Source organism: Schistocerca cancellata, chromosome 2 (genome assembly GCF_023864275.1).
Source record: "Schistocerca cancellata isolate TAMUIC-IGC-003103 chromosome 2, iqSchCanc2.1, whole genome shotgun sequence".
In the NCBI taxonomy this organism is placed as follows: domain Eukaryota; kingdom Metazoa; phylum Arthropoda; class Insecta; order Orthoptera; family Acrididae; genus Schistocerca; species Schistocerca cancellata.
Window position 1 is genome coordinate 355,989,947 of NC_064627.1, and position 288,358 is coordinate 356,278,304.

The following is a 288,358-nucleotide window of genomic DNA, read 5'->3' on the forward strand; positions in this document are numbered from 1 at the left end:
TAGAGATGCTGGATGTAGTCCTGTGGAACGGCTTGCCATGCCATTTCCACCTGGCGCCTCAGTTGGACCAGCGTTCGTGCTGGACGTGCAGACCGCGTGAGACGACGCTTCATCCAGTCGCAAACATGCTCAATGGGGGACAGATCCGGAGATCTTGCTGGCCAGGATAGTTGACTTACACCTTCTAGAGCACGTTGGGTGGCACGGGATACATGCGGACGTGCATTGTCCTGTTGGAACAGCAAGATCCCTTGCCGGTCTAGGAATGGTAGAACGATGGGTTCGATGACGGTTTGGATGTACCGTGCACTATTCAGTGTCCCCTCGACGATCACCAGTGGTGTACGGCCAGTGTAGGAGATCGCTCCCCACACCATGATGCCGGGTGTTGGCCCTGTGTGCCTCGGTCGTATGCAGTCCTGATTGTGGCGCTCACCTGCACGGCGCCAAACACGCATACGACCATCATTGGCACCAAGGCAGAAGCGACTCTCATCGCTGAAGACGACACGTCTCCATTCGTCCCTCCATTCACGCCTGTCGCGACACCACTGGAGGCGGGCTGCACGATGTTGGGGCGTGAGCGGAAGACGGCCTAACGGTGTGCGGGACCGTAGCCCAGCTTCATGGAGACGGTTGCGAATGGTCCTCGCCGATACCCCAGGAGCAACAGTGTCCCTAATTTGCTGGGAAGTGGCGGTGCGGTCCCCTACGGCACTGCGTAGGATCCTACGGTCTTGGCGTGCATCCGTGCGTCGCTGCGGTCCGGTCTCAGGTCGACGGGCACGTGCACCTTCCGCCGACCTCTGGCGACAACATCGATGTACTGTGGAGGCCTCACGCCCCACGTGTTGAGCAATTCGGCGGTACGTCCACCCGGCCTCCCGCATGCCCACTATACGCCCTCGCTCAAAGTCCGTCAACTGCACATACGGTTCACGTCCACGCTGTCGCCGCATGCTACCAGTGTTAAAGACTGCGATGGAGCTCCGTATGCCACGGCAAACTGGCTGACACTGACGGCGGCGGTGCACAAATGCTGCGCAGCTAGCGCCATTCGACGGCCAACACCGCGGTTCCTGGTGTGTCCGCTGTGCCGTGCGTGTGATCATTGCTTGTACAGCCCTCTCGCAGTGTCCGGAGCAAGTATGGTGGGTCTGACACACCGGTGTCAATGTGTTCTTTTTTCCATTTCCAGGAGTGTATATACATATAAGATAATACTTTTGAGGTACCGTGTTACAACTGAGGCAATTGGTCTTGTTGTCTCAAGTTAACTCCACCTCTGTTCCCTCCTTCCAACGATTGCCTAGCCTGTCCAAGCATCTGTGGTAATTGTATATGGTACATTCAAGGTCAGGATTTACCCTAGTACCCCATCCATGTACTCATATCTTGGACATTTGTGCGAATAAAAACCGGTACCACTTGGATCACATTAAACTCACTTCCTCTCTTCCTCTTCTCACCAGTTCAAACGTATGAGTCATGTCAGCTGTGGTCTGTTCACGATAGAGGATCAAGATTGTTGTAAAGAATAATCACAAATTAATTTCCGAATTATTAACAATAATTTTCAACAATTTCTCTCCTGAGCAACTGCGTGAGTCCTGTCGTATTGTCTCTGCAGTAAACGAAAACTTATGGTTTATTGACAGTAACATTACATTTTTGTTAAAAATTTTTTTTGTTTATTAACAATATTTTTTCAATGCATTTTTATTTGACTTTGTGGTTTATTTACAAATATTTGCAGTACTGTTTTTACTGTGAAGATTGCTTGTATATAAATTTTTTACCGTCTAATATCATCAGGTAGAAATAAAATAAGTAAATAAGAAGAAGAAGGAGAAGAAGACGAAGAAGAAGGAGAGCCTACATACCGCATTTCCTATATAATTACTTTCGGAGTTTTTTCATATATACAGTTTACACTCTTTTATGCAACATTTATGCTTAATAACTGCTTTTTTCGTTATTTATGTACAATTCAATTTTGTTTTTATATACAGTTTTTATTGTATTCTTTCTGGTTGCTTTTTTATTTTTTTTACAACAGTCATTTCGTTATACAATAGTGCTTGGTAAACAGGGACCAGCAGCAGTAGTTGAAGAAAACCACACACACACTACATATATACAAAGTGTGGAGTCGATTTGGACATGTGTATAGTACACATAATATATACAATTTGCTCGCACGCATAGTGTGCAGTCAACCAACTCAGACACGAACTGCCCAGACAGATTTGTGTGTTAAAGTGCCACTTCCGGACAGGGAGGTATGCTGGCTCCGCATCGATTCTGTCCAGCAGCTTAACGACAATGGTCGGTATGCCAGCTGGCCGGGATGTTTTCAGGCGGTTTCCCACATCTCACTAGGAGAATACCAGGCTGGTTCTCAAGCCCCGCCTCAGTTACACGATTCGCAAACATTTAGAAAACTTTACCTCACTTCCACACTACATGCTGACATTTGGGGTACACATATTCCGAACCTGGGAGGGGGGGGGGAGGAGGGAGGGGATAGTGGGGTGGCGACAGGAAAGCTATCCACCCACCCCTTAATATAAAATACGCCAAATCTGCTAATAACTATGCCAACCCTGCTCCGATGTGGAACAAAGGCACAAAAAAAAAAAAAAGAAGAAACAACTCGGGTTCGCATTCACATGGACACGTCTGCGACTAACAGTTCTTCCAACTATTCTACATACACTCGTGCACACATACACTAGTTGCAGATAAACATCCAGTCACTCAAGTGAATAATGTGAGGATGGGATGGTCCCAATTCTGTCCCCGCAGATGAACTGTATGTCATCATGGTGTGGCAGACCTGCTTTCAGCTGAGTTGCAGTATGTGCTTTTGGTCTCAAGATCGAAAGCCGGCTTGGCGCACCATAATGTGCAGAGCGAAACAGAGCACCGCTAATGCAATGTAGTAGACAGTTCTTACAATCTTCACTCCTGAGAGCCTTTGAGGCCGCACTTTGAGTGGCAGTCTGTGACGAATTCGCCTGGTCTTTCACCAGACCGATGTCCTCCTTCTTTTGAGGTGTTGTGCCATAAGGGCTATCGGCGCATAATCAGGTATGTTGACTGCATCGGATGGTACCTAATTACTTCATACGGATTGCAGCCTTCCACTCAGCAGAGGAAGCTTTCTGTATCCATATAAAATGACATGGTATAAGCGAAGTTTGGGTTCGGAAACTCATAGTGGAATTGATACATGTGGAGTTGGAGAGGTCCAGAATACACATACTGACATAGACAGGCTACGTGAACTGCACCGAAATCTCCACAGCAACTAGTTCGACTAGTTCTTGATTGATCATGGCTCGCTTAAAATCTGGCCTGCTAATATAATCTGCTGTGCTATAATGCCCATCCCAGCGGTAAACTAAATTAATTTCGCTGTGGTTTCTTAATTCTTCTAATTGTTTCATTAATTAAAAAAATTTTTCTAAATCACGCATCGAGAGAGCCCACTTTTTTGGTATCTGCGTGGATGTACTTCTTCAACAGACGTGACTGTTTGAAGGAGATGCTGTGGGTCACTAGTAAGTTCCATCCCCAAACTAAGACACTGATAGAGGTTTCTGCCGTGCGGAATGAATTTCTGTTTATTCCCTGTTGTTATCAACTTGGGAATGGAACCAATGCGCGGGTTTAGCCGCGCCGGTCATATCGGCAGGTTGCTGTACGCGTCACGAGAATCAGCAGGACCCGCCAGATCTGCCTCATTAACGTATGCTTCAACAGAATCCACAGCCACATCTTGGCACTTATCCAGCCTAACGATTTCCTCATCGGCCAGCCATCAGAACCCCCTAATCGGCAGAGAATATTGCACACCACGCTCATATATGTTGTTTACATCAAAGTAAAGGATGTAACTGAAATCGTCAGATGGCCCGTGCTTCTCCTCACTCATTCGTGGGTTATTTTCCTTGGCATAACTATGCACCCACGGGCAACTCTCCCACGAATCCAGCGTTTGAAAAAGCGCAACATGCTAACATTGGTCAACAGTTAATGCTGACATATTTCTTTTTTAATATCGCGTCCCACGGAAGCCTTGGTGCAGTGAGAGACAAAACGCAGGGTCCAGTGTGTATGTATCCAAGCATACACTGCAGAATTTGTCAAATATATCTGCATGGCAACATACATCAGTGTTCATGTATAGTCATAATTGTTTCCCTAATTTAGGTATGTTGAACTCCTGCCATACATTGAACGCATTACCGTAGTCCGCATCCGTTATGACAGTGTCTGTAAGTTTACTGGTGAATGTAATCATGTCATGCAATTAGGTTTCATTGAGTCTCTCCTTCGAATCCAGGTGTTTCCAAGGAAAGACCCCTCCCCCTTCTTTGTTAAAAGCTGACACTTTGCATAATTGGGATATGGAGCTCTGGCTATATGCATATCCTCCTAACACATTGTCTCAGCATGTTTCTGAAAAGATGCATGCGTGAACTGTAGTGAATCCAGGAAGCGGATCGTTATTCTATGTGTGATTCAGTTGGACAATGAGATGTACTTTTTAGTAGAGTCGGATATGGCATTGATGTTACCCTTCTGGGAACGAAAATCATGATAGTGCTCAATAAGAAAGTGAGCATCATACCACAGAAGAAGATGGGTATGTTGAAGTGGTAAGCAACCGGTTGGTGAATAGTAATGCGCTTGGCAAGTTAAATAGTATCTCCATAAAAAACCATTTATTTTCTCTTCACAGGACAGTTCTTAACAGCAAAAGATAACAATTAAGGTGGAAGAGTCAAAGACCTTTTAGCAAAAAATTAACTAGAAACAGTTAAGGATACTTTTCAAAATTTTAAAAGCACCGAACAATTGTACAAGTATGGCGAAATTTTTGAGAACGTTTCTCCTGGTGAACAGCGCACTGCTGAAGAGTATTTTAAAAATGAACTCACAGCCTCGACCACAAAAACATTTATTTTGTGGTAACCGGTTTCGGTCAGTTTTGACCATCTTTAGACCTCACACCACGATAGTCAAAAACTGACCAAAACCGTTTATCACAAAATAAGTGTTTTTTTGCGGTAGAGAATGTGTGTTCATTTTTAAAGTATGGCAGTGCCTAAAATAAAATACAGAAACGAGCGAAGACAACATTAGCAGTTTGCGAGCAAGAGCTTCAGGCTAAGCAATAAAAATAATAATATCAATCTCAAACAACTAAATTAGTAGCTTAGGTCCAATCAGGGTGTTACAGAATAGTTCACTAGACTACAAGAAGGCCGACCAAAAAATATGTCTATAATGTTAATCCACATACGCTGTTGTTAGCAGACAGCCTACAGTTCCTTTTCTTAATACAGTTAAATTTGCTCCCCTCAGTCAGTCAAATGTTTATGGTAAGTGAGACCTCACAAAATGTGAAACATACACAGAGCATTGAAGAAGGGTAAATATGAGGTGTAATATGAAGCCGAAAAGATTTTAAATTTTAGAACACATTGCAGTTGGTAAATGCAGTAATATACCAACAGGCGCAATTAAAGATTTTCACAAGTAGATTTAGCAAAAGGATTTGACATCAATGACCGTGAATAATCAAGCACAGTACAAGACGTTCAGATTATTAAAACAGTTATAAAATTAAGTGTGAGCTCTAGTGGATATTATAGCAAAGGATTATCTGCCAGTAAAATTAAAATAGAACCGCCTTGAGGTAACTAAATGAAGTTAAATGCTCAATGTGTGTAACTAACAGTTAATGGCAACCTACAGCCAGCAATACAGACACTCAGTACATCTGCTTAAGCACACTGGGGTAGCAAAGGGAGACAACCAACACGAAGTGTGATAATAGCACACGAGGCAAGGAGACTTAAATGTAGTAGAACAGTAAATAAGGCCGGTCGCTGTGGCCGAGCGGTTCTAGGCGCTATAATCTGGAAGCGCGCGACCGCTACGGTCGCAGGTTCGAATCCTACCTCGGGCATGGAGGTGTGTGATGTTCTTAGGTTAGTTAGGTTTAAGTAGTTCTAAGTTCTAGGGGACTGATGACCGAAGTTAACTCCCATAGTGCTCAGAGCCATTTGAACCATTTGAACCAGTCAATAACTTATAGTAAAATACATACATGAAATTAGCTAGCCAGCTGTTTTAAGAAGACATAACTCTGTCCAGTGGCGTGTAAGGGATTAAACGGACCCCCAAGGTGCTGGTACAGAGGCTAACAAGCCACGCCTTCCATCAGTATGACAAAAGAATGCCAAAATTGCCTCTAGTAACATTAATGATTAGCCTCCATTCGCCACAAGTTGCGAAAAGTGCTCAACCATAAAACCACAATGCTGAGATAAGGCAGATTCCCAAGCCAATCCTGGATCCTCGAAATGGTTGTGTGACGAACAGTCTGAATTCTAATCGGCGTCTTGGTGCCAACAATACGCACACCAAGCCAGGCTGTCGACTTCGTCAGCCCACAGGGATGTCACAACATCTGCAGCAACAGTAGACCCCGAACTACACATGTTTCTGCCGACGAGACAAGACTACAGCAGTGTGTCATGCACATCCTTGTATTGCCGCTCGGCGCCGCCTCCCTGCCCCCTGGAGGGAAGGCGTTCTTCCGTTACCCAGCGACTGATTAGAGACATTCACCACGGACGGCTACTATCGATATAATGGAGCAGCTCTGATGTGGAACGTGCGTGGCTCATACCGCCTCGTGGCAGTTGGTATTTCAAGTGACATGTATTGTGAGCTGCACCACAGAACTGCCAATTAGATGACAGCCAATGGCAACCCATAAATATGGCAGTCAGATGCCTGCTTGTATAAGGCATTATTCTTCCGTGATTTGGTCTTGGGTATGTTTTTATTATAATTACCTTTAACACCCCACTCAAGTTTCTCGAACTTAGAGGACAACAACCTTGCAGGATTATTCCCAATGCTTGAATCAGAGCGACTGAGTTTAGAGTAAAACAAGTTACAACTTGACACACCACTGCATATGGAACATGCTGTTCTGTGAAGGTAGTATGAGAGGCAGAGAGGACTCCTTCACAACGTGCCACAGGGGTTAGGAGGCAAGAAATCTCGTAAATTACATAGGGTCAGCGCTTCTTGTTATGGCCTTTCTTAAATTTTAAGAACTTCTTCGCCTCATTAGGCATTTTCACACATATTGGTTCCTGGCTAGAGAAATCAATCAATCAATCAAACGATCAATTAATCAGTTATGTAGTTTTCATGACCCCCACTCCCACTAGGAGAGAGAGGCGTCGGCTCAGTTAGTTGGATCTCTGATTCAGACGGACTAGGTGTGTCGATTTCAATCACAGGTTTCTTTGTGGATACACCCTGAGAACGTACAGTTATAGGACTGGGCTGCACTTCATCCATTTCCATTGCTGCAACATCGTTGGAAAATTCTACAGGAAATAGAGGAAAGTATTACGTTAGATAGCGATATTCTACACACGCACACACACACACACACACACACACACACACACCCACAGATACATTCACGCAGACAATAGCGAGCGCTCAGAGAGATAGAGAGAGTGAGAGAAGAGAGAGAGAGAGAGAGAGAGAGAGAGAGAGAGAGAGAGAGAGTGAGATAGAGAGAAGAAGAAGAAGAAGACAAGACGAGACGTTCGCAAAATTCACCTGTTTAAGTTCCTGATTAGTCAGTTCCTAGATATCAACCATCCTCTGGAGCGCCAGTCAGTTCCATTGCTTTATCTAATGATCAAGCAGAAGTGGCCACGGCACGTTCAAACCTGCAACAAAAGAAGAAATTCGTCAGATTTCAGCTCTATAGACAACGAACACACTCACAAAAACGGAAAAAATTCATCGTAGATCCATAACTGTAGTATCACTACAGTCAAATTGAGGACGCTTGGTGCACCATCATCAAATCGTTTCCACCATGGCACTTCATCGTTGGTGCTTGAGTGGCACTGCTTATGCTGCTGCTCTACTGTCGCAGACTGAAGTGACTTTTTGCGCTAAAACACCGACAACTGGATACATGTAAAATCTATACCGGATTTGATCAATAGGAAGCATTCACGGGTAACTACTGCCACGTGGGCGTCAGAGAGCTCGTTCCTGCAGAACTCGTGTACTTTTCATTCCACATATTTCACAGTGCATCGTGTGTCATCTGTTGATAGTAAATTTTTCAATCGCCTATTAAGTTTAATATCAGATTATAGACAAATATTAAAAAAAGCTGTTGAGGTACACAAGACACTGTAAACCCCACTTTACAACACCCTAGTCAGTTTCAGGTGCATTCCTTTCCGTTAGCTCTGGATGACAACTTCCCACGTAGTGTTTGCTAGGTAGTCGACGCTTCCCCTAATTTAATTAAACTATAGAATGATCAGTTCCGTCAAACGCATTTATTAAATTAAGGAAGGGACTTTCTGTTCTCAGTTTATCATTTAATCCAACTGCCTCTCATGCAAGAGAATAAATTGTTTTCCGTTGAGGTTCTTGAACTGAAAACATACTGGGAGTCTGACAACAAATTATATATAATGAAAGGTATTATTACTATCTTACACAACGCTGTCAAATAACGTCCTTAAACACTGGCAGCAAGGAAATTGACCTCTAATTACGCTCACTATCTCTTACTCTATTTTTACAAAATGGTACTACTAACGAAAATTTTGATGTGTTTGGAAACTGATTACATCAGAAGCACACATAGCACAAGTGAGGATAGCACTAATGTACGGTGCACTGATATGCGTACACGATACTTCTGTATATCCATGTGTTTCCTCACTTTTGGGTTACTTAATAACTGACTCAAATTTCACTTTTCATGCTCCTTGTAGTTGCATGTAATATAATTGTTTCAGTACACCAGCATTTGAAAGTTCTGCATACTTGTCTGTACCATCACAACTATTTGATTATTCACTATTTACGGAAAGTGATTATTAAATATTTTTCGCGACTCTGGTTATTCACCTACTGTTTCATTCTCCCCAAGAAAAGATGTAATGAGTTGACCGTTATCCCTGATAATTTTTTCACTGCTAACTATATAGTTTTAATTTTATTCTTAGATATCCTTATACTTTCGATGTAAAGCGTTGTAGTGGTCAGTCTCATGTCTTTCTTAATCCTTTTACAGTGCTATCTGTAGTGACATTCCGTAGCTGGTCTGTAACTATCCATATTAAGATACAATCCATAAACAGAGACAGCGAATCTTAACTTGCAAACGATAACTTTCAGTAGTAGCTGTGAATATACACTCCTGGAAATGGAAAAAAGAACACATTGACACCGGTGTGTCAGACCCACCATTCTTGCTCCGGACACTGCGAGAGGACTGTACAAGCAATGATCACACGCACGGCACAGCGGACACACCAGGAACCGCGGTGTTGGCCGTCGAATGGCGCTAGCTGCGCAGCATTTGTGCACCGCCGCCGTCAGTGTCAGCCAGTTTGCCGTGGCATACGGAGCTCCATCGCAGTCTTTAACACTGGTAGCATGCCGCGACAGCGTGGACGTGAACCGTATGTGCAGTTGACGGACTTTGAGCGAGGGCGTATAGTGGGCATGCGGGAGGCCGGGTGGACGTACCGCCGAATTGCTCAACACGTGGGGCGTGAGGTCTCCACAGTACATCGATGTTGTCGCCAGTGGTCGGCGGAAGGTGCACGTGCCCGTCGACCTGGGACCGGACCGCAGCGACGCACGGATGCACGCCAAGACCGTAGGATCCTACGCAGTGCCGTAGGGGACCGCACCGCCACTTCCCAGCAAATTAGGGACACTGTTGCTCCTGGGGTATCGGCGAGGACCATTCGCAACCGTCTCCATGAAGCTGGGCTACGGTCCCGCACACCGTTAGGCCGTCTTCCGCTCACGCCCCAACATCGTGCAGCCCGCCTCCAGTGGTGTCGCGACAGGCGTGAATGGAGGGACGAATGGAGACGTGTCGTCTTCAGCGATGAGAGTCGCTTCTGCCTTGGTGCCAATGATGGTCGTATGCGTGTTTGGCGCCGTGCAGGTGAGCGCCACAATCAGGACTGCATACGACCGAGGCACACAGGGCCAACACCCGGCATCATGGTGTGGGGAGCGATCTCCTACACTGGCCGTACACCACTGGTGATCGTCGAGGGGACACTGAATAGTGCACGGTACATCCAAACCGTCATCGAACCCATCGTTCTACCATTCCTAGACCGGCAAGGGAACTTGCTGTTCCAACAGGACAATGCAAGTCCGCATGTATCCCGTGCCACCCAACGTGCTCTAGAAGGTGTAAGTCAACTATCCTGGCCAGCAAGATCTCCGGATCTGTCCCCCATTGAGCATGTTTGGGACTGGATGAAGCGTCGTCTCACGCGGTCTGCACGTCCAGCACGAACGCTGGTCCAACTGAGGCGCCAGGTGGAAATGGCATGGCAAGCCGTTCCACAGGACTACATCCAGCATCTCTACGATCGTCTCCATGGGAGAATAGCAGCCTGCATTGCTGCGAAAGGTGGATATACACTGTACTAGTGCCGACATTGTGCATGCTCTGTTGCCTGTGTCTATGTGCCTGTGGTTCTGTCAGTGTGATCATGTGATGTATCTGACCCCAGGAATGTGTCAATAAAGTTTCCCCTTCCTGGGACAATGAATTCACGGTGTTCTTATTTCAATTTCCAGGAGTGTAGACCCCATGGATCTTTTATTTTAGTGTGTGCATCATTTAGCGTGTCAGGGACATCCGGAAGCTTGGCCACACGGTCAGAGTGTCGGCGGAACACAAGAGAGTGGCCGCCGCCTGTAAAATGAACGCACAGCGATGGCGTCCTGATAAAACTGAATTTCAGTGACACGGCCCAGTGTCACGGAATTAACGTGTGAAAACGTGGTGTCTCTTTCGTTCCCGGAGAAACCCAATGGAACGTTGTGTTCCCATTCAAACGGGAAGGCACCGCCCGCACTGTACTAGTCAGGAAGTTATGCATAGTGCACACTATTATTTTTTTCTTTAAGAGAGCAAAGTAACCGAACTTGTTTGATAGTTCCAATAACTTTAGGGGTCCAAGGAAGACAATAATGACGTTTAACGGATGCTACCGGTTCACGTGCTTCACAGCAGGAGTAACGCATAGTTACCAGACCGGTCATATGACGGACTAACGAGAATGTGCTCTCGCTGCGAGATGACCATTTTTTTTTTTAAAATATTCAGTATTAGCAGCGAACCGTTAGAAAATGTAACTCAGCCAAAATCTGAAGTTCCTTCCCGTTTTTATTTCTGCATTTTATGACGATGTAATTTGAGTGAAGTAATATACACTGTCCGAAAAAAAGTGAAGCATCCAGGAGGGGAGGAATAAATGAAATGAAACATCACAGGCTGAGAGGTTATATAATGTTAGTTCAGTATTACGTAGTCAAGTCAAGTTAACAACTTGCAGTACGAGGCCACTTGTCAGTACGACTTTGCACCAAATCTGGCCTGAATGCATGCACAGGTCTGGTTTGGAAGGCTGTCATAAAGCCTCTCCTCAGACAAGTTCGCCCACGGTTGTTGTAACTGTTCCTTGATATCCTGGATGCTGGTGCTGGGACGGAGTTCCAACGCATGTCCTATCGGGGACACATCTTACTGGCAGTAGGAGTACCTCATCATCGAACAGACAGTTCACAGTTCACACAGACGTGTGGGGACGAGCGTTGTCCTCTTGAAAAACGGCACCACGTTACTGCCGCTTGAGACGTAATACATGAGGACGTAGGACGTCCGTGACGTACCGGAGTTCCTCCAATCACTACCAGCCGTGACCTGAAGACATACACGAAGGCTTCCACCATCATAACCGCAGGAGTAACATCGCTGTGCTTCTCCCAAAACATCGGGACAATGGAACCTCTCCTCAGGTCGTCCATATACTCGCCGACAATGGTTATCCAGGTCAGTGCAGAACCGTGATCCATCGCTGAACGTAATACGACACCGTTCACCAGCAATCCATTCGTCCAGGTCACGGTACTACTCCAGAAGCAGCCGTTTGACTCGTGCAGTTGGCAGGCCACGCATGGGACTGTAATTCCCTGGCGCAGCTGCTGCTAGTCTCCGACCGATGGTGCTGAATGACACATAGGTCCATTGCTTGTTCTCAGTGTCAGACGCAGATGTGAAGATGTTACCATGTGCTTAGTGCACAATACGGCCATCCTCTCTTGTGGTGGTCGGACGTAGTGCAACCCTGATGACGAGTATTCCTGCCCTCGCTTTCCCATGCACTCCAGTATCAGGTCACTGCCACATCCAAATGCCCCACACGTCTGGACTTGTCACAATTCGACCAGCCAGCCAGATGGAGACACACACAGTAAACTCCGCTTTGAAATTTTCTCGGGTGTAGATAAAGCTGTCTCACATGAGTGTGCGGCATTTCCGTGACCTTAACAGTGATAACATGTGACGCTGTTCACGTCTCTCATATATTCTACTAATCCTGGGAACATCACTAACCACGAACAACAATGATGCACTTGGGCAGCCGATCTACCTGTCACAGAGAATTGCAACTCCAATCCTATACATACCTATCTATGATGTTGACAAGAACGAACTTACAGTAATCCGATCATGTCTTCTGTGTGCTTCACTTTTATTGACAGGCAGTGTATAAACACTTGTCGACCGCAATGAGGGATTCCGGCCAAATGTTTGTTAATTTTTCTTATGTTTCCTGACTATCGATTGATAACGCAACGATAGACTGAAATTCTTGCTGCAAAGGATCGTACAGTTGCTTAGTTAGATATCAATACGAAGTGTCTTTAATAAGTACACTACTGGCCATTAAAATTGCTACACCACGAAGATGACGTGCTACGGACGCGGAATTTAACCGACAGGAAGAAGATGTTGTGATATGCAAATTATTAGCTTTTCAGAGCATTCACACAAGGTTGGCGCCGGTGGCGACACCTACAACGAGCTGACATGAGGAAGGTTTCCAACCGATTTCTCATACAAAAACAGCAGTTGACCGACGTTGCCTGGTAAAACATCGTTGTGATACCTCGTGTAAGGAGGAGAAATGAGTACCATCACGTTTCCGACTTTGATAAATGTCGGATTGTAGCCTAACGCGATTGCGGTTTATCGTATCGCGACATTGCTGCTCGTGTTGGTCGAATGCCAATGACCTTAGCAGAATATGGAATCGGTGGGTTCAGGAGGGTAATACGGAACGCCGTGCTGGATCCCAACGGCCTCGTATCACTAGCAGTCGAGATGACAGGCATCTTATCCGCATGGCTGTAACGGATCGTGCAGCCACGTCTCGATCCCTGAGTCAACAGATGGCGACGTTTGCAAGATAACAACCATCTGCACGAACAGTTCGACGATGTTTGCAGCAGCATGGACTATCAGCACGGAGACCATTGCTGCGGTTATCCTTGACGCTGCATCAGGGACAGGAGCGCCTGCGATGGTGTACTCAACGACGAACCTGGGTGCACGAATGGCAAAACGTCATTTTTTCGGATGCCTCCAGGTTCTGTTTACAGCATAATGATGATCGCATCCGTGTTTGGCGACATCGCGGTGGACGCACATTGGAAGCGTGTATTCGTCATCGCCATACTGGCGTATCGCCCGGCTTGATGGTATGGGGTGCCATTGGTTACACGTCTCGGTCACCTCTTGTTCGCATTGACGGCACTTTGAACAGTGGACGTTACATTTCAGATGTGTTACGACCGGTGGCTCTACCCTTCATTCGATCCCTTCATTTCAGCAGGATAATGCACGACCGCATGTAGCGGGTCCTTTCTGGATACAGAAAATGTTCGACTGCTGCCCCGGCAGTTAATGAAAATGAGATGCTCGAAGAAGCTATGCTGATTATCAGGAAGAGGAATGAGGACATAACAGCTCAAGTAAAAAGATAAGTCGAAGAAATTTCAAATATTTTGAGAAATAATGATACTACCGACCAATTGACGATTGGGAACTAAATAAAACATAATGTACCACTCTCTTTCTCTATGCTTTCTTCATTTGTAAAAGTAAGCGCTCAGTTGTATTGTTGTTAACCGGGGGCTTAGAAACGATGGAGAGGCTCCGTCCCCACCGTAGCCACAGTGGTCCACAACCCCACAAAGTCTACTGCAGTCCACGTCACCCCTCCGTCGCCCCACACCGAACCTAGGACTATTGTGCAGTTTGGCCCCAGGTGGACCCCCAAAGGGAACGTCTCACATCAGACGAGTGTAACCCCTATGTTTGCGTGGTAGAGTAATGATGCTGTACCCGTACGTGGAGAACTTGTTTGCGCAGCAATCACCGACATAGTGTAGCTGAGGTGGATAAGGGGAACCAGCCCGCATTCGCCGTGGGGGATGGAAAACCGCCTAAAAACCATCCAGAGACTGGCCGACTCACAGGGCCTCGACACAAGTCTGCCGGGCGGATTCGTGGCGGGGACCAGGCGCTCCTTCCCGCCCGGAAAGCCGTTCTTTAGACCGCACGGCCAACCGGGCGGGCAAAGCGCTCAGTTACACTGATACATAATATCATTGTGTGACTACGTAATCGTATATAACCAAACAGACGAAAAAACTAAAGAAAATTGTCGTACCTCTTCGTCACAGCTTACGTCATTCTTATATATGCAGTTAAGTGGCAGCCACTCTCATTTTGTTCGGCGGGTTGCCGCTTGCTAGGCGTATGCATAACTTGTGAAGAAGTAGAGAAAGCCGTTATACACTCCTGGAAATTGAAATAAGAACACCGTGAATTCATTGTCCCAGGAAGGGGAAACTTTATTGACACATTCCTGGGGTCAGATACATCACATGATCACACTGACAGAACCACAGGCACATAGACACAGGCAACAGAGCATGCACAATGTCGGCACTAGTACAGTGCAGCAATGCAGGCTGCTATTCTCCCATGGAGACGATCGTAGAGATGCTGGATGTAGTCCTGTGGAACGGCTTGCCATGCCATTTCCACCTGGCGCCTCAGTTGGACCAACGTTCGTGCTGGACGTGCAGACCGTGTGAGACGACGCTTCATCCAGTCCCAAACATGCTCAATGGGGGACAGATCCGGAGATCTTGCTGGCCAGGGTAGTTGACTTACACCTTCTAGAGCACGTTGGGTGGCACGGGATACATGCGGACGTGCATTGTCCTGTTGGAACAGCAAGTTCCCTTGCCGGTCTAGGAATGGTAGAACGATGGGTTCGATGACGGTTTGGATGTACCATGCACTATTCAGTGTCCCCTCGACGATCACCAGTGGTGTACGGCCAGTGTAGGAGATCGCTCCCCACACCATGATGCCGGGTGTTGGCCCTGTGTGCCTCGGTCGTATGCAGTCCTGATTGTGGCGCTCACCTGCACGGCGCCAAACACGCATACGACCATCATTGGCACCAAGGCAGAAGCGACTCTCATCGCTGAAGACGACACATCTCCATTCGTCCCTCCATTCACGCCTGTCGCGACACCACTGGAGGCGGGCTGCACGGTGTTGGGGCGTGAGCGGAAGACGGCCTAACGGTGTGCGGGACCGTAGCCCAGCTTCATGGAGACGGTTGCGAATGGTCCTCGCCGATACCCCAGGAGCAACAGTGTCCCTAATTTGCTGGGAAGTGGCGGTGCGGTCCCCTACGGCACTGCGTAGGATCCTACGGTCTTGGCGTGCATCCGTGCGTCGCTGCGGTCCGGTTCCAGGCACGTGCACCTTCCGCCGACCACTGGCGACAACATCGATGTACTGTGGAGACCTCACGCCCCACGTGTTGAGCAATTCGGCGGTACGTCCACCCGGCCTCCCGCATGCCCACTATACGCCCTCGCTCAAAGTCCGTTAACTGCACATACGGTTCACGTCCACGCTGTCGCGGCATGCTACCAGTGTTAAAGACTGCGATGGAGCTCCGTATGCCACGGCAAACTGGCTGACACTGACGCCGGCGGTGCACAAATGCTGCGCAGCTAGCGCCATTCGACGGCCAACACCGCGGTTCCTGGTGTGTCCGCTGTGCCGTGCGTGTGATCATTGCTTGTACAGCCCTCTCGCAGTGTCCGGAGCAAGTATGGTGGGTCTGACACACCGGTGTCAATGTGTTCTTTTTTCCATTTCCAGGAGTGTAGTTGCCCATGGTCAAATCGTCAGCTCTTAAACAGGTTTATTTCGCCAACTGATACACAGAAATGTCCCGCAGTGGAACAAGATGTCCCGTTGCGAAATTCGATAGAAAGGTTGGATTTCGATCCTTGGCACTGCAGTTGAATGTATTTGATGGTTTTAGCTTATGGAATCACAAATTATCAAACACAAATTTACATTAATAGGAAACAACTCTGAGTTGCTTTCTTACTGTGTACACGACGCACACTCACTGCAGCAGAACACATGACAGCGCACCATGTTATCGCGTTCAATCAAATGGTACTTTCTTTCAAATCAAAAAGAAATTAAAGATCGGTAATACATTTATACTTGTTACCGAGTAATCTGAAGTAACTGATTTAATTTGTGATGCATATATAACAGACGCTGCGAGCACTTCTTCATGCAAAGTTTCACGATTGATTAAGTTTAGATTGTCATATTTTACTTCAAGATATTTTAAATCGACGCTATTCATCTTGGACATACGAATACACAAGGCTACAGTAAATCCACTGATATTGCGATGTAACGGAGACTTGCGCATCAATTTGTGAACAAATCGTACTTAAAGGTTGTAAAACGTTGCCATATCTCTAAAAGGAAGTTTAAAGATTAAGGTGTCATCGGCATGGAATTTCTTGGAGACTTAGTAGCACTAGTTCAGCTGCAAAGAGATAGGAAAGGATATCGGTCATAGTCTTGTCTTGTTCGAACAACCATCACAGTATCCAACTGGAATATTTTACGAAAACAACTGCAAGCCTTAACCAGAGTGACCAACAGTGGATTGGAAAGCAATCCAGCATTTTAAGCACTGTGCGGCATAGCTCTATTGGAAAATGGAGCATGCTAATGAAAACTGGTCCTTTGACTTGTGATAGAGCTTTTTAATGCATGTATGTGTATCTGTTGTTGATCTGATAGCTTAAGATATCTTTGATTATTTAAAGTAGAAAATGTGTTTGGTTTTTGCCTACATTGTTTAAATACACATTCATTTTTTAAAATTTTATGGTCATGAAAAATTTCAGGCTCTTTCATAGCCTCAAACGATCAGCAAACATACGAAATCATAGTGATTTTTCACTCTGCAGTGGAGAGTGCGCTGATCTGAAACTTCCTGGCAGTTTAAAATTCTGTGCTGGATTCGAGCTTTGGTCCTTTGTCTTTCGCGGGGAAGAGTCCTACCGACTGAGCTACCAAACCGTGACACACGCCTCGCTCTCACTGCCTCATTTCCGCCAGTAGGGCACGTGTCTGCAAAGGTGAATGTCCCAGGTTCGAGTCCCGGTCTGGTACAAATTTTAAAACTGCCAGTAAATTTCAAATTACAAAGTAACGTTCTGAAGCTCTATGCCAATATACGTAGACCAACTGGCATAAATCCGTGTAAATGTAATTATTTTATCTACTTCATACACACGGAATACGTTTATGTTGCTGAATAGTAACAATAATTGTTACATATAACATTTTGACAACCATTACCTCACTTGCTACTGAATGAGTTATATTAAAATAAGTAACACATATCATAACCGTTTCTCCACAGCCAAAATTTTGAATGTTGCATATATTAATTAATGAAACAATAGTTTACGAGTTTTATGACGAATACAGACATCTGTATTCTAAATGTCGTTAGTATTGAATGCAGCCATAATAAATTATACCAAACGGTCCACGATGAGTTCCCATAATGCGCAAGTTCCGAAAAAGTCTTAACATGTGTACCCCAAAGAGATAAGACAGCAGCTGCTCATGACTTCAGTGGCTAAAAGACGGTGTATTCTGTTTACCTAGCTTCACAAAACGTGCACTGTGATAATAAAGAGCAATTTTCAAAATCTACTGCAAAGTGACGAACATTTAGACAAGTGTTTCGTAAAATTATGTTTATTCACTGGTTGACTTGTAGCACCTGACAGAATTTTGACACGTCTCTGACGTTGGTGCCGTTATTGAAAACATTTTCCGAGTCTTCTTCTTTCGTCATGTATTAGGCTGTCCCTCAGTCTGTTGCAGCTACACCTGGTCCTTCCATCGTTTTGCAGATCTTCCAATGCATCTTACACCTTGCGGAGTATATCGCCAAAAATGTAATGGTAGTCTTGATTTGTCCACTCGTAAGAGATGGGATATCCATTTTTGTCGGTATTCGTCAACCTTACTGTTTATATCGAAAATATTTAATTCCTTCCTGATATCTGTATTTCTTTTGTAGTCTGGCTTGGTGTACCCTACTATGTACATGAGGTATTTCATTTCATTGGCTTGTAATCTTATTTTATCTTTCTTTTTCATCACTCAAGATTCACTTCCGTATAATAATGTTGGTACTGACATAACTTTATAAAATTTTAGATATGTTTCTGTTCTTAATTTACATTGGAGGGCTCTTTTGATAATGCCATTTAAGTAGTTAAATTTCTCAATTTTGTCTTTTTGATCTAGGTCTACCATGTACGACTGCATGGTTGCTAGAAATATGAATGTATCTACTTGCTCTATAATTTTGTTGTCTATAATTATTTTTGTTCTTATGGGATTTTTCCCACAGAAAGCTACGGCTTTTGTATTTTGTATTGATATTGACATATTATATATCTGGCACGTTTGGTATATTTCATAGGCAGTTCTCTGCAGTCCATCTTCATTATTCAAAATTAACACTTGGTCATTTGCGAATAAGAAACTCATAATGTAATATTTTTGGTTGGAGTTATACGTATAGTTCTTCAGTTTCATTCTCAATTGCCGTATAATGTCGTCACTATATATATTAAAAAGTAGTGGAGAGAGGCTGACACATTTACGAACTCCTAAATTAATAAACTTTGTTGTTTCTTCATTATCCCCAATTATTTGGATTCTTGTATTAGCATAGATCTTTTGAACTACCTGTACAGCGTGTATTGGTATACCTATTCTTATTAAAATTTCCCACAATAGCTGTCTATTTACTGTATCAAAAGCCTTACGTAATCGACGAAAAGGATGTGTGTTTCTTTATTGAATTCCTTATGTTTTTCTATAATTTGCTGCAGCATAAATATGTTGCCTGTACAGCTTCTCCCCTTTCTGAATTAATTTTGTTCTTCTGGCAGCAGGTACTCCATTATCTGTTTTAGTATTTCAGTTATTATTCTAGCATAGATCGTATAGGCTGTATTTAATAGTGATATGCCTCTATAATTTTCGGGTTTTGATCTGTCTCCTTTTTTAAATATTGGTTTAAGTGAGATCTTCAATTCTTTTGGTAGTTCCTTTGTTATCCAGCAAAGATTAAAAAATTTGAGGAATCTTTTTTTATATGCTACTGAAGAATATTTGATTAGTTAGCTGTTAATACCATCACTTCTTACTTCCTTTCGGTTCTGTGTATATCTGAGAGCATGTTCTAATTCTTGGAATTCAATATGATCTGGATTTGTTTCAAGATCTTCATCATTTTCTATGTTCATTCCATTAGTTCACATTTCTTTGTAATAATGCAACCAGTCTTTGTTCTTTATTACATTGATATCTGCCACATCCTTTTCGCCGTTATTCAAGTGTTTTACCATTTTATATGCAAGTGTTTGTCTCCCATGGACATCGTTTTCGATCCTGGCAACAATGTTATCCCAACCGTCTTGATGGAGCTTCCTGCTTAGTTTTTTCACTTCTGCTGTCTGCTTCTTGTATGCTTCTTTATTCTCCTGAGTTTAGTGTTGTGGATATTTTTTATATAGTTTTCTCTTTATTTCAACAGCCTCCTCAATTTCTTTTGTCCAAATCACGGGCCTCTTTTTTTCTTCGTGTGTTTCGTTTTACCTAAACCTCCACTGGCTACAGTTCTTAATATCTTCTGAATCTGTTCCCTCCCATTTTCAGTACTCTCTGATTCTGGAAATGTGGCCATTATTGTGTCTAAGCGTCTTTGATAAAGATTCTTGATTGACTCCTGTTCTAGTAAGTAGACTTTATATACCTCCCTTGGTTGTTCTGGGGATTTTTACGTGTTTTATGCCATCTCTGTTTTCAGGAAACTTTTGCTTGTAGCAAGAAGTGGTCTGCGTTAGTGTCGTACCCTCTATATACACGCACATCCTGAAACAGAACAGCTGTTTTTTGGTTTGCTACGAAGTAGTCAATTATGGTTCTAAATCATCTGGTGGACCATGTGTGTTTGTGTATGGCTTTGTGTTTAAAGAAAGAGTTTAATATTCTGAGGTTTTGAAACATAGTTCCATCGCTATTGACTGTTGTCTCTCCAGCGCAGCCAACTATGTTATCTATTCTTTCCCTTCCTATTCTTGTATTGTGGTCTCCGCCAATTACAATATAGTCATTCTTACTTATCCTATCTAGTGTTTTCTGTAGATCTTCAAGAACGTCTCGCTTTCCTTCGTTCTCCCTTCCTCTGGGCATACACTGCTATACAGCTTAGATATCCTATAGAAATCTTCCATTTTATGCTGCATATCCGCTCGTTTATCCGTACATAGCTTATCTATCTGTTTGTCCATATTTTTATTTTTTATTAAGGCAACCCCAGCTTATGCTCTTTTGCTTTGTTCTACTCCACTGTATATCATAGTATAAGTTCCTACATCTTTAGTTCCTTTCATTTTCTTTTTAGTTTCTGTGATCAATGTTATATCACAACTCCTCTCTTTTAATATTTTATGTAGTCCTCCTTCCTTTGTCGATATCCCTCTGACGTTCCATGTTATTAAGTTTACATCTTCCGCTATACCAAAATCTTTAACCTTTTTCCTTTTCCGGTTCGTCGTATGGTTTTCCGTCTGGCTTTCGCTATGTAGCTTAACAGTAGCTTTTTATTTCGCCTGGCCGCCTTACGGGGACTGCCCAGGTATAGTTGGATAGTGGGGCTGCCACTTCAAGACCTTCCAACGTGCCTGATTTTCTTGTAAGGGTTTACTCCCCTAGGAAAGCGTTCTGAATGGACCGACCAGATTTGTCATAGCGTGCAGAGATGAGTTACATAGTAGTACCCTGCATACAGTGGTTTTGTAATCCACCTACACGCTAACCTCATTAGGAGTGGTGTACAGACATATTAGGTCAGTACAGAGTGCAGAGTTGTTGCGGCAGCAATCCACATTAACGTTTTTGCCAAGAGTCACTCGAGAACAGACAGTAACTGTTACTTAATATCAAAACAGCTTGGACACAACCCTGCTCACCCTGTAAATCGTGTACCTAGATTTACGACTCATAGTATAAAATTCTGATGCTTTCGGACGTTGCGTAATATTTAGACAGGGCACCTGCTCAGTATCGTCAGGTAACGATATAGACTACCGGTGGAAGACCCAGGAGGATCTTGTTTCGCCCGTAGTAAAACCGATCTGCGCAGGAACGATTCGACAAAAAGACGCAGAGTTGCGAAGCAGAAAGACTGTGGCCTTCAGGCCCGCTATGAGAGCGCGCTCTGTTGAGAGTCGTCGAAAATAGGCCTGCAGAATCCCAAGGCGCAAAGCAGTGTACTGTCCACTCCTTTTCCCGCGTCGTCTTCTGTAGCCTGGCGGAGGCTACAGAAGACGACGCAGAGCTGGATCCCATGTTTTTGAGATGACACCCAGTATCCCTGTTATTAAGCCCGCCCAGTTAGCCGTGCGATCTAACGCACTGCTTTCCGGGCGGGAAGGCACGAATCCGTCCGTCGGATTGGTGTCGAGGTCTGTGGATGGTTTTTAAGGCGGTTTTCCATCTGCCTCGGTGAATGCAGGCTGGTTCCCCTTATTCCACCTCAGTTGCACTATGTCGGCGATTGCTACACAAACACTGTCTCCACGTATGTGTACTCCTTAATTACTCTACCACGCAAACATTTGGGGCTACACTCGTCGGTGTGAGACGTTCCCCGGGGGGGTCCACTGGGGGCTGAACCGCAGAATAACCCTGTGTTCGGCGTGGGGCGGTGGTGGGGTGAGTCGACTGCTGTAGCCTGTTGTGGGGTTATGAACCACTGAGGGCTACGGCGGGGACGGAGCCTCTCCGTCGTGTCCAGGTACCCAGTTCCATACAATACAATACAATACAATCTCTGTTATTAAATTATCAGCTGTGTATGACTTTTACAATGCTGTTTTTGCATGCTACAGAGCCCAACGATTATCAACAGCACCTAAAGATAATCAGCAAATGTAATGTTGAAATAAAGAGCAGTCTCGTCGACAACATATGACTCAGTTCTGAATACACTGGACAAAATTTATATGTATAACCTTAATTGCAAGGCGAGTCACTCATGTAGAATAATATATATGTATGTGTATTTGCAGTCTAACCGAGCTCCTCTGTGTAAAAACCTTATAAGGCGCTAATACCCTTACAAGTGAACCGTGAAGAAAAAATCGACTTCATCGTCTCATAAGATTATAAGAACAGATTTCCAAAACGGCGAGTGGAAACAATTTGTCATCAGCTGATTATTATTTCGATCGGAAATTTTTTACATTTAATATGGCACAAAAAAAGAGTCCCACGTTGAGACAAGCATCCGACAAAAAACGGCAATTACATAGAAATTATCAGGCGATGCTTGTTCATATATTTATTTATAGTTTATAAGACATCGGTATATACTTTCCAAACGGCCATTGTATGAAGAACTGTAGTTGGATGTTGTAGACTGTGTATAGGTATCTATAAGCGGGAGAGATCTATATGTTCCGAGATTACAGTGGGCGCCATAAGCTGTGCAACTGGAGTGAAATAGAATGGTCAGACTTCTCAAACGTGGATAATCGTGTTATGAACTATCAGTCCGCTCAGGTTCAAAATGTAACAGTGCGACTGACCATTGTCCTCACTGAGCGAAAGGGAGGCTACATTTATCAACCGAACGGAAAAGAATCAGATCGATCTGAATATTGACCACAAATGTTATGTAAACGGCATTCAACAAACGCCGCATCCACTAGGTGCTGATGGAGTGTATAGCTCTGTGGCGTAACGTTGGAACACTATCATAAGTTTTCCTTTGTCTGCTCCTACAGTTCGTCGACGGCTGCTACAACGTGAAATGCATACGTTGGAACAAGACCGCGTTTGGCTTCGATGGGCCACTCATTACAGCCACGATGTGCCAATTTACCAGTAATTATAATACTGAAACTTCCTGGCAGATTAAAACTGAGTGCCGGAGCGTGGTTCGAACTCGGAACTTTTGCCTTCCACAGGCAACTGACCTACCCAAGCACGACTGCCGAGTCGTCCCCACAGCTTTGCTTCTGCCAGTATCTCGTCTCCTACCTTCCAAACTTCACAGAAGCTCTCCTGCGAAACCTGCAAAACTGGCGGAAGTAAAGCTGTGGGGACGGGTCCTGTGTCGTGATTGGATAGTTCAGTTGGTAGAGCACTTGTCCGGGAAAGTCAAAGGTCCCGAGCTTAAGTTTCGGTTCAGCACACAGTTTTAATCTGCCCTGGAAGTTTCATATCAGTGCGCACTCCGCTGCAGAGTGAAAATCTCATTCTGAAAACATCCCCTAGGCTGAGGCAAAGCCTTGTCCCCGCAATATCCTTTCTTCCAGGAGTGCTAGTTCTGCAAGGTTCACAGAAGAGATTCTGTGAAGTTTGGAAGGTAGGAGACGAGGTACTGGCGGAATTAAAGCTGTGGGACGGCTCCTGAGTCGTGCTTGCGTAGCTCAGTTTCTAGAGCACTTGCCAACGAAAGGCAAAGGTCCTGAGTTCGAGTCTCGGTCCAGCACACAGTTTGAATCTGCCAGGAACTTTCATATCACCACACACTCCACTGCAGAGTGAAAATATCATTCTGGAATTATAATATTACCATTGGATAATGCTCCCGTAATCATCCCGATAAAAATTTTCTTCAGTTATCACACTGTCTGTTGGTATTTACCTCTAGTATCGCAGTCATTTTCCCGTTTTGTGTTTCTGTTTGCGAATGTTGTATGATGCAAAACAGCGTTCAAAAGTCTCTGTAAGAGCTTCAGTTTACCAGATTTCCTCATCGTGGTCATTTTGTGATGTGTGTGTGTGTGTGTGTGTGTGTGTGTGTGTGTGTGAGGAAGTGATACGTTGTCTGATTCTTCGTGGAAAATCGGCTCACAGGCTTTTTACAGCAATAATTCGCAAACAGCCTCACTAACTACACACTAGCATGCACTAACTAAAAATATCGTAAACAGTAACGCCTTTGGAATGCCTTTACAACTGACGACCTCGCCCCTTTAAGAAACACGTGTTGAGTTCTGTTTGCTAATTCAATACACTAGAAAATCCAGTTTACGATGGATGTGAAGAAGGGTGGCTGTCTGCCGTTTCTGGACTTCTTGGTCAGTTGGAAAGTGGATGAGTGGTTATAACATTACGTTTACTGTAACCCCACGTATATGGACCCGTATTTTCAGGGGTCTAGTGGTCACCACCCATCACGAACTGCGGGCGTCCTTCTAACACTGGTGCACCGGGCACAGGTTGTGTCGGATAGAGACAGTCTTGGAAAGGAGCTGGAACATCTACGGTCTGTGTACAAAGAAAATTGATAATCTCTACATCAGAACAGCACAGCTTTAAGGTGGAAGAAACTCAACCTCTCACAAGATCAAAAGAAGGAGGTGTTGAAGTTCAGGGCGTTCCTTCCATATGTAAGCAATATTTTATCGAAAAAGGGTGCAGTAAACATGATCGCCACACTCGCCTTTCTCAGCATTTCTGATCATTGAATCTCGACAGGGCATTCTATGGATTATTCTTCCACGGAAATCTTGGCCTCGACGAGATCCTTCTGAGACTCAACTATTAAGAAATCTGTGGCAAGAGATCTTATTAATAGTGATGGCGGCTTTGAACTGGATAAAGTGTGGGATCCGGTGATGTAACATCTTCAGAAATAAAACATTTTCTCCTTAAAGATTCTATAGCGACAATTACTTGCATTAATTTGACACCTGAATTTTAACTCCGTGAGCTCGCATTCCGACAGAGAGGGAGCGTATAGTATAATCTTTACACATGCGCCGCGCGTCATAGATGAACCAATATTCGAAGAAGGCGCTAAACGCGACAGAGGACACTAATGTAGAGTTACTAAATGAGACTTTCAAAGAATTGTCAAGCGGTTCTCTGAAACTTAAATCCCCAAAATTTTGAAAAGAAAAACGCACTACATTCAGTTCTGTACAACAAATGCAGTCAAACCAACAACTGGTGAAGCACATAAGAACGAATCAATAAGTGGGGTAGTATGCTCCAAATTTTTAGGTGAACGTGTTGAAGAAAACTTGAAGTGGAATAAGCATACTACTGAGCTTCTCAAACAATGACGTTCAGCCACTTTTGCTTCTCGTATTCCTGCTAATCTAGGAAACAAGCGTATCATCCTCCTGACATATCTTGCATATTGCCACTCAACAGTGTCGTATGGAATAATTTTCTGGGGTAACTCATCACTTAGAAAGAAATTATCGATTGTACAAAAGCTAGCAGTAATAGTAATATGTGGTATTCACCCAACGACGTCATGTCGGTACCTCATCAAGGAATTAGGCATGCCAACTGCGCCTTCACAGTACATAGTTTAGCTAATGAAATTCGTCATAAATAATCCATCGCAATTTGACAAGCTCAGTGACAGTTATGTGTACACACTGAAGGGAAAAATGATCTTTATTATCCGTTATTAAAGCTGCCAGTGGTTCAGAGAGGAGTTCAATATGCAGCAATAAAAGTATTTCATCATTTACCCAATAAAATAAAATGTCTGACAGGTAGTGAAGCAAGTTTTAAATATAATTTAAAATAATTCCTCCCTGACAAAATATTCTATTCCATTGACGAATTTCTACTTAAAAACTGATAGCCAGTAAAAAAAAGATAACGTGTTCATTAATGTTAACAGTAATTATCTAATCATGTATATATATCCTGTAAACTGACTCGTTCCACATCATTTCGATAAAAGAGTCGTTCAAATGATCGTGGAACATGTAGCTAACTAACTAACTCAGTATCGCATAGGCACTGTTTAAACACGCGTCAAATGCCGTATAGTACGACGGCACGCATTTGATGAGCCGACGTCACGTCGCCTCCACAGAGTGACAAGGGACGACTGAAATTTTGCTGATCGCCGCCGATTTGGATGAGGGGTATCAGGACCCATTTCTGCCAGAACTGTACGGTGACAAGTGCGCCTGTAGGCTGCGGTAGCTGATGATCTCTTGTCACGGCGTCTTCATTACTTTTAGGCACTCAGTGCAATGAAGTGTTATCATACGAAGTCACCTCCATAGAACGAATTGATTATAATCTCACTTGTTAACGGATCCAGAAACATTATAATCCTTTAATTCCATTAGAAAAGTAAGTTTTGTCTGACGATAATTTATTCTTACTAAACCAAATTTTCAAAGTAGAGAACAGGAAATATCATTTGGAGATTAAGACCGAAGCCAAATCGAGTACTCTCGCTTTCGCAATTGTTTCTATGTTGTCTGGAGCATTCTCCTTGTGAAAGTGTGGTCACATACATGTATGTTTTTATGTAAATGTGGATGTAGATACATTCGCGCCATATACAACGTTTGCCTGCAACATTCAGGTGTGGAATATAATTGTCGAGGCTATGTTCGGAATACATTCGAAATCTTAATGGCTTTTTTACCACGCTTATCGGTCTACCCCTTTATACTTTGACATTTCTCAATTAATGTCCATCTGGTCTACAGTTACGGTGTACATTTAAGCACGTAATGCAGTAGATGTTTGTGGCGTCAGAGAGGCTTCACTGACGGTCAACAGATATGCGCTGACTGCAGTGTTACTACTCGACAAGCCTGAACTTTGTACGCCAGAGCACATCCTGGTCGCAGTACATTTCTCAATAGCTTGTAACACTGTCCGTTGCTTTGTGTGAACTGGTAAAAGAGAACGCGGAGTATAAACGAAACTCCGAGAGGCTTGTTCTGTTTTACTTGTTTGTGGACTCTTCCGTTACTTCTTGGTAGCACAATTCCACGTTTAATGTTGAATAACAAGTTCCTCTGTTTTTGTTCTGGAAATTTTTGTTGATTTAAAACTAGTTTTCGGCTTACTAGGCCATCTTCAGGAAACAATCGACAACCTGTTGGAAGGGACACTAGTTGTTAGGTAACCAAAAATTACAAGCAAACATACATTCCACTTGCGTAGAGTGTTATGCATCGAACTTCTTTCTTAACGTTGAAATTTCAGTTTACAAAATCGAGAATATTAAGCATAATAAATAATTAAACTACACAACATTACAGATTCAATGGTTATAATGCTAAATTTTTTGAAGTCTTGACATTGACTGAAAAACTGTTAAACTGAGCACTCATCATTTATGTTGTGTAACAAACATGTTTTATAACATTGCAAATTAAAGTTTGGACAATGGAAAATATTATACAATGAAGCAGCTTAATTATGAGAAAGATAGAAGAGCTCAACTCTAAACTATTATCCTGACACTGTAACAGTATTTTCTTCAATACAGGATTCGCGTGCCCGCCATGACTCAGTGTCTTCGTTATATCGAACTTGTTTCAAGGATAATTCTCCACCACCGACAGGTATTTCGTTATAGCAATAAAATACGTGACATATATATAGCTGTGCAAGGAAAATACGTTTCTTTTAAAATATTCTGTTTAGTTTCATGCTGATGTTCTATGCAATGTCCTTTGACATCTCATCGGTAACGCACGCGGATGCATACAACATCTAGTGACAGGAGTCAGCCAGGCAAGAATTATCAGAGACAGGGTGCCTTAATTTGATGTGGTTGGTTTGTACCGGGTAGCAGCACGAAAAGAGCTTTAACTGATTAAATTCTTCTTGCTGCTTTCTTCGATTTTACAGTGCTTTCATATTATTGAGATTGTGTTATTTTTTTGCATTAGTTTTCCGCCTGTCCAATCCACTTCTTCCATATGAACGCTGAAATTGGGTCTTCGTCTATAAAGACACTTAAATATCAGCATACAAATTTTTTTATGGAATCTTATTATGTCGCATTAGTGAATCTCTTAACACGCACCTTTTAATAAACGGTGTAACTTTTTGGGGCCCTACTGATAACTTTACTTCTTGGCACCAAAAGTGTAGCTCTTAAAGAACTCTTTCCAGACAGCTATTTGATCTACAGTTTACGAGCATCATTACAACATTAGCACATATCACCAGTCATTTAACTGCTTGATTTTGCCGGCCGAAGTGGTCGTGCGCTTCTAGGCGCTGCAGTCTGGAACCGCGAGACCGCTACGGTCGCAGGTTCGAATCCTGCTTCGGGCATGGATGTGTGTGATGTCCTTAGGTTAGTTAGGTTTAACTAGTTCTAAGTTATAGGGGACTAATGACCTGAGAAGTTGAGTCCCATAGTGCTCAGAGCCATTTGAACCATTTTTTTTTAACTGCTTGATTTTCTTTTTTTGCAGACTTCCTAAGAATAGATCCAGTATCATATTCCCTAACAAAGGAATACAAATATATTCTTGTAGGCAGCCGTTGGAAATACTTTTGTAACAATACATTTTTTGACATTTGTATGCAGCTGTAGGACAATCCAAGTGTCACAGGCGATCAAAAAGCTTTGAGCACAAATGATCAAATGCCTCAGGAATGGTTCAATCCCGCGTCTCGCCATCCTGATTTAGGTTTTCCGTGATATCCCTAAATCGCTCCAGGCAAATGCCGGGATGGTCAAGGGCACAGCCGACTTCCTTCCCCATCCTTCCCTAATCCGATGAGACCGATGACCTCGCTGTTTGGTCTCTTCCCCCAAACAACCCCAACCCAACCCAAGGGATGTCTGTAATTACGGCCGCAACGTTTGTGGAGGGAGCATGTTTTATCCTGAAGGTATTGCCCCGTTTAGTTCCCTTTTATGAAACCGAACTCAACAAAATGGGTGTATTTTTTTGGTGGGTAACTTCATTTCTTGTCACCAGTCGTCTACCTCTTGAAGATTTACATTACAAAACGTTTCGATATTTGTCTTCGATGTACCATACACGGGGATCGTTACAAGAAGACTAATTCCACATAGCACTCTGTATGCTTACTCTAAAGTGTCTAGCAGGCAGATTGTCCTGTATAACTTTATAGGTTTGGGATCATTGTTCTCAGCCTTCTTTGAAATAACTGCGTTTGCCTTTTCTCATATTTTTTATATTCTCCCTCTACAAGACATGCACTGTTCAGCTGACAGAAGTATAGGCTAATTTGCACATGACGAGCTTACAGAACTTCCATGGGAATATGCCTGGACCTGGTCATTTATTTCCGTATTTGTTCTCGGATTTCTTTGGCAAAAGAACACATTACTAAATCACTTAGTACATTTCTCTGACTTTTTTTTACCAAGTTGCCGATGTTCGGCGTTAACCTCCCCAATAGCGTCTGAGAATAACGTCTCGATTGATGATTAACCTGATTGTTGCCAGTTCTTAATTACACTTCTGTCTTCGTCCTATAAATTTGACATCGTAGATGTTAATAATAATTTCGTGTGGCTCAAAGAGCTGGTAAAAGTCTTTCAATTCGACGCCACTTCGGCTATTTGCGTGTCATAATCAGCGTCAGTTATTCTACTGGGGAAAGCGGACCAGTTATTCGACTGGAGAAACCGGACCTACAGTTTAACGTGGAATCCGAACCACATGTAATTTCTGGCGAATCTTCACACCATTGAGAGATAAAAGCTTGCTTAAAGGCAGAGTGAAAAAAGTCTGTTGACCGAATGGGATTCGATACTGCGACCTTTCCGTTTCTATGCACGCGCTTTACCGCTACATCAGAGCCGACAGCGTAGCAGGCGATTTACTTTTTTGTTCACTATTTTTATGACATGAGCCAAGGATTAGGGGACCCAGACTCCGTGCCACAAATCCGCTGTCAACTATCCGATCTCACTTGTCACAAGCTTTCTTGAAACTTGTAGAATCTCTGACATTACTTTATAAGATTTTAGAACCTAATGCTTTTGTCCATGGTAATCTGGACAAAATTGTAAACAACTGCTCTCACACAATGCGTCACAGTTACAGTCTTCCGTTCCAGAAATGTTGTTCGATTGAAAAGCCATTTAAAGATTCTTTCGTCAACTATTTTAATTCTTAAGACACATAAGATCATTAATTGACCTTCTCTGTATTTGGTTCAAAACAACTGACAACATAAATCATGACACTGTTTAAGAACACCTTAGAAACAACTGATTTGACCCCATATTGAAATTAATTATTCAAATTTTGCTGGTAATTACGTCAAACAGCGCAAGTGACAAAGAGATTTTTTTTGGAACTCGGGAGACATTAGCAACGTAGCTTCACAAGGCTAAATCGTAGGGTCACTATTGTTCATCATACACAGGACGATTCAGCTGCCCCTACCGCTATCGTTTTATGCAAACCGCAATGTTGTACCTGGTGTTCAAAAACCAGGTGCGAGATTTTTATATTCTCTACCCGCAAACTATTAGTCCTACAGAAGAAAATGAACAGAAACTTTTCTGTAACAAATTTAATGGAGTTAAATTTTTTAAATTGTGTACGTTTTCGCTGGAGCCCACAGTTTTTGAGTTATTCAAGAAAAACTTACAGTAGTCTGTGCGTAGCGAGCAGAGAATATGAAAACCTCGCGCTCGGTTTTTGAAAGCCAGATACAGCATTGCGGGTTTCATGAAACGACAGTGGTAGGGGCAGCTGAATTACCTGTACATGAATAACCTCAAATTTGATGAATGAAGCAGTTATTACAATTAATCACTTTTGATAGAAAGCATCAGGGACTGCTGTCAGTATTTTTAAAAAAATTAGCATCTTTTCCTCTTCATTAACGCTGAAAAATAATTATGATATATTCTGTTCTGCAAGACAAACAGAATAACATGAAAAACAGACGTAGCACATGAACGGGGAGGTTAATTATAAATTCATGACTGTTTGCACATAACAGGGATGCTGCCTTACGAGAACGCACTGGCCGTCTTGCACACGAGATTTCTCATGATATATTTCAGTATGAGTTCGTTCAAATGGTATAATTACGGGTTTCGACTTCTTGGCAAGTCACCGTCAGATGATACAATGATTTGAATGATCTCATACTAGCATTTTAAAGTACAATTCTACAAAGAATAAGTAATGGCTCTTCTCCCAGGACACTAATTCAGCAGCATGTTCGTTGCAGCGTGTGAACAATCATCGCAAACAGAATACTGGTAAACTTTTGTAACGAATCTTTAACAAAGACAATAAAAAAACAATAACAAACCATGGCTGATTTACTTCACGATTGTAATATTGCATCCCTCGTTCTATCGTAAGAATAATCAAACTATTTGAGGAACTCTATTTCTTAATATTTTAGTTCATGATCCTTTCGATTTATCACTTCAAATTTGGTATTGCCATTCTAAACCACACCAATGTAGTCTACATCGTTAAGAGATCTACACGGCGACCTTGTGAGCATTAAGAGCATTTCCTTCGACATGACGTCCTAGAATTATTTCTTGGCCGTCGACGAACATTTACTACTCAACACTAATCACACTTTTACGACGTAACACGCCACAGAACATATTCGAATTCTGTATTCAGCAGCTTAACTGCCCTTTGATCACCTCGGTCACACACTTCTCAGGCATAAAAATATTAAAAGAGAAAAATCGCAACACTAAGAAAAAACAGTACGACATAAACGTAAGTTTTTAGGAGTCTTTCTACATCTGAAAGATGATGTGTATTCAACTTTCGCGCCAGTCGCATAAGAGTGGCGATAGTAGCGCCACTATAAGAATACAAATAATTTTTGCTAAAATACACGCTGTAACTGTTGTTGAATGCCTTTAAGAAAATGAAGACGCCATTACCAACACCTCAGTGAGATTGAACGAGGCCATGTAATAGGGCTACGAGAAGCTGGATGTCCTTTTTGCTATGCTGCAGAAAGACTTGGCAGGGATGTAGCCACTGTGGACGACTGCTAGCAGCGGAGATCGCGAGAGTACCCATCACAAGAAGCTGCGAGGCAGATGCCCTGTACCTTGACCCCTGACCCCAAACTACCGCCATTTTCGACTTCAATGGTGTCAAGCGAGAGCTCATTGGAGGGCGGGGTGTAGGTCTGCTGGGTTTTCTGATGAAAGCTGCTTCTGCCTCAGTGGCAGTGATGACCGTGTCTTGGTTGGAAGGAGGCCAGTTAAGGGCCTGCGACGAATCTGTCTGCGTGTTAGACATACTAAACCTATACCTGGAGTTATGGTCTAGGGTGCGATTTCGTATGACAGCAGGAGCGCTCTCATGGTATCCCACGCATCCTGACTGCAAATTCGTAATTCAGTCTGGTGATTCGCCATGTTGTGCTGCCATTCATGAACAGTACTCCAGAGGGTGTTTTCCAACAGGATAACGCTCACCCACATACCGCTGTTGTAACCCAACATGCTCTACTGTGTATCAACATGTTACTTGGCGTGCTCGATCAGCAGATCTGTCTCCAATAGAGCACATATGGAGCATCATTCGACAACGACTTCAGCGTCATCCACAAACAGCATTAAACGTACATTTTTGAGGCCGTAATTAAAACTTCATGACTACCTCTCATACTCAGCATGAGGTATGTGAAATTAGTAAAGACACAAAGTTGCCTAAGGTTAGTGTTCTACAGATGACTACAATGAATTACCTTCGACATCGAGACAAAACAGATAAGTGAAAATAGAGTTGTACTGCTTGTCATCAACTATTGTTTACAATGTGCTTAATGTACTTCATATTGGTATTAAATGCAAATAGAGTTGATAAATTCTATGTGGTTGGGTGATGAATGTAGGTTTACTCTCCAACTTAAGGCGATGACGTATTGTACTACTAGAGCCTTTATCTTATGCGTTGTTTGTACCCATTCTTATGAATTTTAATCTGTTCTAAGATCTATGTAGATTAATTTAGACTTCCTGATGTTTACTTCCGTATAAGAAGTCTAGGAATAGCTTTTTAATAGCTCCTGAATCCTCTCTACCTCATCGTTCTTCACTGCAACTACATTCGGTTCATCTGAATGTTAGCGCACTGTAGAGTTAATGGCTGAAGAGCACAAGCGAATAAAATCATTTCAAAGGGGTAATCGTTAACCTCAGTTCTAGATTTTCTTTCAATTACTACTGGCTGAATTGTGCTACACAGTGTTTCAGGAAACTTCACTCTGTCTCAAAGTCTTTTGTGGATGGTAGTAACTCAAGCAGTCAAATGCCTTATTAAAATCGATTGAAACTGATGATTTCATTTTGGCAACATTTGAGTTTCTCGGAATGTGGAGGAACGAATTTTCGTTTCCGTCACTTACTTAGTTATACAGGCACGACCACGACACACCTTCGCTGATAAATTCTGAAAATATCTATGTCACACTTACAAAATTTCACACAACTTTCCCTGCGTACATTATTGAATTAGTATTTATGTAAACTATGCAGTAGAGATCCCGTGAAGTGCTGAAAAGTCACCTTTTGTCATTTTAGGCCCTTTCATTCTCTCGTCGCTAACGGGCTTTGGTGACGTGACAGCAGAATAACATGCCACTCTTCGTCACGAGCGTCTGTATTAACAGTAAGAGCCATAAAATACTAAAAAAAGACAATATGTTTGTGACTCTTGAAGCTTTCCGGCGGATGTGTTGTAAATAGTCTTCACGGGTTTGCCGCCGGATCACGATGTGCAAATTCCACAATATTTCCTCGGAGTAACTGTACCTGGTCGTACCTAGCCACGAGCAAGATTGAACCACCTGAAGATGTCGGACAGTTGCTCCGAGGAAATATTGTGGAATTTGCACATCGTGATTCGGCGGCAAACCCGTGAAGACTATTTACAATATATTTGCTTTACTTTTTAAAGTTGTTAAATTGGTGATTAGTTATCATGGTATTGAAAACCATTTATCTTTTAAAAGACATACTGATAAAACCGACGAAATTCTTCGCTGCACTAAAGACGATGTTTCTGCGGCGGGAAAGGGGGATGGTTGAACATGATTTGGGTGTAAGGTTAGGTATGGGTATAAGTCATGGAGGTAAGAATAGAGGGAGACGCCGTGATGTCACAGCTGTGAAGCTATGTGAAGCCGAGGGTAGCCGTCTCAATCCGACCAAAACATTGCTGCATAGGCTTGTCGCTCGCTTTTGGAAGGATTTTGCGCTATTATGGTGACTTGTGTGGTGTTCGGATGTACGAATCGTTCTGATTGTGATGCGAAATCGAAGGGAATAACATTTCATGTGCAAGTTGTCTCGTTAAGTGTGATTTTACAACTTCATTGTGAATGAACGTGTGCTACATCGGTACTTGTACTATAGCGTGTTTTTCTCCTGTATGATTTTAGATTTCCTAAAAATGAAAGTCGGAAAGCTCTGTGGGAGAATGCCGTGAGGAGGAAGAATTGGCGTGCGTCTAAATGGAGCACTATATGTTCTCAGCATTTCCGAGAAGAGTACATAGACCGAACTTCTCTTTCAACAGTAAGGCTCCGAGAAAATGCTGTACCATCAGTTTTCCCTACACACCCAAAACATTTGCAAAAGGTATGTTAATTCAAAGAATTAAATTCTTAGTTTTCAAGTTCACGTTTCAGTATAATACGTACGTATCGTCGATAATCGAAGTGTTGAGTAACTCACTTTGTCTTCATCATGTACCAAATTAAAAGCTAACACTACATTAACTGGCCTAAAGTATAGGCCTAAATAGGACACTGTGTAGATTTGCCATTCTATGTACCGTATTTCAGTAAATATTGGTGGTAATGAACAGTGTTTCCCAGTAGTGTAACGTAACTGAAATGTCCCAGTATGTATTACAAACAAGATGTATTTATGGGGCTTTGGAGGGAGGGTATAGCTAACTTAGTTTTCAGTTTCTATTATTTAGTTTGTGATACACGTTTATTACTGAATTAACAAAATTGTATCGTTTACATTGAAGGCTAGCTATTCGTAATATTACATTAAAAACTATTTTTAATCAGAAGAAACGCGGAATTTCGCCTTTACGAGATTTTATTTTAAACAAAAACTTTGAAACAACCAATCTGACGACGTTACATGCGTATATGGTGCAATTAGCGACTGTAATACACGCAGCGCTATAGCACACTGGCAATGTTTTGGTCAGAGTGTCATGGCAGCGAGCCACGCCCCCATGGCTTCAAAACGTAGTACGGCTGGGATACATAGAGCCATCTCCCTTATTCTTACCTCCATGGTATAAGTGGAGCAGGAGGGATGGTGTATGGAAATTGATATGGGAGTCCAGACCATTGCCATGAAATGGGAACAGTAAAAGAGGGTAGTGAAGAGAGAGGTCCGATACGAGAGAGAATAAGGAGCAAATTTGATCAACGAGGGAAGTTGAATGTCAGATCTATTTTCATTTTGTGGTAGAGGGAGTGTCTTAAAATTGCTCAAGGAAAAGATATGGACAATGTGTAGGTGTAGGGGTTCTGTGATGTGTTGGTACAGATGCGACAGCGCACTGGAACTGCAATTAGAGACGGACTTGTAGGTTTGCTGCAGTCGAATTTGATGCGCAACCACAAGCGCCGGCACGAAGAGCAGAGAAGGCTGTGAGACGACGTCAGCCAACAGTTCGCTGACTAGGACCGCGTCACGACAGGAGCGCCCTCTAGCCGAAGAGAATACAAGCGCCGCTCCTGCCAGCCTCGGTCAGACAGTAGAAGGCGGACACTAGTAGACCCGGACTACAAGAGGGCACTAGAAGAGCTGTTAGGTGTGATACACATCCTTTACTTGCATGGACATTCTATATAGCGAAAGACATTGATTACTTGCATGTCGCCAATAGTTTGGGACACGACATTGTAAACCAAAGTTTTGTCAATCTACTTTATGGTAATAAAAACCATTAATGTGATTTGCTTGAATTGTTGTACAGCTACCCAAGAAAGCAGCATCCTCTAGACATCCTATAAGAGACGAGTGGGCACACCACATTTATAGCACAAACCAAGGAGTTCAATGCATATGAGGACGTAGGGGAATGTCAAGAGTTGGTAAAGAATTCGTGTCACGGAGGGTAAAAGGATGCTAAAAGCAAGGCGGAGTGTGTGACGCTCAAGGATTTGATAAACATTTGATGAAGTCAATGTCAGTTTGCATTGGCATAACAGATCGTAGGTAGGATCAAGCTTTTGTAGTTGTAGAGGATGGCAGAGGGATGGAAACCCATGTTAGGCTGATTAGTGCATAGACATAAAATGATGGCTTCAATATTTAGTCCCTACGAGAACTTAGTTACGTATTTAAATATTATTGGCTTTCTGCTTGACGTACATTGGATGTGGTTTCCATAGTAGTTTGTGCTCGAAGGTTAGTACGAGGTGTTTCTGTTTCTTTTTCTGAATTTTAAAACCATTTTAAACAGTCACTGTAGGCTGACGTATTCTGTATACAAGATGACTTTAACTGAATCACGTATAATGTTACATTACTGTCCGTTTCTGCCTGTGTTCATTTTAAAATGCAGCTGCGTACTGTGGAATATCACTGACGCAACAGTATTTTAAAGTTAATACGGGCCAAAACTGAACATTAATATAACGTATTACATGGTTTATATCGAATTTGACAGCCTAAGGTGGATATTTAAAATGATTTTGGCATTCAAAAATTATGTCGAGGATTTGAACTCGCTGGACTCGCACACGAAGAAACTACTGGTATTTTCGTTAGTTAATTAATCGATGGTAAATGGTTATGAAAAAGTCATGAAGAGGTACGTTGCAGACGGTTTTTCCTGTAATTATCTTCTTGGTTTCGGATGGGTTGATCACTTGAGGAAGAAGATTGGTTGAATTCAGCAGGGAGGTCCGTTGGGATATATGGATGTGTGAGAGGTGGAGTATTTATTTCCTATAACAAATAATAGATCTCCACGATGAAGAAAGTGTCTCTTATCACACTCTGGTTCGAAAGAAGAACGTCATCTTCGTTATAAAGATTCCGTATTAGATTCTCTGACCATCTACAAACCGCTCTCATTAACTTGCTTTGTTTCTTAATGTAGCTCCTTACTTTCCCAGCCTAATTCTAGTATGTGAAATTTGTTCGAACACCGAGCCACAGACCAGCTTCCTGCAGCTGTATAAGCTGCCTAGGCTGCGGATTTACCTTTTATGAATGTGGAGGGTACCGTCAAACATTTTAAATTTTCGATGTTTGACACGAGCTATGGTTGGTATTCACCTCCAAAATGAAGTGGATTTTAGACATCAGAAATCAGATCAGTGTAGTCGCTTTGAAATAGCCAGTGGTTACTATGACGTCGTCTTAGAACTCGCAGCGACCGAGAGAAGTACGGGTCCCTGCAACAAACTTGTGACGTCACAATAGTCACGTTGTGCGCCATACTTCGCGAGCACTCAGCTCCGCGAAGGGCTCATGGAAAATCAATATATCAGTGAAAAGGTACCCACTAAAAGTCTTAATTTTGTCGTGAGCTATCGAGACCTTATATGCACTTAAACGCGCAGTTAAGACTTCGTAGAGTCGCCTGAAATAGTTACTCGTTCCTCGACGGAAACTGTTGCTAACACACGTTAAGACGTGCGGCGTATCACGTGCTGTGATGTACGCGCTGCGGCCTCTCTTTCTCGTGGGCCTCGCGAACTTGCTGCCTCAGAACGCTCGGACACTCGACTCACCTGTCTCTGCCTCTGCCTATATAACTCGTGACTTCAGTCTACGCTCGGGTAGAAATGGACTATACGGAAAGGAAAGTGAGTACACGAGGTCTCGTGGCATTTCCTGCTACGTATGCAACTGTTGGGTGTGACGATTATTATATACCAATATAATGACTGATCTGCCAGCAGTGAATATTTTGCTGTTCATAAGTTCATTTATATAGATGTAAATGTATACCTGTGTGTGCCCACGTGTATGTACCGGGTGATCAAAAAGTCAGTATAAATTTGAAAACTGAATAAATCACGGAATAATGTAGATAGAGAGGTACAAATTGACACACATGCTTGGAATGACATGGGGTTTTATTAGAACCAAAAGAATACAAAAGTTCAAAAAATGTCCGACAGATGGCGCTTCATCTGATCAGAATAGCAATAATTAGCATAACAATGTAAGACAAAGCAAAGATGATGTTCTTTACAGGAAATGCTCAATATGTCCACCATCATTCCTCAACAATAGCTGTAGTCGAGGAATAATGTTGTGAACAGCACTGTAAAGCATGTCCGGAGTTATGATGAGGCATTGGCGTCGGATGTTGTCTTTCAGCATCCCTAGAGATGTCGGTCGATCACGATACACTTGCGACTTCAGGTAACCCCAAAGCCAATAATCGCACGGACTGAGGTCTGGGGACCTGGGAGGCCAAGCATGACGAAAGTGGCGGCTGAGCACACGATCATCACCAAACGACGCGCGCAAGAGATCTTTCACGGGTCTAGCAATATGGGGTGGAGCGCCATCCTGCATAAACATCGTACGTTCCAGCAGGAGTTTATCAGCCAGGCTGGGGATGATGCGATTCTGTAACATATCGCCGTACCTCTCACCCGTCACGGTAGCAGTTACAAAACCAGAATCACGCATTTCCTCGAAGAAAAAAGGCCCGATAACGGTAGATGTGGTAAATCCAACCTATACCGTGACTTTCTCGTCGTGCAATGGAGTTTCCACGACAGTTCTAGGATTTTCAGTAGCCCAAATTCTGCAGTTGTGGGCGTTGACAGACCCTCGGAGCGTGAAATGAACTTCGTCGGTCCACAACACGTTACTCAACCAGTCGTCATCTTCCGCCATCTTCAGAAACGCCCCCACCGCAAATGCCCTCTTCTTCACATAATCGCCAGGTAACAGTTCATGATGCCGATGGATTTTGTACGGATAGCATCGGAGGGCACGCCTAAGTGCCACCCAAACAGTAGTGTATGGAATGCCGGTGCGACGTGCGACTTCCCCGTGCATAGACGAACCCGATACAGTCTAAGCAGCATTACGCCTTGTGCTCGGTCGGCCACTACGGGGTCTATCGTACAAACAACCCGTGACTTCGAACTTCGAAATCATTCTCGCCGCAGCTGCATTTGTCAACGGACCTTTAGCCGTTCGAATCCCCTTCCTATGGCGATAGGATCGTAACGCGGAACTAGCAAATTCCCCATTCTGATAATACAGCTTCACTAAAAGCGCCTTATCAGGTACCGTCAACATGCTGCGACTGCTGGTGCATCTGATTCTCTCTCTCATTACAGCTCCTATTATACACGATTGTCATGCGCAGTCACTGACGTTTCGCTATCCAGCGCCATCTGTCGGACATTTTGTGAACTTTGTTTCTTTTTTGTTCTAATAAAACCCCATGTCATTCGAAGCATGTGTGTCAATTTTTACCCCTCTAGATACATTATTCCGTGGTTTATTAAGTTTTCAGATGTATACTGAATTTTTGATCACCCGGTATATGTATCTATGTGTATGTACACTCCTGGAAATTGAAATAAGAACACCGTGAATTCATTGTCCCAGGAAGGGGAAACTTTATTGACACATTCCTGGGGTCAGATACATCACTTGATCACACTGACAGAACCACAGGCACATAGACACAGGCAACAGAGCATGCACAATGTCGGCACTAGTACAGTGTATATCCACCTTTCGCAGCAATGCAGGCTGCTATTCTCCCATGGAGACGATCGTAGAGATGCTGGATGTAGTCCTGTGGAACGGCTTGCCATGCCATTTCCACCTGGCGCCTCAGTTGGACCAGCGTTCGTGCTGGACGTGCAGACCGCGTGAGACGACGCTTCATCCAGTCCCAAACATGCTCAATGGGGGGACAGATCCGGAGATCTTGCTGGCCAGGGTAGTTGACTTACACCTTCTAGAGCACGTTGGGTGGCACGGGATACATGCGGACGTGCATTGTCCTGTTGGAACAGCAAGTTCCCTTGCCGGTCTAGGAATGGTAGAACGATGGGTTCGATGACGGTTTGGATGTACCGTGCACTATTCAGTGTCCCCTCGACTATCACCAGTGGTGTACGGCCAGTGTAGGAGATCGCTCCCCACACCATGATGCCGGGTGTTGGCCCTGTGTGCCTCGGTCGTATGCAGTCCTGATTGTGGCGCTCACCTGCACGGCGCCAAACACGCATACGACCATCATTGACACCAAGGCAGAAGCGACTCTCATCGCTGAAGACGACACGTCTCCATTCGTCCCTCCATTCACGCCTGTCGCGACACCACTGGAGGCGGGCTGCACGATGTTGGGGCGTGAGCGGAAGACGGCCTAACGGTGTGCGGGACCGTAGCCCAGCTTCATGGAGACGGTTGCGAATGGTCCTCGCCGATACCCCAGGAGCAACAGTGTCCCTAATTTGCTGGGAAGTGGCGGTGCGGTCCCCTACGGCACTGCGTAGGATCCTACGGTCTTGGCGTGCATCCGTGCGTCGCTGCGGTCCGGTCCCAGGTCGACGGGCACGTGCACCTTCCGCCGACCACTGGCGACAACATCGATGTACTGTGGAGACCTCACGCCCCACGTGTTGAGCAATTCGGCGGTACGTCCACCCGGCCTCCCGCATGCCCACTATACGCCCTCGCTCAAAGTCCGTCAACTGCACATATGGTTCACGTCCACGCTGTCGCGGCATGCTACCAGTGTTAAAGACTGCGATGGAGCTCCGTATGCCACGGGAAACTGGCTGACACTGACGGCGGCGGTGCACAAATGCTGCGCAGCTAGCGCCATTCGACGGCCAACACCGCGGTTCCTGGTGTGTCCGCTGTGCCGTGCGTGTGATCATTGCTTGTACAGCCCTCTCGCAGTGTCCGGAGCAAGTATGGTGGGTCTGACACACCGGTGTCAATGTGTTCTTTTTTCCATTTCCAGGAGTGTATTTCTATACATATCTATATTCATAAAATGTTTATACACTCTAAGACACAAAAGAACGAGCCGGCCGCGGTGGTCGAGCGGTTCTAGGCGCTGCAGTCCGGAACCGCATGACTGCTACGGTCGCAGGTTCGAATCCTGCCTCGGGCATGGACGTGTGTGTTGTCCTTAGGTTAGTTAGGTTTAAGTTCTAGGGGACTGATGACCTCAAATGTTAAGTCCCATAGTGCTCAGAGCCATTTGAACCATTTTTTTAACAAAAGAACGACGCACTACGAAGGAATTTTCTGAACGGGACGAAAACCGTTAGATATATTGTACATAAAAAAGACAAACAAATTATTAAATTTTAAGAAAAACTTTGATGATTTATTCAAGAGAGAGGGCTTCACTGGTATTCAGGCCTCACTTCGAAGCGGAACTCATCACTGGAGATAATTCTACTGCAGTCAATGAGATTCCAGGACGAAGACGCGTATTGAGACACCCCTGACAGTGGTGGGATACTAACCTGAGTGTTGCTCGCCTTACCACCCAACAGCTATGAGTGACGTTCCGGGGCGCCGTTTCATTTCGTAGCAGAACCTCTTTGGTTGTCGTCTGCGGCATCCTTACAGAACGGCGGTACGTCGAAGATACTGTACATGCTGTTCTGTTGCGCCTCATGACAAGTCATCCTGGGCTTACATTTCAACAAGAGTTTCTTCTGCACACAGCGGGAGTTTCTGCTGCTTGTCTCGTGCTTTCCAAACCGTACCTTGGCCAGCAAGGTCGCCGGATCTCTCCCCAATTGAGAACGTCCTGAACGTTATAGACAGCGCCCTCCGCCGGCCGGAGTGGCTCTAGGCGCTACAGTCTGGAGCCGAGCGACCGCTCCGGTCACAGGTTCGAATCCTGCCTCGGGCATGGATGTGTGTGATGTCCTTAGGTTAGTTAGGTTTAATTAGTTCTAAGTTCTAGGCGACTGATGACCTCAGAAGTTAAGTCGCATAGTGCTCAGAGCCATTTGAACAGCGCCCTCCATCTAGCTCGGGGGTGTGACGATCTAATGCGCCAGGTGGGCAGAATTTGGCATGATATGCCTCAGGAGAACATCCAAGAATCCAATAGCTCTGTCAACCAATGCCAATCGGAATAACTGCTTGCAGAAGGGCCAGAGGTGGCCCAACGCATTACTGACTCGCTCAATTTGTGATGCCCTTTCTCTTGAAAGAATCATTCAATTTTTCTGAAATTGCGATCATTAGATCGTCAGTCCATGCACATCACACCTATCGATTTCTGTCCATTCGGATAATGGCTTCGCAGTGTGTCGTTTTTCTTGTCTTAGAGTGTATTGTATTTGTGTACAAGTACATGTGTCTGTACGTATGTATGTATATGTATATATGTAATGAAGGTATATGTATGTATATCTGTGTATGCCAATAAATGCGTGTGTGCGTTGCAACGTAACCTTCTGCTACCAGTGGTATAGTTAAAACATGACTAGTAGGAAGATTACTGTCGCTTGTCATGCCCTACAGCTCCTGTAAGCTACCCTCTGTAGTTAGTCTGTGGTTTAACAAATTCGTGTGCTCCACGAAATTACAATCCCCTGCGTGTTACTGAACGCAACGGCTAACGCAATATTTTTTTAGAACCAACTACAGAAGGCACCTATGCAGGGCTTAATAGGTAGCATAGAGCCTTTATTTACGTTCATGACCCAGCATTCGACTATGGTACTGACTTTCACCCATTTTTTATGATGAAAGGAGGAAATAATTAGTCAAGGGTATAGATTAATTGATATTTATTCAATACCGATGCCATTTCAACAACTAGCCGTGTGTCTGTTGGAATATACATCATCACAACTGGTGTCTCTAGTTAACGTGATTCACTTACGCCATGTAATTATGGAAAAGGAGAGGGGAGCGCAGGCCTGGCTTCAATGGAATTTCATGCAGGGACGCAATTATACCTAAACCCGTGCTTATGACATTTAATTGCTGTAGGTCACTCAGAAAAAGTTCTGCAAAGACACTGCAAGTGAACTCGGTCAGGGCGGAAGAGTATTTGCCTGAATATTTCAATTTTCGTTAAAACGTATACTGAAGAGAGGGTAGCAAGTGGTGCACTTGACTAAGACTGCCTATTCTGGTGTAATCTTGCGTTCAAAAACAACATCACGTTACTGAGCTGGGGGGAAGAACATTTACTATCATATGGTAGGAAAATTTTGCAAGTCTTTATCCAATCAATGGGCATTAAAATCTGATCATTCCCAGATACATTAGTTTAAACCATGTACTTTACGTAATGCACTTCATTGTAAGTGAACCAAATAGTTATTGGTGGCACAAGAAACATGAACTATCAGCATGATGGTGGTCCACACACGTGGCCAAGTTGCGGTTGCCAACAGAGATGCAAAAAATAGCGACACACGAGATTATTCCTTCCCTGCCTTACACTCACGAACTACCGTATAGTTATTCACTCGTCGCCTCGCGGGATTAGCCGAGAGCTCTCAGGCGCTGCAGTCACGGACTGTGCGGCTGGTCCCGGCGGAGGTTCGAGTCCTCCCTCGGGCATGGGTGTGTGTGTCTGTCCTTAGGATAATTTAGATTAAGTAGTGTGTAAGCTTAGGGACTGCAGTTAAGTCCCATAAGATTTCGCACACGTTCGAACATTTTTTTTTAATTCACTCGTCTACTGTACATTTTCAGACCGAAAATGCACTTTACCATTGTGGCGGTTGCTCCAACCGACTACGTGGCAGGAAAGCAAGTACACAAAAAAAAAAAACATATGAAAAATAAAAAAAACCTTAAAATAAACTACTGGCCATTAAAATTGCTACACCACGAAGATGACGTGCTACAGACGCGAAATTTAACCGACAGGAAGAAGATGCTGTGATATGCAAGTAATTAGCTTTTCAGAGCATTCACATAAGTTTGGCGCCTGTGGCGACACCTACAACGTGCTGATATGAGGGAAGTTTCCAACCGATTTCTCATGCACAAACAGCAGTTGACCGGCGTTGCCTGGTGAAACGTTGTTGTGATGCCTCGTGTAAGGAGGAGAAATGCGTGCCATCACGTTTTCGACTTTGATAAAGGTCGGATTGTAGGCTATCGCGATTGCGGTTTATCGTATCGCGACATTGCTGCTCGCGTTGGTCGAGATCCAATGACTGTTAGCAGAATATGGAATCGGTGGGTTCAGGACGGCAATACGGAACGCCGTGCTGGATCCCAACGGCCTCGTATCACTAGAAGTGAAGATGACAGGCATCTTATCCGCATGGCTGTAACGGATCGTGCAGCTACGTCTCGATCCCTGAGTCAACAGATGGGGACGTTTGCAAGAGAACAATCATCTGCACGAACAGTTCGACGACTTTTGCAGCAGCATGGACTATCAGCTCGGAGAGGCTGCGGTTACCCTTGAAGCTGGATCACAGACAGGAGAGCGTGCGATGGTGTTCTCAACGACGAACGTGGGGGTTCAAAAATGGTTCAAATGGCTCTGAGCACTATGGGACTTAACATCTATGGTCATCAGTCCCCTAGAACTTAGAACTACTTAAACCTAACTAACCTAAGGACAGCACACAACACCCAGTCATCACGGAACCTGGGGGCACGAGTTGGAAAACGTCGTGTTTTCGGATGAATAGAGGTTCTGTTTACAGAATCATGATGGCCGCATCCGTGTTTGGCGACATCGCGGTGAACGCACATTGGAGGCCTGTATTCGTCATCCCCATACTGCCGTATCACCCGGCGTGATGGTATGGGGTGCCATTGGTTACACGTCTCTGCCACCTCTTGTTCGCATTGACGGCACTTTGAACAGTGAACGTTACATATCAGATGTGTTAGGACCCGTGACTCTACCCAACATTTCAGCAGGATAATGCACGACCGCATGTTGCAGGGGGCCTTTCTGGATAAAGAAAATGTTCGACTGCTGCCCTGGCCAGCGCATTCTCCAGATCTCTCACCAATTGAAAACTTCTGGTCAATGGTGGTCGAGCAACTGGCTCGTCACAGTACGCCAGTCACTACTCTTGATGAACTGTGGTATCGTGTTGAAGCTGCATGGCCAGCAGTACCTGTACACGCCATCCAAGCTGTGTTTGACTCAATGCCCAGGCGTATCAAGGGCGTTATTACGGCCAGAGGTGGTTGTTCTGGGTACTGATTTCTCAAGATCTATGCACCCAAATTGCGTGAAAAAGTAACCCCATGTCAGTTCTAGTATAATATATTTGTCCAATGAATACCCGTTTATCATCTGCATTTCTTCTTGGTGTAGCAATTTTAATGGCCAGTAGTGTACGTCCTCCCTGGACGGGAATGTACGTAACGTACGTGCCGGTTGTGGCACATGGACGAGGACATGTGGAAGTTTCGGTCCGACCGTGATTCGTGCACGGATAGCCGAAGAGGTTAAGGGGGGTAGGACGTCAAACGGGCGGACTTGGAGTAGGAGAGGCACCACGGGACATTTTAATTTCCACTGTCTATACTTTAACAAATAAATTCTTAAAACTTTGTTAGCATGACCAGGAAGGATTCAGAATTCACACTCATAGCAGTGGAAGTTCGAAAACATAACGAAATGATTTTTGTTACATGTGAAATCTCATAATTTTTTTCACTTACTAATGTAAGTATTTGTTGCTATTGGTACACTTTCTTCATAAGTAAGAGAGATCCTTCGATGAATTTTGCACAGCATACAAACCATACTTAAAGGTGAGTGAAACTCTAGAATTTTCCAAATCTATTAAAAACTGTGGTAAAAATTGAGGTAATTAACTACAAAAATTTTGTTTTTTCTAAACATGAAGTTTAAAATACAATAGCTCATTTGTTTCTTCATAAATTAAATAAATTATAGAGTTTGATACACCTGTAAGTATGGTATGTATGGTGTGGAAAATTCATCGAAGAATCTCTTTAACTTCTGAAGAAATGTGTACCTATATCAACAAATGCAGTCATTAGTAAGTGAAAAATGATGAAATTTCGCACGTAAAAAAAATTATTTTGTTATGTTTTCGAACTTCCTCTGCAATGAGTGTGAATCCTGAGTCCTTCCTGGTGATGCTGACAAAGTTTGGTGAATTTATTTGTGTAAGTATAGACACTAGAAATTGAAATGTCGTGTGATGCCTCTCCTGCTCCAAGTCGGCCCGTTTGACGTCCTACCCCTCCCTTAAGGTGACCGCTGGCCCAAAAACGGAAAATACGTTTTCGAGTGGCAGTCTGGCACAAATTTTCGTTGTGGTCATTCCATTATACAGCCGATGTGGTTCATATTCGCAACTGCGGATATGTTTCCTGTGTGAGTAGGAAGGAACTGCAGTGCCACTGATCTTAAGTGTCGACACATTCACGGAAGTGTAGTGGGAAGGAAGGAAGGAAGGAAGGCGGTATAGCACTGACGTAAAAGCTGCGCCTTGACGCCTAATGTGTGCATCGCTCAGCGTTAGACTCGTACTTGTTCCGTTTGTAGTCTCTTGTGAACTTGCCACTATTATTCTTTTCGCGAGGGGTAGCTGCTACTAGTGTCCAGAGATCAAATCACCGTCGATCTGGAAGAATCCTAAGGAAATGCAATCCAAAAACAAAGGAAGTAGGTTACAGTACACTTGTGCGCCCACTGCTTGAATGCTGCTCACCAGTGCGGGATCCGTACCAGATAGGGTCGATAGAAGAGATAGAGAAGATCCAACGGAGAGCAGCGCGCTTCGTTACAGGATCATTTAGTAATCGCAAAGCGTTACGGAGATGATAGATAAACTCCAGGAGAGACGCTCAGTAGCCCGGTACGGGCTTTTGTTGAAGTTTCGAGAACATACCTTCACCGAGGAGTCAAGCAGTATATTGCTACCTCCTACGTATATCTCGCGAAGAGACCATGAGGATAAAATCAGAGAGATTAGAGCCCACACAGAGGCATACCGACAATTCTTCTTTCCGCGAACAATACGAGACTGGAATAGAAGGGAGAACGGATAGAGGTACTCAAGGTACCCTCCGCCACACACCGTCAGGTGGCTTGCGGAGTACGGATGTAGATGTAGATCGATAGGACCGAGACGTCGGTTGTAGGGTGCGGCCGTGGTGTGTTTACGCAGCCCTGGCTCAGCAAGAGCGGCGAACACCTCTGCGTGACCTGGAGATAAGATAGGGGGAGGGCGCGCGGTCAGCGGCTGGCGGCTGGCGGCCGGCGGCTGGCGGCTGGAGCCCCGGCAGACACAGCCGCGATGCCGTCCGCCAGCGCCAGCGAGGCCCCGCGGCCGCCCAGCCGGCCGGCCAGCGCCAGCCCGCCGGGCTCGCCGCCGTCGGCGCCCACGTCGCCCCCGCGGCCTCGCGCCACCTCCGCCTCCCGGCCCGCCCCCAGCGCCCTCAGGTTCGCCGACGCCGACGCCGACGCCGTCGCCTCCGCCCCCTGCAGCCCCCGCGACAAGGCCGCCCCCGCGGAGCGCGACCACCTCCGCCACAAGCCGGCCGCCGCCAACGGACATGCCGGCGCCATTCGCCGCCACGTGGCCGGCGCGCCGACCACTGTCCAGGTCAGTTCGGCGGGATTCGCGTTCCCAGAGACGCGAAAAAGAGTAAGCTGTGAGGGGACTGATGACCACAGCAGTTAAGTCCCATAGTGCTCAGAGCCATTTTGAACCACTGCTGTGATGGTCCGTGGTGCGGAAGTAAGGAAGAATAGGCTTTACGCCCCGTCCATATCGTGGCTATTAGACGGAGGGAAGAGAAATTCTCCCAATCCGTATGTGACAAACAGCGAACCAGTGCTTAATAGTATTTTAGTTGAAATATTTCCAATATATCGTAGAGAAGCAGTCGTTCTTAAGGCCTCATCCTCTTCCTTGTCCTGTCTTTCGTACGCCTGTAACGCTCTCTGTACTTCTTGAGATAAATATCCGTTGTTCAGGAAGACAGTTTGCAGGAGTTCCACTTCCGTCTGCAGGCTATCGCCATCTGAGGTGGTACGGGCTCGGTGGATCAAGGTCTTTAGAACGACCATCGCTCGTGCAGTATGCTGGCAACTAGTAGATTGTAAATAAAGGTCAGCATTAGCGGCATTTCGAAATTGTGCCAATTGTGCCGTCACACAATTTTCACCATGTGTACGAAATTAACTTTACAGTGACATTCTAAGGGTATCGGTGTAGTCCTGACAACAAACACTGGTGCTCATTCATAAATTACAACAGAACGGCTAACGGCTAATGTAAGATTGGTAATTCTTCAAGCCCAAAGGCCTGCCTACGAAATGTGACACAAAAATGTCGCGTCTCAACTCACGCTCATGCTCTGTATTGAGTCGAGCCGATGATTATCACTATTCGTGGCAGCGACGATGCCCCCAGGCCGTGAATACTGTTTTCCCAAATGACTCGAGACCAGTTTGGGGATAGACTCCAAGTGGGCCACAACCGAGTCACTTCTCTTCCCTCCGTATTGGTTAAAAACAGTCTTGGTTGGAATTTTAGGCGCCGGCCGTGGTGGCCAAGCGGTTAAAGGCGCTACAGTCTGAAACCGCGCGGCCGCTACGGTCGCAGGTTCGAATCCTGCCTCGGGCATGGATATGTGTGATGTCCTTAGGTTAGTTAGGTTTAAGTAGTTCTACGTTCTAGGGGACTGATGACTTTAGAAGTTAAGTCCCATAGTGCTCAGAGCCATTTGAACCATTTTCGAATTTTAGTTTTTTATTTTTCAACGACGCGTTTCGCCTTATTTAGGCATCTTCAGGTTATCTTACCTAGATGGACGCGAGAGGCACCAAGATCTGCATAACGCGTTCCCGTTCCCAGGAGCGAGTAACAGAGTAAGATGGGGGCTGAGGTAGTAAACATAATGCGCCACAGCGTCGTGTGCCAGTACTGGAGCCTAATACAGAGTCACCTCAATAGGTGGCGCTCCAACGCAGCAGTTGAAACGTCCCCTTAGAAGAATTAATGAATTCCTGTGCTGATAAACCTATTACATTATTTGGTTTTCAAACAGCTGAGCAGAGCTGAACGTACTCAGACATTTCGCTCTTTACCTATTCTGATCAACAGTAAACTGACACACAATATTTTTTAGCGCAACGCAATCTGACTTTCAATAATCCCTACAAAAGAATGGCCCTGACAAACAATAACCTATACCTTTCATAAATCACTTAGCTCACAAAAATCTTCTTTACTCAAACTACTGCAATACAGCGAACGACACTACTGCCAGCTAAATAAAAGATTCTAACTACTGAAGTCCCTAACTACTGAGGGGCATAGTTGGCAAATGAAATATTTTGATAAAGAACAAACAATGTATTTACCTTAATAGTGTTCAAAAGTCATAATATATATATATCAGTTCATGACATCCATGCTTACAAATTTACTGTCTCTGATCGACACACGTCCAGATCATCCGCTCTCAAAACTCCGCCATCTCTCTCCCCACATCCACCACTGCTGGCGGCCCACCTCCAGCTGCGCAGCGCTACGCGCTGTTAACAGCCAACTGCCCAACACTACAATAGCGAATGTTACAACAATGCTAACCAGCCACAGACTGCACACAGCACAGCCAGTGATTTTCATACAGAGCGCTACGTGGCGTTACCAATATAAAAACCTAAACAGCCTACTTACACAGTGATGAGAATGAGAAATCGTAAACTGGATAAACATACCCCTACAACTTTATAAATGTGATGCACACAAAACATTGATAAGATGGAATTACTAGGGGCAACACCTGTGCAATAACTTAACCTAAAATTTTGTCGAAGTAAAGTATAAATGAAGGCGGTAAATTTAAATGAGAAAACGAGGTGTATAATACAACATACAGATCCAGTACATAAACAAATTTTTCGTATCATATACCAATAGAACAAGAACATTTAAAAAAGAGGACCTTAATTACAGATAAAGAGGCCGCCCATAAAACACTCAATACTGCATCATTCGGAGCTAGAACGTCTAGCAAGAAAACTTTTTTTATAAAATACAAGTAAAATTATCAGGCTTAAAAAATACACACCAACGTGGAAGACGGATGTTATGCTGGTAAACTTCCCTCCTCCCCCTTTTTTTATAGCTACATTGAAGTGTGTAAAATGCGTCATCATTTAAATCGACAAACTCGTAAGTATCCTATTTGAGTAAAAAAAAAAAACCCTCTAATGGCTAGGCTAAGAAGACGACATAAGACCAGAGAGGAACAGGGCTCATATTTAGGCAGAATTACGAGAGCTCAAATAGGATACTTGTGAGTTTTTCGATTTAAATGATGACGCATTTTACACATTTCAATGTAGCTATAAAAAAGGGGTGAAAGTTTACCAGCACAACATCCGTCTTCCACGTTGGTGTGTATTTTTTAAGACTATAATTTTACTTTTATTTTTTAAAAAAAGTTTTCTTGCTAGAAGTTCTAGCTCCGAATGATGCAGTATTGAGTGTTTTATGGGCGGCCTCTTTATCTGTAATTATGGTCCTGTGTTTTTAATGTTCTCTTTCTAGTGGTATATGCTACGAAAAATTTGTTTATGTACTGCATCTGTGTGTTGTATTATACACCTGGTTTTCTCATTTAAATTTACCGCCTTCATTTATATTTCACTTCGACAAAATTTTAGGATAAGTTATTGCACAGGTGTTGACCCTAGTAATTCCACCTTATCAATGTTTTGTGTGCATCAAATTTATAAAGTTGTAGGGGTATGTATATCCAGTTTACGATTTCTCATTCTCATCACTGCTGCGTTGCACCGCCACCTATTGAGGTGATTCTGTATTAGGCTCCAGTACTGGTACACGGCGCTGTGGCGCATTATGTTTACTACCTCAGCCCCCATCTTACTCTGTTACTCGCTCCTGGGAACGGGAACGCGTCATGCAGATCTTGGTGCCTCTCGCGTGCATCTAGAAAAGATAACTTGAAGATGCCTAAATAAGGCGAAACGCGTCGTTGAAAAATAAAAAAAAAATAAAATTCCAACCAAGACTGTTTTTAACCAATACGGAGGGAAGAGAAGTGACTCGGTTGTGGCCCACTTGGAGTCTATCCCCAAACTGGTCTCGAGTCATTTGGGAAAACAGTATTCACGGCCTGGGGGCATCGTCGCTGCCACGAATAGTGATAGTCATGGGCTCGACTCAATACAGAGCATGAGGGTGAGTAGAAACGCGTCATTTTTGTGTCACATTTCGTAGGCAGGCCTTAGGGCTTGAAGAATTACCAACGTTACATTACCCGTTAGCCGTTCTGTTGTAATTTATGAATGAGCTTCAGTGTTTGTTGTCAGGACTACACCGATATCCAGCAAATAAACAATTTTTTCAGCCTTCAGTTACAAGGTAATTTTACTCGTTTACCTAGGTTTCGATTCCAGTAATGGAATCTTCTTCAGAACAAAAAATTAAATTATTATTATTATTATAAATTATTATTTTTATTTATTATTATTATAGGTTTCGATTCCAGTAATGGAATCTTCTTCAGAACAAAAAATTAAATTATTATTTTGTTCTGAAGAAGATTCCATTACTGGAATCGAAACCTAGGTAAACGAATAAAATTACCTTGCTACTGAAGGCTGAAAAAATTGTTTATTTGCTGTACATTTCACAGTTGCTGACACGCTGCAATATGTTAAAGATTTGTACACCGATATCCTTCGAATGTCACTGTAAAGTTAATTTCGTACACATGGTGAAAACTGTGTGATGGCACTAATGCTGACCTTTATTTACAATCTACTAGTTGCCATCATACAGCACAAACGATGGTCGTTCTAAAGACTTTGATCCACAGAGCCCGTACCACCTCAGCTGCCGATAGCCTGCAGACGGAACTGGAACTCCTGCAAACTGCCTTCCTGAACAACGGATATTTATCTCAATAAGTTCAAATGGTTCAAATGGCTCTGGGCACTAAGGGACTCAACTGCTGTGGTCATCAGCCCCCTAGAACTTATAACTACTTAAACCTAACTAACCAAAGGACATCACACACACCCATGCCCGAGGCAGGATTCGAACCTGCGACCGTAGCAGCAGCGCGGCTCCAGACTGGAGCGCCTAGAACCGCACGGCCACCGCGGCCGGCTATCTCAATAAGTGCAGAGAGCGTTACAGACGTACGAAAGACAGAACAAGGAAGAGGATGAGGCTTTCAGAACGACTGCTTCTCTACGATATATTGGAAATATTTCAACTAAAATAGGCGGAATATTAAGAGACATAAAGTTAAACTAATCTTTCGATCTCCTTCCAAAATATCAGCGCTTTTTGGATGTGTTAAAGACGACTTAGTTGCTCATAGCAAGTGTGTACAGGATTCCGCGTGAACATGGAAAAGCCGGCCATAGTGGCCGAGCGGTTCTAGGCGCTTCAGTCTGGAACCGCGCGACCGCTACGTTCGCAGGCTCGAATCCTGCCTCGTGCATGGCTGTGTGTGATGTCATTAGGTTAGTTAGGTTTAAGTAGTTCTAAGTTCTAGGGGACTGATGACCTCAGATGTTAAGTCCCATAGTGCTCAGTGCCAGTTTAACCATTTTGAACGTGGAAAATCTTACATACTGCAAACAACGCGCACTGTGCAGGGTCGAGTTATAGAACATCAACGGCATACTCTTCTTCTCCTAGCAAATAAGTCCGCTATCGCTGAACACTATATTTCCACTGGTCATTCGATGAAATATAATGAAATAAAATTGTGGCCCATACGTCAATCTTTTGGAGTTAAGTCATCAATGAGTCAGTGGAAATACGACTGTGTGAATCCATTATGAATCGAATTCTGCATAGGACCCGACGGTAGAAAAATTTCGTGCTCTAAGTAATAGGCGTCGTACTGCGATCTCACAATGCGAAGACAATCGCCTTGATATCGAAGAGGCGAGTCTTCACCACGTAGGGCGCGCAGAGCAGCGCACAGACTTGCAGCAGACGCGCATGCGCTCAAGGAACGCTTACGCAATGCCAACTAGGACACCAAGCATGTGCCGGCGGAATCTTAAATAGGGGAGCTTAGTGTACAACTCGTAAGTGTTCAACTGCAGATGGCCAGGAGACTCTGCGCCGAAATATCGTAGCAGCAAGTTACACACATACGGCAGTTCTCCCGTAATTTTATAGAAAACGCTGAAAATTATGTAACTCTGGGAAGCTGCACGGGACACCAAAGCAAATATTTTTCTCTAATATCATATTTTCCTGTGAGAATTTTTAAGCTGGTAGGAGTTTTCTCTGGATACAAATTAATTAAACCAAGAAATTCCGTACTTTGCATGGACGTTGAGAACACTTCTTCTAATGTGTCTTCCTGTGAGGCACCATTGAGGAGGGCATCAAATCTTACTTATAGTAGACGAAAAGTAATAAAACAATTTTAATACTTTGTTGCTAAGAGACAACAACATTAACACAATGCCTCCACTGACATGTAAACAAAGTTTACACTGGAGGGTCACCTTCCGTCTAACACAGTCAAAGACAGAAGCAGTGTACTTAAATTCTGGTCCTGTTCTGATTCAACAGGGGTTTTCTAAACAATGTTGCACATCTCTCCCCACACGAAAAGGTTCAAGTGGGGGGGGGGACAAACCAGGGGATCGAGTAGGCTATGTACAGGACCACAGCTGCCAATCCACTTTCCTAGAAAATATCTCTTAAAGAATCGACGCACACGACGACTGAAATGTCCCGGCGTCCCGTCTTGCTGGAATCACATTCGCTGTTTTGCAGCGAGTGGAAAGTGATCTAGCAATTCTGGTAATGCTCTGTGAGGAAATTTTAATAATGCTTGCCATTTAATAGCCTAGGCAGGGGATATGACCCAATTAAGCAGACACCAACAACACTTTCCAACACCATAATGTAGAACCGCACTTGATGAGCACGAGGAAATGTGGCAGTTGGTTTAAACTCACTACAAACATGGTACTTGTGGATACTGAAGACCCAATTGCTATGTAATAAGCAACAACCATATCAGTGTTCTCACTTTAGGTGTATCGGCCCATTAGCAAACATGGACAGTGCTACGCCAAGACGTACAATTAAACAGCTAATACAACTGAAGAGTGAAGTATGCTCTCTACCGCTACAAAAAGAACAATTACAACAATAAATAATTTTTTACAGCTGAAGTGTGAGTACGCCCCCACTGGGTTAAATAATACTTGCAAGAAATTATGACACTAGAAAAAGATATTTGTTTTTATGTCCGTTGCAACCTCCCAGAGTTAGTCTGTTTAAACAATGTACACCTTGTAGAAGCAAACATAAGGAGGGATAAATGAGAATGTGTAGTGATTAGTACTCACTCAAGGCAGAGCACTGTTAAAAATACGTGCTGAGTGTCAACTGTGTGGTAGTCGGCCCCGGTGGTCGAGCGATATAGCGCGTGCCTGAAAACCGAGAGGCCGCAGATCGAATCCCGGCCAGAGAACGGAAATTTTCAGTCTGTCTTTATTTTAGCCTCCTTCTCTCAATGACGCCAGGAATAGCACGTCTTTCGGATTCTACATTAAACTGTAGATCTCCTTTCCCCGGCTGAGTAAATGGTATATAGTAGGGACACTGGAGTCGCCGAAGTGCTGCCCAATTGAAAGACACACTCGGCTACTCGGCCATTGCGCCAGACTGTATTATAAACCAAGAATGCTACAGATCGGCTGATCAACGGATCTCTTTTACGCACACGGAAACTCTCCGCTATTCAGAAACTCAAACCTGAATCACAGACTTCTTCCACTGTAACACCTCCAACAAGTTGTGGAAATATATACCACGAGTCGTTATTTTTGAGCGCTTAATTTACTCTACCAGTTTCAAACTATCAGTAGCGTCTGTCAAAAAAACTGCAACTGTAAAAAAAAAAATAAAGAAAGAATGAAATGAGAGAGAGAGAGAGAGAGAGAGAGAAAGAAAGTAGCTGTTCCATGTTTCGAGAATACAAAACACTATTCGAAAGACTTCTATGGAATCTAGTTATTGCAGTGGTTCCTGTATTATGCACATATAACACTCCGGACGTTCGGTATATTGGGGCCTAAAGAAGACGTTACTGAGGGGTTGAACTAGTAACTTAAGTATTCAAAAGTAACGGCTGATGGCATATATTTCTACAACAATCCGATCGGTGGCTGTGCCTCATACCACATTTTTATGATGGATTTACAATTACCTCCAATAAGGTATTCCAGCAGCTCTGTATATTTCTGACTACATTGCGCCACATAAGCGTAAGTAATAGCCCTATAAAAGCTTGTAAATGAAGGAAACATGAATAAAGTATACCTTCACAGAAGTAGCCTTCAAGCGTAACACTTCGACGTTCCGTCGACTTTATAACTGTTACGACGAACAAAAATCAGGCAAAGACGGGGCAATAAATTTCATGGAAGGAGCACCTCAATATTACCTGAAATGATTACACGTGACCATGCAGAATCTAAATTAGGGTCAACCAGTATGGGTTGGAACAATAATCTCGAATACAAGCCAGTTATAAATATATGTCAAATATATTCTGGGGCAATTTTGATAAACGCATTGAGCAGACTAGGGACTGAGAAGAACTCTGCGTGCTCCCAAAGAAGATGCAGGAAATATACATACGAAAAAACCAACTGACTGTCATTACCTCGTTTGATGCAGCTCTCCATTTCTGACGCTTATCAGGTCTGCTCTTCATTTCACAGCTGCAGCGTTCCACACAAAAGGCGATCTGCCTCATGTGTTCGTTTATAGGCCTGTCCTTACAATTACTTTTCCTCTAACGCCTCTTCATCTATTGGTTTCGGCAATGACACATGTCGTAATTAATATGTGCCCAACAGTTCTTCGCTTCATTATGTTGTTTATTATACACGTTTTCCTGTTCACTCGCTGTAGGGTGTCCTGTTCACTTTTTTGTCAGTCCAAGTGGTCAACAGGCTCCTGCTACATCACATTTCAGATGGTTCTAATCATTTCATTTCTGGCTTTCCCACTGCTCATGTTTCGCACCGGTACAGAAATGTATTCCGAACACAGCTTGTTATATGTATTTTCCCGTCCCAAGGCTTACATTTTCGATGTTAGTCAAAGTTAAAGTAGTTCCACACTCAGGGAATGAGTATAGGGCGTCAGATGCACGAATCCTGTACCGCCGTTCTATGCAAGACCCTACAGTAGGCGCTTCGCCGTTGCCTTCCTCCGACTTGCTATGAAGTGTCTTGTGGATGACTGTGCTGAGTGCTTACACAGCTTAGAGTAGTGTTTGTGTTGTTATGGATGAAGGGAAAGGAGAGTGCGAAATCCGGTGATGGTACGTAGCCTGCTCCTCTGGAACAGCACCAAAGGAGCTGCTCAATTTAACGTTCCCATTAGATAGACGGATCACTAACAGCAGTGTGACATGCCCTCACTTCATCAGACACTGCGGTCATATTTGTAGTTCAATCCAGAACATCGGCGTGGGAACCTTACATCATCACCTGTCCTCACCGTGCCGCCCAAGTACTGACAGTGAAGGTTTACCATCACCGCCATTCGAACCGGAAAGTTTTTTCGTCTTGAGCAATCCTTGCGACAGTGTCTTTCTTACGTGATCTTTCCTAATCAATTTCACTACCGAGGTAGGAAAATCCGTCCACCTGTTCAAGAGAGTCTTTTCACATTTTAACATTTAGCCTTCCTGCATATCCACCCGCTGCGGACATAATTACCATAGTTGTCCTTCACTTTGTGTGCATATTATAGCTATCAGCTAGCAGACGTTCTATTTCGTCTACCGTCCGTCTCATTATCTGTTGACAACCAACTACCACCAGTCAAAAGTAAGTCACAAAATAACTCACAGACTAAAGTGGATTCAGGTACCACGTGCCATAACTGGCTGAATGGGTGGAGGCACAAAAGCAAAAAATCATTATTTCAGAAGGCAATTTCCAGGTACCGTACAGGTGGACGACATTTGCAAGTAGTATGCAGATGAGAAAGTTTGGCCTGAACGTGGCCAATTATGAGCAAAATAAGTGAAAAAATTGATTACTGTATTGATGCTAACAGCATAACAAGGCTAGAAAGTTACCGGCCGACGTACGATCACGACTGATGAATGTATCTCTGTATTACACACAGTGAAATGATACGCAGCACAGGGACACAAACCTGACTGCCTGACTTCTCCTGTCGGCACACCTCCAGTAAGGCAGACCTGGAGGAAGACCTCTGTAAACCGCAGCCGAAACGTCAGTTTAGTTGAGTGACACCTATTTTGCAACATGACGCGTCATCATGCCCTGAAAACTCTTATGTTAGCGGATACGGGCCGCAGAAGCTTTCGCACTTACAACTGAGTTTGTACTCAAAACTAGTCTACCAATCCCTATTGATTCGTCCTAATTTAGCTTCTCCACGGTTACCTTTAATTGTTTTAGGTAATATCGTGATGCTTCCTCCATAAAAGCTGTGCTCAGTTTACTGCTCTGTCATTGTCCACATTTTTATTCGCTTGCAATGGCTGCAAAGTCAACGGAACATTAATATGTTACTCTTGAAAACAATTTCCATCTACGAGGATAAAGAATGTTTTTCCTCATCCTATATTCATACGTAACCCTTTCATCAATATGCGCCATCTAATCGCAGAAGTAGAGAGCTGCAGGAATACTTTACAGGAGACATTTCGACGGGAGAAATCATGGCTTTAGATTTGGATCTCTGTCTGTCCTAGAGACATTAGTTAACCAATCGTAAACATTGGTCAGCCTGTAACTTTCTGGACTTATGCAGTTAGTACTTAGCAAGAATTTTCTACCAGCGAACTATCTAATAGTCATTAAGATATTAGAACCGAACTGTTAATAAGTAATGAACCCAGTAGCAGTTAAGTTGTAATTTCTTGATGAGCATTAGAGAATCAATAAGGACTTCAATGTAATCTCATTTCATTTAGAAGCAAACACAAGGACGGGTAAATCAGATTGTCATCTGATCAGTACTTACACAAAACAGAGGACTGTTTGACGTGTGTAGCAAATAGGATATTTTGTCAGCCCTAAGAGCTGTGTCCGTTATAGGCATTAGGCAAAAATCAAAACAAGCTTATCTAATGCCGGGATAAAATACCAATAGCTGTTTACAAGCAACACAGTGAAGCTCTGATTACATTTAAGATACAACTTCGTTAATAATTCCTAGATTTTTCTTGTGTGTAAAGCCTGTCGTCATCATAGCTATCAGACACGATGTATTGCGTAATGCCCTATTTGCTTGTAAAATCACTGCTGTCAGCGGTACCCAATCCCGGTGGACATTGCTATCTCTCTTGATTCGAAACACGACACACTAACTGGATAGTTTAAAAAATGTGTAGCTTTACAACTGGAGAATTGTTATTAGAATAAATTACAGAAATTCAGTGAAAATGCAGAGTGAAATCTTGAGAACGACTTGACCCCTGCAGTTATACGCAGCATTTACGAGATACTGTTATATTATAAGCCTAAATGACGCTCTTCATCAGTATAATCCACCGCAAAGCCGTATGTCATGTTTCACGTTGCAGGAAAGAAGCTAGAGCCTCAGCATAGTCAGGACAGAGTGAAAAAGTACATTAATAGATAGAATCTCCAACAGTCACTAGTTCTCTCTTGCGACAAAACAAAGGAATGAGGAACAAAGATGAAGTAGGAACGTTAGAGCACCACTTCTATCAATTCCATATGCTCTGTCAAATCTTGCAGAATGCAGCACACTTAATCTTTGGTTGTGTCTTTCAACATTGACTTATCATAGCAACTATGGTGTCCCTTAACCGTTTCTAGAGTGACGCATTGAATTCAATTAATAACTAGCTTCTCACCTGACTAAATACGTTATGCAATATACAACGAAATAAATCAACATCTATGAATGTAATGTCATTTTTAAGGCAGACGCAAGCTGCGTTCCCGTTGCAAAATGCGAGAATGTTAATGAGAGAGCTAGATTGGTCAGTGAAAATCCGCTGTGATGAATTAGATTTTTTTACGTGATTGCAGAAAGATGCCCAAAATTTGAACTCATGTTGACTGATGTCTCAAGACTTGGATCGTCTCGTCTGAAGTCAATGACACGCCTGTTACCATCTACCTTTCGTCTACTTAATACTCTAACATGACATGTGTGGTATGAGCCGCCTTCAAAAATATATGCTGTTCATGGGCTTCTTAAACTGGTGTCTTTCTTCCCTAGGGTTATTCGCACAACACCATAGGGTTTCAGTAAATCTCCTGGAATTATCATTCTCTTATTTCCATATCCGTATTCCCGTTACGAAATCGTGAACCTTGAATTTAATTTCAGATGGGATGCTGTTTGTATGTATCATTTGGGAGGGCAGAGGGAAAGAAGGAGGAGAGTGTAACCTCCCCTCTCCTTCCCTGTTCCATATATTGTCCACATTAAACAAAGCCCAGTCCATGTAATTAATAAGCAAAGTCTTTCATGAAGATTTGAGAGGGGCGAAGAGTACGGTAAACTTTCAAGTTTACTTAGCTTGTCATGTTGAGATGGTTCCAGTTCTTCTTGTCTAGGGGTCTAATTCTTGAAGTTGAAAATCTAGCATCAAGTGCTCACGGTTGGTTTGAACTAAATATATTAGAAGATTGTTGTTGCAGAATTTTTTACTTAAATATATTTTCCACTGTTTTTCTCACATTTTAGTATATCATACAGTATTTTGATTTTTCACATTAACAAAGCTGAAATTACATTGTTCGCATCTATTATACAAAAGTACGTCCCATCACATCAGAAGCAAGATTACGACTCTCACACTCTGCGGAAATAACAATACTCGAAAGGGTTTACAATTTTTTCTTAACAAATGAATTCCTACTAGTTTTCGTTAAATTATTGATTTCGATTACTTTTTGGTAAATTACTCAAGAAATAAACATAGTAAATAGTACAGGATTGCGTAATTAATAATAGAAATTTTAAGTGTGCAAATAATTCGTAATTTCAAATGTTTCTAAAAAAACAATTTTAACTGTACATTGTGAACTAGTACTTACCGATTGTAAGATCGAAACTAAAATATTTTATAAAGTAATTCATTTTCATTAATCTTAGCTTGAAATATAATATACTGTGTATAAAATTATACGAAAGTTCTCAGAAAAGCAACTGAGATAAAACTGACCTGCCCAAAATTTGAAAAATAATACTGGTATCGACAACTGCAGTTGAGGAAAAGAAATTCTAGAGGAGGATGTCCCATTACAAGAGGAAGATTAGAAACCAGCGCTGCAGGCGCCTGAATTTGTATGGAAGACCTTCTAAAAGCACACTTACGCTTGCCAGTGTAGCTGAGTAACTTCATTAATCTGGTACACGTTTACGAACGGATCTGGGTCACTTCTGTATCTCTCAAGCTTGCCTCTTACTCCTTACGCTTTATGAGTGGATGAGCTAACATGGTGCTAGTAAGTTCCGTATTACATCACGAGCGCAGGAAGATAAAAAGTTGCTGCTGAAATGAATCGCGCCAACTTGTTTTGTAAATAGACGATATGATCCTGAAAAATCTGCTGCTGGAAATTAAAAGAGCATTACAAGCAGAACTCTCCTAAACTAATCTCCTGTAACGGCACGTGCCTCAGAAATGTGTTACCTCTTATCCCACGTCTAAGGTCGTTACATGTACTCTCAGGATAATACTGCTCAGATTAATTTCAACACGTGCCTGCAGATAATGTATGTAATGCAATATTTGTACATTCCTCTTTTGAGTTTACTTCACCTAGAACATTTTCGGGCACTTTCACAACTACAAAACATGCGTGTAACTCCGATCCGTCGACTATTGCGCGTGTGCGTTAACTTCAACGCTGATATCTGAAAAGTACATCACGCACAAGACTATCTAGTTCCCTGGGCCCGCATAAGTGAGCGCTGTACGTACAGAGTGAAGCAAATATATTAACGCAACAACTGTACTCTAAGCCAAAATTTTCACAACTTTTCCTTTCTGAACCACTCTTGCTTTTAACGATATTCAACTGCATTGAAACTCTTGCGTCTTTTCCTTTGAAAGATCACTTTTACTTTGCCGAGTCTAACGTTTATGCCTAATTTTATAAAAAAAAATGTGTAAATTAGTGCTGGTTTTGCTTGATTGCGATGGCTGTAAGGTTTCGTTGTGGCCTCTATGGAAGTGCCGGCTTTTAAACGTGTTCTAAAGTTCCAAATAAAAAATGTTGTGTCTATTCAGACGTGTATCTATCGAGATAACGTAATATCTGTTACAGTTAGGAGTACAGACAAATTGCATCGCAGTACTACACTCTTCATCACAAATCCCATACCACAATGTCTAGAACAATAGCTACCTGGAAGCCTGCTACTGTAACAATTGTGGGTATTGTCAGAATTTTCTACTCAAAAAATATTCGTAGCAAAGATAATTCCCTAGGGAAGTTTGTTTATCTAAAAGCCATAAACATTCGATATTTTCGGAGGTCAAGAACAAAACTGCATCCTTTATGGGTGTAAAAAATTATAGACGGTAATCAGTAAGGCCATAAAACGCTTGTGGGCTTACATTGTTAACCAAAAACTTACTTTAGTGCATTGTTGATTTCTAACGGCTGAACGTTTACAGAGAAGTGTATAACAACACACACTGAAATTAATTTATGATAGAGAACATTCTGTGTTATATGTATAATATGGAATATGTCTAAAACGTATAGTTCGAAACTATTCAGCATCATGTAATTCAGAGCTTAACACCAGTAAGCGTGTAAATTGTTTTCTTAGAAGCATTGATAATAACAGTTGTGAGCAATCTGAAGGGAGTTCGTTTACAGTGACAAATAAATTAAAAAATAAAGAGGAAAATAAAATCCCAGAGCTACCGAAGGTTCACAACATTGGGTTTAACATTCTGTCATGCAAATACTTTTCTGCTAGACGAGCAATGATACATTGCAAAAAATTCATACGTACTTAAATTGACTGAGCACGTGTGGTAACTGCATCTTTGAAGGGCTTCTTGCGTAGCATTTTACGACACAGTTTAGTTTCATACTCATTCAAAAAATTTTTGGGGGATTTGTTAGGCAAAATGCTGATTGTCGGTTATGAAATTAATGATCGACTATGTGAGTATTCTGAATGATACTTAATGCTCAGACGTTTCACCTCAGGAGATCAATGCGAAAACAAGCAACAGGAAGACGAAAATGAAAAAGGGCGCACGGCAAGCGACACAAAGCAATTTTCAAAGTAAATGGCCAAATGTAGTATTTTATCTGCCGCTCTGTGGTTTGTGTGTCTGTGTGTATGTGTTTTAGAATACGTAGCCCCTAACAGCAGCCGAAGCAGCATCACTGCCGAACAGTCTTCGCGCGTGAAAGCTTGATAAACCTGCAGGATGGCAAAGTACTGTGACGTGAGCTGACAATTTCCACTCGGGCAAAATTGAAATTAGCTATCTGCGAAACTAAGTTCTATAAATAAATTAACTGTTAAATAACATTTATTTTGTTATGTACGTAAACTGATAATGTTTACTGTGATAATACTCGCCGGCCGGTGTGGCCGTGCGGTTCTAGGCGCTTCAGTCTGGAACCGCGTGACCGCTACGGTCGCAGGTTCGAATCCTGCATCGGGCATGGATGTGTGTGATGTCCTTAGGTTAGTTAGGTTTAAGTAGTTCTAAGTTCTAGGGGACTAATGATCACAGATGTTAGGTCCCATAGTGCTCAGAGACATTTGAACCATTTGATAATACTCTGTGTTTTGTTTCGCATTTTAGCAATTTTATGAACACTTATGATTATTCCTTTTCACGTGGATTTTTTGAGACACTCTTCAGAAATGTTGTGAATAAATAATACGAATGTCACTGAAATACAATATGTATCTATTTATTTTTACTTTAAGTTATCCTTGAATATGCCTTATGTTTGCTTAGTTGAGTGGAAACGTTATACCTTTGCAAAAGTAGTGCCTACTGTATATTTCTAGTCATGGAGTTCAGTACTCAACTCCAGAACTGTCGAGACTGCACCTGTTGGTCTGTTTGCTGGCTGGCGGTGGTTGAGCCAGTCTTCTGCCCGATGCAGGCTTGCTGTCTTGACTGTTACTCTCCTTGCAAGTTCAGTTATCGTGTGGCTCTCTAGAAAAAGTGGCTCGGTAGTAAAGTGACACACTATAAATCCAAAAGTCTCGGATTCAATCCCTGGTCAACTCTAGGATTTTTTATCTGTTACTAATCACTTCTTTCAGCTCTAACAATGTTTGTTGGTGTGAAAAAAGCCGAGTGGCATCGTGGTTGGAAATCCACTTGAAACTGTTGGTCCCCCATATATGGCTGTGGAAGACAGTTCAGACGTCGGACGAAGTTAACGGCACACCACCTCCAACAGGACCATGTCTAGGTGCATTTCATTACCAGTTTGTATGTCTACTGCCGAGCAACTCGTAAGATGGGTGTCTACTGGCGAAACCTTACTGATGATCATTTCTTACAGCGAGAATCAGTCTTGAGCTTCTCCACACAAGAAATCGAAATACTTGACAGCAAAGTGTTTTCCGTTGATCGAGAATCATAAAACTTGGCGAGAAGCAAGGTTTCGCTGTACAAATAAACGAAAACATCCGAAAAATTGTGAATCTGTAATTATAACACATGGAAAAAATTGTTATTTACCAAACTTTCTCTGTCCACCTGTCTGTTTTTTCTCAGCAGCTGGTTGGTGTATCAAATTGGTAGCTGTTACCTCTCTTTACCCGACGTGCTGTAAAACTCGTCGTGGGCGCTTACTTACGTTTTACTGGCCAGCTCAAGTTCTGAAACCTGCTAAGTGAATGATTTGTTAGCAATCATTTATTATTGTTTTTAAGGTAGCATTCCTCAGATGGTAAAAAGGAAACTCTTATAGAATCACTCTGTTGTCCCCAACTCTATCAGTCTATCTGTCCGACTATTCAGACCTATTTTCCTCAGCAACGAGTACACGTATCATATTGAAATTTATGCCACGTACTAAGGTCTACAATCCCTTAGCGAAATAAAAAATGAAGCATCTAAGTCAATGTAGCCAAAAGATACAGCCATTAGTGCCACATACACTACTGACCATTAAAATCGCTACACCACGAAGATGACGTGCTACAGACGCGAAATTTAACCGACAGGAAGAAGAAGTTGTGATATGCAAATGATTAGCTTTTCAGAGCATTCACACAAGGTTGGCGCCGGTGGTGACACCTACTACGTGCTGACAAGAGGAAAGTTTCCAACCTATTTCTCATACACAAACAGCAGTTGGCCGGCGTTCCCTGGTGAAACGTTGTGATGCCTCGTGTAGGAGGAGAAATGCGTACCATCACGTTTCCGACTTTGCTAAAGGTCGGATAGTAGCCCATAGCGATTGCGGTTTATCGTATCGCGACATTGCTGCTCGCGTTGGTCGAGATCCAATGACTGTTAGCAGAATATGGAATCGGTGGGTTCAGGAAGGTAATGTGGAACGCCGTGCTGGATCCCAACGACCTCGTATCACTAGCAGTCGAGATGACAGGCATCTTATCCGCATGACTGTAACGGATCGTGAAGCCACCTCTCGATCCGTGAATCAACAGATGGGGACGTTTGCAAGACAACAACCATCTGCACGAACAGTTCGACGACGTTTGCAGTAGCATGGACTATCAGCTCGGAGAGGCTGCGGTTACCCTTGACACTGCATCACAGACAGGAGCGCCTGCGATGGTATACTCAACGACGAGAATGGCAAAACGTCATTTTTTCGGATGAATTCAGGTTCTGTTTACAGCATCATGATGGTCGCATCAGTGTTTGGCGACATCGCGGTGAACGCACATTGGAAGGGTGTATTCGTCATCGCCATACTGGCGTATCACCCAGCGTGATGGTATTGGGTGCCATTGGTTACACGTCTCGGTCGCCTCTTGTTCGAATTGACGGCACTTTCAACAGTGGACGTTACATTTCAGTTGTGTTACAACCCGTGGCTCTACCCTTCATTCGATCCCTGCGAAACCCCACATTTCAGCAGGATAATGCACGACCGCATGTTGCAGTGGGACTTTCTGGAAACAGAAAATGTTCGACTGCTGCCCTGGCCAGCACATTCTCCAGATCTCTCACCAATTGAAAACGTCTGGTCAATGGTGGCCGAGCAACTGGCTCGTCACAATAAGCCAGTCACTACTTTTGATGAACTGTGGTATCTGGTTGAAGCTTCATGGGCAGCTGTACCTGTAAACGCCATCCAAGCTCTGTTTGATTCAGTGCCCAGGCGTATCAAGGCCGTTATTATGGCCAGAGGTGGTTGTTCTGGGTACTGATTTCTCAGGAGCTATGCACCCAATTTGAGTGAAAATGTAATCACATGTCCGTTCTAGTATAATATATTAGTCCAATGAACACCCGTTTATCATCTGCATTTCTTATTGGAGTAGCAATTTTAATGGCCAATAGCGTATTTTGATACAATCTCACTCAAACGTATATGGTACTTCCCGTTGGCCTAGAGTCATGAAATTTACCAAGAAGCAAGGTTTCACACTACAACCAAAGGAAAAAATCCGAAAATTGTTAATCTGTAATTATATCACAAGAATGTTTGTTTGTTTTTTGTTATCAGGCTGTCCGTCTGTCCATCCGCCTGTTAAGACCTCTTTCTCTCAGGAACGGACAGAGATATGAAGTTTAAATTTATGCCACATACTAAAATATTCGTTCCCTTGACAGTATAGTAAACGTTAGCTCCAAAATCAATGAAATGAAAAGATACAGCGATTTATGTCACATATTTTGACATTCGTGAACTCGCTCATCAAAACTTATGGGATACTTCCTGTTGGTCTAGAATCATGAAACTTGGCAAGAAGCAAAGTTTCAAATTAATTTCACTTTCCTTCCAACCACAGCTGCATATTACGGACAGTTATTGATTACATTGTAATTGTGCAGTATCCATCACTATACTGTCTCATTAATTTATTGCATTAATGTGCATGCAGTGGCTTGCTGCCAAGGAAAGATATATGATAAATGCTCCGAGACTGAAGCGAACTTATTTGTGCAGCTGGCAGTGGTTAATGTCGTTGTTTTGTTGGAGTTTATCATCCTGTCGACATCGAGGTCATCAGAGAGAGGGAGTATTTGGTACTTTATCGGCGAAGGAACGGCCGTGAACTTCTTAAAGGAACGCACACTCAAATCCCGTGAATGATTTTGATGTATAACGGAACAGCTGAACGGGAACCGTTGCAAATGGATCAGGAACGCAGACGTTCTGGCCACGAGTGCAGTATTTTGAGAATTCTGGTACAGAAGAAACGGAAATGATGGGTTTATTAACCAATTATTCGTCACAAAATATTAGTGGGGGACTGATTTTTGACATCGAACTGTGTACATAGGTACGATTCACGACCAAGCGTCACAGCTTCATTCCGGATTTCTGCGTTTCGTTTCCATGCAGCTGAACAGTATCTCCGACGTTTTTGGTTCAAATGGTTAAAATGGCTCTGAGCACTATGCGACTTAACTTCTGAGGTCATCAGTCGCCTAGAACTTAGAACTAATTAAACCTAAATAACCTAAGGACATCACACACAGCCATGCCCGAGGCAGGATTCGAACCTGCGACCGTAGCGGTCACGCGGTTCCAGACTGAAGCGCCTTTAACCGCACGGCCACACCGGCCGGCGCGACGTTTTTGATTTGCTGCCCAGTGAAAGAACACTTCTGTAGTAAACTCGCTGTTCACTGCCACTGAGTTACTCTAATAGAAACTCACAACAGCGTAAGTAACATTTTATGGCGCGAAAACAATACCGTCAAATGGGGTGAACAGAAACAGTTTTAATGAAGGAAAAAATTAATAATTAAAAAAATGAAAATGAAAATTGTATGAGATTATGGAGCTTTGACCTAAACTTAATTTATTATGTCCTGTGACCTAGATAATGATTTTATAACATAAAAAAATAAAAACTTGGTGTTTCTATTCAACACCACGCAGAGACGGGTGAATAAAGCAGCAGTGTTAATCTTTTTATTGTTTCTATTTATTGGTACTTTGGATGAATAGTAATACATAAAAATCTGTTTTCTTTTTAGACGAACAAGAAACAAAGCTTATCTGTGTCAAAAAAGTTTTATTCTTGACAGTATTAAGAATATTGCACTACGTTATATCTGTAATTACGTTATTGTAACGTTACACTAATGAACTTGGTTTATTTGTTAATGCATTAAGCCACAGATATCACGTTAAAAATGATATCTTTGAATCTAGAAGTCGTATCAGCAAAAGTAACAAAGAGTTTTCGAACATCTCCTTGACTAAAAAGTGACTTCTCACCTTTTAAAATAAATGTGTGTAATCGGCCTTGCTTTTTCCGAAAACAACATAACTTTTACTTCTAAATACCAAATTTTACATCAGTACACTCTAAAAGACTGCTAACTTTTTCTACGACTGAAACAGTACGAAGAACATTTAGTGAAGCGATGATAAGAGAAATTTTAACACACTAGCATGTGACACGTTGGCATCATTCTGGAGGCTTTTAACAGCGTGGTGACTCACAATTTCTTTCTTTATCTTTCTCTGATGAAATCATACCTCTGACCCTCTAACTCAAGGGCTTCTGCACATGACTGCCACTGCAAATACTGCGTGAACGTACTGTACATCACAGCTTATCGCAGCAGCGAGTGACTTGTGGCAGATAAAGTTTTTGTTTCTCTCTATTACCGATGTAGTGAGGTCCATTCATTTTAATATATCTTCGCAAGCTATGCAGCAGCAGAAATTAGGATGCAGGGCTAGTTGTACGAGAAAAAGCTGTTGATCAGCAGAACTTCAATTAAACACTAGTCTACTGAATTTTACGGCAAAGAAAGGGAAATCTCAAGTTCGTACGTTTCTCGGAAACCATTTTTTTCTTGAAAAGATACGAGTTTAGGACATTGTTATTAATATAATTCATTCCCCGAAGTTACGCGGGAGGAAAAACTGTATAAGTCCCACGTTCGGTACTTTTACCATTTTGGTGATGCAATAGTATGTATGTTGGAGAAAGTAATATCTTTCCTGATTCGTTTTTTGGCTTAGTCTCTCGGAATTGTGAGCTCTCAAAGTATCTTATCAAAGATAGGTCTTTGGGATAGTCCGTTTTAGTGGCCTTGAGGACATCAAGTGTTTCACCACCAACGATACTGGGCACCAATGTACGTACCTCACGAAAATTAATGCTCTCCTTAATGGCTGCATAGGTTTAAGTACTACTTACATTAAATTATGATGTTAATATTAGACTTTGTGGCTGTGGACTGTTTTAAATAGTTACTGTTGATTGTCATCATCTCTGCACAGTCTACGTTGACTGACAATATTTTGAGACCAATAATCTGGCTAAGGCGGGACTAAAGTTCGCACTATTCCAGAATCACTGTCCTTTGGATCTCACTCCCCGTGTAATTTATCTTTCAGACACTGAAGACTCACGATGTGTTTCATTAGTACTTTATTCTGTCTACTAGCGGTGTAAATAAAAGCTGATCCATGTCCGTGAGTTCTTGTGTTGGTGCTTGATGGACACATTTCTTGTTGCTACTATTGTGTCTATTCTATGATTACAGTGCTGCGATTATTCGGTCTCCGTATAGACACTGCTGGTCTAGCCGTAACTGTCTGTTCTTTAAACAAAACTTTACTGCTCAACGTTATGGCATCTTCACGGATTTCGGGCGGTTTGGTTTCTTCATGCCACAGTGCAGGTCACTCATACTCACAGTAGGAAAAATGTGCATCAAAGCCTTTCCTTTCAAAGGTTCCTCACGCTACTGCCACACCTTAACATGGTTGTCAGAAACAGTCTGAATAGCTTGTAAGGGTGTTGCAAAGTAGGGTCTGCTGAGAAATAACTGTAACGAAAAAAAGTCATACGCTGCGCCTTTTCCGAGCTAATCAGCATTGAATGAGGCCGTCCCGCCCGTAGATTCAAGCGGCCCACCAGAGACAATGTCGCCAAACATGTTCTTTGTCTGGTTTCCTAAAACAGAACATGACAGCAACAAACATTTTGACACGGGATGGTAGTGAGAATTGAGCCCGTGCCAAAGGCTGAGCAGTGTCGTGCTCTATCACCTAAGGTATGAGAACAGCTGAGACTAATTGTATCTGGCGAGCTGCTCGAATCTGGGCGCATAACGAGCTAACTGGCTGACTTCAATGCTAATTGACTCGGAAACGACACAACGTATCAAATTGTTTTCTTAACAGTTATTTTTTCGTACAACCTACCCTGCAACACTGTTACAAGCTTTTCAGATTGTTCCTGACCACTCTGTAAGAAAACACCAAAATAAGAATAGACACTTCTGGGTTGTACGGGCGTGGTCCATGGAACTCTTCTATCCCTGACGTTTCGTCAAAGTCGGCAAGACTCAGAACAACCAGGAGCACCTCCGAAGATGTCCAACGTAGCTTTGGACGAAACGTCAGGGATAGAAGAGTTCCATGGACCACGGCCATACAACCCGGAAGAATTCTCGGCAGCTGGAACATCCGGTTGTGAAAGCTTTCATTGTAAGAACAGACACTGCCAAAGGGCTGACACCAGAAAAAGACAAGCAAGGCAGTAAAGAAAGGGTGTAGTAAGTCGCCAACGCTGTGCAATTGGAATTCATATCAGCCTTGGAAGTCAGTAGTTTTTAATACTGCTGACCGTGGAGGAGGCAGCAAACAAAAACCCGACAGTTATATTATTACTGAATGGCTGTAACGGTCACCTGTTAATCAGCTCCTAGTTGGTACTTGTCTGTCTGACGGGTTACAGGGACCACAAAAAGTAGATTTTCGGATTCCATGTAATTACTGACCGAATTTAAAAATTTCCAATGCTGTCATAATCTGTTCATTAGGAGGTAAAATCTTACGTTAAAGATTTGACACAATAACTCAGATATTGAAGTTAGAAACTGGGTAAATCTCTTGAGCAGCGCAGCTAATGACGTGCAAATTACGCATACTATATTCATCCAGTATTTGAGGATGAGAGCAATTAGTGGCTTCCAGGATGCTTGGCCCATAATTATCAAATCTTATTCGAATTTTTTTCTCTATGACACTTCACTCTATGACAAAACAATGACAATATAAAATGCTTATCGTTTACTGCATTTTCGCTGTTCATACAGTAAAATTTCTGCCTCACGCATGACTTTTCAGTTTATTACTTCCTCACTACTAAAACTATTCGGAATACATTTGCGGATATTATCCAGACACACCAGTGATTGTATCTGCAAAATAACGCCACTGTAAAACAAATAGTTCAGGAGAGATGTCAAAATCACTGAAATACGTGAAAAATTAGCTATTCTTAAAACGGAAAGCCAATTAGCCGGACCATACTCATCCAGTATTGGATAATGAGAGCACTTAGCGATTTTCAACAAACTTTAAACATAATTTCAAATATTTTCTAAACATTTTCTGACCACGTAAATCAATGAAATGTTTGAGCTGTTTTATAAACAGGGATTCGATTCTTTAAAGAATCCTGGCTGAGAGAAGTTTACTAGTAAGAAACATAGGCTTTAATTTGAGGAAGAAATTTCTGAGAATTTACGTTTGAAGCACAGCAGTGAATGGTAGTGAAACGTGGGCTGTGGGAAAACCTGAACAAAAGAGAATGGAAACATTTGAGAGGTGGTGCTACAGAAGAAAGTTGAAAATAAGGTGGACTGATAAGGTAAGGAATAGGACTGTTGATGAATCGATATCAAAACATCATCATCTGCAGTTGATACAACGAAAGGAATATCGACACACCCGTAGGTCGATGGCAAAAATATTAAACTACCGCCATATAAAAACAACTGCTGCACATTGTAAATATACTGCCTCTTTCAGAGTTATATATTCAAGTACTGATTTATTATTAGATAGTCTGTAAATCAACAAGCTAGCAACCTGCTTATCCCCCTTAGAGCAAGAATTGAAAGGAAAACGATGTACGTCACGTTTACGGTTGGCAATAACCACTTTGCTAAAAATTGTAGCTCCATGAGAGTGTCACATATCGGATTTGTCTGGAACATGTCGATTTCCCTATTTCTTCATATCTACAAACGCCTGCGACCTAGCTGTTGTAGTGTCAGACTTGCGTGGTGAGGTTAAACGATGCAGTTTCTGTTAGTAGCAACGAGCGCCGATTACGTAAACATTTCCTCTCACTCGTCTCTGCCTACCGCAAAGACCAAAGGTGTCATTTGGATTTTTGTTCAAAATTTTCAACAACTATTTTTGAAGAATACCGATGTGAACAAATGGCAAACTAGTTGCGATAAAACGGGTTGTTAAAGCAACTGGTGTGCTATTTCTTCACATCGGAAATCTTGTTATTCAATTCACACCACCATCCCCCAGTGCCACCTATACCTGTTCCACACAGTCAAAAAAAAAAAAAAAATGGCTCTGAGCACTATGGGGCTCAACTTCTGAGGTAATTAGTCTCCTAGAACTTAGAACTACTTAAACCTAACTAACCTAAGGACATCACGCACAGCCATGCCCGAGACAGGATTCTAACCTGCGACCGTAGCGGTCTCGCGGTTCCAAACTGCAGCGCCTAGAACCGCACGGCCACTTGGGCCGGCCCACACAGTCGAAGAGAAAGAGTGGACGTGAAGAAACCTCGGAACGTAGTATGACTCCTTCACACAGTGAAAATAAAATTACATTCTTCTACAATTTCAAAAGAACAATTTCAAATATTTACCGAAAATTGCGAAAAAAATAACATAAAAATATCAGTACTCGATATATCGAAATTTCGGGGAAGAGATTATCGCTGTTATCTATATATCTAACGATATTTTCTGTAGAAAATATCCATATATCGACATATTAATATTTTATCGACAGCCTTAGTAAGGAATGAGGAGGTTATTGGCAAAATCGAAGAGAAGAGGAATATACGGAAAACACGAACAAGAAGAAGGGCCAGGAAGATAGGATAATTTAGACATCAGGGAATAACTTCCATGGTACTAGAGGGAGCTTTAGAGCTTAGAAAATGTAGAGAAAGACAGAGAGTGGAATACAGCCAGCAAATTATTGTTGACGTAGGTTGCAACTGCTACTGTGAGATGAAAAGATTGGTTCAGGAGAGGAATTCGTGGCAGGCCGCATCAAACCAGTCAGAAGATTTATGACTCAAGAAAGAATCCGGGGTAGGTTATTAGACGTATTGTAAATGATGGTGCTTGATACGAGAAAATTTTATTTAGGTATACGCCACGAAAGACTTCGAGGGCACAAGACGAAATTTTTTCCAGATAGGCATACGAAGGACCACAAGCAAACTCTCAGCCAATAATGCTATATGAATACCTTTTTTTTCTTGTTGTAGCTGTTTTCGGTGCTACGTGGTGGCTAAGAGGATAGGTGTCAAAGTCTGAATCTAAAGGTTCGGGGTTCATTCCTCAGGCGGTCCTTCCTTCCCTCTGGTAATGATTTGTCAATGTGAAAAACGCCACGTTGCGCAGTGGTTTGGAGCCCCCCTCCTCTACAACTGACCCAATAAGTAAAATGAAAAGTCAGAAGAGGACGGGGACGGATCACCCGCAAAAGAACGATATGTAGTACAACAGTGCGGTGTACCAACTAATTTTCAGACTGAGAACAGCTTTACCTCTTCTGGGTGTTTAACAGACTCTAGGCCACGATGTTGAGAAGTTCCCGCGCGGCGCAACTAATTAGTGAGGAAAATATTGTGTTAATGTCAGCTGTGTGAGATTAGTTCCGGGAGCGGGATTGTCCAAGTAGCGATACGGGCATATTTTTGCGGTCGTAATGAGACGGCCAGCGTGTTTGCGGTATCAGCAGCGGGCAGCATGCAGCGGCCGGCTGTGGAGGAGACGAGCGCGCGTCCGCCCCTGACCCCGGCCGTTAGCCGGCGGGCTGTTGCGCAAGGCGGGCATTCTTCCAGGGGTGCTCTCAGGCCGGCTTTTGTTCGCCGCACCTCATGCACAGGATTAAGCCCGCGTGCCCCTCTCTAGCTTTATATAACGAATCACGCCCCTTGCTGTGACTTTGGAAACGCGACAGCAAGAACGTGTAAGAATTAGCAGTCCGCAAGACATTCCGTACCCAACAATATACTCGTATATTTTTCGAACTGTGGAACCCACTTAGGTGGATAGACAGTTTAACTAATAAAAGAGTAGTGAATCTAACTGGGGAGAATAGAAATTTATGTCGTAAGTTGGCTAAGTGGATAGCTTGTTAGGAAATGTCCCCAAGCATCAAGAAATCGTCAGTGTCGTATTGGAGGGGAGTGTAGGTGGTATAAATTGTAGATGGTTGAGAGCTGCATCAAAGCAGTCTTCGGATCTAAGACCACAGTAGCAAATCAAACTGTGTGACGCATAAGATGATTTTTAATACTTGAGACTCTGAAGACCAGCGTACAGTAGACAAATAATGCAACCGAGAAGCCTGTGTGCAAGGGGGCTCGATTTTCATAGGTTTACGTTTTGTTATTCTAGTAAGTTCCAATTTTGCGCCGGCCGGTGTGGCCAAGCGGTTCTAGGCGCTACAGTCTGGAACCGCGCGGCCGCTACGGTCGCAGGTTCGAATCCTGCCTCGGGCATGGATGTGTGTGGTGTCCTTAGGTTAGTTAGGTTTAAGTAGTTCTAAGTTCTAGGGGACTGATGACCTCAGCAGTTAAGTCCCATAGTGCTCAGAGCCATTTGAACCATCCAATTTTGCTACAGCTTTTACAGGACTTTCTGAAAACGTCTAACAGCTGTTTCAATATTAGTGTACCAATGGTGTATAATTCCGGCAGATTGCTTCGTATGACTACCCTGCTAACGACCTACCAAGGGAAACAGGCGCTATTAAACGGTCGGCTCTTATTCTATTGAGCGTACATTTTTTTCGCAATCGTATTCGACGGGAAATATATTTATTTTCCATAGCTAAATAACATTATGACTACAGCTACCTTTTACGATATCTTACGTCTTCTGGGTGGCAGACGAGCTTCGTATCTTTTTTAATGACGCCTTACCGTCTTTGTTTAGGTCGTCCAGGAAATACATTTATTGCTATAGCTTAATGACCTTATGACGAAAGCTACCTTTCACGATCTCTTATATCTTCTGGGTGGTCGGCGAACTTCATCATTTTTAATGACACCTTGCCATCTCTGTTCATGTCGTACGGGAAATATATTTATTTTCTATAGCTTAACAGCCTTATGACTACATCTACCTTTTACGATATCTTACGTCTTCTGGGTGGCTGACGACCTTCGTATATTTTTTAATGACGCCTTGCCATCTCTGTTTAGGTCGTCTGGTAAATATATTTATTTCTGTAACTTAATGACCTTATGACGAAAGCTACCTTTCACGGCATCTTACGTCTTCTGGGTTGCCGACGAGGTTCGTATCTTTTTTAATGACACCTTGCCATCTCTGTTGAGGTCGTCCGCGTTGTCACCTGCCATTGGTTACCTGGACGCATGCCCTTCTTAGACATTGACGGATATACTACTCTCGGGGTGTTTCTGTATTAAATTTATATGCAACGGTAAAACGCAAATTCTCTGTCGTGAAGTATCGTTGGGGACAGGATCAAGCAGAGGAACACCTAAAGGAACATTTGTATTTCCAAAGTATAGACATATGTTTCAGCAGCCACTGGCATTCTCGAAATCTAGGAAAGCAATATGTAACCGTGTGGTCTTCTCAGCTTTTATTTTGACTTAATGGGCAACGAAGAGGCAGCAGTTGTACCATTATCCTTAACAAAAACACTCCGGTTGCAGCTGGCTTGAAGATACACGATGGTGATTTTCCTAGGTTCTTCCCGATATCTCTCTCGTATGTGCCAGGAAACGAAATGAATGGTAGTACACACAATAGGATGGGTTACTCTTGTTCTTGGAAACTGTGACGTTTATGCACGTCAACGCAACAGTATACTTACGTGGTATTTATTGTGGTATTGAACAACTAAATAAGCAACAAATCTTCTTTGTGACGAAGATTCTTCAACTTGCAACAGTCTGAGGGATATCATCTAGCCCAAAAAATTGTTCTTCACGCTGTTAGCAGTCCGAGTTACATTAACAGTCCTGGTAAGTTATGTGGCTCAGTTAAATGGCTGGTCTTCAAGGATTAGCAATTGAAGGAATTCACCGTTGCAGATCTTATTAAAACAAACAAACTGATAAAGAAGTAGTCAAAATACTTATACATACAACTTGGAAAATTCTGAAATATAAAGATCGCAGAAAGAATACAACGCTGACATAAACAATCGAAAAAGATTTGCAACGTATTGAATAATAGAATTATTACTACCTTAAAATCTATCAAACATCCTGGCGTCGCTATCACAGGATTATATCTATATCTTCCATCGTTGAAAATATACTGGGATGTGATTCAGATTTTTCAACGTATGTGTCTCGTCTACTTCACGAACAAACACGTAATATGTTTTGTACTACTGCTATGAAACACTTTTTTTCTCGTTGTCAAACTGTGACTGAATCTTTCTAATATGAAAACGGTACAAAAACCGTTGTTTCTAAGAATCCATAAAGGTTTCAGTAGCTTCATACGATTCTGTCCCAGTTGTCTCTCAGCGACACCATGATCCGAAACGAAGGAGTTCAATAGAGTGTAATGGAAGATTTTAACAAAAAACCTTTGGAGCTTTTGTGATCTTATTATTTCGAATTTTTAATTTCTGGCTTTTTCTCAAGCTCGGAGACACCGTACTGATCCAGTTTCAAAATCATATCATTCCTCTGTAGCTAGAAATAGACTAGTTCTTATGGTGAAATTACAATGAAGTCCAGACCTATAGCTGCTTACAGGTGTTGATAAAAATCAACGGGGGCAGTTGAAAATGTGTGCCCCGACCGGGACTCGACCCTAGGATCTCCTGCTTACATTGCAGACGCTCTGTCCGTCTGAGCCACCGAGGACGCATAGGACAGAGCGACTGCAGGGACTTATCTCTGGCACGCTCCCCGTGAGACCCACATTTCCAACTTACTGTCCACACACTACATTTGTAGGGCCCCTGCCCACTATACTCATTACTTGCGGCAGTCAATCTACCGATTCCCGTAAGAGTTCGAGCAATGTGAGTGCATCCGCGCTGAAGACCATTGGCCGGTAAGCCTTATATATATGAAGATGGTATCTGTTCTTTCGGACTACCATTGATGATCTTGCAGCTCTCGAAGACATGTCCGAAAGAACGGATATCATCTTCACACATATAAGGCTTACCAGCCAATGGTCTTCAGTGCGGATGCACTCACATTGCTCAAACTCTTACGGGAATCGGTAGATTGACTGACTCGAGTAATGAGTATAGTTGGCAGGGGCACTACCAATGTAGTGTGTGGACAGTAAGTTGGAAATGTGGGTCTCACGGGGAGTGTGGCAGAGATAAGTCCTTTCAGTCGCACTATCCTCTGTGTCCTCGGTGGATCAGTCGGATAAAGCATCTGCCGTATAAGCAGGAGATCCCGGGTTCGAGTCCCAGTCGGGCCACACATTTTCAATTGACCCCGCTGATATTTGTCAACTCCTGTAATCAGCTAAAGATCTGGATTTCATTGTAATTTCATTCTTCGAGTGTTGCAAGATCACCAATGGTATCTGTTCTTTCGCACTTGTCCTGCCGTTAGCAGGGCAGTCATTCGAAGCTACCTGCCGGAATTATACTCCATTGGTACACTAATATTCAAACAGCTGTTAGACATTTTCAGAATGTCCTGTAAAAGTTGTAGCAGAATTGGAAGAAGCAGTTTAAACTTTATGATTCATCGGGCGATCGCTATAACACGTCGCGGTGAAAGTGTCAGTCATATTACATTTCGATGTTTTGTGTTCTGTACCACAAGTATTTACGGCATTGGTTATTGAATTTCCTGAAAAGGCCTTTTTATATTACTATCTTACTCGAGACATAGATTTTTGAAGCTTTTGGTGAACTACATTTTGTTTAAACAGTTTCTTCGAGCTATTCCCTGAGCCCTGATGTAAGTATAATCCACAGTAATCGCATTCTGAACCAGATCTAATTTTTCCGTGGCTTCCCTAAATCACATAAGGCACATACTAGGAGAGTTCCTTTGAAAAGGACACGCCCGATTCCGTGCCCCATTTTTCCTCATCCAGGTTTTGCGATGTGTTCTTAATGAACTTGTCAGCGACGAATTGTCGTCGGTGTTCCGCTATTCTTTCACTCAGATGTGATTCCTTCCTCTGTTTAGTGTTACATTCAAAAAGTATGTTAACTGACCCATCCCCTCTTCCCTCCTACCATTTACGTCGATATTCGTCTCTTTTCAGATTCGGAAAATGAAGGCAGTATGCATTATTTCGAAATATATTTTAAGTATTATGACATGAAAAAATACAATCTCCTTATCCTAAAGAGACTTCTCATGTTGAGTGATTTTGTGGTAACTGCGACATTTCTGGACACAGTAAACGTAGCAGGCTCACTAACGGTGCCAACTTTCACATTTCAGCAGCATCTCCATCAGCAGTACATTTTCCTAGGGGACTCGTGAAGCTGATGTCAGCGACGAAGATTTCTGAACAGTTCTATCGCTTTGAACTCTATGACACGGAAGCCACTCCATATCAGTCAACAATATACGGCCTTGTGGGAACATAAGTAGGACTTGTAATGCCTCATGAAGGTCGGAGAGGAGAAAACAGTTATCTACAGGTTAGCTCCATAAGGTAACCTACAGTAAATCACAGTGCAGTTTGTGCGGAAGCCCTGAACTTTGAATTGATATAAACATGGCAGTCTCATTACCGCTCGGCTGTCAAAGGGTCGGGTACACGCCCGATAAACTCTGGGACATCCATATGTAACGAGCGCGGACGCCAAATTTGACTACAGGAGTCACGCCGAGCACAGATGATCCATCTTGACAACAAGGCGAAGGTTCAAGGCATCCGTCCCAATTAGCACGCAGTCGAGAAGGTAAAATCTTCTAAGTTGTTAGGCCGCGTCATGTTTATTTTCAGTTTCTTCTTACATAATCGACGTATCAACCTATCTGCTGAGATCTTCTTCAGGATCTTCGGTGTTCCTGTTAGCTAATTGAGATTCAAGATTCATGGAAAGAGTTCTTAGAAAGTGTAGTTCACCCATGAAAGAGGTAGTTTCAAAAGCTCTCGTTCGACTGAAACTTCAGTATCGCTGTCCGCCTGCTTAGCTGAGTGGTAACTTGCTTACCTCCCATACAGCGGGCCCGGGGTCGATTCTCGGCCGGGTCTGAGCTTTTCTTTGCATGTGGACTGGGTGTTGTGATGCCCAATGTGGCGTCGACTGAAGTAAGACTTGCACTCGTCGGCCGAACTTCCCCGAATGGGGCCTCGCGGCCAATAATGCCACATGATAATTTCACCTTTTTCAGTATCGCTTGTCAGTCGATACACTGAAGCACCAAATAAATTGGTATAGGTATGTGTATTCAAATACAGAAATTTGTAAACAGGCAGAATACGGCGCTGCGGTTGGCAATACCTACGTAAGACAACAAGTGTCTGACGCAGTTGTTAGATCGGTTACTACTGCTACGATGGCAGGTTATAAAGATTTAATTGACTTTGAACGTGGTATTATAGACGACGGATCTCCGAGGTACCGATGAAGTGAGGATTTTCCCGTATGACCGTCTCACGAGTGTACCTTGAATATCAGAAATCCGGTAAATCATCAAATCTCCGACACCACTGCGGCCAGAAAAGATACTGCAAGAGGGAGACCAACGACGAACGAAGAGAATCGTTCAGCGTGACAGAACTGCAGCCCTTCTGCAAATTGCTGCAGATTTCAATGCTGGACCATCAGCAAGTGTCAGCGTGCAAACCATTTAAGGAAACATCATCGATATGGGCTTTCCGAGTCGAAAGTTCACTCGTGTACCTTTGATGACTGTACGACACAAAGCCTTACGCCTCGCATGGGCCCATCAACATCATCATTGGACTGTTGATGACTGGAAATATGTTACCTCATCGGACGAGCCTCGTTTCAAATTGAACTGAGCGGATGGACGTAGATGGGTATGGAGACAACCTCATGAATCCATGATCCTGCATGTCAGCAGAGAACAGTTGAAGCTGGTGGAGGCTCTGTGCAGATGGAGTGATATTGCACCCTGATACGTTTAGATACGACTCTGACAGATGACACGTAAGTAAGCGTCCTATCTGATGACCAGCATCCATTCATGTCCATTGTGCATTCCTACGGACTTGGGCAATTCCAGCAGGATGATGTGACACCCCACATGTCCAGAATTGCTACAGAGTGGCTGCGGCAACGCTCTTCTGAATTTAAACACTTCAACTGGCCCCCAAACTCCCCAGATATGAATATTATTGAGCATAACAGGGATGCCTTGTAACGCGCTGTTCAGGAGAGATCTCCACTCTCTCGTACTCTTACGGATTTATGGATAGCCCTGCAGTGTTCATGGTGTCAATGACCTCCACCACATTTCTCTGCCTCGTGATGACTGGGTGTTGTGTGATGTCCTTAGGTTAGTTAGGTTTAAGTAGTTCTAAGTTCTAGGGGACTGATGACCATAGATGTTAAGTCTCTTAGTGCTCAGAGCCATTTGAACCATTTTGAACCTCCACCACAGACATTAGTCGAGTCTATGCCACTTCGCTTTGCGGCTCTTCTGCTTGCTCGAAGGGGCCCTTCACGATAGTAGGCAGGTATTCCAGTTTCTTTGGCTCTTCAGTGTAGATACATAGAGAAGCTCCGAAGAAGAGCACCGCGTTTCGTCATGATTCCGTTCAGTAATCAAGAAAGCATCACGGAGATACTCACGCAATTCCAGTGGCAGACGCTACAAGAGAGGCGTGGTGCATCACGCTGTAGTTTATGTTACAGTTCCGAGGGCGTACGTTCGTAAAAGAGTGAGTTAGTACATTGGCTTCTCCTACGTATGTTTCAGTAAATGACAATAAAGGCAAAATTAGATGTTATGCCGGCACGGAGACTTACCAACTCATGTTATTCCTGCATCATTCGCGACTGGAACATACAAGGGGAAATTGCTAGTGGCACACAACGTGCCCTTCGTTGCACACTACGGGGTTGCTAAAGGATTGCAGATGATGACGTATATCGTTCTTGTCGACGGGCTACTATTTAGATAAATGGTGCAGATATTCTCAGGTGTGAGATGTTTGCATGGGTTGAAATGCGGCTTTTGGTACCGATCAACGGTAAAACTACTGGTCGATCGTGTGGAGCCAATAGCTCCCACAGACGACCCACCTTCAGAAGAGAATTCACCATCCCGTCGCTGCCATATTACGTCAGAAAGGCTTGAGGAACGTTCATAAGAAATGAAGGTTCTTGCCCAGATTACAATATTGAGCACATATGGGACGCCACGCGTCAGAAGTCTGCGCTTCGCAGCCAGGTCCGAGTAACCTCCGTCATTAGTGAGACGACGGTTGAGTGTCCACTGCTCAGAATAGCTACGCAAGGCTTTCGATGCCTCATGGCGTCCATGCAATGACGCGTCGCAGAGTTCGTCAAGGTCGGAGGGGACGTGACGGTTTGAGGCTGGTGTGTCTAATTCAGGGAAGAAGGGACAGGACGGTTTAACGTTCCGTCGATAATGAGGTCTTTGTAAACAACGGAGAACCTCGGATTTGGAAGGATTGTAGAAGGAAATTGGTCTTGTCTTCTAACATAAATCGGGACGGCTCGAAAGTGGTTTAGCCGCTGTTCTCTTGAATGGGATTCCATTATCGTAACATTGCACTACCTCGCTTGGCGATTTTAATTTAGTTCCTCATCGGTATAAGCACACTTATGAGGTTAAGTTCAGCGGACAAAATAACAGTCATTAAAAAAAAAGAAAAACTAGATTATGCTACTTGCTCTGGAGTGCTTTGGAGCCGGCCGGTGAGGCCGAGCGGTTCTAGGCGCTTCAGTCTGGAACCGCGCGACCGGTGCGGTCGCAGGTTCGAATCCTGCCTCGGGCATGGACGTGTGTGCTGTCCTTAGGTTGGTTAGGTTTAAGTGGTTCTATGTTCTAGGGGACTGATGACCTCAGATGTTAAGTCCCACTTGAACCACTTGAAGTGCTTTGGAGTGTGCCAGAAGATCGTGTTATCCTACACCTCTGATGTAATTCGTCGCAGTGAGATGTGTGTGTGCTTTCGGTTGTATGGCACCAGCATAGTAAGACGGGTAGAGAATGAGATATGAGACATTTATAAAATGGAATTATCGTTTATGGGCGTGTCCATGTCCATACCTTGAATGTAGTTACCCGATCTGTTGCTGCATCAACTTGGACCGTTCAACGTTTCCACAAGGAATGACATACCACTCGCAACCTTGAAACACGGCATGTAAAGAGTGGTCGTAGAAACATTCTAACAGACAGCGACACATCTTGTCAATGACACTCTCAGAAGCACAAGACGAATTTCTATCAGTGAATGCGGATCCGTCTCGACCAGTCTCTGAGCGATCATGCAGTGGATATTTGATTTGCGTACCTAGGAAAAAAAAACAAAAAAAAAAGCCTTGCAGCGGCACATAAAGCTGCACATCTTCACTGAACCAAAGGACGGATAAACTGGACTGTGGCTGACAGCAGGAGGCATGTAGTGTGATCCAAAGGTTTGTCAAAGAAGCACGTGATAGTTGCCTCTTGTGCATCCATGGCAAGTTTAAGGTCATCTGTTACCGATATTAAGGCAGATGTTGTGCTGCGAAGTTATAAACCTGATTGGCATTCGTCTAATACAGGGCTTAACAACTGGCCGGTTTTGAGCGCGAGTACTCGCGTCTGCTCAGGCACGTGCTCGCGAGCAGGTGCAAGGTCGCGGAGTAGGGTGGAAGGGGAGGGAGGGTAAATGTGCGCGCACGTATGAATAGGACCGCAGCGTGCCTATTGAATTCGCGCCGACTGTGTAACGTTAAAAGTACTACGATCAGCTCTAACAGTCACTTCGCTGGTTAAGAATCATGTCAAGTCGCCGTTGTGTAACCCCAACCATGCTTTCGCAATTCAACCCCCATTGGAATTGTATCTTTTTACAGAAAAAGATGGTGTTGCAAAATGTTTAGTATGTCACAAAACGCTGAATTCTTTTAGGAAATTTAATTTGCAGCGACATTATATGTCGTACCACGCGAAAGACTACGGAAGTGGAAAATGTGATGGACCAGATCGTGCACAGGAAGTTATTAAACTTAAAAGGAAGCTATCCGAAGAAGATCTGGATGACGAAGAAAAATCAACTGAGGCAGCTCTCAGAGTGAGCTACAAAATTGCTTTGTTTTTAGCAAAATCCCTGCGCCCCTTCACTGATGGCGTTTTAATAAAAAATGTTTGGTAGTTGCAACGGAACATTTGTGTCCATCTCAAGTTGAACAGTTTCGGATTGTGCCATTATCTGACATGACCATTATGCGTCGCATACAGGACATGGCAGACGACGTCCAGAGCCAGCTTGCAAATATCTATAAAGATTTTATGGCGTATTCACTAGCTCTGGACGAAAGTGTTGATATCACTGGAACAGCGCAGCTTTCCATATTTATTAGAGGTGTTAATAGAGATCTTCAGGTGAGGAAGGAGCTCCTCGATGTAGTAGCCATGAAGAACACTACAACCGGAGGTGATATTTTAAGTAGTGTTGAAGAAAGTGTTGAAAATATAGGATTGTCGTGGAATTCTTTAGTTTCAGTGTCTACAGACGGTGCACCAGCGATGACAGGGAAAAAATTAGGTTTCGTTGCGCTGTTGAAGGAGAAAATGCAAAAACTGACCGTGCCGAATGAAATAAGGGGCGTTCACTGTGTGAGCCACCAGGAAAACTTATGTGCAAAGAGTATCACTCTAGAAAATGTGATGAGTGTTGTTGTTCGTACAACCAATTATATAAGGAAGCATGAGCTACAACACAGACAATTTAAAAGCTTTCTTGAGGATGTAGAAAGCCAGTATGGTAGCCTGCCTTATTACAGCGAGGTCCGCTAGCTTAGTCGTGGCGAATTATTAAATCGAATTTATGCCTATTAGATCAGATAAATATGTTCATGGAAATAAATAACATGTGTGTTCCTGAATTGAAAGAGCCTTCATGGAAATGTGATCTCGGGTTCTTAGCAGATTTAACTAGGCATCTGAATGCTTTGAACATTTCACTACTAGGTAAAGATCTGCTAATTACTCATTTCATAAATCGAATACGAGCTTTTAAAATGAAATTGACACTTTGGGTGAGTCAGCTGGAAACAGGAAATCTAGCTCATTTTTCTAAATTATCATCCATGCAAGATATTCACAAAGACTGTGAACGTTATTCAGATAGTTTAGTTGCCCTTAAGGAAGAATTTGATCAACTCTTTCAAGATCTGACAGCACTAGACAGTGATTCTGATCTGTTCTCCTCTCCATTTTTTTTTTTTTTTTTGGTCATGAGTATACTGACTGGTTTGATGCGGCCCGCCACGAATTCCTTTCCTGTGCTAACTTCTTCATCTCAGAGTAGCACTTGCAACCTACGTCCTCAGTTATTTGCTTGACGTATTGCAATCTCTGTCTTCCTCTACAGTTTTTGCCCTCTACAGCTCCCTCTAGTACCATGGAAGTCATACCCTCATGTCTTAGCAGATGTCCTATCATCCTGTCCCTTCTCCTTATCAGTGTTTTCCACATATTCCTTTCCTCTCCGATTCTGCGTAGAACCTCCTCATTCCTTACCTTATCAGTCCACCTAATTTTCAACTTTCGTCTATAGCACCACACCTCAAATGCTTCGATTCTCTTCTGTTCCGGTTTTCCCACAGTCCATGTTTCACTACCATACAATGCTGTACTCCAGACGTCCATCCTCAGAAATTTCTTCCTCAAATGAAGGCCGGTATTTGATATTAGTAGACTTCTCTTGGCCAGAAATGCCTTTTTTGCCATAGCGAGTCTGCTTTTGATGTCCTCCTTGCTCCGTTCGTCATTGGTTATTTTACTGCCTAGGTAGCAGAATTCCTTAACTTCATTGACTTCGTGATCATCAATACTGATGTTAAGTTTCTCGCTGTTCTCATTTCTACTACTTCTCATTACGTTCGTCTTTCTCCGACTTACTCTCAAACCATACTGTGTACTCATTACACTGTTCATTCCGTTCAGCAGATCATTTAATTTTTCTTCACTTTCACTCAGGATAGCAATGTCATCAGCGAATCGTATCATTGATATCCTTTCACCTTGTATTTTAGTTCCACTCCTGCAACTTTCTTTTATTTCCATCATTGCTTCCTCGATGTACAGATTGAAGAGTAGGGGCGAAAGGCTACAGCATTGTCTTACACCCTTCGTAATACGAGCACTTCGTTCTTGATCGTCCACTCTTATTACTCCCTCTTGGTTGTTGTACATATTGTATATGACCTGTCTCTCCTTATAGCTTACCCCTACTTTTTTCAGAATCTCGAACAGCTTGTACCATTTTATATTGTCGAACGCTTTTTCCAGGTCGACAAATCCTATGAAAGTGTCTTGATTTTTCTTTAGCCATGCTTCCATTATTAGCCGTAACGCCAGAATTGCCTCTCTCGTCCCTTTACTTTTCCTAAAGCCAAACTGATCGTCACCTAGCGCATTCTCAACTTTCTTTTCCATTCTTCTGTATATTATTCTTGTAAGCAGCTTCGATGCATGAGCCGTTAAGCTGATTGTGCGATAATTCTCGCACTTGTCAGCTCTTGCTGTCTTCGGAATTGTGTGGATGATGCTTTTCCGAAAGTCAGATGGTATATCGCCAGACTCATATATTCCACACACCAACGTGAATAGTCGTTTTGTTGCCACTTCCCCCAATGATTTTAGAAATTCTGATGGAATGTTATCTATCCCTTCTGCCTTATTTGACCGTAATTCCTCCAAAGCTCTTTTAAATTCCGATTCTAATACTGGATCCCCTATCTCTCCTAAATCGACTCCTGTTTCTTCTTCTATCACATCAGACAAATCTTCACCCTCATAGAGGCTTTCAATGTATTCTTTCCACCTATCTGCTCTCTCCTCTGCATTTAACAGTGGAATTCCCGTTGCACTCTTAATGTTACCACCGTTGCTTTTAATGTCACCAAAGGTTGTTTTGACTTTCCTGCATGCTGAGTCTGTCCTTCCGACAATCATATCTTTTTCGATGTCTTCACATTTTTCCTGCAGCCATTTCGTCTTAGCTTCCCTGCACTTCCTATGTATTTCATTCCTCAGCGACTTGTATTTCTGTATTCCTGATTTTCCCGGAACATGTTTGTACTTCCTCCTTTCATCAATCAACTGAAGTATTTCTTCTGTTACCCATGGTTTCTTCACAGATACCTTCTTTGTACCTATGTTTTCCTTCCCAACTTCTGTGATGGTCCTTTTTAGAGACGTCCATTCCTCTTCAACTGTACTGCCTACTGCGCTATTCCTTATTCCTGTATCTATAGCGTTAGAGAACTTCAAACGTATCTCGTCATTCCTTAGTACTTCCGTATCCCACTTCTTTGCGTATTGATTCTTCCTGACTAATGTCTTGAACTTCAGCCTACTCTTCATCACTACTATATTGTGATCTGAGTCTATATCTGCTCCTGGGTACGCCTTACAATCCAGTATCTGATTTCGGAATCTCTGTCTGACCATATTCTCCATATTCTCCATATTCAGCGAATATTGAAGAGATTCGTCCTGAGCTCCAACTAGAAATTATTGACCTGCAGTGTGACAGAGAATACAGAGACAAATTTCAGAACAAGAAAAACATTTTGGAATTTTACAGACACTTCCCTCAGGATAGATTTCCTCATTTGCACAAACTGGCGTCTACAATAATATCAATGTATGTTTGTGAATAACTGTTCTCTGCAATGAAATGTAACAAGACGCGCCTGAGAAACGCATTGTCTGATCGAAATTTAAACTGCACGCTGCGCCTACGATGCACAAGAACAATTACTCCGAACATAGACGCAATTGTAAAGGGCAAAAAGAACAAGATAACAGAGAATCCCACACTTCAGTGACACCTTTTATTGTGTAACAGTTCACAAATTAATACGAATGTAGAGGCATACACTAAGCTAATAAAATTATGTGGCACGTGTACATTCTCCCTTAATTGTTTCATTTGTCACAGTAATAATTCGTGAGTGATATCCCTGCAGGTGGCCGCGGATTTACATTGACTGGCGGCAGCTGTTGTGTGCCCCACGCTCCGTGCTCGCGCCTTGCTGCTCACAGCTTGCTCCGCGAGCACGTACGTTGTGAAGCCCTGGTCTAGTAGGTCGTTTGTAGTTAGGTACTTTGTTAGCTGGTCGTGGACTATATATTCTAAGGACTTGAACAGCGCAGGAAGAATGGAAATAGGTCGGTGATCAAAGAATGCTGTGGCAACGTCCTGTTTTGATAGTGACTTGACTAGTCCCTGTTTCCAGGCTTTAGGGGAAACACTTGTGCTCAAGGAGTGGACGAAGATATCTCTTACAGGGGGCAGTAGTGGCCCAGCAATAAGCTTCGTCATTTGGACAGTGATGCAGTCATGTCCAGTAGATGCTGATCTGATACGCTTCATGTTTTTTTTGTTGGTTTTTTTTTTTGACGGTATTGCAAGTAACATTCTTTAGATAGAATTTTTCGCGGGTGCAGTCGTTTATCCCGATGAAGTAATCAACGAGTCTCTGATTCATTTGTGTTTCATTTGTGGCTGCCTGCAGGTAATGTGAAGTACTGGTTGAGTTCTTTCGCTAGGACAATGCAATAAGCTGCAGCTTTTACTAAGCCTATACCAAGACCACGCAGGTTTTTCCATAGGACAGCTGGTCTATTTCTGTTCTCGGTTAATATACGGGCATGCCTGAGTGCTGCCTCTCTTACAGCTTGTGTGATTCTCTTGGGCTTCTGCATGTTAAGCTATATGATTTTTCGTGCCCGATGTGCAGAGTCTGTGAGCTTCATGAGATGTTTCAGTTCTTCAAGGTGCAGGCTCTATTCGAATTTAAGTGTTGCAATCGATAAAATCTTGTCAGTAATGTATTTTATGGTCTGTGTGTTACACTGTTATTCTACTACACACCAACAATCAGTAAGTGAAATGAAATTAAGAAGAAATATAATCAAAACCCAGTTAAAAGTAAAAACATTTTGGAGTAGAAGCTATTGGCAACCAACGCAAATTTCCTTTTTCAAGACAGGGAAAACTGTTTAAACATTAAAAAAGCTCAGTTCAGTTATAAATGTGAAAAGCTGTACGGTAGACGAGCTTCTTCCGTTTCAGGGTACAAGACTGTTCACGACCTGTTTTACTGACCATAAAACTATGTAACTGAAGAGTTAACAGTATCCTTCAAATAGCTTTAATACATTATATGGCAATTAAGTATTTAGAACTCGTTTTGGTTACACACGATGCATAAATCACAACCTCGTATCTCACAACAACAAAGGCAGCAAAGGCGGTTTCCCGTGCGCATTCCTTCACGTGATTTAAAATCAGTCACTAGACTTTGACACTGACCAGAAAACATGATGTGTGCAAGGCAGACTGCTCACCAGGTACAACTCTCTCCCCTGCACAAGCCCCACAAATTGGCCTACTTTCGTGCAGCCTTGTTTGAGGAGGTGATGGTTAAGACAGCATAAATGTGTTAAGAGACAGTATATAGGCGGTCTTTAAGTAAAATACGCACAGTTGTTACAACCAACTTTTAGGCTATGATGTGTGTGACTTGGTATGTAAGTTGAAAATGTGCATGCACTCCAGAGCCAGTTACTAACAGTCGCTTGTTCATTGGCACTCGATTCGCAGCCAGTTTGATTCGTTATGATATGATAAAGTTCCTGATCACCATATTTTGCATCAGCGGCCTGGATTTCGCAGTGTGTCATCGATCCAACAATCCTCTGTTTTAGCATAATAATGTTGTCATCCATAAAGATTATTACACAGTTGTTAGAAGAAAATCTGCTATATTCGGCAGACTAAACTACTAAAAATACCAGATTAAGCCCCAATGTTTACTTGTGGGATGAACTGGAGTGTTAGTTGCACGACAGATTGATGTGCTATAGAAACAGCGACAACTACTTTAGGAAGAATAAGACAAATTGTTACCTCAGTGAATTAAATATATCTGAAGATTAATTTCTTGAAATGTTGACGATAGGAAGTTGTACAACACATGAACTACGTCGTGTTTGTGAAATGATAAGCTTTCGGGTACATAGACTATACCTGAATAGTCTAGCTCTGAGATGTCTATGATATAGTGTTTACACACGGTTCTTATGCTAATGTCTCTAACTCAGTGACTCTATGTGTGTATGTGTGCTTGTGTGTGAGAGAGAGAGGGCTGCCTTTTTATAGAAGTGAAATGTTTTGTTAGATCAATGTAACTGTGTTCCTACAGCTTACCTATGCACTCTAATGGTACAGTCACTGTCCAGAAAAGCAGGAAAATCGCTGCCTGGCAGTAAAAGTGAAGCACTCTAAGACTTTGACAGATGTCAATCTAACTTCATCTGTGCAAGTTTGTAAACGATTAGAGTTGCAGTTCCGTGTCAGAGGTAGAATGGTCACAGTAGGGCACTGGTATTTTCGTGTTTAGTGTTGACCACGCCTGGTAGGAGAGGCGTCAGGTAATGGCTGTTGGTGTGCGGCTGATCCCGGCGGAGGTTCGAGTCCTCCCTCGGGCATGGGTGTGTGTGTTTGTCCTTAGGATAATTTAGGTTAAGTAGTGTGTAAGCTTAAGGACTGATGACCTTAGCAGTTAAGTCCCATAAGATTTCACACACATTTGAACATTTTTTTTTAAATGGATGTCAGTGATTGAGGGGATTCTGACGGCACAGTGGTACGTCATGGACATCCTGCATCCTCGTGTGTTATCGCTCGTGAGGCGGTATCGTGGTGCCATTTTGTAACCGGATGACGCGCAGCCACACATGGCAATTGTCTCTGCGTGATGCTGAGATATTCCCTTAACAAAATACGCAGATCCGTCCCCAATTGAACAGCTCGGACTTCAACGCCGTTCCAGGCCCAGTATTCAGGATATCAAGAGCCAGTTAGAATAGTTGCCGGCCATCTTGCCTCTGGAGAGGGTACAATGGCTTTATGACACTGTACCCAACCGAATCATGCATGCAGTCGGGGCAGAAGGTGTGGCACGTCACAATAATAACTGGCTTTATACTGCTAAATTCTTTGCATATTTGATCAGATTTTGTAATCACTGACACAACGTCACGTACCCTCTCAGCTTCGAAGTTTCATTTCGCCTCTTTTGTCAGGTTGTGGATATTGCGTGACCTCAGTGAGCTTCAGGATGCAGTTGTGAACAGTAGCAAGCTTGGCAGCAGTGGCACCGGCAGGGCTGCAGCGTGGCACACAGCTGACAGCTGACTGTCTGCCGGCACAGGTGCGGCAAGTCGTGGCGGCGCCGGCGAGCGCGCGGCTGGGGGCGCGCCGCAGCCCGCTGGCGGTGCGCGCGCTGTGGTGGGTGCTGCACTTCCTGGGGCACGCGCTGCGCACGGCGGCCTACCTGGTGTGGAGCCAGCTGCTGCTGCTGTGGCCCGCCGTCTGGCTGTCCGCCTGGCTGTACGTGCTGCTGTGGCCGTGGCGGCTGCTGCTCGCCTGGGGCTGGAACCGCGTGCGCGCAAACAGGCCCACCGTGCTCGTCAGCGGCGGCGGCTCCGTGCAGGCTCTGCACCTCGCCAGGAACCTCTACAGGTACAAGACAACAGCCCTAGCACCCGGATATAATACTTACTTATTCACTGTTTTCTTTTAGTCCTTTATCTACAGGTTGTTTGCAGATTCCCATTACAAATTTCTAGGACTTGTGGACGGGAGTGAGAACGTAATATTTTGAATAGGAATCCATGTCTGGAAATGTCATCCAATAATGCCACAGAGCGTCAGAGTTAAAGAAGTAGGCGTACAAACGTTCTAGGACCATGGAGAAGGATAAATGCATCAATTTGAGGTAAGGGTCCCTGTACCCGAAACAAACGAGTAGAAAGTTATAAGGTGTAGGCGCCTGTAAATGTATGTATATATATAACGTGATTCCTTGATGATGTTACAAACGTTATAGGATTATGGAGAAGGATAAATGCATAAATTTGAGGTAAGGGTCCCTGTACCCTAAACAAACGAGTCGAAAGTTGTAAGGTGTAGGCGTCTGTAAATGTGTGTATATACAGGGTGATTCCTTGATGATGTTACAAACATTCTAGGATTATGGAGAAGGATAAATGCATCAATATCAATTTGAGGTAAGGGTCCCTGTACCCGATACGAACGAGTCGAAAGTTATAAGGTGTAGGCGCCTGTAAATGTATGTATATATATAACGTGATTCCTTGATGACGTTACAAACGTTCTAGGATTATGGAGAAGGATAAATGCATAAATTTGAGGTAAGGGTCCCTGTACCCGAAACGAACGAGTCGAAAGTTATAAGGTGTAGACGCCTGTTCAAAAAATGGTTCAAATGGCTCTGAGCACTATGCGACTAAACTTCTGAGATCTTCAGTCGCCTAGAACTTAGAACTAATTAAACCTAACTAACTTAAGGACATCACACACATCCATGCCCGAGGCAGGATTCGAACCTGCGACCGTAGCGGTCGCTCGGCTCCAGACTGTAGGGCCTAGAACCGCACGGCCATTTCGGCCGGCGTAGACGCCTGTAAATGTATGTATATACAGGGTGATTCCTTGATGATGTTACAAACGTTCTAGGATTATGGAGAAGGATAAATGCATCAATATGAGGTAAGGGTCCCTGTACCCGATACGAACGAGTCGAAAGTTATAAGGTGTAGGCGCCTGTAAACGTATGTATATATATAACGTGATTCCTTGATGATGTTACAAACGTTCTAGGATTATGGAGAAGGATAAATGCATCAATTTGAGGTAAGGGTCCCTGTACCCGAAACGAACGAGTCGAAAGTTATAAGCGAAAGCCATTCTGATACCTCTGACAGTTGAATAATGAATTTTTGCTATTGTTGTTAACATCGTAGGGTAGGCAAGTTTCAAAGGTGATAGTGTGGACAGAAAGAAGAAAAAAAGTCCAGTAAATATGGGCTCTAAAATGCATACCTTAAGAACTATGAGCACTTGTTCAATAGAGGAGATGTTTCAGCTGGTCGCTGTGGCCGAATGGTTCTAGGCGCTTCAGTTCGTAACCACGCGGCTGCTATGATTGCAGGTTAGAATCCTGCCGTGGGCATGGATGTGTGTGATGTCCTTAGGTTAGTTAGGTTTAAGTAGTTCTAAGTCTAGGGGACAGATGACCTCAGATGTTTTAAGTCCCATATTGCTTAGAGCCATTTGAACCATTTGATATGCAGATGTTTCACAGTAGCGAAGATGAACAAGTGTTAATAGCCTCTCAGGTAGACATTTTAGAGCCCATGTTTACTGGACATTTTTTCCTTGTTTTGGTCCATAACACCACCTTTGAAAGTTGCCTACCCTACAATCTTAGCCACAGCAGTACCAGTACATGTATTCCTGTGTCAGAGGGAGCAGAACAGTTTTCGCTTATAACTTCCGGCCATTTCTGGTAGAGCGACCCTTATCTGCAATTGATACATTTATCCTTCTCCAGTATTCTGTAAAATCTGCAACATCATCCAGAATCAACGTGTATATGCATGTGTTTACAGGCGTCGGCGCCCATTACTTTGACGCTTTGTAGCGTCCTTCGATAAGGATTTCGGACAAGGGTTCCTATTCGAACTATTATGCCTCTGTCCCCGCTATAAGTCCTAGAAGTTTGTAACGGGAATTTCGTAAGACCCTCTCATCAGCTGTTCCACGTCAATTGCCTTGAATACAGCAGGTAATATTTTAACATAAATTCAAATGTGTTAGTGCAGCTAAGCATTATGGTGCTTAAGGGGGTCTACATAAAAACCATTAAAATAATTTTTGAAAGAAAGGAAACAATTCTACACACCAGTCTTTGGCCATCTGGTACACAGATATGTGTTCATTTGGAATAAAGAAGTCATTTGCTATCGTCCTGCTGTACTGTGCTGCTTTGCTGGATCGAAAATTTTGAAATTTATGATTCTGGGCTACCTTACTATACAACACTACACTGCATAGGCCTACACTGTACTACACTGTACTCCACTATACTACACTACCCTATCGTACTTAATATTAGAACTAAGCTATATTCCTCACTTGTCTGGATAGTTAGCCCCTCGGGCACTGAGGCACAACTCAGGAGTCACAGGGGCTGCGCTCTTTCCGTTTAGTAAGCTGTTAACATTGTTTGAAGTAAAAATAAAACTCAGAAGAGAGAAGGGATGACTGTACTTATGAGATGAATTACGAAAATCGAAGCCTGTGTTATAGACTTATCATTAACATCATGATGTGTGACCGTAAAAAGATGGTTAATCGCTTTTATGAGTCAGAATTAACTTTGCAATAAAACGACTCTTATAAATCGGCATGTGACTTCGATCTCGTGTAATTAAAAGAAGATAGGTTCGTTTTCTGGAACGTGCTGTTAGCACTTAAGGGTGAGACAGTGGTGGCCGATCCACTGCATCATCGTTTTACGACGCCCAACAACGAATATTTATTAAATGAGGCCAGGACGTAAATTAAATAATACAAATGAATAAAGTAAATATTCAAATTACCAATTCAGCTTTATCTAAATTAATATCGTAAGACAAAACCTTTTATTACAACCGGACAGTATTGAGAAACTAGCATTTTTAATAAAACAAAATCATGTTGTGAATAAATCACAGGTCATCTCTAGGATCTACACTCCTGGAAATTGAAATAAGAACACCGTGAATTCATTGTCCCAGGAAGGGGAAACTTTATTGACACATTCCTGGGGTCAGATACATCACATGATCACACTGACAGAACCACAGGCACATAGACACAGGCAACAGAGCATGCACAATGTCGGCACTAGTACAGTGTATATCCACCTTTCGCAGCAATGCAGGCTGCTATTCTCCCATGGAGACGATCGTAGAGATGCTGGATGTAGTCCTGTGGAACGGCTTGCCATGCCATTTCCACCTGGCGCCTCAGTTGGACCAGCGTTCGTGCTGGACGTGCAGACCGCGTGAGACGACGCTTCATCCAGTCCCAAACATGCTCAATGGGGGACAGATCCGGAGATCTTGCTGGCCAGGGTAGTTGACTTACACCTTCTAGAGCACGTTGGGTGGCACGGGATACATGCGGACGTGCATTGTCCTGTTGGAACAGCAAGTTCCCTTGCTGGTCTAGGAATGGTAGAACGATGGGTTCGATGACGGTTTGGATGTACCGTGCACTATTCAGTGTCCCCTCGACGATCACCAGTGGTGTACGGCCAGTGTAGGAGATCGCTCCCCACACCATGATGCCGGGTGTTGGCCCTGTGTGCCTCGGTCGTATGCGGTCCTGATTGTGGCGCTCACCTGCACGGCGCCAAACACGCATACGACCATCATTGGCACCAAGGCAGAAGCGACTCTCATCGCTGAAGACGACACGTCTCCATTCGTCCCTCCATTCACGCCTGTCGCGACACCACTGGAGGCGGGCTGCACGATGTTGGGGCGTGAGCGGTACCGTAGCCCAGCTTCATGGAGACGGTTGCGAATGGTCCTCGCCGATACCCCAGGAGCAACAGTGTCCCTAATTTGCTGGGAAGTGGCGGTGCGGTCCCCTACGGCACTGCGTAGGATCCTACGGTCTTGGCGTGCATCCGTGCGTCGCTGCGGTCTGGTCCCAGGTCGACGGGCACGTGCACCTTCCGCCGACCACTGGCGACAACATCGATGTACTGTGGAGACCTCACGCCCCACGTGTTGAGCAATTCGGCGGTACGTCCACCCGGCCTCCCGCATGCCCACTATACGCCCTCGCTCAAAGTCCGTCAACTGCACATACGGTTCACGTCCAAGCTGTCGCGGCATGCTACCAGTGTTAAAGACTGCGATGGAGCTCCGTATGCCACGGCAAACTGGCTGACACTGACGGCGGCGGTGCACAAATGCTGCGCAGCTAGCGCCATTCGACGGCCAACACCGCGGTTCCTGGTGTGTCCGCTGTGCCGTGCGTGTGATCATTGCTTGTACAGCCCTCTCGCAGTGTCCGGAGCAAGTATGGTGAGTCTGACACACCGGTGTCAATGTGTTCTTTTTTCCATTTCCAGGAGTGTAATTATGGAATTAGACACCAAAGATGTAGTAGAAATTGGCGATGGCTGTCAGGCTCTCCCGAAATCTTGCCTGGTCCTTCCCAAGACTCACCTCCTCACTGCTTCCAAAATGTTATTGCAGGTGGACGTTCTGTCGTGGTGCGTCTCGTAGCCTCATCTTGCTTGTCTCTCAGGCATGTAGCTTGCAGTTTACAAGCTGATATTTAGCGATCAGCGAGTTCAGCTTATCCTGCCCTTCTGCATTCCTTATCATGCTATAGATCATTGAAATACCAAAGACGTTTCTGTACTGGTCTGTAACATCCTGTCTGATGGCACACTCTCAAACACCCAAATCATGTGCTCCATGGTGTGTTGCTCCACAATCACAAGCGTCTGTCATGCGTTGTACTTTTAGTAAATAGCTGGGATATGGACCATGTCCCGACAAGAAGTGTATAGCTTCCTTGGCCGGAATGAAGTGTGGCATTCTGCATCTTCCTTTTATGTTAGGAACGGATTGGTAAGTTCTCCTTCATGTTTCTGCCTTTTCCCATATTTCTTGCCATTCACTATCAATTCATGACTATTTCTTTATTACAGGTTGCCCTTGTCTCCAGTGTCTCCTTAACCTTCTTATATCCTCCATTTTTGAGCCAAAATTATGCACTTCTTTTTCATACTGCTAGGTCCAGAAGTAGCAAGCCTAGTATCACCAGTAATGCGGCAGTCAGTATTGTTCTATACGAACTTATCAGTTACAGGAGTACACATCTCTGTTCTCGCCGTAGAGCCTGTGCTGTGCTTACTTTTCTGGCTCTATGCATCCAAACGCTCGACCCGTATCCCACAGTAGCGTTTAGGATTGCGTTGTGATACACTATGTGATCAAAAGTATCCGGACACCCCCGTAAACATACGTTTTTCATATTAGGTGAATTGTGCTGCCACCTGCTGCCACGTACTCCATATCAGAGACCTCAGTAGTCATTAGACATCATGAGACAGCAGAATGGGGTGCTCCGCGGAACTCACGTACTTCGAACGTGGTCAGGTGATTGGGTGTCACCTGTATCATACGTCTGTACGCGAGTTTTCCAAACATCCCTAGGTCCTCTGTTTCCGATGTGATAGTGGAGTGGAAACGTGAAGGGACACGTACAGAACAAAAGCGTACAGGCCGACCTCTTCTATTGATCGACAGAGACCGCCGACAGTTGAAGAGGGTCGTAATGTGTAATAGGCAGACATCTATCCAGACCATCACACAGGAATTCCAAACTGCACCCGGATCCACTGCAAGTACTATGACAATTAGGCGGGAGGTGAGAAAACTTGGATTTCATGATCGAGCGGCTGCTCATAAGCCACACATCACGCCGGTAAATGCCAAACGAGGCCTCGCTTGGTGTAAGGAGCGTAAACATTGGACGATTGAACAGTGGGAGAACGTTGTGTGGAGTGACGAATCACGGTACACAACGCGGAGATCCGATGGCAGGCTGTGGGTACGGCGAATACCCGGTGAACGTCATCTGCCAGCGTGTGTAGTGCCAACAGTAAAATTTGGAGGCGGTGGTGTTATGGTGTGGTCGTGTTTTACATGGAGGGGGCTTGTACCCCTTGTTGATTTGCGTGACACTATCACATCACAGGGCTAAATTGATGTTTTATGCACCTTCTTGTTTCCCACTATTGAAGAGCAATTCGGGGATGGCGATTGCATCTTTCAACACCATCGAGCCTGTGGCGGAGTGGTTACACGACAATAACATCCCTGTAATGGACTGGCATGCACAGAGTCCTGGCCTGAATCCTTTGATACCTCCTCTCAGTGCAACACTCCGTGAAGAATGGGCTACTATTCCGCTTCTAGCACCTGATTGAACGTATGCTTGCGAGAGTGGAAGCTGTCACCAAGGCTAACCGTGGGCCAACACCGTATTGAATTCCAGCATTACCGATAGAGGAAGCCCCGAACTTGTAAGTCATTTTCAGCCAGGTGTCCGGATACTTTTGATCACATAGTGTACGTTCTTCTTGCGTTTAGGGGTAGCTGAAAACTTCTTTGGTCAACTGTTACTATTCTGTGTAGGATTTTAATGTCTCTCTGGCAGTTGATTTCTACATGTGCATGAAAGTTTTGCTTTTCGTCGATTTTAATTCCAAGATAACTATATACTTACGATCTTTTCATAGGTTGGTGATTTGTTCAGATTGTGAGGTTTCTAGTTCTTGACAGTGTTCCTTTTAGTAACATACAGACTATTTTGTGTTTTTAGCCTGTTTTAAACGCACCAGTTACTTAGTCTTTCAAGAACTACCCTACTATCTTCCTCTAACTTATTCTTTATGTTGACAGATGCTATAACTAGCAGATTGTCTACGTTTGCGATGCATTAGTTATACTCTAAAGATGGTTCAGTATTGTCTTTATGCCATCATCCCAAAACTCAGAACCACAGATCCCTGTGGGCAGCCTTTAGTGATGTTTTTCACCATTTTCTTTCTTGGAAATTCTAACTACACGTGCCTGTCTCTGAAATAATCTCGTAATTTGTTAGAGATACGTATTTCAGTGTTTTGAATAGGGCAGACCACCATATATTATCAAAAGTCCCAGCTATATCAATCATTCAACCTCTAACGTACTTGTCTTCTGAGGTGTTCACAATATCCTAGGTGGATTTTCAGGTCTTGGAAACCACCCAGATATAATATTCGAACGAATCCAAACTCGGAGGATGCACTGAAGAGAGTACCAGTATTGACTGATTATGACTGTATAGCAAGCTGTTCCAGGTCGCCTGCTGGCTGTTGGGCAGCAGGACGCCCAGGGACACAGATTGAAGGGGTGTGCTAACAACTGATTGAGCAGTCAGGCAGCCAGGAAGTAGCCTACGCGGTCATACGACTCCATCTGGGCGCCAGCGAGCGGGGTGGGCTAAGTGGCAAGAGCATGAGCAGAAGGAGCGCAATAGAGGCGTCTGGCGGGTAGCCTATATTAGCTGCGCCTTCATAGGCATGAGCTAACGAACTTCCAGGAGTGCTTGCGACTGTGTGGCAGCTTTGGAACAGCCCATTTCAGTGAAATTGTGGGCATTTGGGTCCAACTGCTTCCCAACTTGTTTGACCGTAAATGGGACTATTATGCTAAGCTCAGTCAATAAACATGTGTAGGATCAAGTAAAAACACATTAGAGAGAAAGTTGAAAAGTGCAATTCAAGCGGGTACATAGAATGGATGAGAATCGTTAGGCTCCAAGAAATGGGTCTCTTGTACCCGACACGTCAGCTCGACACTGACTGGAGAATTGGTGGTGAGAAGTTTATAAACAGTTCTGAGCTACTACTCGAGCATGCAACATGAGCACAGCACTGGATATCAATATACCCGTAATAAAACATCATTGACCGTAGTGTCAGGTCAACCTTCGATTAGGTTTGACACTGTATACTACACGCTGCAGCCATTCTATTGGACCAGCTTCCATTGCTCAGAGGCCACAAATTTCTCAGAGTGTAATCTACATCTCTACTCTGCAAGCTGCATTATGGTGTGTTGCGGAGAGTACTTTGTTTACCACTGTCACTCACTCCTTTTCCTATTCTGGTCGTGAGTAGTCTGCAGATAGCATGACTGTTGGCAAGCTTGCATGTGAGCTCGAATCCTACTTTGACCTTCATCGTATTTCCGCGAGATGTACGTAGGGGGAAGGAAGATATTGGTTCACGTTTATAGAAACATACCCTCTCAGAATTTTACATATGCACAACGCCTGTCTTGTAGTCACTGCCACTTGAATTTGTAGAGAATCACCATGACATTTCTGCACTTCCTAAATGAACCCGTAACAAAAGCAGCTGCTCTTTTTTGTACCTTCTCTGTTTCATCATTCCTACCTGCTTTGAGTCCCACACTGACGATTAATATAAAATATCGGTTGAACGAGAGCTTTTTCAGCTACCTCGAGAATCTCCATGACATTTCTGCACTTCCTAAATGAACCCGTAACAAAAGCAGCTGCTCTTTTTTGTACCTTCTCTGTTTCATCATTCCTACCTGCTTTGAGTCCCACACTGACGATTAATATAAAATATCGGTGGAACGAGAGCTTTTTCAGCTACCTCCTTCGTGGATGGACTATACTCTTCCAACAAATTTCAGCTGACATATGTCTTACCTGCGGTCAATATTGTGTGGTCGTTCCACTTTAAATCTCTTCATAATCGTAGCCCTAGATAGGTTATGGATGTGACTACTTCCTGTGATTCTTATTTAATCGTATAAAATACAATAATGGGTATTTTCCTCCATTTATGCGAAATGCGTTACATTTCTTTAGGTTGAGGGTCAACTCATAATCTCTATACCAAGAGCTGATCCTCTGTAGGTCTTCCCGCATTCCGCAACAGTTTTCTAACACTGGGACTTCTCTGTATATAACAACATTGTCCGCGAATAGCCTAATCGGAAATACGATGTTATTCACTAGGTCAGTTGTGTATGTTGCGAAACGTAATGGTGCTATAAACTGCCTTGGGGTACCCCTCATGTTATTTTTGTTGTGGACTGGCAAGACAGCCAATCCACAGTGACAAAGGCACGCGTTAAAGCTCACGCAGACTGGCGTGAGGTCTGGAACAGTTAAGGGAAATTATAGCAGCAAATAAAGTACGTAGTTGAAGTAATACTTAACTTTATTCCATAATTGGTGTAAATCTCTCTTGACTGTACATGCTTCAATATCTCAATATTAACTGGTAATGGCGCCTTGCTAGGTCGTAGCAAGTGACGTAGCTGAAGGCTATGCTAACTATCGTCTCGGCAAATGAGAGCGTAGTTGTCAGTGTAGCATCGCTAGCAAAGTCGGCTGTACAACTGGGGCGAGTGCTAGGACGTCTCTCTAGACCTGCCGTGTGGCGGCGCTCGGTCTGCTATCACTGACTGTGGCGACACGCGGGTCCGTCGTATACTAGCGGACCGCGGCCGATTTAAAAGCTACCACCTAGCAAGTGTGGTGTATGGCGGTGACACCACATTCCTCCCCCGCAAATCGGCGAACGGATGTGTTATAAGGCTTCCGCCCGCCGTGGGGAGGATCCCATGTTGACATATGCGATGAGGTGGGGAGCCTAACAACAGGCGAGGCTGTGCCACCCGCACCCGGCCATTCGGTCCGAGGGGAGCTAGGAAACACCTGAAAACCTAGTCCAGGGTGCACGCCAACATGCGTTGTATGCGCCCGTAGATAGTCAGGAGGGGCCGAAGGGTCGACCTCCATCGAGTCGGAGCACCCGACTGGCGAAGACGACACGTGGTCCGGAGGGGGCAAGAGTTCCATGTCGTTCATCCCATCCTCGTCGCCAAACTGTTGTGGGCTGGCAAGACAGCCAATCCACAGTGACGGGTAGCCAAAAGGCACGCGTTAAAGCTCACGCAGACTGGCGTGAGGTCTGGAACAGTTAAGGGAAATTATAGCAGCAAATAAAGTACGTAGTTGAAGTAATACTTAACTTTATTCCATAATTGGTGTAAATCTCTCTTGACTGTACATGCTTCAATATCTCAATATTAACTGGTAATGGCGCCTTGCTAGGTCGTAGCAAATGACGTAGCTGAAGGCTATGCTAACTATCGTCTCGGCAAATGAGAGTGTAGTTGTCAGTGTAGCATCGCTAGCAAAGTCGGCTGTACAACTGGGGCGAGTGCTAGGACGTCTCTCTAGACCTGCCGTGTGGCGGCGCTCGGTCTGCTATCACTGACAGTGGCGACACGCGGGTCCGTCATATACTAGCGGACCGCGGCCGTTTTAAAAGCTACCACCTAGCAAATGTGGTGTCTGGCGGTGACACCACAATTTTTATGCCTGAAGATTTCTCTCCGTTCTCAGAAAAATAGGGTTAAGCTATAATATACAATTTGTATAAGATCCAAGAGGAATAATAAGAGTGGACGACCAAAAACGAAGTACTCGGATTAAAAAGGGTGTAAGACAGGGATGTAGCCTTTCACCCCTACAGTTCGATCTGTATATCGAAGAAGCAGTGATGGAAATAAAAGAAAGGTTCAGGAGTGGGATTAAAATTCAAGGTCAAAGAATATGAAGGATACGATTCGCTGATGACGTTGCTATCCTGAGTGAAAGTGAAGAAGAATTACATGATATTCTGAAGGGAATGAGCAGTCTAATGAGTGCAGTATAAGGACTGAGAGTAAATAGAAGAAAGGCGAAAGTTATAAGAAACAGCAAAAATGAGAACAGCGAGAAACTTAAAATCAGGACTGATGACCACGAAGTAGATGAATTTAAGAATTCTGCTACCTAGGCAGCAAAATAACCAATGACAGACGGAACAAGGAAGACATCAAAAGACTAGAACTCGCAAAAAGGGCACTCCTGGCCAAGGGAAGTCTACTAGTATCAAACATAGGCCATAATTTCAAAAAGAAATTTTTTACAATGTACGTCTGGAGCACAGCATTGTATGGTAGTGAAACATGGACTGTGGGAAAAGCGAAAAGAATAGAAGCATTCGAGATGTGGTGCAACAGACGAGTGTTGAAAATTAGGTTGACTGATAAAGTAAGGAAACAGGAGATTTTTCGCAGAATCAGGGAGGAAAGGAATATGTGGAAAACATTGACAAGAAGAAGGGACTGGATGGATGATAGAACATTTGTTAAGACATCAGTGAATGACTTCCATGGTACTAGAGGGAACTGAAGAGGACATAAACAGTAGAGGAAGACAGAGATTAGAATACATCCAGCAAATAATTAACAACGTAGGTTGCAAGTGCTACTTTGAGATGAAGAGGTTGGCACAGGAGAGTAATTCGTGGCGGGCTGCATAAAAGAAAGAAAGAAAGAAAGAAAGAAAAAGAATGACACGAGGTGAAATGTTTAGCAGATTTCCTTTCATCGAGTGACTAAGCTGGTATAATATTCTATACGTTCGTGTTTTTATCATTGTACGGCAGTGCAGAACCGCGGCGAACGACTACCAGGACTCTAGGAACGCCGGATCACGCTGAGCGCCGGAATTTACTGCCGTCTTAGTCCCGTGGATGAGCAGAGCCAGCTGGATTTCATACGATTTAGTTTCTGAACCCATGTTTATTCCTACAGAGGTTGCGAGCACTAGCATTAGACGCGTTCCTGATGGCTGGGTGTTGTGTGCTGTCCTTAGGTTAGTTAGGTTTAAGTAGTTCTAAGTTCTAGGGGACTGATGACCATAGCTGTTAAGTCCTATAGTGCTCAGAGCCATAGACGCGTTCCAGAATTCTGCAACATACTGCCGTCAGCGAAACAGGCCTATAGTTTTGACGTCTGTTTGTTGACCCTTCTTGAAAACGAGAATGACCCGCATATTTTTCCAATCACTACGAACGCTTCGCTTCTCCAGCGAACTACGGTGTGTTGAGCTACGCACTGAACATTGCAAACTACTCTGAAATGATGGCAGACGTTACTCCGCCTTTTTGCAACACGTTATTGTTACTTCACGTTCCAATCCATGTCTAATGCGGGAAGAACTGCTGCTTAAATGCTTCTGCGCCTGCTGTAATTTGTCTGATCTAGTACGCAGGGGGCTGAAGTAGACCTCTAGATTTTTCACTTGCTGATGGTGCTTGCAACTTACAAGTAGGCTTCCGCATTGTGGCAGAGCGGTTTTCTTCTGCTTCCCTACTGACATAGAAAGTGTTCTCCTTAGTGAGTTTTTCAGAAGCACGGCCTGCCCTGAAACGACGTATAATGTACATTAGCGAAGAAAATCTGTAAAAATAAATTTCTGCACTACACGTGTCAAAAAGGGTGCACAAAGTGTTTGAACTGTATTATACTGGCGAAGAGCATTAATTTTTTCAGGTCTGACTGTAACTACCAAATGCAGCAAAGTCCTACATAGAAATACCTGTTCTGTATTGTCACTTCTCTACACATATTTGCTAGCAAGTCCGTCCTAGCATACAGTATCAGAAACGTAAGTGCAAAAATAAGTATAGTTTTTGCTAAACCTTTCACACTTGGAGCACACTCTCTCTTCCTAGTAGCCAGTTAAGGTTTTAGTCAGAGCTGATATTGAAGCAACAGCACTTTTCATCTGATAATAAGGTAATAAAATTTTTTCGGGCTTCCAGCCGCGTCGGGTGGTTAAAATCCCACGAGCTTTCGACCGAGCTCTCCTCAGCCATTGTCAAGTGGTGAGTCTGTCTTACCACTTGACAATGACTAAGGAGAGCTCGGTTGAAAGCTCGTGGGATTTTAACCACCTGACGCGGCTGGAAGCCCGAGAAAATTTTATTAACTCATGTCGCCGCGAAACTATGCATTCATACATGATAATAAGCTGTTTGTAAAAACACATGGCGCTTAATACTTCTGAATGCTCGCTCAAGTACTGTCCATGATATTACTTATGAACTCAGAAGTTCGCGGTTTTGACTGCACAGCACACCGCGCGGAATTTATAGCCTATGATACAAATTCTCATTTCTCATTAAAAATTCAGAAATTTTCGCAGACGTCATCCACTAATAACATGATCTTTTACTGATAAATGAAATCCAACAAAAGACCACTGTAGCTCAACTTTAACAAAAGTATGTAGAGCTCTGAGCTACGTGACCTCTCGTCGCAAGAACGGACCGAGGACTCTTCACAACTCACCCGCGAAATTTCTCTACCTGTACCAAAGCGCGCGACAGATATCCTGTCTCATGGCCTAAATAACACCATACACAATAAGCTTCATATTTCGATTCACATAATACGGTGATCTCCACATTAAGACTGCTCCCCCCCCTAAAAAAAATTACTTTGGATATAATTACAAAATTACACATTTCTAACGAGCTGATAAAAACCAGTTAACTTCACCTTTACTCTCCTGATGGACAGAAGTAATTTCTACATTTATAAAACACCAAGGACTGCTTTATAATTATCATTGTCCCACATGTATGTGATTCACATCAAGGCTACACCATTTGTTTCACGCGCTCACTCAACTAGTTATTCACAATGTCAGTGATTTATAATTCATGCATATGTCGCATTCTTTCCCTCATTCACACAACGAAACAAATAGGAGTAAAGTCTCCCAGTAAGTAAAATTATGGTAGGAGTCTAAAACTGAATACATTATGTAACTGTTTAGTCTTTTCATCAAATTATAGTACACTTCGTTATTTAAGGATAAAGTACAGCCTCCATGTAAACAAGCATGAGTGCACCAAGGGTGTATTGTCTGATATGCATTATACACGTTGTAACCTTTCTCATCTGCAGCTGATACATGGGGACAAGGAATGAATTCATTACAGCACCCAGTATCATTGGCTAAAGACCCGTAGTACATACTTTTCCATTTCCCGGGTTCGAACTTTACTCGACCACACTCAGTTTTTTTTCATAAGAATATGTGTCGCACGACTGTTTAAAAATAGCTGCCTAGGTTTTATGAAGGAGACGAAATAGTGCGTTAGGAAAAGTCCACTGCAGATGTGAGTAGCCCATTCATTTGACCATGTGTAACTCTATCTCAGCGTTTTTCTTATTTGAATAACAGGTTATCGTGTAGCTAAATCGGATTAAGTTTACTTCAAAGATAATCTTCATCAAAACGCAATGTAAAGGGGTGAGAAAATGGAAAACAGTATTGCTGGCTGCTCTGGTAAATAAACATCCCTCTACAAATATCTACTGTTACATTTCTACGTCCTGATGTAGAAGCCAAAGGTAGAAAGCAGTTGAATACACTAAGATAAGTTACCAGATATATTTATACAGTGTAACTCTTTCTTGCAAGTAAACATAATAGATGACTTTTTTCACGCCTTTGTGTGCAACACTTGCATGTCATATACGCTGCTTACCATTCTTATGAGCTTTTATCTGAAAACTGAGCAATTGTTTACTAACTTAATGAATGTACTAGTTCGGTTATGTGACAGGTCATTCAGAATCTAATCTAAACATTCAGTAAAGTACAACTGTTCGATCTTAGTCTATATGACTCGTAATGCAATGGCATCTTGCAATGAATTGCACTGACTTGTAAATTAGACATTTGAGAATGATTATGGAGACCAACTGAATTCCATCATCATGAACGATTTATCATCCACTGCTGCATAAAGACCTTCCCACTGATGTGTGTAATGTTATGCGTAGATTAAAAAATCTCTTCCACGTTTCCGGGTAAATACTAAGCGTGGCAATTCTTTGCGTTCCTGAGATTCAAATATCAAGATTCTGGGTCGAACCCCAGAGCTCTGGAAATGAATACGTGCACCTCGTAGCACAGATCGTAACCGTTTCAGTCACTTTTCATCTACACTTGTATAAAAGTGCTTTCAAAACTTCTGTACATATCACGTTTTCAGCTTTCCGAATCTCGTTTTATTCTAGTTGCTTGTTGATTTTATCCTTCCACATTTTATTAAGTTGTTATTCAGATCATATCTTGTCATGAGGAATAAGGAAAAGAGGTTCCATACTCTATCACGAAGTTCGTCCGTTTGGGTCTTCGGCTGGGTCAATTTCAGTTTCTAGCAGTCTCTACGACATCTTCAGCTACTACATCTACTCTTACCCATTTAACTGTTTTCCAACGTCTGCTGTCTATTAACAACATGCTTCATTGCATTACCTGTTAGGTAAGTCTCAAAATTTGTATGGGTTGTGCATTTATAGTACGTGTCACATCGTTAAAAATAGCACTAGACTTTGATTTCAGACTTCACTTCAGACGTTTTAGGATTACCTTGCTGTACTTCATTCAGTTTCCAAAATAGATTCAAATCTGTTTCCCACTATCAGGGTACATCTTGAGCTTCACCGAAACTGTTGTCCCATAGCGATTATTTGACTTGAAACGTGCGGTGATGTGGCGAGTTTTATCAACTTTGAACAGAATGTTCTGCCTTACCCCCTTTTGTAATAAAGAAGGAGAAATCGTCTACTCGCCATCTAATTTAAATACTGTCCTCAACGGACGCCGTTAATCGAAACTGAGGACGAACATTATCACGGATCTCTCTGGAATTTGCAAGGGGTTGCATTATTTCCACCGATGAAACAGCTACGTTTTATTTAGACTGCAGTGGTTTCTAGAAAATATTAAATTCATATAATATAAATTCTGGACTCCTCACCTGCTCAGTTCTAGTGGTCTAATAAGGGTAATTTTCGGATAAAATTACATTTGTCTGTTTTTGTGTTTACGTTTTCTGATAGTCCTACTAATTACAGGTACTAAACTGGCAGTTTTATGGCCATTACTGCTGAATATTTTTGTTGTCTGTGATAATTTTGTCGATTTTGATCCTCGACATAAGCCATTAGCTTTGAGAAACAGACCATATATCTGAATTTTATCCATAATGGATTCAGTTGAACTCTGTGACCGTTTCTTTATAGGATGCAGAATAATAACCATTACCAGCCACAATGAACGGTGATTTTATTTAATGCACGACTGGTTCCGGGCTTGGGTTGATGTTGGAAACCATTCTTTAAATTAAAAAAAAAAAAAAACAAATAATTTTATGACTACATAGACCCAACTGAAACAGCTGGAAGTTCTGAAGCAACAAGTATTGTAAAGTATTACAATACTTGATACAGCTCTATGTAAGTACTATAATACTTCACAACACATGTCGGTTAGCACCTTCCAATTGTTTCAGTTGGGTCTATCTAGTCATCTTCACATTATTTGTTTATTTACTTAAATAGTGATTTCCAGCAGTGAGCACTGAAACATGTGATAAAATGTACCGTAAACCACATGAAGATGGACACAAACCCGAAACCAGTCGTGCATTAAATAATATCACCTTCTTTTGTGACTTGTAGCGTATATTATTCTACACCGAAGAATACATACGGTTAAATTTGTATGCCGTTGTCAAAAACTGGTCATAACAATTACAGGATTTTTTACGCTTTCAAAAACAATTGTATTTAGCCCGCTAGTTTTTTCACTTCTTTCCTTCATTTCATCAGAATTGTGGGACGCCTGCCAATGTTGAGTCTGACACGAACTGGACTTCGATCTATTTCGCCTTTGACAGAAGACCCTGCGAAGCGATCTTTGGTCTTTGGTCCACTTCGTGATGCCTGCAATGTACAGACACGACATAATCAATGCCACAAAACGAGGCAGTCGTAAATAAATCATCTCTAAATTTTATCTGTTGAATGAGTGAAATCTCACTTTTTCGCTCATTTAACGGATACTTTAAGCAGAAAATATTGTCACTATCGCATTTTGTCTGTCTACTGGGTTGCATTCCTGTGCATATCTGCAGTCTTTTTACTGTTGCTAGATGTTACAAAATGAGCACTCTGTTTAATCTGATTCGTGTGTATTAAGTAATTATGAATGTTGTAGGTGAAGGTGATGTGCTGGACTATAGAGATTGCATCTTGTCCCGTTTTCCGAATGCAGGTCTGAAGTAAGCTAAACCAGTTTCTATGAGAACGGAGAGAAAGTATGCTGATCATAATGTGTTCTAGGACACATAGTAAAAATTTAAGAAATATATTTATGTAATGATGAGTGATATAGTAAGAAAATTGTTCCAACGTCATCTGTAATTGTCGTAGCTTGATCTAACAGTAGAGCAAAATAGTGGGAGTGTAGTTACGTATTATCAGTAACTATGTTCCACGGGTAGAAAGAGCAGCGTATTGGTACAGGGCAGGCGTTGCCACTGAAGGGAAATGTCACCACTGAAGTGAAATATCCAACTGACAGCTATATTATTAGTGAAATTTTGGCTGCTACGGTGGCAAAATCTATCGTCTAACGTTTCATTATTCTGACAATGGACTACATGCAAACTGGAGAAACTTAGGGAGGGTACTATATTCCTCAGAATATGAGTCCACAAAGACAAAGGATAGTCTTGGAATAACAACATTTGTTTCGCTTTACTCAAAACAAGTGTTGCCAGATACTGGAAAATCGCTTACACTTGCTGAGTAGTGTTTTGTATAACGTTCGTGTAAAACATTTGATAACGTGTGTACATTTCTTGGATATTCCACCAGACGACATCTGTGGTGGACACTGAGTTGACGTAAGAGCAATACATTTAACAACATTCTCAGCTCACATGTTTAGACTCTCATGGAACAAAGATTACCTTCAAATGGTTCAAATGGTCTGAGCACTATGGGACTTAACATCTGAGGTCATCAGTCCCCTAGAACTTAGAACTACTTAAATCTAACTACCCTAAGGACATCACACACATCCATGCCCGAGGCAGGATTGGAACCTGCGACCGTAGCGGTCGCGCGGTTCCAGACTGTAGCGCCTAGAACCTCTCGGCAAAGATTACCTTCGTCAAGAAACAGGCAAATAAACTAGTATCCAGACTTCAGATATAGATAATTGTCAAAAGAAGCACTCAGTGATATATGGACGAATAATAGTTACGTGTCTTGTCGAAGTTTAATAACTATAAATGGTGGTTTAATTCAGGAAGATCGCCAGAAGAACCGACGCTGGGTTCACATGAGGAACCACGACTATTGAAACTTTGCTGATTTCAGAAACACAACACCGGAAAAATCAGACTCGCAATTAGAGTAATTTTCCTTAGAAATGCAGAATAACGACTATTCAACTTTCAATACAACGGAGGAAGAATTCAATTAGCTATAAAGTTAGAGGACTGGACAAACTCAGCAGTAGAGGACGTGTAAATGATTGTAATAACATGCCGATGACACGTGCATGGGCTGAAGCGGGTTCTGAATAGATTTATTACCCCTGTAGGAAATTGTTGTAGACACGTGGTAAATCTTGGTCAACACTGATTGATATATAAGCTGTATCACTGTCTGTTAATGATAAATGTTGCATGAGGGATCGCCACACTTTATTAAGATTAATATAATATAATCAGACTGCATAATTTGAACGGGGCTGAGCAGCCAGCATTCGTGAACATGGTTACCACGATATGAAATTGCGCAGAGCATGAAATAATGAAAAAGCGTTTCATAAAACTATGGAATGAAACGGAAGGTCACAGTAAAGTCATATTTATAGCTAAAATGCATGGACTTGACTCCAAGCACTGAGTAGATAATAAAAGTAGTTATTAAGTGGACAATGGTTTAAATGGATTATTGAACATACATGATAATACCTTCGACAGAGGGATAGAACTGAACGGAAATGCCAACATGATAAAACGTTGCACAGGGGGATGGAATTGAACGGAAATGCTGATAATGTCATGCAGTTTGCTATGTCCACATACAGCTCCTATGATTTCTGATAAAGGACAAAACCTGAAAAGTACATAAAAGTCAGTACCCTTGCCTAACTGCATCTTGTGTTCGACTATCTGTGTGCGTGGAGTTATTCAGAAAAGCAAAAACCTAGTTTGAAACAAATAATTTCGCGTCCTCTTTGCCATGTTGTGCCCAAACGCTGCTGATGCTTACCATTATTCTAGAAGTTAGATGCGCATACGTCTGCAGTGGTAGCTGAAAATTACAATTTCAGCCCTATCTTCTCTGAGTCTCAAGACAACCACCAGCCAAAGCATCACCTGCTGGAAATGCAGACGAAGACCAAGTGGAACTCTAAGACGAAATTAGTGTTCATATCCGCATTTTCGGTAGTCAGTCGTTGGGGACCTTCTCAGTGCTGTCCAATTAAAAATTCATAAAAATACTATCCATCTCACTCCTTTACGAATCTACTATGATGAACCAATAATACACATTCCACTCTTAGATTTGAGGACAGAAAGCAGAAATTATCTCCCACTATGAGCATGGTTTCACTTTATGGCCAATGATAGCGGCTGCATATAGCCACTTATAGGTTTTCAGGTTGTCATCCCCGCTACAATATTAATTCTGCTCAGGCAATCCTACGCTTCCTTACAAAACTAACACAGTAATTACTGCTGGTATCCTTTGAATTTAGCAGATTCCTTTCGCTATGAGTGTCATGTGTTTTCCCATCCCCATGCACATCCCTATCTTTCTAGAAAATTTTCTTTTCTCTGCATCTCACAATACTAATTTACAACATGCCGAGTTCGGCCCACAGTCTCCTGCTGTGGCCGACAGCGAGGTGCCATGGCCTTGCCGAAGAGCGGCTGTCGCCCAGTACATACCTGCCAGTTAATTAGCTCTTTGGCGAAATATTAGTTTTACGAGCTATTTGCTAGTCTACACCTGCGTCCCTTGCGTTCTCATAGACAACCACTGGGCTCAGCTCACAAAAAATTACATTTTTTTTACGAACGCTTAGAAGTGAAATGAAGTACTTATTAAATCATGATCATTGTTGTTTGTTTCAGTTAATTGCTTACTTTCATGCTCCAATTTTAATTTGAATGATTTGGTAGTTATCTTGAATAGTGTGCTGTTAATCAGGTTACTGAGCAGTTTTGGAAAATTGTAATTGTATATTTCTCATATAAAAATTGCTAACAATGCTTAAGACTGAAGTGCTACTTCCCATGCCTGCTCACAGGTGAACACGGCGACTGTGGAACATGTCTGCCATATCGTCGGTAGGTGATTCGCTTGTGATGTCTATATAAATTGTGATAAACCTCCCCATACGAAACACTGACCTTGTTGTTATAGGGTGGCTTATGCCCCTGAACGATGTAGAGAGCTGTACAGTAGATGTAACCACATCGGTGGGTTATGTATGGAGAACGCAGAATAACATGTGGTTCCCGTAATGTGACTGAAGGTTTTCCTGTAGTTACAGGGCGAGTGTCTGGATAGTTCACTGATCTGGTTTTGTAACATTAATTAACATGGCTGTGCTATATTGCTACTGCCTAAAAGGAAGCGGAACTACAGGTATTATATTTCCCAAGGATATGCAGTTTAATGGCGGTGATATCCCCTTCGATAAAATAGTCGAGGCATAAAATAGTCTGACATTTGGATTTGCAGGAAATGTCTGCTAAGAAAGATGTTGTCATCTGAAAAAACAATTCTTACATTTTGCGGGTCGTCAGCAGAAGTGTTAAGACCTTTTTATCGTAAAAAATTGGTTATAGAAACTGGAAACGAAACATAGATAGGCTGAAGTTATAATGGTAATTAGTGGTGGTGCCAAGAAGAACAGGATTACTGATTGCATGAGTACAATTTTACCAACGAAAATCCAGCCAATACATCCAATGGCAATGCAGCGGTAACACAAATCATGAATAAGAAGGAAGAAATGCAGGCGAGCTAAAATGAATAGCATAGTGAATCAATTATGGTAGCCAAGACAAACACAGAGCCAAGATGGGAAGTCTTATTTGAAGATATTTGTCTTGAGTGTAGCCTCGCACTTGGACTATAAGCGGTACAGACAAGAAAAGAATAGAAGCCTGGAGAATGCTGAAGGTAAGATGGGTAGAGCGGATAACTGATGAAGAGGTGCGGAATACAATTGGGGAGAAAAGGACGCTATGTCACAACTGGACTAAACCATGTGATTGGTTGACTGGACGCACCCTGAGGTATCAACGGATGATGAAGCTGGTTATCTAGGGAAGCGGGGTACAAACTGTAGAGTGATACCAAGGGGTAACTATACCAGCGCACTATGCACCTAGGAATTATAATTACGAACAACTAAAAGTGGAAAGAACGCGTAGCAAATGTTATGGAGAAGGTGAACCAAAGATTTCATTTTATTGGTGGAACAAAAGATGCAGTAGAGCTACAAAGGAGACTGCCTACGCTGCGCTTGTCCGTCCTCTTGTGGGGTACTGCTGCGCGATGTAGCATCCTTACAAAAGAGGATTAACGGAGTACACCGAGAAAGTTAAAAGAAGAACAGCATGTTTTGTTTTATAGAGAAACAGGGGAGAGTTTGTCACGGACATGATACGGGATTTGGGGTGGAAATCATTAAAACAAAAGCGCTTCTCCAAGCGGCGGTATTTTCACACGAAATTTCAATTAGCAACTTTCTCCTCCGAATGTGAAAATATTTTGTTGATGCTGACCTGCATAGGGAGAAACCATCATCAGTATAAAATAAGGGTAATCAGAGCTTGCATAGAGAGACCTAGGTGTTCTTTGTTCAATGTTCTATTCGAGAGTGAAATAATAGAGAGTTAGTGTGAAAGTAGTTCGATGAACCCTCTGCCAGGAACTTACGTATGATTTGCAGAGTAGCCATGTAGATGTAGATGCAGACTACATTAAAAACAAGAGGCTGTAGGTTGTAATAGTTATGCAGAGACAAATATGTTTGCAAAGGGCAGAGTATCACAGAGTGCTGCTCCAAACAAATCTTCGCGCTGAAGACCACAATAACAGCAAGCTATCTGAAGTAACATTCCTCGGGGCACCATCAGAGATTTTGTCATTGAGTTCCATGATATTTAGGCCTGCTTCTCACAGTGCTAGGTGGTCTCTTTTTGTTCAAACCCTGGAGCCTTACTTTGTAACTAGGTATTTATATTCCATAGATCAAATATTTCATTTATAATTGATGTCATACTCACGAAGATATATCGGACATGATTTTAGAAATTTTACTCGTAGCAAAATAATGGATAATAGTTAATATAAAAAATGTGTCCGAAACTCATACGTTATTGAGTTATTCAGAAGTTTTCATTCAACAGTGTTACAGGTGAAACGAAACAAATTAAGTTTTTAAGCCATGTAGACAACAAACTATTGTGGACAGACGGAAATATTCGTGGAACAAATTCAGGCTAGATACTAGCACTCTAGGATAACTTTGCAATGGGTTGAATATGGCCTGAAGTTTTATACGTTGTCCGAGCACGTCTTACAGGTGTTGTCTACAACAACATTTTTCAAACGATTCTTCCAGAATTATTACATGATGCGCCTCTTGCAAACAAAAGGAAGCACGCACGGTGGCTGTTGGACCAGATGATCGTGGGCTGAACATTCCTTCAACCTGAGTTATTGACAGTGGCACGTAAAGTGCCCTCCGCCACACACCGTTGGGTGGCTTGCGGAGTATAAATGTAGATGTAGATGTAGATTGTATTTATCATTATTTCTGATATCACATAAAGCAATCGTTTGTGAAGCAGACATACTAAACTTAGGAACACTCCATCAACATGTCATAGGAGCTTGGGAAACCATACAGCGCCGCCTGTTAGTGTTTGAGAGAAGTTGACAGTCTTGTGATCTGACGAGTACATGCGAGTATCGCAGCAAGCAGACGACATTTTGATCATTTGGTACGAATTTTTGTAAAATGTTCGTTAATTAATGTGTGGGTAAATAATTATATTTAAATGTTTTTATTCATTTCTTGTCAGATATCCACATGCAAATTATATACAGAGTGGTTAGAAATAATATAAAAAGCTTGTAAGGGAGTTGGTGGGTACGGCTACGTTGTGCTGAAAAATAACTATTAAGAAAAATATCGATACGTTGCGCCGTTTCCGAGATAATTAGCACTGAAGTTAGCCAATCAGGCCGTTATGCTTGCAACTTCAAGCGGCCCGCCAGATACAATTAGTGTCAGTTATTCTCATAGCATAGATGATAGCGTACGAGATTGCTCATCCTTTGGCTCCGGTTCGATGTTTACTACCGTCCCATGTCTAATTTTTGTATCGATCACTCGTTTGGTTTTAGGAAACCAACCAAAGAGCACGTTTGGCTGCACCTCCACTGGCGGGGCCCTTGAATCAGCGCGCAGAATGGCCCGATTAGCTAACTTCAATGCTAATTAAATCGGAAACAATGCAAAGTATAGAATTTTGGTTCTGAATAATTACTTACCAGCCCAACCTTCCCTGCAACAATGTGACAAGCGTTTCAGATTCTTTCTGACTGTCTTGCATATCGAATAGTAGAGGTCTTAATTCGTCGAAAGTGCACAGAAAAGCTGAGACTTTGCTAGCTTTCTTACGGATCCCTTTTTCGACTTGTAAGAGTACCACACACACACACACACAAACATATTAGTTTATTTAGGCTTGACATGATCGAGAAAGTGAAACAGCGATCTTGATTTTTAGCATGACTTTTATTTGTCAAGATCGCGTAAAATATCGTTACAGAGTGTATCAAGTCACATTTTGTACATACTGACTCAGTACTTTAAAGTACTGACTCAGTACTTTAATGTACTGCATATGACGTGTTGCATTCGGTAACGATTTCTTTATAATTTGAAAATGATAGCTATACAATCGAAACCGGTAATATTTTATAAACTCGCAATCTAGACAAATAAAAGTTACATTACTAGGTTATGAAAACCTGAAGTTCTAAAATGATTTGACACTGTAGCCTACAGCATAATTTTCTTGTTGTTTGATAGAAGAAAGACAGTTTCTATTTTTCTTCCAGCTGATTCTTACCTAGTCCATTTCCTGTTTTCTTTCTTTTGAAAGGATGTGTTGAGCAGAAATATGTTGTTCCTCTCAGAAAATTCTTAAAACTTATAACTTTGGTCATTTCTAGTATTATACCAAAAGTTTTACAACCAAGAATGGTTCTCTAGTTCTGATGCTACTTTTGCACTAAAATCCCCCATTACCATTTTGTAGTGGGATTTTTTGGCATGTTTCAGTCCGTGAGTTAATGTTCCATTAGCGATGTCTGTGAAATTTTTGTAATAATTACGAAAAGTAACAACCAAGAAAGTCCTCTAGCCGTCGGTATTAAATCCCTGGTTTCACTGTCCGGCAGTAAAGATCGCACACATGTGTGTTACGATCAGAAATTCCCATATCTTGCACAACGTGGTCGCGAGTGACAGTAGAACAAAGTCCTGCAAACAAACCGATGCTGGTCGGACTTTGGCGCCTCACATCCGGCTGCACTTCAGGGCAAGGCTAGTGCTCTCGTCCCTCCCCCCTCCCCCTCCCCCCACCACAGTCTGGCCCCTCTCCCAAAAATTTGCACATCGGAAATCAATCACTGCCTCAGTCCAAACATCAGAGCAAGAGAACGAACACAGTTCAAAGTTCGTAAATAAAGGTCTACTCTCGTGTTGCTCTGTCGATCTGACAAAACATCTGAAATGCCTCATACAATGCTGAGTTCAAGTAATGAAAAAGAAAATTGATCGACATCCCAAATTAAACATGTGATGTGGTCCATGTGAAGAAGACAGACACTGTGTACTTAAGATCAATGCCGATGTGAAACATTTGTATTAGTAGGGAAACGATGTGTGTCACATAATGAGTTTAAAAATTATCACTCAACTACAAAATTTCTTTAGGACTGTTTTTTCTGTTTTTCCTAAATCGTTATTTTTGATATGGGATATATAAGTATCAATCTTACTTTCTTAAAAGAAGTACTTGTTCTTAGCAACTATTTTTTCTTGGCTTTGTTCGTTGTATATTTTTCCTAATATTATCATACCTCTATGTACAATTTCGAAGGTTCCTTTGCTCTCTTGATTAATCTTTCTCACTGTTCGAGTAGCTTTCGGTTGTAATTTTTTGAGAACAGTATAGTTTCCACTATAAAACATGGTAATTAAAGGCTAAACAGCTTCGAGTTTTGTGAATGCAGTAGTAGTAGACTTGCATTCGTCTTTTGCTTGAGTGATGCGAAAGTCGGCCACATACAGTTAAGCTCATTCGGAGTTTAAGTAGAATGAGGTTGTGTTCACGACAAGATCCTCTTCTAGAGAAAGTCTGCAAAGTCGCTCCAAAATTTAGTCTGTCCGACTTTACGCTATGTGTTTCCATGAAATTAAGTGCTGTTGTCGAAAAAGATTCTAAAGATATGTAGTTCCACTGCATATAACTGAAACATCCATGAAGAACAGACAGATGTAAATTAGGAAGATGTCTGGGTATGTTCTAGAATTCAGTGGCTTACGTTAAGCATGTTATACATGAGTCGACAGCGAAAAAGTGTGCCAGAGAACTGCTGGGCAAATTAATCAAACTAAGATGTAGTGAAAGTACATTACTAACGGCTGAGAGAGACTGGAATAGTCAGAACATGCTTGCTTCTACCTAAAACACTTCTGAAAGTTGTCCTGAAATAAGGAAAAGGTGTTGAAGTTCTCAGATATGATCAATGAAAGTACTTGACTGACTTACGCCGCATACCTTACCATCCAGTTCAAGGTGTTGTGCATTACACGACTCCCTTTTTGATTTGAGCTTAATGTTTTTGCGTTTGATCTCATTGCATTTCTTTCCTTTATCATGTTATAATTTTCTTTCTTCTATTATCTTATGCGTGAGAAAGTAATGAAAGCAATACAGGCTGCAAGAAGAATTAAAATACATATAAACAAGAATACTCAACTAATGAAGGATTTTTTTTTATGTCAGCGACTATTTGAATATGAAAGCAATTAATTTCTGACAAAGTAAGAGACAATGTACGTTTTTTTCTTGGCTTCTAAGGTACTTGAAGATTCCATGCCGATCTCACAAGTTGCCTCCAAGTGCTACTATCTTGTGTTATTTCTTGGCAATTATTTACGCCAATTCTCTTGCATACTGTTTTAATTTCATTTAGCCACGTATTCCTGCTCTTTTTCAAAATGACGCCTACTTGAATACTCTTGAATCCACTCGATCCTTTTTCATCTTCATCAAATAGCCTGCTTCAAATGGCCTGCTCCTTGAATTCTGCTGGAATTTATTACGCTCATTATTTTTGCTTCTTGCGTTCCATGTTGATTTCCGCGTTGTGTCTTCTCTTCCAGTTTTGCGATTCATTATCATAGTATAGAGCAACGATTTTCCTATGCACCTTTTTTTCAAATACTTGTAACTGGTGTTTTCGTTAAACTCCACGTTTGTGCTCCATATGTTAGGATTGCTTTGATGATTGTGTTATACAGCTTTATTTTACTTTTTCTTCTCAGTTGTTTAGACCCTAGAAATTTTTGTATGGAATAGCAGGCTCTGTTAGCATTTCTCAGTAAAATTTTCACTTCTACTTGGCCTTGAATTCGTTCGTCTGTAATCGTGCCCAGAAATTTGAACTGTTCAATGCGTTCGAATTTATGTTTGCCGATTATTAGATTCAATTCTTCTCTATATCTCTGAATTATCGTGTAGTTTACTTTTCGGCCAACTTTTGATTCTTCTTCTTCAAGGTCCAAAAATAACTGTGTAATTTTTATTTAAATTTTTTCGGTCATCTCTATATCATCAGAATGTGCTAACCTTAGCGTTGTTTCTGTTGAGGATCCCAGAAGGTGCTAGTTTGAGTTTCCGAACAACTCTCTGCCATGCTTCATTGAAGAGAAGAGGGGACTGAGTATCTCCCTGCCTTAGTCCAGTTTTATTTTTAAAATGGTCAGATGCTATTCCATTTAGCAACAACTTGTTTATATTATCATTCATACACATTTTACAAAGATTTATAAGTTTAAATGGAAATCCGAGTTCAGCTATTACACTACAAAGGCTTTGCCTGTGCAAGCTGCTTTCATAAAATCGATGCGCAAGTAATGTATTTTTGTTTATATTCCCATACTTTTTATTTATTGCTCTGATTAACAATAAATTGTCAGTAGTGGATCTGTTTCTACGAAAACGTTTTGATAATCCCCTATATTTTCTGTGTAGGGTTTCGAGCTGTTTACCACTAAACAAGATAAAATCTTATAGACTGCGATAGATAATTATATTTCGCTATAGTTTATGTAGTCTTCCATGTCTCGTTTTCTGTGTATTGGGATTATTAATGATTATTCCCATTTTGTTGGTAAGGCCTCAGTGTCCATATTACCTGTATCAGGTGGAACTAATATTTGTGCAGTGGTTTTGCATATTTTGGTACCTCAGCTGGAATTACGTAACTTGCAGTTGCCTTGTGACTTTTTTTAGATATTTGATACTTCCCACCACCTTCTATTATGTGGGTTCTCGAATTTGGTCACATTACCATCCTTATCTTAGTTTTGCAACTAAAACCTTTATTTTGTTGACTGGGCCATTCATTTTCCTAATGTTATTCAAAATGTTCAAATGTGTGTGAAATATTATGGGACTTAGCTGCTAAGGTCATCAGTCCCTAAGCTTGCACACTACTTAACCTAAATTATCCTAAGGACAAATACACACACCTATGCCCAAGGGAGGAGTCGAACCTCCTATTGTTATTATTTGATGGTGTTCGTGAGTAGTCATTCTATTATCTTAGGTATTGTGTCTTTCCCCTACCATTTATTTCAGTAGCCTGCTTTAGTGCCTACCAATAAGGAAGTTCTATTTCAGGATTCTTCCCTGTAACCATTTCCTGTGTAATTTCATAACATTGTCTTCAGCTTTCTCACTTTCTTCTTAATGCGTTCTTTCACCCACTGCAGGCTATTACACGTAGCTGTGAGGAGGACTTCTTTCATTCTACTCCACTGGTTAATTCATGATTTTCTCCCAAGATACTTAAAACCTCAAATCGGTTCGTATTTCATATTTAGCGTTTTTCCTGTCCCTATTTCATTTTACAGACCAGGTTTTGCGAGTTTTTTTTGTCTTGGATGCTGTCGTGAACTAGGTTATCCTTTACTTACCACTAGATTGTGGTCTGACTCAATTTCCGCTCCACAGAAGGATCGTGTATCTTTCTACAGTTGTTGTCTACAAGAACATGAACAACTCTATTTAATTCCCTTGAATTCCAGATTTCATTACGTAAACGTCCCTGAGAGAATGTAGTGTTGTTAATGATCACCTTCGTTGATGAGCAAATTTTATCACCTGAATGTCATTGTCACTTTTCTCGTATAAATTTTAATTTCCGATAGTTGGTTTGAGTACTTCCTCTTTTCCTATTTTTGCTTTAAAATCCCCTATTACTATAATGGCACAGCGTTTTGGTACTTTGTTCCATAGCACCTGACAATTTGACATAGAAGGTATTCTTTGTTGCGTCATACATAAACAGAGTGCAGAGAAATTAACTCATAATAAGGCGTGGGCAGGGTTGGGGACGTCTTTTGTTGTTCTTGATGTTTTGATTTTCTGCTGATGATAGTTTGTGCGATGCGTACCATCTCTTAATAGACTATGGAGTTTAGTGGGAGGGGTCGGGGGAATAATACTGGAGCAATATATATCCGCCGTCATCACCTTATGGTGACTTTCGGATTATAGATATCGATGTGCACAGAAAACTGAGCAAGTTTCCATCAACTTAGTGAATATTCTAATTTGTGCCTGTTTATAGAACCATCATAATGTTTTCAACATTGGCGATGATGTTACGTGTTGGTTAACAAAAGCTCGGGATCTGTATCGCAACTGACGCTGCTAAGCAACATCGTGAGGTTTTCCAGCCATGTGAATAGATGCACTGTCATCATGGAAGATGTAATATTCTGGCGGGAATAATAAAGCAAACAAAGATTAAACTTTAAAGTCTCTTCGACGACGAAGACTTCAGAGACGAAGCATGAGATTGGAAGAGATAATTATGTCATATGAAAATGGCTTTGGTGTTTTCAGTGAGACCAATCTGCAATCGACCTATGTGATTTATGGGAACCGTGGGAAATCTAAACCTGCATGTCTGAATGTGAACTCGTGCTCAATACCTCCCAAATGTTACTCAAGCACTGAGAATAATGGTTGCACAATTTTGACAGCACATCACCTAAAACGTTTTCATATCCCGTATTTTCAATGTGAACTGCAAACAATCACCAGTGTAGAGCCACCATTACATTTCATTGCTCGAAGATGGTAGTTTGGTGTCTACTAAACTTCTCCACACATAAACATGTGCTGCATCGGAAAACATTATAAAAGTAGACTAGTTGCGTAAGACTATATGGCTACATATCCATTATCGAGGTTTGGTACTCCTTGCGTCATAGAGGCCTCTTCGCTGGGTTTATTTGGATCAACCACCAAAGTCGAATTTATACAGTCCCTATTACACTGTTTTCATTAACACCGTCTTATCGAGACTCATATTATGTTTAGCAGCTACTTTCTTTACGGTCGTCGTTTTGTTACAGGTAACAAACCTCTTTAATGGTTTTCTGTATCAGACCGTTTGGCTTTTCTTCCACTGTTGTCTTTCAATATTTACACTAGATTCGGTAAATTAGGTATTCCTATCAGATTTGCAGTCGTTAGCAGCGATGCTACAACTAGCGAGTATGCAAGTCTGACTAGGTCTGACATGACGTAGGTCAAGGTAAGTTAATATTTTAACAGACACAGACATACTGATGGTGTAGAACACTTGCAATAGCTTGACAGGGTAAGGATAAATAAGAAGGCAACAGCAGTACTATTATTGTGCAGTATTTGTGATCACACAGCCGTGTGTATCAGGCCTGGAAAGAATTGTAAGTTCACCCCCCTCCCCCCCCCCAAACTGCCTATCTTCCAATTTTGAATTATTAAAAGTCACAAGGTTAAGGCTGTCCGGGTAAAATCTTAACTGAACAGTTAGCACCAACTTTCGGTATTAATGACCACATGCCCCAGAACATATACATACCTAATATTGTTAAATTTTCTTTGTTGATGTTGTTGTTGTTGTTGTTGTGGTATTCAGTCCTGAGACTGGTTTGATGCATCTCTTCATGCTACTCTATCCTGTGCAAGCTTCTTCATCTCCCAGTACTTACTGGAACCTACATCCTTCTGAATCTGCTTAGTGTATACATCTCTTGGTCTCCCTCTACAATTTTTACCCTCCACGCTGCCCTCCAATACTAAACTGGTGATCCCTTGATGCCTCAGAACATGCCCTACCAACCGGTTCCTTCTTCTTGTCAAGTTGTGCCAGAAACTCCTCTTCTCCCCAATTCTATTCAACACCTCCTCATTAGTTATGTGATCTACCCATCTAATCTTAAGCATTCTTCTGTAGCACCACATTTCGAAAGCTTCTATTCTCTCCTTGTGTAAACTATTTATCGTCCACGTTTCACTTCCATACATGGCTACACTCCATACAAATACTTTCAGAAACGACTTCCTGACACTTAAATCTATACTCGATGTTAACAAATTTGTCTTCTTCAGAAACGCTTTCCTTGCCATTGCCAGTCTACATTTTATATCCTCTCTATTTCGACCATCATCAGTTATTTTGCTCCACAAATAGCAAAACTCCTTTACTACTTTAAGTGTCTCATTACCTAATCTAATTCCCTCAGTATCACCCGACTTAATTCGACTACATTCCATTATCCTCGTTTTGCTTTTGTTGACGTTCATCTTATATCCTCCTTTCCAGACACTGTCCATTCCGTTCAACTGCTCTTCCAAGTCCTTTGTTGTCTCTGACAGAATTACAATGTCATCAGCGAACCTCAAAGTTTTATTTCTTCTCCATGGATTTTAATACCTACTACGAATTGTTCTTTCGTTTCCTTTACTCTTTTCTCAATATAAAGATTGAATAACATCGGGGAGAGGATACTACCCTGTCTCACTCCCTTCCCAACCACTGCTTCCCTTTCATGTCCCTCGACTCATAACTGCCGTCTGGTTTCTGTACAAATTGTAAATAACCTTTCACTCCCTGTATTTTACCCCTGCTACCTCCAGAATTTGAAAGAGAGTATTCCAGACAACATTGTCAAAAGCTTTCTCTAAGTCTACAAACGCTAGAAACGTAGGTTTACCTTTCCTTAATCTTTCTTCTAAGATAAGTCGTAAGGTCAGTATTGCCTCACGTGTTCCAACATTTCTACGGAATCGAATCTGATCTTCCCCGAGGTCGGCTTCTACCAGTTTTTCCATTCGTCTGTAAAGAATTCGCGTTAGTATTTTTCAGCTGTGACTTATTAAACTGTTGGTTCGGTAATTTTCACATCTATCAACACTTGCTTTCTTTGGAACTGGAATTATTATATTCTTCTTGAAGTCTGAGGGTATATCGCCTATCTCATACATCTTGCGCACCAGATGGTAGAGTTTTGTCAGGACCGGCTCTCCCAAGGCTGTCAGTAGTTCCAATGGAATGTTGTCTACTCCCGAGGCCTTGTTTCGACTCAGGTCTTTCAGTGCTCTGTCAAACTCTTCACTCAGTATCGTATCTCCCATTTCATTCTTCATCTACACCCTCTTCCATTTCCATAATATTGTCCTCAAGTACATCGCCCTTGTATAGACCCTCTATATACTCCTTCCACCTTTCTGCTTTCCCTTCTTTGCTTAGAACTGGGTTTCCATCTGAGCTCTAGATATTCGTACAAGTGATTCTCTTTTCTCCAAAGGTCTCTTTAATTTTCGTGTAGACAGTATCTATCTTACTCCTAGTGAGATAAGCCTCTACTTCCTTACATTTGTTCTCTAGCCATCCCTACTTAGCCATTTTGCACATCCTGTCGATCTCATTTTTGAGACGTTTGTATTCCTTTTTGCCTGTTTCATTTACTGCATTTTTATATTTTCTCCTTTCATCAATTAAATTCAATATTTCTTCTGTTACCCAAGGATTTCTACTAGCCCTCGTCTTTTTACCTACTTGATCTTCTGCTGCCTTCACTATGTCATTCCTCAAAGCTACCCATTCTTCTTCTTCTGTATTTCTTTTCCCCAATCCTGTCAATTGTTCCTTTATGCTCTTCCTGGAACTCTGTACAACCTTTGGTTCTTTCAGTTTATCCAGGACCCACCTCCTTAAATTCCCATCTTTTTGCAGTTTATTCATTTTTAATCTACAGTTCATAACCTATAGATTGTGCTCAGAGTCCACATCTGCCCCTGGAAATGTCTTACAATTTAAAACCTGGTTCCTAAAACTCTGTCTTACCATTATATAATCTATCTGAAACCAGTTAGTATCTCCAGGATTCTTCCATGTATACAACCTTCTTTTAATGATTCTTGAACCAAGTGTTAGCTATGATTAAGTTATGCTATGTACAAAATTCTACCAGACGGCTTCCTCTTTCATTTCTTACCCCTAACCCATATTCACCTACTGTGTTTCCTTCTCTCCCTTTTCCTACTCTCGAATTCCAGTCACCCATGACTATTAAATTTTCGTCTCCCTTCACTACCTGAATAATGTCCGCCCCAGTAGCTGAGTGGTCAGCGTGACGGATCGCCGTCCTCCGGGCCCGGGTTCGATTCCCGGCTGGGTCGGAGATTTTCTCCGCTCAGGGACTGGGTGTTGTGTTGTGTTCATCATCATTTCATCCCCATCCGGCGTGCAGGTCGCCCAATGTGGCGCCGAATGTAATAAGACCTGCGCTAAGGCGGCCGGACCTGCCCCGCGAGGGGCCTCCCGGCCATTGACGCCAAACGCTCATTTCCATTACCTGAATAATTTCTTTTATCTCATCATACATTTCATCAATTTCTTCATCATCTGCAGAGCTAGTTGGCATATAAACTTGTACTACTGTAGTAGGCATGGGCTTCGTGTCTATCTTGGCCACAATAATACGTTCAATATGCTATTTGTAGTAGCTTACCTGCACTCCTATTTTTTATTCGTTATTAAGCCTACTCCTTCTTTACCCCTATTTGATTTTGTATTTATAACCCTGTATTCACCTGACCAGAAGTCTTGTTCCTCCTGCCACCGAACTTCACTAATTTCCACGTCGTCTTGAATAGTCCCCGCCCGGAGATCCGAATGGGGGACTATTTTACCTCCGGAATATTTTACCCAAGAGGACGCCATCATCATTTAACCATACAGTAAAGCTGCATGGCCTCGGGAAAAATTACGGCTGTAGTTTCCCCTTGCTTTCAGCCGTGGCAGTACCAGCACAGCAAGGCCGTTTTGGTTAGTGTTACAAGGCCAGATCAGTCAATCATCCAGACTGTTGCCCCTACAACTACTGAAAAGGCTTCTGCCCCTCTTCAGAAACCACACGTTTGTCTGGCCTCTCAACAGATACCCCTCCGTTGCAGTTGCGCCTACGGTACTGCCATCTGTATCGCTGACGCACGCAAGCCTCCCCATCAACGACAAGGTCCATGGTTCATGGGGGGGTAAATCTTCTTAATACTTAAAATTACACGATTCAGATAAAGAGTTTCATTATACTTCTGATGTCTACTTGAATAAAAGTTAAAAAACACTCCTGATTGTCGTTAATGCAATCACTGATCAGTTACGTGACTGAGATATAACATAAATTAATTTGATCCTGACTACGAAACACAGTTCATGTAAACCCACCCGATCACACTAAAACTTTAAAATAGCGTACCTTCACTTTAATTAATCACAGTTCACCTAAAAATTATATCCACTCAGGGCTCTGACTCTAATGTTTATCTTAAGACGTTTCTGAGATGAATGCTCTAATCATCTTGCTGGCCCGCGTTTCCAGTTTGCACCCTCATAAATTTGCAATTGTCCACGCTCACAGGCAGGCTGAATGCGACTTAGGATTCTCCTGAGGCATAAAATGTTGAAACAACTTAAAGATGAAGTTGTGGTGGGGAGCTCTCTGTCACCTATTATTGCCAATCTGTTTATGAAAGATTGCGAGAGATGTGGCCTGGAATTGGCTGCATTCCAACCTACAATTTTTTAAAAGATACATATACCATAGGTGTGTACGTGATTTTCATTATTTTTATGTACCTATCACGATATTTGAAGTTTGACTGCCGATCTGTCAGTTAAAAGACGAAATACGAAATAATCTTCTTAAATTGCTTGTGCAGTGGTGTCAAAAATATATTTTTCGTTACAAGATGTACAGCTTTGTGGATGGTAATCGTCAAACAAACATTTGATCGTTACACAAACATTTAAAAGATAAATTCTTGTTGCTTTGTGGGCAAAGTAAAGCAGATGAAGAAAGAAACGAAAGCAGGAATTATAAACAAAACGAAATTCAAGCAACATGAGGAACAGAAACGATGAATGTAATAACATAGATGAAAATATCCGACTATAAAATGGAAGAATTCAAATGAAAGTTAATACATGCAAATAAGTGAAATCACGTGTACAAAGATTCCAAATGGAAAAAATCTAAGACAAAACAAGACCAAATGAAATAGTTTATTAATAATTTATTAAAATGATGTGACAAAGGATTAAAAGCTTAAAACGTTACATTTCAACCGGGCGAGGTGGCGCAGTGGCTAGCACACTGGACTCGTATTCGGGAGGACGACGGTTCAATCCCACGTCCGGCCATTCTGATTTAGGTTTTCCGTGATTTGCCTAAATCACTCCAGGCAAATGCCGGGATGGTTCCTTTCAAAGAGCACGGCGGACTTCCTTCCCCGTTCTTCCCTAATCCGCTGAGACCGATGACCTCGCTGTCTGGTCTCCTCCCCCAAACAACCGTGTTACATTTAAACCAATTAATTGAATTTAAAACATGGTCAAACTAATTTCGATTAAGATTTTAAAATAAAAATTTTTATAGAACCTGATGAGAGCTGAACCTGCAACATTCAGTTCGTGTAGTACGTAGATTAACCACTACATCAGAACGATGCTCTATGAATCACCACCATTTTAACGATCTAGAATGTCATACGAAATTCCGAATTCATCACACATTGGTCAGACCATCTGGACGTCGAGGGCCAGCGTACAAAGCACAGGCGTCACATTCGCTTGCAGTCACAACAGCCGGGCAAATCTGCTGCTGTAAGATATTTCCCATGGTACCGGCCATCATATGGAACATAACAGAACAGAGAATCTGGCACGCACTTTCAGCTACTGGTGTAGTTTTATATATAAAAAAAAGGGTAGAGATTAGATATGCATGTGACGTGATAAACAGGGACGAAGGGTTTTGCTTAAATTCTGCATGAAATATTACTCTTTCCCTCGACAGACAACACTAGGACAAAGTTAACACTACTTGTTCGTCCATTGGTAATTACTGTTCATTACCTAGTACTTCTCTATGTTATCTTTTGCTGTGTGGTGGAGCTAGTTGCTTACAGCGTGTCTGTAGTATTTCTGCATATGCCGTATCATCTTTCTTGGTCAGCGTTGCCCCGCCTACCGAAAGCTTAAATTTACAGGAACTGCGCCCTAACGTTCCACTTGTGTCTTGAAAAGACGGGCTGTTCACCCGTCGAATTATCGGCGGTTGTCAAAGAGGTCATCTGGCTGCATATTCCTGCAAGTCGTCTGAATGTGACTTCTGCAACTGCTCAGCGATTACCGAAAAACACTGAATTTTTGAGGTGCTCTGGACTATATCCACTCCCGGAACAGCACGTAAACCACCCTATAAACGTAACAAGAAACATATGTTATATTCCAAGTGGTGCAAAGGGTCTTTGTCAGACAGATTTGAAGGTGGAATAAACTGTATAAGTTCTTAACAATTACGTCGTAATGCAGAATCTTTATTTATATCTGAAACCTCATTACATTGTCTTAAGGAATAAGGATGTTAGATACAGTTGTGGGAGCACGCTCGTTAGTTTCACAGTAAATGAAGATAGAAGGTATGACACGTATAACTGCAAATCTTTGCCGGCCGCGGTGGCCGTGCGGTTCTAGGCGCTTCAGTCCGGAACCGCGTGACTGCTACGGTCGCAGGTTCGAATCCTGCCTCGGGCATGGATGTGTGTGATGTGCTTAGGTTAGTTAGGTTTACGTAGGTGTAAGTTCTAGGGGACTGATGACCTAAGATGTTAAGTCCCATAGTGCTCAGAGCCATTTGAACCATTTTTTTGCAAATCTTTCTTTATGTGATATCTGTATCAGTGTGTTAGTTGGCCGGCCGGTGTGGCCGAGTGGTTCTAGGCGCTTCAGTCTGGAACCACGCGAACGCTACGGTCGCAGGTTCGAATCCTGCCTCGGGCATGGATGTGTGTGACGTCCTTAGGTTAGTTAGGTTTAAGTAGTTCTAGGGGACTGATGACCTCAGATGTTAAGTCCCATCGTGCTCATGCCATTTGAACCATTTTTTGTGTTAGTTGTTTTTTCTCTTATGACCTGACGTTTCCTGAACGGTCATAACTGCACCATTAATTCAGTGTACTAACCGTTTTGCGTCCACGTGTCCACACTTCTACACTTGACCTATTGCCCGAGGGAAGATAAACATTAATGGCTTGTTTGTGCCACGCATACCTGGAGGTACTAACCTGTCTGAAAACACACAACTTCTAATAGCTGTAATTACTAATTTGCGAATGACATAAATACTGATGTAATGTTGTTAAGTACACTGTCCTCAGTCACTAAAAGAAAAAGTGTACACGACTTGGTTCTAGGTATATGTGTTACAAATTAATATCCTTCACACATTCTGGTTTTCTTCGAACTCAGTCTATCTGTAATGCAGGGTACGACGCCAGTCCAGGTTGTGAAGATATTTTTTTCTACAAAGGGAAGTGGAGTGAGGGTGGGGGGGGGGGGCTGGCACGTGCCCTACCCTGTCCCTCATGCCCCTCGCTGAGTGCCCCTTAAGTACATGGAAGTTTACTCAGACCGACCACACTCTACGTTTGTGCACACTATACACTAGACAGTATCAGTGACTTACGATGATAGTGTAATGTTTGAATCACCCAAGGGGAGGGTAGGATAGTGTGGAAATAAAAAATGAGAGTGTACAAAATATTAATTATAGCAGTTTTCTCTCTCATTATATTGTCAGAACCGAGCTTATCTCAGCCTATGTTGCGCATTTTAATGATCACGTGAATTAAAATTTAGACATTTATAAAAATGATTCAGAGCTGTATTACTTTACAATCCTCCAAAGCAGAAGTCATAATTCACAGGGTCATGATTAAAATCGTAAAACATACTGAGTCCAAATAAAACCGCAGCAAGTGAACCGAGAAGTAAACAGACGGATAGCTTACCGTTTGGGAGGCCAAGTTGCATCATAGCATTCCTGGAGATAGTTGACAGATGCTCTTGAGAATATTCCTACTTTTTTTCGGCCAGAACAGCGAACCGGATATATCCAGTGGCAGAGCGATTACGCCGCAGATAGATGGCTTGGTGTGTGACCGGCGGCCTGGATCCAATTTGGCCGCTAGTCCGGAACTAAGCAGGCGCCACTGCAGCAGCCTTGTGCCATTGCCCACCAACTCCGACCAAGCCAGTGCGTAATAGCGCTCGTGCTAGTCGTCATTACGTTTCAAAAAAACACAAAAGCATTTATGTCATGACTGTACTTTTCTCAATCCGAAAGATAGTATTGTAGGAATATACTAATATGGGTGTCTCGAGAGGAACCTTTCTCCTCTACGTTATTTGTGGCTTTCGTCATAGGACGAAGGTAACAGGCAAAAACTGGAAGGAAGCGCTTAAATGGTCCAAATGGCTCTGAGCACTATGGGACTTAACATCTGAGGTCATCAGTCCCATAGACTTAGAACAACTTAGCCGGCCGCGGTGGTCTAGTGGTTCTAGGCGCGCAGTCCGGAACCGCGGGACTGCTACGGTCGCAGGTTCGAATCCTGCCTCGGGCATGGATGTGTGTGATGTCCTTAGGTTAATTAGGTTTAAATAGTTCTAAGTTCTAGGGGACTCATGACCATAGAAGTTAAGTCCCATAGTGCTCAGAGCCATTTAGAACAACTTAAACCTAACTAATCTTAGGACATCACACACATCCATGCCCGACGCAGGAATCGAACCTGCTACCGTAGAAGCAGCGCAGTTCCGGACTGAAGCACCTAGAACCGCTCGGCCACCACGGCCGGCGAAGGAAGCGCTCTCTTCCCTTTTAATTGTGTGTATTCAAGCTAAAGAGGAACCTAGACGCCAAATTCGATTAACGACACACGGTGTGTCTATAAAAAATGCAACATGGATTTACGTTCACGGTAGCATTTTTCAACTTAAGGTAAAAAGGTAAGTTGACAATGCAGTCCAAATCCTTCTCTGTTAGTGCTGTATACTTATTCCCGTTCCACACAGTATCAAATAGCTGATCTCGTAAGTCACTGTGGATAAAGCAACTATTTTTACGACATTTTTCCTTCAGAAATGTCGATGTTGTTGCTTTCCAATGCATGTCTTTTTCCTGACGATATATCCTAGGCACAAGGTTTCTCCATGATGATGGGAAGGCTATCCGAGGTTACGAGTAAGTTTGGAAGCAGTAAAACTGGATAAATTTTTCACCCCGAAAACAAATCAACTGGAAGTTAAAATCCAAAACAATTTCTGCCAGCATCATCGCGAGGCTAAGAACATTAACGTTTATCGTTGTAATATCTGTGCAGTCACCTAAAACTTGGCGCAAAGAAATTAATACAAACGCAGGAAAAATAGTGATCCTGTCTAAAGTGGAAGCGGAGCTACAGCAGTTCTAGTACGCCGGCCACAGATCCCCGAATTTCGATTCTTGCCTGACAAAACATGGTGGTCTAAAAGTGTTGCTAGAAAGCTACAAAAAATATTTTCCGTTATCGCACACTCAATCTGTTGCATAAGTCATTTCCGATTTCTAGAGAAAGAAATGAACTGTTTCAAAACTTGCGCGAAAAACGATGACAGTTCTGCAGAATTACTTTAAATTTCGAGAATGATCATAATACTGACAGGCTGGTCAGAAATTTAACTCCGATTTATTTTGACTTATGTTTCTCTCATTCATTCCATAGTCTTGAGTGCAAAAAGAAGTCACGAGATGTAGTTGAAACTGCTAAAAAAAAAACTTTTTTCCAAATCTTTAAGTACACGTTATTCGTAGAATCAAGAGTCCCAAACAATCTAGACACCTCTTGACATCGTTTGCTCAGACGTTCTGTTGCTGGTAATAAAAATTACGAATGAGCTACGCAAGTACTCCATAAACAGAAACTGATATTAACATGTGTTAAAGACCTATCTCTCAATCTTAAGCGAAGTAAATTTTCCCATAGGGTCACTTTGTATCCTAAGTTATGCAGTGTCTACGAAAATTTATGTTGCCTCTCTAATGACATAGAGAGACGTACTACCAATTTTACTTCTTTTCTAAAAAGGACATTATAGAGTGAGTTTTGAGGAAGGTGATCTGTACTTATGCCTACTACATGTGGCCTTATTAGCTGACAAATTGGACTCAGGCCGAATGGTCAAACACTAAGCCATCAATCTGCCGCTTAATCATTCTGCCACTGGATTTGTCCACTTGGTCGTTCTCATCGAATAAGACAAACATGTACTAAGTGACAACTGGAATAGTGTCGTAAATGCTTATCATTTTCTTGCAGGACATACACAATAAATTCGTGTGAGCAATTTCAATTTAATAAGCCGGTGATAATTTACTGTTACCGTTTGCAGTAACAAAACCACAAGAGAGGCTTTAAAATTCTGAGCTAATGCGAAGGGAGGAGCTATTCTTGCAGCGTGGGGGTCATCTAAGAAATATTGCAGTGTAGTGTTGATCCCCTACTTCCATGCTTCAGATACTGTTACAGTCAGTGACATAAGGTTCATAATCCAAAATGAGAAGGAATAATACTTACGGGTGTACAGGCCGACCGAAATGTTTTATCTAAGAACAACACGGCATACGATGCATGTGACAGGTATCAGTGGTAAGCTGAAGTTCTGTTCTCAGAGACCAGTGTTATAGAAATCACTGGTGCAAAGACAGTGTAGCGCTTCATCTCTGACTGTAATTTGTATCTGTGGCAAATCTTCTCAAGGACTTTGATATACTTGGTGTAAAAAAACTGTGGATACAAAATTTTGGGTTGTTTCAAAATTGGTTCAAATGGCTCTGAGCACTATGGGACTCAACTGCTGTGGTCATAAGTCCCCTAGAACTTAGAACTACTTAAACCTAACGAACCTAAGGACATCACACACATCCATGCCCGAGGCAGGATTCGAACCTGCGACCGTAGCAGCTGGGTGGTTCTGGATTGAAGCGCCTAGAACCGCTCGGCCACAAAGGCCTTGACGCCTTGAGTTGGCCCTGTATGTCTTGTGCGATTGCAGTCACTGTTCAAAAAATGGTTCAAATGGCTCTGAGCACTATGGGACTTAACAGCTGTTGTCATCAGTCCCCTAGAACTTAGAACTACTTAAACCTAACTAAACTAAGGACATCACACACATCCATGCCCGAGGCAGGATTCGAACCTGCGACCGTAGTACCCTAGAACCGCTCGGCCAGCGTGGCCGGCGCAGTCACTGTTCAACCAAATATCGCATCAGGGTGGGAGTGGAGCAGGGGTAGCTGGGAGTGAATTTCCAGTTGCAGAATTTGCCTTACAACCATGGAAAACCTCCAGAACACCTTAGTCAGAATCGGAGCTCGGAACATTTCTTAACTGAATCCTGAGGCAATATATCACTTGCAAAGATGGGAAGCTTGTTCACGTTTATACTAAGTATAGACGATGAGTTGAGCAACGTTTGAAGTGTATGTAAAAGCGGATTTACCCTGATTAATTCTTGTCATTTGATTTGTATTCAGAACATGAATTGTTTGGCTGTGAGAGCGATATTTGCGTATTAACAAATATCTAATGATAAATGATACTTCCTACGAAACACAGTTGGTTTGTATTCCAGCATCTTTGATGGAACTGCCAGTCAGTACAGATTTCGCCATATTGAATCCTTTACATAATTAATAAATTCAATCCCTTAATATTCTTCTCCGCACACACGCCGGATTAAGTATGAATCTATAAAAAAAATGTTGAAATAATAGTTACGCAATATCTGATAAGCTCAACACACGTCAGAAAGCAGAAGAGAAAAGTCAGTAGTTCAACGAAATAGCCGGCCGTGGTGGCCGAGCGGTTCTAGGCGCTTCAGTCCGGAACCTCGCGACTGCTACGGTCGCAGGTTCGAATCCTGCCGCGGGCATGGATGTGTGTGATGTCCTTAGGTTAGTTAGGTTTCAGTGGTTCTAAGTTCTAGGAGACTGATGATCTCCGATGTTAAGTCCCATTGTGCTCAGAGCTATTTGAACCATTTTTCAACGAAATAATCACACCTGCCGAATACAGTACAAATATTACAGAAAAGTGTCAAAACATACTTTCAGCAGCCACTACAGATATAATTCTAAGAAGGAATGAACAATTTCACCAGACAACTCGAACAGACAGCCTCAGTACCGTGTTTCGGTGTATACTGAAGTGAAGGTGCGACTTCAATATAAATTTCCTTGACTATGAAGCTTCTCTTGACGCTAAGAAAACTGACAATCAATACCTTTCCGAATCCTCTAGTATATAATGTTCGTCTTCTAACGCGCACACATTTTAATTCCAAGAATATCGACTTTTATCACACGCTAGCTGTACCAATTTCAGCTTGTGCAGTAAGGGGAAAACAAATGAAACGTTATCAGTCCCCTAACACTTACAATATAATTAGATATGGAATGTACTGTGAGGTGGTTCCAGTATTGATTGTAACATTTTTTTATATTCTACATTTTACCAATTGCACGAAAAAAAAACATTAAATAATCCGACGCAAAATAAGTGAATAACAGCTTGGCCATAGGAACGCAGTAACAGTGAACATACTCCCAAGCTTCTATAGTACAAAAGTGACAATGACATCTGTTCAGTAGGTAAATGAGTAACACTTAATACAAACAATCGCAGGCTTTTTCTATTAAACTAGAACTATTGACTCAATTTAGTTTGTATCTTTACGTAAAATTTGGGCGACTGCGCAAAGAAAATTCAAATTACGTCAAAATTCTGCAGCAGTCTGATGATCGTTTCTGGCGTGTAGTCACAAATAAATCTTGCGAGGTATGCCAGAGTGGGAAGAACATTACATAATATGTAACATTACAGCTGTTCTGTCGTCAGTAACTATGTATGGGTTTGTCCTGGTCATAACGGTATGGTACACATGTCGTTACGTATCTAACAGTACCAACACTGTGTAAGAACCACGTCATAACAACGCACAGAACACGCCTTGACAGCGACTAGCTTCGTCACTGACGCAGTAGTAGATCTGCGCCATATTGCAGTCTAGTCCACTGTGGTCAAGATATCGTGGCTGGTGACTGCACTGCTATTTTCACCGCGTAAAGCTTACGACTATGTTATAGTTGCTCAAATTGTAAGACTTACGCTCTAGGCCTTGACCGCGTGCCTACACAGTTGCTTGTGGCTGCATTTCTGCTGCGCAGTATTGATAGCACAATTCTTTTGACGAGAGGATTATTGCGCCATCATCTAGCCATTAGTTGCTTCACCACAGCCACTGATGCACGACAAGTTTTCTCAGTTTCCCCACTAAGAAGACGCCAGACGAACCCAATACTGTTTTCAGGAGGGAAAATTCCTAAGGCTCGTTATAAGGACTGGAAATAAAATAAGTGTTCGTACCAATAAAGATTTGCTTACAGTACTTCTGAACACAATTACTCAGGCAACTGAGGCACTTTCAGAGGTGCGCAAGTGTGTAACAACCTTGTCAGTGAGATTGCCGCTTGTGTGTTAGGTCATTACGTGACAAGAGATGAAACGCCTTCTTTCAGCCACCCGAGAACAAAGAGCAACTTAAACAGTGGATGCTGACACACTCCGAAACAAAAAAAATTCAAGCACGCACTCACTTCATTAATACTGGTGGCTATAATTATCTGAATGCACAGCGCTGTTCTGCATATCGGCTTCATAGACCCTAAATCAATTCATTGTGAAGCTATACTCTCCGCTATCCAAAGATCATTACGCAAGTTTCAAAACAACAGACGCGTATGTTATCTTGAGACGTTCACCGGTTATATGAAAAAGCCAGTCTACGTGCTGCTTCAGCACAATTACTTTTTGAAAGATTCAGCTATAAGCTTGGCACCATGTGGCGTTCGACTTTTTCTTTTTCCAGAAATAAAAAGAAAGGTCTCGAAAGCAGTGTTTCATAATTTCGTCCCAAATGGGGAATTTCAAACACTTCTAAGGGTATTGGCTTTAAATACTGACAACTCCCTGCTGCAGTTAGTGGAATGCTGATGCGGTGATACGATAAATTCTTGGATCGCTATGGTGATGATGTTGAAAAGTAATACGTACATCTCCCGTAATCCTGTAAACCAGCTCTTTTGGATATTGGAACTTGTTTTAATTTGGGACTCTAACAGGGTCTCAGAATATAACATATGCCCTGCCTGTGAGTATTGTGATTATACGTTACCTGGATATCGCAAGGTGCTGCAAAAACAAGAATAAAAATGTGTATGCTCATTTTTAAGAAAGAAATGACCTGATTTTTCAGTCAAGAGGTAAATCGTTTTAACGAAGGTACAGAGGAACTGTGGCTGAAAATTCAAGAGCGTGTCTGATGAAGCCCTTGAAAAATGTCTTCTTATTACTTATTACAAAAAGGTGTAAACATATTCCTTGAGTCACAAACAATATAAGAAATGGAAAATGTTAAGAAGATTAGGGCTTCACGTTTCGTCGACTGCGAGGTCATTAGAGGCGGAACACAAACTATTGATGAGGACGGATACGGGTAGCAAATTGTTGGCATTCTTTTCAAAGCAATCATTTCTGTTACCCTTAAGCGATTTAGGTAGTACATGAAAAACATAATCCGTATGGCCTGAAGGGTGTTGTTTCAAGCAATATACCAAGTTAAGTACCAGAACTTACTAAGCAAAAGGTACAAACTAAAGATAAAATTGGAAGATGTTTAGGAAACTTGCTGGCCTGTCAAAAGGGCAATGAGTTAAGCTTTCATTACCTTCAGCAGCAATACCCTATTACAGGATTCCTTCGAAATTTTGGCCATGTGTTAAGGTCTAGAGAAACGTACTAATATAAAGGAATCGAAATAAATAACGCGAAAACGAAATACGAAATGTTGATGTCTGTATTAATGTTCTAGAAATGTTGATGTCTGTATTAAGATTCCTTTAAATTAAAGTCAAGGAACATTGCCTCCATTCAATGGCCCTTCAACTGCAAAGAGAGTATCGCACTGGTTAGCACTGATTATACAGAAACACCACTTAAATCGCTATCCTAAGTGCTACGAACATAAGTAACCCGTTCAACACACTGTTCAGCAGCTTTTGGAAAGCTTTTACCCAGTAGTATACACATGCGTAATGAAGATAATATTTTCATATGTTGTGTCTCACCAGGCTTGAGAGTTGTTTGAAGATTCTTGATATGAAGAGTGCGGTACGTTATCCTCGATGAAGAGTCATCTAGAAGCAGAAATAATGTTCCATGCACCACATGAAAGTGAACGAGACCCATTGCTTTTTATTTTATACATGATGGATATAGATGATAGTGGTAGCTGCAAAGCAAACTTTTTTGGCATTAGATAATTTATCTAAGAGGAAGTTCTGTTTAATAAATAAATATTCACGTCGAATTAGATCATAACAATGTATCAGCATGACGCAAAAATAGGCAACCAGCTCCTGACGTACAAAAATTACAGCAAAAAAGTCATACGAACAGTTGGAAGTAACGATATAGATTCAGCACACATGCATGAGCTAGAATGGCCACATGAGTTCAATTGCTGACAGCAACATACTTTGATACAGGTGTCATTGTGTTTTTAATGGTTTAAGGGTTATAACAAAACTATTGCTCGAAATACTCAAATATTTCAAGTCCTCTGGTGTCTTTTTCAGAATCGAAGTGTCATCGGCAAATCCTTCATTTCCCAGATTTTTAATCCCTTTTACGAATTTCTCTTTCATTTCCGTTCCTGCTTGCTCTATGTAGAGAACGAATAACATAGGGATAGACTGCAACCCTGTCTCATTGATTTCTTGGCGCAACAGGTCGAGCGTTCTGAGATATTACAAAGCTCTATCATGAGTGGAATGTTGCTGAAACCATTCTGATACAAATCAGGGGCGGCGTGGTGGAGTAGGTACTGGCCGTTTGTGTACGAGCAAGTTGATGCACGTGACCCATCGTGGTTTCTTTATCGTTCGACATTGACACACGGTGTTTAACTATCAGGGGCCTCATTTCATGCTAAATAAAGCATAACTCAGCCAGATCGTGGACAAGTAAATAATATTTTGTGGTGTTGTTGTTGTTGTGGTCTTCAGTCCTGAGACTGGTTTGATGCAGCTCTCCATGCTACTCTATCCTGTGCAAGCTTCTTCATCTCCCAGTATCTACTGCAACCTACATCCGTCTGAATCTGCTTAGTGTATTCATCTCTTGGTCTCCCTCTACGATTTTTACCCTCCACACTGCCCTCCAATGCTAAATTTGTGATCCTTTGATGCCTCAAACCATGTCCTACCAACCGATCCCTTCTTCTAGTCAAGTTGTGCCACAAACTTCTCTTCTCCCCAATCCTATTCAATACCTCCTCATTAGTTACATGATCTACCCACCTTATCTTCAGCATTCTTCTGTAGCACCACATTTCGAAAGCTTCTATTCTCTTCTTGTCCAAACTAGTTATCGTCCATGTTTCACTTCCATACATGGCTACACTCCATACAAATACTTTCAGAAACGACTTCCTGACACTTAAATCTATTCTCGATGTTAACAAATTCCTCTTCTTGAGAAACGCTTTCCTTGCCATTGCCAGTCTACATTTTATATCCTCTCTACTTCGACCATCATCGGTTATTTTACTCTCTAAATAGCAAAACTCCTTTACTACTTTAAGTGTCTCATTTCCTAATCTAATTCCCTCAGCATCACCCGACTTAATTTGACTACATTCCATTATCCTCGTTTTGCTTTTGTTGATGTTCATCTTATATCCTCCTTTCAAGACACTGTCCATTCTGTTCAACTGCTCTTCCAAGTCCTTTGCTGTCTCTGACAGAATTACAATGTCATCAGCGAACCTCAAAGTTTTTACTTCTTCTCCATGAATTTTAATACCTACTCCGAATTTTTCTTTTGTTTCCTTTACTGCTTGCTCAATATACAGATTGAATAACATCGGGGAGAGGCTACAACCCTGTCTTACTCCTTTCCCAACCACTGCTTCCCTTTCATGCCCCTCGACTCTTATAACTGCCATCTGGTTTCTGTACAAACTGTAAATAGCCTTTCGCTCCCTGTATTTTACCCCTGCCACCTTCAGAATTTGAAAGAGAGTATTCCAGTTAACATTGTCAAAAGCTTTCTCTAAGTCTACAAATGCTAGAAACGTAGGTTTCCCTTTTCTTAATCTTTCTTCTAAGATAAGTCGTAAGGTCAGTATTGCCTCACGTGTTCCAACATGTCTACGGAATCCAAACTGATCTTCCCCGAGGCCGGCTTCTACCAGTTTTTCCATTCGTCTGTAAAGAATTCGCGTTAGTATTTTTCAGCTGTGACTTATTAAACTGTTGGTTCGGTAATTTTCACATCTGTCAACACTTGCTTTCTTTGGAATTGGAATTATTATATTCTTCTTGAAGTCTGAGGGTATTTCGCCTGTCTCATACATCTTGCGCACCAGATGGTAGAGTTTTGTCATGACTGGCTCTCCCGAGGCCATCAGTAGTTCAAATGGAATGTTGTCTACTCCCGGGGCCTTGTTTCGACTCAGGTCTTTCAGTGCTCTGTCAAACTCTTCACGCAGTATCTTATCTCCCATTTCGTCTTCATCTACATCCTCTTCCATTTCCATAATATTGTCCTCAAGTACATCGCCCTTGTATAAACCCTCTATATACTCCTTCCACCTTTCTGCCTTCCCTTCTTTGCTTAGAACTGGGTTGCCATCTGAGGTCTTGATATTCATACAAGTGGTTCTCTTATCTCCAAAGGTCTCTTTAATTTTCCTGTAGGCAGTATCTATCTTACCCCTAGTGAGACAAGCCTCTACATTCTTACATTTGTCCTCTAGCCATCCCTACTTAGCCATTTTGCACTTCCTGTCGATATAATTTTTGAGACGTTTGTATTCCTTTTTGCCTGCTTCATTTACTGCATTTTTATATTTTCTCCTTTCATCAATTAAATTCAATATTTCTTCTGTTACACAAGGATTTCTACTAGCCCTCGTCTTTTTACCTACTTGATCCTCTGCTGCCTTCACTACTTCATCCCTCAGAGCTACCCATATTCTTCTACTGTATTTCTTTCCCCCATTTCTGTCAATTGTTCCCTTATGCTCTTCCTGAAACTCTGTACAACCTCTGGTTCTTTCAGTTTATCCAGGTCCCATCTCCTTAAATTCCCACCTTTTTGCAGTTTCTTCAGTTTCAATCTGCAGTTAATAACCAATAGATTGTGGTCAGAATCCACATCTGCCCCAGGAAATGTCTTACAATTTAAAACCTGGTTCCTAAATCTCTGTCTTACCATTATATAATCTATCTGATATCTTTTAGTATCTCCAGGATTCTTCCAGGTATACAACCTTCTTTTATGATTCTTGAACCAAGTGTTGACTATGATTAAGTTATGTTCTGTGCAAAATTCGACAAGGCGGCTTCCTCTTTCATTCTTTCCCCCCAATCCATATTCACCTACTATGTTTCCTTCTATCCCTTTTCCTACTGACGAATTCCAGTCACCCATGACTATTAAATTTTCGTCTCCCTTCACTACCTGAATAATTTCTTTTATCTCGTCGTACATTTCATCTATTTCTTCATCATCTGCAGAGGTAGTTGGCATATAAACTTGTACTACTGTAGTAGGCATGGGCTTTGTGTCTATCTTGGCCACAATAATGCGTTCACTATGCTGTTTGTAGTAGCTAACCCGCACTCCTATTTTTTTATTCATTATTAAACCTACTCCTGCATTACCCCTATTTGATTTTGTATTTATAACCCTGTAATCACCTGACCAAAAGTCTTGTTCCTCCTGCCACCGAACTTCACTAATTTCCACTATATCTAACTTTAACCTATCCATTTCCCTTTTTAAATTTTCTAACCTACCTGCCCGATTAAGGGATCTGACATTCCACGCTCCGATCCGTAGAACGCCAGTTTTCTTTCTCCTGATAACGACGTCCTCCTGAGTAGTCCCCGCCCGGAGATCCGAATGGGGGACTATTTTACCTCCGGAATATTTTACCCAAGAGGACGCCATCATCATTTAATCATACATCATATTTTGTGAAACATCAGGAAAGTGCGAAAACTGAGGCGGTAGGAAGTACACGATAATAAAGGCATGAATCGTTCCAATAAACATAGATCCGCAAAACAGCCGTACTTCAGTACGAAATATTGTCCTGTTTAGTAAAAATGTATTTGAAATATAAACTTGTCGATAGAGTTCGCATCCAACTGGGCTCAAATTTCACACATGGCCAATCACTGAGAAATATTGTACAGGCGTGTTGGGCCACCGTTTCATTTCGCTGCTGACGTGAAATGCCATTTAATGTTTCGATATATTCATGGATTGGTCCAGCAAGGCCTGCACTTTGGCCATGAAGATTACTATACGTGCACGATTTTGAGTTTCCTGTCTGTGGTCAGGTCACGAGTGAAGTACATAGCGCTCTCGTACTGTTGAAGACCTTGAGCGGCGAAATTTTTTGAAGGACATCCTTACACCCTTTGACTGTAAAAATTATCTGTTCATAAAATTCACTGTTGAAATTTCGGTTTTTAGGCCATTTTCAAGTGGAATACTGCAATAATTTTGCTAAGATAGACCATTCGCGAAATTTGATCCCCGTTCATTATGGACACAATTGAAAAGTTTATATTTCAAAAATGTTTGTATTCAGTAGGACAGCATTGTACCGAATTCAGTAGCGTCTCTTCGTCAAACATTCGCAATTATGTCATTTATGGACCGATGTTCAAAGGAATGTTTTTGCTGCTCCCGGCTGGTCATAATTAAAATCACAGTGATCTGAGTGCTGCAGTGTGGACTGTATACGTCGCAGGATGATGAAACATCGTAGGTATGTTCATTAATTGGTGCCCTCGCGAAATATGCTGAACAAATAATAGTCCGCTTTCTGCCACCAGGTGAAAATATGGAGCTGTAAGCAGAGTGTGAAATGTTTTCTGTTTTGACGTCAGTATGCTGTTTGTCACTTCACAGTGCATGTTGATTTCTTTTGTGAAGTGACTGTTGGTGTAAACGGTTAAGAAGGTTGAAGTTTTCCAAGATCGTGTCTGTCAGGGAGGTATCTGGACTCTTCGTGATCTCAAAGATAGCATTCGACGATATATCACTCCGATTACACTGGATATGCTGTGTTATAAATGCAGCATGTTATGTAGTCAGGAGACCATACTCGACACATGTTGTAATTTGTAACCATATCCTAATAAACGTGCCAGATCGACTATTATCATGTGTTTGATCCTTACTCCTCTTTTCCTGCATCCACACCACACTCTGACACCTTACAGCACCATATTTTGACCTGGCGCCAGAAAGTGGCACTATTGTGGCTCCGTAAAGTTTCCCGACATAATAATTGATTGTATTCATGTCGGGTCTCCAGCTGGAACATATCGTCATCTGGACACAATATTTCGCTGGTCCAACTGGCCGCCATCTTTAGGTGATCAGGCCGTCGCACTATCTCGCCGGAACTGAAATCAAATACTTTTTTTTTTCTTTATTGTGATTTCATTCCCCTGCCCCATATGGACAGGGGAGGGCTGTCAGCGGCACAATCCGCTGCTCTTCAGCCGAGTGACACGACAACTAAAACAAGAATAAAATGATACATACATAAGGAGATAAAAAAGGGGAACATAAAACAGAGTAAGGGGAGAAAATGGAGGTAAAAATACATTGACATGTAGACGTTCATGGGGGACAGTTAAAAAAGTCACCAGGAAGTTAAAAAAGTCACCAGAAAGTTAAAAAAAACACAGTTGGCGATTCTTGAAACACAGAGAAGACACTGAATGCGCATGCGCAGATTAAAAGTTGGCCACAGTATTAAAAACACTCTGAAAGAACACACTTAAAACCCACTTGGAGCGCACACGACATAGAGTAAAACTACCAGGTGGGACCTGCCGAGGGAAAGATCAGAGGATGGAATAGGAGGGGAGAGAATGGGGCAGCTGGGGAAGCGGCGGGACGAAGAGAGGAGGGGCAACCGTGGGTTAACGAAGAGGCAGGAGACATGTGGGGTGGGAGAGGAAAAGGGCAGACAGGGCAGGAGGGAGCGCAGAGACACTGAAAGGAGGCACAAGAGATGGAGGGGGAGTAGGAGGGGAAAGCTGCTCAGAAGAAGGGAGGGGAGGAGAGGGAGCCCTGAGGAGGAGGCAGGAAGAGGGGGTTAGAATTGGTAGGAAGGGTAGATGTCAGGGCGAAGCTCATCATCCGGGAGGTGGAGATGGTGGAAGTTGTGTTGGGAAAGGAGATGGAGAATGTGGAGATGGAGAGAGGGAGGGACACAACGGTAAAGACACGGCAACTGGTTGGGGGTGGAGAGGAAGGGAGACACCAGGGGGTGAGGGGGATCAAGGCGGCAGACAACATATAGTGTGCGGATGTGTTCAAGGAAAAGGAGAAGGTGGGGGAAGGGGATGAGGTCGTAGAGGATGTGCGTGGGGGAGAAATCAAATACGCCGCTGCGGCTCCTTTATACACCGACCGTGGGTCCACCGCGCGTGCGCGGAACGTAACTGCTCTCTAGCGACAGGCACAACAGCGCACCGGTGGTGAAAGCTCGCGGAAACGATATGTCGATATCAAACACTATTGACAGTTTTCGATAACCGAAGCAGGGACCGTTGTTTCTTAATGTCAAACATAACAGCGTTCCAACTCTTACTTAAAGGATACCCCTTATCTCTGTTTATAATATTATCAGATAGCCTGCTTTCAATGGCTTCTTTCACTACACAGTCCCAATTTCGCTACACAGGGGCAACCACTTGTGTCTCATCGTGAAACACTTCGTGTCCTTCATTAAGGAAATGTTCCGCCACTACAGATTTTTCTGGCTGAAATAAACACGTGTGGCGATGATGCTCCACGCATTGTCCTGGGCTGTACGAATCGTTTGTCCAATATAGGCTTTCCCGCACTGGCGGGGTGCGACAGCCTAATCACCTGAAGATGGTGGCCAAGTGGACCGCCGAAATATTGTGTCCAGATGACGATATGTTCCGGCTGGAGACTCGATATGAATACGAACGGCACTACTCCGCTAGCGCATCGATTAATGAACATACCTACTGTGTTTCAGCGTCCTGCAATGTATTCGTCCCGTGCTGCAGCGCTCGGAACACTGTCAGTTTAATCACGAGATCTATTCGGAAAGTTAGGTCTGACTGGTCTCAAAATGGAAACCACTGTCAAAATCAAATATGCTTTATTTGCAATAGTTAGCTACACCTCACAGCTACTTCTCTACATAGTCACCGCTCCGCCTTACACATTTGTCCTAACATTGTACGAACTTTTTTATACCCTCGTAATAGGAGGGAGTCGCCTGTGCTTTCCACGGGCCGGCCAGAGTGGCCGTGCGGTTCTAGGCGCTACAGTCTGGAGCCGAGTGACCGCTACGGTTGCAGGTTCGAATCCTGCCTCGGGTATGGATGTGTGATGTCCTTAGGTTAGTTGGGTTTAATTAGTTCCAAGTTCTAGGCGACTGATGACCTCAGAAGTTAAGTCGGATAGTGCTCAGAGCCATTTGAACATTTTTTTTCTTTCTTTTCACGAATTCTCTACGCTGGTCTGTAGCTCTTGTGTGTGCCAAAACGTTGCTTCATAATCAGCGGTTCATTTGAGCAGAGATGGATCTCAGAGAGTTACGGACTGTGCTCTGCATGGTCAGACACTTCCCATCGTAAACACGGCTGAGAACTGCCATGAAGAAAGAAAAGAATGTCAGTTACATTATACTCGGTGCAATGATATTAGGTAAAATCTGTCATCAGACGCTCATACGTGGCAAAAGATAGGTCTAGGTATCTTTACGTGCCCACTGTGCGCCCAGAACTGAAAAGAGCGACGTGACGCGATCGATGGGGATACTAGACACACTGCCCAACACAACAGTGCAAAGCTTTATTGGATTTCGTTGTGGTTTCCATTACGCGCCCGATCGGACCTTACTTTGCGAATAGCCCTCGTAAAACCTCCCGGTACTACCGTGAGAGTTTGCACTATCTGCAGTCGTGCTGTTTTTATGCTGCTTGTCTGAGCGACAGCCTTACGCGCCTTTGTTGGACGTGTGTGTCTGTGTGCGTGCGCAGCTGCGGGGCGCGCGTGATCTGCGTGGAGGTGGAGGGCGTGTTCCGGCTGTCGCGCTTCTCTGCGGCGGTGCGCCGCTTCTACACGCTGCCGGCTCCCGCCGCCTCCGAGGACGGCGTGCAGCGCTACGTGCGCGCCCTCTGCGACATCGTGCAGAAGGAGCGCTGCTCGCTCTACGTGCCCGTCTGCTCCTCCACCACCGCCTACTACGACGCCTTCGCCAAGCCGCACCTCGAAATGCTTGTAAGTACGCACAACACCTGCCTACTCTACACACATAGGCCTCAAGCCAACATACGATGCGTGGCAGAGGGTACCTTTGTAAGTAGGCTGTTTAGGTTTTTATGTTGGTAACGCCACGTAGCGCTCTGTATGAAAATCACTGACTGTGCTGTGTGCAGTCTGTGGCTGGATGGACTCACTGTTGCAATATTCGCATGTGTAGTGCTGGGCAGTTGGATGTGAACAGCGCGTAGTGTTGGGCAGTTGGAGGTGAGCCGCCAGCAGTGATGGAAGTGGGGACAGAGATGCCAGAGTTTTGAGAGCGGACGATATGGACGTGTGTCCGTCAGAAAGACGAGATTTGTAAGACTAGATGTCACTTTTGAACCCTATTAAGGTAAATACATTGTTTCTTCTCTATCAAAATCTTTCATTTGCTAACTATTCCTATCAGTAGTTAGTGCCTTCAGCAGTTAGAATCTTTTACGTAGCTGGCAGTATTGGCGCTCACTGTATTGCAGTAGTTCGAATAACGAAGATTTATGTGAGGTAAGTGATTCATGAAAGGTATAGGTTATTGTTAGTCAGGGCCATTCTTTTGTAGGGATTATTGAAAGTCAGATTGCGTTGCGCTAAAAATATTGTGTCAGTTTAGTGATGATCAGAATAAAAAAAGAGAGAAATGTCTGAGTACGTTCAGTTTTGCTCAGCTGTTTGAAAACCAAATAATGTAAGAGGTTTCCCAGCACTGTCATTTTTAAATTTTTCTAAGGGGCGTTACACTTTCTACCGATACTAGTCATTGTCCATTGTGTTTTACTGGCAAATGGAGCGAAAGAAAATCGACTATCTACAATGAAGAGGCAAAGAACTGATACACCTGCCTAATATCGTTTAAGGCTGCCGCGAGCACGCAAAAGTGCCGCAAGACGACGTGGCATGGACTCGACTAATGTCTGCAGTAGTGCTGGAGGGAACTTGCCACCATGAATCTTGCAGGGCTGTCTATAAATCTGTAAGAGTACGAGGTGGCGGAAATTTCTTCTGAACAGCACGTTGCAACGCATCCCAGATATGCTCAATAATGTTCATGTCTGGGGACTTTGGTGGACAGCGGAAGTGTTTAAAGTCAGAAGAGTGTTCCTGGAGCCACTCTGTAGCAATTCTGGACGTTTGGGGTGTCGCATTGTCGGAATGCACAATGGATATGAAGGGATGCAGGTGATTAGACAGGATGGTCACGTACGTGTCACCTGTCAGTCGCATCTACATGGATTAGGGGTCCCATATCACTCCAACATATCACGCCCTGCAGCATTACAGAGCCTCCACCAGCTTAAACAGTCCCCTGCCATGTCCATGGATCCATGAGGTCTCCATACCCGTACACATCCATCCACTCGATACAATTTGAAACGAGACTCGTCCGACGAGACAACATGTTTCCAGTCATCAACAGTCCAATGTCGGTGTTGATAGGCCCAGGCGAGGCGTAAAGCTTTGTGTCGTGCAGTCACCAACGGTACACTAGTGGGCCTTTGCCTCCGAAAGTCCATATCGATGATGTTTCGTTGAATGGTTCGCACGCTGACACTTGTTGATGGGTCAGCATTGAAATCTGCAGCATTTTGCAGCAGGGTTGCACTTCTGTCACGTTGAACAATTTTCTTCAGTCGTCGTTGGTCCTGTTCTTGCAGGATCTTTTTCCGGCAGCAGCGATATCTAAGATTTGATGTTTTACCGGATTCCTGATATTCACGGTATACTCGTGAAATGGTCGTACGGGAAAATCCCCACGTCATCGCTACCTCGGAGATGCCATGTCCCATCGCTCGTGCGCCTACAATAACACCACGTTCAAACTCACTTAAATCTCGATAACCTGCCATTATAGCAGCAGTAACCGATCTAGCAACTACCGCAGACACTTGTTGTCTTTCGGCGCCTCAGTGTAAAAACCGCCTTACGAACCCTAATTTCTCTTATCTTGTCTCCGCGATCCTCACGCTAAATGTACATTGATGACAGTAGAATCGTACTGCATCTACCCGCAAATACTGGTTCTCTAAATTTACTCAGTGGTGTTTCACGAAAAGAACTTCGTCTTCCATCGAGGCATTCCCATTTGCTGTCACGAAGCATCTTCGTAGTACACGCGTTTTGATCGAACCTACTGGTAACAAATCTTACGGCGCGCCTCTGAATTACTTCGATGTCTTCGTTTAATCCTACCTGGTGGGGATCTCAAACACTCGAGCTGTAATCAAGACTGGGTCGCACAGTTCATCTGTATGCGCTCTCCTTTATGCATAAGCTACACATTCTTAGAATTTTCTGAATAAACTCAAGTCTACCATTCGCCTTTCTTACAACCGCCTTTAGACTGTGCAACGCTACACCTAGATATTTAATCAACTTGACTGTGCCCGATAGGTCACCAATAATAGGCTACTGTACTTGAAAGTTACAACATTGTTTCTGCCTCCCATCCCATTAGCTTGCACTTTTCTACATTTAGAGCAAGGTACCATTCACCATCCGAAATAGTAATTCCATTTATAAGTCATCACGTATCATCCTTCAGTCACTCAACGACGATACTTTTCCGTACTCTATGTTGTCATCACTAAAATACCGAGCGAGGTAGCGTAGTGGTTAACACACTGGACTCGCATGCGGGAGGACGACGGTTCAAACGCGTGTCCGGCCTTCCTGATTTATGTTTTCCGTGATTTATCTAAATCGCTTCAGGCAAATGCTGGGATGGTTCCTTTGAAAGGGTACGGCCGGCTTCCTTCACCATACCTTCCCTAATCCGATGGGACCGATGATCTCGCTGTTTGGTCCCTTCCCTCCAAATCAACCAACCAACCAGCCGTCACTAAAGTGTTGCAGACTGCTGTTCATCCTATCCATCAGCTTGTCTCTGGTGATCACTCGCCGTGCAGGAACACGTACTGGGTTCTGTCAAGAGCAGGCGTTCAATAAGTGATACACAATATTATCCTACACTCATTTGGCCACAAAACCCTGTTTTTCAACATCGTCTCCGTTCTACGCTACGACCTTTCACCACATCACTGGTAGGGCCTGTATGCCCGCATGGTACGACTGTACTGGTCGACGTCGGAGCGAACATCATGCTGCAGCATCCATATAATGTCTCATGTGGAATGCATCCTTCATCGCTCTTTATGGTCATACTCTACTCGACGAGGAACCCAGCGGGCACACAACGCCGGCCGGTGTGGCCGAGCGGTTCTAGGCGCTTCAGTCTGGAACCGCGCGACCGCTATGGTCGCAGGTTCGAATCCTGCCTCGGGCATGAATGTGTGTGATGTCCTTAGGTTAGTTAGATTTAAGTAGTTCTAAGTCTAGGGGACTGATGACCTCGGATGTTAAGTCCCATAGTGCTCAGAGCCATTTGAACCATTTTTTTGGGCACTCAACTTTGAGCACCCCAGCCGGTGGACGAGTATGTCAGCACTACCAGATGTGCGACGAAGTGTTTTATTGTGATCCGTCGGACACCTCCAATGAGTGTGTCCGCAAGTTCCAAAATTGCAGGAGTCACGGCTGTGTGCGACCGGTCGGCCCGCGGGGGATCGGACAGGTTGGGGCGACCTTGCTGCGATGGTGAGGGACGCCTCGCCCAGCTGCTCACCATATTCACCGCCAGGTCTCCGTAGGCATTCTGCAAGCGCCTACGAATATCTGCGTTGATCTCGTTTCTCGCCAAAGGAAACTAAATGACAGTTCTGAGCTTGGAGTTCGCAGCTCGGCGTCTAGTGGCTAGCGTTGCTGCCTCTGGATCACGGAGTCCTGGGTTCTATTCCCGGCCAGGTTGGGGATTTTTCTCTGCCCGGGGACTGGGTGTTTGTGTTGTCTGTTGGTTGTGTTTCAACTCTACGTCGCCCTACCAGTACCTGCGCCTAACGGCAAGTCACGGCACTAACAGCGCAAATGCTGCAGCACACGATCTGAACACCATTCCTATAAAGATCCGTACGCATGCGGCAAATAGTTTTCCGTTTACATGGTCTCAAGCAGCGACAGATTAATTATAAACCACCCAGTACATGGGCGGTACTTCTCATACAAACATTCGAAGCAAACGAGTGAGTGTCATTTTGTAGTACTACTCCTCACTGTGTGATAACGTTTTTTAGCCATCTTACCCACATTCGTTTTTTTTGGATATCTGTAAGGTCGCTGACAACCTCGTCGTTGAGCTTCCGTAAAGATCAAACACACACACACACACACACACACACACACACACACACACACGCAGTCGAAGTAAATATACACGTGGCGCGAAGAACATCTAAAGAATGCAATCCTCGCGCAATAACATCGTTCCTTCCGAATATTTAACGGACAAACAGACTTTGTTTACATTTAAAAAAGTTTCTTGTTTTCGGAAATTAATTTTAATGCATACCACGCATGAGATCACACGGCCTGAAAAATCTCTGCTGAAAGTTGCTCATGAATTATGTTGTGGACCGTAGTTGCATATGCATGGTTATGTAATTCGTGCTGCGCTTCCAGAAGCATATAGAAATTTTGCAACCTCCAAATAGAGGGCTATACCGCGCTTCTGTGTAAACAAGCATCTCGTGGTCTCTCTTAACGAATTCACAGCACTATTACTCGGAACTGTTTTCATACAGTGAGCCTTAAAACTTCAGTTCTTTGACAAATTTATTTGCCTATCTTGTTATTATTTGTTACCAATTACCATATTACCTCTCATATACCTAAAAACAACAAAATGGAAAGAAATACGAACAAAAAAAGTGCAGACTGCAACTGGGAATGGAACACAGTTTTTTTCTTCAGCAACAAAGTATCTTAAACATTAAATAAATTTGATTCGCAAATGCTTGCATGTCTGAAGGAACATTGTATAATGTGAACTGTCAACATAAAAATTGTACAGTAACATAAGAAACAAATGCCTTCGTCGTTACACCAGCGGCGCTGTTATTGAATATCGTCTACCACTTCGGTACATACAGTAAGCGGCAGTCGTAAGTGTTTCTTTCTACGATTTTTAGGAAAACACGCCTTTACTGACCCGGTATGGGATGATGATAAATACTCAATTATCTGTCGATTCCGTCAATAGTGAGTCGATCATGCGTCATGAACTTCAGAGGAGGTTATCTCAGCAACGGGAGCGTGTTGAGCCAAAATACTTTAGAGCCTTTCATTTTAGGTTGTACCTGTCAAATATGAGCCGAACTGGTTGGCCTTGGTTCTCCTTGTTAGCCTATAAAACTTCATGTTTTCTTGAACAGGGATTTCTCTGCGTCAAGCACACAGACGCCGAACCTGTGATGGTCGATATCCGATGTAGAACTACGCATTCTTAAGTTTCACGTCCTCAGCAATTAGCACTGGTGCCAACCTTACCTCTCGTAGGAGATGAGTATTCTTGTGAAGTTCCTGTGCACATCCTATGGACTTCTTGTAATTTATCGTTGCCTAAGGATAGAGAACACACTTCTATTAAACTTCATTAGTGGTTCCTTCAGATGTCGTTTTTCTGGAAGTTTCTTTGATAGCCGAGTCAAGTGCAGGTATCTCCTAGCATAGGACACTTATCCACCTCAATTTTCAACCTTCAGTTTAGAGAAGTCAGATGTTCTCCGCTTGCAACGCGAAGTGTGACGCACAGATCATCCGGATACAAAACTTCTCTGACAATTTTCATTCTTTCTTATCTCGTAGCGTATATGCTTTGATCAATTTAAGGAATTCCATCTCAACCACCTCCACTTATTAACGCCATTCTGATAATCACCAGAACAAATTAACCTCAAGGGCGACAATCACATCATCCTTCATCAAAATTTAGCCCCGCTTACCGTACAAATTACATGCTCGGTATGCGAACTAATGAGCCCGTCGCGCCATCTGTGAACGGGGAACTGAATTGTATTGGCTGCATGCAATTTTGAACGACACTTTTTCTGAACATGGAGTCCAGTGTCTTAACGTTTGCGCCAGTTCACTCATTTCTTCATTCATATGTTTGTTCAGCCAACCTGATTTCCTACCTCCAGCCCCCACCTCCCCCCTTCCCTGGAGATTATTAGAATGTTAAATGTCTGACAGAACGTCAAGAAAGTTTCATAGACAACCTGTGGTGGCTCGCCGCCTAAGCCCACTGAAACTAAACTGCTACTTGGTATTTAATTATGTCGGCGCAAACGAGGCCTAAATCGCCCACCTTCCTCCCTATGGCGCAATAAAAATGAATTGTGGTTTTAGGAGTGCTATGTATTTATTTCTTTCTATCACACAGTATTCCAAATGAGTTCCATTTATCTGTTTTCAAGTGCACATAATTCCGCTTGAGGTCGAAAAAATGAAATATGTACCACCACGAAAGACTCTCCCAAAATACATTTCTGAGAACACTGCTCAACGTACGCTGTTCTCAAAGTGCTGTTTTCTTCTTATTTCTGGAAGGAGCTGTTGCGTTGTAGCTTGGAGTAGCACGTACAGGCGATGAAAGACTTCCCGGGGGTCCGAAGAAAAGTCCTCCCCGGTTAGTCTAACAAATAGGTTCCAGGTTCCGTCCGTGGCTCACACTGTCCCTCAGCCAGATGCAGTTGCTTGTCCCGTTTCAGAGAAAACCTCTCGCCTTCAAGATCCCGGCAGTCACAGCCTGTGGGATTATTGGTAAGCCGGCCGGAGTGGCCGAGCGGTTCTAGGCGCTTCAGTCCGGAACCGCGCGACCTCTACGGTCGCAGGTTCGAATCCTGCCTCGGGCATTGATGTTTGTGATGTCCTTAGGTTAGTTAGGTTTAAGTAGTTCTAAGTTCTAGGGGACTGATGACCTCAGAAGTTAAGTTCCATAGTGCTCAGAGCCATTTGATTATTAGTACCTGGGAGCTCCAATGTTAGGCGCGTTATGGGGCGCCTTAGGGATTTGGCTACCAAGAAGGAGGGGAAAGCCAGTGTGCACTCCGTGTGAATACCGGTTGGAATCATTCCAGACGTGTAACGGGTGCTTCCAGATGCCATGAAGAGCACAGGGAACAGCCAAATGCACGTGATGGCTCACGTCGGTACCAGTGAGGTTTGTCGCTTTGGATCAGAAGAGATTCTCTCTGGTTTCGACCAGCTATCAGAAATTGTAAAGGCTGCCCATCTTGGTTGCGAGACGAAAGCAGAGCTCACCATTTGCTGCATAGTCGATTGGACCGATTGCGGATCTCTGGTACAGAGCCGAGTGGAGGGTCGGATTCAGAGGCTCAAAAGGTTCTGCGACTGTGTAAGCTACAGATTCCTCGACTTGCGCTATAGGGTGGTGGGGGGTAGGATCCGCTAAATGGATCAGGAATCGATTACACGCAGGAGGCGGCTACACGGGTAGCAGGGCTCTGTGGTGTGGACAGGGCGATTTTTTAGTTTAGAGCCTCGAGGAAACATAGAAAGGGCTTCAGTCTCAAAGCGTGCAGGTTGAACACAGGAAGAACGTAGATCTAGGGACCATCGGTACAACAACTGTAAACTGTCGTAGCTGTATCGGAGCTCCATGCGCTAACAGAAAGCACTAATGCTCAAATCGTTTGGACCCTGAAAGCTAGCAAAAGGCGGAGTGAAGTTCAGCCGAAATTTCTGTGAAGGAAATAACGGTTTTGAGGAATAATAGGCTGAACACTATTGGCAATGCTATGTCTATTGTAGTCAGAAATAGTTTATCTTGTCGCGAAATTGAAGTAGTGTAGGTAGGTAGAAATTGAACTACTGTAGGTAGAGGTCATTCTTGGCAACTGGAATAAAATAATAATTTGATCCTTTTGCCGACTTCCCGATCAGATGATACAATTGCTGAAACATTCAAAGAAAACTTAAATTTCAAATACGTGTCCGACTCATACAATTATAGCTGGTGTTGACTTCAATTTACCCTCGTTATTTTGGCGAAAATACGTGTTTAAATCCGGAGGTAGGCATAAACCATTGTGAAAACACACTAGACCTCTTAGCAGCCGGCCGGTGTGGCCGAGCGGTTCTAGGCGCTTCAGTCTGGAAACGCGCGACCGCTACGGTCGCAGGTTCGAATCCTGCCTCGGGCATGGATGTGTGTGCTGTCCTTAGGTTAGTTGGTTTAAGTAGTTCTAAGTTCTAGGGGACTGATGACCTCAGATGTTAAGTCCCATAGTGCTCAGAGCCATTTGAAGCTCTTAGCAACAAATAATCCTGAGACAATAAGGAGCATCAAAACGGATATAGGGATTAGTGAACACGGGGCTGTCGTAGTGTGACTGAATATAGTGCTCTCGAATCCTCCAAAAATAAACGAAAATAAATCTAATCAAAAAAGCAGGTAAAAATTCGCTAGACGCCTTCCTAAGAGACCACTTCGTCCAAATTAAGACCAGATGTGACTGAATTCAGACAAATCGTATCGACAGAAATTGAACGATTTATACCGAATAAATTAACAAACTATGGAGCTGATACCCCATGATACACAAAAAATGTCAGAATACTGCTGCAGAAACAACGAAAAAAGCAAGCCAAATTTAAACGAACGAAAAATCCCCAAGATTGACTATCTTTTGCAGAAGCTCGAAATTTAGGGCAGACTGCAATGCGAGATGCTTGTAATAGTTTCCACAACGAAACTTTGTCTCGAAACCTGGCAGAAAATTCAAAGAGATTCTAATCGTATGTAAAGTAGCTAACGAAAAGACAATCCGTGGCTCTTGGTCTTGCGGTGGCGTTCTCGCTTCCCGCGCACGGTGTCCGAAGTTCGATTCCCGGCGGGGTCAGGGATTTTCTCTGCCTCGAGATGACTGGGTGTTGTGTGTCTTTCATCCTCATTTCATCCTCATTCACTCGCAAGTCGCCGTAGTGCCGTTAAAGAACTTGTGGAGCGGCGGCCTAATCGCCCCGCGATGGGTCTCCCGGCCACCAATGCCATACGATCATTATTATTTAACGGAAAGACACAATCGTTGCCGACAGCAGTGGACATACTGTCAACGACAGTGCTGCGAAAGCAGAGATTCTGATCACTGCCTTCCGAAATATCTTCACCAAAGAAGATGAAGTAAATATTCCAGAATTCAAATCAAGAACAGCTACCAACATAGTAACTTAGAAGTAGATATCCTCGGAGTAGTGAAGCAACTTAAATCAATAAAAGTAATTCTTTCGGTCCAGACTGTATACCAATAAGGTTTCTTTCAGAGTATGCTGATGCAATAGCTCCATACTTAACCGCTCGCTCGACGAAAGATCCGTACCCACAGAGTGGAAAGTTGCACAGGTCACATAAGTATTCAAGAAAGACAATAGGTGTAATCCACTAAATCCATATCATTAACGTCGATGTGCAGCAGGTTTTTTAAACATATATTGTGTTCGACCTTTATGAATTACGTCGAAGAGAACCATCTACTGACACACAGTCAACACAGATTTAGAAAAAATCGCTCTTGTGAAACACAACTATCTCTATACTTACACGAAGTTGAGTCCTATCGACAAGGGGTTTCAGACTGACTCCGTATTTCTAAATTTCTAAAAGGCCTTTGACGCCGTACCTCACAAGCGGATTGTAATAAAATTGCCTGTTTATGGCATATCGTCTCAGTTATGCGGCCGCATTCGTGATTTCCCGTCAGAGAGGTCGCAGTTCGTAGTAATTTAACGGAATCACCGAATGAAACACAAGTAATTTCTGGCGTTCCCCAAGGTAACGTTATAGGCCCTCTGCTATTCCCTATTTATATAAGGTGATCAGCTGCCTTATGTCGTTTGCAGATGACACTGTTGTTTATCGTTTAGTGAAGTCATCAGAAGATAAAAAAACTGCAAAAACATTTATAAAAGATATCTATATGGTGCGAAAATTGGCGATTGATCCTAAATATTGAGCAGTGTGACGTCATCCATATGAGTGCTAAAAGTGATCCCTTAAACCTCGGTTACAAAATAAATCAGTTAAATCTAAAGGCCCTAAATACGAAGAAGCAGAGCTCCTACGGAAAGATGGTGGTGTTCGTTTTTTCCGCTCGCTGTTTGAGGGTGGAATAATAAAGAATTAGTGTGAAGGTAGCTCGATTAACCCTCTGCCAGGCACTTGAGTGTTATTTGCTGAGTATCCATGTAGATGTAGATGAAATTCCTAGGAATTACAATCACGAACAACTTAAATTGGAAAGAACACAAAGAAGATGCAGTGGGGAAGGCGAACGAAAGATTGCGTTTTATTGGCAGAATAGAAGATGTCAGAGATCTATTAAAGAGATTACCTACACTACGATCGCCCGCTCTCTTTTGGAGTACTGCTGTACGGGATGGGAGCCTTACCAGATAAAATTAACGAAGTACATCGAGAAATTTTAAAGAAGGGCAGCACGTTTGTATTATCGAGAAATAGAGGCAGAGTGTCACGTTTATACGGGATTTGCGGTGGACACCATTAAACAAAGATTTTCTCCAGAATGAGATTTTCACTCTGCAGCGGAGTGTGCGCTGATATGAAAATTCCTGGCAGATTGAAACTGTGTGCCGGACCGAGACTCGAACTCGGGACCTGAGCTACCCAAGCACGACTCACGAACCCTTGTCACAGCTTCAGTTCTGCCAGTATCTCGTCTCCTACCTTCCATACTTTACAGAAGGTCTTCTGCTAACCTTGCAGAACTAGCACTCCTGGAAGAAAGGACACTGCGGAGACATGGCTTAGCAACAGCCTTGGGGATGTTTCCAGAATGAAGTTTGGAAGGTAGGAGACGAAATATTGGCAGAATTGAAGCTGTGACGACGGGTCGTGAGTCGTGCTTGGGTATCTCAGATGGTAGAGCAGTTGTCCGCGAAAGGCAAAGGTCCCGAGTTCGAGTTTCGGTCTGGCACACAGTTTTAATCTGCCAGGAAGTTTCAAAGATTTTCTCATTGTGACGGGATCTTCTCACGCAATTTCACTCACAACTTTCTCCTCCGAATACGAAAATATTTTGTTGATGCCGACCTACATAGGAAGTAGCAATCATCATAATAAAATACGAGGAAGCAGAGCTCGTACGGAAAGATAGTGGTGTTCGTTTTTTCCGCTTGCTGTTTGAGTGTGGAATAATAGAGAATTAGTGTGATGGTAGCTCGATTAACCCTCTGCCAGGCACTTGAGTGTTATTTGCTAAGTATCCATATAGATGTAGATGAAATGACATTCTGTGACAATCTATAGCAGGTGGCTCGAATCACGCTCCACAGTTTCTAAATATCACACGGCTGTGGTACATAATCTAACTCCCATCCAGAAATGTGCCACAGATTGTCTAGTCTGGAAAGCTCGGGTAACGATGTAGGATGCTTAACAGTGTTCATCACTTGCAGACCAGCTCTCGATTTGTCAAAATTGTGAAATAGCTGTCGTCTTATTAGAACCTAAGTCCCCGTAACAAGCCAAAGAACTGTAGGACAATATGGAAAGTTCCGGCGATACATAACTAATATCTGATAAGTGTACGTTTTTATCGAGTTTAAGGAATTATTAGCCTTAACTCTAGTTCCTTGCTGAAACTAAGAGTTTATGGCAAGTAATAGGACATGCCCACCTGCGTGGTCAATTCACCAAGCATAACTTTCGCAATCGCATTTGCTTCCGTTTCTCCCTGGGCGATAATCATTTTACCAAAGTACACCAAGATGATCCGCGTGCAGGTTTACATTACGAGTGGAACGCCCCCTGCGCCCGGAACGCTTGCTGTGGCTGGCAGAATGTAAACAGCATTGCTCAACTGCATTTTTGCCGATCTATTGGTGGGAATAGGTCGTCCGGTCTTGTTGATGACAAGACTTATCTCTCTCACATTCCTCCTCAGAAGTCTGGAAATAAATCAAGGACGTGCCTCACTTCGGTTCAAGTGGATGGTTATGGAGTCATCTGCTACAACTAGTGATTGGGTTGACAACAACAGTAGTTCAAATACGGCTTTTGAAGCTCTGTTTCATCTGAAGGTACGAATTCTAATAATACGTACAATATAATAGAAGAGGCGACTCTATTCCAGCAACAATATCTCCGAAAAGAGTCTACAAGTACGAGCTGACGACTGCAGTAGGAGAAATGCGTGTCCAAGAATGTTCACATGTCTCTAGGGGCGGTCCCAAATTCTCCGCAGCTGCACAAAATAGTAATAGTAAGTGATAGAGGTAATACTAATGTATCGTTCCAAAACAATTTTTCTGATGGAGAAAGGTAATATTAAATTGGTCGAACTCTAACACCAGCATTCGAATTTCCAAGAAAAATCATTATTGATCACAACAACTAATTCGGTTCCTAATGTGGAGGTTGGAAGCTGCCTCCCAGTCTAAAACTTTTTCCCAAATACTTCGGCAAAGTTTCAGTTTCACCATAAAGATGTGGAGGTGAACGTCTGTTCACTGGGTGCTGTTGGATGCCTAAACTTTAACACCAGGAAGTCGCTTATGGTGTAGATGTACAGGGTGTCGCACATAAAGTTGCCACCTCATTTATTTCCGATATGAAACAAAATATGAAAACTCAGCTTTTTTTCTACGGAAATAGAAACTGTAGGTACAATTAGTGATGGCAGACTTGGTTTAGTTGCTCTAAACTTCATATCTTGTGGAGTACTTGGACTTTAAATAATGAAAACGGCGCCTCAGTTTCATCTCTAACGCTGAAATGCCGGAATGCGGGTTGCCTACACTGTGCTGATGACTGCTGTAGGCAACTCCTGCTCTGCGTATTAGAGCGGGAGCTGTGGCGCCGTTGCCATCCTTTAAAGTCTACGTATTTCAGAAGGTATGAGGTTTAGAACAGTGAAAACAAGTCTGCCGTCACTCACTGTACATCTAGTTTTCGTTTCCGGAGAAAAAACATGCGTATGACACTTGAAAAAAAAAGTAACTTTGTGTTTAAACTGATGTTTGTTTACTGCGGATTCCTGACCATTGTGTGACTCATGACATAAGTGCATCTCTGGCCAATTGTATTTTTCCAATTTTGATTCTTTTCGGAAATATGTAAGGTGACAGACTTAGGTGGGACAGCCTGGTATCTGATGTTCCATTTTTATTTTTCCGGATAGCTGCATTTCTATATTTGTCAAAATAAATGCCAGAATCATGACAGCCCGCGGCAATAGAGACATCTTTGTTGGCATCTGCCTTACATGCAATAGCAAAAGGTCTAAATTTAATGAAATATCAAACTGAGATTCACTCTAAGAACTGTAATTCTTCGACGAATTCACATGTAAACGGTTTTTCGATCGAGTCTTGAGTATCGTCCCATAATTTGGGGCCTTATAGAGTATTTTAAGCAGACTAAGAAGATTCAGCTGGAACTGTTTACTTTATCGGTGGATAGTTTAAAATGGTTCAAATGGCTCTGAGCACTATGGGACTTAACTGCGGAGGTCATCAGTCGCCTGGAACTCAGAACTACTTAAACCTAACTAACCTAAGGACATCACACACATCCATGCACGAGGCAGGATTCGAACCTGCGACCGTAGCGGTCGCGCGGTTCCAAACTGTAGCGCCTAGAACCGCTCGGGCACCCCGGCCGGCGGTGGATAGTTTAGTTACAGCGAAAGTGTTGATGACGCCCAATCATCTCCAGTGACTGGTGCCACAAAAAGGTGTTGTGCATTAAGGACTACAACCATAGTATTTATTTAAATAAAAATAAATTTTTAATATGACAAGTTTTTATATCGGATAAAAAGTATAAAATAATTTCTCCTAGCCCCATACTAATTCCTAACTCCATACATAGAGTTCCGAAAATTTGTGACTGAATTTTTAACAGCTATAAAAAATATTTCTAAAATGCGTAACGGAAGACGTGGAGCGCATGAGATGGACAGGAGGTGAACACTTCAAGCATCAGTTAAGTGGCTCATATCGACGCTAATGACGTGTGTCTCTTTGAATCGGAAGAGATTCTCTCTGGTTTCCTGCTGCTATCTGAGTTGGTGAAGACTGCCAGTCTTGCTAGCGAGATGAAGGCAGAGCTCACCATCTGCAGCATCGTCGACAGGACCGATTGCGGACCTTTGATACAGAGCCGAGTGGAGGGTCTGAATCGGAGGCTTAGACAGTTCTGCGACTGTGTAGGCTGCAGATTCCTCGACTTGCGCCGTAGGGTGGTGGGGTTTCGGGTTCCGCTAAATAGGCCAGGTGTCCACTAGATACAGGAGGCGGCTACAGGGGTAGCATAGGCTGTGTGGCGTGGACTGGGCGGTTTATTAGGTTAGACAGTCTCGGGAAAGATCAAAAAGGGCTCCAGTCTCAAAGAGTACAGGGCAAAGAAACGACGAGAATCGACCAAGCAACACTCGCTATTGTAGTTGTAAATTGTCGTAGCTGTGTTGGAAAAGTACCAGAGCTTGATGCCTTCCTAAGAGAGAGTCTCCATTCCTTCCAAGCTAATTATGTAAGTGTAGACCAGGTATGGCTCAAATTCTAAGGTACAGTATCGACAGAAATAGAGAGATTCATACCACATAAGTTAATAAGAGACGGGAGTGATCCACCATGGTACACAAAACACGTCAGAACACGGTTGCAGAAGCAACGAAAAAAGCATGTCAAATTCAGAAGAATGCAAAATCCCCTAGACTGGCTAAGTTTCACCGGAGCTCGAAATTTAGTGCGGACGTCAATGCGAGATGCTTTTAATAGTTTCCACAATGAAACATTCTCTCAAAATATGGTAGAAAACCCAAAGAGATTCTGGTCATATGTAAAGTACACCAGTGGCAAGAAAACAGTCAACACCGTCACTGCGCGATAGCGATGGAGTTGTTGCCGATGGTGGCGTAGCGGGGTTACTAAATACAGTTTTCCGTAAATCCTTCACGAAAGAAGACGAAGTAAATATTCCAGAATTCGAAACTAGAACAGCTGTTAGTATGAGTGACATAAAAGTAAATATCTTAGGTGTTGAGAAACAAATCACTTAAGAAAGGCAAGTCTTCCGGTCCAGATGGTGTACCAATCAGGTTCCTTTCAGAGTATGTAGACACAATAGCGCCTTTCTTAGCAATCATATACAACCACTCACTTGACGAAAGATCTGTTCCTAAGGACTGGAAAGCAGCACATGTCACACCAATATTCAAGAAAGGAAATAGGAGTAACTGATTGAATTACAGACCCATATCACTGACCTCAGTTTGCAGTAGGATTTTGGAGCATATACTGTACTCGAACATTATGAATCACCTTGAAGAAAATGACTTATTGATACATAACTAACACGGATTCAGAAAATATCGTTCATGTACAACACAGCTAGCCCTTTACTCCCATGAAGTAATTAGTGCTGTCGACAAGGGATCTCAGATCGATTCCATACTCCTAGATTTTCAGAAGGCTTTTGATACCGTTCCTCACAAGCGACTATTAATCAAATTGCGTACGTATGGAGTATCGTCTCAGCTGTGGGACTGGATTCGTGATTTCCTCTCAGAGAGGTCACAGTTCGTAGTGATAGACGATAAATCATCGAGTAGAACAGAAGTGATATCTGGCGTTCCGCAAGGTAGTGTCATAGGCCCTCTGCTGTTTCTGATTTACATAAATGATATAGGTGATAATCTGAGCAGCACCCTTTGATTGTTTGCAGATGACGCTGTAATTTACCGTCTAGTATAATCATCAGACGATCAATTCAAATTACAAAATGATCTAGAGAGAATTTCTGTAGGGTGCGAAAAGTGGCAATTGGCACTAAACAAAGAAAAGTGCGAGGTCATCCATATGGGTACTAAAAGAAATCCGAATAAATTTTGGGTATACGATAAGTCGCACATATCTAAGGGCTCTCAGTTCGAATAAATACCTAGGTATTACAATTATCAGCAACTTAAATTGGAAAGATCTCGTAGATAATATTGTGGGGAAGGCGAAACAAAGACTGTGCTTTGTTGGCAGAACACTTAGAAGATGCGACAAACCCACTAAATAGACAGCCAACATTACACTTGTCCGTCCTCTGCTGGAATATTGCTGCGCGGTATGGGATCCTTACAACGTAGGATTGGCGAAGGACATCGAAAAATTGCAAAGAAGGGCAGCTCGTTTCGTGTTATCGCGCAATAGGAGTGAGAGTGTCACTGATATGATACGTGAGTTGGGGTAGCAGTCACTGAAACAAAGGCGGTTTTCTTTGTGTCGAGATCTATTTGCGAAATTTCAATCACCAACTTTCTCTTCCGAATGCGAAAATATTTTGTTGACACCCACCTACGTAGGGAGAAATGATCATCATAATAAAATAAGAGAAATCAGAGCTCGAACGGAAAGATTTAGGTGTTCCTTTTCCCCACGTGCCATTCAACAGTGGAATGGTAGAGAAGTAGTATGAAAATGGTTCGATGAACCCTCTATCAGGCACTTAAGTGTGAACCGTAGAGTAACCATGTAGATGTAGATTACAACTGCGATGTGTGGGCCGGCCGGAGTGGCCGTGCGGTTCTAGGCGCTACTGTCTGGAGCCGAGCGACCGCTACGTTCGCAGCTTCGAATCCTGCCTCTGGCATGGATGTGGTTAGTTAGGTTTAATTAGTTCTGAGTTCTAGGAGACTGATGACCTCAGAAGTTAAGTCGCATAGTGCTCAGAGCTATTTGAACCATTTTTTGCGATGTGTGGCAAATTTCAGGTTTATTCCAATTTCTCTGCACCTACTCCACCTACGCTCAATGGAGCACGTTATCATGATTTCATACGGGATACTCTACCTGTGCTGCTAGAACATGTGCCTTTACAAGTACGACACAACATGTGGTTCATGCTCGATGGTGCTCCTGCACATTCCAGTCGAAGTGTTCGTACGCTTCTCAACAACAGATTCGGTGACCGATGGATTGGTAGAGGCGGACCAATTCCATGGCCTCCACGCTCTCGTGACCTCAACATTCTTGTTTTTCATTTATGGGGGCATTTGAAAGCTCTTGTCTACGCAAGCCCGGTACCAAATGTAGAGACTCTTCGTGCTCGTATTGTGGACGGCTGTGATACAATACGCCATTCTCCAGGGCTGCATCAGTGCATCAGGGATTCCATGCGACGGAGGGTGGATGCGTGTATCCTCGCTAACGGAGGACATTTTGAACATTTCCTGTAAAAAAGTGTTTGAAATCACGCTGGTACGTTCTGTTGCCGTGTGTTTCCATTCCATGATTAATGTGAATTGAAGAGAAGTAATAAAATGAGCTCTAACATGGAAAGTAAGCGTTTCCGGACACATGTCCACATAACATATTTTCTTTCTTTTTGTGTGAGGAATGTTTCCTGAAAGTTTGGCCGTACCTTTTTGTAACACCCTGTATATACCAAGTAATGTTGTGTGCAAAGTGTTGACTGCTAGTGTTGGTTGACCATTCCTCCCCCGCCGGTGCTTGGGTCTCTCAGTGGCCAACCCCTGTCCTGCTCTGCCCGCGGGCTCCCACCTGCCGGCGAACGATCACTCGAAGTGGAACTTTAAATGCGAACATTTTTAGGTTAGGATTTACCGTGACTGTTACTGACATTAAATGAAACAACAAGTTCACTGTTACCAGTCACCGTTTTATTTATTTCCACGACGCGTTTCGAAGGTTTAAACTTCCATCATCGGGTGGATTTACATTAGTAAGTATTACATTTGTGTATGTGTTGTGTTACGATTTTTGGAGGAACTTGTGGCACTGCCTAGTGGAGAAACAAGACACTATTTTAAAATATGGTTTAGGATTACTTTTGACAAAAAATGAAACTGATATGTAATGGTAAACAGTAAGTAAGTAAACGAGAGTACCTTCAGTGGTCACAGGTTCCTTTTGCTGTCGTAACACATCACACGTATACTGCCACATTTGTAAACAAATATGGCGTCTGGAATCAGCTGGGTGCAAGGTTCGTATAGCAGAAGAGAAGACATGATCGCAAAGTGCAAAGAATATACACTGTAACAACATTATTGCAGAATAATTGTTTTAAGCATTTGGCGGTGTTTGTTTTGAGGTGTCAAATATATGTGTGTGTACTTCAGGTGGTATGTAAATCCAATTCTGACAAGTTAAAACAGCTAAACATTCGTACTCGTTTATACAATCATGTGAAATGTTAAAAGGGCTTAAACTTCGTACTTGTTGATAACAATTAGGTGAAATGTTACAGACTTTAATTACAATGATCATATTGGCTACAGCAGTAAAATCATACATACATTACACTCTTTGATTGGGATTAATAAACAGATGTGAGGTGAGGGGCTGGAGGCAGAAGGAGAGGTAGAGAGAGGGAAAAAAGTGTGTGTGTGTGTGTGTGTGTGTGTGTGTGTGTGAGTGAAAGAGAGAGAGGGAGAGGGAAGAGTGATTATATGAGAGCAAACATTTACATGGCAAGGGGTCTTAAGATTGCATGTTGCATAATTAGCTGCCTAAAGGTTGGGGTAATACATTGGTCAGTGCTATAAAATATGCAGATAGATATGCATTTGTGCCAGTATACGAACCTTGCACCCAGCTGATTCCAGACGCCATATTTGTTTACAAATGTGGCAGTATACGTGTGATGTGTTACGACAGCAAAAGGAACCTGTGACCACTGAAGGTACTCTCGTTTACTTACTTACTGTTTACCATTAGATATCAGTTTAATTTTTTGTCAAAAGTAATCCTAAACCGCATTGTGAAATAGTGTCTTGTTTCTCCACTAGACAGTGCCACAAGTTCCTCCAAAAATCGTAACAGAACACACACACAAATGTAATACTTACTAATGTAAATCCACCTGATGATGGAGGTTTAAACCTTCGAAACGCGTCGTGGAAATAAATAAAACGGTGACTGGTAACAGTGAACTTGTTATTTCATTTAACGAAGTGGAACTGCTTGGAGCGACAATGCTGAAGTGTGCCGCGTGTTGCCTGGCAGGGGTGCACCGTTTTCTGCCCCGGCGTGCGCGAGGTGTGGCTGCTGGACGACGTGCAGGAGGTGGTGCGGCGCGCCGAGGAGGCGGGGCTGCACGTGCCGCTGTACTACCCCGTGGTGCGCCGCGACGACGTGCTGCGGCTGTACGAGTCGGGCGTGCTGGCGGCGGGCACGCACTTCATGGCGAGCGCGGGCGCGCTGGGCTGCCGCGACCGCGTCAAGCTGCGCCTGCCCGCGGCGCGCGCCCAGTTCCGCATGCCGTACGAGATGTCGCCGCAGCGGCCGTGGGTCGTGGTGCAGGACCTGCCCGGCGAGCACTTCCTCACCTGCACCACGGTGCGCGACGCCGTCGTGCTCGCCAACGTCACGTGCCGCGTGCTCGACTCGGGCGAGCTGGTGCCCGTCGACCACCGCGCCGTCGACCAGTGGCTCACCGCCTTCTTCAGCAGGCTGCGCGTCCTCAGGCAGTTCTCCGGACACGTCTCCTTCAGGTGAGTCATCTTCCAAAATGAATTCTAAAACTTCCTGCTAGCTTAAAACTGTGTGCCGCTATCGACAGGGGATCTCAGGTTGATTCCGTATTTCTGGATTCCGGAAAGCTTTTGACAGCGTTCCTCACAAGCGACTTCTAATCGAGCTGCGGGCCTATGGGGTATCCTCTCAGTTGTGCGACTGGATTCGTGATTTCCTGTCAGGAAGGTCGCAGTTCGTAGTACTAGACGGCAAACGAGTAAAACTGAAGTGATATCCGGTGTTCCCCAAGGAAGCGTCCTGGGACCTCTGCTGTTCCTGATCTATATACGAGGGCTATCCACAAAGTACATTACGTTTTGGAATTAAAAATAAATAAAATATTGGAATTTTTTTTATTATATACAGATGAAAGCCATACTTAAATACTACTTTTCTACATAGTTGCCACTTAAATTAAGGCACTTATCGTAGCGATGGACGAGCTTGGAAATTCATACGTAGTAAAATTCGGCCGCCTGCGCCTTCAACCACGTGGTCAATCAGTAACCCGGGAGAAATACGATTTTTGTGGATTTCCTGGAAAGAGGCGCTACAATAAACTCTTAAAGGTATTGCCAAACTCTGCACAACCTCAGAAAAGCAATACAAAACAAGCGCAGGGGAAAGTTGGGCTCAAAGATCTTGCTGATTCACGACAACGCCCGGGCCCACACGGCAAATGCCACTCGGAAGTTCTCGAATCTTTTAAGTGGGAGTTGTTTCCTCATCCGCCGTACAGTCCCGACCTGGCACCGAGGACTTCCACTTATTCCCAACAATGAAGAAGTGGTTGGCTATGCAGCGTTTTGATGACGACGCACAGCTTCAAGAAGAGGTAACCACGTGGTTGAAGGCGCAGGCGGCCGAATTTTGCGACGAAGGAATTTCCTAGCTCGTCCATCGCTACGATAAGTGCCTTAATTTAAATGGCAACTATGTAGAAAAGTAGTATTGAAGTGTGGCTTTCATCTGTATATAATAAAAAATTTGTCCAATACTTTATTTATTTTTAATTCCAAAACGTAATGTACTTGTGAATAGCCCTCGTAAATGACCTGGGTGACAATCTGAGCAGTTCTCTTAGGTTGTTCGCAGATGATGTGTAATTTACCGTCTAGTAAGGTCATCCGAAGAACAGTATCAGTTGCAAAGCGATTTAGAAAAGATTGCTGTATGGTGTGGAAGGTGGCAGTTGACGCTAAATAACGAAAAGTGTGAGGTGATCCACATGAGTTCCAAAAGAAATCCGTTGGAATTCGATTACTCGATAAATAGTACAATACTCAAGGCTGTCAATTAAACCAAGTACCTGGGTGTTAAAATTACGAACAACTTCACTTGGAAAGACCACATAGATAATATTGTGGGGAAGGCGAGCCAAAGGTTGCGTTTCATTGGTAGGACACTTAGAAGATGCAACAAGTCCACTAAAGAGACAGCTTACACTACACTCGTTCGTCCTCTGTTAGAATATTGCTGTGCCATGTGGGATCCTTACCAGGTGGGATTGACGGAGGACATCGAAAGGGTGCAAAAAAGGGCAGCTCGTTTTGTATTATCACGTAATAGGGGAGAGAGTGTGGCAGATATGATACGCGAGTTGGGATGGAAGTCATTAAAGCAAATACGTTTTTCGTCGCGGCGAGATCTATTTACGAAATTTCAGTCGCCAACTTTCTCTTCCGAATGCTAAAATATTTTGTTGAGCCCAACCTACATAGGTAGGAATGATCATAAAACTAAAATAAGAGAAATCAGAGCTCGAACAGAAAGGTTTAGGTGTTCGTTTTTCCCGCGCGCTCTTCGAGAGTGGAATGGTAGAGAGATAGTATGATTGTGGTTCGATGAACCCTCTGCCAAGCACTTAAATGTGAAATGCAGAGTAGTCATGTAGATGTAGATGTAGATGTAGGACTTCGTCTCTCTCGGGCAGAGGCTCTACTGACTGAACTATCCAGGCATTGACGGTAGTAAAGTTGTGAAGGGTGGGTCCAGAATCGTGTCTGGATAGCTCAATCAGTAAAGTATTTTCCCGTGAAAGGCAGAGGTTCATACTTCCAGTAACAGACTAATACACCATTTTACACCTGTCTAATGTCATTCAGTGCAGACGCACGAGAGCAGTTCCGATCTGAATTATTGAGATTGCGAATCGTGACTAGATTGTTTTCCAGTTTAGAAGTATTTGTTGTGTGACGGGATTCACGGCTTAAGAAACTGATTTTATGAACTGAGACAGGAACAGATAGACTCATTTAACCGCGCACTACGGGTTAATTTAAGTCTAATAACGGAATTAGTGAACATTGGACTTGACTTTAAATTAGTTGGACCTTATGGAGAAGTGAACATTCTATGAAAGAATACACGCAATTAGTCTTGAGTAGGACCCAAGTACACGACATCATGAAGATAAAACAATTTCGCAATCTTAATCATTCAGATCAGAACTGTTCTCGTACGTCTGCACTGGATGAATTCTAGCAAACCAGATGGCAGTTATAAGAGTCGAGGGGCATGAAAGGGAACCAGTGGTTGGGAAGGGAGTGAGACACGGTTTTAGCCTCTCCCCGATGTTATTCAATCTGTATACTGAGCAAGCAGCAAAGGAAACGAAAGAAAAATTTGGAGTAGGTATTAAAGCCCATGGAGAAGAAATAAAAACTTTGAGGTTCGCCGATGACATTGTAATTCTGTCAGAGACAGCAGAGGACTTGGAAGAGCAGTTGAACAGATAGGAGGATATAAGATGAACATCAACAAAAGCACAACGAGAATAATGGAATGTAGTCAAATTAAGTCGGGTGATGCTGAGGGAATTAGATTAGGAAATGAGACACTTAAAGTAGTAAAGGAGTTTTGCTATTTGGTGAGCAAAATAACTGATGATGGTCGAAATAGAGAGGATATAAAATGTAGACTGGCAATGGCAAGGAAAGCGTTTCTGAAGAAAAGACATTTGTTAACATCGAGTATAGATTTAAGTGTCAGGAAGTCGTTTCTGAAAGTATTTGTATGGAGTGTAGCCATGTGTGGAAGCGAAACGTGGACGATAAATAGTTTACACAAGGAGAGAATAGAAGCTTTCGAAATGTGGTGCTACAGAAGAATACTTAAGATTAGATGGGTAGATCACATAACTAATGATGAAGGATTGAATATAATTGGGGAGAAGAGGAGTTTGTGGTACAACTTGACAAAAAGAAGGGACCGGTTGGTAGGACATGTTCTGAGGCATCAAGGGATCACAAATTTAGCGTTGGAGGGCAGCATGGAGGGTAAAAATCGTAGAGGGAGACCAAGAGATGAATACGACTAATCTCTGAAGTAGTGCTAGAGGGGAATTGGCACCGTCAATCCTCCTGGGCTGTCGATAAATCCGTACGAGTACGAGGCGGTGGAGATCTCTTCTGAACAGCACATTGCAAGGTATCCCCGATAATCTCAATAATGTTCATGTCTGAGGAGCTTGGTGGCCAGCGGAAGCGTTTAAACTCAGAAGAGTGTTCCTGGAGCCACTCTGTAGCAATTTTGGATGTGTGGGGTGTTGCATTGTCCTGCTGGAATTGCCCAAGCCCGTCTGAATGCAGAATGGACATGAATGGATGCAGGTGATCAGACAGAACGCTTACGTACGTGTCACTTGTCAGAGTCGTATCTAGATGTATCAGCGGTCCCATATTACTCCAACTGCACAAGCCCCACACCATTACAGAATCTCCCCCAGCTTGAACATTCCCCTGCTGACATGCAGGGTCCATGCATTCATGGTGCTGTCTCCAAACCCGTACGAGTCCATCCGCTCGATACAATTTGAAACAAGACTCGTCTGACTAGGCAACATGCTTCTAGTCATCGACAGTCCATTGTCGGTGTTGACTGACCCAGGCAAGGCGTAAAGCTTTGTGTTGTGCAGTCATGAAGGGTACACGAGTGGGTCTTTGTCTCCGAAAGCTCATATCGATGATTCCAGAAAGAGATTTTCACTCTGCAGCGGAGTGTGCGCTGATATGAAACTTCCTGGCAGATTAAAACTGTGTGCCGGACCAAGACTCGAACTCGGGACCTTTGCCTTTCGCGGGCAAGTGCTCTACCAAAGGACGACTAACGCCCCGTCCTCTGCCAGTACCTTGTCTCCTACCTTCCAAACTTTACAGAAGCTCTCCTGCGAACCTAGCAGAACTAGCACTCCTGAAAGGAAGGATATTGCGGAGACATGGCTTAGTCGCAGCCAGGGGATGTTTCCAGAATGATATTTTCACTCTGCAGCGGAGTGTGCGCTGATATGAAACTTCCTGGCAGATTAAAACTGTGTGCTGGACTCGAGTCTTGGTCCGGCACACAGTTTTAATCTGCCAGGAAGTTTCAAATCTATGATGTTTCGTTGAATGGTTCGCACGCTGACACTTGTTGATGGCGCAGCATTGAAATCTGCAGCGAGTTGCAGAAGGATTGCACTTCTGTCACGTTGAACGATTCTTTTCAGTCGTCGTTGGTCCCGTTCTTGCGGGATCTTTCTCCGCCTGCAGCGATGTCGGAGATTTGATGTTTCACCGGATTCCTGATATTCACGGCACACTTGTGAAATGGTCGTACGGGAAAATCACCACTTCAGCGCTGCCTCAGCGATGCTGTGTCCCACCGTTCGTGCGCCTACTATAACACCACGTTCAAACTCACTTAAATCTTGATAACCTGCCATTGTAGCAGCAGTAATCGACAACTGCGCCAGACACCTGCTGTCTTATAAAGGCGTTCCGGACCGTAGCGCTGTCTTCTGCATGTTTACATATCTCTGTATTTGAATGCGCATGGAGAAACCAATTTCTTTGGCGCTTCGTTGTATAAAGTTCTACAGTACATCTTGTTTGTTTCTAAAGTATTCACGTGTTAGCAAAAACGCCCAACACTACTCATCTGCTCCAACCTGTTGCTTTTTAACTAAGTCAACAGACAAAGTTCAGTGATGCTCTTATAAAAGCAGTCTGATCGCTTTGGAGCGCTATATACAGATGGTAAAGAACTGGTACCTGGTGGTCATGTGATCTTCCACCGGTAACTGCAATCATGGCAGTGAATAGTTGTGTATCTTCCAGTAGGCTATACGGAAACAGTGCAGTAACGTGTGTCCACGTAGAGACCTGGCAGAATGGCAGAAAGAAGAGTTTCCACGACCACACCACGGTTGAAGTTACCCGATTCGTTAGTGTCTCAGAGCGGACTGCCAGCGTGTCTATAAGGAATGGTGTGCCACTCGAGACCATGTAACCTGGTATAAGAACAGTGGGCATAGAAAGATCTTAATCGTCACGGACCACCGACCATAAACCCCTTTGTTCGCGGAGGCACATATAGCTGCATGCGTTCAGTGAGCCAAACAACATAGAAACTGAACAGTGGCTGAACAATGGGTGTGTAATGTGGACCGACAACTGGTGATTTTGCTCTTTTGAAAGGATGCAAGGCGACCAGTGTAACAGCCCAATGAGGCGATTGTGGAGGGTATAATTCACGTCCGAGGTGTTTCTGTGACTTTTTCTTGCGTTGCTTATGACTTGAATCCTCTCATTCTTGTCAACGTGTATAACAACCAGGATGTTCACAGCAACATTCTGAATGATCAAATTACTGAGTATGGCAGTTTCCAGCTGGACCGCTTGTCTGTATATACGAATATGAGTGCTTGACAATGTGTCTGTAGCCCCAAAGAGTAAAAGAAAAAAGTAAATAAATTAAATAAAAATAAGGTGTAGCCGTGGAAATATTTTAAAACTACAAAATTTTGATCAGGTAATGAACCTGCGCTTAGCTCATACTCGATTAGCAGACTGCCATAAAATGAAAGAGTATGTTTCCTCTAACACATCTGTAGTTACCCTTTTTGATGGTAACTGTAACTATAACTGAATTTTTGTATAGCTTACGGGTGTCTCTTGGAGTCTACTTCGCAACTCCACACTCTACTTTTGAAATGTTCAAGGTAAAACTACCCACACGGAAGAGATTGGACCTCTGGAAAGGAGTACCTTCAGCTACCAATCTGGATCCCAAGTGGAGGTTGTGACATCACAGCTGGCGTTGAGTTTGACGTGCCACTAGCTGGTAGTATTTCACAAGTGTGTGGAACCCTAAGTAGGACTCTCACATATCTGCGTAGATTTGTGAATGATTTGGGCCCATGTTGCACCGGCCTAAACATCACTTGTGAAATTCCCGTTCATGTGACTGGTCTGAGAGCACGTAGACATTACTTTTTCGTATTATCCATAGGTATTTTTGGATAAGTATGTTTACTCTCCAAATGGAAGATTGAAATTTTCTACCCGTCAGTACAGATGAATTATCGAATTACATCGATCCTCGTAGCTAACACCCAAGTATATGTCGAAAACCTCCGATTAGGTACCATGCACTGCAGATATTCACATTGCAACCGGTGAAAATAATCCTTGAATTCTGGATCCTTAACAGCTCAAGCTGACGAAATGCACTGATGAGCCAAAAATAACCACTTTTGAAAAGTAAAACAGTAGTTATTCTCCATGGCATGGGCTCGACAAGTTCTTGGTAGGTTTCTGGAGGTATAAGGCACCAGATGTCTGCTCGCTGCTCACGGAATTCCCAGTAGCATACGAGATGTGTTCCATTGGGTTCAGAACAGGTGAAATCGATGGGGAAGACTTAAACGTAAATTCACTATCATGTTCTTCAAATCGTAGCATAATTCTGCACTTCTGAAATGGACAGTTATCCTGCTGGAAGATGGCTTCACGACCGAGGAAGATATCAAACATAAAGGGATGCAAGAGTCCGATATAAGTCCACTTGCACCACACCTGTAATGATGCCTTCAGTAACTTCCACAGGTCCCAAGGAAGCTGAAGTTAATACTGCCCAGTTGCAGTGCATGTTTCGAGCAGTCGTTCTTCCGGATCACGGCATAACAGAACACGACCATCGATCTTGTGTAACGAGGAATGCGATTTATCCGATCGAGCTATACATTTCGAATAGTCCATTGTCCAGTCTTGATGATCCTGTACCCACTGCACTCGTAATTGCCGATGTTGTTGGTCAACGTGGAAGTACGCAGAGTTCGTCTTCTGCAGTGCCCCATGTCCAACGACGTGTGCTGAACAATGTATTCCGAAACACTTGTGCCTGGATCAGCATTGTACTCTGTTGTCAGATCTACCACAGATTGCCGACTACTCTGCGTTACAGAGTGTGCAAGCCTCAGACTGCCACGTTCTCTGATGAGGCGTGGACGTCAAAACACCTTTCCCTACTTGTGGTCATCGTCCTTCAAGCACCATCCATAGACGTTAACGACAGTAGCACGCGAATAGCTAACCAGTTCCGTTGTTTCCGAGATGCTCGTTCCGAGGTAATAATTTGCTCTTTGTCGAAGTCGCTTATGTCAGTGGATTTCTGCCTTTGATGTCCGTATGGTCGCTAGAGAGATTCTGTGCTTACCGTGTTACGTGATCGCAAGGCCTCAAGTCGGCATTCAGTCTCGCGGTTGGCATATTTTGGCTCCTTCGTGCAGATATAAGTAATTTAGAGTTGTGCTTTCACTACTATATGCTTAATGCCCAAACGGAAGTGTTACCGAAATACTCTCAGAACATTATTAAGCGTTATCTGTGAAAGACACCATTCTATTATCATCCATTACCAAATCACGCCGTTGCCCGTAGCCGCAGCAAATACTTGAGCATTCACTCACAATGTGTATAATCCATGTAAATACTCTACTCGAGGGCATCAGCACTCGCATCGGGATTATGAAGAAGCAAATCCAGACATTTCCTACGTAATCTATAATTGAAGCTCCACAGCTTTATTAAAATTGCTAAATATTAGAGAAACTAATTAAACACAGTGACAGTTTGCTCTGACGACTCCTTTTCAAAACACTCTTCTCTGTTCGCCTCCTGGACACGAAAATTTCGCTAAATAAACTTCTGGGGCTTGATGACATCTTTCAGAAGAGTGGATATTGAAGACGGAATTAAACCAATAACTAGGGATTAAGTTTCTTTAAATAAAATATCAAAGGCCCTACTTTATTCTAGATTTCGTATATGGCCTCGCCTTCTCAGTTGGCATCATACTATACAAAGCTTGCTCTATTCAATGAAATCTTCCAATAGCTTTCTCAGTCTGATATCAGCTCCCATTCATTTACTCTCGCGAGGAACACCAGTATTATTCCATTCTACAGGGAATTTTCCTCTAATCTAATCAGTACGCGCACTTCATCGACATCTACACCACTACTCAGCAATTCGCACTTCAGTGTTTGGTACATTCAGGCAATTTGTCCACCGTTTCACTGTAGAATAGTAAGTGAGCGAAATGAACAGCTAAATCTTTTCGTGGAACATCCGATGTCTAACATTTTATTTCGCTGGTCATTTCTCGCTGTTTACACGGGAGCCAACAAAACAGTTGGTGATTGACATTTTGTGAAAAGATCTCGCCGCAACGAAAATCGCCTTTGTTTTAATGATTGTTACTCCAACTTGCGTATCATATCCGTCACACTCTCACCCCTGTTAAGCGATTTAGAAAACGAGTTGCCCTTCTCTTCCCTTACCTATCTGGTAAGGACCTTGTACCGTGCAGTAATATAGACCAATATTTTCAGTGGATTTGTTGCATCTTCTAAGTGTTTTGCCGATACAACGCAGTCTTCGAGTCACCTTCCCCTCATAATTTTCTTTGTGATTGTTCCAATTTAAGTTATTCGTAATAGTATTCAATAGGTATTTAGTTGAATCCACAAGTTTTAAATTTGTGTGATTTATCGTGTAACCGAAATTTAACGATATTTATTTATTCTTTTAATTGTTTAAGGTTACTTCTCACTTTTCGCACAACACAGCTCTTACGTCTAAACCTTTTTGCAATTTGTTCTGATCTTCTGACGACTTTACGAGACGGTAAATAACTTCGTCATTGCAAACAATCTTCCCAGATTGTCTTCTAAACTGTTTATGTGGATTAGAAACAGCAGAGGGCTGTATCAACTCCTCGAGGAACGCCATATACTTCTGTTCCTATCGATGACTTCCTGTCATTTATTACGAACTGTGGCCCTTCTAACAGAAAATCACGAATCCAGTCGCACAACAGCGACGATATTCCATACATACACACAATTTGATTAGAAGTGTCTTGTGAGGAACTACGTCAGAAGCTTTCTAGGAAAGTATAACCAACTCTATATCCCTTGTAGAAAGCATCAATTAATTAATATCAATATATTCGACATTTGTTTTTGTTGAATTTGTATGTTCTTTGAGTTTAAGCCGGATTCTGTCAACGCTTACATAAAGTGAAAGGAATGGAGACTGTCTCGTAAGAATTCAACAAGAGAATTTTATCTTTTTGTAAATACATATGTTTGAGGCCTATTTCTGGTGGATTTGGATGTTACTGTATTAAGTCAATGACCTAATTTCTTTCTCCGTCAGATGCTCTCTATTTGTTCGGATTGTTTGTCGTTAAGAAGTCCACTATGTTATCGCAACCAATTACAGTTCATTGAGACACCTGAAATTCTAGCATTGCATTTTACTCTCTCTCACATCAACATCGCTTTGTTACAATACTCACCCTGCGCCAACCAGGCCGGCATCAAAATTCTTCATGTATCCTAAGCTATTTTACTGCCCTTATGCCACCGATTCATTCAATGACGAAAATTTCCACACGACTGTCCTTTGTCGACATTCAGCAGGAATAGGTGTTGCATATCTCCCGCCATCTGTGGTACCAGGTTTTCCAAGACCAGCACAGTTTAGAAAGATGGTAAACCGTGACCTCATCGAAGGAACCTCCCAGAATTCGTCTGACCAAGACGCAAAATACTTTCCTCTATTTTTACGTCATAATCCGAGAAGCTGCAATAATATAGAACATCAACCAAACTGGAATGCCTAGAAGATTAAGGCAATGATGTCATTCGAATGGTCTCAGGAAAAAACGTCATTATCATGAATATACGTCAAGTTTTTGTATTACTGGAACAACAGTTAATTAGTGCAGCGCAGATATGATTCATATGCAGCAGGCAGACTGATAGAGGATTGCCCCAAAGGTCGCAGGATCGTAAAGGTCGTGGCGTGCAACACATTCTTTTTCACACGCGCCTTATAACTACTAGCTCAGCAAAAAACCGAAATGTTCGGTTTTCTCTTTGTTCTTGTATCAGTATATCTGCACACTTCAAACGGATGTGGGCTCAAGTGTCAAGGTCATAGCACTGTAACCTTGTTTAACATAGTAAAAATTAAAAGAAAATGACGGCAAACCATTTTTACCTACATTCTTAATTTAAAAGAGTAAAAAAAGTGTCATCACCATTAGACGTGCATCGTTTGATGCTGCACTATTTTCAACGAAGAACTCTGTTATACGAGGTACGGAAAGGTGTGATAATAGGATTCTTTTTTATGAATTATCAGTTTCTTCCTGGTTTGATGCGGCCGCCCATGAGTTTCCCTTTTGTACCAACCTCGTCATATCAAAAGAGTACTTGCACTCTTCGTCGTCAATAATATGATTTATATTTTGTATTCCAGTCTCTGTATTCACCTGCAGATTTTACCCTCTACAGCTCGCTCTAGTACCACGGAAGTTACTAAGGCCGAACTTTGATACTAATAGACTACTCTTGGCCGAGAATTCGACTTTTGTCTGTGCTGTGCTTATTACGTCGTCCTTGCTTCGTCCGTCATGTGTTATTTTGTTTTCAACGTAGCACAGCTCCTTCACTTCGTTTACTACATGGTCACCAATTTTGATGTTAAGTTTATCGCTATTTTTAATTCTGCTACTCCTCATTATTTTCTTCCTCCTTCGGCTTACACTCAGTGCATATTCCGTACTCGTTGTACTGTTAATTCTGGTCAGCAGGTACTGTAATTCTTCTTCGTTGTCACTAAGGATAACAACCGTCATCATCCAATTCTATCACTGATATCCTTCCACCCTGAATTTGAATACTACTGTTAAGCCTTTCTTTTTTATTTCCGTCTTTGCATCTATGACGGCCCTAGACAACTTAGTACATCCCAGTTCTTTCTCTATTGATTTTCTTAAACTTCAGTCTTCCCTTCATCTAATAAATTGCGATCTGAGTCTATACCTGTTCCCTGGGTACGCCCACAATCCGATATCAGATTTCGGAATTTCTGTCTGGCCACGATGTAATTAAGTTGGAATGATTTCGTCTCGCCGGCATTTACCAGACACGCTTATCTTTGTGATTTTTGAACGGTGTATTCGCTGTTACTAGCTGAAATTTATTGCAGAACTAATTCTCCTCTTTCGTTCCTGCTATTAAGCCCCTAGTTTCCCGTACCTCGTTCTTCTGTTCCTTACCTTACTATCGCGTAACAGTTATTAGAGTGTGGTCTCCCTTTACTCGTTCAGTATCCTCATATACTTACCCTACCTCTTCATCTTCTGCTTATGACGTCAGCATGTATACCTCAGCTATTGTTGGCGTAGTTTTGGGTTGGGTTGGGTTGGGTTGTTTTGGGGAAGGAGACCAGACAGCGAGGTCATCGGTCTCATTGGATTAGGGAAGGACGGGGATGGAAGTCGGCAGTGCTCTTTCAAAGGAACCAATACGGCATTTGCCTGGAGCGATTTAGGGAAATCACGGAAAACCTAAATCAGGGTGGCCGGACGCGGGATTGAACCGTCGTCCTCCCGAATGCGAGTCCAGTGTCTAACCACGTCGCCACTTCGCTCGGTGGGCGTAGTTTTGCTGTCGATTCTGATGAGAACAGCCCTATCACTGACCCGTTCACAGAAATTCACTCTCTGCCGTACCTTCCTATTCATAACGCTACTGCTGTTGATTTTACCCTACATTCGTCTAACCAGAAATCATTATCTTATTTCCATTTCACTTCACTGATCACTTACCCCCGCAATATCTAAATGGAGTCTTTGCATTTACCATTTAGATTTTCTAGCTTCACCGTCTCGTTTAAATTTCTGACATTCCATGCTCCGATTCTGTTACCCTTTCATTGGTTATTTAATCTTTTTCTCACGGTTGCCTCCCACGTGGCAGACCCCTCGCGGATATCTGAGTAGGGGAGTAATCCAGAATTTTTTTACCGATGGAGAGATCATCGTGATACTTTTTCACTTACGGGCCATGTGCCCTATGGTTGTGTCTTTAATGCAGTGATTTCCATTGGATTCTACAACATTATGCCGACGGTCATTGTTGATTCGTCCATCTTTTGGAGGCAATTTCTCACCCCAAGGGCAAGAGGGTACCATGAAACTCTTTTTGCTCTTCGATTTCTTTGAGCAGGCCTTTGGCAGAACGAGGTTGACTTCTTATACAGTAAGTCTTCGGCTGCCATTGTTGATGACTTTTATTCAAAAATTATCCAGTGACTGGGTTCGAATCCGGGACCAAGGCTGTTTTGACTGCAAGTCAAAGACGCTACGACTAAACGACTATTATACACGGTTTGTGTTAAGTGTGCTAGTTACTATTCCACTGTTGTGAAAATAAACTGTGTTAAATTGGATTGCACGTCGAGAATCGCTCTGGTACATTCGCTTTTCGGCACATCGACACTAAGTAATGAAGCATGTTATCAAATAAGCCAGAAGACTTTACACAAAAATGGAGGACGGACATTATTTAATTGTGAAATGGCTCACATGATGCGTCACTTGAAAGTGCCCGCTTTTCATTTTCATTTTTATTTACCTTATTTTCGGTATTGGGCTTCATTTTACAGATCGAAAAGCAATTTGTAATTTAAATCGCCACAGATGTATAGATATCACATGTAGAAATATTTGGGGACGGAATCGAAATTCACTCAGATCACTCGATATTGGAATGGACACTGAAACTGATGGGACCTCTGTTCTGTTCTACATCCACCACGCGGAGGAATGGGCCCTAGCCTTCAGCAGTTAGTCAAAGTTTGCTGAAACAACTAAGCATACCACGTAAATGGAAAAAAATGAAAGTCATTCCAATCCATAAGGAAAATATCGATCTGTCACTCAAGAGTTGTAGAATTTCTTGAAGAATGAATAACTCTTCTGTAGGAACCAAAATGATTTAGACATGCAATGCTCATATGGAACCTAGCTTGCTCTGCTCTTCTATGATATCAAGAAAGTAGTGAAAGTGGAGGGTTGATGCCACAAAACAGCAAAAGGAAAATTATAATTTACGATTCGACGTCTTGTCGAGAATGAGGTCACCAGGAACGGTTCACAAACTTTGATAGAGGAAGGATGGGGAAGGAATCCAGCCATGTTTTCTTCAAAGTAACATTCCAACATTAGCCTTATTCTGTTTTAGGAAATTATATAGAAAATCTAAGTTAGTATTTCCAGAGAGAGATTTTAATATCTCTCAGCCTCAGTGCGAGTCCATTGTGCTTATTTTATTTTATTTCTAAACGTGACTGCAGTGTTCGAGAAGACACTGCTATAAATGAAATTCTGTAATGAGAAAGATGAAATAACAGTTATTATACATATAAAGCAGGAGTATGTATAAAACGGAATATGTTATAACATCAACGTTGAAGTACACGCAGTGTTGATAGGTTATGAAAATGTTACGATACAGTTTTAATTGAGCTCACGAATAACCACGTGTAAACAACTTAGTAATATCACTTATTCTCAACTAAATGGAAGGGTCAATCACTTACCCCTCGATTTAGATTTTTCGAATTATTTTTTGAGGAAACCCTATCTGTACACGGATTTGACTGTAGGTTTATTTAGCATAAAGAATTTCGTTTGTAATTCACCTTCCACTAATGCGCTGTCGTCTATTCTATTTTGGGTGCGAAATTCTTCTAACGAAGTGTTTGGAACTGTAATATCCCAAAGTGCGTATTCAGTTGTATTGAAACTGCTTTATAAACCGCTCGCGAGCACATTGCGCCAAGAGCATATGTTTCTGCGAGCGGCTAGTGAGCCGCTGATCTGAACCACTTGCGCCGGCTGGTGTGACCGAGGGGTTCTAGGCGCTTCAGTCTGGAACCGCGCGACTGCTACGGTCGCAGGTCCGAATCCTGCCTCGGGCATGGATGTGTGTGATGTCCTTAGGTTAGTTAGGTTTAAGTAGTTCTAAGTTCTAGGGGACTGATGACCTCAGATGTTAAGTCCCACAGTGATCAGAGCCATTTGAGCCACTTGCTTTTTTTTTTCTGCGAGTTCAAAGTGCCCTAAGTGTCTATACGCCCGCGAGCAATGTGGCTCACCGAATGCTCAGGCGTAGAACTGTGCGTCAGTCTTTTACTCGAGTAGTTCATGAATTCTTCGCATGTTGCTTGCAAGTGTATCGCACGTTTAGAGATCATTGCCTTCCGCCTCTCAAGCAGGTACTTACTCGTAGCGACACCCACTACACAGTTTCCCTGCTTCTATTATTCTAAGTTTAATGAAAATACCTGCATATGGAATACCCAGACAGATACGCGATTTCATCGAAGACATCCTAGCAAGCAGAACTCGAGGTCTCATTCTCCATCGGGAGTCATTTTGAGAAGCTAATGTAGCGTCTGGCACATCCCGAGTAGTGTGGCATCAGTAAGATCCCCACCCTCGGTTGTTTAAAGAATCGATCTCCCATGCATGAAATGTCATATCTCGCGAAGTATGTGCCGTAAAACAATATAATTTTTCCAGTATGATCAGTGGTATACGTGGATACGGTCTGAAAAATATGTTAGTCAGTAGTAAAGAGGTAGTAAAGAGGTCATACTGCAAGAACAGCGAATGAAGTCAGGGGTAAACATTTTTCTTTCATCATTTTTTGCCGAATGCCAGCGGACAAAGGATCGTAAAGGTTCAGAATGATGTATAAATGGCCGGCTGAGGTGGCCGAGCGGTTCTAGGCGCTACAGTCTGGAACTGTGCGACCGCTACGGTCGCAGGTTCGAATCCTGCCTCGGGCATGGATGTGTGTGATGTCCTTAGGTTAGTTAGATTTAGGTAGTTCTAAGTTCTAGGGGACTGATGACCTTAGAAGTTAAGTCCCATAGTGCTCAGAGCCATTTGAACCATTTGATGTATAAAGTATGTTGGAAGTCACTAAGTGCTGTCATTCTCAAATACTGTATGAATATAGTCTGGGTAATGGGCTGCCATGTGTTACGCTGCCTCAGTACATACACACAGTTTCTAATTGTAAAGCTTTCGTTACTGTGCCAAACGTTTGGCATAAGATTATATAAATTGTGACAGCATTTGAAATTTTTAAATTCTGTCAATAACTGTATGAAATTCTGAGAATAAAATATTTGTTGCCGCTGGAGGCCGTTAAATAGGCAACTTTCAACTGGAAATATGAAACTATGATCCATGAACCGAGTTAGCCGCTTAGAAATATACAAGGCGATCAGAAACAACCTTAAAAGCTTGTAAGGGTGTTGCACCGTACGTGGTGCAGAGAAATTATTGTTAAGAAAAGATTCGTTACGTCGTGCCGTTTCCGAGTTAGTTGGCACTGAAGTTAGCCAAAAAGACTGTTGCGCGCGAAAATTCAAGCGGTCCGCCAGAGACGGTGTCACCAAACGTGTTCTTCGTTTGGTTTCTTAAAACGGAAGAAGCGAGCGATACAAAAATCGGACATGTGACGACAGTAGAGATTGAACCCAAGCCAAAGGTTGAGCAGTCTCGAGCACCATAACCTGCGCTATGACATTAACTGTATCAGGGAGGCCGCTTGAATTTACACAGGCAACCGTCTGATTGACTAATTTCAATCGAAATTAACTCGGAAGCGGTGCAACGTATAACGTTAACAGTTATTTCTCAGTACAACCTACTCTGCAACTCCCTTACAAGCTTTCCAGACTGTTTCCGATCACTGTGCAGTTTACCGTAATAAGACATTGTTTTATATTTTTATATGGCTACACATATCACTAAATTAAAGGCCCTCGCCTAGCTTTTCTGTCTGTTATTGAAACCTAATCTCAGGAACTATTGTAGATGTTTTGATATGGTCTTCACTAATAGATAGGCTGATTCACGATGAAGGTTTATGTGTATAATTTTTATTTCGTGCAAACTGGATGAACTACGATGATGTTTGACGTTTAAATCGTGCCTGCCGAGATCTTATCTGGTGTGCGTTGCTGAAATCGTTTAAGTTACACTACAATTTGGAATCACTATTCAGTTAGCAAACGTTATTATCTGAATTTCATTGCTTGTAAACAAAATTGCCACTACCTCAAGCAAGTCACCCGGTTATAGATTCTTAGTGCTACCCTTGCGAAGCTGTGACGGCTCGCTGGTAATCTGTAATTACTTGTATCGACATCAAATGCGGAAGTGCGAAACGAAAATTCTATTGTTTATTTTAACAATTAATTAAATCATAAATTGTATAGTACTATTTTTTGGAATTAAATAATAAGTCTCAAATGTTGCGTTTCAGTCTTTTAATTCGAAAATTGTCTTAAAATGCTATTGCAGCGGTTTAGTTATCACAAAACTCTCTCTAACAGGGCCCACACCACACGTGCAGCCTACAGGTCTATAGGTCCTATAAATTGCCATGGTCTTATAAAACTGTGTGAGTCAGCACCCAAAACCAGTCAATGAACGTGCTGTCTCTCGTACCTTACATGTCCTGCAATGTCTACGACGCGTCATATTGAGAAATTTGAGCTGACTCAGGTGCTGGGTACCGACAGTCTTTCTTTCCACGTAACACCCATAAAAAAGAACAGCATGGGGAAGAGGGAGTTGGGGTGGGGGTGGGAGGTGGGGCTGGGAGAACGTACTGTGTATCTTCTGCCACACTCCAGCTTACAAAGCTAAGACGTCGATGTAGATATCTGTACGTTGGGACGGAAACGCGGCACGAATGATCGTGAGCGCATCAAAGAGACCCCCTTAAGCTTCTAGCAGGTAGTTTGAGTGGATGCCTGATTACACTGAAAGTGTCACCACAACCGTCTGCAACTTAACAAAAAGAGACAAGAGTTACTAAATGTCCATACCAATAGTGACTGCACCCGGCCTAGGGATGGCGGTTATCGCTGAAACAAACGCTTTTCGGTTACATAGTTTTTTTTTTCACGCCAGTTTAGCACGACTTATAAAAGCACTCAAAATAATAGGTTTTTGAAATAAACGATTTTCGGTTTTTAATTCATATTATTTCCTGTAATAAACGTAGAAATCGAAAAAATTGAAAAATTTTCACTGCCTCAGTTTCAAGATACATAGAATGACAATATTAAATAGGCAAGTAAAAAAAAACTTAGTCTTTCCACCGTTCACTGCTTTCCTCGGAAAGTAATAAGTGGCTGAATACTACAAAAAATCACCAATATTCTCCTACTGATTATAATTTTCTGAAACTCTGCTGAAAAATCATCTTGCAATCGGGAATCGTACCGCTATTGGGGCATTACTAATAGACAGTGAAAAAGGATGAAAGCTGAGGATTAAAGAACTCTATTTTTCGTGTTAATTTGTCCATTTTCATAGCCGAGACAGGCAAATTATGTACACCCAGGGTTGTTACCATAACTTCCTTCCTCTTTTATTATTTCGTAGAAATACTTTTATCTTTTAAAGCATTTTTCTTCATTGCTACGTCACTTCGTAAAAATTATCTCGAGACTGTGGTTGGTGCCATTCTGTAACGCAACGGTTGTCTGGAGACGACTCCGAGAAACAAAACACTGCGAGTATATGCTTACCTCAAGCCACGACACACAGCAACAGGGTCATAATTGTCTCAGGAGTACCGTACCAATTCTTATGCCATGTGTTTGTCGCTTCTTTCCGTCGGCGTTGTCATTAAAATAGCCCCGCCGGAGGTTCGAGTCCTCCCTCGGGCATGGATGTGTGTGTCGTCCTTAGCTTTAAGTTAGTTTCAGTAGTGTGTAAGTCTAGGGGCCGATGACCTCAGCAGTTTGGTTCCTTAGGAATCCACACACATTTGAACATTAAAATAGCGCTGTTCGCTTTTCCCATTTTCTGTAATAGCACAACATAGCGAACCAATGCAAATGTTATAAATAAAAATTACTCCTTTTTAAACCAGGTTCATTTAAAAACGAACAATTTTAGCGCTGCTGCTATGGCTAATTGATATTTCGGTTTTTTACTCGGCTATTATTAAAAATGAAAAACACCTGTTATAATCGAGACCAAATACGGAAAAATGCCGGTTATTCGGAACTAAAACACCGGTAACTGTTTTAAGTGGTTGGTTTTTCTCGTTCCTAGCCCGGCCGCACCGTGAGCAGTGTGTGTGTGTGTGCGTGTGTGTGGCACGAACACGCCCCTGCAGGGAGCCGCTGTGTGCGCCGTGCTTCGCGGCACGTTCGCGATGCGCGCTGCGCGCTGTGGGCTGTAGGCCAAGGCCGACCGTCCAGTAGTCCACCAGACGATCTGTTTCTCCTCCGGCGACCCCAGGACGAAAACCTTCGGACGGCGGAAACGTCCCGGCTGCTTCCGTCGCGTGCAGACACGTGGGCAGGGTCAAATTGTTTACAGCTATCACTCTTTTGAACTACACAGACAACTCACACGAGCGTCAGAGATAAGTCCACGCGGCGCGTTCAATAGCCTGTTCAGTACTGCGCCAGGGCAGACACTTCGGCAGGAGCACGTGGACGCGTGGAGCAGTTACCGCAAGCGACACACCAGTAATCTTACAGCCTACCCAATTCACTCAACCTCGCAAAATACACAATTTAGAAATACAGAACTGGCATCAGCGTGTTCTAAAAGAGGTTCACAACGTTTAAATTTCAGTTTTATCTCTGATGACACATTTTAAAACGATGCACAAGTTTACGAAAATGAATTTCCTGGTACGTTACCTAATTTTCACCAGGCAAGAAACTTTTTTGTAACTGAATTTAGGTGATCACGTTATTTGAGCTACATCTTGAGAATTAATCGTATTTTCATCTGCCCCAAATCGGAACACTGTCAGATGTTTCTAACACGAGGTACATTATCTACTGTTCAAGAGTCAAGAGCTAAGCGGCCAACCATTTGGTTTCATTACGAGAAACAGATCACTGGGTTTGTAATTAAGCTGTTTTTTAACCTACCTATTTATTTCTCATCGCTCGGCAGAGAAATGCTTCCATATACGAGGCAGACGACCATTCAGAGTTACCAAATAATGAATTGCGGAAGGTCTTGTTCGCAAATTGATTTATTTATGCATTTCAGCACATCATGATCACACATAGCTGTTCTAAGAACAAATAAATACAATGTAAATGATGCTTCAGGAAAAAAATGAGATTCACTGGACAATAGCTTCCGTCAATACTTAGAATGAAGTACGAAACGAAACCACACCAGAGGTACTGAAAACATAGCGGTCTATTTGCCACCTGGCACCACATATTGTATATGAGAGCTGTATTTTCAGTAGGTTTGTTTATAAATAAATAAATCTTCTGCTACCAGTCACGATTTTTCTTTATTTTACTTTTCGCACGACGCGTTTCGAGAAATAATTCCCATTTTCAAGTTCGTTTTTTGTGTTTATTAAGCCATTTCTTTTGATGTTGTCAGTGTATGTGAGTCTGCTTCATTTCGTTGACTTTTACAGCAATACATAAGAAACACGCGATGTTTTAGTTGGGCATCAATTCTTTTTGTGAAGTTATCGCGAGATTTAGAAGAATTTGTACTTACAGATTTCTAATGGTCCATTTGTGCAGTCTCTCACACACACTAAATATCACACACAACTTGTTGTACACTTTACACATCAAAAATATCTTATATAAACAAAACAGTTACAAAGATCTTCTTACAGGTAGTCCACAGAGATAACATTATAGGTCTTCCACAGATTATGATATGCTTTTGTACAGAGGTTATTTATCTTTACGATTTGGCTCATAAATTACTTATACTGTATTGATTTCACAATTGTGCTTATTTCTATGTTTTACTATTTTTATTTAAGGACAAACGATCCATAAACAACATACACTTGGCTGCAAGTTGACTGTGTCTTAGCGTTTTCATCAAATTAGCAATTCATTTCTAATGGTGCCCAACAATACGCTTAAATCTCCCGAAACTCACTTCACGTCTTTCCATTTCAAAGCTTCACGCCATCGTGATTAAAATTTAATAACTCAGTACACAAATTACATGTAATTCAAAAGAATAATTATTCTGTAAGAGAATTCATTGAGCTGATTAGCGTCTATCTCGTTGTATTATTTCTGACTGTTCGAGGCGCATTGCACTTTCATCTGTCCGTTGCGTTTGCTCAATGACTGTATTAAATCAGATCATTCACTTGCGCGCCTAATTCCCTACATTTCAACACAAGAAGATACTTTCCATAAATAATAACAAAATTTGTAAAATAACCGTACATGATACAGTACAAACTGAACTCCATTCCCAAAGAAAGGGTAAAGACAATTGAAACGTTACAGCATATGTGCTCTTCTTTTCACTGTCTTTGCATGAAGCTTATATTCGAATTAATGAATTTCCCCTTTGCTATCCAAATTCTAAACTTCATATTTGTGGGGATCATTTATTACCGCGGTAGTCGTCCTTTTGTCATTTCATTTTTTCGATTACGCTCAACTTCTGAACAGTTCTGTGCAGGTATGATGTATTTTACATTGTCCAACTACGCATGGCAATAAAATTATTTTTTATCGGCCATCACGTTGATCGAAATGAGTGTAACCTAGCGCTAACAAGATTTATGGGCTGAATGGGGAACGATGAAAGTGTGAAACGTCTACATGTAAGAAAACAGGAAAAAGAAAACGTCGCAGATTCACATTACAAATAATTTTATTCAAAGGAATGCGAATCACATCGCTTTTAACGTCTGACAGAAAAAGTGTCGCAAAAGTGTAATACGTGTAGATTCAAAAAATGTGTAACACCCCACCCGTCACTTATCTGCTTTCGGCGTGTGTTCACCCCAGCTAATTGACTAACAGATCAACAGAGAGTGCAAAACTGTCGCAATATCGGATAACACAAAGAAAGTAATAAGGCTCTGTCACTCCTGATTGAACTGTGGTGGCAGTGTTGACATTAATTGATTCAGAATTGATCACTTTTAATTAAAAAGGGGTGCACATTGATGTTATATGCGGCTATTGAACACCAGATGCAAATGTTGAACATGAAATTAATTAAGAAAGTGACTTGGGATTTCAACTACTTGATTGAAAACAGATGCAGTCGATTATCACAAATTTATTTTAACTCACGACCTTCAATCATCACATTACATGACTCTCCTACCAGGCAGTGGTAATAAATTGCGTTTGCGTGGAGTAAAGCTCGATAACTCAAAAGTAATTCCTATCGACTGAACCAGGCGTAATGTGAAGTGCGAGAAGAATTCTACAGTACACAGCCTATGAAACCCTCATGGAAACTTTGCCGACGTGACCCAACAAATTAATCAGTAGCCGGAGCGGGCGCAATATCACCGAATACAGCGTGGCGGAGTGGCGTCATTGTGTGGACGTCGGCCGACCTCGTGGTGCTGCAAGGCTGCCCTCGTCTATTCACTCCTAGCTATCTTGCTCAGTACATAGCTGAACCAAAACTTTCTGTCTCCAAGCTCAATCGTTCCATTTGCTAAGTCCTAAACTGCAGAGATGTTCACTCTTTCTCAGGCAAGCTGAGTAAAGAACGCCACGTCCACACTCTAGGCAAGCTGGGAACGGAAGACCTCTACTGAGATTTCTGCCAGTCCGCTCTTCGCCTAGGTTTCCCCTCCAGCAAAATCACTTACGCCAATTGCAGCGCAAGTCACGTTAATTTTGCGTTGCTTGCCAGTGCCGACCAATGCCTGCTCTGGGAAGTGAACAAATTCCCACAAAATTTCCCTTCCTCTCAACTTCTATTTAGCTCCCCCCTGGCCACCCATCAAGGTTAGGGTCTGCACAAACACTAAGTTTTCCGGAATTCTGACTCCCAGGAGAGTACTTCAAATTCCTTGGTCCTATGTTCCCATCGGAGGCCGGCGTATTTCATGCTGTTGCTCTTCACCTGATTTACTTCAGGCTCTGCAGACGTGAATTCAGTGTGAAGTTGCTATAGTCACGAACACGTATATTTTGACCTCTGTCGACTGCTCCACCGTAGCTTTGCGCGGCTTTGCCGCAAGTTTCACAGAAACGGACGACGGACATTTATCAACATGTGTACAAGTTCTCCGTCTGTTTCCCGGTACACCAGCATGGAGTCGGGGTCAACCACCCACTCACTGTTACTCATCTTAAGGCGGGTTATCGCTTTCTCAGAGCTTGAGCCACCCTAAGCTGCCTTCACCGTTCCCCAGCCGGCCAAGGTCAACTCTAAATGTTTTCCTAGGGTAAACTAGCGTCCAGTAAATCGACTCGATTCCACAAAGTTTTCATGTCGTTTGAATTACTTTAAAACCATGACCTGACATTAATTATTCCAATACGTCCATACTATATCCTCTACAAGATGCATTGTGCCTTTTCAGTCATTTTTTGTTCAGCCCTACTGTTCGCTCAACGTGAGTTAGGTGATCTTTAATGACTTCATGTAAGGGGCATAGTTCTTGCCATCTTACAAATGTATATGTATAAATGACAATTTAGGTGGAGATATAAGTGTCATTCTTTACTTCCAAGGAATTATTCAATGTGCACAACATAATTTCATTTATTTCTGAGCAGTAACCAAGAAAATATATTGACATCACTGACATAACAACAAAGAAAATTCCCTGTATTTCACCTCAAGAAAATCGACCTTTTTTCTCAGAACTTAATTTGGTGGTCACTGAAAGGCGGGGAATATTTCGAATAGATCATGTAGTTTTAACCACAAATTAAGCGATATTTTATTTCATTATTCAGCGCAATACACAGTTAAATTCTAATGATTTCAGCTTACATCAGGTGCTTTCTGAGCAATAGCCGTCCTTTTGTTTGCTCAGTATTCACCTTTATGTTTGTAGGCTAGCCTTTCGTTGAATCATAAAACACTGAATACAAAATATTCCCATCTAAAATAATTAAAATGAAATAAAATGTACTACTGCTTGTTGCTTGTGGGAAAGCAAACAGGAAACATATCAGATACCGCGGTCAGACACACTCGGCACGTAAGATCTTTCTCATGTCACGAACAAAGGAACATACAGGGAGACAATTATCGAACTATATAAAAAAACGTAAATTATATACCAACAGCAGCTTGCACACACTTTATCCAGCATGTAAATGTCACTACAGACATTCGGATTTGGGTTATGACTTGTTCGATATGCCTGCCATCATCAGCGATGATGTGGCTCAGACGAATAGCCGAATAGTGAAATTTTGCATGACTCGCTGAAGTATGGAACATCGATGCTGTCGATAACCTCTAGGTACCCCAGAGCCCAAAGTGCTCCTCCAGGACATCAAATACTTTCCTGCTTCCATGGGGTCGAGCTTCGTCTTACATGAACCACATCTTGTCGAAATCAGCGTCACTTTGGAAAATGGGGATGAAGTTATCCTCCAAAACCTTTACGTACAATTCGGTAGTCACCGCGCCTTCTGTGATTGAACATTGCAAAAAAAAAAAAAGAACCTAACTAATCTAAGGACATCACACACATCCATGCCCGAGGCAGGATTCTCGGTCACAACGGCCGGCTCTGAACATTGCACACCACAAATTGACCTGTTGAGGTCGAAGAGTCTTCTCGATCGGGAAATGCGTATTCTCAGTCCCCCAAGTGCACCAATTTTGTTTATTGACGAACCCATCCAAATGAAAGTGGGCTTCGTCGCTAAACCAAACGATATACGCGCATACCAATTCCCATCAAGCCACACGACCAACCGTACAGTTTCGATGTTCTAGCGCAAATCGTTCAGAAATTTGACGATTTTGTTTGATATAATTCAATAATTGTCACCGTGTACGTACTACTAAACCTTGTGGCGGTATTTTGAAGTACAAGAAGGCTCCTCTGGTACTTGCAACCAATGTCAAGTTGTTAGCCATGGAACATTCAGTGATTTACAGATAAAAAAATCAAATTTTGGCACGTTCCCGTTTCCAATTTCCATTCTTAAACTATCCGCAATTCACATGAATCACCTAATTTCAGCAAAGTTTCGAAGATAAGTTGACTAAGCATGGTCTGATGGTACAACACCAATTTCGTTAGCAACAGAAAATATCAGATAACTACTGGAAGTAATATACACTGGTCGAGAAAATAGCAGCACCAAATATAATTCATGTAGAGTAACGAAATTTCGGCAATACATTTGCCTAGGTATCATATTTAAGTGATAAACTTTGCAAGATCACAAGTTAATATAAGCGCGAGATACGCCATTGCAGATGTGAAATGCTGGTACATTAATAACTGAATGCAAGCATGCAGACGTGCATGCATTCTGCCATATGTTAGTTTGTGGATTGTAGCTCTATACCTGTTGCATTTGGTCGGTAAATACAAGGACGGTTAATGCTGTTTGTGGATGACGCTGGAGTTGACGTCCGATGATGTCCCATATGTTTTCGGTTGTTGACAGATCTGTGATCGAGCAGGCCAAGGCAACATGTCGACACTCTGCAGAGCATATTGGATTACAACAGCGGTATGTGGGCGAGCGTTCTCCTGTTGGAAAGTATCCTCTGGAGTTCTGTTCATGAAAGTCAGTACAACAGGTCGAATAATCACTGACGTTCAGATATTCAGTCAGGGTGCGTGGGATAACCACGACAGTCCTCCTGCTGTCATACGAAATCACACCGCAGACAAACTCCAGGTGTAGCCCAGTGTGTCTAGCACGCAGACAGGTTAGTTGTAGGCCCTCAACTGGCCTCCTTCTAGCCAACAAACGGCCATCACTGGTACCGAGACGGAACCAGCATTCATCAGAAAACACAACAGACCTCCACTCTCCCTCCGATGAGATCTCGCCTGTCACCATAAAAAGACGGTTCTGCTGCTAGGTAGTTGGCATGGCCAACTCTGTAGGCCAGCAGTTGCAGGAAGTGTTGAGGGGTGAGTACCAGGTCACCAGCATTGTGGAGCCTAGTACAGGATTGCCTCAGATGACTGTCAGAGGGGAGTTATGTAGGAATTTTACGAAAGAGGCTCAGGTAGTGATTGTATGTCGAGCTGGGAATAGTCTTGATAGGGAATGGGAGAACGATGTAGGTGGTGATCTGAAAAAGATAGCTGCTGAAACTGATGGCATAAATATGCACTACGTGCAACTTTTTCAGCGACATGACTGGCCTCATCTTAATGTTGCTGTTCGGCATGTTAACATGAGGATTGAGAAAGCACTGTTGGTGGAGGGCATGGCTTTCTTTCCAGTGGTGCCAGTTGAGTCTATCAATAGATCGGGTTTTACTAGGCATAGCACGCTCCTCAATAGGTATGGGAAGGGAAGGCTGGCAAAGTTTATAGATGACAGTGTAGTGGGCGGTGACGGGATCACCCATGGGAAAAATTCCTGTAGTAGTTGGTGTTAGAACTGCATTTTTTTTAGATTGAAGTCAGCTGATAGATGTCTCTGCTTGAAGGCAGTCTCTTTAACAAAGGAATCATCTTCAGAGGAGCTTAGATATCCAAGTAGTGAAGGAATTAGCATATTTCATCGAAATATAAGAGGTATTAGAGATAAAGTTAGTGATCTGATTATAGATGACCACCACTTCAATAAGTTGACAATTCAGAGGCTTTCTTTACAATGATACAGATTAGATGGTTGTTTTTAGGGAGTTTTTTGTGCAGTTGTGGAGTGGCCATGTACTTAGCAAACAGTATTCAATTTGTGCCTGCAGACGTATCAAAGCACTGTACTGAACAGGTATTTGTATGTTATGCAGGGGCAGTTGAATTTATGAAACTAAAATTTTAATTGTTGTTATTTATGGGAACTCTAACTCCGACTTCAGAGCATTTCTGCTCAGGCTAGGACGGGTTCTTGGCTCACTTGAAAGGAAGTACCAGAAATTAGTTGTATGTAGTGACTTCAGTATTAATTTCTTACATGATTGTGAAAGAAAAATGATGTTGGAAAAACTCATAAATTCGTATGATCTGATCCACACTGTATTTTTTCCAACCAGGTTGCAAGGGAACAGTAGCACAGCCACAGACAATATTTTTATTGATTCTTCATTACTAGATGGGCATTCTGTTAGTAAAAGGGTGAATGGCCTTTCAGACCAGGATGCACAAATTTTAGTACTAAAAGGTTTTTTCGCTCAAGAAAATGTTATACATAATTACAAACTATATAGAAAAGCTAATCCAACGGCAACAGAGATTTTTTTTAACCCTCGTTAAGGAACTAGAGTGGCAGGATGTTCAGAGTGCCGATAACATAGATGACAAATATAATGCTTTCCTTAACACATTTCTTATGCTCTTTGAAAGCTGCTTTCCACAAAAACGTTCTAAACAGGGTACTAGCAGTAAAAGGCAGCCTGGTTTGTCAACTAGTGGGATAAGCATACAATGTAGAACAAAGTGGAAATTATATCAAAGCCTTAGAAGTAGCCACAATAGAGCTACAGTAGCCCATTGCAAATAGTACTTTAAGGTGCTTAAAATGTTTTTAGAACGGCAAAGAGTATGTGGCAAGCAAATAGAATAGCTAATTCACAGGATACAATTAAAACCAAATGGTCAGTCGTGAAGGAAGTGCCTGGTCAGTAGCACAAGGTCGACGATATAAAGACAGTATGTGGTAAACCGACGATGGCCTTTGGTCCGTCCGGAGCCCGGTCTTCTTGCGACTGTACATTCTCATGACCATCGCTGCCAGTAATCATGTGCAATGGATACCTTCCCTCCAAGTCTTTCTGCATTATCGCAGAAGGGACACCTAGCTTCTCGTACCTCTCTTCCCCGACATTATATACACTGTTGGCCATTAAAATTGCTACACCACGAAGATGACGTGCTACAGACGTGAAATTTAACCAACAGGAAGAAGATCCTGTGATATGCAAATGATTAGCTTTTCAGAGTATTAACACAAGGTTGGCGCCGGTGGCGACCCCTACAACATGCTGATATGAGGAAAGTTTCCGACTGATTTCTCATACACGAGCAGCAGTTGACCGGCGTTGCCTGGTGAAACGTTGTTGTGATGCCTCATGTAAGGAGGAGAAATGCGTACCATCACGTTTCCGACTTTGATAATAGCCTATCGCGATTGCGGTTTATCGTATCGCGACATTGCTGCTTGCGTTGGTCGAGATCCAATGACTGTTAGCAAAATATGGAATCGGTGGGTTCAGGAGGGTAATAAGGAATGCCGTGCTGAATCCCAACAGCCTCGTATCACTAGCAGTCAAGATGACAGGCATCTTATCCGCATGGCTGTAGCCGATCGTGCAGCCACGTCACGATCCCTGAGTCAACAGATGGGGACGTTTGCAAGACCATCTGCACGAACAGTTCGACGACGTTTGCAGCAGCGTGGACTATCAGCTCCGAGACCATGGCTGCGGTTAGCCTTGACGCTGCATCACAGACAGGAGCGCCTGCGATGGTGTACTCAACGACGAACCTGGGTGCACGAATGGCAAAACGTCATTTTTTCGGATGAATCCAGGCTCTGTTTACAGCATCATGATGGTCGCATCCGTGTTTGGCGACATCGCGGTGAACGCACATTGGAAGCGTATATTTGTCATTGCCATACTGGCGTATCACTCGGCGTGATGGTATGGGGTGCCATTGGTTACACGTCTCGGTCACCTCTTCTTCGCATTGACGGCACTTTGAACAGTGGACGTTACATTTCAGATGTGTTACGATCCGTGGCTCTACTCTTCATTCGATCCCTGCGAAACCCTACATTTCAGCAGGACTGCATATTGCAGTCCTGTACGGGTTTTTCTGGATACAGGAAACGTTCGACTGCTGCCCTGGCCAGCACATTCTCCAGATCTCTCACCAACTGAAAACGTCTGGTCAATGGTGGCCGAGCAACTGGCTCTTCACAATGCGCCAGTCACTACTCTTTATGAACTATGGTATCGTGTTGAATCTGCATGGGCAGCTGTACCTGTACACGCCATCCAAGCTCTGTTTGACTCAATGCCCAGTCGAATCAAGGCCGTTATTACGGCCAGAGGTGGTTGTTCTGGGTTCTAATTTCTCAGGATCTATGCACCCAAATTGCGTGGAAATGTAATCACATGTCAGTTCTAGTATAATATATTTGTCCAATGAATACCCGTTTATCATCTGCATTTCTTCTTGGTGTAGCAATTTTAATGGCCAGTAGTGTAACTCAGTGAGGTGCTGATAATGGCTTTTTTTGTTGCCGTAAAGGCAACTCAGATCAACTCATCACGTTCAGTCTCAAAGGCAGCGATCGCTGGCGGCCGTTAAAACGTGTGTTTAAGGCAAACCTTATTTGCATCCTCATAGTGGCGCTGTTAGCGCCACTCTTATTCGAATGGCGCGAAATGTGTCTACATCATCTTTCCGATATAGAAACACACCACCAACTTTTTTCTATGTCACACAACTCCTTTCTAGTATTGCGACCTTCTACTGCAAGTGTTTTTAAATTTAACAGGTGTGCTGGAATTTCGTGGCAAGCTTTTCGTACCTCATGCGGCCAGCAAGCGTGCGGCTCTGGATAGCTCGGCGTGTTTTGCGGGCGGGTATCAAATACAGCACGGCCAAGTTGGCGACCGGTGCTCAACGAGCTCCCATTTCCGCTAACAGCTCCTCTCGTTCGTGGCAAGACGCAGGGCGCCTGCGCGGTAACAGCCGCCTGTCGCATTAACCGTAATTACCCCGGCCGAGGCGCGCTCCGTGCAGTTTATCGCGACTGGCATGCAACCTTCCAGTGTCGACACGTCTGCTCGTGGCTGCTCAGGACCCTGCGTGTGCCCTCTCCTCACTTCCACAATAACCTGCGCCAACAGTACACAAGCGCGCTCCCACGCTCAGATGCGCCAGGACACTCAATAGAATGACTCGTCTATTGTAACTCAGAACCCGGGTAACAACTTCCGTACTGACTTTCTACTAAGAAGATTATAGTTTAATTCCTTTATTGTCGAGATAAAGAGTTCGGAAGAAGCGGAAACAACGGCTCACTGAACTGTTCGAGGATCTTGTTGTAGGTAGCAGCACGTTACAGTGTCCTGCAAGTAGCGTCAGTATTAGCCTTTTGCTGCGAGTAATTATTTTTATTTAATTACAGATCACAGCCAGTAAAATGTTTAAAATATTTTTATTATTTAGTTCTTTACGTGACACAATTTACCCATGAGAAAGAATATTTACCCATTATTCGTCTGGTTGACACAGTTTACATATGCCGTTCGAAATAAGACATTCATTCTTGATATATTCCCCTGGTCATGACTGTACCACCTACCGCCACCTTAGAGAATTCTCGTTCTCCTTCCTGACTGTCCTTGCCAATTTATACAACGTCATCCTCTCCACCGGCTTCTACCCCGACGGGTGGAAGATTTCCCGCATCCTCTTATTCCTCAAACCCAACAAATCCCCTTCCGTCGCCTCTTCTTATCGTCCCATTTGCCTCACCTCTGTCTTCAGTAAGGGCTTCGAATCCATCCTCTCCCGTCGTATCCATTAGCACCTTAAACAACACCACCTCCTTCCCCTTACCCAGTGTGGCTTCTGATCCTCCTTCTCCACCGAAGACCAACTCCTTAACCTCGTCCACCTTCTCTCCCTCAAGCTTTACTCCCATCGCTCCGCCATTTTTGTTTCCCTCGACCTCCAAAATGCCTATGACCACATATGGCATCCAGGTCTCCTCTTCAAACCTACACCCTCCCTATCAATTTTGTCCATGAGGACGCTTCCTTCCTCTCCCACCGTCCTTCCTATGCCTCCCTCCATGATACCAACTCCTGTATCTTTTATCCCATTGCTGGCGCCCCCAGGGCTCCGTCCTCTCCCCTCTCCTCTATCTCCTGTACTCTGCCGATATGCCCAAGCCACTCCTTCCTGTCACCTCCTCCAATATGTTGATGACACCGCCTTCCTGGATCTCCGCCCTACCTTGCAACGGTCCCAACGTACCCTCCAAACCCACCTTGACCAGTTTACCACTTGGTGTAACCAGTGGTTCCTTCGTATCAACCCCTCCAAAACCTAGGCAATCATCATAGGCCACACCACCCGCTCCTTCCGCTTTCACAATTTCTACCTCACCATTTATGGTCATCCCATCCAGCTCACCCCCACCCTGAGATACCATGGCCTCACTCTTGACCGTCACCTCACCTGGACCCCTCAACTTCTGACCATCCAGCAGAAAGCCCATTTCCCCTCTGTCTGGCTGGACATGGGGATTGCGTCCTTCCACCATACTCCTATAAATTCTCTTTTCCATCCTGTCATCTCTCATTCCAGTGTCACTGGATCTCCGCCCCCCCCCCCCCCTCCCCACGTCATCTTTTATAAGGCCCTCCAAATCCTAGAACACCACATGCTCCACTTTGCCTTCCTTATCCACCTTCCTTCCCCCACATGACTCCTGTATGACCTCATCACCTTCCCCCACCTCCTCCTTTTCCTCCAACATCTTTGCATCCTTTACACTGTCTGCAGGCTTGATCCCCCCCCACCCCCTGGTTTCCTCTTTCCTCTCCACCCCCCACCCATTGCCACACCTCTATCACTGTATCCCTCCCTCTATGCAACTCCACACCCTCCAGCTCCTTCATCAGGGCAATTTCCAGCACCTCCCCCTTCCGGATGTTGAACTTCACTGTGACATCTACCCTTCCTTCCAACTGTAACCAGGCCTTTTTCCATCCCCTCCCCAGGACCCCCCTTTTCCTCTCCCTTCCTTCTCCATGAGCGGATTTTCCTCCTTCCCCCCCTGCACCCTTTCCTCGACTGTTTCCCTCCCATGTCCTTTCCTCCCCAGCCCTTTTCGGCGCGCCCCCCACCCGCCTCCCCCCTCTCCTCCCCTCCCTCCCTTCTTCCCTTCTCCCTCGTCTCCATGCCCCTGGCAGACCCGCTCAGTTTGCTCATCGTCATCAGTATCGTACATCAGTGTTGTGTTTGGTGCTGTTCTTCCATGCATCAAGAGCTGTGCTTTAATTGTGTGCAGGACTTGTATGTAGTGTTACTGCAGTGATTTTTATGTGCTACGCCATACGTCGATACTTTTAGGATCCGGTCATACGTCGCCCAGTGTGTGGTTTTTTTGTGTGCGCTACCTTTTACGGTTATTATCTCCTTTTACAGTCGCCACCTTTTTGTATGTTCTCTTTTGTACTGTTCTCCCTTTTTATAGCTATGTACACCATATTTTCTCCTTTCTGTTATTTTAAATGTCTTCCTGTTGTATAATTACTTTTGGCTGAAGAGCAGCGCAAATGCTGCTGCCAGCCTGCCCCAGATGGGGCATTGAAATGCAATAAAGGAGAAAAAACCTGATATATTCATAGTCAAGACATAAAGGTAACATTAACCATAGGTGCATACCCACTTCCCATGCTGATGATGTTATAAGGTTCGTGACGATCGTACACCAAATATCCTCACATTCCAAAGACCACACACCCCCTGGTACCCCCTCCATTTTTATCTAAACACGTAGGTCGCCCACTCCTACAAATAACCCCTCATCTACTTAAATAATTTCCAAACCGTGGTACCGATATTAAATTCCTGTTCGACACATTTTTACTCTATTGCAACAGAAAGTCTAGTCCTTTATTTTAAATGATATGTCTTTCCAATCCTATAACAACACCCGAAACTGTATATCCAGCACAAGATAAATAACCCCTTTCGCCTGTCCAGGGACGCAGTCAGCCACAACCATTATTCAATACTCCCACCAAACATTTTATCCTTACTCTCTTCTTCAATATCTTCGTATCACCTGTGCCACCATACACACTGAGGTGATAAAAGTCATGGCATAGCGACATGCACATATTATACAGATAGCGGTAATATCACGTAAACAAAATATAAAAGAACAGTACATTGGCGGAGATGTCATTTGTGCTCAGGTGATTTATCTGCACAATGTCCGACTTGATTATGAGCCCACGACGGGGATTAACAGACTCTGAACCGGAATGGTAGTTGGAGCTAGACGCAAAACTCGTTAGGGAATTCAATATTCCGAGATCGACAGTGTCAAGAGTGTGCCGGGAATACCAAATTCAGGCATTACCTCTCACCACGGACAACGCAGTGGCCGACGGCCTTCACTTAACGACCGCGAACAGTGGGGTTTGCTTAGAGTTGTAGTGAAAACAGACAAGCAACACTGCGTGAAATAATTGCAGAAATCAATGTGAAACGTGTGACCATTGTATCCGTCAGGACCGTGCGGCAAAATGAGGCGTTAATAGGTTATGACAGCAGACTACAAGCACGAGTGTCTTTGCGCGACATGGCCTGCACAGCCTCTCCTGGCTCGTGACCCTGTCGGTTGGACGTTAGACATTGAAAAACCGCGGCCTGATGAGATGAGTGCCGATTCCAATTCGCAACAGCTAATGGTAAGATTCGAGTGTGGTGCAAACCTCACGAAGTCAAGGACCTAAATCGTCAGCTCAGCACTGTGCAAGCTGGTGGTGGCTCCATAATGTGTTAGCTATGATTGCGTGGAAGGAATTGGGTTTTTAGGTCCACCAGAACCAATCGTTGACTTGAAATGGTTATGTTCGGATACATGGAGACCGTTTGTGGCCATTCATAGACTTCATGTTCCCAAACAACTATGCCATGTCACCGAGCCACAATTGTTCGCGATTGGTTTGAAGAACATTTTTGACAGTTCGAACGAATGTTTTGGCCACCCAGGTCGCCCGACATGAATCCCATCGAGCATTTGTGGAACATAATCGAGAGGCCAGCTCGTGCGCAACATCCTGCACTCGTATAACTTCGACTGTTATGGGCGGCCACAGGGCTCGTTATTACTACAGGGGACTTCAGACGCCTTGTTGAGTCCATGGCATGTCCAGCCGCTGCGCTAGCTGGGTCAAAGGAGGCCCAACATGATATTAGGAGGTACCCTAAGACGTCTGTCACCACGGCGTGCACTGGTTGACAAAAAAAGTGAATCATCTGGAAGGGAAGGAGAAAATGGAATGAAACTTCACATGGAGAAGATATGAGGTGTTACCTCAGAACGGTGTCAGTTTTACAAAGAACTTGGCAGCGTGATTTCGTATATCAGTATGATATTGAACTCCCTCTGGTCTGGATGCACGTACTGACTGGGTTAGGAAGGGTGTCAAAGACATTGTATCCTGTCCCGTGGCAAGCTGATCCACAACTGTTGTAACTGGTCCTTGATATACTGGATACTGGCACTGGGACGGAGTTGTCGCCTGAGCTGATCCCACACATGTCCTATAGGGGGCAGATCTGGGGATCTTGATGATTAAAGGAGTACCTGAGCAAGCAGGCAGTTCAGAGACATGTGCCATGTGTAAAAGTGCGTTGCCCGTTGAAAAAGGCGCTAAGGTACTGTCGCATGAGAGGTAACACATGAGGACGCAGAATGTCTGTGAAATATCTTTATGCCATCATAGTCCACTCGATCATTATCAGCCGTGACCTAAAGTCATATCCAACGACACTCCACACCCTGACTCCAGAAGTAACAATGTTCGCAGTTCGTGGTCTAGTGATTAGCGTTGCTGCCTCTGGATCATGGGATCCCAGGTTCGATTCCCGGCCGGGTTGGGGATTTTCTCTGGCCAGGGACTGGGTGTTTGTTTTGTCCTCATCATTTCATCATCATCATCATCATCATCAACTGTGACAGTGACTAGATTGGATTGTGAAAAAAAATGGACTGTGTAAAAATTGGGACTTAGTATGGGCGCTGATGACCGTGCAGTTGAGCGCCTCACAAACCAAACATCATCATCATCGTCATCAGAAGTAATCCCATTGTGCCTCTGCAAAACTGATCGCTGCTCCGCATGAAACGCTACTGTATATTTCGTGGTAACGGTAGCCTGCACTTGGGACGTTAAATCCCTAGTCGGACTGTTGCTAATCTCAGGCCAATGGTGCGAGATGGTACAGGAAGTCGCAGGGAATACATCACTTGTTCTCAGACGGCAGGCACAGATGTGAAGGGACTTACGATGTGCTTGGTCCTCGAAATGGCGACAGTCCCTTGTTGTGCTCAGACGTGCTCTACCAGAACCTCGACAACGAAGATACATACCTTCATTTTCTGAACATTCCAACATCTGAGTGCCCCACAAATCTGTATTTTGAGCAATTCGAGCAATCTGACGGATGGAGACCCAAAATGAGGCCCCTTTCAAACTCTGTCAGGTGATGATAAGGCTGTCCCATGTGAGTATGCTGCATTCACATGTCCACAATGATCACTCAACATCCTACCTTGTTCACGCCCCTTACATACCATACCAGGCCTATTAACAACGCTAATACACTCTGGTGGCTGTTCTACCTGTCACACAGAATTGCAACTCTAATCATCTACATGCCCACCGGTGGTATGTGCATATACGAAGTTACTTTGACATCCGACTATGTCTTCTGGAAGCTTCTCTTTTTTTAGTCAGACAGTGTAGTTTATCAGCACTGGAGGAGAAAAGGTTTTATATTGCCTTCCGCAAGTTAGGGAGAATTTATAAAAACAAGAAGAACTCGGAAAACATGAGATGAATGGCACGAAATTGGAGAATATTGTTGAGGGAGTAGAGGTACAAGAAACACCAGTGGTGTCACAATTCGCTTGTAGTTTTTATATATTTCAGTACATGATGACAGTCGAGGGCTGTGACTGAGAAGGCCGCTACGACAGTCAAAATATTCTAATAGTGTACAGAATCATCTAACAGACTAAATGCTACGGTGGGCGCTTCACGGTGCCCAAGCAGTTCAAACACAGGATTATCACGTAGTTAAATATTCTTAATATTCACGTTGCTCACAAACTGTGCCAACAAACGGTAAGTACCATTTCGGGCTCCAGTAGGTTCTAGAATAGGTGGCCAGGCCTGTAGACGCTCACGACGTCACGATGGTCCTACGCAGAGAATATACGACGTAACGTCACTTAGCTTTTCCGATTCGCCTGAAGCTCTCGATGTGCTGGAATGAGTATCATTTAACTTTGTACTGAGACTAAGAGGGGCAAGCTTGTTTGTGAGTGCGCCTCCCTCGTGGACGGCATTAATAAGGCGCGTGACAGCGAGCCGCGGCCCAGAGTTGAAGGCTGCGACGCCTCTAACGGGCGCCAGTGGCCCCGGCTGGCCTCGCCTTCATTAGCGCCGGACTGGACACGGCTCTCTGGCCTGAGGTCGCCCTTCTGCTCCCAGCCGAGACACGCGTTCTTTGTAACTCTGCTGTCGTCCGTTATCTCACAAGTCGAAGGCAGAGTCTAGCGTCCGCCTAGCAACAGACTTCCGTCTTACTACGAAACAGTGAATGCAGTAGCTGGATAAAATACGACGGAGAACTTGCTACAGCGCATCATTTCTGGAACCGAACGAGGTATCGCCGCTGTTTTGCTGCTGGATTCAAATTCAGGAGACGCGGGGAATAAATCCCGTGCTAGCGCTCCAGAATTGGATCTTCCGTGGATTCCTTAAATAGAGTAGGGCCGTTAGCAGGATGCTTTCTTTGAAAAGTATGACTCTACGTCGACATGTCACGTCGCTAATTATCTGTTTCAACCGAAAGCAGTTTCGTGTCAACTAAGTGATTAAAATTGCAGATACGTCTTATCAAGATATCGGTATGGAAAAATAAAGGTAATCTTAAAACTAAAACCGTTTATTACAAATCTGCAAATCCACATAAATTACCACAAGTGATTATAGTAAAATAAACTGCAGGTCTGCTTTATACACATGATTAATTGTCTTTAGTACGTTTAGTACAGATAGCTATATTAAGTAGCAACATATTGCTTCACCGATGTGCTCGGAACTGGATTTAATGTTTTGCGATCTATTTAAAATTTACGATCAATGTCATGAAATCATCATTAGTATATAAAATAATATTTTTTCATCTATATCTACGATATAATGATACCTACGTCGTCAGATCGATGTCAGATGAAATTCTCTTTGTAATATTAATTAATTTCCTCGTCTACTACATAACAGAGAGACCCCATTTTTCAAATCGCCATCTCCCTTTGCTATTTCTTAAACAGAACTCTTCAATCATCATCGATGCTAAACACTGCTGAGATATAACACATTAACCGTCTGGTCCCGCAGTACGTATTATTTTCGATGTAAGGTATTTCCCTCAAAGATGTATTAAAATCTTTTCTTACATACTTTTAAATAAAGCAATATAAAATATTATCTGAACTCACCTTCTTCTGCTACAATTGAAAAAAAGTCATTTCTCAAATTACATTGGGATTAATAAAAAATCAGTTTCATATCGATCTCAATTCTGTATATACTTCTATCGTAAAATGTTTTCTTCACGTCAATAGTATATATTTCATCGTTTTCCTTTCTTTCGTTGCTGGTAACTTAGCTGCAGGGCAGAGTAAACTGAAATATGTGAACCCAAACTTTTAGATTCTGCTATAGCACAGTTAAAAAAATTTTTTTCCTTTATTCATGCCTCCTATGCTGAATTTTCATAGCGTATTCCGTTTTACTTAACTATTGGAATTTTCTGACAAAAACTGCTACTATTTATTATGTTTCCTGCCACAGTTGCATACATGTTCTTTAAGGGTGACTCGTTTCGAGTAAGTCCATTGATTTTCGGATCACTGTGTATGCCAGAAAGTACACCATTAGTGAAAACTACAAGTATAAAACTTTAAAAGATATAAAAGTACTTAAACATCCTGTGTGTACAGATCAAAGGTCGTAAGGAACGTGAATGAGTACTTTTATAAATTTTAACGCTTTGTATATGCAGTTCTGAATAGGAATGGTCTTTTGGCACAGATAGTGATTCGAAAATGAACGGACTCATTCAAAATTAGTGACCATTAAGGAATATGTACACAACTGTCACAGGAAGCTGAATAAATAATAAAATATAGTAGCTGGTACTTTATGCCAATGCAATATTGGAACTACGCAGAAAAACTTCTAGTTTGACACTGCCACTTTATATCCATAAAAGACAAAGAGAAAAAGATTTAAATAACTTCAGGAATTGTCACCCTACTCAACAAAATATTTCAAAATAAACTTGTTACATAGTTTGTGGAAACTCAAGCTATGTTTTCAAGTAGAGAATAATGCTGTTTCCGTTGGCTACAGTTCAAAAACCTACAGCAACACAACACCTGTAGCTAAAATTGCTCTGTTTGGATCTCTATAGACCACTCGGTGTTACACCGCGAAATATCCGAAATATTTGCTATGCTAACCATTTCACCGCAGTCATATTTCTGAGCCTAACTTTCACTTCAATTAAAATACCACAATACAACAGCGGCCATAGTCACTAGATACAAACTGCTCATATATGTATTCTGATACAATCGGTACAACTACCATTAAAAATGTTTTTTCTCAATTGAGACCTATTCACTTAGTCAGAGACATGCTTTCCTTAGTAAGTGTTTAATGATAATTTGTTGACCAAAACATGTCACCCAGGATCTGATTCTGATTTACTTTTATGAGCAATAATTTTTTTTCTAATCACACTGGAATAATATAAGCTGAAACGGTGATAACATAGACTTGAACTGCATAGATACCGATAGCAACCTCTAAATAATCTAACGCCAAGAGCGTTATTTTCTCTTATTAACGATGGGTTTTTGGAAAAATAAATACACAAATAAATAAAATAAAAAAACATGCAGTTCTGCTGTTCTAGCTGTGGCCAGTTAGTTAGTTGGTTCGTTACTTAGTTTCGTGACCCATAGGTCTTTTGAACGATTCTTTTATCGAAATGATGAGGAACGAGAAAGTTTACAGGATATGTTTATATGATTATTGTTAATACTCAAGAACATTTATTTTTCAGTCTTACTCATGCAACTAAACTTAAGAAAAAGTATTTTTTTACAGGCTAATAGAAATTCTTCAATGGAATAGTTGACCAGGAAGAATGGTTTTAGGTTCGATTTAAAACTTGCTTTGCTACCTTTCTGATATTTTAGCATCAAAATATTTTGTCGTGGCATATTGAACACCTTTCTGAGCCACTGGCAGCTGAATAAAGTTTTTTTTTAATTTTTAGACAATCCAGTTTCTGAAAACCACTTAATAGTTATTCGGAAAATGTTATTAACAATCTCTTGTGTTGCTTTCTCTCTGATCAGATTTATTATAACACTAGCATCGTATGCAAAACTACCAGTTCTGCTTGTTGAATGTTGAATAGAAGATCATTCACTTACATAAGGAATAGGAGTGGACCCAGAACGGAACACTGTGAGACGCCTTTTGTGATTTCTCTTTCCCAGTCTCCAAAATTTTCAACCCGTCTAAAATTATTTGAATTATTATTGAGCCAACTTTTAGAATTCTATTTCTTAAGTATAATTCCAACAAGTCGTGTGTAAAGGAATCAGTTCCATTAAACTTGAGTTTTTTTTTGAGAGTATCGCATGATATTCACAATCAAACGCCTGGCACTATCACAAAGAATACCAGCTGGTGATATTTATTCTTTAACGCTTGTAATATTTGTTGGGTGAAAGTATAAATGGTTACTCAGTCGAGTAACACTTCTGGAACCCGAACTATGATGTGCAAAGTCATTATTTCTACTTAAATGTGAAATTCTTAGTACATTACTTTTTCGAATATTTTGGAAAAATATGTCAGTAAGGAAATTGAGCAATAATTATTTAAATCTTTCTTGTCTCATTACATATATCACGAAGTATGTTACTTATTAAGTTTGAACAACTTTTTCACAATTTTGTTTGAAATTCCATCAACATCATATGATCTTTTGTTTCTTAGAATATTTATAATACTATTGAGTTCAGTGAAAGGTGTTGGTGCAACTTCTAGTTGCTTAAAGATTTGCAGAATGATATTGTTAGTAATATACTCTCTTGTTTCTTGAACTGAAACAGTTAATCCTATTTTTCTCGCTACACTTAGAAAGTGATCGCTAAAAGAACTCAAAAGTTATGAATTATTAGGCACAACATTGTCATTTAATTTAAATGCAATGGTAGGTTGTATACTGGCTGTCCTGTCTCCGGCTCGACAATATCCCATATAGTTTTAATCTTGTTATCTGCAGCATTAATTTGTGCCAGGACATACATTCTTCTTGACTTTTTAATGACTTTCCTTACAACATTACAATATTTCTTATAGTACGCAAATAATGTTGGATCTTGATTTATTCAGGTGTTTACGTAAACTTCCACATTACTCCTACAAGATATTTAAATTCCCTTGGTTATCCATAGCTGTCTTGCTTTTTAATGAATTTTATGGATAACTTTTTAGAAAGGCACCTTTCAAATATCGACAGAAATTTACTATGAAATTAATTGAATTTGATATTAACATCTCTTTCCAGCTTCAGTGTAGAAGATGATCGGTTTTTTTTTTTCTTTTCTCTCAGTCCAGCTGTTTATCTCTTTAGCCAAATCGCCTCCAATTTGTTGTTATTTGTAAAACCATGATTTCCTTTGCTTCAGCAAACTACTACTGCATTGTGACAATATTCACATATATTAACGTGTAAATAAGCCTGTAGTGTGTCGTAATTAAAAGAAATTTAAAAATATGTGGCACTCTATCTTCACATAATCCTGTGCGACACATAATCTAACATTTTTCCTACGTGATGTCGCTGTATTCATTTTTGATCGTCATAAAATGACATGCTGGACCTTCCCAGAGAGCCATGCACATTAACACTGCTCTTTTGGAATTCGGGGAATCTCGCCAGCCCGCCTATCAAGGAGGAACGGTGTGTCAGCCAGCCTGGACGTGATTTTTAGGCGGTTTCTCACATTCGTCTTGTCGAGTACCGGTTTGGTACCCATGTCCTCCCTCAGTTAGACGATTTGCAAATCTTTAGGTAAAATGTTAGTACACTTTCACATGGATTAATACCGAGCGAGGCGGCGCAGTGGTTAATACACTGGACTCGCATTCGGGAGGACGACGGTTTAAACCCGCGTCCAGCCATCCTGATTTAGGTTTTCCGAGATTTGCCTAAACTGCTTTAGGCAAATGCCCGGATGGTTCCTTTGAAAGGACACGGCTGATTTCGTACCGAATCCTTCTCTAATCCGAGCTTGTGCTCCATCTCTGATGACCTCGTTGTCGACGGGATGTTAAACACTAATCTTCTCCTCCTCCACATGACCGAGTGAGGTGGCGCGGTGGTTAGCAGGTTGGACTTGCATTCGGGAGGACGACGGTATAAACCGCGTCCGGCCATCCTCATTTAGGTTTTCCGTGATTTTCCTAAATCGCTTCAGCAAATGCCGGTGGAATGGTTCCTCTGAAAGGGCCGACTTCCTTCCAAGTCCTTTCCTAATCTGATGGGACCGATGTCCTTGCCTTTTGGTCCCCTCCCCCCAAATCAACCAACCAGTCAATCTACCACATGGGTTAACACTACACGCAGACAGATGGGATACACAGATTTAGTCCCGCAAGGAAAAGATGGTGACAGGAAGGCCACCGTCTACCACCAAAACTGCAAAATTCAGTAATTAAAATGCCGATACCGAGAAGATTCGGGACAGCGGGCAGGAAAAAGAAGACAAAACAAAACGTTGATTTTCTCGCCACTCATGCTGCCTTCTTTGTTTTTCGTACTCTTTTTTCCCGCAGTTGTAGATATACAAATTGTGTCGGTTAAATACTGTCTTTTGCAACAGTAATGAAAATCTTCTTAAGACCAAAGGCGTTCCGATTTATTCTAAAGCATTTTCAGTGGTCACTGTAACAATATGGTTTTTTTCTCTTACAATTTTGTTTGCTGGGATCATGAACTGTTCACATACTTTACTTACTGCTATAAACAATGCTAATTCTTATCGTTCCTCACCGTGTTTTGTTGTTTAGTTAATTTTTCCTGTAGTTCTACATGTATGTTTTAGATTTTAGCACTCAGCAATTTTGTTGCAATAAATATATTAACGTTTCTGTGCTGTGAAAAGCAGTCATCACGTGTGTTTTGATTCGCCATTGCGCTATGCGTTCCCCTGGTTTTTTTGTTTTTTGTTTTGGTTTTGTTTTGGTGGTTGTGTCTGCTATTCCCCTGTGTGTGTGCGTGTGTGTGTGCGTGAGAGAGAGAGAGAGAGAGAGAGAGAGAGAGAGAGAGAGACCGTTTATAAAGGGAGCCAATATGTCCTGACTGCTGTGTGTGTAAATTATTGCTTCACTATGGTACAGTGGAGGATGGATGATCAGGGGCCGGGATATTACTTAGTTTGTGATATTATTTTGTGGTGTCTATAGGACTGTTCTTTCTCTACAATATCTTTTATTACTTAAATAAAAATTGTACTCTCTCTCTCTCTAGCCTGAAAACCCAAACACTCACTCACTCACACACACACACACACACACACACACACTCACTCAGAACAATACCAGATACTCCCACCATCACCAAAACAAACAAAACACGAGCTCATCCCACAATAGCAAAAGAAAACACACGAAATGGCGAGATGTCAGTGCTCCTTCACAACACAGAAACGTTAATATATTTAGTGCATTAAAAGTGCTGTATGATGAAACCTAACATACATACGCAAGAACAGGAAGAATGCTGTTAATAACAAAAAATTGTGATTAATTATAAGAATACTGCTTATAGTAGTAAGTAAAGCAGGCGAATGGTCCCAGCTAGCACAGATAGAGGGGGAAAAAACATGTTGTGACAGTGACCCTTGAACATGCTTTAGAATAAAACGAAACAGTTTGGTTTTGATAAGTTTTTCATTACTGTTCCAATAGACGGAATTTAGCCCACACATCTCCTTCCCAGTCATTGTGATATCCCAAACCATATGTTGTTTTCGATGGAATATTAAATCTAGTGTAGAGTATTGTAAGTATGTAAGTTGAGGTTTTGTCGTCTTGAAAGATGGTCAGAACCAAGACTAAAATGTGTTTACGTGCTAATGAAACAAGGGGAAGTGTTAAGGATACGGAAGATTCAATAACTGTTTGTCACAGTGCATTACCCAGTAGACCATACGTTCAGACGTATAAGAAAAGGTAACGAATAAGGTATGTGAAACGGTTTTGCGTGACTATGGACATGTGGCACATGCAAAGTTCTCAGCATCTTCCAAGACTACAAAGCCTCAGCAGATACCTCTTATAATATCCTACATTACTTTGATTAGCATAAGGATGAAATGACATATCTTCCATGTCTTCCGCTACCTCTAAGCTAAACTAAACTAAACTTCGTCCGAACAGACCGTGAAGGCCCAAGGGTACCGACCGGACACCGTGTCATCCTCACACACACGTGTCACTGGATACAGATATAGAGGGACAAGTGGTCAGGACGCCGCTCTCCTGGGCATTAAGTCTTCGTGGCCGGAGCCGCTACTCTCCAATGAAACAGCTCCTCAACTGTGTTCACAAGGGCTGAGTGCATCTCGCATCTCGCTTGCCAACAGCGCTCGGCAGACCTGACAGTCACTCATCCCAGTCTTAGCCCAGCCCGACAGCGCGTAACTTCGGTGATCTGACGGGAAAAGGTGTTACTGCGGCAAGGACGGTGGCATCTACTATCTCTAAAGGGATCGAAAAATATGTTTAGTGAGAAATGGTACAAAAGGGCTCGCTTAACATTCAGATTTTAACGATCACACTAAGGTTTCACGCCCTTTTTGATGCCTATGATGTCCATGACAAAAAAATCTGTATTCGCATTATTTTTTTTTCCAATCCTAATGACTTTCGCTGATGGTAAAACTTGATACCCACCTAGCTCCCTTACGTTGTGCGTTCATATAGAAACCGTTGGAGACACGGTAAGTAATGGATTGCAACTCGCGTACCTAACATGCATGTGCGTTAAACACTTCTGTGTGTGATTGCGTGCACTACTTTGTAGTAGGGTAAAGATGGATGGAGGAGTGAAAAACCCTTCCAAGGAGGACTCGTGACATTAGTGAGTAGTGGTGCAACTTTCAGCCACTGACAAACGCCATTGACCGTGCATTGGAGAATGGTCGCGGGGCGCGGACCAATTGAAGCCAACCGTGGTAAAAGTTTTGTGACAGTCGCGCTCTGGTCACATCCACGGAGTCATGCGATCTCACGAAGTGGTCAGCATGAACTGAAGACGATGAAAGTGAGATCTGGCACATGAGCACGACTTTTTTGTCGTCATTGTGCACGACAATATCTGACGTTTTACCGAATTCCTATGTTGCAAGCGGGAGCGCCACATGCAAACTGAACGCAAGAAAAGACACTGTGCTTTAAATTTTCTGCATAAGCATATAATAACGAAAACAAATTTTACCACCTACAGTGATAAAAGCTTAAAAGTGTGAAAGACGGCGGTATTACTGACCAATTCATATCAATTAATAATTATATATAAATGCAACAGATGATTGTTTTGTCCTAATGCCTCTTGAAGAAAATGCGCAGTGTGTGATTACATACTTATTTCATGTATCGACGAGCTACCCTTTCAGCTCCTCTCCATTTGCACAGAAAATCTCTGTTTAATTAACGCCTATTATCTTGTCTGCTGAAATCGACTAGCGAGAGAAGCGAAGATTTTCTTGAGTAGTCCATACTGTAGTATCAGTTCTGTTAGCTTTCCAGAAGAGTCTGGTACTTTTTTCCTGGAGTCACTCCCGTAAAAAGGAGCTCTCTCCATCGCATAAGGCCTCCACTGGCCATCTTAACACGAGGAGTCACGATCGTGAAGATGAGGTGGTAAGACAAGTTGTTCCTCCGGAACATAGATTAAGATGTTCGATTGGTGGGGTCAGTGTTACATGAGTAGGAGAATTTCATTGCAATCAGTTTCTAGAACGTTCGGGAGTGTTACTACTTAATTTCAGTGAATCGATTTCGTCAATTTACATATGGACTAGCTCTTGACTTTGTTCGCGATGCAGGTGGCCATGTATATTTAGCAGTGGTCTCTCATTTGAGTAATTAGGTGTGGTGTTTTCTTGATCATCGTGTATCTCGTTAATTCTAATAAAACTGTATCACGATCGGTTTCATTTTTAGTGTCTTTCAGGGATCTTTAATTAGTTCTTGTAAACCACGTATGAAGTATAGTAATCAAGGAGCAGTTAAGCAATTACTCGAGTTCAGATGTTACTGTTACGCGGTATAAGTTGTGTAATACGGGAATGTATTTTATACCTGAAGTACGATTGCGTGTGCAACTTCAGTGGCAAGTGTCGATGGGAAACCTTTGTTTTGGAACTGGTAGCCACCACAGATCGTGTAAGTAGTTCCTATTTCAAATCTGTATTGAGACGTGTATGAGTCAGGCAGAACATTAATGCAAGATTATCTTCCGTTCTCGTTCTCCCACACATCTGGCCATACTACTCACCTTCTCATAAACTTGATAGGCTGTTTTCTTGTTCGGAATTACTTTTCCTGCAGTAATCATCATAACTAAGGGATTACGGTCTTACTACGTGTTCAGTGTTATATCGCTGATACAAAATGGGTTGTCGTGCCCAGTAATAATTTTTTCCTCGTCTAAAGATTATTGAAAATGAAAGGCAATAATATAATTATAAGATGGTTTTATGTTTAGATAATCCAAACCACTTCCAGGTTCGACCCAAAGGAGCATTTGCGTTGTGCATAATTCAAGTCAGGGGTCTCTGCTAACCTCAAAACCTGATCGACCGGCAGTAATATAAAGAAAAGTAACTATTTTCCATGTTTCAAAATTAGCTGACCACTTACACGGGGTTTTACCACTTTGAACTACAAAAGAAAGGAAGGAAGGTGAGGGTTTAACGATCGCAAGCTCGGATCGAGGAATGATAGAGAAGGAAATCAGCATATCAGCATTTGAAACTTCCTTGCAGATTAAAACTGTGTGCCGGACTGAGACTCTAACTCGGAACCTTTGCCTTTCGCGGGCAAGTGGTTCGCAGGAGAGCTTCTGTATAGTTTGGAAAGTAGGAGACGAGGTACTGGCAGAAGTAAAGCTGTGAGGACGGGGCCTGAGTCGTGCTTGGGTGGCTCAGTTGGTAGAGCACTTGCCTACGAAAGGCAAAGGTCCCGAGTTCGAGTCTCGGTCCGGCACACAGTTTTAATCTGCCAGGAAGTTTCATATCAGCGCACACTCCGCAGCAGAGTGAAAATCTCATTCTGGAGATATCACCTGGAGCCACTTAGGGAAATCACGGAAAATCTAAATCTGGATGACCAGACAGGGATTTGAACCGCCTTCCTCCCGAACACAGCTCCAGTGTCCTGCAGTTTTCTCTCGGCGTTACACTACAAGGGAAGTGTGCCAGTTTGTAATTCAGCCATACTGGCTCGCTCAAGCCGAATACAAGTGACAGCAGTTTGCCGCAGAACTACAGTTTTAACTCTACTGCCTAGAGAAAGGTCCGACAGTTCTGCGCTTCAGCTTCTTCTTGGTTTGAGTCCTACTCTGGACCAATAAACCATCTCATCTTTTCTGTTTATATTTTATTTTTTCTCAGCATTTTTTGTCGTTATTTTTCTCTTTTGCCTCTTGGTTCCTCAGAGAGGATTCTTCTGTATTCACTATTTTTTCGTTTCTTAAACATCCTGAAGTTGCATGCGTTATCGGAAATATTTATTTCTTCCTAACTTTCTTGCGTTTATGTTGTCGAAACACTCAAAAATTGTTTTTTAATCTGTCCTCCCATTTTTTTCAAATTTCCAGAGGACGTGTAACACTTGCACTCGGCATCCTCAATTATTTGTTGGCTATATATAAATGTTTCTTCCCCTGCAGTTTTTACCCTCTAAAGTTCCCTAAAGAACCGTGGACATCATTCCCTGGTGTCTAAAAACACACGCTATCAACTTAGCTCTTCTTCTAACAGTGTTTTCAATATGCTGCTTTCGCGGAGGACCTCCTCATTCCTCATCAATTCTCTTAATTTTCGACGCCTTTCTACAGCACCAACAGTCCATATTTCACGCCCAGAAATTTCTTCCTCAAATTAAGACCAATGTTTGGAACAAGTAGACTTCTATTGAGCAATACTTACACCTTTTACCTATCCTATCCTGCTTTTTTGTTCTCATTTCTTCATGCGTCATTCGTTAATTTGCTTTCAGGGTAGCGAAGTTCCTTCACTTTGCCTTCTTCGCGATCTCCGGTTTTGATGTTAACTATTAATTTCATTTCTGCTACTCTTATTGCTTTCGTCTTTCTTTTGTTTATTCTCAGTCCATATCCTGTGCTGATTAATGTTCATTCCATTTAACAGGTCCTGCAACTTATCCTCATTTTCACTGAAGATAGCAATGTTATCAACAAATCTTAAAATATACATAATTTCGCTTTCAATTTTAATCTCACACCGGAAACTTTATTTTATTCCCGTCATTACTTCCTCGATGTGCAGATTGTACATAAGAGGTGGAAGACTGCAGCCTTGCCTTAAACTTTTATTTTAATCCGAGCTCTTCGTTCTTGGTTTTCAACACTTACTGTTTCCTCTCGGTTCTTGTACATGTTGTGTAATACCCGTCTTCCGCTATAGGCTAAATCTGAGAATTTCGAAGCGCTTGCGTCAGTTTACATTGTGGAATGCTTTTACTAGGTCACGAAATCCTGTAAACATCATATGATATGCAACAGCAAAGTACACTTAGATATAATTACATGAGGGTGAGATTTTTGAATTATTAATTTTTTTTACTGCTGTAGATGTGCTTGGAGTATTTATGTACCTGTCTTAATTCTTCGAGATATTTGTATTTTGGATTTCACTGATCTTCCCAAAATCAGAGATTTGGCTGTATCGAACATTTTGGTTATTCGTTCAGATCGGGCGTGGGAATTTGGTTGTCTTATCCAATTTAGTTCACTGAATTGTGGCTGAAAGTCACTCCTTAGAAAAAACAATTAGTTCGTATGACATGTACTTGATGTTGTGGTACTTCACCCAGAAAAAGTGTTAAGTTTCAATTTTTCAGTAAATCAGATAGTTGTTCGAATTTATCATGCCGTGTGATGTGGTATGTATTGGGAAGGCACGAGTACTGCGTTTTTATATTACCTTCACAGTATCTCCACTGGTGTTCTGAAGGTTTTTGGATGCTTGGGTGTGTACAGAAAGATATTGAGAACCCCTGGTGATGATTAAAGTCAATTAGGCTATCTGTTAAATTTTGGAAACGCAATAACTTAAAAAAGCTGCCGCTATGTGCGCTCTCTCTTGTTCTAACGCGAATTAGTATACGTCAGTGTCATCTCATAGTTTGTGTGCATTCAGCAGTTTCTCAGTTCCACAGTAGCTGGCAGAACAGCCGTAAGAGCAATCTTAGCATAATGGTCTAAAATGTTTGGTAGATTAACGAGACGAGAATCTGTCATGTCGCATGTGAATTAGTTTCTCTATCTTTCCTACGGTTTACTTTCACTATTCCTTAATTCATACAAGAGTTAATCCAATGGAAACTTAGAAGAGTTGCATGAGACAGAAGCTATGGAAGATCATAATCACATATAGTATAATTATGGCATGCCGGCTCAAATATTTCATCAATTAATTACAGTTAAGCTTAACTCTTGACAAAAGTATTACAATGCACCATAAATTTCTGTAGAATAGCGAAAGACTAACAGAGAAACTTCAATAAGTAAATAAACTCGGATTGCGATACCCGAAAACAAATGCTGCAGAGAAATGGTTCTGGCCATAATAACTTCGATTTCAGATAAATTTTGTATAAATAGTGATAAGTTGTAGTTGGAATATTTATTTCTGGGAATCCTTTTTTGGACAGATAGAACTGCTTGTGATGTTAATAGTCGCCTACAGAGAACCAGATAGATTTTGTCACCGTTAGGTGGCTTGGAGAGAGTAAACAAATGACAAACTTAAAAAGGTAAAGTTTGAGTTAATCAAAACGGATAAACATACAATCCTCTAAACGCCATCTTTTTATAGCTCCAGCCTCTTTTGTGTTTATTCTCAAACGTACTATAAGGATCAAATTGTAAGTCGCAAACAGTGACTATTTAATAAACATGTCCATACAATGCATTAGAAATCTTACTACTTCATCAGTGGATAAATAGATCCAGCGTCTGCTGACTTGACGACTCTCTGAACGACATGTTGCAGCTTTAGGTGTCTAATTTCTAAACATTTGTTCCTAAACCCATTTCTGTGGACATTACGATGCATACATTTATCTATTCAGATGTGTGATGCATTGAACGTCAGCAGTGATGTCACCATACATGCAGATTACAAGTATTTAACGTGAGTACCTAAACTGTTATCATGTTTTCAATGGGCGTTTTTCTTTTATTTTATGATTTTAGTGTTTGCCATCAAAAAACGACGATACTGTGTCATGAAAGTGTATTTTTCTTACAAAGAATATAAATATTGAGAAGACGCTTCTCAATAGCGAGTGGCATCAAAGGCCAAGTTTCAGTTTCAGAATAGCATCTAGCACAACGTTTTCCAATCTTTGTATCTGCTCAGTACCGACAATGTTTCTAGCTGTAGATAATTTATCTGCAAGAGTTTTATTGCGATACTTTTTATGCGTGTGTAGTGGTAGTGAACTGACCTAACCTTAATATCGCAGCAGTAATCGGGTCACGTAAGCGTTATCTTTTGCTGAATAATTTTCGTTAATCAACCTACTTAGGTAAAATAAGCTGCACTTGTTAATCATGTAAGTGACATCTTCCATAAACAATTTTCGTTACTAAAAATAGATACGTGTAAAGCAGCAGCGTTTTAAATTCTGCAGCGATATATTTAACTAAATTGTTGTTGTTGTTGTCTTCAGTCCTGAGACTGGTTTGATGCAGCTCTCCATGCTACTCAATCCTGTGCAAGCTTCTTCATCTCCCAGTACTTACTGCAACCTACATCCTTCTGAATCTGCTTAGTGTATTCATCTTTTGGTCTCCCTCTACGATTTTTACCCTCCACGCTGCCCTCTAGTACTAAATTGGTGATCCCTTGAAGCCTCAGAACATGTCCTACCAACCGATCCCTTCTTCTAGTCAAGTTGTGCCACAAACTCCTCTTCTCCCCAATTATATTCAATACCTCCTCATTAGTTATGTGATCTACCCATCTAATCTTCAGCATTCTTCTGTAGCACCACATTTCGAAGCTTCTATTCTCTTCTTGTCTAAACTATTTATAGTCCATTTTTCATTTCCATACATGTCTACACTCCATATAAATACTTTCAGAAACGACTTCCTGACACTTAAATCTATACTCGATGTTAACAAATTTCTCTTCTTCAGAAACGCTTTCCTTGCCATTGCCAGTCTACATTTTATATCCTGTCTACTTCGTCCATCATCAGTTATTTTGCTCCCCAAATAGCAAAACTCATTTACTACTTTAAGTGTCTCTTTTCCTAATCTAATTCCCTCAGCATCACCCGATTTAATTCGACTACATTCCATTATCCTCGTTTTGCTTTTGTTGATGTTCATCTTATACCCTCATTTCAAGACACTGCCGATTCCGTTCAACTGCTCTTCCACGTCCTTTGCTGTCTCTGACAGAATTACAATGTCATCGGCGAACCTCAAAGTTTTTATTTCTTCTCCATGGATTTTAATACCTACTCCGAACTTTTCTTTTGTTTCCTTTACAGGATGGCTGAACGGATATTTGTACCCCGCTCATCTGTGTTACGTGTTCAGGGTTCTAACCACTACATTGTTTCATTTATTCATTAACAAAGGAAGTTACATTTAATAGCAATGTCTTGCTTTGTATGTATGTCTTGGAGTGGCTCTGGCTCTGAGCACTATGGGACTTAACTTCTAAGGTCATCAGTCCCCTAGAACTTAGAACTACTTAAACCTAACTAACCTAAGGACATCACACACATCCATGCCCGATGCAGGATTCGAACCTGCGACCGTAGCGGTCGCGCGGTACCAGACTGTAGCGCCTTTAACCGCTTGGCCACCACGGCCGGCATCTTGGAGTGGATAAACAATCTGTTTTGCATGTGCATAGTAATCGAAAGTACTACGAGAAAATTTTAGAATATCTCTGTTGCAGTGACTGGACAAGTATTTGAATCGAATTTTTCCGTATGCTGGATTCATTTCCTTAGCGAGCGTACCACAAGAAACCAGCTGCGATATTCACGGTGACTCAGAGGCAGCAGCACTGGTCATGTGCTCCTCATTCGCCCTGATACGCAGTCCGCCTGGAATTCCGCCAAAGTCTTGCAGAAAACTGGCTCTCGTGCCCACAACTAATGACATTAACCTGTAGACACATAACGTTGGTGGATATTTACTCTCATTACGTCTATGTAAGCACACCTCATAAGAATGGATAAATTGTCTGACTTAGAACAGATTTTTTAAAATAAAATATAAGGTGGTGGCAAGTGGAGTGTTATTTATAACCTTGCTTTAAATATGCCCAAGAAATCTTTGCGAGGTGCACCACTTGGTATTTTCTCTGTGTAATAGTGTTTCATTAATGCCAATGGCAGCCTGGTCCTTTAACTCTTTTTACCCACAGTTAGGAAGAAAAATTCTAACAATCTGCAATGACGTTGTAATTATAAATATCTACAGGTTTTGGAAACAGTGTAACCTCCTTTACATACTTTTGATAACAACAAACGGCTCCTTGTCGATCGTAGACACCTCGATGAGTTTAGTGTTGCAATGGGTACCTTTGTCCGAAGTGACTAAACAGCATTAGTCACCCTCGTATCCGGGAGGACGACGGTTCAATCCCGTCTCCAGCCATCCTGATTTAGGTTTTCCGTGATTTCCCTAAATCGTTTCAGGCAAATTCCGGGATGGTTCCTTTGAAAGGGCACGGCCGATTTCCTTCCCCATCCTTCCCTAACCCGAGCTTGCGCTCCGTCTCTAATGACCTCGTTGTCGACGGGACATTAAACAACACTAACCTAACCCTCACCCTCGTAATAAGAAAGACAGGAACGATGATTTGTCGGCTAGTTACTGAGTCGTCTGACTGCATGCCTTTCGATCGATTTTTAAATCTAGCTTAAAATCATTTCTTTTCGACAACACTTTATGCTCCATGGACGAGTTTCTGTTTCAGAGATGGTAAAAAAATGTACCTCTAAATGTAGTTGCATGTTTAGAATTAAAAATTTCAGTAATATTAATATTATCTTGTAAACTGACTTGTTCCACATCATATCGATAAAATAATCAGGAAAATGATCTTCGGAACATAACATAACTAAAATTAAAACTAAATCTAGACGAGATTAAGTGCTCTGTTTAGAACCCTGGTATACACTGAGATGGCAAAAGTTGTGGGATACCTCCAAATACCTTGTCGGACCTCCTTTTTCCGGAGTAGTGCAGCAGCTGCACGTGGCGTGGACTCTTCAAGTCGTTGTAAGTCTCGTGCAGAAATATTGAACCATGCTGGCTCTACAGGGCAACGGCCTTGCCGTAGTGGACACCCTGGTTCCCGTGAGATCACCAAAGTTAAGCGCTGTTGGGAGTGGCCGGCACTTGGATGGGTGACCATCCAGCCGCCATGCGCTGTTGCCATTTTTCGGGGTGCACTCAGCCTCGTTGTGCCAATTGAGGAGATACTCGACCGAATAGTAGCGGCTTCGGTCAAGAATACCATCATAACGACCGGGAGAGCGGTGTGCTGACCCCACGCCCTTGCTATCCACATCCTCCTCTGAGAATAACACGGCGGTCGGATGGTCCCGGTGGGCCACTCGTGGTCTAAGGACGGAGTGAGTGCTGGCTCTACAGCTGTCCACAATTGCGAAAGTGCTGCTGGTGCAGGGTCCTGTGCACTAAAGGACCGGTCGATTATATCCCACAAATGGGGCCAAGTAATTCGCTCGAACTGTTCGCAATATTCTTCAAACCAATCGCGAACATCTGTGGCACAGCGACAATTCCATCGTTGTTTGGGAACATGAAGTCCACGAATGGCTGAAAATGTTCTCCAAGTAGCTGAACATAACCATTTCCAGTCAATGATTGGTTCAGTTGGACCAGAGGGGCCAGTCCAGTCCATGTATACACAGTCCGCACCGTTATTGAGCCACAGCCAGCTTTCACAGTGCCTAGTTGACAGCTTGAGTCCGAGGCTTCGTGATGTTTGCGCCACACTCGTACCCTACCATCAGCTCTTAGCAACAGAAATCGGGTCTCATCTGACCAGGCCACTCGTCTAAGATGTGTTCACGAGCCCAGGGCAGGCGCTGTAGGCGACGTCGTGCTGTTAGCGAAGGCACTCGTGTCAGCCGTCTGCTGCCATAGCCCATTAACGCCGAATTTTGCCACAGTGTTCTAAGGAAAACGTTCGTCGTACGTCCCACATTGATTTCTTCGGTTATTTCAGGCAGTGTTGCTTGTCTGTTAGCACTGACAACTCTAAGCAAACACCGCCGCTCTCGTTCGTTAAGTGAATGCCATCCATGGCCAGAGGTAATGCTTAAAATTTGGCATTCTCGGCACACTCTTGACACTGTGGATCTGGGGATGTTGAATTCTCTAACGATTTCCGAAATGGAGTGTCCCATGCGTCTAGCTACTATTACCATTCCACGTACAAAGCCTGTTAATTCTCGTCGTGAGGCCATAATCACGTCGGAAAGCTTCTCACATGCATCACCTGAGTACAAATGAAGCTCCGCCAATGCGTTGCCCTTTTATACCTTGTGTACACGATACTATCGTCATCTTCATTTTTACACATCCCTGTTTCATGACATTATCTCCTTCGTGTAAGGTACATGACAAGTGTAGCTTTATTTATAACCTTGCTTTAATTGTGACCAAGAAATGTTTGCGAGGTGCACCACTTGGTATTTGATTCTAGGTTTCGGCCACTATTGCAAATGGCTTTCCTCAGGGTGTTTAGCGGAAACACCTTGAGGAAGGCTATTCGCAATGGTGGTCGAAATGTCGGTAGTTTTTCACATTGACAATGCTGACACACACTCAGAAGAATGTTATTGACCCCTTAACATATTTGTGATAACTACAAATGGCTCCTGGTCGATCGTCGACGCCTGGATGAATTTAGTATTATAATAAGTACCTTCGTCCGAAGTGACTAAACAGCATTAGTCACCCTCATAATAAGAAGATAGGAACGATGATTTGTCTGCATCCACAAGAGCGACAAACTAATTACAGACTCGTCTCAATATCCTTTGATACAAGATTATGTGCTGTGTTTCGAATGCCAGTTTATAATGGACTAGTTTAAAGTGCTGTACAATTTTCAGGATTATGTAACACGTATTGAACTAAATAATATCACTATGCTTTCTTTATATGTATAATTTGGTGGAATATATAAATGTACCTTTACCAGAGCCAATATCGTATCTACTACCTGCATTTGGCCTAAAATATAGAAGTTCCTGTAAATACCCACCATCTGGTGAGACTGCTGTGGCTCTAAAGCTGGTAATTTCAAATACAATAGAGCAACACTTTCCATGCAAATCATCCGCCATCTTTTCTCAGTCATCGAAAGTCAGACAGGCATACATAGCGGAACACAAATACAGCATTGCTCCTAGATGTGTTCTGTCCTGTACCATCATTTTTGCATGCACCTTCTACCTGGCTTCCTCCGTTACGTGCGTTAAATATACTAACTTTTAATATATTTGTTTCCTATGACCACCTTCCGCAGCATCTATTATTAATCCACTGTTTTTTCCCTCGCTGTTAGAGGAGGTTGAAGTTGAAAGAAATCTGGTTGTACCTTCCCTTTTCGCAAAATTTTGCTTTTTATGAACCTGCTTTGTCTTGCTCTGCATTGATGTTTTTTTCACCTCACCTCACTCTTGTAAACTTCAAAAGAGAAATATTCAGCACTGTGTTTATGTATCTTGTTTCGTTTTTTCTGTGTGAGATGTACAGTGAACTTTGTTTATGCAACTTTTTTATCAGGGAAGATGTGGCAGGTGTTCAACAGACATGTGAGTAGAGAAGGGGAAGTGAGGGAGAGGGGTAACTGATTACAGGGAAAGTAGTTGCGAGGAGATGGTAGTGGGAGAGGGAAGTGGGGAGCAGGGGTGACAGTGAGTGACAAAGGTAGAGCTGTGGTCAAGGGCCTGTATCTGGTATTCAGGCTACATTGATGTCCGTCAGTCGTTCTGTAGTCGTTGTACTTCAGCCAACGTTCTGTATGATCCGTTTATGTAGTACTCCCAGGTCCCGCTTGCTAATGATTTGACTCGTCGCAAAGTCAGAAACATGGTGGACAGCTGTATTTAATATGTGTGGTTTGCCATATTTGTCTGATCATTTATGATTTATTTATTCTGTACTCTTTATGAATATGGGGTTTCCTTGTACATCGAGAAGGTGTTTTTGTTGTTTTATTTCGTTTTTCGAGTAACCATTTTGGAGGGTACGATAACTCAAATTGGGTTTTGGTAATTTGTATTTAATTTTCGTTGCTCCCATACTTCCTTTTTCCTTCGAGAGTGTTGTCCCTTTTCTTCCTGGGCACACTTCCTTCCATTTCCAAATTTTTTCCTCCTTGATATCCTGCCTATTGTGTTGTTTCTGTAACAACTATTCTGTTATCTGTTATGTCCATTGTAATTCCAATGTTTTTCATATCTTTGTCAATTTCAGTGAACCACGTGGGTTTGGATTTGTAGCTGTTTTGTAAGTTGGAGATCTGCTTGGTTTAGTCTGTTATTATCTATTCGGTATATGCGTCCATAAAATATTCTTCTCTTCCTCATTACATAAGTTAATTTTTCCCATTTTCAAATAGAGCTCTCTGTTTCATGTTAATTACTGTTACTATTACTTTTAGGTCCCTTTATTATCCTTAGAACTCTTCCTGTTTTTCAAGAGCCCCAATCTTGTTAGTTGCATCAAGTGTTTCAAGCCTTAGCACTGTTTGATAGCATCTTAGTTTTCTGTTCCAGGACCAAGATTGTTTGTTACATACGTTTTTTCTATATGGAACGCCATTTCCATTTTATGTGCTTTGTTTTCTACTGTTATATTTATTTTTTTATTTCGCGTTATCCATTCTCCTGGGTATTTGAAAGAGTTTGTTTTAGATATTACGTTGTTACGAATTTTAAGATTTTAGGAGTCATCGTTGAAATTTATCTTGAAATGTTTTTTTCAATGATGTTCTATTCCTGTTTTGTCTGCTTTTATCTATAGTTCTATGATTTGTAGTCGAACCCTATGCTTTCCATGTCAGTGTCCCTGGTGGTGAGTTTATGTTGAAGTGTTCGACAAAAATTCATTGACTTGTCCTGAACTGGCATGATCTTACGTGTTCTTTGACAAGATAAAATTCCGATCTTAATCCTATAGGAAATGCCTGGGAGTGTTTAGCATTTAGTGAGACATACTCTAGTGGATCTAGTGATCAAAAGTTTAAGCTGGATATGATACAACCTGAAGAGACTTGTAGTCTTTGTTCCTCGACGAGCAGTGGTAATTGTCACAAATGCCGTATTAAGATGACTCCTGGAAGTGTCTAATTCTTTTTCTGGTGACCCTATAATCGGTAGTAGGGAAAATGAATGGAACCATTAGATATGAGGAAAGTTCTGGGAATGTGCAGACGTCTCGAACAGAAATTGCGTACAGGGTGCTAATATGACCAGTTCTAAAATACTGCTATAGCGTTTGGAGTCTTTATGCAGCAGGCATTAGAGCAGACAATGAAGGAATTCAGAGACGTGCTTCCAGCACCATTGAAGGATTCGTAGGGACTGTTTGCCAAATTCACAGAACGTATATTTCAGAAAGACGGAGCAACAATTCTGCTGCCACCGTTGTATATCTCGCAAAAAGGTTATAAAATACCCGTTATGGCATGTACAATGCGCAACAAAACTAAAAGACCACTTTTTCGAAACCTGGCAATTCTCTCCCATTTTAAGACTTAAATTTTGGCTCAAAGTGGCCTACAACCATCGTCTGTAAAGGCGCTAAAGCGTGGAACCCTGTAACCTCACCCTTGGGCATGGCGATGCTTCAAAGAGCAAGGTGTCGACACATACGAAAAAAAGACCGTAGCTCAGAAGTTGATGTGAGCTGGAAGGAGGTTAATGGTGTCACATTGGCACCAAATTTCACGACAATTGTGCCCAACCCTACCGTTGACGTGTCACATGATGGGAAGGTCATCACCGCTCCTCTTACCCACATTTCACCCCTTCTTTTGACGTCTCTGTAACGGAAGTCAGAACCGCCCACACTCAACGTTGAAATCACGTGGTTTTCGTATGTTTTAGGTAGCGCATTCGACCTCCTTGGATGGCATTTGCCTACCTTCACGCGCTAGAGCAGCAGCCAGGCTGCAATGGTGTCGAAGTTTCTGGCAGGTGCATTTCTAAGTGCTCAAGAAAGGTGTGTGGGTGATACCGAGGATGTTACCGAAATGGGCGGTCTTAGAGACACACTTTGCCGTTTTATTCAAATACAAGTTAATGCGTTACAATACATGTTAATGTGTCAACCCCCATGAACCATGGACCTTGCCGTCGGTGAGATAGTTCGCGTGTCCTTGCTATACAGAGAGCCGTCTCTTAGGTGTAACTACAACGGAGGGGTATCTGTTGAGAGCCCAGACAAAGGTGTGGTTCCTGAATAGGGGCAGCAGGCTTTTCAATAGTTGTAAGGGCAACGATCTGAGTAATTTCTCCTGTGGCTTTGTAACACCAACCAAAACGGTCTTGCGTTGCTGGTACTGTGAACAGCCGAAATCAAGGGAAACTACAGCTGTAATTTCTCCGGAGAGCATGCAACTCTACTGTATTGCTAAATGATGATAGCGTCCTCGTGGCTAAAATATTCCGGAAGTAAAACTGCTCCCCCCCCCCCCCCAAATTCGGATATCCTGGCGGGGAGGATGTCGTCTTTAGGAGAAACAAAACTGTCATTCTACGGATTGGAGCATGGAATATCAGATCCCTTAATAAGGAAGGTAGGTTAGAAAATTTTTAAAAAGGGAAATGGTTGGGTTGAAGTTAGATATAGTCGGGGTTAGTGAAGTTCGGTGACAGGAGGAACAGGACTTCAGGTCAGGTGAATACAGGACTATAAATACAAAGTCAAATGAGCGTATTGGAGGAGTGAGTTTAACAATGAATAAGATAATAGGAATGTGGGTAAGCTATTATGAATGGCACAGTAAACGCATTATAGTAGCCATGATAGATACAAAGCCCACGTCTACCACAGGAGTACAAGTTCATATGCCAACTAGCCCTGCAGATGATGGAGAGATCGAAGAAATGTATAAAGAGATAAAAGAAGTTACCCGGATAGTTAAAGGAGACGAAAATTTAACTGTGATGAGGGACTGGAATTCTATAGTAGGAAAAGGAAGACAAGGAAAAATAATAGGTGAATATGGACTGGGGGAAAGGAATGAGAGAGGAAGCCGCCTGGTAGAATTTTGTACAGAACATAATTTAAACATTGCTAACACTTCATTTAAGAGACCTGGAGACACCAGAAGGCTTCTGATTGCTTATAGAATGGCTAGAAAGAGATTTAGGAACCAGATTTTAAACTGCAAGACATTTCCAGTGGCATATGTGGACTCTGACCACAATTTATTGGTTATCAACTGTAGATTAAGACTGAATAAATTGTAAAGGGTACGAACATATGGAGATGAGACCCGGATAAGCTGAAAGAACCAGAGGCAGTTGAGTTTTAGAGGGAGTATTAGGCAATAGATGACTAGGGCAGGGAAACAGTACAATAGAAGACGAATATGTAGATGTAGCTTTAAGAGATGAAATTGTGAAGGCAGCAGAGGATCAAATATGTAAAAAGATAAGGCCTAGTAGAAATCCTTGGATAGCAAAAGATATATTGCATTTAATTGACGAAGAGAGAAAATTTAAAAATGCAGTAAATGAAGGAAGCGAAAGGGACCACAAACGTTTAAAAAATGAGATTGACAGGATGTGCAAAATGGCTAAGCAGGAATGGTTAGAAGACAAATGTAAGGATATAGAAGCATATTTACTTAAGGGAAAGATAGATACGGCTTACAGGAAAATTAAAGAGGGTTTTTGGGAAAAGAGAAACATCTTATGACTATCTAGAGTTCAGACGGAAACAGTCTTCAGCAAAGAAGGGAAAGCTGAAAGGTGGAAGGAGTATATAGAGGGTCTATACAAGGGAGATGAACTTGAAGGAACTATTATAGATAGGTAAGTAAGATATGATACAGCGAGAAGAAATTGACAGGCCTCTGAAAGATCTAAGTCGAAACGAGGCTCTGGGAGTAGATGACATTCAGTCAGAATTGCTGATAGCCATGGGAGGGTCAGCAATGACAAAATTCGTCCATCTCGTGTGCAAGATGGATGAGACAGGCAAAACACCCTCCGGCTCCAAGAAGAGTGCAACAATTCCAATTCCAAAGAAAGCAATTGCTGACAGGTCTGAAAATTACCGAACTGTCAGTTTAGTGAGTCATAGTTACAGAATACCAACACGAATTCCTTACAGAAGAATGGAAAAACTGCGAGAAGCCGACCTCGGGGAAGATCAGTTTGGATTCCGGAGAAATGTAGGGACACACCAGGCAGTACTGACCCTACAACTTATCTAGGACGATAGGTTAATGGAAGACAAACCTACGTTTATAGCATTTGAGGACTTATAGAAAGCTTTTGAAAATGTTGACTGGAATATTCTCTTTCTCAAGATAGCAGTGATAAATTACAAGGTGAGAAGGGCTATTTACAGCTTGTACAGAAAGAAGAGGGCAGTTATAAGAGTGGAGGGGCTTGAAAGGAAAGCAGTGGTTGAGAAGGGAATGCGACGATGTTGTAGCCTATCCCCGATGTTATTCAATCTGCACAGTGAAGAAGCAGTAAAAGAAAGGAATTTAAGTTCAGGGAGAAGAATTAAAACTGAAGTTCGCCAATGACACCGGAATTCTGTCAAAGACGGTAAAGGACTTGGAAGAGCAGTTGAAGGGACAATCTCTTGAATGGAGGATGTAAGATGAAAATCAACAAAAGCAAAATGAAGACAACGTAATGTTGTTGTTGTGGTCTTCAGTCCTGAGACTGGTTTGATGCAGCTCTCCATGCTACTACTCTATCCTGTGCAAGCTGCTTCATCTCCCAGTACGTACTGCAGCCTACATCCTTCTGAATCTGCTTAGTGTATTCATCTCTAGGTCTCCCTCTACGATTTTTACTCTCCACGCTGCCCTCCAATACTAAATTGGTGATCCCTTGTTGCCTCAGAACATGTCCTAGTCAAGTTGTGCCACAAACTCCTCTTCTCCCCAATTCTATTCAATACCTCCTCATTAGTTATGCGATCTACCCATCTAATCTTCAGCAGTCTTCTGTAGCACCACATTTCGAAAGCTTCTATTCTCTTCTTGTCCAAACTATTTACCGTCCATGTTTCACTTCTATACATGGCTACACTCCATACAAATACTTTCAGAAACGACTTCCTGACACTTAAATCTCTACTCGATGTCAACAAATTTCTCTTCTTCAGAAACGCTTTTCTTGCCATTGCCAGTCTACATTTTATATCCAATGTAGTCAAATTAAATCAGCTGATGCTAAGGAAATTAGATCAGAAAATTAGTAGACGAGTTTTGCTGTTGGGGCAGAAAAATAACTGATGATGGCGGAAGTATAGAGGATTTAAAATGTAGATTCGCAATGGCAAGAAAAGCATTTCTAAGAAGAGACGTTTGTTGAAACCTAATATAGCTTTAAGTGTTGGAAAGTCTTTTCCGAAGTCTGGAGTGTATCCCTGTGTGGAAGTGAAACATGGACGATAAAGAGTTTAGATAAGAAGAGAACAGAAGCATTCAATAAGTAATGAACGTTGAAGATTACACGGGTCGACCATGAAACTAGTGAGGAGATACTAAATTCAATTGGGGAGACAAGAAATTTGTGGCACAACTTCACCAAAAGAAGGGATCGGTTGATAGGACACATTCTGAGACACCAAGGGATCACCAATTTAGTGCTGGAGGGAAGTTTGGGGGCTAAAAATCGTAGAGGGAGAGCAAGAGATGATACATTAAACAGATTGTGAACGATGTAGGTTGCAGTAGTTATTTGGAAATGAAGAGGCTCGCACAGGATAGAGTAGCATGCAGATCTCCATCAAACCAGTTTTCGGACTGAAGACCACAACAACAAGAACATGTTAATGTCGAACTCCGCGTGATCACGCGACAGGATGGCGAAAAACAGGATGGCTGGGAATGCATAAATATCTTTTACTGCTTTGGATTACGTTCAAACTTCATTTGCATTGTACCGAACGGTCCATAGCGGTTCGAACCTCCATACAAGAGTAAAAATTGCGGTCGCTCTGCACCCCAAAGGGCTGTCATCACATTTAATAGGGCTGCAGCTCCACAAAGTCCGAGCAAGCGTCAAGAACATTTCCTGCGGCTCATCGCACTGCGAACTATCGTTTTGGACACCGAAATGTTTTGGAATCAACGACCCAAGGGAAGCGAAGTTTTCATTAACGTCCTTATGCCAGCCGCTGAGGCCTTTTCATATCGATTCTGATTGACAGTGTGGCTGAAATCTTTTCCTTGGACACTCATAAGAAAACTGCTGATTTGAAGGGTAGGTGTCGCGGTTTTGACTTCCATTGCAGGGACGGCAGAAGGGGTAAAATGTGAGCAGGAGAGGATGTGAGGACCTTCCTTTCGTGTGACACCTCAACGATGGCGTTTGGCAGAATTGTGGTGAAATTTGGTGCCAATGTGAGATATCATTAACCCATCTTATTTTTTGGGTGGGGGGGGGGGGGGGGGGGAGATCATCAGTCTTCTGACTGTTTAATGCGAGCCGCCACGAATACCTCTTCTGTGTCAACCTCTTCATCTCAGCGTAGCACTTGCAGCCTACGACCTCAATTACACTACTGGCCATTAAAATTGGTACACCACGAAGATGACGTGCTATTAAAATTGCTACACCACGAAGATGACGTGCTACAGAACCGAAATTTAATCGACAGGAAGAAGATGCTGTGATATGCAAATGATTAGCTTTTCAGAGCATTCACACAAGGTTGGCGCTGGTGGCAACACCTACAACATGCTGACATGAGGAAAGTTTCCAACCAATTTCTCATACGCAAACAGCAGTTGACCGGCGTTGCCTGGTGAAACGTTGTTGTGATGCCTCGTGTAAGGAGGAAAAATGCGTACCATCGCGTTTCCGACTTTGATATAGGTCGGATTGTAGCCTATCGCGATTGCAGTTTATCGTATCGCGACATTGCTGTTCGCGTTGGTCGAGATCCAATGACTGTTAGCAGAATATGGAACCGGTGGGTTCGGGAGGGTAATACGGAACACCGTGCTGGATCCCAACGGCCTCGTATCACTAGCAGTCGAGATGACAGGCATCTTATCCACATGGCTGTAACGGATCGTGCAGCCACGTCTCGATCCCTGAGTCAACCGATGGGGACGTTTACAAGACAACAACCTGCACGAACAGTTCGACGACGTTTGCATCAGTATGGACTATCAGCTCGTAGACCATGGCTGCGGTTACCCTTGACGCTGCATCACACGCAGGAGCACCTGCGATGGTGTACTCAACGACGAACCTGGGTGCACGAATGGCAAAACGTCATTTTTTCGCATGAATCCAGGTTCTGTTTACAGCATCATGATGGTCGCAGCCGTGTTTGGTGACATCGCGGTGAACGCACATTGGAAGCGTGTATTCGTCATTGCCATACCGGCGTATCACCTGGCGTGATGGTATGGGGTGCCATTGGTTACACGTCTCGGTCACCTCTCGTTCACATTGATGGCACTTTGAACAGTGGACGTTGCATTTCAGATGTGTTACGACCCGTGGCTCTACCCTGCATTCGATCCCTGCGAAACCCTACATTTCAGCAAGATAATGCACGATCGCATGTTGCAGGTCCTGTACGGGCCTTTCTGGATACAGAAAATGTTCGACTGCTGACCTGACCAGCACATTCTCCAGATCTCTCACCAATTGAAAACGTCGGTCAGTGGTGGCCGAGCAACTGTCTCGTCACAATACGCCAGTCACTACTCTTGATGAACTGTGGTATCGTGTTAAAGCTGCATGGGCAGCTGAACCTGTACACACCATCCAAGCTCTGTTTGACTCAATGGCCAGGCGCATCAAGGCCGTTATTACAGCCAAAGGTGGTTGTTCTGCGTACTGATTTCTCAGGACTTACGCACCCAAACTGCGTGAAAATGTAATCAGATGTCAGTTGTAGTATAATATATTTGTCCAATGAATAGTAGTTTATCATCTGCATTTCTTCTTGGTGTAGCAATTTTAATGGCCAGTAGTGTATTTTATGGATGTGTTCCAGTCTCTTCCTCTACAGTTTTTGCCCTCTACAGCTCCCTCTAGTACCATGGAAGTCATTCCCTGATGTTTTAACAGATGTCCGATCATCCTGTCCCTTCTTCTTGTCAGTGTTTTCCGCATATTCCTTTCCTCTCCGTTTCTGCGTAGAACCTAAACCATGTTACAACTCACATGAACTCCTGAGCTGTGGTGGAGATAATTACAGAGTCTGACAAAAGTGATCCTTTAATCCTGTTGCACAGAGTAGATTCTTTTTTTAATACGTGAATGGGCTAGCACATAACGTCTCAATACACGAAGTACCCTCGCGGATCTGTGGCTTGAATAGAAGTGGCTGTGGCTCTTATCTAGCTGAGTTGTTTCTGTCCCTTACATGCATGATGTCGACAGGCCACCTTCAATTTCATCTGTTCTTTGTGGACTGGAGGATGCGACACGGTCTGTTTCCTCAGCATTTCTGAGTCTGTGAGAAGCGTTGTGCGCCCAGACGATAAGGTGTTGGTGGCACGTGGCAGGTTCGTGGTGTCGGAGGCGTCGGGCGCGCTCGTGGTGCTGGGCAGCCGCGTGGGCGTGTCGCTGCCGTACATCTGCCACGACAGCGCGCACGCGCGCCTCCTGTGGCGGCCGTGCCGGCGCCACCAGCAGCTGCAGCAGCAGCAGGGCGCCAGCGCGAGCGCGGCGGCCGTGGCGGCGGGCCGCTACTGGCTGCCCGACGCGCTGCTGCAGACGCTGCGCGCGCAGCCCAGCCTGCGCGCCGTGCGCCGCCTGCTCGGCACCGTGCTGGACAAGCGCGAGGCGCTGTTCGCCGCCTGGGACCCGCTGCCCTACTGCGCCTACTACCACCTGCAGCTGCCCACGCGCCGCGTCGTCAACCTGCTGCGCAACGCGCCGCCGCTGCAGGGCTGCCCGCTGCCGCCCACGCACTGACCAGTACGTACCTGTGTCACCTCCACGTCCCACAACACGGCAAGTGTCATAATCCGATTTCCCACTAACTTTGGTCAGTGCAAGAGGGCTCAAAATAAACGAAGACGTTTTTTGGCTTATCCATAGAAACTCGACCGTTCCTGAGAAAATGATGGTCAAAGATTTGCAGATACTTTATGTGCCCTTAAATGCGTATACAGGGTGTCACAAAAAGGTAAGGCCATACTTTTAGGAAACATTCCTCACACACAAATAAAGAAAAGATGTTATGTGGACATGTGTCCGGAAAAGCTTAATTTCCATGTTGGAGCTCATTTTAGTTTCGTCAGTATGTACTGTACTTCCTCGATTCACCTCCAGTTATCATGATTTCATATGGGATACTCTGCCTGTGCTGCTAGAACATGTGCCTTTACAAGTACGACACAACATGTGGTTCATGCAGGGTGGAGCTCCTGCACATTCCAGTCGAAGTGTTCGTACGCTTCTCAACAACAGATTCGGTGACCGATGGATTTGTAGAGGCGGACCAATTCCATGGCCTCCACGCTCTCCTGACCTCAACCTTCTTGACTTTCATTTATGGGGGCATTTGAAAGCTCTTGTCTACGCAACCCCGGTACCAAATGTAGAGACTCTTCGTGCTCGTATTGTGGACGGCTGTGATACAATACGCCATTCTCCAGGGCTGCATCAGCGCATCAGGGATTCCAATCGACGGAGGGTGGATGCATGTATCCTCGCTAACGGAGGATATTTTGAACATTTCCTGTAACAAAGTGTTTGAAGTCACGCTGGTACGTTCTGTTGCTGTGTGTTTCCATTCCATGATTAATGTGATTTGAAGAGAAGTAATAAAATGAGCTCTAACATGGAAATTAAGCGTTTCCGGACACATGTCCACATAACATACTTTCTTTCTTTGTGTGTGAGGAATGTTTCCTGAAAGTTTCGCCGCACCTTTTTGTAACGCCCTGTAAAGGGCGAACATCAATTACATCGACAAACTGCAGGTAAGGATTTCTTACTGTATGTGGAGGAAAGAATGTCGTATAAAAATGTGTCCACAAACGCACCGTTGGCAAGGTAGATGGTGAATGAAAGTTCCTCTGACAACGAGTCACGCGTTGCAGGCGTATGATTGACGCAGCATACTGTAAGCAGCAGAATGATCCGGGAAGGAGCCGCGAGGATTTGGATTGGATTGGATTGTTTGGGAGGAAGAGACCAAACAGCGAGGTCATCTGTCTCATCGGATTAGGGGAGGACGGGGAAGGAAGTCGGCCGTGCCCTTTCAAAGGAACCATCCTGGCATTTGCCTGGAGCGATTTAGGGAATCACCGAAAACCTAAATCAGGATGGCCGGACGCGGTACTGAACCGTCGTCCTCCCGAATGCGAGTCCAGTGTGCTAACCACTACGCCACCTCGCTCGGTAGCTGCGAGAATGTTTGTTTACGGGCAAGTAGATGAAAATGATCGAGAGGCAGTACGGTTATATCAAAAAAAGTCCCTCACAGACACCGACCACATCACACAACATTTCAAGCCCTTTTTGGGCGTTTGTGTGATCGTGGGTCCTTTCAGACAGACGCATGAGCAGGGAGGCGGCGGGCTATGCGTACACCAGATTTGGAGGATTGGGTTCTACAGGAAATGCTGCCTCTCGACGGTTTCCGTCTGCTTGGCGTTACACAGACACCATCTCGGCTTCTTCCCGACATGAATACCAGACCATTCTGCTGCTTACAGTGCACTGTGTCAACCACACGGCCTGCAGTACACAAGGAACACACGGCACGTGGTCAGAGGTTCTTTGATTCATCAGTTTCAACTGCCGTGACAACGATTCATTTCTGGACACATGTTCATAGGACCTTTTTCCCTCCATTTGCAATCTGGAATCTGTCCTCGCAGTTTGTCGATTTTCTTAATGTTCACCGTGCATAGGTCAACCGAAGAGGCTAGCGTTGCGGCTTCACACTTTTGCGCCCCGCTTATTATTTTTCTTTTAACTTTTCATTCATGCATCCACCTCCATAGAAGATTACTACACAAATGTTTTCGGATGTATTCTGAAATAACATTGTACTTATTCTTGTGTTGGTTGTATAATGAATAAATAAATAAATTTAAACAAAATAAAGAAGAATAAATGAATTATAACATTATTCGAAATTCTCTAATTCATTTATTCAGTTATTCAAAATTCCCCCCCCCCCCCCGCCCCCATGAACCAAGGACCTTGCCGTTGGTGGGGAGGCTTGCGTGCCTCAGCGATACGGATGGCCGTACCGTAGGAGTAACCACAACGGAGGGGTATCTGTTGAGAGGCCAGACAAACATGTGGTTCCTGAAGAGGGGCAGCAGCCTTTTCAGTAGTTGCAGGGGCAACAGTCTGCATGATTGACTGATCTGGCCCTTTAACACTAACCAAAACGGCCTTGCTGTGCTGCTACTCCGAATGACTGAAAGCAAGGGGAAATTACAGCCGTAATTTTTCCCGAGAACATGCGGCTTTACCGTATGGTTAAGTGATGATGGCGTCTTGTTGGGTAAAATATTCCGGAGATAAAATAGTCCCCCATTCGGATCAACTGGAGGGGACTACTCAGGACGATGTCGGTATCAGGACAAAGAAAACTGGCGTTCTACGGATCGGAGCGTGGAATGTCAGATCCCTTAATCGGGCAGGTAGCTTAGAAAATTTAAAAAGGGATATGGATAGGTTAAAGTTAGATATAGTGGGAATTAGCGAAGTTCGGTGGCAGGAGGAGCAAGACTTTTGGTCAGGTGAATACAGGGTTATAAATACAAAATCAAATAGGGGTAATGCAGGAGTAGGTTTAATAATGAATAAAAAAGTAGGAGTGCGGGTAAGCTACTACAAACAGCATAGTGAACACATTGTTGTGGCCAAGCTAGATACAAAGCCCACGACTACTATAGTAGTACAAGTTTATATGCCAACCAGCTCTGCAGATGATGAAGAAACTGATGAAATGTATGATGAGATAAAAGAAATTATTCAGGTAATGAAGGGAGACGAAAATTTAATAGTCATGGGTGACTGGAATTCGATAGTAGGAAAAGGGAGAGAAGGAAACACAGTAGGTGAATATGGATTGGGGGTAAGAAATGAAAGAGGAAGCCGTCTGGTAGAATTTTGTACAGTGCATAATTTAATCATAGCTAACACTTGGTTCAAGAATCATAAAATAAGGTTGTATATCTGGAAAAATGCTGGAGATACTAGAAGGTATCAGATAGATTATATAATGGTAAGACAGAGATTTAGGAACCAGGTTTTAAATTGTAAGACATTTCCAGGGGCAGATGTGGACTCTCACCACAATCTATTGGCTATGAACTGTAGATTAAAACTGAAGAAACTGCGAAAAGGTGAGAATTTAAGGAGATGGGACCTGGATAAACTGACTAAACTAGAGGTTGTACAGAGTTTCAGGGAGAGCATTAGGGAACAATTGACAGCAATGGGGGAATGAAATACAGTAGAAGAAGAATGGGTAGCTTTGAGGGATGAAGTAGTGAAGGCAGCAGAGGATCAAGTACGTAAAAAGACGAGGGATAGTAGAAATCCTTGGGTAACAGAAGAAATATTGAATTTAATTGATGAAAGGAGAAAATATAAAAATGCAGTAAATGAAGCAGGCAAAACGGAATACAAACTTCTCAAAAATGAGATCGACAGGAAGTGCAAAATGGCTAAGCAGGGATGGACGTAGAGGCTTATCTCACTAGTGGTAAGATAGATACTGCCTACAGGAAAATTAAAGAGACCTTTGGAGAAAAGAGAACCACTTGTATGAATATCAAGAGCTCAGATGGAAACCCAGTTCTAAGCAAAGAAGGGAAAGCAGAAAGCTGGAAGGAGTATATAGAGGGTCTATACAAGGGCGATGTACTTTAGGACAATATTATGGAAATGGAAGAGAATGTAGATGAAGATGAAATGGGAGATACGATACTGCGTGAAGCGTTTGACAGAGCACTGAAAGACCTGAGTCGAAACAAGGCCCCGGGTGTACACAACATTCCATTGTATATACTGTCTTGGGAGAGCCAGTCCTGACAAAACTCTACCATCTGGTGAGCAAGATGTATGAGACAGGTGAAATACCCTCAGACTTCAAGAAGAATATAATAATTCCAATCCCAAAGAAAGCAGATGCTGACAGATGTGAAAATTTCAGAACTATCAGTTTAATAACTGACAGCTGGAAAATACTAACACGAATTCTTTACAGACGAATGGAAAAACTGGTAGAATCCGACCTCGGGGAAGATCAGCTTGGATTCCGTAGAAATACTGACCTTACAACTTATCTTAGAAGAAAGATTAAGGAAAGGCAAACCTACGTTTCTAGCATTTGTAGACTTAGAGAAATCTTTTGACAATGTTGACTGGAATACTCTCTTTCAAATTCTAAAGGTGGCAGGGGTAAAATACAGGGAGTGAAAGGCTATTTACAATTTGTATAGAAACCAGATGGCAGTTATAAGAGTCGAGGGGCATGAAAGGGAAGCAGTGGTTGGGAAGGGAGTGAGACAGGATTGTAGCCTACCCCCGATGTTATTCAATCTGTATATTGAGCAAGCAGTAAAGGAAAGAAAAGAAAAATTCGGAGTAGGTATTAAAATCCATGAAGAAGAAATAAAAACTTTGAGGTTCGCCGATGACATTGAAATTCTGTCAGAGACAGCAAAGTACTTGGAAGAGCTGTTGAATGGAATGGACAGTGTCTTGAAAGGAGGATATAAGAAGAAGCAAAATGAGGATAATGGAATGTAGTCGAATTAAGTCGGGTGATGCTGACGGAATTAGATTGGGAAGTGAGACACAAAGTAGTAAAGGAGTTTTGCTATTTGGGGAGCAAAATAACTGATGATGGTCGAAGTAGAGAAGATACAAAATGTAGACTGGCAATGGCAAGGAAAGTGTTTCTGAAGAAGAGAAATTTGTTAACATTGCGTATAGATTTAAGTGTCAGGAAGTCGTTTCGGAAAGTATTTGTATGGAGTGTAGCCATGTATGGAAGTGAAACATGGACGATAAGTAGTTTGAACAAGAAGAGAACAGAAGCTTTCGAAATTTGGTACTTCAGAAGAATGCTGGAGTTTAGATGGGTAGATCACATAACTAATGAGGAGGTATTGAATAGAATTAGGGAGAAGAGGAGTTTGTGGCACAACTTGACAAGAAGGAGGGACCGGTTGGTAGGACATGTTCTGAGGCATTAAGAGATTACAAATTTAGCATTGGAGGGCAGCGTGGAGGGTAAAAAGCGTAGAGGGAGACCAAGATAAGAATACACTAAGTAGATTCAGAAGGAAAGTAAGTACTGGGAGATGAAGAAGCTTGCACAGGATAGGGTAGCATGGAGACATGCATCAAACCAGTCTCAGGACTGAAGACCACAACAGCAACATTCGAAGTTCTATCCAGTGAAATTCTTGTAGTGTATCTAGATTCATAATCATTTGCAAGCGCCAGTTCTCGGTAAAGTGTTGCATTTGCGTGTTTTGCCACGAAATCATTGCCAACGCGTGAAATATTTAACGAAATTTCTTTCCCGAGTGATATTCATACGAAAAAATATCACTGTGGCAAATCTGCCCTCCCAAGATGCTCGTCGGGTTGGGAACTTCTATTTTTCGAGATGTGAGGTCGTCCTCCAAGAAACTCTTCTGTTCCAGACGTTTCGTCCAGGACTGCGCTGGACATTCTCAGAGGCGCTCCGCCGCTGAGTCTTGCCGACTGACCGGTCGGACGTTGGCGAGCGACATAAATAATGTAGGAAAAGGGGCGTAGTCAAAGTAACAACTGATGAGCAGAGATAATCCTTGTTAGAGATTAAACGTAACTATCGATTGTCGTCTTGTATGGCGAGTCTGCAGAGGAGCGCGACTGAGAATGTCCAGCGCAGTCCTCGACAGAACGTCATATCCCGAAAGGTTCACCAACAACTATGTCATCCAGCCGTCAAAGCCTACATTCTATGATCGGAATTTCTATGTTTCGAATGTTTCTATGATTGGTATAATCCAAGGGAATGCACTAAACCTTTCTGAAGAATAAACATGAGAGTAAAATATAAGAATTAATATAAGAATCGAAATAAGAGCGAAACACAGGAATATGAAAATTTAAAAAGATTTTAAACCTTGAAACTACCATACACGCGTATATTTATGTAATAAATGTATGACATTTATTGAGAAGCCCAGTTCTAATTTTAAATTTAATTTAATGAGCTTGTATCCCCTAACTGATAAGAAACATTTGTGTAGTAACCTACTATGGAAATGGGGTAGAGAAAGGAAAAAATGATAAAATATATAAACACAACAATCGGGTTTCGAACACGGGGCTCAAAAGTAATAGGCCGCAACTCCAGTCACTGTCACCTTCATTTCAGCTAACAATACTGCTGGATAAAAATCATTTAAATTATGTTTAAAATGTTTTCCATCGTTTTCTCAGAGTATCTAATTATGAGTCGAGACACATGTTCACTCGATCCCTTTTCCACTGAGCGAAGTTTCTGGGAAGTGGCGTTATGGCACTTGCTGTATTCTCCTTGTGAGTCCACTTACAGCTTACTCAGCGTAGTGAAATCCTGCATTTCCCTCCTAGCATGCATGATTTTAACAAATTTGGGAACATGTTACAACTGTAAAGGTTTTTACAAGCATTTTGTATTCAATATGTCCTGCAGCATTCACGAAGATGGTGAACATTAATTTATATAATGCGTTCGCAATGACGCTGTGCACTGGACTGCTGACTGCACATGTAGATTACGTTGGAAATTCGAATGAAAGTTGACAGAACTGTTTTTTCATATTCTGTCCAGACACATCAATGTAACCGCCAGTGAAAAGCCTGAATAATAATCGTTTGCAATGTGGATCGCTGGCAGGCACGCAAGAAGATAGTCAGTGAGGTTGTGGAAGCTACCAATGGGGTCGTGAAGCCATGGAGATTCCAGTGCCATGTTCAGCTATGCCAGGTTCCTCGGCTGAGGAGCCGTGGCGCGAACAGCTCAGTAGCTGTGGTCCCACAGATTCTCGATTGGGTTTAAATCCAGCGAGGTTTGGTGGACAGGGTTCTGCGGGAAAATCATCCTGGTACTCCTAGAACCACGCACATACACTGCTGTTTGCGTGACACGTTGTATTGTCCTGCTCACAGGTGCCTTCGTGCTAAGAAAAAACAAACTGTATGTAGGGGTCGATATGGTCCCTAATGACTTGTGATGATCCATTGTGCTTCCCAGAATGACGAGATCATCCAGGCAATGCCACGAAAACATTCTCCAAACCATAACACACACTCCTCCAGCCTGGACTCTTCCGACGATTGTTGCAGGGTGTTTGCAACGACCACCTGTCCGATGGAGCATAAAATTTGATTTATCTCAGAAGATCACTTGTCGCCACTCGGTGCATGTCCAGTAGCAGCATTTGCGCACAAATTCCAAACTTCGTCGCCGAAGAACGGCAATCGGGATATCTGTACGGACCAAGTGCCGTTGCAGAGGGCCATACGCAGCAACCTTTGCTAAACAGTCATTGAAGACACACTGTTGGTAGCCCTTGGTGCATCTGGTTGGCGAGTTGCTCAGCAGATGCACGTCTATTCACTTGTACACATTTCCACTATATATATAATGTTCGTCCATTCTGAAAACATATATATACAGGGTGTTTCAAAAATGACCGGCATATTTGAAACGGCAATAAAAACTAAACGAGCAGCGATAGAAATACATCGTTTGTTGCAATATGCTTGGGACAACAGTACATTTTCAGACGGACAAACTTTCGAAATTACAGTAGTTACAATTTTCAACAACAGATGGCGCTGCAAGTGATGTGAAAGATATAGAAGACAACGCAGTCTGTGGGTGCGCCATTCTGTACGTCGTCTTTCTGCTGTAAGCGTGTGCTGTTCACAACGTGCAAGTGTGCTGTAGACAACATGGTTTATTCCTTAGAACAGAGGATTTTTCTGGTGTTGGAATTCCACCGCCTAGAACACAGTGTTGTTGCAACAAGACGAAGTTTTCAACGGAGGTTTAATGTAACCAAAGGACCGAAAAGCGATACAATAAAGGATCTGTTTGAAAAATTTCAACGGACTGGGAACGTGACGGATGAACGTGCTGGAAAGGTAGGGCGACTGCGTACGGCAACCACAGAGGGCAACGCGCAGCTAGTGCAGCAGGTGATCCAACAGCGGCCTCGGGTTTCCGTTCGCCGTGTTGCAGCTGCGGTCCAAGTGACACCAACGTCCACGTATCGTCTCATGCGCCAGAGTTTACACCTCTATCCATACAAAATTCAAACGCGGCAACCCCTCAGCGCCGCTACCGTTGCTGCACAAGAGACATTCGCTAACGATATAGTGCACAGGATTGATGACGGCTATATGCATGTGGGCAGCATTTGGTTTACTGACGAAGCTTATTTTTACCTGGACGGCTTCGTCAATAAACAGAACTGGCGCATATGGGGAACCGAAAAGCCCCATGTTGCAGTCCCATCGTCCCTGCATCCTCAAAAAGTACTGGTCTGGGCCGCCATTTCTTCCAAAGGAATCATTGGCCCATTTTTCAGATCCTAAACGATTACTGCATCACGCTATCTGGACATTCTTCGTGTATTTGTGGCGGTACAAACTGCCTTAGACGACACTGCGATCACCTCGTGGTTTATGCAAGATGGTGCCCGGCCACATCGCACGGCCGACGTCTTTAATTTCCTGAATGAATATTTCGATGATCGTGTGATTGCTTTGGGCTATCCGAAACATATAGGAGGCGGCGTGGATTGGCCTCCCTATTCGCCAGACATGAACCCCTGTGACTTCTTTCTGTGGGGACACTTGAAAGACCAGGTGTACCGCCAGAATCCACAAACAATTGAACAGCTGAAGATCTCATCTGCATGTGAAGCCATTCCGCCAGACACGTTGTCAAAGGTTTCGGGTAATTTCATTCAGAGACTACGCCATATTATTGCTACGCATGGTGGATATGTGGAAAATACCGTACTATAGAGTTTCCCAGACCGCAGCGCCATCTGTTGTTGAAAATTGTAACTACTGTAATTTCGAAAGTTTGTCTGCCTGAAAATGTACTGTTGTCCCAAGCATATTGCAACAAGCGATGTATTTCTATCGCTGCTCGTTTAGTTTTTAACGCCGTTTCAAATATACCGGTCATTTTTGAAACACCCTGTATATATATATATATCGACGTTGGACGAACATTATCGAAGAGGGGGCAAACGTCACGGAAACAAAAGAAATCTAAAGAAAATTTTCCTGCTAGATGGCGTCGCAACCGTCCTTTAATAGGTTCGTTTATAAATGACATATAAATCATCTTATGACGTCTATGGTGTGAATTACACATTAAACCAACTGTGCTGTGCAATCTGCATGACCGCCCAAGTTTGGTGCCAACTACTGCTCAGCTTGCTGCTGCAGATGCAATTCGATGCGACAGATCATATGCCGAAGATCTTCTCTCTCAGTAGTGCCACGTGACTGTCTGGAGCCCCATCTTCTTGCGACCGTACGTTCTCATGATCACCGCTGCCAGCAATCATGGGCAGTGGCTCTGTTCCTGCCAAGCCTTTCTGCAGCCTCGCAGAAGGAATATCCAACTTCTAGTCGCCCTATGACACGGCCTCGTTCAAATTGAGTGAGGTGCTGATAATGACGTTTTTCTTGCCTTAAAGGTATTCTTGACTGACCTCAACTCATCACCTCTAGTTTCAAAAGGTTAATGCTCACGACCGTTATAGAGAGTATTAAAAGTAAACCTGATTTGCATCCTCATAGTGGCGCTACTGTCGCCACTCCTGTGCGACTGGCGCGAAACTTGAATAGACATTGTTTTTCAGATGTAGAAACACGTCTACCAAGCATCGTTTATGTCGCACAACTCCTTCTTGGTGATGAGATATTTTTCTATAAGTGCATTTAATATAAAACTAAACTGTACAACATATAGTAAGATTTAGATTGGGAGATTATTTCATCTCTGGACGACGATGCTTGTAAAATTTTCGATAAAATGGATTTTTTCTGATAAGTTTGGTCATTTAGAATATTACAAGTATTTTTTTCGGTAAGGTCTTTTGGAATATTCCTCGTACCTTTTTTCATGTAGGGAAAGGTTACTCTTTCTATTTTTCTATTTGTCTTTATCAGCTGTGTGTGAAACTGACAGGCGATGTGGTATGTACGTCACTTCATGATTTTTTCCTCTAAGATGTGTTCTGAACATTAAGAGATTATTTTCACTATTATTAATATGTTTTATTATTATGTTCATGGAATCTCATATTAAAATTTCTCATTCTTCCACCGGTACCTTTCTTTTTCATTTTAGTTAAAACTACAGATCGAGAAAAAACTACAGCACACAAACTTTGGTTTTATAAACAAAATCAAGCTGCGATTGCATAACTGGAAACGTTTTGTTGCAGATCACAACGGCCAGGGAAGCCTACGCTCGCTCATCTATACTAGTAAAACGCTATTCCTGGAACCGGGACGCGTTACCCGTTGCTATGTAGGGGCAACAAAAATTCGATTTTCTATATTTCCCGTAATTATTGACCGAATTTAAAATTTTAAAACGCCGTCATATTCTCCCCAGTTAGAGGTAAAATGTTATCACAATATGACAAGATGTATTACAGTTAGAAGTTGGGTGTTTATCTTGAAACACCTTAACTGACGAGACGCAGATTCTCGGAATTCATTCATTCAGTGTTCGAAATGAGAGTACTTAGCGACTTGAAACAAACTTTACACATAATTTCAAATCTTTAAGGAACCTTTTCTCGCTGACAACACACAAAATGATGTAAGACAAAGAAGTTTATCACTTACTACATTTTAGCTGTTCGTGCAATAAAACTTCTCTATCAGACATGACGTTTTAATTTTCTTTACTACTGACGCTAACTGAACACATTTTGCAGGCAGTACCCACATATAACCAAAGATGTACCTAAAATATTATATTATTATACGACACAGTTCTGGAGATAAGATGTTATGCACGGGAGTTCGAATATTAAGGAATGGAGGTGGCATGGTAATTGCTTGTTTCTAAATTGTTGTGAAGATACAGACTGTAACATGTGTTCCTCTTTTGTTCGCAGGATCTCTCAACGTTCAGCATCACTGAGGATCTGTTCAAGTCAGAAGGGCAAATGAGCGGAAGAGAACAGTCGTCAGAACTGTAGCCCATTTTCTTTTCGTAGTGCACTCTCATCAACATATTTGTAAATATTCATAATGTTAGTGTAAATATTTATTTTATTTAGTGTTTAGTTATTTTGTAACTCAAAAAATTGACTGAGGGAATTTTTTGTTCATGTTGAGCTTATTGCTCAAATGAAATGAGTGACTGTATACATTATTCACATTTAAAAAATAAAAAGATCTTCATGTTAGTCAAATATATCCAGTGTCCAAATCGTCTGAAAGAAATCCTGAGCGTATCAGGAATATAGTTTGTAAGTTAACCCGAAACGCCTTACATACTATTTCAGCACGATTTCATCCTTTAGATGTTTCCTTTTATAACTCTTCGTGGTGATGAATTCTGTCTCTGATTCACTAATTACCACACCACTATCAGTCAAAATTATGCCGAAAAGTTGTTACACGTTTGTCACCTACAATTTATAATAGTTCGTGGTGGTTATTGCAAGCACTAAGTTTGACTTCACCCTCTAGTCGTATATAAATTTAATATTTCACCCACAAATCACATACGAGGATTAAACAACACATTTATAAAAAAAAAATTAAAAAAAGCTGATACCTTCTCAAGAAACGTTGTACATCACTCAAGGACGATATTTGACTTAAAGTGGTTTGCTGTGAACAACGGTGATTATTGCAATATACACTTCAAATTACATAACGCACAACGATGGCGAAGTTCCGCTGTCGATAATTCAGTTCCGCAGTACTGTTAACATTAAATTTCAAACAAACTTCTCAGTTATATTACGTAGTTTCGTAATACATGTCCGCGTCAGACATGGCAATCATCGATTGCATCCGTTCACAGGATTCTCTGTGCAGGAACTGACTAAAAATCGCGCTAGAGAAGGATGCACTCTAAATTTTAAAGATGTAAACTTTTACTTTTTAATTGCACTGAATTTGAATACGTTTAATATGTAGGAAAGAAAAGAAAAGAAAACATGGCTTAACTTAATAAATTAACAGAAATGCTCCTTTACATTGGTATTTATTAAAAAAAAGGTAACTACTGTTTTTATTAGTCGCCTACGACTGAGATAAGTACGCACAATATTTTGATATAGGTGCTTGGGAGTAGCGATCCATACTGGACTTGTCAACTTCACAGCTTTCCACATGTACATTTCACTCACTCACGTTAACAGAGGAAAAGAAAAGAAATTAAAAGTAAGGGCAAAAGAAAAAAAAGACAAGATTAATGATTATGAAAAATAAGGAAAAAGTGAAGGAGGCCTTCTTACTTAAATAAAGACAATGAATTTTCATGGTCTCCAGGTACTCTTATGAATAAAATATGTGTGGTTAGTAAAACAATCTTATGAACTGTAGTGTTTTGGTCGACCTGTGAGTAATAAAAGTTGTACTTTCTCATATGGGTCAGGTGTGTAGATGTAATCTCATTACTAAACACAAACAATTCTGTAAATTGAAGAAAAATTAATCAATCGAAACCATAACCGATGCTAATATCGTAAGCTGCCCAGCATTATTTCCCGCCGTTTTCAAACAGCTATGTGATTCGAAGCCTAGACATTAAAATGTAGATATGAATTTAGTATAACAAAGTAAAAAAGTAAGAAAACCGCCCTCAAAAACGCAGCAGTCTGGTACACCAGACACAGCGCCTATCTATGTGTGGTACGAGCAGTCACCCCTTCCATCAGCCTGAAGACTAGTTTCGGTGATTCTTCAAGAGGATATAACGTTTGACAAATAAACCAACCAAAGAACAATTCGTAAATTTTCATTTGCGCATATTCATGTTCCCCGCAACACTTGAACACTTCGATACCAAATACAAACAAATATGTTTATTCTCTTTACACTTCTGTTACGGAGGAGTGTATAGTTTTTCGAAAGATACGTACGAACTTTAAACTAAATACGTCGAACAGATGAAGCAGCAAGGTTCTTTTCATGCGAAATACAATGTGTTTCATAATATCACCGACAAACTTTGAGGAATGATAACTCGTACACAGAAAATCAGTCTTTCTATTTATTTTTTTACTAAACGATATTATCCTTATACGTCGTTTGAGTCACGTGAATTCTGAGAAGCAATAACGCCAATTTTACAGAAATTATGTTTCATTAAAAGCATGGTCGAAAAAAGCTACAACTGGTATTCAAACAGTTTGACATGCACCCCATTACAAGCTCGATACCTTCACAGCTATAGCTGTCCAACTCTGTTGCTGACGTCATCAATGGTTCCAGATATCAACTGACCTCCAGTGACAGCTCGAGTATCGTACACCAACCTCTTGGCATGCATCTTAAGGAAAAATATCAATATGTGTTTAATTAGTCCAAGGTTCTGGCCAATCAAGAGGCCCTACTCGACCTTTCGAGGGTATAAGAACTACTCAGTAGGGGAGAGTTAGTGCTTTGGAACACCTTTAAAACTTAATATATTTCCTTATTCCATTTTTAAATGATATTTTTTCGTGCTGCAGTCTTTATCCGAAATTACAAAAGAGGCTCGAAAAACGTAAAGTTTCTCAAATTGTGAAATTATGTTCCAAGGCACAACACTGTCATGTACCTAAAAAGAAACATGCTATTGAAAGTAAGAAGTGTTACACTCACACACACTCACTCACTGGTCATACCGGACTCGATAGTCCATTACCACAGCAACGTAATTAAGAAGTGTTACAGTTGTGAAAATTTTGTCAGTACTGTATTCAACACATTACTCTACTATCCACCAATAACCAGAAAGTCAAATGCAATTGAGTACAATTATTATCAAAAACCAGTTAGGCATTAAACGTGTATTTGAAATAGAAGCTATTCGTTTCCACTTTCATGACAGGTAAAATTGTCAAGATATTAAAAGAAACTCAGTTTATTTGCATATATCACACTCTCCGTGGTTGAAGACCTTGTTCCATTTCAAGGTTACAAGATGGTGCACAATTGACAAAATGCCTCTTAACCAATTACATGCTATAAAAACAGATTCAAAAACAAACAGAATAAAATTCTGCAATTGAAGAATTAGCAATATCTTCCAAATAGCTTTAATTTATTTTACAGCTGTTAAACGTGTAGAACTCAAAATATTATCAACTGCTGTACAAAGCAGAATATCATGTCGCATACCAACAAAAAGTACAAAATGCATGAAACTCCTTATTGTAGTTTGTAGTGCACATTTCTTCAAGTGCTTCTAAAACAAGTCACGAAACGGACATACATATATATTGTCACAAATTTTACCAATCATGAAGGAGAAACAACAGGAGCTGTTCACACATTCATTAAAGCTCACTTCGCATGATAAAACACCAAGAGGTAAAAGAAAATTACTATCGATAAGTGTGAGTTCCAGCCTACAAAATGATGTGATGTGCATCATAGAACCATTGGAACACAACAAAAAATTGGATACTTTGAATTGTTTTATGTGTGTAATTATAACATGAATGCAGGAATTAGTTGGAGATTACATGGTTCCAGTGAGTACATAATTCTGCTTCAGACAAAGTGAATTTCCCAAAATGGTACGTGGTTGCCAATTTGGACATCCCACACAAGAACGATTTCGTGGAGACCTTTGCCACAAGCAACCCATCAATGCATCTACATTATACGAGAAACTGAAGCACTTAAAACGAAGAGGCTTCATTAACGTATTTCATAGATCTGTTCATTCCTAGTGGGCTATTGCTGGGAACACACATGATCCAGCTTAAAACCCCAGTGGAGGATAACCCTCCAGTCTACAAAAAGTTATATAGAATACCCAAGCACCTGCAACCGATGATGGAAGAATTCATCAATTGGCTGATGGCAATGTTGAGGAAAGTGACCATGTATGTGGAACATCCATCTCATTGTTGGAAGGAAATCATTGGATAGGATGAAGAAATACAGGGGTCTGTTGCAACAACCGATAAGTAAACACAAGGATAATCATGGATGCATATCATATACAAAATTCAAAGGATTTTTGGACAACATTGACCAATTTAAGCACTGCGTTGGATTTGAAGAGTGAATATCATCAACTTGAAGTGATTTCAGCAGGCCACTCAAAGATCGTGTTCATCGTTCCACGAGGACATTACTATTATTGACGGATGCGTTGAGGTTACGAATGTGCCACTCACATTCCAGAGGTAACTTGATAAAGTGAAGGGATTAAAACCATGTCAATGTATGGTTTATTTAGATAATATTACCGTGTTTTCTAAAGATCTAGAGGCAGACACACAATGACTTGTGGAAGTGCTTAGGAGTCTATGTTTCGCATATTTAACGTTAAATATTGAAAAGTGTCACTTCGTCTCTAAGGAGGTAAACTATCTAGGTCATGTGATTAGCCACTATGGTGTAAAGAGTGACCCAAGGTTGATATGTACGGTCTGTGATTTCTTACAACCACAAACAATGAAACAGCTTCAGCTATGAAGTTGAAAGAGCCTAGTGCTAATATTCTCAGAGCAGGGAAAAAATTCATCCTGTCCTGTGATGCAGCTAACAGACAATGTATTCTGACTCTGGATGTGAATGGTCAGGAACACCTTGTGGTATACGTGTCAAGACAGTTAAATAAAGTCAAACTGAATTACTCAACCACGGAGAAAGAGATACTGATTTACGAATGGTATTACTATTTCCATTGTTATGTGACTAATAGGAAGTTCGAATTGAAAGCAAACGATGCGCTGTTAAAGTGGTTATTAGGGCTGAAAGATCCATTCAAGTAGACGAAACGGTTGTGCATGTTTTACATGTTCCAGTCTTTGTCTACCGTTTGTACCCTCTGCCTTTTCTTTGCCAAGCTGTACCTGAATCGCTTAACACATGCACCACAAGGCAGCTGATTCTTCCATGAAAGTTTTGAAGGCTACGAAGAGCTGTTGTTATTTGTCTATTGTTCCTAATACTCTTGAAGTTAACAATCAGTCATCTGTTAAAATTACAATGTCATTCTGTAGAATCATATTTCAAATGCTTTTTGTTGCTTATCGTCTGGTTTTGACAGTTTAGTCCACACTTACATATTCAGAAACCCTTACCTCAATTCTACACTACTGGCCATTACAATTGCTACACCAAGAAGAAATGCAGATGATAAAAATGTATTCAATGGACAAATATATCATACTAGAACTGACATGTGATTACATTTTCACGCAGTTTTTGTGCATAGATCCTGAGAAAGCAGTACCCAGGACAACCACCTCTGGCTGTAATAACGGCCTTGATCCGCCTGGGCATTGAGTCAAACAGAGCATGGATGGCCTGTACAGGTACAGCTGCCCATGCAGCTTCAACACGGTACCACTGTTCATCAAGAGTAGTGACTGGCGTATTGTGACGAGCCACTGGCTCGGCCACCATTGACCAGACGTTATCAATTGGTGAGAAATCTGGAGAATGTGCTGGCTAGGGAAGCAGTCGAACATTTTCTGTATCCAGAAAGGCCCGTACAGGACCTGCAACCTGCAGTCGTGCATTATCCTGCTGAAATGTAGGGTTTCGCAGGGATAGAATGCAGGGTAGAGCCACGGGTCGTAACACATCTGAAATGCAATGTCCACTGTTCAAAGAGCCGTCAATGCGAACGAGAAGTGACCGAGACGTGTAACCAATGGCACCCCATACCATCACGCCGGGTGATACGTCGGTATGGCAATGACGAATACACGCTTCCAATGTGCGTTCACCGCGATGTCACCAAACACGGATGCGACCATCATGATTTTGTAAACAGAACCTGGATTCATCCGAAAAAATGACGTTTTGCCATTCGTGCACCCAGGTTCGTCGTTGAGTACACCATCGCAGGCGCTCCTGCCTGTGATGCAGCGTCAAGGGTAACCGCAGCCATGGTCTCCCAGCTGATAGTCCATGCTGATGCAAACGTCGTTGAACTGTTCCTGCAGATGGTTGTTGTCTTGCAAACGTCCCCATCTGTTGACTCACGGATCGAGACGTGGCTGCACGATCCGTTACAGCCATGCATATAAGATGCCTGTCATCTCGACTGCTAGTGATACGAGGCCGTTGGGATCCAGCACGGCGTTCCGTATTACCCTCCTGAACCCACCGATTCCATATTCTGCTAACAGCCATTGGATCTCTACCAACGCGAGCAGCAATGTCGCGATACGATAAACCGCAATCGCGATGGGCTACAATCCGACCTTTATCAAAGTCGGAAACGTGATGGTACGCATTTCTCCTCCTTACATGAGGCATCACAACAACGTTTCACCAGGCAACGCCCGTCAACTGCTGTTTGTGTATGAGAAATCGGTTGGAAACTTTCCTCATGTCAGCACGTTTAGGTGCCGCCACCGACGCCTAACTGTAATATGTTAATCATTTGCACATCACAGCATCTTCTTCCTGTCGGTTAAATTTCGGTTCTGTAGCACGTCATCTTCGTGGTGTAGCAATATTAGTGGCCAGTAGTGTAGTTCGACATCTGACTCTACTAAATCTGCCTTGATGCACAAAATTTTATTATTTATATCTTCGTGAAGATGGATTTATTATTTACTTATGACCAAGTAACCGTAGAATCAGACTGTACTTACCGCCAAAAACATATTTTTACAGAAAAATAAGATACCAAAATTCGCCAGGAGATCCTCCAAAAGAGTAAAGATCTGAATTATAGCTAACTGTTGAACAGATTAGCGTTCTTAAATATCTTGGTCATATAATAACAGTCATGAAAACCATCTTAAGTTGCACAGGAAGAACATTTATTTATTGATGACCGGTTTTGAACTGTTTGTCCATTACAAATCAGCCATAAGTGTTACACTAGTCATACAAGTGGAAAATTGACCATAACATAAATGTGTGATGGCAGATATGTGGCTGCCACGTATGCTCATCGCTAAGTGAGTTTTTACTCTGATAGTAATGAGCACATGTGAAGGCAATGATTTCATGGCCAATTTTCCACTAGTATGACTGGTAGACATAAGATTTATATTTATGGCTGATGTATAAATAGTTCGAAACTGGTCATCAATAAATAAATGTTCTTCCGGTGCAACATAACACAGTTTTCATGACTGTTTTTCTAACCGTAGAAAAAGTTTTTGGTCTATTCCAACCCTACTCATTGGAGGGACAATTAGACATTTTCGGTTACTGGCCGAACAAAGCGCGCTGAGTGGAGACACCGAGGGTCGAAGAGAAGTGAGTGGGTTTTCCTGAGTGGAGACCCATGGGGCAGAAGCTCTGGGCGTCACTCTCAGGACAGCCGCGACTTCCATGAGCTGATCTGGGCTCTGGCTTTGTGCTAAGTCGCCAGCGGTTGACTGGACTTAGACGAATTTCTCGAGCTCCTGCCTGACAAGATGACTGCATCCTGCAGCCGAAACCACAACAGCCTGCCCTACACAAACCAGCACTAGCGCTCGCAGCGGCCCAGCACTCCGATTCGTTGTAGACGCTGTATGCGCGCACTGCAGCGCGAGCCTTGGACGACAGGAATTTCAGCTGTTTGAGGTGAGAAGATTTAATTCCGCTAATCTGTTACTGTAAATTCCGCTTTACACAACTGTTTGCATACTTCTTTCTTTCCTGTTATGTTACATTCAGGGGAAAGCTTTAATTAAGCACCACTCATGTATAGCCTTTGAAATGACGAATAATTTCTTTGAGACCATGCTGATACGATTATTTTCTTCTTGCTATTTTCATAGTGATGTTGGGTACTCAGTTCACTTTTCCGCTTTTTTTGAATATTTTGAAGTAGCTACGGTTGAATTAAATGGCTACCTCTGACAGTAACTGAACATTAATTCAGCCGGTATAGTTCAGCAACACACTGGTGGCGACCCTAAGTTTGTCTTCCTGAAAAATTTTGTTCTTTGGTTTGTGTTATAATGTTAATTTGTAGGAGACATGCTTTGTATGGGTAATTCTCGAATTTTAAATGCACGCTGTTAGCAGGCCAAAATTCTATGATTCAGGTATTTGTCCCACTGTTGTAATTAAGTTGCCAACGTCTGCCAACCATAAACACTTAAGTGAGGACCCCTGATGAAATTAGGATTTAATTTAACGATTCCTGCAAGGCTACAGTTATACTGATAATCACTCTCAATGTTTCATAGGGATAAGCTACCGCTTTCCGATCTGCGATCTTAGCATTGGCAACCGAATGCATTTGCCTACCATCAGAGGTTCATACCAAGTTGTCAGTAATATTTCCAAATACATCGAATTCTGGCACTACTAACTGCCGAAACAGTGACGCCGAATATACGTAACACACACAAAAATCCACACGACCCTACACAACGAGCGACCTATTTTTAATCAAATTTACCCTCCAATGACGTCTCACTCCCCCACGTGAGATTTAAGATTACATTCCGGGCAACACATTTCTCAAGTGTCAGTCGGTGCCTACTTTGTTCATAATGTTTTCTACCTATGTCTGCTGAAAACGACTGCTCACAACAGCTTGTAACTTTCTGAGTTACTAACTACCTCCAACGAAGTTTGTCCCATTGTCGCCATACAAGTTTTGGCACCTACGTGTCGTGATATAAATCTAAGGGGCGACCTGAGAAGTGGTCCATCTGTAATGACGCTATGATCAACCCGAATGTTGTGTATCATACGATTCTTGCCGTATAATGCCTAACACAAGCAGTTACAACTCTGAAGGCAAGGCGACTTCTGATATTAACGGATGTGACCATAGTCATTGCAAAGATATCTTGAATGTGGTTACAGTGGGACTAATTAGCCCCAAAACGATCAAGAATGTATGATGTGACAGTACAATCTGTTGTGTGAAGCTGTACACCCAATTATTAGCGTTCTTCCAGCCATCGTCTTTTGACCAACTGCCATCAGCGTGTGTATGAATTCGGGTTGGTGGTAAAAAATATCACTTCTTTCGATCAGTCGCGAAATGGAAACCACAGTGAAAATCCGTTGAAGCTTTGAACAGGTTCAGTATGTTGGGCAGTCTCTCTAGTATGCCCGTCGATGCACTTTGCAGTTCTGAGCGCACAGTTAGCACGTAAAGATCCCTAAAGAATAGTGTCTTCCTCCAGGTATGGTTTCCTGCCGAGAGATTTCCCTTGATTTCATGCAACCCAACATAACGTAACTGGCATGCATTTCCTTCTTCATGACAGTTCTCGGTCGTACACTGCATGAGCAATGAAGACCTTCCTCCAGCATTTTCGACGGGAAGTGTTTTATCACCCACCATACTGCAAGGACGTCGTCCCCTCTGATTTTTATCTCCGGTCTCATGAACCGCTGGCTATGAAGACAATTTGATATAGGCAGCGAGATGCAGTCCAGCGTAGAGAATTGGCGAAAAGCACAGGCGACTGCCTTCTATGATAAGGGCGTTGGAAAGTTGGTACAACTGTAGGACAACTGTCTATGTGGGTTCAAATGGTTCAAATGGCTCTGAGCACTATGGGACTCAACTGCTGTGGTCATAAGTCCCCTAGAACTTAGAACTACTTAAACCTAACTAACCTAAGGACATCACACACATCCATGCCCGAGGCAGGATTCGAACCTGCGACCGTAGCGGTCGTGCGGTTCCAGACTGTAGTGCCTTTAACCGCTGGGCCACTCGGGCCGGCTGTCTAAGTGGGAGCTGCGACTATGTAGAAAAGTAACTGGAAGATGTAGCTAACTCTTGCAAATAAAACATTTATAGTTTTCACCGTGGTTTCCATTTCGCGCCAGAGTGCTTACGGCAGTGCATGTCCTTATGCGCCGGCCGCTGTGACCGAGCGGGTCTAGGTGCTTCAGTCTGGAACCGGGCGACCGCTACGGTCGCAGGTTCTAATCCCGCCTCGGGCATGGATGTCTGTGATGTCCTAAGGTTAGTTAGTTTTAAGTCTAGGGGACTGATGACCTCAGATGTTAAGTCCCATAGTGCTCAGAGCCATTTGAACCAGTTTTGTCCTCATGCGGCCGACACTGCAGGACCGACATGTGCACTGTGATTGACTACTACCAACGCCTGCACTGTGCTACTAATAAAACTGTTATATCTGATCCTCTCCCGCCTTCCTACGACAGGTAACTGTCGTTTCGTACCTATATGAGTGTGGTGCAGGGAGCCCACTAAGGGAAAATAAAGCGTCGGGCGCAGTTTAAGAAGGAAGACATGTGGCAAAAGGTCACAGAAAACAAAACAAAACCCTAGCGCTTATAGCGATGTGGAAACTACACGACAAAGTTAAGTCACTCGACCCATAAACACTCGAATGCTCTGTAAACTCTTTCAACAATATAAGCAAAAAAAAAAATGGTTCAAATGGCTCTGAGTACTATGGGACTTAACATCTATGGTCATCAGTCCCCTAGAACTTAGAACTACTTAAACCTAACTAACCTAAGGACAGCACACAACACACAGCCATCACGAGGCAGAGAAAAATCCCTGACCCCGCCGGGAATCGAACCCGGGAACCCGTGCGTGGGAAGCGGGAACGCTACCGCACGACCACGAGAAACGGGCAACAATATAAGCGACGCTACTAAGAAAAAGATGCGTTTCATGAGGACAAAGGCAGAAGTACAAGGGGATAGCGGGAGGTAGGAAGGGGGGAAGAGACTGACTTTCTGTGTTTCGTGTTCGGTGCTATACTTCTCCTTCACAGAAGGAAGACGTAACCTGACAGCCGCACGGGATAGCCGTGCGATCTGAGGTGCCTTGTCACGGTGCACGGAACTGCGCGGTAGCCGTTACAAAATACTTTGTATGTTTTCCTCTCTTATTTTTGGATGAGTGAAAAGACAGTTCTTGAATCATCAGGAATTAGATTACGTTCCTCACAACATGCAGAATGGATCGGCGATCCCTACGATCATCACCTCTGGCGGTCATAAATCTAGTTTGTCAACGATCACGGTCCACTACCAGTTCACTGTGTCTGCACTGTAGTGATCGGGAAAATAAAAGAAACAGGGCAACGTATTTTGACCATATCGAAAGTCTTTCCCTAAAGTGCAAACAGAATTACTTCTGCACTTAGTATTCATAGCGTTGTCAGGTATGAATCAATACGTAAGATTGAAATAAATATTCTACCAACTTCCTATTTACCGAATTAGTTTGGAAAAGAATGTCGGGAAACAGCCTAAATCTGTCTGCTGTGTAAGCAAAACACCTTTACGTCAAGGTCTCAGCCACCAAGTAACGACCCTTTAGCGAGTGTATAATTCCACACGAGTCTCCGAACTCTTGTAGCCCCTAATGTGTGTTAACTGGTGCACGTGCGTAGGCGGCTTTTATGAGAGACTTTCTTTCCACCGGTTGGGCTTTGTGGGCGTCGGCGGAGCAGCTTAGTACACAGCTGACACACTGTAAGGAGGGCGCTGCCAGCCGCAAGACCTGTGCCGAACTTGTGCGATATTAGTAACAAACGCTTCGATCTTCTGTCCTTGCTTCCTGCAGTGATGTGGTATTTTGTTTGAAACTTGCCATGTATAGGCATTTGAACTGGGGCAGGTGGAGTGTTCTGCCGACGAAGTGCCTTCTACTGCCCTTTGATTAAGTCAGCAGTGTTTGATTGTTAGACATATCTTTGCCGACAACATTGTAATTCTGTCAGAGACAGCAAAGGACCTGGGAGAGCAGCGGAATGGAATGGACAGTGTCTTGAAAGGAGCTTATAAGATCAACATCAACAAAAGCAAAACGATGATAATGGAATGTAGTCGAGTTAAATCAGGTGATACTAAGTTTTGCTATTTGGGGAGCAAAATAACTCAAAAAAAGGTTCAAATGTGTGTGAAATCTTATGGGACTTAACTGCTAAGGTCATCAGTCCCTAAACTTACACACTACTTAACCTAAATTACTCTAAGGACAAGCACACACACCCATGACCGAGGGAGACTCGAACCTCCGCCGGGACGAGTTGTACAGTCCATGACTGCAGCGCTCCTGACCGCTCGGCTAATCCCGCGCGGCAGCAAAATAACTGATGATGGTCGAAGTGGAGATGATATAAAATGTAGACTGGTTACGGCAAGAGAAGCTTTTCTGTAGAAGAGAAAATTGTCAACATGTAGTATAGAAATAAGTATCAGGAAGTCGTTTCTGAAAGTATTTGTACGGAGTGTAGCCATATATGGAAATGAAACTTGGACTATAAACAGTGTAGACAAGAAGAGAACAGAAGCTTTCGAAATGTGTGGCTCCAGAAGAATGTTGAAGATTAGATGGGTAGATCACGTAACTAATGGTGAGGTACTGAACAGAATTGGGGAGAAGAGGAATTTGTGGCACAACTTGACTAGAAGAAGGGATCGGTTGGTAGGACACGTTCTGAGGTATCAAGGCATCAGCAATGTAGTATTGGAGGGAAGAGTGGAGGGTAAAAATCGTAAAGGGAGACCAAGAGATGAATAAACTAAGCATATTCAGAAGAATGTAGGTTGCAGTAGGTATTTGGAGGTGAAGAAGCTTGCACAGGATAGGGTAGCATGGAGAGCTGCAGCAATCCAGTCTCTGGACTGAAGACCACAACAACAACATAGCAGACTGTGCTCGTGTAGATTATTTTCCTATGATATTGGATGGTGGTGGTGTGCAAGAGTATTGTTTTAAGCTTTCTATGTGTAGGCATTTTTTTAACTCACGGCGCAATGAGACTCCTGCACCGTGCCATGAGCACTAGTATTATTAGTACAGCTCTACTTGTTCGTATGTTTGTTTGCTTGTGTCCAACCTGCACTAGACCATCCCTGTTTCTGTCCAGTGCCTAAAGACAAAAAGAAAAAGAAAAGGAAAGTACCTGATCGCCTTAATGTGGTATGTGTGTGGTTCCATTCCGGATTTCCGGCCAGTAGCCTGTTTAGAGGCACTGTGTCGTGTACCTCGTCTGGATGCAAGGGCCGTGGTGCGCCCTTTTGCGGGCCTGCAGATTGTATTTACATTTACCTAGTCTAATATACCAAGGTCAGTTGGTTGATTGTTGCAGTTTTTAACTATCTAAAATTTTAATTGCTTAAGATTTTGTTACTATTATTGTGTGGTGTTAGATCATTAATTATTTGAGCCCAACTGTTTAAGTGCAACTTTTTTATCATTATTGTTCTGGCATAAAAATTTTAACTATTTAAAAACTGATTTACATAAGCGTTTGTCATTGCTATTGCGTGCGGCAGGACTGCAAGACTACACTGGACTTGGGGGTATGTTTTGCAAGGCGACAGGCGACTCTGAGTTACTGGTCTGACAGCAATCACTTTAACTACTAAACCTTCGACTTGACTACCTGCCCCATGGGTCTGCAAAATTTATTTTGCCCTTTATGTGTGTTTGTTGTTGATAAGCTGCATTAGAGGTTGTCACAGTTATCATAATCTAAATTAACTTGAATGCTGAAATAATATTAATGAAATAGTGGCCTTGTTATTATTTTTGTCAATTGTTGATGGGTGACTAATATATCAGCATGTGATTGACCATTTATAAAAATAATGGCACAAGTTTATTGATTAAAAATTGGACAAAAATACATGTTAAGTGTGATGGCAAGAAATAAAACACGATCTGATGGCAGTAGAAATATGCAACAAATAGTCAACAACCCTATGTGGCGGCTGGTTGGCAAAGACTAAGGTTTGCCTGGTTGCACTCTGAAATTATCTAACACTGAATAGAACTTGATGGATTTATACTACAAAGAAGTTACACTAGGTTGGTGCAGCTGAGAACAAGTGCCGAGATTGTGATCTTGTTTGCCCTAACAAGCCAGAGCAGCAGTACAATACCCCTTTTCTCAATGTGTGGCGCTCTCAGGTGACGGCAGTGGTTCAAGCGCCTGCAGAGCAGCGATGCGTGGCGCCGGCAATCCCCTATCGCGGGCACGAAATATGCAAAGTTTCGGCTGGCGATCTGTTAGACAGATCGCAATTCCTCTCTAATAGAGCCTTGAAATCTCAGCAGATTTGAGCGTGTGCTGCTCCAGTTCACCTGTCATACCAAGGACCAAATTGACTCACTTATACGGCAGTGCGCAAAAAAATGGCTCTGAGCACTATGGGACTCAACTGCTGTGGTCATAAGTCCCCTAGAACTTAGAACTACTTAAATCTAACTAACCTAAGGACATCACACACATCCATGCCCGAGGCAGGATTCGAACCTGCGACCGTAGCGGTCGTGCGGTTCCAGATTGTAGGGCAGTGCGCACAAGGAGATCAAACATCAGAGCGGAAGACCTGTCACGAATAAGATTACCCACGCCACAGCGAATTGTCAGGGATGACTGAGGTCTAAACTGTCGTACAGATAAGTCCTCACCACAGGCTTCCCAGTCAAGACCTGCTAGTGCAAAGTCACGTCCAGGACAAGTGCAACCCACTCACAACAAAAGTCAAGACCCAAATGCTCTCCAGACCAGAGTATGAATCAGAAGACTCACTCCAGCCTGGAGTCTGAATCCCGAGATCAAGTATCTCCTCACTTTCCATCGAACTTTAGTAAACTTTACAAAAGGACTCCCGCAACTGACCCCACAAGGGTTGGGTTGTTTGGGGGGAAGAGACCAAACAGCGAGGTCATCGGTCTCATCGGATTAGGGAAGGAAGTCGTCCGTGCCCTTTCAAAGGAACCATCCCGGCATTTGCCTGGAGCGATTTAGGGAAATCACGGAAAACCTAAATCAGGATGGCCGGACGCGGGGTTGATCCGTCGTCCTCCCGAATGCTGACCCCACAATGGTTTTGTGCCAATCACAAGACTCCATAAGCGCCGTGTCTCCCCTCTAACTCGTCTGCTCTAGTCATCTGCCAGTCCTAATCAAAGTTAACAATATTCTTCTCTTTTCAGGAGAAGTGTCCAATCCATGGCTGGCAAACTGCCATGCAGGGAGGAAGAGACGTCATGCTCTCGACTTGTTTTCTTCCATGGCCACTTTAGGCAGTGCGTTCTTTTGAGTTTCCGTAAAGTTCTAAAATGAATAACACATTTATATTAGAGATCATTATCTGGATGGCCTGAACATTATGCTGCATCTAACTAGGGGCTGTGGCTAAAGTAAGAGACGTGCTTTGTCCCAAAACAGATCACTTCAGAGCATCGTTCATTCTAAAATTGTTTTGAAGGTCGAAGGCTACGAAGAAAACTGTGTAGGCCGAAGGACACCACCACCTGATGGCTTCCTCGATAGCGTCCAGCCCACGGTGAGCATGGAAACTCACGAATTTTTATGGTTGCCATCCCTGTTCATAAAGGGCGTTTACAACGCTGTCATAATGCGTTTCTCTCGTGACCCTGACTCCTGCTATGGCAAGAGGAGCCTAATAGGAAGGTCCAGGTAGGCCATTTTTCTACCTCTTCGAACCAACCCATTGTCTACACACTTTGGGAGAAATTCTTTCGCCCAGCATTCTGTCCCAAGTCAGTGTTTCAAGATGTTCCTTTCCCTAATGGCCCCACATGGTTTCAAGCCTCTAATGTCCACTGCAAGATTTACTGTTAAGTGAATAAACTGCTTGCTTTTCCTCAACTCCAGGAAAATACTACTTGAAGGAGAGCCACCATAAAGATCCTGCATGCATTTAAAAACACTGAACATGCTTCCATCAATGCCTGCTCATGCTAATAACTTTCTGTCGTCTCAAAAACACAATGTCTTGGGTGAAATACTAACACTTAATTGTGCCCTTGAATATGGAGAACAGTGAGAGAGCGACTTTTCCTCTCTCATTGTAACTGTTCCTTGATATCCTGAATACTAACACTGGCATGCAGTTGACATCCAAGCTGGTGCCACACATGTTCTGTCATGGACAGACATGGGGGTCTTTCTGGCCTCAAGAATATCTCATAGTCATGCTGAGAGTGTCATGTGTGGACAAGCATTGTTTGGCTGAAAAATTGCACCACGAAACTGTCATGTGAGATGTTACACATGAAGATGCAAGTTGATTGAAACTTACTGTTGTGCTATCAGAGTACCCCTATCACTAACAGCTGTGAGATGAATTCATATCCAATGACTCCTCACACCATGAAACCAGGACTAAGATCCCAGTGCATCTCCAAAATATTCGAAGAATGGTACCTCTCCCCAGGTCGCCGCCATAGCCAATGACAATGGTAATTCAGAGTAGTACTGAACCGCGATTCGTCACTGAACACAACTCTGGTCCTCGTTCATGGCACCACTCTAAATCCACCCACTGTCTTGCGATGTTAACGGTAGCCTACACATGAGAGTGTAATTCCCTGTTCTGGCAGCTGCTACCCTCCAATAGGTGGTGCAAGTTGACACAGAACGTTGCAGGGAGTCCATTACTTGTTCTCAGATAGCAGGTGCAGATGTGCAAGGGTTACGATGGGGTTGGTGCACAATGCGCCAGTCCTCCCTTGTGGTGGTCAGATGTGGGTGACCGGAATACCGAGTTGCTGTCACATCTGCATGCTATACAACTCGCGGTATTGCACAGTACTACCAGATGACCATTTGGAGACCACAATGCTTTTCAGATTCTCTCAGGTGCTGATAACGATCTCTCACACTACTACTCAGTATCTTCATGTCCTTAACAGTGATCACCGAACACCTGACGCTGTTCACATCCTCATATCCCTACCAGGGCTGGTAGCAGCACTAAACACGAACTACACTAATACACTATTTTGACTGTTACACGTCTCAGAGAGACTGTAACTCTAATCATTTACAAGTACACCCACAGTGCGTACATATACGAAGTTACATTTACATCTGACCATGTCTTCCAGGTGCTTCACTTTTTTTATCAGGCAGTAAATTTTGATATGTCTGTAGTGCACACAGCGTTGTATTTACCGTTCATGTTTTTAATTTGTGAATGAAACATTTATTTTTCTCCGTTTCCATTCAGTTTGTATGTACAGCGAATTCGGTATACGAATGTGACAAAACGGAAGACAAGTAATAACTGTAAAATGAGACTGATAGTGTAAGCAGCTCCCATTCAGTGTCACAGCATAATCTGTAAAAGATACTGATATGAAGACATCTCGGACGCCATTACTTAGTCTTGTATCTGGTATCTGTTTTCTAACCAATATAACTTTATAGCTGATAGTTAACAAATAAGATTGCTTCTTCAAAAGTTTCTGCCTTATTATGCGGTGCTGGTTGTTGTACATTTGATTAAAATGACCGAATGGCACCTTTTGAACGACGAAAATTGAATACATAATTTTTTCTACAAATTAATCTATTTTATACATATTTTAGGACAGTCTGCAAGTCTCCATTAACTATGACTGCCGTTTTGTTTTAGAACTGAATGACTAGATCCATTTCTCATGAAGAGTTTTCACCTACTTTAGAAATTTTAGTAAGGATGACAAGTTCTCAACTTCTCTTTCTTTTCAGAGAAGGCAATCGAACTTTAGTTCTCATTATTATTAAACATTTAATTCAATTATTTTTAAGGGGGGGCGGGGGGGGGGGGGAGTAGGACGTCAAACGGGCCGACTTGGAGCAGGAGAGGCACCACTGAACATTTTAATTTCCACTGTCTATACTTTTAAAAATAAATTCATAAAACTTTGTCAGCATGACCAGGAAGGATTCAGAATTCACAATCTTAGCAGTGGAAGTTCGAAAACATACGAAATAATTTTGTTATGTGTGAAATTCCTTCATTTTTTTCAATTACAAATGGCAGCATTTGTTGCTGTAGGTACACTTTTCTTCATAAGTCAGAGAGATTCTTCGATGAATTTTGCACAGCATACAAACCATACTTAAAGGTGTATGAAACTCTAGAATTTTCCAAATCTATTAAAAACTGTGGCAAAAATTGAGGCAATTAATTATAAAATTTGTGTTTTTTATAAACACGAAGTTTAAAATATAATAGTTCATTCGTTTTTTCATAAATTAAATAAATTCTAGAGTTTTATACACCTGTGAGTATGGTATGTATGCTGTGCAAAATTCATCGAAGAATCTCTCTAACTTATGAAGAAAATTGTACCTATAGAAACAAATGCAGCCATTAGTAAGTGAAAAAAATGATGAAATTTCGCACGTAAAAAACTTTATTTTGTTATGTTTTCGTACTTCCACTGCAATGGGTGTGAATCCTGAAGCCTTCCTGGTGATGCTGACAAAGTTTGGTGAATTTATTTGTATACGTATAGACACTGGAAATTAAAATGTCCTGTGATGCCTCTCCTGCTCCAAGTCGGCCCGTTTGACCCCTTAATTTAGATATTTTTATCAAACCTAAACGAGCAGCCTCATAGCGATGAATAAGAATAATATTTGTGGGAGGCAGTGATGTTTACGCTTCGAGGAAGCAGTTCGTAGAACATCACATCGTCGCTGTTCCACCAGATGAATAACTTATATTTTGTGGACTCGCACAGGTCTTTGTACGGGGAGTTGCTACTTTATTTGGGCTAACATTCCTTCCTTTTCTTTGTGTTAGCATAAATACACCATCCCTAGTCACTAGTAACGATTCAGGATACGAATGAACGGTGTCGTTCATGAGCCGATTGATGACGAGTAAGCAGAGATCCACGTGTGCCCAGCCACGAGTTGATTCTTGTGATGCATGCTGATTCTTCTGATGGAGTCTTAGAGCATGCAGCATCCACGCACCCGACAACCTTCTCCATTGCATACAAATATCTCTTGATTGTGGTATGATCACAGTTCATCACATTTGCCAGTTCTCGAGTACACTGAGATGGATCATTGTGGATTAATGCGTTTAAACGATCTTCATCAAACCCCGAAGGTCTTCCTGAACGTGAAGAGTCGCGAACATCAAAACAATCCTCCTTAAAACGAGAAAACCATTATCTTGCTGGGCTCTGTGCAATGGCATTATGCCCACACAAGGCGCAAATCTTTCTGGCTTCCTCTCCTGCTGCAGCGCCTCTACTGAACTCAAACAGAAGAATATGTCGGAAGTGTTCCGATTTCTCTAACTTCCCACTCCATTTTATAGCGTCCACAACTCCATTCAGTATCTCCAAATGAAAAAATGCCAATATGTAAACTCGCATAGCAGCAGTGAACCCATAGTAACCGTAATAAGACATGAAAAACAAAAATATTAGGAACTTATGCACCAACTTAATAGGCTATTTAGGAAAACAGCAAACTTCATAAATCTAGATGGGTGCACAAAGAGTGGAGCCACTACCCTTCCGAATACAAGGCCCCTTCTGTTTAAAACAGTACTCCCATATTAGGTTTACCCCAAGCGTACACCACGATTAACAAATACGTTTTTTTAATAACGATAAAAGGGTAATGCTACACCGTGCATTCATTTGTCACTCCCAGCCACTGCACACACTGCACCCACTATACACACATTTTTTCATAACAGTAGATATTATACAGTTATGTCTACCTGGAAAGATATGACATTCCCTACCCTGCACTTATACTTTATGAAGTTTCTTTTTTTCTACCCTGTGTTCATTTTTGTTATCAAATATACGTCGGTATGATTGATGAATCATGGAGATAATGCCGCATTAGATTTCAGTTTTAAGCTGACGATGACTTTGTTACTTACGTCTATTACATACATCTTGTATCTTGCAGTTAGTTCCACAAGAAAGTGTACACCATAATTTAAATGTAACCGGTAGTGGTCTTGCATCTGTACTCAATGTACTTTTGCACGGTGTATAGAAAACAGTGTGAGAGTTGAATGTTTTGTTTTATTGTTTGCAGTTTTGGCTATTTTCACTTCTTTACAGCCAATTTAAACTCTGAAAAAATGTACAATATTTATCAAAAATGCTTCCTGAGATCCGTTAAGAAGCTATTTGGTTCGAACCAGGCAAACTGGGTCTTCAAGAGGATAATGATCTTAAATATCGCAGCTTTCTCTGTGCAGCGTGGAAACAAGACAATGGAGTGTCCACGATGGATTGGCCAGCGATATCTCCGGATGCAAATCCAAACGGTATGTTTGGTCGTATGTTGAGATGAAGCTTAAAGGAAAGCCAATATATAATTTGAAGCAACTGTCATATAAAATCAGGACGATATGGAGACCGTTACCGACAGATTACGCAGAAAATCTCGTGAAAAGTATTCCAAAAATGTGCCAAGCTATAACAGATAATGACGTCGATTGGACTTCTGTTAGGTAACTGAGCAATTACTAATAACTTGTATTTTCATGTAAACATATATTTATAATAGTGTCTTTTATTTCATAACACGTACACTTTTTGGTGGACTGTATGAAGCTCTGATAACCATAGTTGGACAGTACTCTGTGTTATCAGTATACGATAAAGTTAAAATGGATGTCATTGTTCGTAGGTGCTCATAGAATCAGATTTTGTAAGAATCTGTTAAAATAAATTTGTATTTAAGATATCTAAGGTCATCACTCCACCACAACCCACGTGTGTTTTAGTACATATGAGAGATGACCTTGGCAATTAGCAGTTTGTGACAAGTTTTTTTTCTGGGTTGATATTTGGAAGAATTGCGGACACTTTGTAGAGTCTTGCTGGCTTGTCAGAGGAAGGAATCTAAATCATTGTTCGATGCAAAGGAAACCCGGTAGGCCAATTAATAAAAGCACAAATACTTCGCACAGATATACACATAGCAGCAGCGACAGGCCGAGACAGACGCAGCAACAGGGAAGTAACCAATTTTGTTACTTTTACGAGTTCCTAAGCAGGAACGAATCGTACAATTTCATATGTGTCCTTTGATAGCTTAGTTTCTTTAGTTTCTGCGTAATAATTTAATATGTATTAGTCACAGTTCTCGAGTTTTCGCTTGCGTCGGAAAGTAAACCGGTTTTGAGACATATTACAAGTTCCTAATCAGGGGCGAATTATTTAGTCTCACCTGGGTGCTTCAGTAGTTTGGTTTTTGAATCACTGCGTATTGATCTAATTTATTAGACACAGTTCCTGCGTTTTTGTCAGCGTCTACAGTATAGTTCCGTAGCACACACCATTAGTCCATGTATCTGTGTAGTGCAGTTTACCACGGTCTTCATTATGGATAGGGACTGTGACTGTTGTGTGTGGATGCGAGTCGAGTTGGTGACATTTCGCTCTCAGCTCCAGGCTGTGATGGCTTCGTTTACACAGCTTGAAGCTGCAGTGGATGGGCACCACTGTTGTGGGCCAGTCGTGGGTATACAACGGACGTCCAGTACATCCGAGTCCGCCGATCGGTTCTCACCTGTGGCCAGCCCAGTTAATACTCGCACTGTGGTTGACCCCTAACCTGTGGTCGAGTGGGAGGTCGCCTTTGGTAGGCACCGAAAGACTTCCCAGTGGAGCGCACGTAAGGCCTCCCTGGCTAGTCTGACAAACAGGTTCCAGGTGCTGTCTGTGACTGACACTGTCGTTCAGCCAGGTGCAGTCGCCTGTCCTGTTTCAGAGGAAACATCTCAGCCTGCAAGATCTGGGCGATCACGGAGGATGGGATACTGATAGCTGGGAGCTCCAACGTTAGATGCGTTATCTGACCCTTTAGGGACATGGCTGCCAAGAAGGGGAAGAAAGCCAATGTGCACTCCCTGTGAGTACTGCGTGGAGTCATTTCAGTCGTGGAACGGATTCTTCCAGATGACATGAAGAGCACAGGCTGCAGCCAACGCCGGTGGCAGCTCACGTTGGTACCAACGATGTGTGTCACTTTGGATCAGAAAAGATTCTCTCTGGTTTCGAGCGGCTAAAAGAGGTAGTAAAGACTGCCAGTCTTTCTTGTGAGATGAAAGCAGAGCTGACCATTTGCAGTATAGTCGACTTGACCGATTGCGAACCTCTGGTACAGATACTCAGACGGTTATGCGACTGTGTAGGCTGCAGATTCTTTGACTTGCGCTATAGGGTGGTTGGGTTTCGGGTTCTGCTGAATAATTCAGCTAGATGTAGATGTAGATGTAGAAGTCAGGGGTCCACTACAAGCAGGAGGCGGCTACACGGGTAGAAGTGTCTGTGTAGCGTGGAATGGACCGTTTTTTAAGTTAGAAAAAAAAAAATGGTTCAAATGGCTCTGAGCACTATGCGACTTAACTTCTGTGGTCATCAGTCGCTTAGAACTTAGAACTAAGTAAACCTAACTAACCTAAGGACATCACACACACCCATGCCCGAGGCAGAATTCGAACCTGCGACCGTAGCGGTCGCTCGGTTCCAGACTGTAGCGCCTAGAACCGCACGGTCACTCCGGCCGGCTAAGTTAGAAAAAAGAACTTCAGTCGTAAAGGGCACAGGCCGAACACAGCAAGAACATAGATACAGCAACCATTGGTATAGCAGTTGTAAATTGTTGTAGCTGTGTTGGGAAAGTAGCAGGACTCCAAGCGCTAACAGAAAACACTGATGCTCAAATCGTTATAGGCACTGAAAGCTGGCTAAAGCTGGAGGTAAGTTCAGCTGAAATTTTCGCGAAGAAGCTAACTACGTTCCGAAAGGATAGGCTAAACACAGTTGGCCGTGGCGTGTTTGGCGCTAAATTGAAGTAGATAGATCCTGTGTGTTAGTATAGACAGAGGTCATTCTTGGCAGCTGGAATAACATAATAATGGATCCTTTTACCGACCTCCCAATTCTGATGATACAGTTGCTGAAGGATTCAAAGAAAACTTGAGTTTGATTTCAAACATGTACCCGACTCATACAATTATAGTTGGTGGTGACTTTAATTTACCCTCGATATGTTGGCGAAAATGCAAGTTTAATTCCGGGGAGCGGAGAAAACATCATCCGAAATTGTGCTAAACGCATTCTCTGAAAATTATTTCGAGCAGTTAGTTCATGAACCCACGAGAATAGTAACTGGTTGTGAAAACACTCTTGACCTCTTAGCAAAAAATAATCCTGAGCTAATAACGAGCATCAAAACGAATACAGGGATTACTGAACACAGGGTTATCGAGCGAGGCTCAGTAACCCCTAAATCTTCCAAAAATAAACGAAAAATATACCTATTCAAAAAAGCAGATAAAAGTTCACTTGACGACTTCCTGAGAGACAATCTCCACTCCTTCCAAATTATCAGCGTAATTGTAGACCAGATGTCGGTTGAATTCAGAGAAACAGTATCGGCAGAAATTGAGAGATTTATACCAGATAAAATAACAAACTATAGAGCTAATCCTTGGTACACAGAAAGGGGCAGAACACTGTTGCAGAAGCAACGAATAATACATGCAAAATTTAAACGGACACATTATCTCCAAGAATGGCGATCTTTTACAGAAGCCTGAAATTTAGCGCGGACTTCAAAGCGAGATGATTGTAATAGTTCTTACAACGAAACTGTGTCTAGTAACCTGGCAGAAAAGCCAAAGAGATTCTTGTCGTATGTGAAGTAGCAATCGGCAAGACACAATCAATGCCTTCTCTGCGAGATAGCAAATAGCAATGGAGGTACTATTGAAGACAGCGCTGCCAAAGTAGAGTTACTAAACACAGCCTTCCGAAATTGCTTCACCAAACAAGACGAAGTAAATATTTCTGAATTCGAATCTAGAAGAGCTGCCAACATGAGTGACGTAGAAGTAGATATCCTTGGAGTAGGGAAGCAATTTAAATCACTTAATAAAAGCAAGAGTTCTGGTTCAGACTGGATCCTTTCAGAGTATGCTGATGCAATAGCTCCATACTTAACAATCATATACATGCGTTCGCTCGACGAAAGATCCGTACCCAAAGAATGGAAAGTTCCACAGGTCACATCAATATTCACGAAAGGTAGCAGGACTGATCCACTAAATTACAAACCCACATCATTAACATCGATATGCAACAGGATTTTGGTATATATATATGAATTACCTCTAAAAAACGGGTATTGACACACAGTCAACACGGATTTAGAAAACATCGTTCTTGTGAAACACAACTAGCTCTTTACTCGCACGAAGTGTTGACTGCTATTGACAAGGAATTTCAAATTGATTCCGTATTTCTTAATTTCCGGAAGGCTTTTGACATTGTACCTCATAAGCGGCTTGTAGTGAAATTTCGTGCTCATGGAATATCGTCTCAGTTATGTGATTGGATTCGTTATTCCTGTCAAAGAGGTCACAGTTCGTAGTAAGTGACGGAAAGTCATCGAGTAAAACAGAAGTAGTTTCTGGCAGAGTGTTATAGCCTCTTTGTTGTTCCTTATCTATATAAATGATTTGGGAGACAATCTGAGCAGCCGTCTTAGGTTGTTTGCAGATGGCGCTGTCTTTTATCGAATAATAAAGTCATCAGAAAATCAAAACAAATTGCTAAACGATTTAAAAAGATATCTGTATGGTACGAAAATTGGCAATTAACCATAAATAACGGATAGTATGTGGTCATCCACATGAGTCCTAAAAGGAATCCGTTTAGCTTCGGTTACACGATAAATCAGTCAAATCTAAAGGCCGTAAATTAAACTACATACCTAGGAATTGCAATTACAAACAGCTTAAATCGGAAAGAACACACAGATAATATTGTGGGGAAGGCTAACCAAAGACTGCGTTTTGTTGGCAGGACACTTAGAATATGTAACAGATCTACTAAGGAGACTGCCTACACTACGCTTGTCCGTCCTCTTTTAGAATACTGCTGTGCGGCGTGGGATCCTTACCAGATAGGACTGACGGAGTGCATCGATAGAGTTCAAAGACGCGCAGCACGTTTTGTATTATCGCGAAATATGGGAGAGAATGACAAAGAAATGATACAGGATTTGGGCTGGACATAATTAAAAGAAAGGCGTTTTTCATTGTGTCGGAATCTTCTCACGAGATTTCAGTCACCAACTTTGTCCTCCGAATGCGAAAATATTTTGTTGACACCGACCAACATGTGGAGAAACGATCACCACTATAAAATAAGGGACATCAGTGCTCGTACGGAAAGATACAGGTGTTCGTTCTTTCCGCGAGCTATACGAGATTGGAATAATAGAGAATTGTGAAGGTGGTTCGATAAGTCCTCTGACAGGCACTTAAATGTGATATGCAGAGTGTCCATGTAGATGTAGATGAAAAAATAAGAGAAATATGAAGAAATATGTTGAATTATGTAAAATATGGAAAAAATATGTAAAATATGGAAAATTTTCAAATCGAACTGGACATTGGATACCTGCATTTACTGTAAAGTATTTAAAGATACGGTCATTTTTGAAGCACTTGCAGAATAAAAATGATGGTTCTGATGGTGTCTAATACATGGACATTAACTACCTGATACTTCGGACAAAGAATATAAGTAGGTGTTTTGGATATTGCATTGCCGATCCTATAATGGACTTAGCAAAAAGTGCTGTATATATACCCTAATGGTGTGACATAATATCTCCGTAGGTCAATTTATCATATGATTACATCATGATCTTAACACTTCTTTCGAAAAACTAGTGTACATCAAGGCATCACGACTGCAGAGCTGAAACATAAAATCGACGAATATACAGACCATTTATTTTATCGATTCCATTTTATTTCTTTCTTGCAGTGTGCTATAAATAAACATTTGGGTGCTTCACGATGTGAGAATAGCACACCAGAGGCATCTTGTTCTGCACACTCCACTACGCTAATAGTACTTGATGCTGTACCAAGTTTTCTGCATATCACGTTTCACCCAGGCATTTGTACCTCCCATGAATCATGGACCTTGCCATTGGCGGGGGATCTTGCGTGCCTCAGCGATACAGACAGCCGTACCGTAGGGACAACCACAACGGAGGGGTGTCTGTTGAGAGGCCAGATAAACGTGTGGTTCCTGAAGAGGGGCAGCAGCCTTTTCAGTAGTTTCAGGAGCAATGGTCTGGATGATTGATTGATCTGACCTTGTAACATCATCCAAAACGGCCTTGCTGTGCTGCTACTGCGAACGGCTGAAAGCAAGGGAAAACTACAGCCGAAATTTTTCCCGAGGACATGTGGCTTTACTGTATGTTAAATGATGATGGCGGCTTCTTGGGTAAAATATTCCGGAGAGAAAGTAGTCCCCCATTCGAATCTACGGGAGGGTACTACCCAGGAGATCGTTGTTAACAGGGGAAACAAAACTGACGTTCTACGTATCGGAGAGTGGAATGTCAGATCCCTTAATCGGGCAAGTAGGTTAGAAACTTTAAAAAGGGAAATGGATAATTTAAAGTTAGATATAGTGGGAATTAGTGAAGTTCGGTGGCAGGAGGAACAAGATTTGTGGTCAGATGAATACACGGTTATAAATACAAAATCAAATATGGGTAATGCAGGAGTAGGTTAATAATGAATAAAAAAAATAGGAACGTGGATAAACTACTACGAACAGCATAGTGAACGCATTATTGTAGCCAAGATAGACACGAAGCCCACGCCTACCACAGTAGTACAAGTTTATATGCCAACTAGTTCTGCAGATGATGAAGAAATTGAAGAAATGAATGGTGCGATGAAAGAAATTATTCATATTGTTAAGGGAGACGAAAATTTAATTGTCATGGGGTACACGAGTTCGATAGCAGGAAAAGGAAGAGAAGAATAACTAGTAGTTGAAATTGGACTGTAGGGTAGGGGGGGGGGGTATGGAATGAAAGATGAAGCCGCCTGGTAGAATTTTGCACAGAGTATAACTTTATCATAGCTAACACTTGGCTTAAGAGTCATGAAAGAAGGTATTATACGTGGAAGAGGCCTGGGGCACTGAGAGGTTTCAGATAGGTTACATAATGGTAAGAAAGAGACTTGGAAGCCAGTTTTTAAATTCTAAGACATTTCCAGGGGCAGATGTGGTTATGAACTGTAGATTAAAACTAAAGAAACTGCAAAACGGTAGGGGCTGGATAAATTGAAAGAACCAGAAGCTGCAGGGAGTTTCAGAGAGAGCATTAGGGAACGATTGACAAGAACAGGGGAATGAAATACAATAGCGGAAAAATTGTTTGCTTTGAGAGATGAAATAGTAAAGGCAGCAGAGGATGAAGTAGATTGAAAGACGAGGGTTAGTATAAATCCTTGGGTAACACAAGAGATATTGAATTTAATTGACGAAAGGAGAAAATGCAAAAATGCAGTAAATGCAGCAGGTGAAAAGGGATACAAACATCTCAAAGACGAGATCGACAGAAAGTGCAGAATGGCTAATCAGGGATGGCTAGAGGACAAATGTAAGCACGTAGAGGCGTATATCACAAGAGGTAAGATAGATACTGCCTACAGGAAAATTAAAGAGACCACTGGAAAAAAGAGGACCATCTGTATGAATATCAAGAGCTCAGATGGAAAACCAGTCCTATGCAAAGAAGGCAAAGCAGAAAGGTGGAAGGAGTATACCGAGGGTCTATAGAAGGGCGATGTACTTGAGGGCAATATTAAGGAAATAGAAGAGGGCGCAGATGAAGATGAAATGAGAGATATGATACTGCATGAAGAATTTGACAGACCACTGAAAGACCTGAGTCTAAATAAGGCACAGTCCATTAGAACTACTGATAGCCCAGGCGAAATACCCTCAGACTTCAAGAAGAATATAATAATTCCAATCCCAAAGAAAGTAATAATTCCAATCCCAAAGAAATCAGGTGTAGAGAGGTGTGAAAATTACCCAACTATCAGTTTAATAAGTCACGGTTGCAAAATACTAAGGCGAATTCTTTACAGACGAATGGAATTCTGGTAGAAGCCGACCTCGGGGAAGATCGGTTTGGGTTCCGTACAAACGTTGGAACACGCGAGGCGATACTGACCCTAAGACGAATCTTAGAAGGTAGGTTAAGGAAAGGCAAGTCTATTTTTCTAGCATTTGTAGACTTAGAAAAAGCTTTCTACAATTTTGACTGCAATACTCTCTTTCAAATTCTGAAGGTGGCAGTGGTGAAATACGGGGAGCGAAAAGCTGTTTACAATTTGTTCTCTGCTGGCGTAAGCTGTTGCGAGCACAGTAGGTGGCAAAGAGGTTGCAAGAAGTTCGATAGTAGGCGCAAGCAACGCGCCAGCAGGAGAGAGGCCAGAAGCAGAGACGCAGGCAACACGCCACCAGTATTTAGATCGCCGGCGCGGACCGGAAGGCCCACCCAGTCAGTCATCGAGTGAGTCATCAGTTGCTGCCCAGTGGGAATCGCAGTCGCAGTTAGCTCAGCCTCTAGCTCAGAGGCAGACAGTACCTAGCGACCAAAGCAGTGTACATACTGGACTTGTACTTCAGCAGCAGTGATGCTAATGTGGACTATCACAAAGAGCTTGTACCACAACACCTGGACTATCTTAAGTAACTTCTTGTTCTTACGAATAAAGAACCCGGTTAACACATGCCAGTTTGTGTTATGGAAAGAGGATACCGGCCACCAAACAACATCCTCCCCTTGCTTCCGATAGTACAAGCCTACAGTGACAACGAGACGACACAAGAAATGGCGACGAATGTAATTCAGTGCAGATTTTGCTTGCTTCTCTTGTACGGGGTGTTCAAAATGTCTCTCCGCAGTGCCGTATGATTGTTAGCCCCGCGTGCCGTATGATTGTTCGCCTGCCTGGGTGACTTCCCTTCAAGTGTACTCTCCCAACATTCCAGTTTTGTTTATCTCAGCCAGCGTCAGTAGTGCCGTTGGTGTGTGTCGTTACGTGTTGACGTGAACGTTTAATTCCTGTGTTCATTTGTTTCGTTTTTGTCACTGTTGAAACGCTAACCATTGAAGAACGAGTGTTTTTAGTCGAACAAGTGTTCACAGCTGGCGGTAAATACACAGTTTCAGTTAGTCAAACAATTAATTCAGTTTTCCCGGAGACAACACTCCCACATCGCGATACTGTGCGAGATTTGATTCACAAATTTCGAAGTACGGGTTCAGTGACAGATGCACCGAGATGTGGTCGTCGTAGCGTTTTGTCTGAGGATAAACTACTCGATGTTTCCTATAAAATGTCCATGAGTCCGAACAAGTCAGTAAGAAAACTCGTCCAGGAAATCGATGTTAGTGTCGGAACGGCCCGCACAGCTCTAAGGAAAAAATTAGAACTTCTCCCATACAAAGTGAACGTCGTGCAAGAACTGAAAAATACTGATCATGGTAAGAGACTGCATTATTGTCAATGGTTCAAAAATTTCGTTCAACTGACCGAACACCACCTGACTTCTTCTTCTGGGGTGCAGCGAAAGCAACTGTCTATAAAAACTGTCCAAAATCCATCGATGAATTGAAAACTGCAATATCCACTTTCACTGCTTCTGTTACGGAAGAAATGTTACAGCTTGTGTTTGGAAACATGATTAGACGAATTGAATTGTGTATTCAACAATAGGGGGGACACTTTCAACATTTTATGTCAAAATTTGTAAGTAAAAATGAATATTCAATAAATTAATAACTGGTAATTCACTGAGTTTCATTTCGGTATATTCAGTACGGCATACGGCACGCGCGACTAACAATCATACGGAACTGCGGAGAGTCTTTTTGAACATCCCGATTTTATCTTACAGGGTTGCTCGTATTGACGTGTTGCTAATTTGTTGTTGTGTACTTGCATGTATTCCAGGAGGGGAGCCACAGAACTAATCAGATTTCTCTTTCCAAATGCTTTGCTTGCTTTTTTGCCATGACATATTTGTGGAAACCATGGCTACCCCGCCCCCTCCACCCACTGCCCCATGCCTCAGCCGCAGACGGACAATGTTATGTATCTAGCTCGAGTTTTTTAGTTTCAGAACCAACAAATTGTTTTTTTTCTGACTACGGTGCAACAGCTTCTGGCTGCACAAGCCGCGTCGGCCGTACAACAACATCCGACCTACCGACTGTCCCAACAAGTGCCGCGGACCAGCATACCACCGTTCCGGCAATTTAACGACACAGAAGAGGAGTGGCTCGAATACCTGAAACAGTTACAAGCACATTGAGAAGTTCGAGTTTCTAGGTACTGTGAAGCTACAGTACTTTTTTTCGATTGCGGGGTCCCCAGTGTTCAGGTTAATACAAAAATTATTCCCAGCTGCGCCTCCCGTCGAACTCGCTGCACTAACTCAATACTATGACGAACAAGTTCAAGTAGCGGGAGCCAGATGTCAGTTCTTTCGCTTGCAGAAAAATCGGGAACAGACGTAGCGTCAATGGTGCCCGCCCGGTTGGCCCTGTGGTCTAACGCACGGCTTTCCGGGCGGGAAGGAGCGCCTGGTCCCCGACACGAATCCGCCCGGCGGATTTGTGTCGAGGTCCGGTGAACCGGCCAGTCTGTGGATGGTTTTTAGGCGGTTTTCCATCTGCCTCGGCGAATGCGGGCTGGTTCCCCTTATTCCGCCTCCGTTACACTAAGTCGGCGATTGCTGCGCAAACAAGTTCTCCACGTACGCGTACACCACCATTACTCTACCACGCAAACATAGGGGTTACACTCGTCTGGTGTGAGACGTTCCCTGGGGGGTCCACCGGGGGCCGACCCGCACAATAACCCTGGGTTCGGTGTGGGGCGGCAGAGGGGTGAAGTGGACTGCGGTAGTCGTCGTGGGGTTGTGTGGACCACTGCGGCTGCGGCTGGGACGGAGCCTCTCCGTCGTTTCTAGGTCCCCGGTTAACATACAATACAATACAATACGTCAATGGTACACGGAACTAACGGACATGACTAGGAAATGTAAATGTAGTTGTGGCAACGTTTACAGTGATTTAATGATTAGAGATGCTTTACATTCAATGCCCCCGATAGCAGAATACGGGGACAGATCCTAAAGTATTCTGGTCCATCACTTCCCCAAGTATTGCAAATCTTAGAGCAGTGTGATTCGGATGGCATAGCGGCCGATAAGTCTGACCACGCCCCGATTTGTCGGGTCAAGTCGCCTCTTGCTCGCGACTGCCCCAAGCAGACACAACGAGTGCGAACACAGCCGCGCGGACAGCCAGGTAGACATCTAAACAGGCCTGTGAATATAATAAAGTCTTGCCCTAGATGTTTTGCTCGACATAAAAGACAGAACTGCCCATCACGTAACGCAACGTGTTACACGTGTGGAAAAAAGTCCATGTCCAAGCAGTTTGTTTGCAATGGCACAAAAACGTCAATTTTGCCCGCTCTCATAAAAAACAGGTGCGTGCACATGCAGTGAACATTGTGTTTCCCAAACCTACAACTGGATCTGACAAAAGTAAGGTTAAGGTTCTGCCTCCTTCTCGCCCTAGTGCTGTGCAACGACGTTCTAACAAACTATTTGTCTCATTACGCATTGCTGGTCGTCGTGTGAACTTTCCGTTAGACACAGGTGCCACGTACGAACAGTTAGGTTTACCACACCTTTATAAATCTAGCAAGCACCTCACTGCATAAAAGGGACAGGAAATCCCAGTGCTTGGACAGTGTAGTTTGCCTGCCACTTACAAATCCCTCACTAGGACAGTGAATTTTATTGTGCTGAAATCAAGAGACAGTGAGAACATTTTCGGTTTAGATGCTTTTGATTTGTTTGGCCTTAGCATCCACGACAATGTACTGTCAGTCTCTACATTTGCACCAAAAGACAGTGTCGCTAGCTTGCTTAAAGAATTTCCTGATCTATTTTCAGAAGGAATGGGAAAAGCTAATAACTTTGTAACGAATGTTACATTGAAGGACAACGCAAAACATACATTTTTTCGCGCTCGCCCCGTCCCAATTGCTTTAAGAGACAAAGTAGCCGGTGAATTGAAAGAATTGCAAGATAATGGTGTAATTGCTCCCATTCAAGCTAGTCAGTGGGCAAGTCCTCTCGTTTCATTGCCTAAGCATCTGTGTTCACTTCAAGTCTACAGTCAACCCGCAGACAGTAGTTGACACTAATCTGTTACCTCGCCCTGAGGAACTTATGGACAGGCTTGATGCAGGACGTTACTTTTCTATGATAGATTTGCACGATGCCTACTTGCAAATTATAATGGATGAAGGATCACACAAAGTGTTTGTTGTAAATACACATTTAGGACTGTTCAGGTACTTGCGTTTGCCCTTCGGCAGTGCTTCCGCACCCGCCTTTTTCAATGTTACTTGGAACAGCTGACTGCAAAAGTGCCATTTTGTTCAAACCACCTTGACGATATTGTCGCCTCAGGTCGTACACCAGAGGAACACACTGCCAATATGCGTACTCTTTTTGCTGTCAGAAGCAGGACTCAAATGTCGTCTTGAAAAGTGTGACTTTTTTTCAGACTGAACTACAGTACTTAGGTCAAGTGACAAACAATCAGTGTGTGCACCCCCTCCAATCTCATTTGTTTACAATCCGTGACCTGCCTTTACCTCGCAGTGTGTCTGAACTGGAGTCAGTACTAGGCAAGATGACATATTATCAGTACTAGGCAAGATGACATACTATCAGTACCAGGCCAGATGACATACTTACTACATTCGGTTCATACCCGAATGCGGCTCAGGTCACGACTCCATTGCATCGCTTGCGTCGCAAAAAAGTACCTTTTATGTGGACTAAGGACTGTCAAGACGCATTTCAGAAACTCAAAAATGCTTTGCTTAATGACAGATGTTTAGTAGATTTTGACCTTGTCAAACCGTTAGTTCTGCAAATCGGCACTTTTTCCTACAGAATCGGCTCTGTGCTTTCGCACAGAATCTACATCTACATCTACATTTATACTCTGCAAGCCACCCAACGGTGTGTGGCGGAGGGCACTTTACGTGCCACTGTCATTATCTCCCTTTCCTGTTCCAGTCGCGTATGGTTCGCGGGAAGAACGACTGTCTGAAAGCCTCTGTGCGCGCTCTAATCTCTCTAATTTTACATTCGTGATCTCCTCGGGAGGTATAAGTAGGGGGAAGCAATATATTCGACACCTCATCCAGAAACGCACCCTCTCGAAACCTGGCGAGCAAGCTACACCGCGATGCAGAGCGCCTCTGTTGCAGGGTCTGCCACTTGAGTTTGTTAAACATCTCCGTAACGCTATCACGGTTACCAAATAACCCTGTGACGAAACGCGCCGCTCTTCTTTGGATCTTCTTTATCTCCTCCGTCAACCCGATCTGGTACGGATCCCACACTGGTGAGCAATACTCAAGTATAGGTCGAACGAGTGTTTTGTAAGCCACCTCCTTTGTTGATGGACTACATTTTCTAAGGACTCTCCCAATGAATCTCAACCTGGTACCCGCCTTACCAACAATTAATTTTATATGATCATTCCACTTCAAATCGTTCCGCACGCATACTCCCAGATATTTTACAGAAGTAACTGCTACCAGTGTTTGTTCCGCTATCATATAATCATACAATAAAGGATCCTTCTTTCTATGTATTCGCAATACATTACATTTGTCTATGTTAAGGGTCAGTTGCCACTCCCTGCACCAAGTGCCTATCCGCTGCAGATCTTCCTGCATTTCGCTACAATTTTCTAATGCTGCAACTTCTCTGTATACTACAGCATCATCCGCGAAAAGCCGCATGGAACTTCCGACACTATCTACTAGGTCATTTACATATATTGTGAAAAGCAATGGTCCCATAACACTCCCCTGTGGCACGCCAGAGGTTACTTTAACGTCTGTAGACGTCTCTCCGTTGATAACAACATGCTGTGTTCTGTTTGCTAAAAACAAGGCATACCTATTGCTTATCCTTCAAATTTGTTAAGCCAAACACAGTGGAATTACTCTCAAACTGAAAAAGATACTCTCGCTGTAGTGTATGGTGTGTCCAAATTTCATCAGTATTTGTATGGTTGCAAGTTCCATTTAGTGACAGATCACAAGCCTTTGCAGTCCATTTTTCATTCGTCAAAACCGTTTTCTTACACACACTGCCCAAAGCTTTCAACGTTGGTCCTTGTTGCCTCCGCAGTATCAGTATGAAATTGTGTACAGACCTACGTCAAAGCATAGCAATGCAGACGCCCTATCTCGCCCCCGACTGACCCAGACTCTGATTTTGGTGCATCTGCTGCATCTTGTTCCGAAATCGATGCGGAGGACTCTGAATTGCTGGAATCTTTTAATTTGCACTACAGAAAAATTGCACAGACCACGGAAACACAAGTCCGCTATGTACACTACTCTGGTCGCTAGGTACTGACTGACTCTGAGCTTGCACCTACTATCGATCTTCCCACAAACTTTTTGCCACCTGGTGTGCTGGCGGCAGCTTACACCAGCACATTCCTCCCTTTCGAAATGTGGTGCTACAGAAGAATGCTGAAGATTAGATGGGTAGTTCACATAACTAATGAGGAGGTACTCAACAGAATTGAGGAGAAGGGGAATTTGTGGCACAACTTGACTAGAAGAAGGGATCGGTTGGTAGGAAACGTTCTGAGGTATCAAGGGATCACCAATTTAGTACTGGATGGAAGCGTGGAGAGTAAAAATCGTAGAGGGAGTCCAAGAGGTTAATGCACTAAGCAGATTCAAAAGGATGTAGGTTGCAGCAGCTACTCGGCGATGAAGAGGCTTGCACAGGATATACCAGCATGGAGAGCTGTATAAAACCAGTCTCTGGATTGAAGACCACAACAACAACAACAATACAAGCAATTTAGCTGTGTAAATAATATTGCTTGCTGTGGTACAAAGGTCGAATCATTCTCATCTACAAGTGCTGCCTGACTTGTAACTTATGATTACATCGTGATCGTGTCAGACCCAGATCTGAAGATATCCTTGAATTACATTCGCACATCTTGGCCTCATTCATTGAACAGTATCCAGAACTTAGTTGTGCGCTGATATTTTGCACGTCGGCATGGCCTGTCAGTTCAACAGGGTGTGGTTCTAGTTCAAAATGATAATGGGCAATCGCGTGTGCCTACTCCCAAAGTGTTGCAAAAGGATATGTTCCGATTGCTCCATCAAGTACACTGGGGAATTGTTCGCATTAAAAAGTCTGCGCCATGACACTGTTCTTGGCAGAGCATGGACAACCATATTGAACGGATGATGGCACAGTGTCGCGCGTGCACGGAGAACCAATCTGCTAAGCCACAGACATTCTCAGTTTGGCATAAGTCTCAATTGTCATGGCAACGTGTGCACATTGACTTTGCGGGACCATCTCGGAACGCTCGTTGGCTCATAGTGGTAGACTCTTTCAGCGAGTTTTCACTTGCGGTGCCTATGGCTTATATCATGTCAGGTAGCACTATTCGGGAGTTGTCCTCCATATTTTGAATAGTAGGTCTGCCAGAAGTCCTTGTATCGGACAACGGACCACAGTTCACTTCACATGATTTTGAAACGTTTTGTGAACGAAATGGCATGCGTCATCTAACAAGTGCTCCGTTTCACTCTCTGTCCAACGGAGAAGCAGAATGCTTCGTACGCGCTTTCAAGCAACAGATGGTCAAGCTTTGCACCACCCACACATGGGAACAGGCGCTGCAACTCTTTCTCGCCTTCTATCGTTCCCACCCACGAGACGGACCATCACCGGCGGAAATTCTGCATGGCCGCCGCCATCGGACTCTGCCACACCCACCGCAGCATCCGTCGCCGCCAATGGTCCGCGAGTATCGTTTTGCGCCACGCGATCTTGTTCTTTTCAGCGGTTGTGGCAACTGCGGGCGCTGGGAAAGAGGCGTGATCCAGGAACGAATTGGCTCTTCTATGTATATGATTGCATGCCCTAATGGTTTGCAGCGCCGCCACCAGAACCAACTTTGCCACGTCATTTGCACTGTGATTCTGCTGCTTTTCTTTCCCCAGATTCATGTCTTCACGGAACGGCGTGGCCTTCGCAGCAGCCCACTGGTGCCACCAGGGCACCCCGGGAGGAGCCGATGGATGATGCGCCTTGCCTTGCCGTCCCCACTCGCCCACTCCATGGACCTGGACCCGCGAAATCCGTCGCCGTCATCGCCCCAGGAGACGCCCTCAGGCCTAGACGTGTACCCTCAAAATAGTTTCCCGGAGGATGTCCCTCTTGGCTTGCAAGCCAGATAATGGGGTACAGTAAGGAGTACCCCGTTCTCCACAGCCATGGCTCCCAGCTCATCTCTACGTCCAGCATCCTGCCTTCCTCCTAACCTTAGATGGTTAGTTCACGTAATTAACGAGGAGGTGCTCAACAGAATTGGGGAGAAGAGGAATTTGTGGAACAACTTGACTAGAAGAAGGGATCGGTTGGTAGGAAACGTTCTGGGGTATCAAGGGATCACCAATTTAGTACTGGATGGAAGCGTGGAGAGTAAAACTCGCGTAGGGAGACCAAGAAATGAATGCACTAGGCAGATTCAGCAGTTACTCGGCTTGCACAAGATACACTACCATGGAGAGCTGTATAAAATCAGTCTCTGGATTGAAGACCACAACAACAACAACAATACAAGCAATTTAGCTGTGTAAATAATATTGCTTGCTGTTGTACAAAGGTCGAATCATTCTCATCTACAAGTGCTGCTTAACTTGTAAGTTATGATTACATCGTGATCTTAACACATCCTTCGAAAAAATGACCTGCATTAAAGAACTATGATTTTAGTACCAAAACGTAGAATTGTCAGACAAGTCTACGTTCAGGAGTATCGTTTGCTGACCTTAAGGGTCTTATGTTCCTCACAGAGCATTATTGTTAAGACATTTAGGCCTGTCCCACACGGATCAGTCAACTTTTAATACGATAGCTATGATTACATCGTTATCTTAACACTTCCTTAAAAAAACTGACCAACATTAAAGAACTAGGCTCTTAAGAGTGATTTGCAGAGTATCCTTGTAGATGTAGATGAAAAACGTAGATTTGTCCAGAATTGAGGAGGACAGAAAGAAATAGACAAGAGTGAGCACCAGAAATAGGGAGGCTCTAGGGGATAAAAAACACACAAGAAACTAACATTTTGGCGTCAAAAATGTAGTTGTCAGACGGAGTTCTCCACAATACCATCCTTACTCGATGGAGACAGTTTTCCGTATTGTAAAGAAAACCTCCACTTTTATTCCTTGCGGAATACTGTTGTTAAAACACTCAGACCTCTGCTACACATTTCCATATTATTAGTCAACAAGTGTTCAGCAACGTGAGAATAGCACACCATGCAAAATCCAATTAAAGCATATCAGAAAGAGCCAAATTGTACACTCCGCTAAGCTAGTAATGATTTTAGACATGTCTCAGATGATGCTATTTCCAGAGTTACGTTTTCCAATGATAACATACGTGACAGGCTGTCAGAATGCAAAAATGGAGCATCATAAACTTGTGCTATGTGAGTGGTGCTGTACTGCGAAAATTATATTATATTGCATTTTAGGTGCTATCTCTCCCCATGTGCACCTTGTTTACAAAAGTCCCTGATAATGATTGCATCTAATGCTGTTTCATATCAGTCGGCCCTAGAACTGTCATATAACTATGACCCAAATAATAACTCGTCGTTGTGTTTTTCCACTGATGACCTATGTAACACGCTGTCAGAATGTGAAAATAAGCATTATAAACTCTTGATCATCTTGATCCCGCAGCTGACATTAATGTTAATGGTTAATGAAAACCACTTCACTTGTATGATTACACATTTATTGCACTACAGTCGGTTTCGTTTCTTTGAACTTCTTGAAGTTGCCGATTTGTGCCGAAGTCATGACATAAATGGTGGTCGTGTGTAACATTAAAGACCAAATCCAAGAGTACTGGTCAGATATTGGTATGGTGTATACTCTCCCATGACTGTGCCGTGGTTAGTGAAACATGTATGTAGATGAAGAAATCTGACACCGACTGTACCTATGATTGATACCTATGTGAACATTCCTATTTCATTTCCACACACATTTTTAAGACCTTATTGGTTCCAAATGTAGGTCATTGACGTTTTAGTCAGAGATTACTACGACTCTGTATTCTGTGAAGCACAAAATTTTACATTTATGAAGATTTAAAGCAATTGACAGTACTTGCATCACTCTGAAGTCTTATAATGACTGATTATATGAGAAAAATTTTTCAAATAACTACATCATTTACAAAATTTCTGAAGTTAGTTAGTATTGTCTGTGTCTGCCAGGTCGTTATTATACAACATGAGCGGCAAGTGTACGAACACACTTTCTTAGTGCACTCCTGAAGACACTTCTACAACTGTCAATGACAATCATCCGCATTTCATTCAACAGTCTTCGATGTCGTTTTAGTAGTATCTTCACTGGGAGCGTATGTTATGGAATGTCCTTTCCATCATCAACTATTCTACTAGATAGATACGTATCCAGTACTAGGACAATTATTCTTCTAAACTAGACCCTCAATTCTACATGCTTATATCCAGAGCTAAGAGTTCCGAGTTCCTCCTGAATATGTAAATCTTTCTACTTGTTTTAATTGTAAGTAGGCTGTTTAGATTTTTATATGGGTAATGCCACGTAGCGCTCTATATGAAAATCACTGGCTGTGCTGTGTGCAGTATGTGGCTAGTTTGCATTGTTGTCTGCCATTGTTGTCATGAACTGCTATAGCTGGATGTGAACAGCGCGTAGCGTTGCGCAGTTGGAGGTGAGCCGCCAGCAGTGGTGGATGTGGGGAGAGAGATGGCGGAGTTTTGTAATACTGGATGTCAATTATGAATATTAAGGTAAATACATTGTTTGTTCTCTATTAATATCTTTCATTTGCTATCTATCCCTATCAGTAGTTAGTGCCTTCTGTAGTTTGAATCTTTTATTTAGCTGGCAGTAGTGGCGCTCGCTGTATTGCAGTAGTTCCAGTAATGAAGATTTTTGTGAGGTAAGTGATTTCTGAAAGGTATAGTTTAATGTTACTCAGGGTCATTCTTTTGCAGGGATTTTTGATAGTCAGATTGCGTTGCGCTAAAATTATTGTGTGCCAGGTTAAGCACAGTCGTGTAAAATTGTTCTAAGGGGACGTTTCATATGTCGACCCTTAGCCGAGGATACCTCACTGGAATCTTCTGATTTTTTCTTGTAGTTTGTGTATTTAGTGTAGCTTTTGTTTATTGCTAGCGCGTAATTGTAGAGAGAATCTCCTTTGTAGTTGCAGTCTTTCATTGTTGCACAGTAAAACAGTTGTGGCATGCATGTAGATTTGCACCAAGTATTTCGCAGCTGCAATTAACTAGATATTATTTTCAGTGCTATGTTAATTTGTTCTCTTATTTTTGCTATTCAAATTGTGCTTTTCTGTGTTATCGTGTGAAATATTGTGACAATAATGGCGTGTGAAAAACGTAACACTCGGCTCCAAAGTAAGCTGAGAAATGACAGTGAAGACGAAAGCAGTGTGTTGGCCCCACCATGTAATGAATTAACTAATATTCAAAGTAGTAATTTGGTAACTGTGCATAGGGAAATGGAGCGGGCGTCAAACAATGGCGTAGGCAGTGAAACAGGTAGTGAACAGGGAAGCATTATCGATCGATCGGTCGGCAACAGCTCGCCTCAGGAATCCGAAATGATAGGACACAATTTTGCAAATACTGTAGATTCAGGTTTTGCGTCCTCACCGTTTTCTCAAATGAGTCAAGACACATTTTCCGCTTGTCAAAATGTGAATGTTGCCGGTGCAAATTCACTGCCGAAAAGCACTGAGGAACATGTTTCAGACACCAGTGCATTGTTATTACAGTTAATGCAACAAATGGGACAAAGGCTACAAAAGTTAGACACAACGCTTGAACAAAATCAGAAACAAATGGGACAAAATCTTCAAAAGTTAGACACAATGGAACAATACCAGAGACAAACACAGCAAAAGTTAGACACAGTGGAACAAAATCTTAAAAAGTTAGACACAATGGAACAAAATCTTCAAAAGTTAGACACCACACTTGAACAAACACGTGAAGATTTAACTACTGAGTTACATAACATCGAATCGAAATGTCAAAAAATATGTAATGACGTAAAAACACAAATTTGTGAGCATTTCCAACCTATTTTTTCGCGTCATGAAAATGCATTACAGAATCACGAAGCAGCCATAAAAGAACTGCAAACTATTGTTCATGAAAATCATGAGACCTTGCAAGCTAAAATGGACTCAGTTGCATCTACCGATTCGGTTACGCAACTTGCAAAAACTCAGGAAAACTTAAAGGACACAGTAGATACTCTGAAAATTGGTTCAGAAAGACACATGGAGGAAATTAGTTCATTATCAGAGAAAGTAGCCGAACTTTCGGATCAGGTCACTAACTTATCTACGAAGGTAGATGATAATCTGAATGACACAAAACCGGTAGTCTTTAATGACACAGAAGAGTGCGAACAAATTAGGAAACTGAAACAAAATCTGAATCAAATTAATACGCAACACCAAAGAGAAATCCGGGAAATACAAGATCAGCTGACACAGGTAATACAAGAATTACGTATTTCAGAGGACACTCGCGCTCCAACACGGGAAGAGGAACTTAGAAATACGCAAAAGCCACAAAATAATAACACAGGGCATTTCGGTAATTATGAAAGAAATTGGCAAGGTACACCGAATTTTGAGATGGAACCGCCGACGCAACGTAACAATGACCGATATGCTACTCGCCGACACGATGATTTTGATTATAAGCTGTTCATTACTACACGTAAATTCAAAACGTTTAAGAATTCTGCCAACGACATTCATCCACAAGCGTGGCTCCATCAATTCTCTCATTGTTTCCCTCCCAACTGGTCATTGGAGCACAGGTTAGAATTTATGTGTGGCTACTTAGAGAATGAACCAGCTGTAAGAATGCGATCGGTCATTCACGATTGCCACAGTGAAGGAGAATTTTACCATGCCTTCCTCTCAGCATATTGGTCTCAAGCCACACAAGACCGTGTAAAACATAACATCATAATGATGAAACACTTCGAACAATCAGAATTTTCCAGTCTTGTGAAATATTTTGAAGACATGTTGCACAAGAATCAGTATCTGTCAAACCCATACAGCCCCTCAGAACTCATCCGCATTTGCTTAATCAAATTACCTGAACATTTACGGCATATTATTTTAGCAGGACGTTGCAAAGACGACATTGAAGCTTTTCAGGGACTGTTACAAGAATTAGAAATTGACACAGACAGTCGTGGGATGCGAAAACAGGAAAACAATCACTACAGGTCACATCCGTCACAATTCCGTGACGACAGAAACGATAACTGGACGCGACAAGGCTATTCTCACCACACAAATCGTGACCAAAATAGACACCACCCATATAACAACCGTTGGCAGAGTAGTAATAATTACAGAAAAAGATCGCATTTCCGTAGTAATGAATATGACAGAGATTACCATAGAAACAGACAATATGGAAACCAAAACAATTATTATCAAGGGAGACAGAATAACTTCAGACGCAACAGTTCAGCACGCAGTTACGATTCCGGGAGAAATTCTCTACCACATGACCGACAAACAAGAAACTATGTAAACTACCGACATGACGACAGACGATATGATCGTAACGACAGACCTGAATTGCATCAGAACTGGCGAGCTTTAAACAGAGCTGGGCCCTCTCGGCAAGGCGAATTTGTGGAAGTTAGGCCTCCTAATCCCAGTAACGGCGCGCGCCAACAAAGAGGTAGCAGACAATGACTCACACCGCAGGCAGCCGCGTGCGCCCGCTGGCTCAGGGAAAAATAACATTGACGTTAACCTTGAGCAAAATTCCCGTATTCTTTACGGACGAATACCACATAATAATTGCGTTAAAGTTGAAACTCTGTATACTAGGAAGCGTAAAGGTTTACACCACATTTCTCATGTAAAACCATTTATTGACAGATAATCTGCTTTTTAACTTAGTCTTTGCAATTTTCACTTCACGCTACTTGTACAATTTGTCACACTGAGAAACTGTTAACATGCAACAATGTTTGAAGTTAAATATCCAGTCAAGAACCAAGAGAACGTATTTAAACAGAAATTACGAATGCATTGTTATTGTGAACAGGCGACACAGTGTTATTGTGTGTGTGCATTCTTGCTTGTTAGTTGCACGATTATGTAACGACTATAAGGCTCACATACTTGGAACATATACCGGCACTGCTAATGAAATTTTCATGCAACATTTTGGTTTGCTTGAGAGTGGATTCTGGATTTAAGGTACTTTCAGTGAGATACCAGATGAGACAGTGGTTAGTTTATGTGAGAGCTACACGATTTTATCACGACGCTACTTATGAGCGACAATTTACAATGTTGCTTTTACGGTGTATCTGTTTCATATCTGCATAGTTTTTCTGAATTCTTCTATAAAGTGAGACATGTTTTAGTGGTGACTTTTGTGCTATTGCTACAAGGAGACAGCCTTTTCCATAGGACAACAATACGTTACAGCACAGTACTTTCCTCATCACGGCAATAAACGTAATAACTAAGTTATCTATACGCAAAGCATTTCACTTTTGTGTATCATGAGGTAAGTACATTGACTTCTGCAGAACTTAGCTTTCGGAGGACAATAACTACGACACTTCCCAGAGATTATCTTACAGCAAGACGCACATTTAGCGCTACAGGACACGTATTTGAGTGATTAATTTTGTACTTAAAACATTTATTTTTAAAGATTTTTGAATTACAAAGAAAGTTTTTCGTGATACATTTCATTCCATTGCTGTAATCTGTAACACCTGAGGGTATAATTACAATAATCCTCAGGGGGGTACACGCCTACTTTGTGTATCATGTGTTTGGCAAGCACAAGGAGCCCTAGCTAATATGGTATTTGCTTATACAACTTTACACATCGGTACCATATTTCTCTAATACATAAATTACACAGCTATCTGATCATTTAACTGAGAGAGACAAACTTTTTTATTACGTCAGTGACACATGTTTACGCAATTACACCGTTGGATAACTTCACACTTAAGAAATTGTATTTTGTCTGTACTTTGTGAACTGTTCATATTTTTTCAGAACCATTGTGATACTATGAGAGCTTTGAATGATGTATTTGGTAAGGGAGAATGATTTTAAAGTATGTTTGAGGTAGATGACGCTATTTAAATGAGCAGAGAATTTTTTTTAGATTTTGAAATTATTGCAGAAAGGTACGACTTTTTTGAGATTTGACTGAGGTGTTATGATGTTATTTTTACGACGACGATGTGTATTATGCTGTTGAGGTATGTTTATGTCAATAAGATGATGCTACCATATATGAGGAATGTGATTACGTGTTTATATGTATATGAATAATGAATATAAGTTAGGGACTCTTGACTTGTGAAAAAGGATGTTGGAAACCGAGAATCGTACTTTAAGAGTTATGAAATGTGCGTGTAAATGCGTGAATGTATCACAATGGCGGCGAAAATTTTTTTTGGACAATGTTATATTCATAGGATTTTGTTTCTACACATTTGCAACGTAAATTCTCGACCTGTGAAATGTTTATATGAGACTGTCTCTGTAGCGGAAAAATGTCGTAAATATTTCCATAAGAAAGTTAAGTGACCACCTGCACATAATGCGTCGTGGGCATCCAGGTCTGTCAGACACCTGGAGAACAAGCCATTAGGGTGTGCCTTTCATCGCTAATGCGACACGCTCGTTACTTGAAAACATATGATTGTTGTAATGCGTTGTGGGCACACAGCTGTGTCAAACACCTGGAGAACAAGCCATTAGGGTGTGCCTTTCATCGCTAATGCGACACCCTCGTTACTTAAAAACATATGATTACTCGCACTTTGTGCTAATTATTGAAATGCTTATGAATTGATGGGAAATATTCGTACATCTGCACACCTGATTATGACAAGTGTCTTTCTCCGAGAGTTGAGTGCTACTGACTTACGAAATGCCACATGACTATTGAATGATATTTTTATGCTTTGCTTTTCATAGTTGCTTATTTCATTTAATATCTAGTTTCCAGCTGTGTTGCAGCATTGCTTTTATAAAATAAAATGCATTTGCTAATGTGAACACTTTCTGTCAACAGATCTATTAAATAATTATTTTATGATCCACATTCTTTAAAAAAGGAGCACTTGGAAAGAAAAGAACAATAAGAAGGAACTAGTAACAGTAACAGGACACATAATTTTCTTTTCAAGTACATGGTAATATTTCTTTTCACAATAAGTTGTTGTGGTGCACCACTTTAATTACATAGACATTAAGATGTGAATATACATTTCCCTTGTCTGCATTATTGTCTTTAGTGTAATATTTTTTCTGCTTGAGCTATGTCATGTTTAGGTATAAGTTGCTGCTGTTTGCCAGGCATAGTGTTATTGAATTTGACTTTTGCTAATTTCTTAATGCTGCTTGCTTCGCAAATCTGCGTTTTTTTTCCATTGCTGTTTATATTAACTGTTTTATGTGATGCTGCATTGCCTCGTCCCTTAGTTTAGCATCTGAGCTCAGTAGATTTAAGTTAGCTTAAGAGGGGGTAGACTATATAAGAAACTGACTATGGAGAATAGGTAAAGAATGCAATGCGAAGTTATATGAAAAAGATTTGGGCCCAAATGAGTGTTGTACAATCAGAAATACTTATTTTGGAAGAGATATGAATAGAATACAGGAAGGAGGTATAGATAGGACTTTTTGGGAACAATGATGAATGAAGGGAGATCTCCAAGAAGCAAAGAAAGTTTTGTTTGCCAAATACTGCAGTAAAACAAGCCCTGTCCTTTCCTTGTGTTATCCCACTATGTCTTTGTGTACCCTTGTGTATTTGTTTTCTTCCTGTCTCTGTGTAGTTTCATAGAATTTTTTCTTCTAATATTAAGCTACATTCACTATGATGAGGAATACTGTTCTCCTCAAATATAATTGGCATTAATAATATGTTATTTTCTTTGTAAAGATGCTTAGACATTATTTATTCTGTGTTGTTTTAATGCTCATGTGTGAAGTTGACGTTTCAAAAGTGATTCTGATCTTTTATTTTTGTACTCATGTCATCATTCCTGTAACACTGATGTATATGTTTATTTCTATTCTTTTGTAAAGCCTGTACTACAAATGTTATCTGTATTGTTATGTTTTTAATTATGTATTTTGTACCTTTGTCATTGTATTCTTATGTTATAAAATTGTAATTGACAGCAGTTCATCAAATTAAGTAACTTGTAAGTTCCATCTCACTGCACACATTTCTGTTGGTCATAGTATATGGACAATATGTGAGAAGTAGGGACTGATAGTGAGTGCACGTGTGTTAATAATTCAGCAAGGGACTGGATAACAGCATTGCTGGTTCTAAGGACAATTCCAAAAACTTTGTGAGTGCACAAGTGGTGGTTGTGGACTTGCTATATTATCCACAAGACGCTTCAATGGTGATTGTGCACCTGCACAGTCACAACAGATGGCTGCTGGCCATCTCTACAAGGACTACAGTGGGTCTGCATCTTTGATGGCCCACCAATACCATTATTTCTATAAGGACTGCAGTGGGTCTGCACCTCTGGTGACCCACCAATAGCACAATCTCTACCAGGACTACAGTGGGCCTGTCCACAATCTCTACAAGGACTGCAGGGGGTCTGCACCTCTGGTGGCCCACCAATACAATACTCTCTACCAGGACTACAGTGGGTCTGCTCTGTGATGACCTACCTACCAATATTCGTCAGAACTTCGAATGACTCTGCTGTGGGTTTGCTCTGTTGTGGCCCATTACCTGTCAGCATGTCAAGAGTCAGCACTGTCTTTCCGTTGGAAGGACAACACTACTTCTTCAAGACTGCATGGAAATCCACTACTTCTGTGTGCAATTTTTTTTACTAATGAGACTTTGTGAAATAAAAACTGTAATTACTATTGTGATGAACAATCTGGACTGTCTTTATGGACTGTGAGAAAATTTTAGCTTTTGACCAACTTTGTATTAATCAGTGTGTGCATTTGATATCTTTGTGATTGTAATTATGAAAAAATTTTTCAAATCTGTATTGGCCAGTGCCCAACACCATTTGTAAAATTTTTTGTGGGGAGCATGGGGGCTATGTAAGTAGGCTGTTTAGATTTTTATATGGGTAATGCCACGTAGCGCTCTATATGAAAATCACTGGCTGTGCTGTGTGTAGTATGTGGCTAGTTTGCATTGTTGTCTGCCATTGTTGTCATGAACTGCTATAGCTGGATGTGAACAGCGTGTAGCGTTGCGCAGTTGGAGGTGAGCCGCCAGCAGTGGTGGATGTGGGGAGAGAGATGGCGGAGTTTTGTAATACTGGATGTCAATTATGAATATTAAGGTAAATACATTGTTTGTTCTCTATTAATATCTTTCATTTGCTAACTATCCCTATCAGTAGTTAGTGCCTTCTGTAGTCTGAATCTTTTATTTAGCTGGCAGTAGTGGCGCTCGCTGTATTGCAGTAGTTCCAGTAATGAAGATTTTTGTGAGCTAAGTGATTTCTGAAAGGTATAGTTTAATGTTACTCAGGGTCATTCTTTTGCAGGGATTTTTGATAGTCAGATTGCGTTGCGCTAAAATTATTGTGTGCCAGGTTAAGCACAGTCGTGTAAAATTGTTCTAAGGGGACGTTTCATAATTTCCTCTGTTCTTTGATAATCATTATCGTTACTGCTGCACCATGGTCACTGACATCAGTTTCAATGTAGGCTTTCTTAAAGAGATCAGATATATTTGCTGGTATGTGATCTAATATATTTCCGAATTATCAGTTCTACGTAGTTTTCAGAAAAGACATTCAGTATCGTTTTTCAGGTGTCTTGCCATGCTTACTACTTATAAATCAGCAATTATACCACTCTCACTTGCCGTACTTCTGAGTCAGAGATCCAGCAGGCCAATCAGCACGTACAGTATTGGGCAGCTTGAACCTAGTGAACGTCAGAAAATTAAATTTATAAACAGTGAGAGGGAGACCATTATAGTCTTTCTAAAAACAACAATCTATTGAGAAACTTATTTACGCCTGTACCTAGCATTTTTCGAAATACTAAAATCGCTTATTATTAAAGCTAGAGTGAAACTTCCTGACAGATTAAAATTGTGTGTTGGGCTGTGACTCTAACCGGGACCTTTGCCTTCCATGGGTAAGTGGTTCTACAACTGAACTACCCAAGCACAACTCACAACCAGTCCTCTCAGCTTTGCTTCCGATAGCATCTCATCTTCTACCTTCCAAACTTTAAAAAAGTTCTCCTGCGAAACTTGCATGACTAGCACTCCTGGAAGATAGGTATTGCAGAGACGTAGTCTTGCCGCAGCCTGGGGATGTTCCCAGAATGAATTTCTCGCTCTGCAGCGTGCACTCCGCTGCAGAGATAAACACTCATTTTGGGAAGCTAGAATGGTGAAATATTTCTCATCACCTAAAAATTAAAGTAATTTACTGAAATAATGTACCACTTCCTAAAGAATACTTAGCATGCATCTAGAAATTCCATGACTTGGTGTACTTCGGCATAATAACTACAGATTAAGTAATTACGGGGAGACTGCTATGTACTTAGTAAAATGGAATCAATTATTTAAATTTTTTTATTTTCTTCCTAATTCAAATTCTGATCCTCCAATTTGTGTCAAAAAACTCAGCAAGATCCGTGATCAAGCTATGAAAGTTGTCGATAGACTTGGAGTCATCGTGTGTATTATGTGTACTCGTTGTGACTAAAAGTGTAGATATAACATCAACTGGTTCTGGTTTAAATATTCCATCGGTACAGAAAATATTTGTTTGCTATTCAGCGCAATATGTTCAGTGCTAAAGTATGAAATAAGATGGGAGTGTTTGATGTCAGCTGTAAGAAGCCCCTGAACGCTGAGGATACTCTATGTACTGATGCGTGTGACATTCGACAGTTTCGTTGATATTTTTCCTTGTAATGCTTTGAGGAACGGACGGGAGGGAAAGTTAAAAATAAATGCTGTAACTTTTATAGTTGGAGCAATAAAAATTTACTAAATTCATGTTTATCAATAAACTTCGACGATCTGAGAACTTTTAAAAGCAGAAAATTCTTAGAGGTCGTATTTTAGATTTCGGCGAAGAATTATGATGCCTCACGTGTATAAGAGTAAGACGGACCCTGCTCGGAAACTCCTATGTAGAATGTCCTATATAAGTTTTCCTAGTTATCTCCATTTCCAGCCCACCCATCCATGACTGTTATCACGACAGTGAGGGATGTCTTTCTCAGTCTCAGGGTTGATCGTTGAAATTGCGAGCGACGACTTCGTTACATCGACAAGGAACTCCTGCCGCGCTGTCGATAAGATCACGATGGTCTTTTTCGACGTAGCTTTCTAGACCAGTTTCATCATAGGCAGGTAAATATTCAAGCGACATTGCAGCAGGATCAAACTGTCCGCCTGTTGACTCATCGATGATCTGCTGTAGTTCCGCGCCCTGCCCATTGTCGTCATAGATAATGATTGATTGTTTTTCCAGCGATGACGGATTTCTGAATGGTAAGCCAGCGAGCAGGTCCACAAGCGACACTGGTAATCCGGACTCAATGTCAACTGGTTCATCCAGCGATGATGGAATATGTGACAATGTATCAGGAACAAATAGTTTTTCTCCTGACGCGTCTTTAAGTGGCGCTGGAAGTACGGGCCCTAAGTCAACTGGCTCACCCAGCGATGACGGAATATGCAATGTATCAGGAGCAAATGGTTCTTCTACAAACGCGCCTGTAAATGACAGCGGAAGTACGGGCCCTATGTCAACTGGCTCACCCAGCGATGGCGGAATATAAAACGCATCAGGATCAAATGGCTCTTCTTCTAACGCGTCTATAAATGACACTGGAAGTACGGGTTCTGTGTCAATTATCTCATCCAGCAACGACGGAGTATGTGACAATGTATCAGGATCAAACACTACTTCTTCTGACGCGTCCGTAAATGACACTGAAAGTTCGGGCACCATGTCAACTGGCTCGTCTAGTGATGACGGGATGTACAACGTATCAGGATCAAGTGATTCTTCTACTGATGCGTCCGCAAACGACACTGGAATTCCAGGCTCCATCTCAACTGGCTCTTCCAGCAATGACGGAATATACGCGGTATCAGGATCAAGTGGTTCTTCTACTGATGCGTCCGGAAACGACGCTGGAAGTCCGGGCTCCATCTCAATTGGCTCTTCCAGTGATGACGGGATATACATGGTATCGGAATCAAATGGTTCTTCTACTGATGTGACCGCAAACGACGCTGGAAGTCCGGGCTCCATCTCAACTGACTCTTCCAGCGATGACGGAATATACGTAGTATCGGGATGAAGTGGTTCTTCTTCTGATGCATCAACAAAGGGCATTCTATGTTCTGACTCCATGTCAATTAGGCCATCCGTCAGTTCATCGTCTGGGAGAACTACTCCAGACTGTGACTCCAACTCGTGCTCAAGCGCCTCTGAAATCGGCGGCGGGTAAAGCGATTCCACAACAGGAACTATAACTTGGTCTGTAGATGGGTATTCCCCAACTGAGGGTGGCCCTGCACTTTGCATGTATGGAAACACTTGGGCCGCCACAGATGGCAGGGGCAGCTGGTCTAAATGTTCTGAATAGTCTCCTTCAGTTGTCGTGTGCTCGGGAAAATCTGACGTATGTCCGTGTCCAGGACTAACATCGCGACCCACGTATACATCTTGTTCGAACACGTCACGTCCGTCATCAGCTGGAGGGTGAGGGTGCTCCCCACTCTCAGAAGAGCTGTCTTCTGGCTCAAATCTGAGAGTCCAGTGTAGAGTAATAATTTTTCCTGGATCTGATACAATCTCACCAGATACAGTGTCTCTGTCTCCGCTCAAATGAATTTCTGGGGTATCTGTAATGTAGGCAAAGTCGTCCTCGACTCTCATCGGTCCATCTGTTCCGTCAGTAGTTTCTCCTAAGTACTTCACGCTCAACTCTGTTGCCTCTCTCGGTTCCTCGTGTTTGTTTTCGCACTCTCTGCTGCCATTTTTGGTGGTCGTGCAAGGCGGTAATGAAGTCGTCGCTTGCATGTCCAGGTTTCGAGAAATCGCTATCTTATTCGAGTCATCGGTGTTGTTTTCTGACCTCCCACTGGTGTAATTGAGGTTATTAGAAACGTTAGCTTTAGGATTAGGCGTAGTGATTTCGATTGAGAGGCTTCCAGTGTCTCTCTTTTCTTTCTTCTCTGGACTACTCCACTTTTCAGATTCGTCAGAGACGGACTTTTCATCTTCATCCTCATTATCCGCAGATAATAGCCGTGACTCCATTGTTTCACTTTCATCGTTCGAAACATCTCTCTTTCTCCTGAATGACCTGAACTTTTCTTTCTTTAGCTCTAGACCTCTGTCCCCCATACCTTGGTCATCGTCGAGATCTGCAGAAGTACCACCCTTGTCGTGATTGGGTATTCCATTCTTTTCAGCATATTTTTCTATCCTAAACGGAAGCAGTATTGTGAGAATACCGTATTCGGATTTAACTTTTTCCTCTCCATTATGGTCTGAGCTATTCTTCAGTAACAGCGTAGGAGTGTGATCTGGCTTTTGTGAGCTTAAGTCAGTTGGTCCTATCACTGTGGGGTTCGTTTCCAATACAGGAAAAATGTGGTGCAACACATTATGTTTTTTCTTAAATTCTTTGTTGTCTTTAGTTCTCTTTCTTTCCTCCGAACTGTCTAATTTCGAGTCACCAGTTGCTAATGTAGCGTCTTGTGGTGTAACAGCATCGTGATTGGCATCCGCTAAGATCTTGTAATTGGTCTCGAGAAGATGACTGACATCTTTTGTCCAGTCATCATTTACGCTGCTGCTAAACTCTGGGAGACCAGAAAACAGATGGCGCCAGTCAGCGACAAAATCTGGAAAAGAAAATGTTTAAATGAGCACTTGTCATTTCGAAAAAAGGGAAGTTAATAATTACCAGTTTCTTCAGTTAGACGATCAAAATCACGTACACTTCAGTTAGGACATAGTCATAATCAAATATAATCTGTAATCAGGCAATTTATAAAAACGATTTTATCACTACAACAAAGAAAGATCAGTGACCTGGTCGTAATTAGTTTCCTGCCTACTATCATCTGTAAACATTAACATCTGCACATTTACTCAAATTTTATCTGTTAAAATATTATGACCCCCAGTGATCGAAGTATGTAGATAATGATAAAAGCAAGTGAAGACAGAAGTAAGTAACTACGTAGAATCAAGACTTTGTTTAAGTATGAAAGGTACTACAGTGAGGAAACATGACAACCTACGTGCACATACATGTAAACAGGTCTGTAACCAAACAGTGCATGTTTCACACCTAGCGACTGAGCCACGCGGTGTAGCCGCGCGGTCTTGGGCGTCTTGTCACGGTTTGCGCGGCTCCCCTCGTCGCAGGTTCGAGTCCTGGGGTGTGTGTTGTCCTCAGCGTAAGTTAGTTTAAGTTAGATTAAGTAGTGTGTAAGCTTAGGGACTGATGACCTGAGCAGTTTGGTCCCATAAGTTCTTACCACAAATTTCCAATCGTCCCTAGAGACTGATTTCTATATTAAGTAGAAAAATGAAAATTCCTGTATGTTACTGTTAATTAATTTCGTGGGCGAATCATAGTAATAAAATTTAAATAAAACAGGAGTCAGCATCGAACTACTTTCACAATTAAGACTTTCGTTTTATTTACATTGCGACAGTAGTCAACTGATTCTGACTGACGTTATGTCAAAATAAATTCAATAAAATTTGCTCCACGATAAGCACTCTGATA

At 42.5% G+C, this 288,358-nt stretch overlaps 1 protein-coding gene across 1 annotated transcript; it reads left to right on the forward strand.

Annotated features, from left to right (window-relative positions):
* Positions 1-32,807: 32,807 nt before the first annotated feature.
* Positions 32,808-237,022, forward strand: LOC126154066 (uncharacterized). Its single transcript, XM_049916112.1, has 7 exons — positions 32,808-32,812; positions 47,449-47,716; positions 89,716-90,026; positions 142,422-142,662; positions 161,575-162,062; positions 225,102-225,516; positions 236,721-237,022. The coding sequence occupies exons 1-6, from the start codon at positions 32,808-32,810 to the stop codon at positions 225,511-225,513; spliced, it is 1,725 nt and encodes a 574-aa protein (XP_049772069.1). The 3' UTR covers positions 225,514-225,516; positions 236,721-237,022.
* The last annotated feature ends 51,336 nt before the right edge of the window (positions 237,023-288,358 follow it).

What these genes read in the sequence shown, in the direction of transcription:
- LOC126154066 (XM_049916112.1), top strand. An exon ending in GCGCGCCGACCACTGTCCAG is followed by an intron (nt 47,717 to 89,715) that starts GTCAGTTCGGCG and finishes CTGCCGGCACAG; the next exon opens with GTGCGGCAAGTCGTGGCGGC. An exon ending in CTCGCCAGGAACCTCTACAG is followed by an intron (nt 90,027 to 142,421) that starts GTACAAGACAAC and finishes GTGCGTGCGCAG; the next exon opens with CTGCGGGGCGCGCGTGATCT.